Source organism: Liolophura sinensis, chromosome 7 (genome assembly GCF_032854445.1).
Source record: "Liolophura sinensis isolate JHLJ2023 chromosome 7, CUHK_Ljap_v2, whole genome shotgun sequence".
Lineage (NCBI taxonomy): Eukaryota > Metazoa > Mollusca > Polyplacophora > Chitonida > Chitonidae > Liolophura > Liolophura sinensis.
Genome location: NC_088301.1, coordinates 32,660,472 through 32,948,829, shown reverse-complemented (window position 1 = coordinate 32,948,829; position 288,358 = coordinate 32,660,472). Strand labels below are relative to the sequence as shown.

General features: G+C 38.8%; 12 protein-coding genes across 20 annotated transcripts in view; 9 read left to right on the top strand and 3 right to left on the bottom strand.

The window, feature by feature from the left end:
• Positions 1 to 27,322, top strand: part of LOC135470855 (slit homolog 1 protein-like) — a 51,092-nt gene extending 23,770 nt beyond the window's left edge. The window contains exon 5 of the mRNA XM_064749902.1: positions 25,998 to 27,322. Within this exon, the coding sequence (XP_064605972.1) occupies positions 25,998 to 27,322 (1,325 nt within the window). The remainder of the gene's footprint in view (positions 1 to 25,997) is intronic.
• A 7,527-nt stretch (positions 27,323 to 34,849) lies between these two features.
• LOC135470854 (protein slit-like) lies at positions 34,850 to 36,202 on the top strand. The gene has a single exon (XM_064749901.1). It carries the CDS (start codon positions 34,850 to 34,852, stop codon positions 36,200 to 36,202), a length of 1,353 nt encoding a protein of 450 aa, XP_064605971.1.
• Positions 36,203 to 37,009: 807 nt separating this feature from the next.
• LOC135470588 (solute carrier family 2, facilitated glucose transporter member 12-like) lies at positions 37,010 to 70,701 on the top strand. 4 transcript variants are annotated; one of them, XM_064749616.1, is made up of 15 exons: positions 37,010 to 37,028; positions 38,945 to 39,099; positions 53,397 to 53,657; positions 55,653 to 55,775; positions 56,578 to 56,684; positions 57,123 to 57,206; positions 58,388 to 58,491; positions 59,368 to 59,476; positions 60,303 to 60,389; positions 61,134 to 61,220; positions 61,450 to 61,560; positions 62,490 to 62,961; positions 65,027 to 65,149; positions 67,180 to 67,312; positions 70,220 to 70,701. In XM_064749616.1, the coding sequence occupies exons 2-15, from the start codon at positions 39,063 to 39,065 to the stop codon at positions 70,350 to 70,352; spliced, it is 1,971 nt and encodes a 656-aa protein (XP_064605686.1). In that variant the 5' UTR covers positions 37,010 to 37,028; positions 38,945 to 39,062; the 3' UTR covers positions 70,353 to 70,701. The 4 variants fall into 4 exon arrangements, with proteins under 4 accessions (XP_064605686.1, XP_064605688.1, XP_064605684.1 ...); XM_064749618.1 differs by lacking the exons at positions 37,010 to 37,028; positions 38,945 to 39,099 and adding exons at positions 40,737 to 40,877; positions 68,869 to 68,954 and having other exon boundaries at positions 70,220 to 70,356; XM_064749614.1 differs by lacking the exons at positions 37,010 to 37,028; positions 38,945 to 39,099 and adding an exon at positions 40,737 to 40,877.
• A 37,335-nt stretch (positions 70,702 to 108,036) lies between these two features.
• Positions 108,037 to 123,676, top strand: LOC135470853 (amiloride-sensitive sodium channel subunit beta-like). Its single transcript, XM_064749900.1, has 11 exons — positions 108,037 to 108,115; positions 108,878 to 109,061; positions 111,496 to 111,576; positions 112,275 to 112,387; positions 113,183 to 113,346; positions 114,584 to 114,679; positions 115,234 to 115,354; positions 117,966 to 117,998; positions 119,201 to 119,204; positions 121,119 to 121,194; positions 123,422 to 123,676. The coding sequence occupies exons 1-11, from the start codon at positions 108,037 to 108,039 to the stop codon at positions 123,674 to 123,676; spliced, it is 1,206 nt and encodes a 401-aa protein (XP_064605970.1).
• A 10,197-nt stretch (positions 123,677 to 133,873) lies between these two features.
• Positions 133,874 to 147,096, bottom strand: LOC135469952 (lipoamide acyltransferase component of branched-chain alpha-keto acid dehydrogenase complex, mitochondrial-like). The gene is made up of 11 exons (XM_064748613.1): positions 147,031 to 147,096; positions 146,374 to 146,494; positions 144,827 to 144,902; positions 143,191 to 143,378; positions 142,087 to 142,220; positions 141,309 to 141,396; positions 140,132 to 140,433; positions 138,354 to 138,431; positions 136,313 to 136,504; positions 135,094 to 135,165; positions 133,874 to 134,231 (listed from the first exon to the last, which is right to left on the bottom strand). Exons 1-11 carry the CDS (start codon positions 147,094 to 147,096, stop codon positions 134,064 to 134,066), a joined length of 1,485 nt encoding a protein of 494 aa, XP_064604683.1. The 3' UTR covers positions 133,874 to 134,063.
• Positions 147,097 to 147,154: 58 nt separating this feature from the next.
• Positions 147,155 to 158,275, top strand: LOC135470562 (RNA 3'-terminal phosphate cyclase-like). The gene is made up of 11 exons (XM_064749581.1): positions 147,155 to 147,280; positions 148,063 to 148,163; positions 150,140 to 150,283; positions 151,104 to 151,227; positions 151,997 to 152,055; positions 153,198 to 153,339; positions 154,618 to 154,742; positions 155,017 to 155,075; positions 155,767 to 155,861; positions 156,215 to 156,319; positions 156,482 to 158,275. Exons 1-11 carry the CDS (start codon positions 147,233 to 147,235, stop codon positions 156,566 to 156,568), a joined length of 1,089 nt encoding a protein of 362 aa, XP_064605651.1. The 5' UTR covers positions 147,155 to 147,232; the 3' UTR covers positions 156,569 to 158,275.
• A 7,744-nt stretch (positions 158,276 to 166,019) lies between these two features.
• LOC135471779 (cell surface glycoprotein 1-like) lies at positions 166,020 to 169,275 on the top strand. The gene is made up of 5 exons (XM_064751115.1): positions 166,020 to 166,181; positions 166,300 to 166,380; positions 166,494 to 167,369; positions 167,467 to 168,240; positions 168,332 to 169,275. The coding sequence occupies exons 1-5, from the start codon at positions 166,109 to 166,111 to the stop codon at positions 169,036 to 169,038; spliced, it is 2,511 nt and encodes an 836-aa protein (XP_064607185.1). The 5' UTR covers positions 166,020 to 166,108; the 3' UTR covers positions 169,039 to 169,275.
• Positions 168,254 to 232,496, top strand: LOC135471778 (ciliogenesis and planar polarity effector 1-like). Of its 4 annotated transcripts, none has more exons than XM_064751112.1 (40): positions 168,254 to 168,427; positions 172,802 to 172,911; positions 173,364 to 173,499; positions 174,731 to 174,850; positions 175,157 to 175,380; positions 175,742 to 175,845; positions 177,564 to 177,818; positions 178,597 to 178,779; positions 178,962 to 180,020; positions 180,937 to 181,115; positions 182,310 to 182,384; positions 182,931 to 183,142; positions 184,234 to 184,405; positions 184,639 to 184,864; positions 185,046 to 185,170; positions 185,758 to 185,984; positions 186,985 to 187,155; positions 188,035 to 188,265; positions 188,758 to 190,133; positions 190,634 to 190,723; positions 191,192 to 191,720; positions 192,591 to 193,516; positions 195,112 to 195,184; positions 196,431 to 196,599; positions 196,874 to 196,998; positions 199,778 to 199,889; positions 200,152 to 200,276; positions 201,900 to 202,065; positions 203,645 to 203,756; positions 204,288 to 204,435; positions 214,832 to 214,942; positions 218,760 to 218,884; positions 219,173 to 219,319; positions 220,061 to 220,295; positions 220,861 to 221,632; positions 223,415 to 223,561; positions 224,427 to 224,540; positions 225,287 to 225,421; positions 230,376 to 230,569; positions 231,160 to 232,496. In XM_064751112.1, exons 2-40 carry the CDS (start codon positions 172,831 to 172,833, stop codon positions 231,358 to 231,360), a joined length of 9,912 nt encoding a protein of 3,303 aa, XP_064607182.1. In that variant the 5' UTR covers positions 168,254 to 168,427; positions 172,802 to 172,830; the 3' UTR covers positions 231,361 to 232,496. The 4 variants fall into 4 exon arrangements, with proteins under 4 accessions (XP_064607182.1, XP_064607183.1, XP_064607180.1 ...); XM_064751113.1 differs by having other exon boundaries at positions 219,170 to 219,319; positions 224,427 to 224,522; XM_064751110.1 differs by having other exon boundaries at positions 219,170 to 219,319.
• An 87-nt stretch (positions 232,497 to 232,583) lies between these two features.
• On the bottom strand, positions 232,584 to 255,868 carry LOC135471780 (WD repeat-containing protein 36-like). Its single transcript, XM_064751116.1, has 20 exons — positions 255,593 to 255,868; positions 253,085 to 253,112; positions 250,482 to 250,582; positions 249,388 to 249,505; positions 248,579 to 248,766; positions 247,442 to 247,574; positions 246,215 to 246,390; positions 245,383 to 245,503; positions 243,981 to 244,130; positions 243,235 to 243,392; positions 242,610 to 242,724; positions 241,289 to 241,454; positions 240,200 to 240,308; positions 238,826 to 238,905; positions 237,852 to 238,060; positions 237,191 to 237,342; positions 236,008 to 236,127; positions 235,222 to 235,306; positions 233,932 to 234,119; positions 232,584 to 233,337 (listed from the first exon to the last, which is right to left on the bottom strand). The coding sequence occupies exons 1-20, from the start codon at positions 255,734 to 255,736 to the stop codon at positions 233,188 to 233,190; spliced, it is 2,691 nt and encodes an 896-aa protein (XP_064607186.1). The 5' UTR covers positions 255,737 to 255,868; the 3' UTR covers positions 232,584 to 233,187.
• Positions 255,869 to 257,607: 1,739 nt separating this feature from the next.
• On the top strand, positions 257,608 to 264,046 carry LOC135470852 (NAD-dependent protein deacylase sirtuin-6-like). Its single transcript, XM_064749899.1, has 5 exons — positions 257,608 to 258,063; positions 259,304 to 259,504; positions 260,378 to 260,733; positions 261,312 to 261,505; positions 262,999 to 264,046. Exons 1-5 carry the CDS (start codon positions 257,664 to 257,666, stop codon positions 263,207 to 263,209), a joined length of 1,362 nt encoding a protein of 453 aa, XP_064605969.1. The 5' UTR covers positions 257,608 to 257,663; the 3' UTR covers positions 263,210 to 264,046.
• Positions 264,047 to 266,615: 2,569 nt separating this feature from the next.
• On the bottom strand, positions 266,616 to 276,138 carry LOC135470305 (uncharacterized oxidoreductase YjmC-like). Of its 3 annotated transcripts, XM_064749164.1 has the most exons (11): positions 275,864 to 276,138; positions 273,428 to 273,616; positions 272,187 to 272,248; positions 271,758 to 271,811; positions 270,886 to 270,984; positions 270,248 to 270,313; positions 269,858 to 269,927; positions 269,185 to 269,303; positions 268,334 to 268,429; positions 267,516 to 267,626; positions 266,616 to 267,186 (listed from the first exon to the last, which is right to left on the bottom strand). In XM_064749164.1, the coding sequence occupies exons 1-11, from the start codon at positions 276,105 to 276,107 to the stop codon at positions 267,136 to 267,138; spliced, it is 1,161 nt and encodes a 386-aa protein (XP_064605234.1). In that variant the 5' UTR covers positions 276,108 to 276,138; the 3' UTR covers positions 266,616 to 267,135. The 3 variants fall into 3 exon arrangements, 1 of the variants encoding a protein (XP_064605234.1); XR_010444382.1 differs by lacking the exon at positions 266,616 to 267,186 and having other exon boundaries at positions 269,181 to 269,303; XR_010444381.1 differs by lacking the exon at positions 266,616 to 267,186 and having other exon boundaries at positions 268,334 to 268,445.
• Positions 276,139 to 276,324: 186 nt separating this feature from the next.
• On the top strand, positions 276,325 to 285,957 carry LOC135470275 (actin-binding protein IPP-like). The gene is made up of 7 exons (XM_064749115.1): positions 276,325 to 276,447; positions 276,904 to 276,983; positions 277,497 to 277,893; positions 279,206 to 279,334; positions 281,951 to 282,835; positions 284,024 to 284,244; positions 285,073 to 285,957. The coding sequence occupies exons 3-7, from the start codon at positions 277,620 to 277,622 to the stop codon at positions 285,295 to 285,297; spliced, it is 1,734 nt and encodes a 577-aa protein (XP_064605185.1). The 5' UTR covers positions 276,325 to 276,447; positions 276,904 to 276,983; positions 277,497 to 277,619; the 3' UTR covers positions 285,298 to 285,957.
• The last annotated feature ends 2,401 nt before the right edge of the window (positions 285,958 to 288,358 follow it).

Here is a 288,358-nt window from a genome sequence, read left to right as displayed (position 1 = left end):
TGTACTGTGTGGCTTTATTTTTGTAAGTGGCAAATTCATATTTCTCCCCTCTACTTATCTCTTGTAGATGCCAGTGTCACACTTTGGTGTTTGTTATGTGGAAAGTACTAATTTAGTCTGAGGCAAACAACACAGGTGGTGGGATTCTTTTGCACTGTGAGTTGAGGTAAGCCAGCCAACCAATGGCAGGCCATGGGGGAGATGGGAAAGCGAGGTAGTGTGTGTGTGTGTGGGGGGGGGGGGGGGGGAGTGGGTGATCTTTTAAAGGGTTTTATCATGTGAATCACTATGTAAAAGGGATACTAGTCTTTTCTTTAGCCCTATCCATGGAAACTGTGCCTATGAGCATTTCTATATCAATTTGGATGCATATGTTTACTTTGATGGTGTTCAAATGTACTTTTCTGGAATTTTGAAACTCCGCTTTGCTACCCACCTGTATCACTTTAAGTCAAATTTTGCACAAAGTTGCTAAAAGGTATGTCCTATATTTGCTAAGTGAATTGTCAGATAAATTACCTGTCTTTTGATATATATTTTGACACTTTTGGCTTTTAAGTATTTTCTTAACACTGCTGTAAACAAGAAAATCTACTTGAAAATCCATAATTTTCTAAATGTTGTCAATGGAAAATGTAAAATACTTTGTCATTGGAATTTTTTCATTTTTCTTGCAGATATACATACCAGCTTTCCAAACATTTGACCTGGTTAAGATATTTTGAAGGGTATGTGCACTACAGAGCTTTGAACTTGGTGCTTGAGGACGGACAAACAGACACATTTCCAAGATAGGGGTACCCCAAGTTAAATTCCTCCTACTGAAAAGTTTTTGCATGTATCAAGCTGTAACTTTATGTGTGAGGTTTAGAGGTAGTAAGCATTATGTGGTGCAAAAATGATTGATTTTAAAAAAAGTTGGCTGGTGTGATAGGACACAGACCCCATTACAACTTGCGTTTTTCAGTAGGGACGATTGTAGTTCTGTGTATTTTAGGTGTAAAGTCTTTTTTGCTGCCAGCCTGCCGTTTTTAGTGTACAAGTGCATGCTTGGTATGAAAATGATGGAAATTGTCTAAGCTTTGCGCAGGTATGAGTTTAATGGTGAAAGTTTGAAATTCTGGGCGAGAGGACACAAGGGAGACAGGTGGTGACCAGGCTGCGAGTGACGTCCCCCTTGGCGTTGCTAGGCACCCCTCCCAGCTGCCGGCATGTAAAGGTCCAGATTTTTCCAGTCAACCTATGTCAAGATTTTTACAGCTTCTTTCTCTCAGGCTGGGCCAGGTATGCACCAAAGCTTATTGGCCTCGGAATGTTTGGGACTGAGCTACAGCGCTAAACGTTAACATTGTCGCTTATGGAAAACTAATGGGGGTCCTGTGGCCTGATCTGTCCACTTGTGCCAAAACATGTAATATGTCACTGTGTGCTCAGATTTGGCAACAGCCTGATAATATTTGGTGGGTACATCTGCGATGTGGTTTGCATTGACATGGAACTTGATTGAGCAGTTTTAAAGCTTTTTAATTCTATATTTTCCCCACATATCCATTTTGTCTAAAAATCGGCTAAAACGCTCTGTGGTCAAGGGTAGTACAGGAGTAAATAAACAGACTGGAACAAACACAGACAATGTTTCATTGTTCCTGGTTTTTAAATGTCTCTTTTGGGGCTGACATTTGATAAATATGCAAAATTTGAGTGCTGCGAGTGAAATTGGAGTATGTGGCTGATAGATAGGGTGGTGTGATTAAGGATGGTCAATAAGGCCTTGCATCACATATAAGGGCCCAGCCTCACACAGCTGGATAAAAACCACATCAGCAGATTAATTTACTTGGCTAGAGTAGTAGAGAGGGCCAGTGTGCATTTAATTTACAAACCAAGTCAGGTTCCTCCCATGTGTGCCACCACACACTAGGTAAATGTTGCTTCAAATCATCCTGCAGGTCACAAAACATGAAAAACAGGCATCTCTGCTGAAACACTGTCTGCTGTTTTTGGCATAGACTTGAAGTGGACAAGGTAAATTTTCCTCTTTAAACTTAAAAATAAACCACTGTAGGCATGTAGTTTTCATTGCATGTGTATATTCATTCCTCTGACAAGTTACATGTGCACTCACACAGTATGTGTGGCGTTGGAACAAAAATGATCAATTTCAAGTTTCTAGCATACATGTGAGTGTGATCTGTTGGAATATTGCCCTTGTGAAAATGAGTCTCTGCCCCACCAGGTGTCTGTTTTTTCCACCAGAACATAGTACGCTGTTCTGCGACATCTCAAAGGAGTTTTTGTTTTAGTATCTGCCCAGTGTGGCATCCACCTCCCTGGCAGCTGGGATTTTTTTTATGTTCCAATGTCCTCACACACAAGTTAGAAATTAGACAGCTACATATGTCTTTCACATCCTAGTTTAATACCTATTGAGCTTTTGTCTTGGTTTCCCTCTTTAGATCTTGTCTCCCAAACATGGCGTCAGTGAACTTTGCCTTGTTTATGCATATATTGAACTGGGATCTACCTAGGTGAGTGGGGTCTGCTAGCCGTTCAGCTTCCTCAAAGGCCTGACCATTCGGATGCAGTCTTCCACTCCCTTGGCCGACCTAGAATCCCCGTCATTGGTCCGGTACTACACCATGACACATACCCCTCCGGCCCCCCCACCCCCCCAACGGGGAAAACGTCACAGGTTTCTCATATATGTACGGACAGTTTGAATGTCCATTCCTCATGCCCACCCAGCAACACCCAGTGTGGAACCTGATTACGGATGTAATTTCTCACTGATTATTTGAGGATTTCTGTGTTGTTACAGGTTAAAAAGTATAGCTTTTCCCCTCTTCTTGGGTCCCTTCAACATGTCTTGGGAGGGTTGCCTTGCTGACTGTCTGAATGACCAATGTGCATGTACTGTGTGGCTTTATTTTTGTAAGTGGCAAATTCATATTCTCCCCTCTACTTATCTCTTGTAGATGCCAGTGTCACACTTGGTGTTTGTTATGTGGAAAGTACTAAATTAGTCTGAGGCAACAACACAGGTGGTGGGATTCTTTTGCACTGTGAGTTGAGGTAAGCCAGCCAACCAATGGCAGCCATGGGGGAGACGGGAAAGGGGGGTAGTGTGTGTGTGGGGGGGATAGTGGGTGATCTTTTAAAGGGTTTTATCATGTTGAATCACTATGTAAAAGGGATACTAGTCTTTTCTTTAGCCCTATCCATGGAAACTCTGCCTATGAGCATTTCTATATCAATTTGGATGCATATGTTTACTTTGATGGTGATCAAAATGTACTTTCTGGAATTTTGAAACTCCGCTTTGCTACCCACCTGTATCACTTTAAGTCAAATTTTGCACAAAGTTGCTAAAAGGTATGTCCTATATTTTGTAAGTGAATTGTCAGATAATATACATGTCTTTTGATATATATTTTGACACTTTTGGCCTTTTTAAGTATTTTCTTAACACTGCTGTAAACAAGAAAATCTACTTGAAAAATCCATAATTTTCTAAATGTTTGTCAATGGAAAATGTAAATATACTTTGTCATTGAATTTTTTCATTTTTCTTGCAGATATACATACCAGCTTTCCAAAACATTTGACCTGGTTAAGATATTTTCAATGGTATGTGCACTACAGAGCTTTGAACTTGGTGCTTGAGGACGGACAAACAGACACATTTCCAAGATAGGGGTACCCCAAGTTAAATTCCTCCTACTGAAAAGTTTTTGCATGTATCAAGCTGTAACTTTATGTGTGAGGTTTAGAGGTAGTAAGCATTATGTGGTGCAAAAATGATTGATTTTAAAAAAAGTTGGCTGGTGTGATAGGACACAGACCCCATTACAACTTGCGTTTTTTCAGTAGGGACGATTGTAGTTCTGTGTATTTTAGGGTGTAAAGTCTTTTTTTGCTGCCAGCCTGCCGTTTTTGGTGTACAAGTGCATGCTTGGTATGAAAATGATGGAAATTGTCTAAGCTTTGGGCAGGTATGAGTTTTAATGGTGAAAGTTTGAAATTCTGGCGAGAGGACACAAGGAGACAGGTGGTGACAAGGCTGCGAGTGACGTCCCCTTGGCGTTGCTAGGCACCCCTCCCAGCTGCCGGCATGTAAGGTCCAGATTTTTCCAGTCACCTATGTCAAGATTTTTTACAGCTTCTTTCTCTCAGGCTGGGCCAGGTATGCACCAAAGCTTATTGGCCCTCGGAATGTTTGGGACTGAGCTACAGCGCTAAACGTTAACATTGTCGCTTATGGAAAACTAATGGGGGTCTGTGGCCTGATCTGTCCACTTGTGCCAAAACATGTAATATGTCACTGTGTGCTCAGATTTGGCAACAGCCTGATAATATTTGGTGGGTACATCTGCGATGTGGTTTGCATTGACATGGAACTTGATTGAGCAGCTTTAAAGCTTTTTAATTCTATAATTTTCCCCACATATCCATTTTGTCTAAAAATCGGCTAAAACGCTCTGTGGTCAAGGGTAGTACAGGAGTATAAACAGACTGGAACAAACACAGACAATGTTTCATTGTTCCTGGTTTTTAAAATGTCTCTTTTGGGCTGACATTTGATAAATAATGCAAAATTTGAGTGCTGCGAGTGAAATTGGAGTATGTGGCTGATAGATAGGGTGGTGTGATTAAGGATGGTCAATAAGGCCTTGCATCACATATAAGGGCCCAGCCTCACACAGGTGGATAAAAACACATCAGCAGATTAATTTACTTGGCTAGAGTAGTAGAGAGGGCCAGTGTGCATTTAATTTACAAACCAAGTCAGGTTCCTCCCATGTGTGCCACCACACACTAGGTAAATGTGCTTCAAATCATCTGCAGGTCACAAAACATTAAAAACAGGCATCTCTGCTGAAACACTGTCTGCTGTTTTGGGCATAGACTTGAAGTGGACAAGGTAAATTTTCCTCTTTAAACTTAAAAATAAACCACTGTAGGCATGTAGTTTTCATTGTATGTGTATATTCATTCCTCTGACAAGTTACATGTGCACTCACACAGTATGTGTGGCGTTGGAACAAAAATGATCAATTTCAAGTTTCTAGCATACATGTGAGTGTGATCTGTTGGAATATTGCCCTTGTGAAAATGAGTCTCTGCCCCACCAGGTGTCTGTTTTTCCACCAGAACCATAGTACGCTGTTCCTGCGACATCTCAAGGAGTTTTTTGTTTTTAGTATCTGGCCCAGTGTGGCAATCCACCTCCCTGGGCAGCTGGGATTTTTTTTATGTTTCCAATGTCCCTCACACACAAGTTTAGAAATTAGACAGCTACATATGTCTTTCACATCCTAGTTTAATACCTATTGAGCTTTTGTCTTGGTTTCCCTCTTTAGATCTTGTCTCCCAAACATGGCGTCAGTGAACTTTGCCTGGTTTATGCATATATTGAACTGGGATCTACCTAGGTGAGTGGGGTCTGCTAGCCGTTCAGCTTCCTCAAAGGCCTGACCATTCGGATGCAGTCTTTCCACTCCCTTGGGCCGACCTACGTCATTGGTCCGGTACTACACCATGACACATACCCCTCCGGCCCCCCCACCCCCCCAACCGGGGAAACGTCACAGGTTTCTCATATATGTACGGACAGTTTGAATGTCCATTCCTCATGCCCACCCAGCAACACCCAGTGTGGAACCTGATTACGGATGTAATTTCTCACTGATTATTTGAGGATTTCTGTGTTGTTACAGGTTAAAAAGTATAGCTTTTCCCCTCTTCTTGGGTCCCTTCAACATGTCTTGGGAGGGTTGCCTTGCTGACTGTCTGAATGACCAATGTGCATGTACTGTGTGGCTTTATTTTTGTAAGTGGCAAATTCATATTTCTCCCCTCTACTTATCTCTTGTAGATGCCAGTGTCACACTTTGGTGTTTGTTATGTGGAAAGTACTAATTTAGTCTGAGGCAACAACACAGGTGGTGGGATTCTTTTGCACTGTGAGTTGAGGTAAGCCAGCCAACCAATGGCAGCCATGGGGGAGATGGGAAAGGGGGGTAGTGTGTGTGTGTGGGGGGGGGGGAGTGGGTGATCTTTTAAAGGGTTTTATCATGTGAATCACTATGTAAAAGGGATACTAGTCTTTTCTTTAGCCCTATCCATGGAAACTCTGCCTATGAGCATTTCTATATCAATTTGGATGCATAAGTTTACTTTGATGGTGATCAAAATGTACTTTTCTGGAATTTTGAAACTCCGCTTTGCTACCCACCTGTATTACTTTAAGTCAAATTTTGCACAAAGTTGCTAAAAGGTATGTCCTATATTTGCTAAGTGAATTGTCAGATAAATTACCTGTCTTTTGATATATATTTTGACACTTTTGGCTTTTAAGTATTTTCTTAACACTGCTGTAAACAAGAAAATCTACTTGAAAATCCATAATTTTCTAAATGTTTGTCAATGGAAAATGTAAAATACTTTGTCATTGGAATTTTTTCATTTTTCTTGCAGATATACATACCAGCTTTCCAAAACATTTGACCTGGTTAAGATATTTTCAACGGTATGTGCACTACAGAGCTTTGAACTTGGTGCTTGAGGACGGACAAACAGACACATTTCCAAGATAGGGGTACCCCAAGTTAAATTCCTCCTACTGAAAAGTTTTTGCATGTATCAAGCTGTAACTTTATGTGTGAGGTTTAGAGGTAGTAAGCATTATGTGGTGCAAAAATGATTGATTTTAAAAAAAGTTGGCTGGTGTGATAGGACACAGACCCCCATTACAACTTGCGTTTTTCAGTAGGGACGATTGTAGTTCTGTGTATTTTAGGGTGTAAAGTCTTTTTTTGCTGCCAGCCTGCCGTTTTTGGTGTACAAGTGCATGCTTGGTATGAAAATGATGGAAATTGTCTAAGCTTTGCGCAGGTATGAGTTTTAATGGTGAAAGTTTGAAATTCTGGGCGAGAGGACACAAGGAGACAGGTGGTGACGAGGCTGCGAGTGACGTCCCCTTGGCGTTGCTAGGCACCCCTCCCAGCTGCCGGCATGTAAAGGTCCAGATTTTTCCAGTCAACCTATGTCAAGATTTTTACAGCTTCTTTCTCTCAGGCTGGGCCAGGTATGCACCAAAGCTTATTGGCCTCGGAATGTTTGGGACTGAGCTACAGCGCTAAACGTTAACATTGTCGCTTATGGAAAACTAATGGGGGTCTGTGGCCTGATCTGTCCACTTGTGCCAAAACATGTAATATGTCACTGTGTGCTCAGATTTGGCAACAGCCTGATAATATTTGGTGGGTACATCTGCGATGTGGTTTGCATTGACATGGAACTTGATTGAGCAGTTTTAAAGCTTTTTAATTCTATATTTTCCCCACATATCCATTTTGTCTAAAAATCGGCTAAAACGCTCTGTGGTCAAGGGTAGTACAGGAGTATAAACAGACTGGAACAAACACAGACAATGTTTCATTGTTCCTGGTTTTTAAAATGTCTCTTTTGGGGCTGACATTTGATAAATAATGCAAAATTTGAGTGCTGCGAGTGAAATTGGAGTATGTGGCTGATAGATAGGGTGGTGTGATTAAGGATGGTCAATAAGGCCTTGCATCACATATAAGGGCCCAGCCTCACACAGCTGGATAAAAACACATCAGCAGATTAATTTACTTGGCTAGAGTAGTAGAGAGGGCCAATGTGCATTTAATTTACAAACCAAGCCAGGTTCCTCCCATGTGTGCCACCACACACTAGGTAAATGTGCTTCAAATCATCCTGCAGGTCACAAAACATGAAAAACAGGCATCTCTGCTGAAACACTGTCTGCTGTTTTGGGCATAGACTTGAAGTGGACAAGGTAAATTTTCCTCTTTAAACTTAAAAATAAACCACTGTAGGCATGTAGTTTTCATTGCATGTGTATATTCATTCCTCTGACAAGTTACATGTGCACTCACACAGTATGTGTGGCGTTGGAACAAAAATGATCAATTTCAAGTTTCTAGCATACATGTGAGTGTGATCTGTTGGAATATTGCCCTTGTGAAAATGAGTCTGTGCCCCACCAGGTGTCTGTTTTTCCACCAGAACATAGTACGCTGTTCCTGCGACATCTCAAAGGAGTTTTTGTTTTAGTATGTGGCCCAGTGTGGCATCCACCTCCCTGGGCAACTGGGATTTTTTTTATGTTTCCAATGTCCTCACACACAAGTTAGAAATTAGACAGCTACATATGTCTTTCACATCCTAGTTTAATACCTATTGAGCTTTTGTCTTGGTTTCCCTCTTTAGATCTTGTCTCCCAAACATGGCGTCAGTGAACTTTGCCTGGTTTATGCATATATTGAACTGGGATCTACCTAGGTGAGTGGGGTCTGCTAGCCGTTCAGCTTCCTCAAAGGCCTGACCATTCGGATGCAGTCTTCCACTCCCTTGGCCGACCTAGAATCCCCGTCATTGGTCCGGTACTACACCATGACACATACCCCTCCGGCCCCCCCACCCCCCCAACCGGGGAAACGTCACAGGTTTCTCATATATGTACGGACAGTTTGAATGTCCATTCCTCATGCCCACCCAGCAACACCCAGTGTGGAACCTGATTACGGATGTAATTTCTCACTGATTATTTGAGGATTTCTGTGTTGTTACAGGTTAAAAAGTATAGCTTTTCCCCTCTTCTTGGGTCCCTTCAACATGTCTTGGGAGGGTTGCCTTGCTGACTGTCTGAATGACCAATGTGCATGTACTGTGTGGCTTTATTTTTGTAAGTGGCAAATTCATATTTCTCCCCTCTACTTATCTCTTGTAGATGCCAGTGTCACACTTTGGTGTTTGTTATGTGGAAAGTACTAATTTAGTCTGAGGCAACAACACAGGTGGTGGGATTCTTTTGCACTGTGAGTTGAGGTAAGCCAGCCAACCAATGGCAGCCATGGGGGAGACGGGAAAGGGGGGTAGTGTGTGTGTGGGGGGGAGTGGGTGATCTTTTAAAGGGTTTTATCATGTGAATCACTATGTAAAAGGGATACTAGTCTTTTCTTTAGCCCTATCCATGGAAACTCTGCCTATGAGCATTTCTATATCAATTTGGATGCATATGTTTACTTTGATGGTGATCAAAATGTACTTTTCTGGAATTTTGAAACTCCGCTTTGCTACCCACCTGTATTACTTTAAGTCAAATTTTGCACAAAGTTGCTAAAAGGTATGTCCTATATTTGCTAAGTGAATTGTCAGATAAATTACCTGTCTTTTGATATATATTTTGACACTTTTGGCTTTTAAGTATTTTCTTAACACTGCTGTAAACAAGAAAATCTACTTGAAAATCCATAATTTTCTAAATGTTTGTCAATGGAAAATGTAAAATACTTTGTCATTGGAATTTTTTCATTTTTCTTGCAGATATACATACCAGCTTTCCAAAACATTTGACCTGGTTAAGATATTTTCAACGGTATGTGCACTACAGAGCTTTGAACTTGGTGCTTGAGGACGGACAAACAGACACATTTCCAAGATAGGGGTACCCCAAGTTAAATTCCTCCTACTGAAAAGTTTTTGCATGTATCAAGCTGTAACTTTATGTGTGAGGTTTAGAGGTAGTAAGCATTATGTGGTGCAAAAATGATTGATTTTAAAAAAAGTTGGCTGGTGTGATAGGACACAGACCCCCATTACAACTTGCGTTTTTCAGTAGGGACGATTGTAGTTCTGTGTATTTTAGGGTGTAAAGTCTTTTTTTGCTGCCAGCCTGCCGTTTTTGGTGTACAAGTGCATGCTTGGTATGAAAATGATGGAAATTGTCTAAGCTTTGCGCAGGTATGAGTTTTAATGGTGAAAGTTTGAAATTCTGGGCGAGAGGACACAAGGAGACAGGTGGTGACGAGGCTGCGAGTGACGTCCCCTTGGCGTTGCTAGGCACCCCTCCCAGCTGCCGGCATGTAAAGGTCCAGATTTTTCCAGTCAACCTATGTCAAGATTTTTACAGCTTCTTTCTCTCAGGCTGGGCCAGGTATGCACCAAGGCTTATTGGCCTCGGAATGTTTGGGACTGAGCTACAGCGCTAAACGTTAACATTGTCGCTTATGGAAAACTAATGGGGGTCTGTGGCCTGATCTGTCCACTTGTGCCAAAACATGTAATATGTCACTGTGTGCTCAGATTTGGCAACAGCCTGATAATATTTGGTGGGTACATCTGCGATGTGGTTTGCATTGACATGGAACTTGATTGAGCAGTTTTAAAGCTTTTTAATTCTATATTTTCCCCACATATCCATTTTGTCTAAAAATCGGCTAAAACGCTCTGTGGTCAAGGGTAGTACAGGAGTATAAACAGACTGGAACAAACACAGACAATGTTTCATTGTTCCTGGTTTTTAAAATGTCTCTTTTGGGGCTGACATTTGATAAATAATGCAAAATTTGAGTGCTGCGAGTGAAATTGGAGTATGTGGCTGATAGATAGGGTGGTGTGATTAAGGATGGTCAATAAGGCCTTGCATCACATATAAGGGCCCAGCCTCACACAGCTGGATAAAAACACATCAGCAGATTAATTTACTTGGCTAGAGTAGTAGAGAGGGCCAGTGTGCATTTAATTTACAAACCAAGTCAGGTTCCTCCCATGTGTGCCACCACACACTAGGTAAATGTGCTTCAAATCATCCTGCAGGTCACAAAACATGAAAAACAGGCATCTCTGCTGAAACACTGTCTGCTGTTTTGGGCATAGACTTGAAGTGGACAAGGTAAATTTTCCTCTTTAAACTTAAAAATAAACCACTGTAGGCATGTAGTTTTCATTGCATGTGTATATTCATTCCTCTGACAAGTTACATGTGCACTCACACAGTATGTGTGGCGTTGGAACAAAAATGATCAATTTCAAGTTTCTAGCATACATGTGAGTGTGATCTGTTGGAATATTGCCCTTGTGAAAATGAGTCTCTGCCCCACCAGGTGTCTGTTTTTCCACCAGAACATAGTACGCTGTTCCTGCGACATCTCAAAGGAGTTTTTGTTTTAGTATGTGGCCCAGTGTGGCATCCACCTCCCTGGGCAACTGGGATTTTTTTTATGTTTCCAATGTCCTCACACACAAGTTAGAAATTAGACAGCTACATATGTCTTTCACATCCTAGTTTAATACCTATTGAGCTTTTGTCTTGGTTTCCCTCTTTAGATCTTGTCTCCCAAACATGGCGTCAGTGAACTTTGCCTGGTTTATGCATATATTGAACTGGGATCTACCTAGGTGAGTGGGGTCTGCTAGCCGTTCAGCTTCCTCAAAGGCCTGACCATTCGGATGCAGTCTTCCACTCCCTTGGCCGACCTAGAATCCCCGTCATTGGTCCGGTACTACACCATGACACATACCCCTCCGGCCCCCCCACCCCCCCAACCGGGGAAACGTCACAGGTTTCTCATATATATACGGACAGTTTGAATGTCCATTCCTCATGCCCACCCAGCAACACCCAGTGTGGAACCTGATTACGGATGTAATTTCTCACTGATTATTTGAGGATTTCTGTGTTGTTACAGGTTAAAAAGTATAGCTTTTCCCCTCTTCTTGGGTCCCTTCAACATGTCTTGGGAGGGTTGCCTTGCTGACTGTCTGAATGACCAATGTGCATGTACTGTGTGGCTTTATTTTTGTAAGTGGCAAATTCATATTTCTCCCCTCTACTTATCTCTTGTAGATGCCAGTGTCACACTTTGGTGTTTGTTATGTGGAAAGTACTAAATTAGTCTGAGGCAACAACACAGGTGGTGGGATTCTTTTGCACTGTGAGTTGAGGTAAGCCAGCCAACCAATGGCAGCCATGGGGGGAGACGGGAAAGTGGGGTAGTGTGTGTGTGGGGGGGAGTGGGTGATCTTTTAAAGGGTTTTATCATGTGAATCACTATGTAAAAGGGATACTAGTCTTTTCTTTAGCCCTATCCATGGAAACTGTGCCTATGAGCATTTCTATATCAATTTGGATGCATATGTTTACTTTGATGGTGATCAAAATGTACTTTTCTGGAATTTTGAAACTCCGCTTTGCTACCCACCTGTATCACTTTAAGTCAAATTTTGCACAAAGTTGCTAAAAGGTATGTCCTATATTTTGTAAGTGAATTGTCAGATAAATTACATGTCTTTTGATATATATTTTGACACTTTTGGCTTTTAAGTATTTTCTTAACACTGCTGTAAACAAGAAAATCTACTTGAAAATCCATAATTTTCTAAATGTTTGTCAATGGAAAATGTAAAATACTTTGTCATTGGAATTTTTTCATTTTTCTTGCAGATATACATACCAGCTTTCCAAAACATTTGACCTGGTTAAGATATTTTCAACGGTATGTGCACTACAGAGCTTTGAACTTGGTGCTTGAGGACGGACAAACAGACACATTTCCAAGATAGGGGTACCCCAAGTTAAATTCCTCCTACTGAAAAGTTTTTGCATGTATCAAGCTGTAACTTTATGTGTGAGGTTTAGAGGTAGTAAGCATTATGTGGTGCAAAAATGATTGATTTTAAAAAAAGTTGGCTGGTGTGATAGGACACAGACCCCCATTACAACTTGCGTTTTTCAGTAGGGACGATTGTAGTTCTGTGTATTTTAGGGTGTAAAGTCTTTTTTTGCTGCCAGCCTGCCGTTTTTGGTGTACAAGTGCATGCTTGGTATGAAAATGATGGAAATTGTCTAAGCTTTGGGCAGGTATGAGTTTTAATGGTGAAAGTTTGAAATTCTGGGCGAGAGGACACAAGGAGACAGGTGGTGATGAGGCAGCGAGTGACGTCCCCTTGACGTTGCTAAGCACCCCTCCCAGCTGCCGGCATGTAAAGGTCCAGATTTTGACGGTCAACCTATGTCAAGATTTTTACAGCTTCTTTCTCTCAGGCTGGGCCAGGTATGCACCAAAGCTTATTGGCCTCGGAATGTTTGGGACTGAGCTACAGCGCTAAACGTTAACATTGTCGCTTATGGAAAACTAATGGGGGTCTGTGGCCTGATCTGTCCACTTGTGCCAAAACATGTAATATGTCACTGTGTGCTCAGATTTGGCAACAGTCTGATAATATTTGGTGGGTACATCTGCGATGTGGTTTGCATTGACATGGAACTTGATTGAGCAGTTTTAAAGCTTTTTAATTCTATATTTTCCCCACATATCCATTTTGTCTAAAAATCGGCTAAAGCGCTCTGTGGTCAAGGGAAGTACAGGAGTATAAACAGACTGGAACAAACACAGACAATGTTTCATTGTTCCTGGTTTTTAAAATGTCTCTTTTGGGGCTGACATTTGATAAATAATGCAAAATTTGAGTGCTGCGAGTGAAATTGGAGTATGTGGCTGATAGATAGGGTGGTGTGATTAAGGATGGTCAATAAGGCCTTGCATCACATATAAGGGCCCAGCCTCACACAGCTGGATAAAAACACATCAGCAGATTAATTTACTTGGCTAGAGTAGTAGAGAGGGCCAGTGTGCATTTAATTTACAAACCAAGCCAGGTTCCTCCCATGTGTGCCACCACACACTAGGTAAATGTGCTTCAAATCATCCTGCAGGTCACAAAACATGAAAAACAGGCATCTCTGCTGAAACACTGTCTGCTGTTTTGGGCATAGACTTGAAGTGGACAAGGTAAATTTTCCTCTTTAAACTTAAAAATAAACCACTGTAGGCATGTAGTTTTCATTGCATGTGTATATTCATTCCTCTGACAAGTTACATGTGCACTCACACAGTATGTGTGGCGTTGGAACAAAAATGATCAATTTCAAGTTTCTAGCATACATGTGAGTGTGATCTGTTGGAATATTGCCCTTGTGAAAATGAGTCTCTGCCCCACCAGGTGTCTGTTTTTCCACCAGAACATAGTACGCTGTTCCTGCGACATCTCAAAGGAGTTTTTGTTTTAGTATGTGGCCCAGTGTGGCATCCACCTCCCTGGGCAACTGGGATTTTTTTTATGTTTCCAATGTCCTCACACACAAGTTAGAAATTAGACAGCTACATATGTCTTTCACATCCTAGTTTAATACCTATTGAGCTTTTGTCTTGGTTTCCCTCTTTAGATCTTGTCTCCCAAACATGGCGTCAGTGAACTTTGCCTGGTTTATGCATATATTGAACTGGGATCTACCTAGGTGAGTGGGGTCTGCTAGCCGTTCAGCTTCCTCAAAGGCCTGACCATTCGGATGCAGTCTTCCACTCCCTTGGCCGACCTAGAATCCCCGTCATTGGTCCGGTACTACACCATGACACATACCCCTCCGGCCCCCCCCCCCCCCAATCGGGGAAACGTCACAGGTTTCTCATATATGTACGGACAGTTTAAATGTCCATTCCTCATGCCCACCCAGCAACACCCAGTGTGGAACCTGATTACGGATGTAATTTCTCACTGATTATTTGAGGATTTCTGTGTTGTTACAGGTTAAAAAGTATAGCTTTTCCCCTCTTCTTGGGTCCCTTCAACATGTCTTGGGAGGGTTGCCTTGCTGACTGTCTGAATGACCAATGTGCATGTACTGTGTGGCTTTATTTTTGTAAGTGGCAAATTCATATTTCTCCCCTCTACTTATCTCTTGTAGATGCCAGTGTCACACTTTGGTGTTTGTTATGTGGAAAGTACTAATTTAGTCTGAGGCAACAACACAGGTGGTGGGATTCTTTTGCACTGTGAGTTGAGGTAAGCCAGCCAACCAATGGCAGCCATGGGGGAGACGGGAAAGGGGGGTAGTGTGTGTGTGGGGGGGAGTGGGTGATCTTTTAAAGGGTTTTTATCATGTGAATCACTATGTAAAAGGGATACTAGTCTTTTCTTTAGCCCTATCCATGGAAACTCTGCCTATGAGCATTTCTATATCAATTTGGATGCATATGTTTACTTTGATGGTGATCAAAATGTACTTTTCTGGAATTTTGAAACTCCGCTTTGCTACCCACCTGTATCACTTTAAGTCAAATTTTGCACAAAGTTGCTAAAAGGTATGTCCTATATTTTGTAAGTGAATTGTCAGATAAATTACCTGTCTTTTGATGTATATTTTGACACTTTTGGCTTTTAAGTATTTTCTTAACACTGCTGTAAACAAGAAAATCTACTTGAAAATCCATAATTTTCTAAATGTTTGTCAATGGAAAATGTAAAATACTTTGTCATTGGAATTTTTTCATTTTTCTTGCAGATATACATACCAGCTTTCCAAAACATTTGACCTGGTTAAGATATTTTCAACGGTATGTGCACTACAGAGCTTTGAACTTGGTGCTTGAGGACGGACAAACAGACACATTTCCAAGATAGGGGTACCCCAAGTTAAATTCCTCCTACTGAAAAGTTTTTGCATGTATCAAGCTGTAACTTTATGTGTGAGGTTTAGAGGTAGTAAGCATTATGTGGTGCAAAAATGATTGATTTTAAAAAAAGTTGGCTGGTGTGATAGGACACAGACCCCCCATTACAACTTGCGTTTTTCAGTAGGGACGATTGTAGTTCTGTGTATTTTAGGGTGTAAAGTCTTTTTTTGCTGCCAGCCTGCCGTTTTTAGTGTACAAGTGCATGCTTGGTATGAAAATGATGGAAATTGTCTAAGCTTTGCGCAGGTATGAGTTTTAATGGTGAAAGTTTGAAATTCTGGGCGAGAGGACACAAGGAGACAGGTGGTGACGAGGCTGCGAGTGACGTCCCCTTGGCGTTGCTAGGCACCCCTCCCAGCTGCCGGCATGTAAAGGTCCAGATTTTTCCAGTCAACCTATGTCAAGATTTTTACAGCTTCTTTCTCTCAGGCTGGGCCAGGTATGCACCAAAGCTTATTGGCCTCGGAATGTTTGGGACTGAGCTACAGCGCTAAACGTTAACATTGTCGCTTATGGAAAACTAATGGGGGTCTGTGGCCTGATCTGATCTGTCCACTTGTGCCAAAACATGTAATATGTCACTGTGTGCTCAGATTTGGCAACAGCCTGATAATATTTGGTGGGTACATCTGCGATGTGGTTTGCATTGACATGGAACTTGATTGAGCAGTTTTAAAGCTTTTTAATTCTATATTTTCCCCACATATCCATTTTGTCTAAAAATCGGCTAAAGCGCTCTGTGGTCAAGGGTAGTACAGGAGTATAAACAGACTGGAACAAACACAGACAATGTTTCATTGTTCCTGGTTTTTAAAATGTCTCTTTTGGGGCTGACATTTGATAAATAATGCAAAATTTGAGTGCTGCGAGTGAAATTGGAGTATGTGGCTGATAGATAGGGTGGTGTGATTAAGGATGATCAATAAGGCCTTGCATCACATATAAGGGCCCAGCCTCACACAGGTGGATAAAAACACATCAGCAGATTAATTTACTTGGCTAGAGTAGTAGAGAGGGCCAGTGTGCATTTAATTTACAAACCAAGTCAGGTTCCTCCCATGTGTGCCACCACACACTAGGTAAATGTGCTTCAAATCATCCTGCAGGTCACAAAACATGAAAAACAGGCATCTCTGCTGGAACACTGTCTGCTGTTTTGGGCATAGACTTGAAGTGGACAAGGTAAATTTTCCTCTTTAAACTTAAAAATAAACCACTGTAGGCATGTAGTTTTCATTGCATGTGTATATTCATTCCTCTGACAAGTTACATGTGCACTCACACAGTATGTGTGGCGTTGGAACAAAAATGATCAATTTCAAGTTTCTAGCATACATGTGAGTGTGATCTGTTGGAATATTGCCCTTGTGAAAATGAGTCTCTGCCCCACCAGGTGTCTGTTTTTCCACCGGAACATAGTACGCTGTTCCTGCGACATCTCAAGGAGTTTTTGTTTTAGTATCTGGCCCAGTGTGGCATCCACCTCCCTGGGCAACTGGGATTTTTTTTATGTTTCCAATGTCCTCACACACAAGTTAGAAATTAGACAGCTACATATGTCTTTCACATCCTAGTTTAATACCTATTGAGCTTTTGTCTTGGTTTCCCTCTTTAGATCTTGTCTCCCAAACATGGCGTCAGTGAACTTTGCCTGGTTTATGCATATATTGAACTGGGATCTACCTAGGTGAGTGGGGTCTGCTAGCCGTTCAGCTTCCTCAAAGGCCTGACCATTCGGATGCAGTCTTCCACTCCCTTGGCTGACCTAGAATCCCCGTCATTGGTCCGGTACTACACCATGACACATACCCCTCCGGCCCCCCCCCCCAATCGGGGAAACGTCACAGGTTTCTCATATATGTACGAACAGTTTAAATGTCCATTCCTCATGCCCACCCAGGAACACCCAGTGTGGAACCTGATTACGGATGTAATTTCTCACTGATTATTTGAGGATTTCTGTGTTGTTACAGGTTAAAAAGTATAGCTTTTCCCCTCTTCTTGGGTCCCTTCAACATGTCTTGGGAGGGTTGCCTTGCTGACTGTCTGAATGACCAATGTGCATGTACTGTGTGGCTTTATTTTTGTAAGTGGCAAATTCATATTTCTCCCCTCTACTTATCTCTTGTAGATGCCAGTGTCACACTTTGGTGTTTGTTATGTGGAAAGTACTAATTTAGTCTGAGGCAACAACACAGGTGGTGGGATTCTTTTGCACTGTGAGTTGAGGTAAGCCAGCCAACCAATGGCAGCCATGGGGGAGACGGGAAAGGGGGGTAGTGTTGGGGGGGAGGGGGAGTGGGTGATCTTTTAAAGGGTTTTATCATGTGAATCACTATGTAAAAGGGATACTAGTCTTTTCTTTAGCCCTATCCATGGAAACTCTGCCTATGAGCATTTCTATATCAATTTGGATGCATATGTTTACTTTGATGGTGATCAAAATGTACTTTTCTGGAATTTTGAAACTCCGCTTTGCTACCCACCTGTATCACTTTAAGTCAAATTTTGCACAAAGTTGCTAAAAGGTATGTCCTATATTTTGTAAGTGAATTGTCAGATAAATTACCTGTCTTTTGATATATATTTTGACACTTTTGGCTTTTAAGTATTTTCTTAACACTGCTGTAAACAAGAAAATCTACTTGAAAATCCATAATTTTCTAAATGTTTGTCAATGGAAAATGTAAAATACTTTGTCATTGGAATTTTTTCATTTTTCTTGCAGATATACATACCAGCTTTCCAAAACATTTGACCTGGTTAAGATATTTTCAACGGTATGTGCACTACAGAGCTTTGAACTTGGTGCTTGAGGACGGACAAACAGACACATTTCCAAGATAGGGGTACCCCAAGTTAAATTCCTCCTACTGAAAAGTTTTTGCATGTATCAAGCTGTAACTTTATGTGTGAGGTTTAGAGGTAGTAAGCATTATGTGGTGCAAAAATGATTGATTTTAAAAAAAGTTGGCTGGTGTGATAGGACACAGACCCCCATTACAACTTGCGTTTTTCAGTAGGGACGATTGTAGTTCTGTGTATTTTAGGGTGTAAAGTCTTTTTTTGCTGCCAGCCTGCCGTTTTTAGTGTACAAGTGCATGCTTGGTATGAAAATGATGGAAATTGTCTAAGCTTTGCGCAGGTATGAGTTTTAATGGTGAAAGTTTGAAATTCTGGGCGAGAGGACACAAGGAGACAGGTGGTGACGAGGCTGCGAGTGACGTCCCCTTGGCGTTGCTAGGCACCCCTCCCAGCTGCCGGCATGTAAAGGTCCAGATTTTGACGGTCAACCTATGTCAAGATTTTTACAGCTTCTTTCTCTAACTTCTATATCCGGCATTACCATCTAGCTCAAATGCAATTTGGATGCTCTCAGTTGCGCTTGAATTGCAATTGTTTTCATACCTTGTCAGTGTAGCTACTTTATGTGTTCCCAGCGCCTGGTTACGCAAAATAAGACAACATGTAAACAAGGACAGGCTCAGATGCCCTACCTCTCCCCCTTTCTCTTTATACGCTCCACTCTATCCACACCATTCATCATTACACATACATGAATAAGTTACTGGTTATGATACTTAAGGAATAATCTCCTCATGCAGGGGGTCTGTAACCTGCCGTAGGCAAGTAGTGATTTAATATAGATAATTTTCAGAAACACAACCGTCTTACATGGCCCAGTGTAAACGTTCAGCTCTTTGGGTGGAGAGTGGAAACGTAAAAGACTGTTACTAAAAAATAGTTCATCCTATAAATATGAAATGTTTACTGTAAAATGTAAACATGTACAAATTATGTGTAAAAATATACAGTAATCGCTGAACGTTTACTAGGAATTGTTACAGTGTAACGCAATCCAGAATGACTCATGGAAACAAGCCTGACATCGCAATCCGTAACATGTTGTTATCAAGTCATACTGTGGTGGAACCAAGCAGCTAGATGAATACGGCCCAAAAGGACCCCTTTACGGAGCCGTAAAAGTGACATGCTGAAAATAACATTTTTCGAAGAGAAACAAGTTTTTCTGGAAGATAAAAAAAAAGACACTGTAGATGTCGAGGCCCCGACTTAATTGGCCAATCACAGGTCGTTTGCTATCAAACAGCCAATATGGCAGCCACAGGCGAGCATCTCTCACTGATAACTACATATTTTGACTAGGGTCTAACCATGGGATAAATAACTTGTACTTTAAATCAAGAACAAAGATTAAAATGAGCACGACCGCTTACACAGGTCAATTTCAATCTGTTTAAAAACACATATTCTCAGCTGTCACTCTGCAGTGCTTGTGAACTTCATGTACATGTACGACTTTGCTTGACGGGCACGACCAGGTCTACGCAGAAACAATGACGTACTTTTTAGGCTGGCAGTGCATTTCCGTACATCAACGAGGCAGCTTATCAATAAACATATTTCAAAGAGACATATATGGACTAAATAAAAATAAAATACAAAATACAGAGTGCAGGCCCGCCCTTATACAGCCTACTTGAGTTCTTTCAATCTCAACGGCAACAGCTATAGCGGAAACACTATTGGAACACATGAACTTGATCCAGCCAGGCTGGAACTAAGGCAAGCTGTATATACGTTAGGGCCGAAGGCCTAAACCTTATGTCACATACATGTCTGAGGTCGGCTGTGATAAGTTCTAATCTTATCGTATTACGTGTTTGAATATTTAATTTATTAATAATAATGTCAGATTGTTGGAGCTTATACTATAAATCGTGTTGGCGTTACCCCTCGTCGAAAAGAACATTTTGGGACTGAGAAAGTATAATATACGAGCGACAAAAGTTAATTTGCAAAAGCAAAATGGCACTGACGATCAGGTAGTAGCCTCCTATAAATAGATAAGATTATAGCGCAACCTTTAGGATTGGTCAATTATGTAGGGTCCGGACTTTTAAACTCCGGGCCCCGACTTCAAAAGTCGGGGCACGGAATTTAAAAGTCGGGTGGTAAAATTTTTCTTCATCATATATTATATTTTCTCTTCCAATTTTTTTTCCACTAAGTCACTTTTACGGCTCCATATCCCTTTCAGGTAGATGGGAAATCGTGTCGCTAAAGTCGATTACCAACCTGCTCACAGTGACATATGTGAAAAAAAAATGCCATAATAGGAATCGAACTTTTTACACCATTTGACACAATGGTTTCAAGGAACGCATGTTACCACTGGACCAATGCGGACACCGTGATAAATATCATGAAATATGGTGAATATGAAGTTCCTCTGAACGTCCAATTTTTGCTTTTTCTTTCTTCGATTTGCAAAAATATGACTCCTTGAACCAACACGATACTTCGTTATAGTTTACTACTCCCTAACTAGACACTAAATATGTTGAAATGATTTGCTTCACGTAATCATACTTTTAGTATAAAGGAAATTCCCTCAGGAAAACGTCTTAAAACAGCAAAATATGCTTTTTACTCTACTTTTGCCTTTTTGATAGAACAAAAGTATAAATCGTATCACTCTAATTTTTCACACACATTTTCTTCAGTAATTGTACTTCATATTCCAGTAAGCTTTACTTGTTTTTCTGTATGAAAAAATGACACACCACTGCTGCTCCGAAGTTGGAGGATATCCCATCTAGTTGCAACTGTTCCAAGTTTCGAAAGCAACGTCCATAACAGATCTGATGGTTAAAAAAGATAACTTGTATCATTAAGTCAATTGCCAGAAGTGGACTAGTGCTACTATTCTAATTACAACAGCTAAATTACGCTGAACTTCGAAACTTAAGTTCGAAACGATCTGCTTGAATGTATTCAGTTTTCCAAACGACAACCTGTCTTTTTAAGTCTTACAATTGACAACTTGTTTTTGAAGTTCACAAAAAGCTCTTCCGGTGTATTTTGAAGAATTCTCTAACGGTCAGAGATACTACATACTGTATCTCGATGGGTAGTAGTATAGATCCCTATACTACTTGGGTATTTGAAGAACTGGACTATTTCCTGGTCATGTTTAGGTATTAGGTACGATACATCAGTCTCATTAACCTTTAAATGCCGATTGGTATCCCACAGATAAGAAATAGATTTTTCGTGACCAAAATGTACCACGTGACATTGCTGAAGAAGCATTGTACAAATAAGTAATTCTTTCTATAAAACCCTTTTCTTGGTATTAATTAAGAGGTATTTTGACAATAACTAAGAGATATAACACTTACAGGAAAACAAATGAGTACTACCAGTTTCCTGGGAAATGAAACTGAAAACTTTTTTATGGCAAAGGTATGCTACCATTTAATATTTTAAACAAATACCTAATAACTGAAACATGGAAAGAATTATTTTTTTTATTTCTTTCTTTATTTCATTGTTGCTTAACGTCATACTCATGAAAGTTTCAGTTATACACGATTTCAGTTAGTTTTATCAGTGGATGCAAACGGAGTGCGCGGGGAAACCCATACAGCGATCTTTGACAGATAATTAATAACCTTATTTTCCCACATTTGACGTATATACTGAATTTGACATCACAATTTGCTCACGTTATTGTCACCATTGAATCACGTTCCACTGTCTGTTAGAAATTACACATGCTACCATGATTGAATTAAAGGCGTTATTTGAGAATTCAAACATAAAACAATTTTGAAAACCTACAGTATATTACTGTACAAAATGTACTAGTGGTGGCAGAAAGCTGAAGCCAACGTAGAGAGAGGCACGTCCACTGTAAACAGTATTAAGGAGTGTTAAAAAAAAAAATAAAATTAGCCCCACTCGACATAACAGCCTGTTGAGAAAAATGACATCTGTCTCTGGATATAGCGTCACGCTTTAATCTCTACTCATTGTGCTAAATCCTTAATAATCCTCAATGCTAGTATTTAAGGATTATCACGAACAAAGAATAAAGAAGCCACTGAAATATAATAATAATTGCCAATTACCGGCCCTTTCCTGGCCCACTGTTGACTGGACTCCCTCCCCCCCCCCCCCCCCCACACACACACCAACACGTGTACAGAGAACAAACCACGTGAGTTGGAGATGCGTGGCTGTTTTTTACCTTGCACTAGAGAACAGATGTCAAATCTCACACTGCCTTCCCTGATTTGGTTTGAGAGAGTGTAAAGAGATCTGTGAAGAGTATAACGAGAGCTACGGTGGATAGAATATTTGTGTGCACGAACATGAATAAAGTGGAAAAATAAAAATAAAAAACACCCCCACTGCGGCTCTTCATATCTGCGTACATAAGGATTTTCTGTCTCCATCTACCCCCACTTTATTCTTCTGCTTTCTAACATGAAACTCAGATAACCCACGGCTAAAGGAATGTTTGTTTGCTTGGGATAGAACGTTGCAGTTCAGAGATTATCTGGGAAATGTCATGACGGTACCTTCTTGTAGCACGCCCTTCCAGCGTGGGCGTATTAATAGCGTCACTACAGCAAACCACTATGTAAGATCCAGTCCCTGTAAGATCCAGTCCCTGGTCCTGAGTGTTCTTGATCGATCGTCTGGGCAGGATCCGCACCTTCTACAAATTTCACAAAGCACCCAACAGCATAATTCCTCTTCAATCTCCATTGCGTTTCCTATTCGCTTGAATCTCCACCATGTATGCTAAAAGAAGATATCACCAAACCTGTATTTGTACTTATATTTCACGCGATAGAAGTTAGGTTCACGTCGTGGCCACATAGTTTAGCAGTTTCCTAGTGTATCGCAGACACATCGTCCTCCATCTTGCTACATTGTGGTAATTCTTGATCAAGCGTAGTACGTATACATAGTACTGGTATATTGACGCCTTGAATTGGTGTCTGGTCACTTTGTAGAACATCACATCAGCATCTTGCTTGTTTTTGTTGTAATTCTCCCTTGATCATGGCTGATTCTTCCTGACATCGTACCAATCTGTAGTTCAGGTGAAGCATGTAGTACTATTGTCACATCGTTAGTATTGCCATCTTCTGGTCCACGACGGCCTATATCCACTAGGGCACCATGTTCCACGATCTTTATGTCTGGACACTTAGTTCCGCGCATTTTGGTGGATATCTTGAAGGTAAGAAAGAAGCTTGAAACAACATCGTAAAAAACGGCTTGTGATTTCTTTTTGTTTGCAATTGGAAACATCATTCTTGCTGATTTTCACAGATACTCTCAATTCAGGAATGATTGTTTTCTTTGAACATGATCACGTCACCTTATAATAACAATAGAATCAATGTACACGATAAAAATATTGCCATAATGTAATTTCCAGGAGAATCATTCTGTGAGCATCTGGCCTCGGGATTGCGAAGCTGTCTCACACTTAAGCCAGATTTAGTCTTAACTTGAGATACTTAAATACAAAGCGACTGTTAGTTTTAAACTCAAATTTCATGTCACAATTTAGCGCATTAAACTGTTTTGAAGTTAAGGCTGATCTTTTTAAGTTTAAAGCAGAATGGTGATTCTGGAAGCCAGGGCGAACAACAGCTGGTTAAAACGGTTTCAGACATGGTTCAGAAGGTTTCTCACACTAATACATTCAGACAGATAACGATATACTGCCAGGTAATTCTGTGAGCGTCTGGGAGATAAGCAGCCGGGCAGTTGGTTGAAAGAAGGTCGCCATGAAATGGCAGTGAAGGTTCAAAAGGTCCATACTTATTGCACTGACACAGATAAGGTAATGCATAACTGGTGTAAGAACTCGTCCACACCAAACTATTCTACGAGAGAGACTTTGGGAAACAGGTGCACTGTTCGTCACAAAATTTCTCACTGGAAAGGCGACAGAGGTCCAAGGTATGTTACTGTTGATATACGCTTTAAAATAAATAATAAAATTCAGACATCACAAATTGAGCGTCATGAGAAACGTCACCATAGACTTGAACTGGAAGCTTTTTCAGTCGGAAAGTTTGCTACTTTATGCAGCTGTTTATATGGACTATGCAAGCTTTTGAGGCAGTGGTCACCTGCAGCCGAAAATTTATATTTAGAGCTGCTGGCGTCGTGTTCAAGCAACCTGCCAGTTAGGTGTCGGTATGTTTGGTCGATATAGCTTTTAGAACATTCCCCACAGTTGTAAACAGCTTTATTTCTGAATCCAGGATCCTCTCTGTCTTTAAAAGGAAACAAAGAACTAATGTCACATTAATTTCTGAAATTAACACAATTTTGGTACAAGGAATGAGCTTGTTAAGAGTTTTCAGGTCACTACGAAGCTGGTTTGTGATTGGTCTGAGATATGGTAATATAGGATTGATAAGTTTCTTAAGTTTTTTAATTTTTCTACCGTAGGTTTGGATTTGTTCTCTGGAAAATGTTTAGTGGTTTGGCCAATTATATGCTTTGGAAATTCATGTTCTTGTAAGGTTTTCTTAAGATGTTAGAATTGTGAGAGAAAAATTTTATAAATTCTTTGATGGTGGTAAAATGATAGCTAGTTTCTTTCAGGAGATCAGCTGAATATTTGGCCAATTTGTAATTGTAGCTATCAAATAATGATAGAACAGGACAAAATAATGATAGAATCCTTAGCGAACTAAAGTACGAGAATCTACTGGTCTTAGTTCTTCACAGAGTTTATTAGAGATGACATCTTGGCGCTTTAAATTGTAGAGGAAGTTCTGTACACTTTCCTCTTTGGCGACAGTGGTATTGATGGGAATCTTTTTGAATTTGGATTGATCGTTCATCATTTTTTCCATTTTGTTAAGATAATCCTTTCTGTCCATGACAATGACAACGCCGTGACATTTGTCAGGCTTTATCACAACAATAGATTTATCTCTCCTGAGGTTTCTGAGTCTTGATTTCGTCGTGTTTGTAGATCGAAGTTGCTTTTCATCCAGAAGAAGCCGTTTACAAACTTTTCGTACATTGATATTAGTTTAAATTTTATCCTCAACTTGGTTCACATTGTGTTTTTACATGTGTTTTATCAGGTTTTAAAACAGAGCTTCAGATTCAGTTTGAGTGTCAATACTCCATAAGCAGTTAGAAAGAAAGTAAAGTCCATTGTAGGTAATCGATAAAACTCACAATGAAAAACTCCGCAACCTGGAAATCGACAGAACAACACAGGACTTACCCAACACTATTTTCAACCTCTCCTCTCGGAAAAGGACTTAAATTCAGTTTTTTGTTCTATGCAATTTACATCAGGCTGATAAACGTGAATTTTTTTCTGTACATACCCTTGTTTTTCTTTTGTACCCTGAATTGTAACTGTTTCACCCAGGTGGCTATAGCTCAGTTGGATGCTTTTATTTGTATACAGACCATGTCACATTGTTGCCACTTTGCAGTTTGCCACTTCGCCTGAATGATGGGAGAAGTCCCTTCCGAAAGCCTGTGAATAAGTCATTGTGTACAAAGTATTTTTTGTCGCTTTGTTCATCACTAGCATTGTGAAACCTATTCATACTCGTGTCTTTTCGAGCCTGTTCTAGTTCCATATTTGTGTTAAACCTTACCTTAAGATCTTCACAAGCTCAGTACACAGAAAAGTTTCGAAGGTTTGTTCACTTCTCTATCACGTTTCCATCTCCCTAACCAGTGTCGTGAACGAATAAACAATGAACAAAAGTGATTTTTGACAAACAAACACGTTTGATTTGGACTAATTTCAGATGTTACTGGTGATGTTGTTTGTGCTAGTGATGTACAGTGAGGGATTTGTTTCCAACCAAGAAGGATGTGCGACATCGACAAGCGTTTGTGCGTGTAAGGGTGCGGACATCATCTGTTCCAATGCCAGATTATCTACGGTGCCGACATTCAGATCCACCGTCAGGGAATACAACAGGCTCTTCCTCGACGGCAACCGAATTAGTTCCATCAAGAAAGGGGACTTCGCCAACCTGGTGACAGGTAGGGAACTTTTCATCGCCTTGAACGGAAGCAGCACCACCATCACATTTGAGCCTGGTGGCTTTTCTGCACTCGCCAATGTCAATGTGAACTTATACCTCGGAGATAATCCGACAGATGTAAATTTTGGACAAGCTTTGCAAGGTGTGAACATCACGGAATTGACCGTTAATGACGCGAAAGTCTTGGATAGTGGTACAATGTTTACATTAGGAGACACCCTGGAAAAGTTCTCCGTGGGAATTGGGAGATTGTCTGAATGGCCAGAGCAGCTTCGCTTTTTACGCCGTCTTAAATACCTCATGGTGTCCAATGAAAAACTAAAAACCATTCCTGATACGGCCTTCCATGGATTTGAGCACAGTTTGCGCAACCTAACGTTCTCAGACACTAGTTTGTTGCGCTTTCCCGATGCTGTTTGTCACCTGACAAGACTACAAGCCTTGGAGATGTCTCATCATCGTGGTTCCGTTCATTACTCTCCCGTTCCATACTGCCAGCAGCCAATGTCGGGTGTGAAGAACTTGACGCTGCACGACGTTGGGCTCTCCCGCTTTCCCGAGATTTTTCATACATTTCCTGGTCTACTGTATGTTCAGGTTTCAGGCAATTCAGATCTGAAGTTCATAGCCGATGAATCGCTTCCGCAAAACACGGCGGTGAAAACGCTGAACTTGGCCGGCAACGGGTTCAAACAGGTTCCATCATCACTAAGATCCCTGCTTACACTGCTGCACTTGGACCTGTCTAATAACGAAATTTCTACACTAGAGAGGGGCGACCTGGACAGTCTGCCACACATTCTGAGTCTCCGACTTGCCGGCAACCCCATTGTTTACGTCTACGATCTTGTTTTCGCGTCCGCGAGTTACTTGAATCGGTTAGACCTGAGCAACACAAGTTTGACAAACATCCCTAAAGCTGTCACCCACCTGTCCTCGGCAACTGAAATTCTTGACCTTAGCAACAACAACATCGAGTGCTCCTGCGACTTACAATGGATCCTGCAGTGGTCTGGATCAGTCTCTATCTTCGGCAATTGTCGGTTTTCAACGGAAAGCTTCAAACAGTTCATCAGCAATAAACTCACGGAATGTCAGAATGAAATTTAAACAAACAAAATTAAGAATCATTCTCATTTTAAACTGACCATGTACGAAAGATATGTGAAATAAAACAGTAACAATGAAAGTTGCCAGGATGATCAGATATAACATTCAATAAAGAGACGAAGTACACAAAATAGTGTTTATCTTCGAATAACGCTATTCCTCATAGAGTGAGCACGAGCATTACACTGTATTTTATTCATGTTAGCGCGAGAACCTAGTGATATTTCACTTATTTGACAGAGGCCGTGGCTGAAGCAAATGGCTGAACCCGGGTGAAACCCCCCCACTCAGCCAGGTGTCTGACAAACCTCATGGCGTAAAGTCAAATGGCGGAAACTCAATTCAAACATGTTCCATCATTGGTAAAGGACCTACAGCTTCTTATTCAGTTGATCCAGACATACTATTCCAATTAATACCAGCATTAATACTAGCCCAAAGGTAAGCTGGATATTCCTACCGTAACGCTCAGCTTTAGTCATACAGACTTCAATGCGAACAATTTCACTTAAGAAATCGGCTCGAATCTCAACCCATTGTATAACTTGTATCATTGCCAGAAGTGGACTAGTGCTACTATTCTAATTACGACAGCTAAACACTGAACTTAGTAAAGTTCGAAAAGATGTGCTCGAATGTATTCAGTTTTCCAAACGACAACCCTCTTTAAGTCTTTTGGATTGCCAAAAAAGTTGATCAACAGCTCTTCTGGTGTATTGTGAAGAATTCTCTAACGGTCAGAGATACTACATACTGTATCTCGATGGGTATGTGAAGAATTAGACCACACTTTATGTTTGATATTAGGCCTAAGTGCGATACATAAGTCTCATTAGCCTTTTATCTACACCTATATTTAGGTCAGTAGCGCTGACCTTTAAAGGCCGATTGGTATCCCACAGATAAGAAATAGGTTTTTTTGTGATTAAAATGTACCACGTGACATTGCTGATGAAGCATTGTGAAAATAAGTATATCTTTCGATAAAACATGTGCCTGTATTTCCTTTTTCTTGGTATCATTTAATAGCCATTTTGACAATAACTAAGAGATATAACACTTACAGGAAAACAAATGAGTACTACCAGTACCCTGGAAAATGAAACTGAAAACTTTTTTATGGCAAAGGTATGCTAACATTTACTATTTTAAACAAAAACCTAATCATTGAAACATGGAAAGAATTTTTTTTTATTTCTTTCTTTCTTTATTTCATTGTTGCTTAACGTCATACTCATGAAAGTTTCAGTTATACACGATTTCAGTTAGTTTTATCAGTGGATGCAAACGGAGTGCGCGGGTAATTGACAGGTAACAGTGACAGGTCATTGATAACCTTATTTTCCCACATTTGACGTATATACTGAATTTGACATCACGATTTGCTCACGTTATTGTCACCACTGAATCACGTTCCACTGTCTGTTAGAAATTACACATGTTACCATGATTGAATTAAAGGCGTTATTTGAGAATTCAAACATAAAACAATTTTGAAAAAATACAGCATATTACTGTACAAAATGTACTAGTGGTGGCAGAAAGCTGAAGCCAACGTAGAGAGAGGCACGTCCACTGTAAACAGTATTAAGGAGTGTTAAAAAATAAAATAAATTAGCCCCACTCGACATAACAGCCTGTTGAGAAAAATGACATCTGTCTCTGGGTATAGCGTCACGCTTTAATCTCTATTCTTTGTGCTCAATCCTTAATAACGCTCAATGCTAGTATTTAAGGATTATCACGAACAAAGAATAAAGAAGTCACTGAAATATAATAATAATTGCCCATTACCGGCCCTTTCCTGGGCCCCTGCTGACTGGAACCCCCCTACACACATGTACAAAGAACAAACCAAGTGAGTCGGAGATGCGTGGTTGTTCTTCACCTTGCATTAGTGAACAGATGTCAAATCTCACACTGCCTTCCCTGATTTGGTTTGAGAAAGTGTATAGAAAGCTATGAAGAGTATAACCAGAGCAGCGGCCACTGTGTGTAGTTAGATTAAATCATCACACGTAACCGGTGAACTTTAACAGGACCATATCTGTTTGAAATGCGTTCTACGGTGGATAGAATATTTGTGTGCACGAACAGGAATTAAGTGGAAAAATAAATAAAAACACACCCCCACTGCGGCTCTTCATATCTGCGTACATAGGGATTTTCTGTCTCCATCTACCCTACCTTATTCTTCTGCTTTCTAACATGAAACTCAGATAACCCACGGCTAAAGGAATGTTTGTTTGCTTGGGATAGAACGTTGCAGTTCAGAGATTATCTGGGAAATGTCATGACGGTGCCTTATTGTAGCACGCCCTTCCAGCCTGGGCGTATTGATAGCGTCGCTACAGCAAACCACTATGTAAGATTCAGTCCCTGGTCCTGAGTGTTCTTGATCGATCATCTTGGGAGGATCCGCACCTCCTACAAATTTCACAGAAGCACCCAACAGCATAATTCAACATAAAGAAGATGTCACCAAACCTGTGTTTGTACTCACATTTCACGCGATAGAAGTTAGGTTCACGTCGTGGCCGTCGTGGTCGCAGACACATCGTCATCCATCTTGCTACATTGTGGTAATTTTTGATTAAGCGTAGTACGTATACATCGTATTGGTGTATTGACGCTTTAAATCGATCTCAGGTCACTTTATAGAACATCACATCAGCATCTTGCTTATTTTTGGTGTGATCTCCGTTCATCATGGCTGATTCTTCTTGACATCGTACCAATCTGTAGTTCAGGTGAAGCATGTAGTGCTATTGTCACATCGTTAGTATTGCCATCTTCTGGTCCACGACGGCCTGTATCCACTAGGGCACATGTTCCACGATCTTTATGTCTGGACACTTAGTTCCTCGCATTTTGGTGGATATCTTGAAGGTGAGAAAGAGGCTTGAAACAACATTGTAAAAACGGCTTGATATATATATATATATATATATATATATATATATATATATATATATATATATATATATATATATATATATATATATATATCGGTTAAATACCAGCGCACCTTAATTCACTAACACAATGCTTGCAAAAGTTGAGCGCGTGTGGTTCGAATGTGATTTCTTTTTGTTTGCAATTGGAAACATCATTCTTGCTGATTTTCACAGATACTCTCAATTCAGGAATGATTGTTCCCTTCAACATGATCACGTCACCTTATAATAACAATAGAATCAATAAAATATTGCCATAATGTAATTTCCAAGAGGATCATTCTGTGAGCATCTGGCCTCAGGATTACGAAGCTGCCTCATACTTAAGCCAGACTTAGTCTTAACTTGAGATACTTAAATACAAAGCGACTGTTAGTTTTAAAATAAAAGTTTATGTCACAATTTAGCGCATTAAACTGTTTTGAAGTTAAGGCTGATCTTTTTAAAAAGTTTGAGGCAGAGTGGTGATTCTGGAAGCCAGGGCGAACAACAGCTGGTTAAAACGGTTTCAGACATGGTTCAGAAGATTTCTCACACTAATACATTCAGACAGATAACGATATACTGCCAGGTAATCCTGTGAGCGTCTGGGAGATAAGCAGCCGGGCAGCTGGTTGAGAGATTTCTGGCTGGAAGGACATACTAGGTGGCGGTGAAGGTTCAAAAGGTCTTCCACACTTAATGCACTGGCACAGATAAGGTCATGTATAATTGGTGTAAGAATACGTCCACACCAAACCATTCTACGAGAGAGACTTTGGGAAACAGGTGCACTGCTCGTCACAATATTTCTCACTGGAAAGAGGACAGAGGTCCAAGGTATGTTACTGTTGATAAACACATTAAAATGAATATATAATCCAGACATCACCAATCGTTCTTCATTACAAACGTCACCATAAACTTCAACTGGAAGCTTTTGCAGTCGGAAAGTTTGCTACCTTATGCAGCTGTTGGCATAGATTAAAGCAGCTTAGCTGCTTTTGGCCTAGTGGTTAAAGTGTTCATAGTATGATGTTGTGTCTGTGTCACTTGTAAAAGAAAAAAAAAACGCGACGTTGAGATTTAAATGGATTTGCAAAAAACCTCCAAAACCTCCAAAAACTCGATGCTCAACGTAGAAGTCTTCTTTTCAAATGCGACGTCGACTTTTAATTCCCTTGAGCATTGCTTTTTAATGGCACAAAGAGAACACCCTACCACATTGTATCGGAAAACGCGGGAAAAATTCTGGTTGGGTGAGTTGTATAAAGTATATACACTTTACGATGATCAGTCCGATTGTGTTAAGACTTTCCGTCTTCTCAAGCATAAAATAATCTCAAGAAAGTCATAAAACATCAGTCAAATAGGTATTTCTTTCACCTAAATTTCACATCCCATGTTAAGTCTTCGTCTTTACGGCAGTGATCAGACTTAGCAGTGGATGAAAACCGGACCCAGAGCTTGTTCTACAATGCTAGTGATGAACAAAACGACAAAAAACAGTTTGTACATAATGACTCATTCATACGCGTTAGGGAGAGACCTCTCCCATCATCAGGTGTAGTGGCAAACTGTAAAGTGATAATAATGTGACATGGTATATATACAGCGTGGAAATGACAAAAACACATAAAAGCATGCAACTGAGCTGTGGTCGCGTGTAGTGACAGATCAGAACCCGGAGGCCACAATCATTTCTAAGCATTGAATAAAAATAATGGTGCTGAGAAGATCAAGTTGTTCAGGGAAGGCTTGTGTTTGGCTATATACATTGACTGTTTTACTCTCTGTATGAAATCGGTTGAACTGTTAACAAGGGTTTTGTGTGTGAGTTTATATGGACTATACACGCTTTTGAGGTAGTGGTCACCTACGGCCGAAAATTTATATTTAGAATTGCTGACGCCGTGTTCAAGTAACCTTTCTTTTAAGTGTCTATATTTTGCCGATATAGCTTTCGGAATATTCCCCACAGTTGATTTTGTAATCAACTTTACTTCTGAGTCCACGATCCTTTCTGTCTTTAAAAGGAAAGAAAGAGCCAATGTCACATTTATTTTCGGAAATTAAAACAATTTTGGTACAGTGAATGAGCTTGTTAAGAGTTTTCAGGTCAATACGAAGCTGGTTTGTGATTGGTCCGAGATATGGTAATTTAGGATAGATAAGTTCTTATCAGGGCCAAATTGTTTTCTTTATCTCTCTACCGTAGGTTTGAATTTATTGTCTAGAAAATGTTTGATGGTTTGGTCAATTGTATGCTGTGAGAATTCATGCTGTTGTAATTGTGAGTGAAGAGTTTTATACGAGCTGCATATCTGCCAAGATGTGCGAAGTAATGTCCGGATGAGTTGATTTTGTGGATTTTGGGTGTGAAACTACTCTCCCTGGTATAAAGTCCAGTGTTAGTGGGTTTCTTCTGGATAATAGTGTCAATTGTGGAGTTGGCCTTTGAGATGAGAATGTCTAGGAAAGGAAGAGTCTGGTTAGATTCAGATTCTGATGTTAATTTGATGCTAGGGTGACATGAGTTAAGGTGTGCGAGAAATTTGTTGGCATCATCTTCTCTGAAAGCCAAGAAAGTGTCGTCAACATATCGTTTGTATTCAGTAGGTGCGAAAGTAAGGCCTACAAATTGATGGTAGAAAAAGTTCATGAAGAAATTAGCCATAACAGGGGCAAGAGGTGACCCTTTTGCGACCCCATCAATTTGCTCATAGTAACAATCAATGAATTTAAAAGTCACATTACTGGTACATAATTGTGGGGCTCTTTTAACCTGTCTTCTGTTGAATGAATGAAAAACTGAGCCTGACTTGGGAGTGACACAGTCCAATACTGTGTTGATAGTTTGATTCACAGGAATGTTGGTAAACAGATTTGAAACATGAAAGCTGCATAGGAATTTTGCATGAAGTTCATTGTTCATCGCGTGCAGCCATTTACAGAATGAGAAACTGTCTTTGATGGTGGTGAAATGATAGCTAGTTTCTTTCAGGAGATCAGCTGAATATTTGGCCAATTTGTAATTGTAGCTATCAAATAATGATAGAACAGGACAAAATAATGATAGAATCCTTAGCGAACTAAAATACGAGAACCTACTGGTCTTAGTTGTTCACAGAGTTTATTAGAGATGACATCTTGGCGCTTTAAATTGTAGAGGAAGTTCTGTACACTTTCCTCTTTGGCGACAGTGGTATTGATGGGAATCTTTTTGAATTTGGATTGATCGTTCATCATTTTTTCCATTTTGTTAAGATAATCCTTTCTGTCCATGACAATGACAACGCCGTTACCTGCTTTGACGTGCTTTATCACAACAATAGATTTATCTCTCCTAAGGTTTCTCAGGGTCTTGATTTCGTCGTTTTTGTAGATCGAAGTTGCTTTTCGCCCAGAAGAAGCCGATACAAACATTTCGTACATATTGATATTAGTTTCAATTTTATTCTCAACTTGGTGGAGTGAGTTCACATGTGTTTTATCAGGTTTTAAAACAGAGCTTCAAATTCAGTTTGAGTGTCAATACTCCTTAAGCAGTTAGAAAGAAAGTAAAGTCCATTGTAGGTAATCGATAAAACTCACAATGAAAAACTCCGCAACTTGGGATTCGACAGAACAACGCAGAACTTACCCAACACTATTTTCAACCTCTCCTCTCGGAAAAGGACTTACAGTCATTTTTTTTTCAAGACAATATACATAAAGATGACAAACGTGAATTTGTTTTCTCTGTACATACCCTTGTTTTTCTTTTGTATCCTGAATTGTAAACCCTGTGTTATTGTTTCACTCAGGTGACTATAGCTCAGCTGTATGCTTTGATGTGTTTTTTTATCATTTCCAAGCTGTATATCGGGAGAGCATAAAAAGTGGGCCGTACTTTGATGCTGCATTGTTCCATTGTCCTGTCTTCAAACCCTTTCAAACTTTAGGCATTCAAATGGCAAGATTTTGTTACTATACTGACCAGTTTTCAAGGTCATAGCTTGAGTAGTCTGTACACAGGGTTAAAATGAAAACATCCTCAAAAACGCACCTTCCGGTGACCCACATTGCACCATCTGTCAGGAGACTCTATTTTGATCCCATGGACAGAAATCTTACAGGGTGAAATTGAAATTTGGTTTGTATATTCAGGATATAATGGCTTTTGAGTGTGTAAATTTTTAGAAGCTGACTTGAGATACTGAAGTACGGCCCATTTTTTTATGGTCACCCGACATATAATGTCACATTATTGCCACTTTTTTGCATTTGCCACTACACCTGATGATGGGAGAAGTCTCTTCCGAAAGCCTGTGAATAAGTCATTGTGTACAAAGTATTTTTGTCGCTTTGTTCATCACTAGCAATGTGAAACCTATTCATACTCGTGTCTTTTCGAGCCTGTTCTAGTTCCATATATTTGTTGTTAAACCTTAGCTTAACATCCTCACAAGCTCAGTACACAGAAAAGTTTCGAAGGTTTGTTCACTTCTCTATCACGTTTCCATCTCCCTGACCAGTGTTGTGAATGAGTAAACAATCCAAAAAATGTGATTTTTGACAAACAAACACGTTTGATTTGGACTAATTTCAGATGTTACTGGTGCTGTTGTTTGTGCTAGTGATGTACAGTGAGGGATTTGTTTCCAACCAAGACGAATGTGCGACATCGACAAGCGTTTGTGCGTGTAAGGGTGCGGACATCATCTGTTCCAATGCCAGATTATCTACGGTGCCGACATTCAGATCCACCTTCAGGGAATACAACAGGCTCTTCCTCGACGGCAACCGAATTAGTTCCATCAAGAAAGGGGACTTCGCCAACCTGGTGACAGGTAGGGAACTTTTCATCGCCTTGAACGGAAGCAGCACCACCATCACATTTGAGCCTGGTGGCTTTTCTGCACTCGCCAATGTCAATGTGAACTTATACCTCGGAGATAATCCGACAGATGTAAATTTTGGACAAGCTTTGCAAGGTGTGAACATCACGGAATTGACCGTTAATGACGCGAAAGCCTTGGATGGTGGTACAATGTTTACATTAGGAGACACCCTGGAAAAGTTCTCCGTGGGAATTGGGAGATTGTCTGAATGGCCAGAGCAGCTTCGCTTTTTACGCCGTCTTAAATACCTCATGGTGTCCAATGAAAAACTAATAACCATTCCTGATACGGCCTTCCATGGATTTGAGCACAGTTTGCTCAACCTAACGTTCTCAGACACTGGTTTGTTGCGCTTTCCCGATGCTGTTTGTCACCTGACAAGACTACAAGCCTTGGAGATGTCTCATCATCGTGGTTCCGCTCATTACTCTCCCGTTCCATACTGCCAGCAGCCAATGTCGGGTGTGAAGAACTTGACGCTGCACGACGTTGGGCTCTCCCGCTTTCCCGAGATTTTTCATACATTTTCTGGTCTACTGTATGTTCAGGTTTCAGGCAATCCAGATCTGAAGTTCATAGCCGATGATTCACTTCCGCGAAACACAACGGTGAAAACGCTGAACTTGGCCGGCAACGGGTTCAAACAGGTTCCATCATCACTAAGATCCCTGCTTAAACTGCTGCACTTGGACCTGTCTAATAACGAAATTTCTACACTAGAGAGGGGCGACTTGGACAGTCTGCCACACATTCTGAGTCTCCGACTTGCCGGCAACCCCATTGTTTACGTCTACGACTTTGTTTTTGCTTCCGCGAGTTACTTGAATCAGTTAGACCTGAGCAACACAAGTTTGACAAACATCCCTAAAGCTGTCACCCACCTGTCCTCGGCAACTCAAATTCTTGACCTTAGCAACAACAACATCGAATGCACTTGCGACTTACAATGGATCCTGAAGTGGTCTGGATCAGCCTTTATCTTCGGCAATTGTCGGTTTTCGACGGAAAGCTTCAAACAGTTCATCAGCAATCAACTAACGGAATGTGAGATCGGAATTTAAACATTTTTTACTCACCATGTACCGGTACCAAAGATGTGTCAGATATAACATTCAATAAAGAGATGTAGTACATAAAAAGTGTTTATCTTCGAATAATGCTATTCCTCATAGAGTGAGCACGAGCATTACACTGTATTTTATTCATGTTAGCGCGAGAACCTAGTGATATTTCACTTATTTGACAGAGGTCATGGCTGAAGCAAATAGCTCAATCATTTCTTTTTTCTTAGTGAAATTGTCCGCGTGGAAATCTTCACGACCGAAGCTGGGCGTTACTGTAGGGACGTCCAGCTTAGCTTGGGTTACAATAGCACCAGCTTTGAAAGGAGGCTTCTCAGGTGCGGTATACCTGGCGAACGGGACCGTTATTTGTCACTAGCCCTGGATGCTTATTCTTGCTGGTGGTCGCATAATCATGGATAGCCCTCATTGACCCCTTAAGGAACCATTGTAAAATTTCGGAAAACAGTCGATCACTAACCTCCCCAGGCCGTCTAGTTATTCCTTTACAATGCATAGCGTTTCAGAGCAGAGCTGACGTTTAAAATCCCAAAGGTAAACATCCATATCCATCCATAGTTCAGCAAGAGCAGTGTTTCCTGAGTTTCTTTTATTATAGGTGAGTTTTTACAGAAATAATAAAGCTCACCTTTATTTTCACATGTTTCCTTGCGTGAAAGAAGGGTAGCAATGAATTACAAGAACCAATACTGTAATTTTGTCTTTGGAAGGGATTTTCTTGAACAAGGGGAGGCTACTCTGTTTAATTCAGATGATGAAGCGGAGTTACATTCTCGTTGCACACAACACCACAGGTGAGAATGATGTAAGTTGCTGATGCTTGTATTGATGGTAAAGTTGGACAAAAGTGAAACCATCACTGTGATTGGTGTGTTACAATAGCATAATACAGATGTCGTTATGCTCATGATACTCGGGTATCATTGAACAATACTTACGGAACAGGTTGACGGTATTCATCACGACTGTAGTCAGACTATATGTAGTTGTTGTTGTTTTGGTAGCCGCGAAGTCTTGTTAAGAAAAGGGAGTTGTTGCCTGAAACAAATTTTATTAGGAATGCGCCAGTACCTCTAAGCCTTATGGACTTTTTACCGTAATGCGTCTGTAAGCATGGCTGTAGATTCCGTTCTTCATGTTCTACCTCCATGGTCTAAGTTTAGTTAGATGACTGACGGTAGGTATGTCGGTAGCCTGTCTGAAATTGTGACCCCTGAGATAAGAGATAGCCCGTGCTGAAGTTCTCATCTGGATCATCATATTTACTTAATTTATTCATGACATTATTTTGCAAATCTATACATTATGGCGAGCACTTCATATAATTCTACTAGCTAAGTGATCTCCCTACTTCTTCAACATCTGTCAGTGTCATAGTCTATTGGGCCTACCTGGTCTGTTGAATGGCCGATGAATACCGGTAGGCCCCATGTCAGAATATCAAATAAGCCAAGGTGGTATACTTTATTTGATGAAATAGGGAAATCAGTGATCCTTTTGCCCATTAAAAAGTTGTTCATTTAGTTTTTTTTTTAAATAAAATTAAGAAAGAAAACAAAAAAACAGATATAGTCTATTAAATAATTATTTAAAAATTATTAATGAAATAAAATATGCATTTGTAATTGACACCTTTAACCAATTTCAAAGAGCCTGATCAGCCAGCCTATACAGTATGAATGTTTTATAATTGCTTAAGTTTAATGTCAAAAGTAGGATCCTGCATAAGAAGCTTAGAGCAACATTTGAAGAGGGTAGGCTATGGTCTTCGCAAGAGTATTGAATCTCTAGTACTGACATGAAATCGTGACAGTAAACAGCTATTAAGTAGGCTCAATACTGCCTGTTTCTTGGACTTTCCGCAAGAATATCATGAAATTTTTAAAAACTACTCAAGCATGACAACCAACAACCACAATATCATAGAATTTTCTTGAATACACATGAATAATTGCTTGAATTATTAAAACTAACATTTCATGTAAACTGGTCATTTAGTTAAAATACATGTAAAATAGTGTGTATTAAATGTGTATATTTTATTTCTGGAAATTCAGCCATACTTGTAACGAGAAAATACACATGTGATAGATCATAGTATACGTCATTAAATATACTATTATTTTACCTTTATGTAATTTACAAAGCCACAAACTTGAACACATGGATATAATTGCCATCTTTCCAGTGTCTCGGACATAAGAGCTCAACATAAGGCAAGTGTCACTTGATTTCTTGTTCCCTATCAGAATATCATCATCAATATTTTGGCTGTGATTACTATTTTATCATAATCTCACCTGTTGAAATGTGGGAAACAATGAAATAATGAATTCCAGTATGGTGGCCCAGATAAAATGGTGGTGATAAAATGGTGGGTGATGAGAGGAAACCAGGAATCTAGTGTGATTGGCCTAATCCTCACCAAGTGTTTTTTTTTTTTTTTTGCTAACTTTCAATCAAAACCATTGCACATGTAAGGAATTTTAGTCAGATAGGAACACATTCAATTAATATTCGAGGATGAATGACAATGAGTAGAGCAGAAACCACTTTGTCCTGAAGAAGGTGTTTTTTTTTTTGGTTTTTTTTTTTTGAAGGCTTTGCCTGTGAGTTATATTTCAATATAAAATCACTAAAATGCTGCCTTTGTACAGGTATAACGTATGGCCTATTGTACCTATAAGGAAGCATTAATTCTTTTACTTATGTTCACTGCAGGCCAGCCAGGTCAGGAGTTTTCTGTTTAGCTGTGAGAGATGTGGAAACCAAGAGAGATGTTGAAGCTAGATCCTGACAGAGATGGCTTAGTTTGTGAGTGGAAGACACAGGTCAAGAGATGATAACTTCAGAGGGAGTTGAAGACACAGCCTTAGGTAATTACCAGTACTGTATTTCACCTTAAGTTTAACATTTTTCCATTGAAAAATTTTGCTTGATTTTGACAGTCATCCACCTCATGGGAGGACTTTGTGAAATTTGATTAATTTATTATCAGAAATAGTTATATGGCAATGGAAAATATCAAAGTTTGATTAATTTCCTATCAGAAAAGTTTTTAAGTGTTGACATTAAATTATCATTTTTAGACATTTATGTGCTTCTGAAAGGTGAAATACAGTGGAGATGGTGTTTGAGGCTTAAACTAGTGTAAGCCAGCTAATCATTGTGTAATGTCTGATTTTGATAAAAGGTATGCAGCTTCACATTGTGAACCATGTTCAAAAAACCAGCCTAGTGCATGTACAGAAGTTTTGGATATTTCGGGTAACTGAATTCAATAGATTCTCTGTGGGCGGTGGTTTTCATGCAGTGCATGTGACTGCTCCAAATATTGGTTTGATTTTGATTTAGAATTTTGTGCAGGTTCATTTTATGTAACCTCAAATCAAGATTGAAAACCAGCCAGATCTGTGCATGTTTTGCGTATTTATCGGTTTCATGAATTCTGATATCTGCTTCAAATATCTGTCTGATGTGGATAAAAGTTCGAGTTTGAAAACCAGCTTGATCCAGGCATAACTTTTGCATATTTAGTCCGACAAAACAAGATTTTGTCAAAGTTTTAGAGTTAGTATTTCCCCAAGGTAAAGAAATATGCACCTGATCTCTTCATTATGGTATTACACAGAAATATTTCAAAAACCTGATAGTTTCTGGCACATGATAAATTCTTGTTCAAAATTATTCAATCAATAATAAATAATGATTTTACTCAGCTGTTATCAGATCAAGCAATGTGACAGGATCTTGACGTTGAAACATCTGTTACACATTTTGAGTCAGAAGAGGGTCTAAAGGGATTGGACACAACTTAGCTTTCAGTAGGAAGGTTACATTTGTTTTACCTTATAACATACACTGAATGAATGGATCACTACATGCTTATCTCCTCAGTTTGAAGTTGTTGCCCCTGTAAAAAAAAAAAAAAATTCTGAACAAAGACGTACGTTTGATTGAGGAAAATTTAATCCATTAAAAGCAGGACAAGACTTAATCCTAGGTTGTACAAAGATTTAAGGCTTGTAACCTACATGGCTTTAGACATTACCTGTATGATTATAACTACAAGTAGCAGATTAGAGCACAGTTTCAGCCATCCAATAAGATTACTTGGTGAGATCAAAGGATAGGTGTTTTGGATTACATGGACATGTGTTGTCACTGTTTGTTGCGTTATTGCTGACGCCACTTTACCTCTACAACAACATTGAGATGTGCACCCCCCACTACGGAGCCGTGACAACAGGATGGGCTTAAGCCACAGTTTCATAGGCAAACAGAGCATAGTGGCACCAATTTAGGCTTTACAGAACGTTTGAAGGACAGATTACCTGGACGCCATGTCAATACGTGTTAAAACTACAAACTGCTCATGTAAACTCTTTTTTTAAGTGCCTGCGTAGGCTATCCTAATTTGCTTAAGCTGTTTTTCGTTTGACTGATCCAACATGAGGGCTTATTTCTTGAGAAGCTTCATGTCATACTCCTCACTTGTTCACAAATGTTTTGTAACTATACATTTGGTGTCAAGATGAGAATGGTAACATAGTGCAAGTTACTGGCAGGAAAATGGCAGGTTACGGCAGTCTCAAGGGATCCTATGATGATGAATACAAACAATACTCTTCAAAGCCCATCTCGGAAGAAACAGGTACTTTTTGGGAATGTTTAATGGTATTCCTTTAGTTTCTTTAATTTTTTTTCTTAACATTTTGTTTTCTGATTGTTGCTTTGATTTTAAGTAATAGTATGTAAGTTTATTCTTGTGATTAAAAACTAATTTTTATTTTGGAACTACATTGATGATAGCCTCTGCTTGATGAAACTGATGTAGGCAATTTGATCATGCTTTTGGTTGAATTATGGTAGAATGGTGATACACTAATGTTCTGTTTTTGGTAAATTTATAGCTTATTACGGTACATTTATCTTGTGCAAATTTAAGGCTTAATTTTGTACAGGTTTGATTTTGGAAGAATTACATGTCTTTTTCAATTTGTGATGCAAAGAAACAGATATATCACAAACTTGTTGTAACATTAGTGACCAAAAGAATAAATGATTAGGGTTTTATGCCACATTTTAGTTACTGAATAAAGCATATTTATAATGATAAAGAAGTAGCTAGAAACAGTATAAAGACACTTGGCCTCGGATCACTCAGCGATCTTAGACTTTAGTAAAAAGTTCCAATTACTTTAAAATTGCTATTTCTAATTTCTAACAAGGTTAAAATATTGTGTGACAACATGAATTCTGGCTTAGTTATTGTACAACAAATTTCTGCTAAAATAAAATGAACATGGAAAATTTAATGGTTAAAATTTTGATTTTGTGTCTAACACCACCTCATGATCCAGGAATTACAGCCATATCAAACATAAATGTAAATCCATCTGTAGAGATGCTAGTTTCACACAGCAAATTTTAACTTGAGTCATAATTTCAAATTTTTCAACCCAAGGAGATCTGTCATGGTTACTTTGAGATAAATCTATCACACTTCAAACATCCTAGGCTGTTAGCTACGCAGTTAGCTATGTACTATGTTTTAACTTTCACCGGAGTTAAAAAAAAAAACACTTTGTGGACTTGGTCCAACTACTGCCATGACTGCCTGCCAATGACATACATATGAATCAGAAACTTACGCATTAGTGAATCCGTAAAGAAAAAATATCTTTCTGTTTCTGATTAAGTACATTTGCATGGTATCTATGTGCACAAGTTGTGTCCTACTTTGGTTTACCTGTCAGTATGGAGTATGGAATTGCAAGTACGCGAGGCTTACCTTTGTCAAGGTACACTATAAATTTTCAACCTTTTCAACCTCTCAAGTGCTTTTTTCAGTCAAATTTTATATGTATACAGTTGCTTTGAAAATGACACCAAATATGAATGTTTGTGTTATTAGAGATGCAAGCTTCATAAAACTGTACATATTATTTTTCTATATCTCACAGTTCTCTCAGAATGTTTCAAAATATTGGTTGCAGAAGCAGTTGAAAAGGGTGAAGAATTAGGGTACTTGTAATTTGTGGACAAATATAGATTCGATTTGATATAGATTATTTGATTGATTCAGTTTGGACCTACTGTTTAATATAATTGTAATATCAGACATAAAAGCAGCTCATATCCCCTGCAGATGTTGTCAGATCACTATCATCCTTTGCCTGTTGTTTGATTGGTTTGAAAATAGCCGTTCAGTTTCTAAATTCACCTGCACTTAATCGGCCTGTTTAGCTGTTGTTTCCTGTCCAGTGTTCTGTACACGTGGATAAGTCCAAGGCTGTGTACATAAGTATATAGATGTATATATACAAGACAGTATACTTTTGAAATGTGGCAAATTCCATGCACGTACACTCTGTCCTAACATGATAAGGTTGGAGAGTTACAGTCTCGTTTTACATGTATTTAAGATTTAATTTAGGTATGGTCTACCTTGGCCAGGTTATATTGATTGTGTGCACTATTGATCTGTCTGGTTCAAAGCAGTAATGGCAGCTTGGGATAAACTGGGAGTGTGAGTTGGAGAATTGCCAGCCTGTCTTAACCACATGTGCTTATCTGATGTATAGTGGTACTGGGAACTTGGGACAGGCTGAAAGTTTGAAATGCGGATTATTGGCATTGCCTGGTGAAGCAGTGCTAAACACTGTGTTAGGACAAGATCATTAGTTTTTATGAATCCTATATAAAGCATCACATGCATGATGCAAAGCTTATTTATTTATTTCATGTATGTTTTTTGATGGGTATTTGAAGCGGTACTCAAGAATATTTCACTTATATGATAGTGGCCAGCATCATGGTGAGAGGAAAGCGGGCAGAGCAAGTCTAGTTCATGCTGGCTTCCACTCAGGTCGTACCTGGGAAGGTCTTCCAGCAACCTACGGATGGTTGTGGGTTTCCCCCGGGCTTTACCAGGGTTTCCTCTCACCACAATACTGACAGCCGTCATATGTCCAATTGAGTACACCTTAAAACACCAATCAAATATATAAATAAATAAATAGATTTGTGCATCATCGGATTTATAGTTATGAGCAGGTTTACATCAGAAGCCACTGGTTTAAATCTGGCCTTCATTGCATGTAAATAGAAAAATCATTTCAGTATGTTACTAAGAGCACTGCCCAGGGCCACATGTATGTGATTTTTTGAAGTTAATTTCCTACTCTGGCTCAATTTCTTTGCAACTGTAAATGTGTGTGGACATTGGATATCATTCATGCCTTCGTTCAACATTTATGTATTGTTAGGAAGATGGAATTAATAAAACTGAACTGGTCTTGGAATGAACAGGAGCACAAATAAACTGAAATGTGGAAGACAACAAAGGAAGTTGAAGTTAACGGACGAAGCATAGAATGCATCAATTGTGACAGTCGTTTATAAGACATCATGATAAATAGTGGTGATAATCATGAACAGAATTATTTTTAAAATTTATCCTAATAAGTGTCAGGCGCGCTAGCGCAGCGTAATGACCCAGGAGTCTCTCACCAATGCGGTCGCTGTGAGTTCAAGTCCAGCTCATGCTGGCTTCCTCTCCGGCCGTACGTGGGAAGGTCTGCCAGCAACCTGCGGATGGTCATGGGTTCCCCCCCCTGGGCTCTGCCCAGTTTAGTCTCACCATAATGCTGGCCGTTGTCATATAAGTGAAATATTCTTGAGTACGGCATAAAACACCAATCAAATAAATAAATAAATAAATAAGTGTCAGACTTTTGTTATTTATATATATATGGATTGAGACCTAAAAAAAGAGGGAGACACGCACACTGCTGTTGTACAGATCTCTATAATCTTTGTAAAAGCATATTGTCTCAGTTATTTTGTTTTTAATACCTTTTGGGGGGGTCAGGCTTCTTTCACATTATTAAATCAGTGTTGTATTTGCATAATTTGATCATCTAAATCTTACACAATTTGAGGATGTGACCAACGTTAAAAGCATGCCTGTTTTTTGAAAAGAATACCCTTAAAAACAGAAGAAATACTGTTGTTTTTTTTTGCATTTGGGCTGATCGAACTAGCTAAGATAAACCATGTAAATATAAATAAATCACATACATATAAGCGTTCATGACTGAAGATTTAGCTAGCTCAGTGACATATTTACAGGTGACCTAGGGGAGAGGCGTGGGAGTAAATAATCCCACCTGCAGGCTGTTGTAATGCTAGTATTAACCCTCGAACAGGGGTGCAGTTTTTGTGTCACCAGGTTTTATTGTTTATGGAGTTAACCCTATCTCTTATTAACTGTGTTTCTTATTTTAACTAAGACACCTTTACGCAATGTCCAGGTGAAATCTGTATTTAAACAAAAAGTAACTGGGAAGCTGACTGATATGGAAAAATCCACAGGGAAAAATGTTTGTAACCATCTTTCCATATGTCCAGATCCCGGTTGAAATTCACAACTTGCAGTTGTTGCACTTAAGCCTACCGGCCCTGATAGTACAGTTGGTAAAGCATCTGCTTCGTGAGCGGTAGATCCAGGGTCAATCCTGGAGCGAGTCACACCTAGGACCTTAAAAGAGGAAGTTATAACTTCCTCGCTTGGTGTTTAGCATGAAGGGGATAGTGCAACGACTGGTTGACCCAGTATAATGGTATCAGTATAATGGCTCGGGCGGGGTGGCTTACTTGCCTTTGGCAAGGCTTCTCAGTGAAGCAGCACTAGATAAAAGAGCGGTGGAAATCTGTCCTGCATAAGGAGGCACATTACAAGCACTGAGGATTCCTTTGACGTCATATGACTGAAAAATTGTTAAGAACGACGTTAAACCCCGAGCACTTACTCATTCACTCACTCACTTACTCACTTAAGCCTAGAATTATCAGGGCCAGTATTCCAAGTTAAGAGATATTTGTTAAACATGTATGCGACTCTACACAGAATGTTTTAAAAACCAAGCAATGTGTCTGTCCCCGTCTTGCCAAACTGGTGAGGCTCTCGGAGTTGTGACGGAAGCGTGGACTACTGTCACTGATCGACTACCGTCACTGATTGACTACCGGTAATCCCCTATTCCCCACAGAGAGTTTACTGCTTAAGACAACAGCCTTCACAAGGCATCATTGTATACAGTTTATGAAAATGCGTCTGTAATTATTGAGAAGGTACATTACATGTATGTAGATCTTATGGATCCTGATTTGAAATCAGTGCGAAAATGCTGTAATTTTAAACCTTTCTTCGAAGTTATGCAGAACTGTAGTACAATCATAAGGGAAAATATGTATGTACATGTAAAGTTCTTATACAATAATAGGAGAGGACTGTTGACAACATTTTTTGTTTTGCAGTCCACCTTTCAGTTGACACTATACAAAAAGTTGCTATTTTATTTCTTTATTTATTTCATTGTTGTTCCATACCTGATACATCAAAATTTTATTAGTGGAGGAAACTGAAGTGCCCTGGGTAAACCACCAACATTTGGCAAGTTACTGATGAACTTTCCTCTGATGAATTTTCTCAACATATTGGTGGAAGACTAGTGATGTTCAATTCATGGTAGTCTGTGCAAACTGCCCAGTGAATGCTGTCACTCATTCATTGTCACCAAGAACACTGGGAATCTGCTAATCTCCTTCTCCAAAGTTTGAACATGCTCCTGCTGTGGCAGAGAATTTCCTTTATGAATGAGGTCATCCCTTTATGAAGGCAAAATGCAACTTTAGTATAAAATTCTTCTTGTTTTGTTTAGTTTATTGTGCCAATATGTAAATGTATGTGGTGCTGTCATTGTCATTATCATGCTTGTATTGCCATGCCTATCATGTTTTCCCATAATCATATAGCAATTAGGCCACAAAGCCAAGATCTTCAGGATTATTCCCAGTCTGCGTTAAATAGCCGTAAGCTATGCAGACCTTGTTAATTAACATGGTGGGATTCTTTCTGTAACTCACATGTTGTAAAGCACATTCTTCTACAGCTTCAGTTCTTGTAGAGTTATGCTAAACGTCAATCTGTGAAATAATCCTCTTTAAATAAAGGTTTCATTCATACAGTGGATTGATTTTCTAATTATCTGAACATTGATATGATGTGTGCAAGGATATACAGTTATGTCTTATAATTTTACACGCATGTACATCTGTTACAAGCCTTTCATTTTAACTATTAACAGGTTCATGTGGGAGAAGATTTGTGTTCTTTTTTCTTTTATTTCCTGGATAATAGATAAAATTGTAATTCTTGTGAGAATGTATCAAATTGAGTATAAGTATAATGAGGTTTGAAAACTGTTCAGTTTTAGCACAAAATGTAGTTGGAAGGTTTACATTAATGCCTGTTATTAAACACAAACGTCTAAATGTACATTAGAGGGCTGATTTTGATTGTACGTGGTCGGACAATACATGCACAGATGTATGTTGTAACAGCAGCACTTGCACAATGTCGCAGCTGGCCTAGAAAGTTTCATTAGAAAGGTTTTCTAAGGCCTTGTATTGTGATGTTCTTGTCCTGTATTTCCGGCTGTGATTGTGTTGTCCAGGCTTCCTCCTGCTGAGATGAGTAGGTCTGTCTTGCTTTACATGTTGAACAGCTTATTGTAGACATGTATCTTCTTATAGCTCTCAATGAATCTGCATGAACACACTTAGTTTGAATGTTGTTGATGTCTTTTAGGAATTGTTTCTTTGTTGCATTTATTAATTTATTTTATTATGCTGGATTCCTCTCCAGCCGTGGGAAGGTCTGCTGGCAACCTGCGGATGGTGTTGACTTTTCTCAGGGCCTTGCCTGGTTTCCTCCCACCATAATGCTGGCCTTTGTTGTAGAAATGAAATATTCTGGAGTACGGCGTAAAACACCAATCAAATAAATAAAGTTATTTCAACAGCTGTTGTCTTCTAAATTAAATGACCGAATTAGGTGCATGAATCAGGTGGAGATTGACTGCTCTAAGACATTCACTACAGAGACATAACATATGGCCTTTGCACATGTAAACTGTTCAGGTGATAGGCAGTGCCACTATGTCATGTGTGTATGTTATATTGATAAGACTGAGTAATGTATTACCTTCTATTTAGAAAGTCTTTATTTGTAATATTCTTAACTTCTCTTCACATATCAGTAGCGAATTTCAAATTATATCAAAAATAAAGAATAATTTGTAGCTAAATTTAAACTATATGCAGCAAAAAGTGTAAAATCATTTCCTGAATCTAACAAATTGACTTATTTACTATATGCATGTCTATTTTGAAAGACGTGTTGTATGTTTAAAAGCTGGGGTAGCCCTGCCAGCACAATATATTATAGTTTAAAATATTGTTTTGTTTTTTTGTTATGTTAAAGTGTGATGTACAGTTTAAATCATAAAGAATGATTTATGCACAGTTTGTGTTCATCTTTCTTCCAAATAAAGTGGTAAACTAGTAGACAAAAAAGAGAATCCAAATCATTGATCTAACGACATACACATTCAAGCTATTTATAGTACCACACATGACTTTATTATAATTATTTTACCAGATGGCGCAGAACAAGGTGAAGTCTTCATAAGTACGGTACTTGATCAAATAGATATGAACGTTTTTTTTTTTTTGTGCAGATGTTTGATAATTTTCATACTCTGTGAGGATATCGATTACCAGGTAGTAGATGAAACAGAGGTGGGCTGTGAAGGGATGGGCTGTGGGGCACAGATATTAAGCGTATGCATGCATATATACTCTCACAATTGAACCATATAACCATGGACAAAGCTCACCATGAAAAATCTCACTGAAAAGGGCTGGATATGATATTAGACAGGGAATGACATTAAATTAAGACCGAAATGTATCCTAACCATAGTTTTCACAGCAATTATTTATTGACATTTTCTTATTACACTTTTTTTTGTTCAAATTATGGCCTTATGTTTATGATCATTATACGTGTAAATATATTGTGAGATTAATAAAAAATAAACTTCATTCAAGTGCAGAAGTGGAAAAGATAAGCTTGATAAACATAATCAGCAGATTGGGAAATTGAAGACAGACCCTTACTGGGACTTGTCAGCTGGAGTTTTCCCTTGAGGTTATTTATAGTAAAATACTTGAGAGCATTTGACACCACTGTGAGTGGATGGAGCTGAGGATGTGTGCACTAGGTGGCTGCTCTAACTTTCTGTTCAATGTAACCTCCCGACACAGTTGCTACCTGTAAGGACAGGGATGGAGACAAAAATTGATGGTAACTCTCTGTGATATGGTAGGAGTTTAATATGTATTTAATCACAGGTAAATCTCCCTTGTCTGATTTTCTCTTCACATATCACACAGGGTCTCTGGGTGAGGTATGAAAGCTTCATAGAAGAAGGTTTGTTAGCACATCAAGGGAGAAACCAGGAAACAATTTTCAAGTAAGAGGTGGGAATGATAACCCACGAGAAAACTACTTATGGTATTCAGTTTTCAATGTGAAATATTCTGTTTGTTTTTTATATTTTGACAGTATCATGATTTTGCAAACTTGATTACGCTGAAGCAATGTTTATAGTTGTAGGGCTTCACAGTCTTAGCGTACATAGCGTGACATACATGACGTCATATCTTGTTGAGTTGCATTGAAATGTTAAAACTGACGAAGTAAAAATTGCAGCCCCATCCATGATCAGTAGAATGCAGCTATAAAGAAAATGTTCACACTTTTTTGTGGCCATTTCATTGGTCAACATACCTCAGTGGTTTGACAACCTAGTACTATGACGTTATCCTGCTGACTGTAGTTTAGAATGTCATGAAACAAAATGTTTCTTTTTGGACGTCATAGTGTCTGGGTGTGATATATCAAAAGGTAATAATAATAGTGATTTCTAACTAATTAAAATATCACTTACTTGTCCGTGAAGAAAATGATGATATTTCACTTTTATATAAATAATATATTTATTTTAGTCACTGGTGTTAACCCCATACCCAGTGATTTGATGGTGGTCAGGTTGAGGAGTTTTGGAAATAAGAGGGCCCTGAGTAAACCTGTCACTGGCCTTCACTGGCTACCTCAGACAAATCTCCATTAATGGAGTCATTCAGTGAAAAGCTGTTTTATATTCTTGTGCCTTAATTTTCACCAGTCCTATGAATTGAAATGTGTATTACTTATAAAATGTCGTAGTGTAAATGTATGTGTCAGGTTTAAATTTGACTATCAGTTGTGGTGCTCTTGCTGAATATATAGTGTAAAGTACTAAAAGCTCAATTGACATGCGCTTTTAAGTAGTTATCATTAAACAGTCTATGAAGTGCATAAAGAAGTATGACTTTTTAATGGGCTAACCCGTTTGACCCCATTAGTGAGTACCATCAGGAGAATAAAATACAGTCTTTAATCTAAAGTGATTTAATTTCTGTCGGCACCCTGGTTTCATCCACCCACACTAGTGACAGCTATTGTACAACTGAAAAATTCTGTAGGCTGGGATTGAAAATAAGTCTGATGTGCGTAAAACCATTAAATTTATCAATATATATTTTTGTGTACACGATAGCTTTCACCTGCTGGCCATTAACAGTCTAATGACCACTAGATGTGACAAGTATATACCCCATAAGAGAAGTGGATTTCGTACAGTTTAAAGCATATTATGATCTGTTAACCAAGCTTGTAGAAGTGTAAAATGTTGCCTTGTAGACAGGATAGTGATTTGCACGATGAAGCAAATGGAGAAAGTGTGAGTTTGTTAGGTTGGATTTTATGCCTTCGGGATAAAGAGGTATTGAATGTTGGCTGTCTGCATTTTCTGTAATCATTACTTTGTAAGTACATCCCCTACAGTTTTGATTGGATTTTCATGAAACTTTGAAGACATGATATAGGCCATGTGCTATTTGTGTTGCACTGCATCAATTTTCCCATTCTCCTCCAGTTATTGCCCTTTGAACATAGACTGAGGACTTGTAGATAGTGAATGCTTGTTAGAATTGTGTACTGGTGTCACTGCTGATATGTGCAGTCCCTGTTTTCCACTCCTTGGTCATCGTTATATATGCATGCATTTAAACCATGTACACTGGACTTTCTTTGATTTTGTTGACATAACAATGGCTCATAATTTTTTCAGATATAGCATCTGTAAGTTGAGTAGGTTGGCGGTACAATACCACATCATGGAAACAAATCTCACCCTATTTTAAGCCTAGTGCATAGTGTTTGCTGGTGATGACGTCTTTATGCTAGTGGCCTGTTTAGTATAGCCTTTCAGCTTCAGGATAGTTGTTAATTACCACTGGCCTTAAAACAAGTGCAACCACTGTGACAATACTTTTTCACAGCCAGTGTGAATATCTTCATGCTCTGTAGCTTTCTGTTGTCCTGTACCCTATTCAGCTATGTTAGACCTACATGTATGCTATGTTTTCAGAGTTGAATACTGTATACTAGAGAGTTAACGTTTCTTTGAAACCTTAACATAACCCTTAACTTACTTTACCAGTGTAGAAATAAAGTAAATAAGAATAATAGAATTTGAGGGCATATGAGGTGCTGAATTTTTGTGTAAATTGCATTGGATGGTCTTCATTAAAATCATACTCTGTATGAAATATGAAATTAATCTGGCAGACTGGATTCAGGATTCTATAAAAAGTGCAATTTCTGTGTTTGTCATGAAGTTTAAACGCAGTTGTAAAACTTGCTAATCCTTTCCTTATAATGTCTTTCTGAACAGCCATGCTCAGTGTTGTACATGCACACATATGTGAAAGTGAACATTCAAAGAACCAGTATCTGATATATGCATTATATATATAGATATTAAAAACATATCATATGATTTTTCCTGAAGTATGTTGACACATAAAATCAGAGAATTTAAGACTTGTTATAGAGTTTGATAAGATGTGAAGGATGCATTTGTCAGGAGAGGTTAATACACGATGGCATGCCCGGGGGTGGAGGGGGGGGGGGAGGGGGCGGATTGTGTCAGTGGGGGCATGTTCGGGTGGCTCATGTCAGTCGAGGCTGGGTCTTTACCCTGGTATCTTGAATGTTTGACACTAAAATAACCCTCAGGTTTGAGTAAGACTCGAACTCACGACTTTGGGTGTCCATCCCTGTTCAATCAACTGAGCTACCAAGCCAGAAATGAACAACTCGTTCATTAGAGTCCACATGCAGGCAGTGAATAGCCACACACATAAGACCTTACTGCTGCAAAGGGGAGGCGGGTCCTTGGCCTGAGGGTGATGCGGATGGTCATAGGTTTCTCCTGGGCTCTGTTCAGTTTCCTCCCACCATAATGCTGGCCGCCATCATATAAGTCAAATATTCTTCAGTACGGTGTAAAACACCAATCAAATAAATAAATACTACTACAAGGAGGTACATTTTGTTTATTTTAGCTTTATGTCGTACCTTGAGCATGAGCGTTGGCATCAGTGTCCAATAACAGGAAAAGTTATTTTAAACAATCCATGTTAGGGGTGGTATCTTAAAAAGTACTGCAGGTGAGAGCACAGTAACACGAAGGGCATATTTCATCATTAACTTGGTGTGTACACATTTAATATACTGACTAAATAATTCCCTGACTCAGTGTATTGTGTATTAGAATCAGTGTTAAACAAACTGTCAGGGGGATCCACAAGGAGGATATTCTGTTGTTGATTCGGTGTGTACGTATTAACATACTGTAAATTACCTAAGTTCCTGATTTAGTGTATTGTGTATTAGAATCAGTGTTAAACAAACTGTCAGGGGGATCCACAAGGAGGATATTCTGTTGTTGATTCGGTGTGTACGTATTAACATACTGTAAATTACCTAAGTTCCTGATTTAGTGTATTGTGTATTAGAATCAGTGTTAAACAAACTGTCAGGGGGATCCACAAGGAGGATATTCTGTTGTTGATTCGGTGTGTACGTATTAACATACTGTAAATTACCTAAGTTCCTGATTTAGTGTATTGTGTATTAGAATCAGTGTTAAACAAACTGTCAGGGGGATCCACAAGGAGGATATTCTGTTGTTGATTCGGTGTGTGCGTATTAATATGCTGTAAATTACCTAAGTTCCTGATTTAGTGTATTGTGTATTAGAATCAATGTTAAACAAACTGTTAGGGATGGTATCTCAAAAAGTACTGCATGTATTGAGCTCAGGGTTTGCACATACATGTATGTAGAGCAGAATAGCACAAGGAGGATATTCTGTTGTTGATTCGGTGTGTGCATATTAATATACTGTAAATTACCTAGGGAGGAATGACACAAGGAGGATATTCCATTACTGATGATCTGTGAGCATATTTACTTATTGTCATCGTCATAAGTATGACGTTAAAACCCCAAGCAGAAGTATTAATTACCATAAATTACCAAATTCACGATTTCAGTACATAATGTATTGAGCTAAAGTTTTGCATCCACGTGCCTCTTACAGGTGAGCTGTTTGGTAGCCTTGCTACCATTTCTGTGTTTAGTCCAGTTAGTGTTTCAAGAGCAGTGGTCAGTTTGATTTCTTTATGTCATACCTTTCATTGGAAAATCAGAAATTGAGATTGCGTGATTTCTTTGTTGAATTTTTGTTTTGTAACATTTGTTCATACGTTTGTAGCCTGGTTTGAAGAATTCTGGCTCTAAATGGACATGTTGCAATGGTCACATAAGAGACATGTTAATTCTTGTATCCCGGTTGAAACAAAATACTCCGCTTTTCGTTGGACAACAACGGTCATGTGGGTTACAGATATATTCTCGAATCCTGCAAATGACGTAAAATCTGCTGAGTAGGTTATCTCCCTTTGTTAGGTTGTGAATGCAATGGTCACATCGCTGAAGTGTTCACTTTCTACACTGAATTGATGGGTCTATGCAGGATAAATTTGTAACATGGTTGAAGTGATAGGATACACAAATATATGGTGTCAATAATCCTGCATCTGTTAACTAGCTTATCTCCATTTGTTCAACTGTGAAGAAATTGTTGATGCTGACCTGACTGGCCAATACCTTGACCTTCTGTGCTGAATTGATGATAAATTTGTTGTGTGCTTACTCAGAGAATACTGAAGAGGATACGGAAATATATGGGGTCAGAAACCTTCATGTTGGTCTGTGCATACAAGATCGTGGCTGTATTCTCTCATAGGAGGCTAAACCTCATAGAGAACATGCCCTGTATTTAGTGTTATGTGCTTTGTGTTACAGAGAAGCTCCTGAAAGCTGACAAGTCACCTGTGGATGAGGATGTGCCAAAGCCCAAGGCGGTCAGAGATCTGAGGTCTGGGTATGCCCGATTTGACTTCCACCCACGGCTCCTGGAGACACGGTCACGCTCTGCCTCAGCCCCACCACAGAGAAAGCCGGAACCTGAAGCAAATGCTGAGGACATATGGGGTGCCACAGGCTATGTCGTCCTTTCCTCTGTCGCTGCTGCCATAGGAGGACTCTTGTTTGGGTATGATGTTGGTAAGTTGATAATAAAGACTATTTAAGGACAAGACAGTGCCTGGATGATCAAATCTTTGAGTCGAAAGCAGGATTCTCAAGCTTTGTAAGGATTTATTTATTTATTTGATTGGTGTTTTACGCCGTATTCAAGAATATTTCACTTATACGACGGCGGCCAGCATTATGGTGGGACTAAACTGGGCAGAGCCCAGGCGAAACCCACGACCATCTGCAGGTTGCTGACAAACCTTCCCACGTACGGCCGGAGAGGAAGCCAGCATGAGCTGAACTTGAACTCACAGAGACCGCATTGGTGAGACTCCTGGGTCATTTCACTGCACTAGCGCGCTAACCAACTGAGCCACGGAGGCCCCAAGCTTTGTAAAGAGCATCATACTTTATTATTTTAATGAGATACCGAATAACATGTAGAACAAAATGTCATTACTGCAAAAATGGCTGGTGTGAATGTAGGTAGACATCTTGGGAATTTTATCCAATTAAATACATTGCTACCACATTGCGCGGCGTAAGCTGTGACATAGCCTTTACCCATTCACTCCATGAAGTGACATATGATCACACAGAAATACTGCATAAGACATAATTTTGTGATAGTTTATAATGATTTATTTACGTGTAGCCGAGGGGCCATTTCAAGCAGTGTTGTGGGGCAGATCTGTATCATTTACGGATCACCACAGACATACAATCAGTTGATTTATAAGCCGTGTAATATTCACCGATGGTATCACAAATTATTTCAGACAGTAGCATACCATCTCAGCCAAAACTGCCTTCATCTCCGTAGTAGACCCTAGGCCTACTTAAACATGCTGTTCAAATTATACAAATACTTTTTTTTTTCGCCCATTGTATGGTTTAGACAGCAGTTTCTAAATAACAGATATCAGTGAGTCAGTGAGTGAAAAATTCATTCAGGATGCTGAGGGTTGATGAGAATGAGGAGACGGCATCTCACGGGACAATGCTTAAAATTAATTAAAACTTATGGTATAATTTTTTTTCTCGAAGTTTATGAAAATTGAAGAATTCAGAGTTTGCTCCTTTGTCGTTCTGTTTCTGTTTTCTTTTATAAAATACAGCAAAATTATGAAAACACTGTGTTCATGCTGAGGTGCTTTCCCTGACGTCCACAGTAGCTAGGTCAGCACTGCTCTTGTCTTAAAAACCACCACCGCAAAACTGAAGTATAAAATTCAGCAACAGTTCAGTGCCAAAATCGGCCTCAGTGGTGCTTAGATTTATTTCCAGTTGTTTCAGAATTGAACATGAATCTAGTTGTACAACAATCCTGTTGTAACTTTGTAATATTTAAATGTAATAGGTGTCAAAATCACCAGCACAACCCCGCCGGAGACAACGACCTGAACCAGTAAACCCTATCTTTGCATGTGGAGGCTACTTAAACTGTAACTAATATAGCAGGCTTACTTATTTACAGTTCAAGCAGTGGAAGAAATATCCTTTCAGTATGTCCAATTTCGAGAAAGCTATTTATCACTTGGACCTTCATCATGTTCATCGCTGAAGTCCACAACTTTTATCTGCTATAGGCTACTGCTTTAACTATAAGGCGGAAAATAATGGTGACGCAATGAAGCTGTGCCAAGACACTGTGTCAAGACACTGTGTCAAGTGTCACTAAACGTTTAGTGGATTGAAAAAAATGTAAAAAAATATTTAATGTCAGTTTAAGGTACTTTGAATGGTAGCCTTTCAGCGGACATAAACATTAGTCAGGTACTGTCTTTCACTTTAAGCCTATCATGCCTTGAAATAATTCAACTTTTCATAACTTTTGTAAATCATGTAGTCTGAGGTAGAAGTGAATTGATTTATGAATAAGTTTTGTTTAGAAAATTACATCCAATATCCCTGATGATCACATATTTGATTTTTTCACTATACTGAACTCTGAGTCGTGGGTTTTACCAGCATTTTCTTATTATTTTTTATTCTGTAATTATCTTACATGTTGATGTTTGCCAGGGATTGTATCGGGCGCCATTTTGCAGCTGCGTCGCCCAGATGTATTTAACTTGTCCTGTCTGCTCCAAGAACTGGTGGTCAGTTCCATGTTGCTGGGTGCTGTCCTTGGATCACTCTGTGGAGGTATGTCATGACAACTTTTCGTATTGCAGTGTACATGTATAAGAAATATTCTGTAACACTCAAACGTTTTGATATTACATAAATAGAAGGTAGTCAAAGAATACATATGTCATGTTAGACTCCATTTTCTTGAGCAAACACTCGTCCGATGACGGAAATGAAATGAATGAATCTGGATGTTGTATTTGTTGACAAAATTCAGTGGAGTAAGGGTTTATCACCTTCTTCTTGGTGTTAGTTGTGTAACCGATGCTGCTGAACCTAGTATTGTTCCGAGTCACAGATAAATCCCGAGAATTTGAAGCATTCGAGAGATTTGATTAGGTAAAATATAAGGTTCAGTGGTATCAGATTACTCAGTAAGCAAGTCTGTTCTACCCTCTTAAAATTGGGAAAAAACGGCTGTATCCTTTCTCTTTCACCCTCTCTGCAGAGATCATGTTGCATTCACGTAGATATTTCAAAACTGCTTTTGAATAAAGTTGTGTCTTATTGTTGCATGTCATAGGAATGTAAAAATTTTGTAATATTAAAAGATGTGTGTAAACACCTTTCTCACGGAAGGAAATCCCAATATTTTACCTATGCATATGTACAAATCTAACTTGTAAACAAGTTCAAAGCCTTTTGTTTGCATACATAAACGTCAAGACGATATATTATTCAGGAGATAAACAGTTTGTATTTTGCGTAACACATTTGATGTTATTTGAAAGTTCATCTATTTTTAATATGTATATTTGCACACAGCCCACAACTGACAGCAGGTAAGATTGATAAATTTCTCTCACTGAATTTGCAGGATTCATGGTAGATCGGTTTGGGCGGAAAGTGACGATCATATTCAATGCTGTTGTGTTCATCTTAGGGGCCATAACTCTGGCAGCTGCCCCCAATTACTCATTACTGGTAAATACTGCAACTTGATAAGCACTGCGTCTTGACAAGTACTGCGTCTTGATAAGTACTACGTCTTGATAAATACTGCATCTTGATAGGATCAGGATATAATAAATAAGTTATCTCCCTTTGCTCTTTTGTTAAGTATACAATTTCATGACAGTAAATCTTCCTAAAGCTTGTTACATACGGCCTGTTGACTCGTGGTATAGAGAAACAGGAATATGATTGCTTTAGTTCCAGGTTGAAGACTTCACTTTCTTTTTTCTTATATGGTACATGTGATCAAATTGGTAAACAGGCTGACAAATTAGCTTTGTCTGTAGTAACTACGTGAGCAGTAAACTTATATTACAAGTTACCTTAACTGCATGTTAAATTTTGTTCTTTACTAAATATACATAATGACATAAAAGAATAATTTTCTGTTGAAATGCGTGCTTTCAGATCGTGGGTCGTGTTATTGTTGGCTTTGGTGTGTCTGTGTCAGCAATAGGAGAGTGTATATACATCTCAGAGATAGCTCCTCCTGTGAGTACAGTCAGATTGATTTTTTTTTTTTTTTTTTGATTGGTGTTTTACGCCGTACTCAAGAATATTTCACTTACACGACGGCAGCCAGCATTATGGTGGGTGGAAACCGGGCAGAGCCTGGGGGACCATCCGCAGGTTGCTGGCAGACCTTCCCACTTACGGCCGGAGCGGAAGCCAGCATGAGCTGGTCTTGAACTCACAGCGACCGCATTGGTGAGAGGCTTCTGGGTCACTACACTGCGCTAGTGCGCTAACTGACTGAGCCACAGAGGCCCACAGTCGGATTGAATGTCTAACCATCCTTGCTTTGTAGGGAAACCTTAGACGAAGATACACCAGTGTATTGTGATAAAGACAGCATACATGGAAGACAAAATTTATCATTTCTTCGTTTTCTTTTCTTCAAAATAGAGATGAATCCCTTATGCAAAATTCCCAGTTATTTAACTATTCATGTAATTTAGAAAAAAAAGACTTTGTTTCCGATTTTGGTTTAAAAATTTGTGATTTTGCTTTAATCACAGAGAACAGATAAACCACCTAATCCACCTTTAATAATAACATACTCTGAGACAAAATAAAACTTCATGAAACCATGTGTTTGTTCAGAGGGTCGAGAGGAAGTAATTCTCAGCAGTAATGTATTGAGCACAAAGTAATACCCCTTTACACTGCATAAGCCTGAAATTATCAGCAAAATAGACAGATGCACAGAAAGTGTCAACATCATATCGACAGCAGGGAAGATGCAGTTCAGCAAACACACTGAAATGATGTTTTCACAGCAAAAGTACATGAAATTTTGAAGATTATATTAGAAATATTAGACTTGCCGAAGAAAGAACTCCATAAATTAAGTCATTGCAACCTACTTAAATTACTTATCATTTATAAGTAAAATGTTAGTTACAATGTCCATCTATTGCACATCTATTTGTAACAAAATTTACATCCCATCATTTCAGAAATGAGAATAGACAACATACAATGTGCTGTCCGAACGAGATTACAATGATGATGTGGTTAGAATCGTAAATGATCTTTAGTTTGAACATTGTCCGATTAAATGCTTACGGTTCTTAAGATAATGAATAGCGCAGTATACATGAAGAAATGATGTACATGTACTTGTACTGATAACCCTGTATAATATGCCTACATTGTTTTATATTGAACAGACAAAACGAGGTCTCCTGGTGTCCCTAAATGAGCTTGGGATCACACTTGGTGTCCTTTTGGCTTACCTGGTGAACTATATCTTTATCGACCGGAATGATGGCTGGTAAGGGAGATAACTGTAATGTGTCAGTTATCATAAATAGAAAATGAGAAAAGTTGATTTGCAGATTTTGTTCAAACCTTTCTATCTTTTGGTTAAGCATGTATTGTTTTTTTCTTTTTCTTATGTATTATGTTGTACCTGGGATTGAAGTAGTCTATCTTAGTCCCGGATTGCGCCGGACTCTCATCAATGTGGCTGATGTCAGTTCAAGTCCAACTCATGAAGGCTTCGTCTCCAGCCGTACATGGGAAGGCCTGTGAGCAACCTGCAGATTGTCGTTCCCAGGGCTCTAACCGATTTCCTCCCTCCTTAGTGCTGGCCACCATCATATAAGTGAAATATTCTTGAGTTCAACTTATAACACCATTCAAATCAATAAATGTATAAAGGGGGTTAAAGTATTGATTCAGAATATTTCAAATAGTCCAAAGTGTATTTTAAAAAAAGGTCATTGTTAGTTGTTTTTTTGTAAATTATAATGGCTAAGATGCTATGATGGTTTAAGCATTTACTGCACACATATAATTGTTACTGTTCAAAGCTACCAGTACTTGACCAAACAGAGATTTTACTGAGGGTGTGATCCCCATATCAGCCCAACATTCACACCATGGAGGCAGCTTTGAGAAAAGTGATTGAACATTGATTTAGGAAATTAATCAGTAATAATAATGATTATTGTTTTCTAAGAATGCTACCAAATGCTACTAAATTTGTACCTTCCACAGGACAGTGGTTTTCTGCAACTGCTCTGCTTTCTTCCACTCATAAAGCTGAATGCCATTGTATAAGTTAAAAATTCTTAAGTAGTAAGGTAAGCAATTTCTGAATGTGGTATTTTCATTCATAAGAATGCTATCTGTTGTTGTGTTTGAGGCGGTACATGTTTGGCCTGTCCATCATACCAGCAGCTGTACAGGGGGTGGCTATGCTGTGTCTGCCCAAGAGCCCTAGATACCTTATGTTGGCTCAGAAAGAAGCAGAGGTATGTTTTCTTTGACTTGAAATGCAGTTTGGTGAATAGTGTAAACAAAATTTTTTTTTCATTATTAGCATTGATTTCTCTAGCATATTATATACTTCTCAGTACATTTGTCAAATGAGTATATGTAGCTTGTTTGGATTCAACCATGAAAACCTGTTCTTGATTCTGTACCGTATACCAGTAAGCAGTTGGGTGTACATGTAATTAGCTATTGAGGCCTTGCCCGTTTAGCCCTAAATACATGTTATTACCCTGTAGTCACTTGTTTCATTCATGCCACATGCATGACCATGTGCTTATCTTGTGTTATTTATACCTCCTGTTTTCCATATCTTTGTGCACTATGCAGAGCCGTGTTCCTCATAGCCCATCAAGTCTGGCTATATGATGTAGTATGTACAAACTCATATGTCGTCCAGCAGGAAACATATGAAGAAGAAATTTTCAGCCAGTATGTACATGTATAGAGTTTCAAGTAGGAAACATGGCAGATTTTAATTTGAATTCTTCATTCAAACTCTCAACAGCTGGATTATTGTTAGCAAAATGTAAGAAAGCCTAAGTCACTTCTTGTCTTGAAAAGTGACTGTTACCCCTTAAAAATTACATTCAAGGGAAATCACTTTTGAGAAAAGTCTGGGTCCCATATTAGAAAAAGTTTCTACAACTTTGATCTTCTGGTCATAAAGTTGTGAAGTGTCTGTTTTGAAATCCTGCCACCCATCAGTGTTAAACAGTGGGCTGCATCACAACCACAGGTCATTTCCAAGGAAATACACAAATTTTATCTGCAAGTTAAAATCATGCCTTTATGATCATATCTCAGGCAGAAAAAATTCTCCAGAAGATCAGAAGAAAGCAGGACGTGTCCATTGAGCTTACCACCATAAGACTGTCCATTTTGTCTGAAAAGGTAGGACTATCAGGTTTACTAAATTAATTACTTTTTTCTTTGTGTCAGATTCATGAGCTGCATTTGCCACATGTGCATGTAATTGTGACTCAGTGTGAAAAGAAGTACTTTACCAGGAAGGGCACTGATAGGGTCATTTGTGTAAAGCATTCTTCTAGTTATAGTCAAAAAGTTCTTGACCAGTTTCAAGGTGAGAGGCATCAGATTCAACTATCAGGCAATGTTAAGTCATGATGTTTGTCAGGTACCTGGCTAAAGGAACTTGTGGTTTACTTGCCCCACTCATGACCCAGGAGCCTCTCACCAATGTGGTCACTATGAGTTGAAGTTCAGCTCATACTGGCTTCCTCTCTGGCTGTACATGGGAAGGTCTGCCAGCAGCCTGCGTATGGTCCTGGGTTTCCCACGGGCGGAAAGCCCGGTTTCCTTCCACCATAATGCTAGCTGCCATTGAATAACTGAAATATTCCACCATAATGCTAGCTGCCATTGAATAACTGAAATATTCTTGAGTGCAGTGTAAAACACCAATCAAATAAATAAATACCTCTGCCACCCCAGTTTCCTCCACCCTTAACGTGCATAAACTTGATCACCACTGTGTAATTAAAAAAATTCAGGAGTATACACAAACACCAATCAAAGGAATAAGCAATTTTCCAAGAACTGATACTTCTAATATATCACTTGTCACATTATACAGGAATATGAGTCTTGACTACAGGCATACTGTTAACTTTCCAGAACCGCACACTTTGCGAGCTGTTTGGAAAGAAGTTTAATATGAGAGGTAGAATGTTGATAGGCGCTGGACTTGTATTCTTCCAACAGGTATGTTTTAACCATTTTATATTTTTATAACATTTTTATGGATCTGTCTTATGTAAAACACACTACTTTATTTCAGTTTAACATTTTTCAGATGACATTTTCATTAAACATTTTGGAAGTGACATTGGATGTTTTACTTTAATCTTACAAGAACACTCAGACAGACTTCGTTACAAATTTAATAATGTTGTTTAAAATGCCCTTCCGGTATCTTTTTGGATATTTTCAGGCAACTGGTCAGCCAAATGTTCTGTATTATGCACCAACCATTTTCAAGGCAGTTGGTTTCCATAGTGATACAGCAGCTACTTTAGCAACAGTTGGTGTGGGAGCAGTAAAGGTATGTGTTAATGAATCTGTGAGAAGGAAACTCTCTATTCCTGCCTACAGAAATCATTGTACAGCATCCAGCTATTCAAGAGGGCCTCCATGGCCAAATGTTTGCAAAGTACAAGGACCCAGGAGCCTCTCATCAGTGCAGTTGCTGTGAGGTTATGTTCAGCTAATGCTGGCCTCATCTTGGTTGGATGTTGGAAGATCTGCCAGCAACCTGCAGATGGTAGTGGGTGTCTCCTGGGATGGGCTTGTTTTTCTCCCTCTGTAATGCTGGCTTTTGTCGTATTAGTGAAATAGCCTTGAGTATGTATAGCAGAAGAAATTAAATGAAATAAAATAAATAAATGATAAACAGAAAAGACCAACCAATTAAACAACAGATAAATGAAATTATGTAAGGTCCGTCACAGGCTTAATCATCTATAGCATTGTTCTGTGACTGCTGAGCAGTGAGGTCACAGACTCTTGCTGGTTTGTTGATTTAGCCTCTTAATGTGCTATAGAATAGGCAGAGTCGGCACATCGGGAGTCCCGCGCGCTCACGCAGATATGGACGAGACAGGGTCAGGACTCTCGCCAACTCACACAGCTATAAGGCGACATGTTATGGTACTTGATAGATTGAATATACATCTCGCATAGCCAAGTCTGTCGGCTCAACGTCACTGTTTGCAGCGGCCATAAAATCACACCAAAAGTCAGTTCGCGATAGCCCCCACCTTGCCCTGTCATGACCTGCATGAACTTGGGAGTTTCCTGAAATGCCTACTCAGCTTATTATGGACTGTCTGTGTCTTGGACTGATACCAGCTGATATGTTTTACTTTGTATACACTGATCTAAACTTGCATAAGTATAGCTTCCCTGGAATGTTTTTAGATTAACATGAATATTAGCTGTACAAATAAAAATTCAGTTTCTGATCACTTTCAGGTTATTGCCACGGTGATCTCTTTGATGTTAGTGGATAAAGTGGGTCGTCGGAAGTTGCTAGTCACTGGTGCATCTGTAATGGCATTAGCCACTCTGACCCTGGGAGTATTAACAGACATAGACCCAGACACAGCCATGTTGAACCCCTGTAGGGATCTCAACACCAGCGCCTCGGATAATACCACAAGTCTCCATCTCACCCAGCCCTATAACCTCACCCATCCCCTGACTGGGGGCTCCTGGCCCTCACCCCACTCATCCTATCTGGACCTGAGCACCACAGGCCTAACTCCCCACTCATCCTCAGACTTGTCCCTGTGGAGTGAGGTTATAAATAGTAGCTTTGCTAACTCCACCTCACCAAACCTCCATCCTAACCCTACCCCCAGCGAGATGCCTATGGCTGCCAGGTATGCCTCACTGGCTGCCCTCATGCTCTTCTGTGGAGCCTATGGACTAAGCTTTGGCCCAGGTAAGTTTACACCGCTCACTTTGTATTATTAACCCAGGTGTCGTCTATATAGTACCTGTATCTCATGTAACATATCATGGATTATGCCTGTGTCTATTTATTTTCTCGGTGGTGAACGTTGTATCAAGAATTTTTCACTAACATGAAGGCGTAGTCAGATTTTACGGGTGGATGGATCTAGAGCACGTGACGGCTAACTAACAAACTTCTATCCTGACTAGGAAACCCTTTGCTAGACCTGGATTTGATTCTGGGTGTTTAGGTTGATTTGACTATGTAGCGACAGAGAAAACCGCCAAACCAAATCTGCTGAAACTTCACACGGTGCTTGCACATGATCTGAAGTAGTGCATATTAAGGATGTGTAGCAGCCATATTGGATATATATGAAACCCATTAAGAATCTTCTTTATAACCACGGAACCGATTTTCTTCAAATTTGGTACAGGTGACTATATAGTTGGGTGGAATTTAAAACTTCCTAATATGAATTCCTTCCATTTGTAAATTTAACTTACCAATGAGAATAGTGCTAAAGTAGCTCAACTATAAAAAATGCACAACTCGATCAAAGAAAAACATACCTGAGACCTCCTTGACCTCAGGATTGTGAATTTGAAAGAATTATTCCCTTTCAAGTTGTGGTTTTCACATAATCCCAAAAAAGACTTTACAGTCTATTGGCTTTGTGTAATCTGCATGAAACTTTTCACTACCTTTTACTGTGAGAAGGGACATCCAGCTTGCAATAGTGTATTCTTCCTATCTTTTGTTCTTGTCCATGAACTGAAGATCGAAGCCACATTATCTGGATGCTGGCTCACAGTACTGGTCCCATTGTGTGTGGTACCTGTCATTCTTGGGTTCAAATCCAGAGCAATCCGTTCCATTATTTTCTCACTTTTTTCCTCCTACTTAGCTCACCTCACAAAGTAAGGAGAGGTATTGTGATAGGCTGGAGGATCAGATGTCGTCGGTGGAAGTGGCAGTATGGTTCAAGTTTTGGACCAGTCGTTTTGCTCAGCTATTCATAGAATTGCAATTGCCTCCCATTGTACATGGATTGCCAAGTGGAGTTTGCAACTTGCATATTAAAGACCTTTGGGGTAAATTTGTGCACCAATTCCCCACAGTGTCTTTTACCACCACAGTGATTTACAACTCCATACATATGAAGTCTCTGCTCCGCAATCCTTATGCATACATTAAACAGTCCTAGTTGTGACAGTATAATAATTTTGATCTTTCTTGTTGATAATGGCAAGATTTTAGCACTGTCGAATTAGAACATGATATCTGTGTATGACAGGGTCAACCATTCTACTTTTTTTATTCATTTATTTGATTGGTGTTTTATGCCGTACTCAAGATTATTTCACTTATACGACGGCGACCAGAATTATGGTGGGACGAAACCGGGCAGAGTCCAGGGGAAACCCACAACCATCCGCAGGTTGCTGACAGACCTTCCCACATACGGCCGGAGTCTACTTTTTTTGGGTTTAGAGGTCAATACTTTATCACCTGATTTGAGCATTATCCAGTTTTAAAAACTGCTCAGTTAGGCAAGCTACATATATTGGTGTTCTCTGAATGCCTTGTTTCCGTAGTTATTATTACTCTTAACTATATAATTTGTGCACAGCTAACTCAACAGGTTTTTTTTTTTTTTCTGTTTTTCCGTAAAAATATTTACTTCTATCAATATGTAGTAGTGTTATAGCTCTCCAGCTGAACTGATATAACATAATATTGCCATTTATTCTTGAATGTATTTAATTTGCATGTAACCAGGAGGTTATTCCTGTCAAGGTATTGATGTGTCCCCTGTGCTCTTGTCATTCAGAAATTTATTGATTTATTTGATCGGTGTTTTACACCGCACTCAAGAATATTTTACTTATATCATGGCATGATAAATAGATTACAGCCTGGTAAATGTTGATATTGGAGTGGACATCAACCCTTGACCTGCATCAGCCTTGGTCCTTAGTACTGGAACTGATAAGGACAACTCAGGCTGTCAACTGGTAACAATTTATGTATACCGGGTATTTACTTACAGTGACATGGCTGGTTTTGAGCGAGATTTACCCAGCTGCTGTGAAGGGACGGGCAATTGCCTTAGCTACAGTTCTTAACTGGGGCACAAACCTGGTGGTATCCCTTACCTTCCTGAATCTCATGGGTAAGTCGTATCGAGTGTGTTGTATTGTTTTTTGGACCATTGCCTTACTTTAATACACTTCTAACATTATTTAGTTATTTATTTGATTTGTGTTTTTCGCCGTGCACAGCATTATGGTGGGACGAAATCAAGCCGAGCCTGGGGTAATCCCACGACCTTCTGCAGGTTGCTGGAAGCCCTTTGCTGTCTTTCAACATTTCCGTTGAGTTTTCCTTGGGTTTGTAATACATAATTTGGTAAAGCTAGAACTGTGGTCACTTTTTAGATGTACTGTATTTCACCTAAACTTAAGCATTTTTCAAATGACACATTTTGCTTGATTTTTATTGATTTATCCAAGAGTTTAGTTTAGTAAACTTTAGTTAGTTTCTAATCAGAAAACTTACATGATACATAAAGCACTTTTGTTTATTTTTCTTAATTTGCAGATTATCTTGTGTGATAACATATAACGGTACACACAAATTTTTTAACTTTCACCTTAGGTCTTAAAAAGGGCTTCAAAGTACAGTTTTCTTAAGGCCCCAGCGATCAGTCGGAAAATTAAGTACTTACAGCGGTCACATCAAAGATTATCCTTGTTTAAGAAGAACTCTGTGGGGGACAGACCGAATGGGTCTGTCCCTTTGGGGGCAGGGGTGTGGGAACAGACCAAATGGGGATGCAGAGGGGGCGCTAAGCTGGCCCCAAGAAGCCATGCAGTATCTGTGCTCATGTCACCTTGCCCACACCGTAGTGACATGGTTCACCGGGCTCGAGGATGTTTACTGAGCTTTGACTAAGATCATTGATGACGTAATTTGTGAAAAAACCTGACCGTTGAATATACATGTATGCATAATATAGAGGGGGTAATTAACAGGTGTAAAAAAATGAAAAAAAAAAACCCAAATGAAAATTTTTTACCAAAAATTCTGGGACATAATTTTTTCTTCATTTGGCCTGGAAACATAATCTTTGTTTTATAGTTCCTTTTCATGTATCGTTTAAATGTTGGCATCATAGGTATCATTTTAAGGCCTTTATGTGATTCTGAAAGAGCATTTTTACGTACCAGACTTAAGGTAAACTGCAGTACATTATCTCATTGGTTGTATGGTCTCTGGCAGTTTAAGCTTAGATTATCTTTGATCACAGCACTAACCCTTGGCTATCAAGGTTATGCACTGTGCCAGGTACCAGGAACGGCGTAGTCGTTCCAACTCTGCTCACTTCTCTTAACCCATAATCCAATTCAATCCTGGGACTCACCAGTGATTTCATACATGAACTTTCATATTAAGTTTGCATTTGGTGTTATTAAAGCAAGTACTTATAATTTATTATTTATTTATTTGGTTGGTGTTTTACACCGTACTCAAGAATATTTCACTTATATGACGGCGGCTGGCATTATGGTGGGAGGAACTGGGCAAAGCCCGGGGGGAAACCCACGACCATCCGCAGGTTGCTGACTGACCTTCCCACGTACAGCCGGAGAGGAAGCCAGCATGAACATAAGCTATCCAAATATTAAGTCTGTCCTTAACATAGAATTTTGGGATAGAGTATTGAGTGACAAAAAACAAAAACTGTTACATTTTTTAGAATGAATGAATGATGGGGACCATTATATCGCCACAACATTCTGATAATAAAAGCAGATATTCGATGGACATTTTCCCTTCAACGTTACATTTAAATATTAGCACTGACTAAGGAGCATCCTGCTGGCCGAAATCTAGTTTGTCTCCCTGTCAGATCTTTTTTTCCATTCCTGGCCTGCGTTCTTTTCTGAACTTCATCTACACAAAGGCTTTATGCATTATCTTTTTTTTTAAAGATAGCGTACACATTGTTACAGCGAACATGTAGATTGTCGTGGGTTTCCTCCCACCATAATTCTGTCCGCTGTCATATAAGTGAAATATCCTACAGTGCACTATAATGTTACCCTGGAATCGGGTATCATATAGTCCTTGCTTGCTTATGTTATTTCATTTTTTTTTTTTTTTGTGATGTGCTTTTAAGAATCCTGGATTATGTTGCAGATTTACTCAGTGTGGGAGGAACATTTCTGATGTACAGTGGAATCTGCTGTGCATCTGTGTTATTTATTCTCATCTTTCTTCTGGAGACGAAGGGACGTAGTTTAGAGCAGATCTCAGAGGATATGAAAAACAGGTAAAATTATATACCTGTAAAAACTTTCATCCATACACTGACATAACATTTGGTTTCTTTAGCAAGAAACAAACTATTTGAGTGATTAGAAAGGAGAAAACGGTTCGATGAATAAATTTGAATATCAGGTCTGCTACTGATTGCATGTGTTATGTGCTATGCCAGTTTATTTTATACACTATATGCAGGCTGTGCACATGACAGTATGGTTATGTATACACTTATGTTCAAAGATATGGGATGATTTCTGGCAGTGGTGTCTGATAGATTCTCCAGGAGGATTACTATCGTATTCGTATGTCTGTAACGTTCTGGCACATATTTTCTCAACTTTAGCTAGAACTGACATGCCTGTTTAGCAGTACACAAGTATGTGAAGTTTTAACAGTGACATAAATGATCATTAGACTTCTGAGAGGTCAGTCAATCATCTCCACTTTCCTTTAAACCAGATGGAAAACCCTTTATATATTTATTATAATCACAAATACATAAATGTACATTTACACCATTTATGTGAACCACATATGATGGTTGTTGGCCAGTAGGAGCCTGTGACAGCCTGTAGAAACTGTCAGTGATCAAAGTGGATGTTGATTGTAAGACAAATCAGCATAATACCCTCAATTTTAGCAAATGAAATTACATCTGAGGGTATTAAAACGGGATTCAAAATCTGATTGCACTGCTATAGGCTGTTGGCAAGAGATACTCCTTCCACACAAATATTATAAATTATGTCACTGTGAAGCATTATGTGAAAATATACTACAAATATTAAGCATTTGCTTAATTATTTTGAGACTGATCACTAAAATGTAGAGATTTAACATACGAAAAGGTACTTATGTACTGTTCTGTAAAGTGATCCCTGGTGAATAACATTTCCTCCCTTAATCACTAACCTTGATGCTGGTGAATACTGTTGATGTATATATGTAGTGCTGTGTAGCTGTATACCATTGTGTGAATGAATACTGGCCTACTGAACAGAAGGCTTGTTGTCCTGGGCACCTTCCAACATGGAGTGCTTTCCAGCACTGAATGCTTTCCGTCAACATTCGTGTCAAATATATCGCTGGTCAAAATCCAGCTAAACTGGCATGATTCCTCTTGGAGTTCGAAAGCAGAAAATTCATGGCTTTCCAGCACTGAATGCTTTCCGTCAACATTCACGTAAAATATATCGCTGGTCAAAATCCAGCTAAACTGGCATGATTCCTCTTGGAGTTTGAAAGCAGGAAATTCATGGCTTTCCAGCACTGAATGCTTTCCGTCAACATTCATGTAAAATATATCGCTGGTCAAAATCCAGCTAAACTGGCATGATTCCTCTTGGAGTTTGAAAGCAGAAAATTCATGGCTTTCCAGCACTGAATGCTTTCCGTCAACATTCATGTAAAATATATCGCTGGTCAAAATCCAGCTAAACTGGCATGATTCCTCTTGGAGTTTGAAAGCAGAAAATTCATGGTTTAGCGTTATTCAACGATCAGCAGTAAAATAATATGGTAGTATAAGGTGTATTCATGTCCGTCACATTATGTTGTCTACAGTACATATTGCCCAGCAAGTTGCTGTCACAGGTCGCATTCTGATCACACTCGACTTCCATAATCAGATTTGCCTCAGATCTGATCAGGTATTTGTGTCATTTTATTAACCTTGGTTATTGGGAACCTGGTAAAGCGAGGATTTTTAGCCCAGGTTAAGGGGAACTCTAAAGCAAGAATTTTCAGCTCTGGTTTATTGGGAACATGGTAAAGTGAGAATGGTCATCTGGATATTGGGAACATGGTAAAGAGAGTATTTACCTGTACAACTTAAAGTATTCTGGAAGACAGATCGGAAACTAGAGACCATGTGATCTCCTTAGTAACAAACGACGTGGGTGAAAAAAACGATCCTCCCAACGTTATTGCACGAATCAACATTACTGGTTTTAGACACGAAAGGGTGATCACGTGACCTCCAATTTCCGACCTGTCTTACAGAATTGAGGATATTGTCAGCATGGTCTACCCATGTTTATTTTTCAGTGCTGGTTTCGGGAAATTTGTAAACCTGGTTTTTCCTGTGGTTAATGGAAAAAGATATGTTGGGTGTTTCATTTCACCCACTGGTTGTTGGGAACAATGTAAACGGTTTTTCTCTCTCACCCTTTGGTTATTGGAAAGGTGGAAAAAAGCGTATTCCTATCCATATATGTTGAGCATGTTAAACATAGCCTTTTCTTAAATCCAGTACCCAGAACAAGGTAAATTCAGCATGAATTGAAAACATTTAAATGCTGATTGAAAACAGACTGTTACTGTTATAGGTGATTCTGTTTGAAGTACAAGTATTAACACCGATGGTTGTTAAAACTACCTCCAGCATGTTATGAGTGAAAATGTTTGTCACCAAATTATTGTATATAGTATGTGTAATGGAAATATTTACAAGTTTATAGAGAACAGATTCATCTTCAAATACACAAAATCAGTCATAAACTAGGTTGCCTGGGCAAAATATAGAAGATTAAAACTTGTACCCCCTAAAAAATCTTCTACATGTAAAGAGGAATAACTTGATTTATGTTGTAGAAATTAAACAGTAATAATTATTGGGGTTTCTCACACTATATTCATCTAATATAAGGAGGAATATGGGGTGACATTTAACATCAGTATAGCACATGTGTTTTAGACAATAATACTTTTAAATATTGTAATGTTATATGAAAGTATTACTTGGTATTTTTTTTTATTCTTAAATAAACATTTCTCAGTGGCTAACTTGTTCTGCTTTCTTGTCAGCAAACAAAGTAAATACGTGTAATGTTATTTGAAATTATTACTGTGTGATGTTTTTTTAATTATTAAATAAACATCTGTCAAACACAAGCTTGCTCTGTTCTCTTGTCAGTTCTCCAGGAAACAAAGTCCGTCTTGCTTGGCAGAAGATTCAGTGCTGTGGAGGTCACAAAAGCAACTTAGAGGTTCCCGCCGGTGAATATATACAGGTGCCTCTGACGGATATGGACACAGGCATAACATGATGATGTCGGACTTTCCCAACCTGCCTGTGATACTACATCACTCTACGTTTTTATTCACACAGGAGATACATTGGAACAGTGATCAACCCTCATACTTAAGCATGGAGATGTGAAGCAACTGGTTTTTATACACACAGGAGATACATTGGAACAGTGATCAACCCTCATACTTAAGCATGGAGATGTGAAGCAACTGGTTTTTATACACACAGGAGATACATTGGAACAGTGATCAACCCTCATACTTAAGCATGGAGATGTGAAGCAACTGGTTTTTATACACACAGGAGATACATTGGAACAGTGATCAACCCTCATACTTAAGCATGGAGATGTGAAGCAACTGGTTTTTATACACACAGGAGATACATTGGAACAGTGATCAACCCTCATACATAAGCATGGAGATGTGAAGCAACTGGTTTTTATACACACAGGAGATACATTGGAACAGTGATCAACCCTCATACTTAAGCATGGAGATGTGAAGCAGCTGGTTTTTATACACACAGGAGATACATTGGAACAGTGATCAACCCTCATACTTAAGCATGGAGATGTGAAGCAACTGGTTTTTATACACACAGGAGATACATTGGAACAGTGATCAACCCTCATACTTAAGCATGGAGATGTGAAGCAGCTGGTTTGCTACAGGAGAACGCGTGTTTCAGCCTCTGTCGATGTGCTAATGAGATGTAAACACCACCCTAGACAAGCCTGCACCAATAATAATGTGGGGAGATTAATGATACTTTGAATTATTGTTCAAATATGTATATGTAGTGTCAGGAATGTTGGTGCAGTGTAGAGCAAAGCTGGGGTTATATGCTGATGTGACATGGAGATCATTAAGTATTTTATGCAGCCATGTGGTGCTGTTGTTGTACTGATTCATGTCTTTTATGATATACTGATACACTGTACTATGGTAATACAAGGTTAGCTTTTAATTCAGTTTTTAAATGTTATTATATTGGCTAACAGCAAATATATGCATCGCAGCTTCTGTTTATTTAGTTGGCAATGTTTCGGTATAGGTAGCATTACCATTATCAAGCATATCATTTTATCATCATATCATATACCCGTATCATTATGCTTGACAGCCATATTGGTAACTATACCGCAATGTTGCTGACTGAATAAATAGAACAGAACTGGAACAGACTGTTGAACTTGGAATCACCAATAATTAATTACAGTGTACACTGTGGAGCTGATGGAAATGTGTTGCTCTATACATGTATGAAGGACCAAATGAACATTTAATCGAGAATTGTTGACATCAATAAATCATTCATCAAAATCGATAAATAGTGGTATTTAAAATAGTGGTATTTATCAATAAATGAAATAGCAATATCAATAAATGAATTAGCGATAGATATCAATAAATGAATTTGTGGTAACGATAACAACCACTGTTTATCAGTATCAATAAATCCACCTTCTTAGACCTCTGATGATTACTGCTCCTGGACTAATGTCGTAAGCAGTGCAGTGTCTGCTTCTTAAATTCTCTAGAGACAGCTCTAGTCCTGCTGCCTTACTTCCTTACTTCCTCGATGGTTGACCCTGCTACGTCAGTCCTTGTAAAACACAGACATTTTCTCTCAGCCTTTTTTTTGTAGCAACATAGAGGGAGCTTTCATTTCCATTGAAACCAACAAGAAACAATATTTATTCATATCTCTAATTCATTTATCAATATTGATAAATGATTTATTGATATCAGTAAATGATTCATTGATATTGATAAATTTCAGTTCTCATTTAAATGTAGATGTGGTTCCTCATACTATATGTTTACCAGTCTAAAAGAAGGCCATCAGCTAATCATGTGTGCTGTCTATATTTATGCCTGGGAAAGCTCGTTCAGATGGTACAGTTTGTAGTAGTGACTGGTCAAGTTTGATAGGTTGAAGTGAAAGCAAGATAAATGCTATGATATACAATTTGCACAATTTCACTCTTCACAATGTGTGAACATGACCAGTAATAGCTTTTGTCCTAGTTTTGTTCAGGGCCAGTTGAATTCGAGCCAAGGATCAAGGAGTCTGCCTAACAAAAAAAAAAGAAAAAAGGTAAGTGTGTTGCTGGTGGGAGGCATTGGGGTGGAGGTTAGGTGGGGTCTTTGGGGGCTACGCACCACCAGACTTCTTTTCTGTGGCACAGATGTGACATTCAAAATTACATTATGACTCTCCCACCAGAATACCCTGGGTATGTTCGACTCTCACATTTGGACTAATATCAACATTTTTACAAATACAATTTGATATGTCTTTCTTTACATGTTTTATCACTTAATCATGATAAATTTCTTTTTTTTTTAAATTGCCAGCACAGGTTGTTGCTGTGAATAGTATTTTCTTGCCTACCTCATCTTGCCTTTTTGAACTTGTGATATTAGAGAGCGTGTACTGTAAACACTATGCAGGTGCATGTAGATATTAGTAAATCCTCCCTTGATAGAATCTTTATCTCATTTTGAAAACAGCTTACTCTAATTTCATTGTATCCACATTGAGTAATATTATGTATAGAATACTCTTATGTAGGGTAACTGTCCATTAAGAGCTGTTATGTTTTGGAGCATGATATATACACAGTACATGTTCTATGAATTATTCATGACCATGCAGGTTAAACTGCCTGTTATGATGTTAGGCTTTTCAGCACTGTAGTGTTGTGACTTGCCCATTTTGTTTTCTCATCAGCATTGATTTTATATGATCATGAATTGTAGTTCATTACTTCACATTGTACATAGTTTCATTCTTACATCATCATTGGAGTTTTACTAATCCAGGTTTTACCTTCTTTCATTTGACAGAAGTATTCTTAGAAGGTCCCAATTAGAGGATTAATATCAATTTTTCCACAGTTTCATTTTGTGGAGATAGAAATATTCAGCATATGTACATGTACATGTAGTTTTCATTGGCTTATTATTGGTGGACGTGGCAGACATTTATGCCAACTTCTGTTTTGTTGTATCCAACTTACATGACATTATCTATACTGGTAGTAAAACATAGCATCACTCTGCCAAGGTAGGTATCTTTATACACTGTAGGTTGGTGGGAACATTGCTAATTCATCATTTCATGCGAAACAAAATAAATCTCACCAGATTTTTTGTATCAGTACAATGACATTATCCTCTGTGAAATTTGCTTAGTTGTTTGTTCTTCTTAAAAAAAAAAAGAAACATAATTTTTTCATTTATTGTCGTTTGTTGCCATAAAAATAGGCAAATCAAAGTTTTAACATGAATGATAGAACAGTTTTGTAAATTGACAAAAATAAAGTATAATTTGATGTAACAGAAAATACTATTGCTCCCTCAGTTCAAATAATTAATATTTTCAAAATTTTTTTTAGTATATGGTGTATATATGTACATATCTGTCTGACTGTAAATGATATTGATTTGCTGACAAAATTTTTCTCACTGAGTAAGCCTAGCATGCAGAATGTTTATCATTATTTATGCTCCTACTCTTGAGTGGTACCAGTAATTATTCCATGCAGAATGGCAAAAGAGTATATTGTACAATATACATAGATAGTACAAAGATAATTCCTTCATTCTGCACTTTGGTTCTTCTTCACACGGTCATATATCATATCATCTAAACCGTCCCTTACTTTTGTAATATTTCTATCTATCAAAGTGGCATATTCAAATGTGGATTAGGGAATAAAAAGCAATAACCCCATGGGGAGATTTTTTAATACTCTTTAATAATTCTAATGGCTGTGTAAATGACCTTTATTTTCTCTAGTGCTTTAGTGCTATGAGATATCATTTTGATGTTAAGATCAATGTTATTGAATTTTATCTTGCATCTGTTTTGATGAAAGGAAAACAGCTTATAGATGGAACTCATTAATAAAGTTTTTTAAAGGAGATGGTGTCAGTTTCAGCTTTGTGATTCTTTTGGAAGATCTCAGAAGTTTCCTGAATCCCAGAACGCTTTGTTGTGGACAGTATCAAAGGGCTACTATATTTTTTCATTTGTTTGGGTCTGCATAGACAATCCCAGATTTCATTGGCTTCTAACCTTACCACACAGACTGTTCACAAGAAAGCTAAAGCAAGCCAGTTTGTTGGCTCTACAACAGTTTGGATCGCCCTGGAGAAATGCCAACGATTAATTAAATACAAAGAGCTGGTCTTCAATGTCCAAGGTGTCTGGACCACTTTTGATTTTTCATTATTCTGCACTGACCCACTAACGACATGGATGTGAGCAACCTAATTTGTCAAACTGTCTGTGGGTAAATGCTGAGATGTATTTCTATTTGTGTAGCACAGGGATCTTTCCATGTATGGTGAATTAAGTGTTGTTCTACACAATTTCAACAAGCATGCTGTGGCATATCATTCCCTTTTCATCTTGAAATGGAGGATTACACGAGAAAAATATATAAAATGGATGCAAATTTCACATGAAAAGTTGTGAAAAGCTATTCGTATATATTGTCTTAAATACTTTTTCGATTTTTTTTCAGAGAAAAGGAAATTTAAATATAATTTTTGTAAGGTTGGTATTTTGAACCACCTTTTGATATAATATTTTTTTTTTGCATAATAATGTTCCATATTATGATGCTTGTCTATAAATTTATTTCAATGAGATTTGTTGTTTATAACGTGTTAAATCTGAATTATGATAATATTTAGAAATATATCATAAATATGATCAAAATACTGGTTTAAAACATTTGTCAGAAAGTCCAAATCCAAGCCCAAAGATATTTATAGGACAGGAGTTAGATCGTTATTTAGGACCTAATTACGCAAAGACGATATATAGCAAGAGGTGGTTCCAAATACCCGCCGTACAAAAACTATTTCCAAATGTCCTTTATTCCAAATATTCGGAAAAAATATTGATCATATTTACAAATAACCTGTCACAACCTTTCTTCTGAAGTTTACTTTATTTTCGCGTTTTCCCCACCTTTATGGCAACGACAATACACATATATATAGATGGCCTAGACGTCTTGGTTTATCGCCAAATATTGCAGAGCAAGTGAAATGACTTGCTTGATGCGGTGTCGGTGCCACAAAATAGACTTCTGTCTCTGTGCATATGGATACCGGCGCGAGGTGACCAGATGGTGGTATATTCCTGACAAAGAAAGAAAACTGAATTTGAGAAAAGGAAAAACGGTCTTGACTCCGATTATTCAAGATGAATTAGAGAGCATATGTTTGAAGTCCTGTATATATAACGTATTTGCATCCAGAACTCGGATAATTACGATTTCAGAACACTACACTATACCAGACTGTCACAACAAAGACATTAGTATATACAAGAATTCATTTATTTGATTGGCGCTTGTTACGACCCAAACTGTCTGTATTATAAAGAGATGGCTTGTTCGAAATACACGACAGTTTAGCCGCTCAAAAAAGAAACCAAAACCAGCAGATTTTATTTTACAACAATTTATTAGCTTAACAAGAACAGATAATAAGACTTATACAAATACTAAAGTACTTAAGTTTAACAAGAAAGGATAGCAGTATCTATACAAATACTAAAGTACTTACGGTGTCAAGTCCAAACAGATGCATATATTCCACAATATATATACCACATAGGCATAAATGCTCAGAGGCAAAATTCACAAGAGGGAAAATCCACAGTATAACTGAGTGTATGACGAAATATACACAAAATTCCACAGACAGGGTCCGTGTACTAATAAGCACTGTGTATACAAGAGCACAAATTAAACATACAAGTTCAGACTGAACAAGTGCTCGGTGGAGATAGGATATAACAAAGCCAGAGGCTATAGAGACACCAAAATTCAGCACAAAAGGCCTACTAAAGTAATACACAGCGAAAGCATCCAAACTCAATAATTCTCCTTTCTCTCCGTTCTCTGTTCTCTCTTCTCTGTTCTCTCCCGTCTTATATAGCCTGGTGGAATTGTCCAGAATAAGAAAATTCCTGAACACTTGATGTAAACAAACAGGAACCGAACTGGGCGCATTCTGGAATATTCTAAGGTAGAGGCAGACGGCAGTCGTGCATATAACACGTTTTACACCGCACTCAAGAATATTTTATTTATGCCAGGGCGACCAACGTTATGGTGTGAGGAATCCGGGCAGAGCAAGGGGGAAACGCACGACCATCCGCTGACAAGACTTTCCCAGCTTAGGAATTGTCGACAAACCTTTCCACTTCACACGACCAAAGAGGAGGCCAGCATGAACTACACGTACAAGAGGCAAAACGTCTCACGCAAAAAATTGACACTCACATATGTCGCAACCACTTTTGAAATAAATTACCCCTACTGAAACAATTACTTCAATAGGGGTTGCAGTCGTCACCCCTAATGAAATATTATTTCATTAGGGGTTGCACTTGCAACCTATATTTAAATATTTTTTCAATAGGGGTTGCGCCGGAAATTGAAATAAAGACGATTTATTTCAATAATTCACTTTTGCGCATATTCTTCTCACCATTTGAAATATTTCACACCTTTGTAATACTAGTAGTATAGTTTCAAAGGCATTATCTCTGTAACTGATAGAATAAAACGTGCTGAAAATATCAGAAAGTGTTTTATTTTCTACATATATTTTGAGCTGTTGACGATTTTTCCACGACGCGTTAGTGGCATTGGGGAGGGGGGGAGCTTAAATATTACTGAAAATCCTGTTTTATGGTAGTTCTGCTCTGTCATGTTCACAAAACTTGCTGAATTCAGTGTAACATGAAGGGACCTCATAATTCTGATTCAAGAGGCTTCTGACCAGTGCGATCGTAGGTTCAAGCCCAGCTCACGGTGGCTTTCTTTTTGGTTGAACGCCATCAGATTGCGGATTGTCGAGCGTTTCTCCCAGACTTGGTCCGGTTTCCTCCCCCAATAGTCATGGCGCCGTTGTTTAAGTGAAATAATAATATATATAAGTGCGTACAGCGTAAACACCAATCAAATAATTAAATAAATAAATAAATAGGATTAAAGAACATTTTATGTTAAGCAGCAACATTTGTAGCCTTAACTGTACTAAACCCCTATGAACCAATCGATCAATCAACCGACTAAACCAACTTTAGTCAAGTGAATACAGCTGACAGTAAGTTTCATATTAAACGGCATACTTTATTTAGACAACAAATAAAAGGAATTACAGAAAATGAATTTCTCAGCGCTCTTGACGCCTTTTCCAACTCATGGTCATTTATACTTAAACAATGAAGTACAAAGGATTTGCACCGTTTGTACAGTCTTTCTCAAGAATAGTTATTTAAACACAGAATGCTGTAGATAAGACATAATCGAAAATAAAGAGGGCCAAAGCAATTTTTCCTTGCTTATTTATTTGTAATGGGAGTCTCTGGAAAGCATAAGATCTACCGCAAGTCATTCAATGGGTATTAGAACCCATATCATATTAAAATGGAAATGACTCTATGCTATGGAGCAGACGATGGAAGGGCGAATATTGAATCTGTTCACTGATCACATGCACCTAAGTTGTTTACTCTGTAAAAAGACAGAAACTAATGAGACCCAAGAGACAAAAATACCACTTCTAAAAGTATTAATAATCTGTTACACAGCACAACTTTGTAAGAATTTTCTGTTTCAAAAGAATACGTATAAAAATACTTATCACCCTGGACCTGTGTACAAACTCCAATTAACTAGCATAGGTTGTAATAGGAAATAGCTATCTTTCCCGTAAATTTGGGCACAGAGCTGTGTATTTCAAGTAGGACAAGAATATTTGACAGTATTACATATACTCTAACCCTTGCCCATTCCCTGTTCCCCAAAAAGTATATTTATATCAAACCTAGCAATATTACAATTTTACATAGTACTAACAAATAGAAGATTCAACGAACATAACTTGGTGTCGAGTCGTCTTATTTTAATAAGGGTCATAAATGTAATTGTGCTTACTGAAACAGCATTGTTTCAATAGGGGTTGCAGCAGCAAATAGTAGCCAATGTTAATGAAATAATATTTCATTAATATCGCGACTGCAACCCCTATTGAAGAAATCATTATTTCATCATGCGACTGCAACCCCTATTGAATAATTGTTTCAACAAGGGTAATTTATTTCAGTAGGGTTTGCGACACACATAAAAACCGTATTATCACAACGTCACTTGGAATTCCTCTACTTTCTAAAGCACTATGCCGCAGAGAGATTTAATTGAAAGGATTTCATCATTTATAGTGTCAATATTTACTGAACCAGGTCAACGCTACATTAAGTGAAATATTCTTGAGTAGGGCGTAAGACATCAAGGAAATAAATAAATAAGGTTAGGACAGTATCATGAAATTTTCTTCATGAGTTAGATACTCGGCTAACCACTGCTAATGTCGGCTGTAATATTGCAGTTCGTGAACAACTTAATATACGCTGATGATATCTGTCTAGTTTGTTCTTCCTCCAGAGCTCTACAACTGTTTTTAAATGTATGTGACTCTTACTCCGCTTCGCATGATACTCTGTACAATACGAGTGAAGTAGTACGCATGCTGTTCAAAAATTGTAATTATATCGTACACAAAATACCTAATTTACTACTTACTTGACGATTCAAATCTTTCCTTTGTAGAGTTGTACTCTTGTCTTTGGTATCTTTACCTCTGATCGATGTGGGTTGGTCGCTGTTGTGTATGAGGAAAATATACCATAGTACGGCGTGTGATATATCTGGCTGACATGACGACTTTGTACAGTAGGGAGGAAGTATCGTCAGCGTCGGCCAGCAATGTCACGACGTCTTGTATTTGGCTGACATGTCGGTCGTATGTTGTGGGGAGAAATTATCGACAGTGTCTGTTATATCTATCTGACATGGCGGCTGTAAGTGGTGGGGAAAAATTATCGACAGTGTCGACCAGAAATGTCACGGCGTGTTATACCAGGTTGACATGACGGCCTGGTACTGTAGGGAGAAATTATCGACAGTGTCGGCCAGCAATGTCACGACGTGTTATATCTGGCCGACATGGCGGCGGTACTGCAGGGAGAAATTTTCGACAGTGTCAGCCAGCGATGTCACGACGTGTTACATCTGGCCGAAATGGTGGCGGTACTGCAGGGAGAAATTTTCGACAGTGTCGGCCAGTAATGTCACGGCGTGTTATATCTAGCTGACATGTTGGCCGTATGTTCTCGGGATAAATTATCGACAGTATCGACCAGAAATGTCACGACGTGTTATATCTGTTTGCCGGCCGGGTACTGTGGGGAAAAATTATTGACGGTGTCGGCCAGCATTGTCACGACGTGTTTTATCTGGCTGACATGTCGGCCGTATGTTGTGGTGAGAAATTATCGACTGTGTCGGCCAGAAATGTCATAGCCTGTTATACCTGTCTGGCATGACGGCCGTGTACTGTAGAGAGAAATTATCGACAAGGTCGGTCAAAAATGTCACAATGTGTTATATCTGGCATGTCGGCCGTATGTTGTAGGAAGGAATTGTCGACCAGAACTGTTACAACGTGTTATATCTGGCTGATATGACGGCCGTGTACTGTAGACAGTGTCGGGCAGAAATGTCACAAAACATAAAAAGAATTTAATTAATCTACTGGGTTTACATGAGGCGCATTCAGAGGTCGCTTTGCCAGATTTTCTCCATCTAAAACCACCTCCAATCGTCCGCCCTTCCGTCCCTCTGTCCAACCGACCTACCGATCGACTGACTGACCGACATACTAACGGACCGGCTACCAATCCAAGCACGGGAAATAATTTAATGCGATCACGTAAGCCAGAAATGAGACATATATGACATTTGCTTCTACAAACCACTGCATGAAGTAGGGCAAATGACAAACTGAGTCCTTAAATTTCTGGTACATGCAGTACATATCTTCAAACAAATAACCCGCCCCAGATATCATACATTAGGTGACTTTGAGTTAGCGGTTGTAGAATAGATCCTCTCCTCACACACAAAAGGAGCAGTTCTAGTGTATTCGGAGACCGCACATATGTGTATCATCTCTGTACATACATAGAATATCTGTAGTCAGCCATAGTGCTGTAAACACTTTACGAAGTTACAAAACTGCTCTATACAAATATCTGCTGTAGATTCACAGCACTAACTTAATTACCATCGAATTTCGTATACTCATTTTGCCTGCAACTTTACACAATGATGGTGTATATTCGATTGGCTTTGGCATCATAAGAACTTTTACAGCACCTTGGTTCTGTTCATGGCCTAAAGTAGAATCCAGTGTTGTTCGTCGTCCTCCCATGTATACAGACAAATGGTTTGATGATCTGGTGTGAGACAGTCACTGATGTAAGTTGCATTTACTTGTTTACTTATATTCGTAAAACCGAGCAGGTTGACTCCCTAGACTCAACTAAGGTTTGCCTTCTCTCTTTCTCTCTTGCGCTGAGGATTTCCGCAGGCTATCACATTTACCACTCCAGTTTACAAAATGGCAATTACGTATGAATCTCACATTTATTGCCATCATTTATGAACTTTATAAATTCATTGCAAGTTTTCTGTAAATATTCTCAAGGGGTTGAGGGGGAGAAAAGAAATGGAGAAAGAGTAAACTTTTATCTATTTAGTTTTTTCCACTTACCTTCTGTTCGAACAATGAATGTTATGTATCCTATAAAAATACTCATATTTTTATACTCAGTGTTTATACATGTATTTTTATCAACTCAGTGCTTGTACATGTATTTTTATCAACTCAGTGTTTGTACATGTATTTTTGTCTTCTCAGTGTTTGAACATGTATTTTTGTCTACTCAGTGTTTGTTCATCTATTTTGTCTACTCTGTGTTTGTACATGTATTATCCTGTTGTAAAATTATGTTTGTATTTGCATTTATGGGATACACGAAAACAAGTCGGTGAATTGTGAATTCGTCTTATAGTTATTGTTAACACTGTTGCATTATGGGAACTTTAAATGTGTATTGCCAATGAGATCCCAGTGTTTGATAAATTTATAGCTCGTTACTGTACACAGAAAAACTGTATATCTACAGTAAGACTTGTGTGAAGTGTGCTATAACTGCCGCTCTTTCGGTTACGTATGACAAGAGGCTTTTCAAGCGTTATATTAGGTGTATAGTTTCAACACATTAACACGACCACTGTTATCTGAGTGAAATATTATTTTTTCTGCAAATACACCATTTCCGGCATAACAGGTACGCGAGATTGTGTGCCCATACGCTCTGATAAAAGTGCCGTTGTTGTTTATAACATGGGGAAGCATGGTTAATTGATAGGTTCATTGTAAGGATCCTTTGGAGCATGAATGTATCATGAACAAAGGAAATACGCATACGGCACATCTGTTAAGACTTTATAAGTATATTTATCTATTTACTAAATCGAGTTGTGTTTAACGTCATATAAAAAAATTTCGCTTACGGAGAAGAATGAAATTCAGCTAAAAGTAGCGACGCCGGAGTTCCAGCGACAATTGCCTTGCATACTTATAAACTTTGTGAGCCATTCATAGTTTCATTATGGAGCTACAATCGATGATGTGTGTGGGACATGTAGTCCGTTGTGTATGCTGTATAAACTAAAAGGTCGAGTTGAAATTCCTGTCTGCTTCATGTCTGCTCACATAGTTCATGATTGTTAGCGCTTAAACATCAGACATACGGGTTTATCATTTCACTGTTTTTTCCATTTTAGAGCAGATATGCTTCCTGTCACTTGTAAATAATGGGGAAAATGCAAGTGCTCACTGCTTTCATCTCTGTTTTTGCTACATAAACCAAAGTGCGAAGTTTCAAACCCTGCATCTGTCATGTTTGCTTACATACACTTGAATGACTTTTATGAATTTAGACTCATACATCATTTATGCTGTCCAGAAGGTGCATCATTTAACGATTACAAAGATCTGGTTCGGTGTGCCCTGTATTAACGATGCGGTCAATTTAATTCAGTAGATGTGTATTTAGCCAAGACAAATATGAAATCAAGTTTCTTCCGGTGTACCAGAAGGACTTTGACCGTTTGAGGTTTAAATTTCGAGGCTGTCATCCTGTCGATTCTACCAATGGGCTGTTACCAGATCTAGTACCACATCTAATACTTTTAGTACGTTTGTAGAATACGGCGGCTGTTGGTAGTATCTAGATGGAGAATCAAAGAAGAATTGAAGAATCAAAGAGTTCCAAAGAGTTAGCACATTGTAGATAGTTTTTAAATACCGGTGTCTGAGGAAAAGACCAAAGGATCGACAAAGAGTTTGACACAGAAACACTAACGCCAACTAAATACGATTGTCATGTGAAAAGGTGCAACAGCTGAGTTTGGACTTACATCATGTCTTGTAGGAGAAAATCTGCGACTGAGGGAGCTACAGTCTTTCATTTGGTTTAGGGACTCTAAACTTTATCTGTAGACCTGTTAAACCGAGGAGAGCATTTTTTAGAAGATTACCTGTCACGCTCAGAAGCCGCACCATTTCACACGAGTTACCGCTGGAATGAATGCTGATCTCCGTATCTGGCAAATTTTGGGGGAAAATTTTAATCGTATTTTTAAACAGATTTTGGCCATCCAGCGATATAATACGGATATGTACTGGCGTATCTGGATCGTATGGCGGTTGGCAGGTGAAATGGGTAAAGCAAGGCTTTGACATAACCTTTCTCGATTTTTTACGATAGATCTAGCTGTTATGGTTTAGGGAAATCTCCTTTTCAACAAAGGAGTTGTCTTTTGGTGTGATAATAGGGCTGTGGCCATTATACTGTGCAAATGAAGGCATCTTCCAATTCAACGCCAATGATGAAATTCGCTTTATTCTGACTTTGTAGTGTATGTCTCATAATGCAATCTTGAAGGCCGTTCATGCCCCTGGAGTAGAGGACAACATTACTGATTCTCTTTCTCACTTACAATTAGCTAAGTTCCGAACACTAGCACATATGGCAGACAACCCATGTCCCAGTAACAATATGGCACATTTGTGGGTAGAGGTCGAGTAATTGTTAAAATGTGCAATTGCTGCACGAACTCGGAAAGTCTATACTACTGGTATTCAGTCATTTATATCTTCCAGAAGGCGCCCATAACAATATCCCTTAACAATGACCAACTCCTGTGGTCATATCATTGGGTTTATTGCTGATCTGTTAGCAAATAAATTTTCGCCCTTGTCTGCAGCTATACTTAACTACCCAAACCAGCATTTCATTGTGAGAAAGTGACTAGGTTTCAGGCGTAGGTAAGGCCACTGTGATTCCATTTATCATATTACTTTTGATGTTTTAATAGACTTAATTGGAGCAGCGTTCATGTTTTTTCTGTTTTATGAGGTCAGTAAAACAGTCCCCAATGGCGCTAAAGATGACAGCCTTCTAGCATTGATGTTCACTGCAGTAAATGTACATGTAAGACACACAACTTCTGTCTGTCTGTCATTCCGTCGGCGTTTAGCATGTTCCAACTTGAGGCTGATTAAGATATTTGTTTAAACATTAAGTTTTCTTTATCTTTGTGAGGAGTCGATATCTCAAATAACAGCTGTTGGTTATTATCAACAGGCCGCGAAGATCAACAAACCGTGTATTACATGAAAAAATATATATGCACTAATAGGTATGGATAATATTTACATAATAGACGTTTGATTTGTTATGCATATAAACCATTGAATAAAACATAGAGTAAAGCTGGAGTTTGTCTTTGTGCAACGGCCGTTTACTGCTGTACAAACAAGTTTTTCTTTTCACCACTCACACCATAGTGACTACCATGAAAAGAAAAAGAAAGTAAAAAGTCGTAAATAGCCGGCGAAAGTGCCGTGTTGTTTTTTTTAATAGGTTACTTGTTTGACCACGTGGACGTCATTAGCCGTTAGCGTGATCCTTCTTAATAAATAAATACATAAAGAACTATTCTCTAAAAAAGCTGACATTAAAGAACTGTTCTCTATAAAAGCCGGCAATAAAGAACTGGTTTCAAGTAAAAGCTGATAACCACGGCCAAGACTGAGTCGTAAGAAGGAATGCCACAAACAAACAAATCTCTTACCTAAATCCCCGTCTTCGAAAGAGTCGCCTGCAAGGATGCCGCTCCAGCATGCAATATGGCTTCTGTTACTTACAGCATATCTAACGTGTTCGCCAGCAGATTCATCCTTGTACAGTATGCCAATTAGCTCTTCTCCAAAGACATCAGTAAATATCACGGATTATGGTAAGGATTATCTGTTATTTATTATATCTCTCACAAGGTGCAAATCAGGTGACTCTTTCACTAAGGTTCGTAAATGCATGTTTCGTAACTTTTCTGGAGAACCATGTTAACAATAACCTGGTGACAGCATTCAAAAACAATAGGACAAAACGGATTAATGAAGTTTTGAGATTGCGACCCTTGTTTTTTTAGGGAATTTTTCTTGGAAGTAACCACACCTCTTGTTTCGCTTAAAATAGTTCAGACCCTTGTTAACCTTGTTAGACGTTGAAACGTTGTGAGGTGAAGTTTGAAGAACGCGCGTCAAAAAACTCCATGAAATAAAAAATAATATTCAAAACCGTTTACACAGGAAAAATTCAATTCTATTAATTAATCAGTACATTTACAAATTTCAGACGCTGTGCTTCTTAGCACAACCACGCAGCCGGCGACACAGGATCCATTCCAGCCCACATGCAGAGCGATGTCGTGTGAGGGGAAATGTGGCAGGAAGATAGACTTTGCGGAACTCTACTGTTCTTGTCATCCTGATTGTGTGAGTCTTAACTGGTGTTGTCCTGACTATCACAGAACATGTGGGGACCAGCCTTCACTCAGCGACCTAATGCCAATAGAGTTATGTGGAGGAAAGGGTTGTTACTCTTGTACCCATCATCCGAATTTTAATAACTTAAAGCCATTTTATGCTGTTGCTAAATGTCCGGCAAGTTACCCAGAAGGGCCCGTGAAGAATTCCTGCGATAATCGCGACCCTGACAGCCTGGCTGAGAGTCTACCGTTCGTAAATGATGTAGGTGTTGCCTATGTGAACATTTATTGTGCGGTGTGTCACGGCGTTCCAGCCTCCTCCCTCACCCCACTCAGCCATATCATTGGCTGCTTCCAGTCCGATCAGTATGTTGATTACTTTCGACAAAAAGCATTTGAGAACATAACTTTCTCCGAGGTGGAGAGTAAGATCTGCGAGGTTAAGATACAGCTTCCCTCCAATCTGACAATGGACCATTCTTTCTGTGTGAAGATGGATGTTGACACATGCCCCGAGAACCACCCTCTGTCCGAATTGTGTGAAGCCATCTACGAACCCCAAGTAATTCGCCAAATGTTCGGTAGCATCTTCGGGAGGAACAAATACTGCATGGCATGTAGTTCTCTGAGAGACAGGTTTTACACATGCTGGACGCCCTTCAGTCAAGTTCCTACCACCGTGGTGGACATCGGACAATTTGCTTTTTCTGTTTTGTTTGATTTTTCGTCTCTCTACTTGAAAAAAGATTCGGACACCAGTGATGTAACCAATATGGCCGAAACTTCAGTAAGCAATTCTAGTTATAAATTCAGTTTCTTAAGTAATTCACAGGAAACTTTTCTCCTCAACATCAGTGGAAACATCATGCCGAAACAAGAGGGCTGCGTCATCGATGACATCAGTGATATTTTACAACAGTCCAGTTTGGATTTCTGCAACACAACAGTAGTTCTTGATATCAAGCAAAGTGGCTCACAATGGCAAGCACGTGAAGTTCGTGTGACAGCGTTTCTCAACAGCAGGGGAATGCATTTTCTTGAACTTTCTAACGCCTCACTGACCTCAGTCAGTCCATTCCTTTCCTATAACATTTGGAGATTGGACACAATTCAGTTCAGCAATATTGAGTGGCCATTGGAACATGTGTGCACTACAAGGCTGAAGAAGTATTCCTTCGACAAATTCTATCACCACCTACAAGTACGGATGGATGGAAATGCAGACTCTACAAGAATCGGAGACGTCTTGCGATTTCCCCTTGCGATACAATGGAGGCTAGTGGACAAGATAATCAGCTCTCAATCCGTCACTTATCCTTCTCAATATCGTCAACATAAATATGAAAACAGCAGTCTTCGTCGAATTCCAAGTTCCGACATTGGTCTTGAAGACGCCGAATACGCCGTTTGTGGGGACTTCTTGGAGACAAACTGTAGCCTGGACATTTACTCAGTCCAGGCTCTAGATAATTTATTGGGGAGAGATGGTATACCAATACGGAAAGAAAAACTGAAAACATTGCTTGAAATCAACGGCATAAGTCTGGTGTGTTCTGAGGAGATAGATCAACTCAGGGGCTCAAGACAATCGTCACAAGAGACTGATGATCCAGTGCAGTTCGCCCTTACGGCAGTCGGCTGCTCTCTGTCTCTCCTGGGGCTTTTGGCCACATTCCTAATATACACGTTCTTTCCGGACATGAGGAATTTGCCTGGTAAATGCGTCATGAGTTTAACGGCCGCCATGTTTGTCGCCCAACTATGCTTTGTCTTGGGTGGACTACTGGCCTGGCGCCTAAATCAGTCCTGCGTGGCTGTAGCAATCATTCAGCATTTCTTCTGGCTGGCGTCTTTCGCCTGGACCAATGTAATGGCGTTCGACTTGGCGAAGACCTTTGGCGGCAAAACCCAAGTAAAGCTTTCTCCTCACGAGCTGTCCGTCAGGTTTAAGATTTACTCCGCTGTAGGCTGGTCAGTTCCTCTTGCTGTTGTGTCTGCGTGTGCTGCTGTACATTTCACAACCGCTGCAGGAGTGGGGTACGGTCGCGACGGCGTTTGCTGGATCAGAGACCCCAATGCACTCTTAATTGCATTCATAGCCCCAGTAACTGCGCATATTCTCGTCAACATTACATTCTTCGCCTATGTAGTCTACAGCATTCATAATATCAACAAGCTTTCCCAGTCTATCCAGACGGACAAGAAGACCAAACGTAACACTCTCGTGATTTATGCTCGTATATCCACGGTGATGTGCTTTACATGGCTTGTGGGATATCTGAGTAATGCTTTCCCGGCTCCTGGTCTCTGGTACACCTTCACTGTTCTCAACTCCTGCCAAGGAATCTATGTCTTTATCGCCTTTGTTCTTAACTCACAGGTTCTCTCGCGCTTGGCTAAAAAGTGCGGATGTAGATCAGATGAGAAAAGCCGGTCCAGCTCTGCCACATCCAAACAAACCAGGTCATCCAGGCTGTGATAACATCCTGAAAGTACCTTTGAACCGTTTTAGTTACACTTAAACTACAAGTGATTATCGAGCTTGACAGCTGTGTCTCTTAGACACAGATACTGGCATTGTTTGCAAATAACCCACATTTAATATTGTCCATAGACAACACACTCTATATGTATATAGGTATAAATGCTAGATGTTAAGAGAACAGTGATATTAAGATGTCATATGTTGCAGATCTCTTCTATGACTGTGTGGCTTGACATTCAGTTGTTAAATTTTAATTCTTTGATGGTCTTTGCTTGTATCTCTATCAAAAACGACGATCTGACTGCATCAAAAATGTAGAACAGTGAATCACTGCATTTGTATTTTATCTTTTATCCCCTTGATTGATACTTAAAGCCGTATCGGTGATATTCAAAAATTTTTATCTATACCAGGGTTTGTAGGTAAAGAACCCGGAATGACAAGGGTAAATTAACCACTGCACATCGGTATGTATTCGATATTTCATGAGCTTACAATAAATAAATATATAATACACAAATATTTTAAATGTATTTGAAGGTTCAAGATTGAATACCGAATTTCACACAAAAGAAACCGATACATATCATTATTTCCTGACAAGCTCGTCCAATCGGTAGACAGGCTTTATTATGGGTGAAGAGAACATATATGTTCAAAACTGTAGCACCTATACTTGCCTGTTCGCCATAACGTTCATGACGCAGTTATTACATCTCAGTGCTGCTACCAGGAGAATTTAACATCGACAATCTATTTATTTCTCTGGCTTAATGCTCAGCATTAGGTGATAAACCAAGAAACAGTATATGCAGTGACAGAGAGGTGCGATGTGGCGTTTTAGTCAGGCCTCACAATACATATATCAGCATTGCCGGGGGTCTGTTATACCTTCGAAATACCATCGTGATTTAAACGAAATAATGTAGAATCACCATTCATTTAATCAATCAATACATCCATTTATGCACGAGTGGGCTTTATAGAGTGGGCTCTAATATAAAGTTTAATATTTTTTCTAGGACATCAAAACTACGTGTAATTGACGTAAATATTATTCTTGCTACCACTGTCGAGGACGTTTTGTTTCAGTATTTATTTAGTCTGACTATCTAACTTTACGGTAAATATTATAGACTTATTAGAATGCAGTTTTGTGCACAGCATGTCGTTGAAGCAATCACCAATCCATTACATTTTTGATCTTAATCTGGACCTCGATCCCGGGCATTTTTAATCGATTCTTCAAAATTGCAGATACGGCACAACTCTAGTGTCCCTTAGCTAGAGGGGGATTTGTGTTTTTACTGTGACGTAGATTTGCCCTTTCCCCCTGCTGCCTTCCAGATTTTATCATTGTAGTTAAGCAGTTAAACAGATGAATCTAGCAGTCGGGCTCTAATCCCTTAACTTCTTCTATCGTATAGACTGTATGCCTCTTTAACTACATTGCACCTCCGGATTCAGATATTCTTTTGCTTAGCCAAAACCTTGAACAAGTCCAAACGCGAATAGTGTTTGTCCTGATGCAGCTTTCCCCGAGGCCCAGTACTGCCTGCGACACAAGGAAATTAACGGATGTCAGTAGAAAATGCCAAGGTGCCATTAAACTCCTAATAGAAAACAAATTAGACTTTCGTCTGGATTATTTTAAAGTTAATACCGGGCCTAAATTCCTAATACACTTCTCAACAACTTCTGAACAACATGCAATGTAGTTCACCGACTCATCTGCGACTGTAATTTATTGGGTACCACATCACCGTGACGTCCTTTCAACTGATATTGGTTGGTTCCCCTTATACCACAGGCAGTATCGCGCAACCTTAAAAAGCTGCAACAGAAGTAACGTAGAATGTCCGAATCTGAGCGTGATCTTTGCAATGAAGGTAGGGAGTCAGTATCAGACGATGGCAGAGGTTTAAGAGGATGCAGCATTTTTTCTCATCAACGTATAATAATATGTTTATTGCGCACGACGGTTTCGGTGTAGATCCGAACAGCGTTATCAAATTAATGATTGCCCTTTTCTCACCCAGGAGCAAACGATATTCTTAGGTCAGGTGTATTAAAGTTAAGCCAGACTTAAATCGTAATACCATTCTTATCCTAATACAAAATAAATGCCGCTTTAATCTGGGCTAAAGTTAATATCGGACTATAACACATTTTTAAAACATGTAGTTATTTAAGAGAATTCAGAGGTAAGACAACACAAAGCATACGTGGCTGATGGACTGACAGGGGCTGCTGGTGACTTCTTACTCACATGCTTATGATTTTCATAACAGTTAACTTTCTTACTATCAACTAAATATGCAGATACAATCTGTGTGAACAATGTCGATTTAACCGAAGCGTTGCGAGTCATTTGGCAAGAGATATAAACCTAATTGGATTTTCACATCTGAACGATGCGATGGTATTTTAAATCAGATTTGTCTACAAGTCAATTACATGGTAAATTGCCCTATTACTGCTTAGCCTGAAACATGTATGCATTCATGTCATAAAAATTCATCTTTCAAAACATCTTCTTTCAGAATATACCATGTGTATCTGTCCTGAAACACGATTAGCAAATGACTTCTAGCTGAGTGCCTCAGTGTGTGTCAAAGATACAGCAATATAAAAAAAAATTAAAAATTATATATTAACATCGGCAAACTGGTTATCTATGTAGAGAGAGACTGTTGTTGAATTTAATTGAGCCTGTTTATAGGTACAATCACAGAAACAAATAAGTGGTACATAAGACTACACGGGAGAACATCGTCGGATATCCATTTGCTTACTATCACCAACGCCCAAAAACTTGAAAAATCACTGTTCTACAATGATATAATGAACCTATGTCTCGTGTGACCTCTATCGACGAAAAGGTCGAACAAATTGAATATTTAACCACACACCACTCCCTAAATGCCAGAGCACGCCTACATTTTCTTTACGCTACACCATGGCATTATCAACATACCCATCTTTGAATATCAACACATATCCGTTTCCCGTATTATTATTTTCTTACCCCTGAATTACCGAAAAAGCATGCATCATCAAATCTTGTTGATATAATCTTCTTTAACAGACGTGTATCTGTGAATCTTTGAGAGTTTTTATTAAGTAAATTGTTTTAAAAAAATTAAGTATAAACGCTCACGTATATGGTGGATAATGACAGTACCCATTAACTTTCCGGACTCTTGATGTATTTCTTCAACCATAGGCCACATTTTGGTACTTTAATGTCACTTTACCAACCATAATCAATCTGCCAAGCGGTGTGTGTTTTCAACAATCCATAATTATTATGTTAATGGAACGATTGATAAAACTGTATATTTACGGCAATATATACAGGCAGATATGTGACCAGCATATTTTCACTGTATAATTACAGCAGCGGGGAATATGTTCATTGACTTATGTTGTCAATTTACAGAATAGTGCCCTTTAGCTGTATGAAACAAATATTTGTAACTAAATGTAACAAAATTACTTTTTTTAGATGTGTAACCATGTGAATGAGCTCTAAAACAAACACTGTTATATTCTCGAGTGAAAAAACACTGTCTTTTTCTGTTGATAGTATTGCGTGTACAAGCATAATGGCTGTATTTATTTATTTATTTATTTATTTATTTGATTGGCGTTTTACGCCGTACTCTATAATGGGTGTACGGCATGTCACAAAGAACTGTAACTCTACATAAATGTTACATTCATTTAGAATTATTTGTTACATGCAAAGGTCATAATGCTGTACATATATAATACAGATCAATGGATTTATTCCCCACTACTGTAATTATACCGCGAAATTTGCTGGTCAGCCATTTGCCAGCATTTTATACTGTAAAATTTACAATTTTATTAATACTTTTGAAACGTGTTCATACTCAAATAGAATCAAATACTACAAGTCAGTTTGAAAATGCTCATTTATTCAGTATAATAAAATGGAGAGGAAACGACTTTCCTCTTTTTTATTTGAGAAACTTCAGTATATAAGTCCGCAATGTACATCTCACAGAATAAATGCTTTCGTGGACATTCGCAATCTCGGTTTCTTCTCATACAATGTCATACTTGTAACTGTGGCCCGTTTTATACGGTGACATATCTACAATGCTGCCCGTATGTCGAAGGACCTATAGTTGGGTTATAATACTCTCTGCATTTAATAGCCTCCGTGTGGATCTGCTTGTTGATGGTATGAACCATAGTGCCCACCAGGCGGTGATGCTGGCACGCCGTAGGAACTATAGTCTGGCTGTGAGCCTGCTTGGTAGGAACCTCCATGCGACCCCCCACCGTACGATGGCGGGGAACAAGGAATATCCTCAAAGTAGTAGTCCTTGAAACAATACGGGATAGACGAGTGGCATTGTTTACAGCACGAAGAAGTGGTTTTTGAGGAGCATTTCTTCCTTGATTTGAGTTCACGACCGCAGTCGGAAGGCGGGAGTAACCCGATTTTAGCTGTTCTCTTCAGCCTAAGAGGCTGACCTAGAAATTGAAGGTTTTAAGTTCAATGGACAAGATCAACTGATTTAAACATGAGCAGATTTGAAGTTTTGCTTCGACACATTTAAAGGAAAAGGTGGTAACAACTATGCCTGAATCCAAAATATATACATGTAGCCTACATTATACAGACGATTTTTACAGTCCCAAAATAACCATTATCGAAAAGCGAGATCAAATCATATGCCTCGGAAAGTTATCAGAACAGTCTTTGTGTAAGTACGTTCTCTCCGGCCGTAGGTGGGAAAGTCTTATAACAACCTGCGGAGTTGTTTCCCCATGGCTCAGCCCGGTTTCCACCCACCATAATGCTGGCTGCCAACGTATGAGTGAAATATTCTTGAGTGCGACGTAAAACACCAACCAATTAAATAAACAGATGTAAGCGGGAAATCAACTGAGACATGGCCGTGTTCACACGGCTCTTATGTATCTGAGAAGAACATGCTCTTTCCAGCTTAAATATATAAACTATTTTAAATACTAACTTTGGCTTTGTTACTTGATGTCACATGAAGACCTCGTCTTCAGCCAACTGTAAACAATATTATTTGTTTTTTTTTTTAAATAATATAGAAATCCTTTAGTTTTATTTGCTTTTAAGACTTAAAACGACAGGCATGACCAACCCAGTCACAATGTGCAGAGTAAGCAGACCAACATACCTTCTTTGAGACCACCCCTTGGCAGCATTTGTATGCGGCGATCACCACAAGCTTCCTGCACATCGACCGGAAGATCTGACAAAGCGCCATCTACTGCTTGTGCATGTCCTGTGCTTTCCTTTATAACCGTGCCTTCCGTAGCCTGATAAAAACGCAAGAATAGACTTGGATTAAATGGTTGTGTGAAACAGTCTAATTATAGATGTCGATAAAGGGTGAGACATTCAGATTTTATTCACGTCATTCGGAAGTTTTATCGGTGCTTCCGTTTGACTATTCGATAAAGCTTCCATTACACATATAAAGCGATAAGATGTGGTCAAGAGGTACGCTGTAGTATCAGATTTTGCCGAAAATTTTAAAAATATTTAGAAAAAAAGGTGTATTCGTTAAACTGTCAATGGACTGTATAATTTGGACACCCTACAGCTATGTAATCTCATTTTTAACTTTATTCTGGCTATCGGGACTGAGGTATTGACATATTCGTTTTTATTATTTAAAAATTTATTTATTTTATTGGTGTTTTACGCTGTAGCCTACTTGCCGTACAAAGGCGGTCAGCATTACGGTGGGCTAAAACAGGGCCGTATTTTTATATGAACAGTATCGTAATCTGATGCTGCGAAAAATGTCAGAGCACTCTTCATATATGACCGTTTCTTCACTTACAGTAACTTGTCCAGTTACAGTCACATCGTCAAATACTTCTTCCGGTACTGGCATGTCGTCCTTGTCCAGTGCTCCAACAAAGCAGATCTTTTCATTGCTGCTGTATGATACTACCAAACCCTGTGAATAGAAGAAACACACAGTACAAAGCACTCTTCTTCTTTAAGCTTCCGTGGGCAAGGAAATATCCCTTATAACAAAAATACTATGGATTGAAACGGTTTCCATAGATTTAAGTGCGGTAAGCCAACGGTAAAGTATGGTAATTTGAGGTAATGTGAAGCAAACAATGGTGTTCCAAGGCTAACCATTGTTAAGTAAGGTAAATAAAAGTGAACTAATGCCGACCAAAGTCATGAAAGGTAAACTGGGGTTAAGTAAGGTAAATGAAAAGTGATTTTTTGAAATTGCTTTATTCCAACCTCCACAACCACGATACAGTAAACCGGTAAACGCAGTTCATGTGTCATATACGCCATGGTGTCAGAAGATTTTTGCTGAAGCCTCCAAATGTACAGGCTTTTATGGTGTTACAGTCAGTGCACAGTTTAAAGTTTGCGAAATCTGCTTTTGAGACAAAGTTGTCTGAAAAAAACGGAGCTGCGAGGAAAGATAACCGCGAAACACAATGAAGCCACAACGCATGGCAAGTTTTATACAAATGCGGGCATGTCAGATTAGGAATTTTCTGATTTTGGTCATGTCGGTAGAAGAAATAATAATTTTGCTAAAAAAATTATAGATTTATCTCGAATGTAAAAATGGAGCAGAGAAATTTTTTGTCATTTATAATCAGTTAAATATCCGCCTATCACCAGAAGAAAATGATGAATTCATTATATTCATATCTGCCTATGTTGATGTTTATGTGATACAGGTGATCAAAATTTTGCGTTTACTCAAACTTAGAGATATAGGGAATAATGTAAGCAATTTACCAATATTCATGCTTCATTATTTGTAAGATTTATGTAAGAATCGAAGCTGTGCTATCCCATCGATCTGGACACTTCAAAGGGGTTACTCACCATTGAGACACTCGAGCGGGAAAGACGGAAACGGAAGATGGGATGTGAAGACGATAGTTAACAAAAAAAAAACACCCACGAAGATGTGACAAACGAATTAGAAAGTGATGGCACACGCTTGAGACAGAAACAAGAATTTGTCCAGTGAGGAATTTTAGATGTTAAATCACACAACCTACCAAAGTGTCATGTATATCTTCAACATTTAACCAGAGCTTGTGTCATGTAGTTTATTGGTATGAAAGCTGATCACTGCGGACTATTTTAACTTTATGTTTTGTTATTACCACATTATTTCACTACGATGTAAAGTAGTGATGAACATATTTCGGCCATATCGTGGCGAGACGAGGTGAAGAAGTTTGAGTTAGATATCAGCTGCCGTTAAGAATTGTGACGGGGCAACCCAACATGGATGTTTTTGATGTTATATTTGTGTTATAAGCCAACCTAAATTATGTAATGTCCATAAAGAAGCTTATCAATCCAATACCATTTAATAACATTTTTAACCGGACACAATTCATGATCGTAATGTTCCATGCATAATGACGGCTTTGGTGCTAGATTTGAACTCGAAATATCATTGACCACGTTATAATAGTTTAGACATCTCGGCCATCATTATATCTAAATCAAACTGTCGAACTCAAATGCTAGACTGACAAAATCCGGATTACCTTTGAGAAGAGTTTCACGACGACGTGCTGAGTAACGACGCCTTGAGCGTCAGTGACGTTATTCCTGTGTTCCTCCCGTTGACGGCTACTGTCGGTGATGATCATCTCCTCCACCAGATAACTCCCTGTTCTCGTCACAACTTCTGTTTGCTATTTCCAAAGAGCGAAGGTCACAAAGGATTAAAAACGTGGCATGAAACTGACCCTTCAACACATCAAAGAGAATATTATTTGTTAAAAAAAAAGAATAATACGTAATAAAAGTTTGGTAAATGTATCTTTCAGACGGCAAAGTTACAAGAAGTTATCGCAAATTTTAGCTTGTAACCTGAGATGTGTTGATTTCTGGATTAAGCTATAAAATATACAGGGAGAAGCCGAGGTAACCAAGGAGGTGAGTGTGTCAGCGAGGCGCAATGACCTAGGCGCCTCACACCAATGGGGTCGCTGTTCATGCTGGCTCCCTCTCCGGCCGTACGTGGGAAGGTCTGCAGCAACCTGCAGATAGTCGAGGGCCTGGGCTCTGCCCGGTTTTCTTCCACTATACTGTTGGCCGCCGTCGTAAAAGTGAAATATTCTTGAGTGCGGCGTAAAATACCGATTAAATAAAGCAATGAAATATACAAGGCGTAATCAGCCATGAAGACTTGTAAGTTCGTCCAAATTTTATTATGCTTATTAACATTGGCCTCGGCAGACAATTACCATGATCAAGTAACATATCATTGCTTCTAGTCACTGATTTCCCATTAATTAGCTTATTTACCTCTTCATCAACAAACCTTGAGGTAAAATGAAGAAACTTAATGCATACACTAGTTTGTTAAAGTTTATAATACCTAAGCGTCACAAAAGTTACAAACCTTCTGAGCAAACGAGACTGCGGCACAGACAGCAAGGCAGATCACCCCAAGTTTCATCTGAAATCAAAGCGGAATGTCTTGTTTACATTACCGAATTTGACGGTTGGAGTGGTCACAAAGGAACGATGGTGTTTTTCCAGTGGCATTTCGGTTATCCGTGACGAAGGTTGGTGGGACTAGAGCAGTTATGAACTCTGATCTGATGATTCGACATCCAAAACTCTACTAATTTACTGAGCCAAAAAGGAAATTCTAACCAGTTACTACAAGTTTGCCTATATATTCTAAGCACCGAAAACCTATTCCCGTTGTTACACGTAGGCACATGACATATACTCTCACATGGAAATGGTGGAGGGAAAATCGCCTGTGTGATATTAAAAGCATGCTTTGTCTCTAGATCTGCGAGTAAATAACAATCAGGTGGCAGCTAATTTAGCCTACAAGCAACAGCTGATGCTTATGGGAGCTTATTACGTATATGGTTCAGATGTTCATCTTTATTTGTGAAATTTGTGAAAGGTAATTAGTCTTCACCGGTCAGATGGCTCAGCGAAACTTGTATCTCATGCGCATGCCAGATGCTGATCTCAGTCCTGGCAAAGAACAACGGTTTAGTTCGATTAAGACAGCCCCCTCGGTGAGAAAAAAACAGTGTGATCGAAGATACACTGGAGCACACATAACTTTAGTGCAGAAGTGTCCACATGGCATTTTAATGTCAACAGAGGTATAAAACTCATTATACGCCAATAACCTAATATTATACAACAAAGAGTATGTACGTGCATGGTAGTACTACAAACTCCACTCTTTTGGAAAGAACTTGACAAGCCGGGATGACAAATTCAGCAGACTCAACATGTCAAAGGTAAAATCACGAAAACTCTAATCAAGAACGAATTCACGCGACATGCCTTGATCGCGTCAAAAAGAAGTTTACAACCAACAGCTTTATAAGACCAACAGTGTCAAGTTGCGAACCAGCCTTGAAGCCTCTGTGAAAGATATTGTTTTCTAGAGAAAATTGAATGTATTTGAGTCAGGCAGAAGTACACTCTTCCAAACTCTCAACTATTGTATTACAAACACAGTAGATTCTTAATCATGAAAAATGCCGATGCATTACCACGTAAATAAAGTCACCGGCTGACTTGACAAAAATCCCGACGAAAGAAGGTCGAATGCTTGTGAAACCTTTTACATTCATGTGGTTAGTAGTATATCATTATTAACCACGTACGACTATACGAGTCTAAAGCAATATATATCAATAGACTCTTATTTTCCCTAAGAGGAAAATGGTATATATAAAGAAATTATCAGATACTTTCCTCGAGAAAAATCCATGCTGACCCTCCACAAGTATAGAGATTTTGCATGAATGCTAACCGAATAATCATTTTCAGACCTAATCAACAACGTTTTATAACTTCACCTCTCAGATTATTCTATCTGACTGGCACTGAAAGCCCAAATAATAAGACAGCCAAGTAATACACGTTTCCAAAAACTGGACCAATGTCATTTTAGCTTACCTTTTCTTTAAGCTGTTGTCTCCACCAAAGCCTGTCAGGTAAGTCTGAATGTAAAACACCAGCATGCGCGTATTTATTGACAAAGCGTTCTTTTGCTTAGATTAGCTGTGATTAGATTGTCGTCTTAAAATACTTCAATGGCATACAACAGTTTTATATCGAATCTTTTGAGATCACTCCGTAACAGCTTCTCAACCGTACAGATCCAATTAAGATGCCTATGGGGTGGTATGTAGTGAATAGAGATATGCGGGCTTCGATCAAGACATGATAACCCTGCCTGACATCACTCTGTGAAAATGTTTAGCGTTTAATTTTGCGAAAACAAAAGGAAGATATTTACTTTGATTTCAAGAAACTTCGCCCACATACCAGTAAGCGTTCATGAATTTCATGGGAAGTTCCTGTTATTTTACTGCGCTCAACTTCCTCCAGTCGTATTGTCATGCACAAAATGTTCAAATGATTTTAACAAGCTATTCACAATGTAAAGTTTTAATTTGATTAAACTTTTTTTCGTCTCCTAAAACTGTTAAATTTGAATTCTGTTATGGTCCTGCATTTCTGTGAAGTGTCCCTGCCAGATAGCGAGATTTATTGTGTCAAAAAATAGGTGACAAAGTATATACTAGTCTTCCATTTTTGTTTATCTACTTTTTAGAGAGCACCGTACGTGGGAATGTCTTCCACCAACCTGCGGAGAGTCATGGGTTTCCCCTGGCTCTGCCCGGTTTCCTCCCACCATAATACTGGCTGCCAGTCTTGTATATACATTCTTTAGTACGGCGTAAAACACCAATCAAATAAATAAATAAATTTTAGAGAGCATACTTTTAGAACATATCATCAGAAAAAAAGGTCTATAATGTTTTAGGTCTATTTTTATTTGTAGAGCACCTGAAATAGTATAGACATTAAAGACATCGTTTGGAATAAATTCAGAAAAGGATGTATGAATTTAATTCACGCAGATATTATATTATCTCTACGATTTTATTTTATTGATATAGGAAGATTATATCACTGATATAAAAAGCGATCATCGAAAGCTTTTTTGCCTGTAAGATTTTTCTCGTCACAGCCTGTCGGCGCCTTGTCAGTGAGGTCGTAGGCTCGACACCGCCTGTGCTTGGTTCGCGTACAGCTTGAAGTCAGGGGGTTTGTCAGGTACCCGGCACAGGGTGAAGGTTGACTCCAGGATTTCCAGTTTCCGCCTCCCATAACCCAGAACTGCCATGTAAGTAAACAATTCTTCATTACGATATTACATATAATTTAAATAAATAGATACTTAACATCAGCAAAAGCAATGTCTCTGTATTCATTGTCCAACTTTCCGTGTTAATGGTCGACTTTTTTAAGCAAAGGTTTATTGACTGCAATACAGATTAGTTAATGTCGCCTCCAAGAACCACAGTTCCAGAAAGAGTTATACCACCAGAACATGATTTTTTAGGAACGTAACAAAGAAAATATGAAGTCACAAACTTCTAATGTATGACAGCCTCGTTGTCTCGGCTGATACTTCGCGTCAGTAGGTGTGATAGGCATCTGGTGAAGGTGCAATATTGTGTTATAATAACAGAATATTTTTTTGAGTGTTAGTCCCCATAGCTTTAATAGCTTTCTTACAGATCCAAATGAACTATGTAATTTTTTTCTAGTTTATGTATTTATGCATACTCAAGAATATGGAACTTCTGTATTTTCTGTATTTTCACGGAGTTGAACTAGGTTCCTTTATTCAACTTGGGCCTTTTTTGGATCGAATTTCTGATTTCCATTACAAATATTAATGACGCCATTGCAACAGAATTCATATTCCTTCAGATAACGATTTCACATTTGTTATATGTAGTTCATAGTGAGGTGAACCCTATTAACACGGGGCTGTTTCGAATAAATTTCTGGTTTCCATGGTAACCGGCTGGAATTTGCAAGCTTCAACTACCTGATCACATATCGTTTAGCTCATGGTTTCATAATTTGTATGCATGCTGGTATTTAGAGCAACTATAGTCTCCTATTTAAACTGGAAATGTTGTAAATAATTTCTGGCCTACATATCAAATGATAATGAATTTTATTATTTATGAGGTGAACTTAAAACTAGGGATGTTTCTGTCAAAATGCTGGTTTCCATGGAAATTGTTTAGTAATGGAAAATTTGAATGATAGGCATATTCACACAATCGTAGTCACCTTTTCACACAGCATCCGACTGACAATATAGCACGTTACAATTTGGGTGTTTCTCACATACAAAACTGTTAAAAACCCCGATGAAATTGTGCCACTCTGAGTTCGGTTTTTCACTGCTACTGTCTTGCAGTTAAAAGTCCAGTATTTGAACTGACATGCCGTTATCCCACCCCTGGAGTAGAAGTGAGTTATAAAAGACAGGTTACGTGCCCCATGGCAATACGGTCGGTTTAACAGAAACGCTAAGCTAAAAGGGAAGTAGTTTTGTTCCCATGCATGGTGTAACAGCGATAATTTGTCGTTGTGACACAGCCTGGAGAGAGATAGCAGTTTTCATGTAAGCCCAATGACACATTATTTACAGAATGTATAGATCTATTATAGATATCCATGGTTGTGGATAATAACTTCCACAGTTTTATCAGTAAATTTTGATGTAATTAATGTCATTATCAGTTAAAACAATCTTTTAGTTGAAAATTGTTATATGTTATATGCAGGCCTGTCGACTACTCATTTAAAACTGAAATTTCACTTGTAGCTGGATAGGCCGGGCTTTGCTTTTATAGTTTTGCAGCAATTCATGTTCTGATACCGGAAGTGACATAAGCTATGGTGCTAGGGGGCGTGTATTTTGCTACTTTCTAAGCATTTACATGAATGGTTAGAATAGAACCCTAACCCACATAAACTAACAAGAGGCCGTATTTCACCCGTTACGTGAGACATTTGCCAGTTATCACACTATCATCCCTGCCCTGGGTTTACTCCCTATACGCTGTATATTGTTAGCAAATCAGATTATTAAACTTTTTTAAATTAGCAATAAATGTATAAATCAAAAAGTACAGAGCGACTGTAAGAGTCTATATTTCTTTCTAGTGAAGCGGCACAGTAGAAAATGTGCAATCTCTTCTTCTGAAAAATATTTGCAATTTATAATTATAGGTTCGGGATGGTAGTAGACGGCAAATGGCTAAAAGACCTCTGCATTTCGAAACGGGAATGGCGCTAACCCATTTTCCTGTAATGTGCCAACAACATAAACCTAATATTCTAATTATAATCCATTTATAATTCTGTGCATAATGATATTCTGGCAGCAGTTTCCACTGTTTAATTTTTGATTATCTGATTTAGATTTATAACGCCGTAGGCCTACCCCATGTATTTATCACTTATACTTCGGCGGACAGGTTTGTGCATGGTTGGCAAAAACCTTTGTGCCAGGAGTGAACCGAACCATTCATAAGCTACCAAACAAACCTGCTGACTTAAAAGAGTATTGGAACAACCGCAAACACGATGTTGCGTCACTCGTACCCAACGAACATGTGGTAAAAGGGCGAAAAAGAGTTTCGGGGACGTAAGCGGAAACAGGCGTGTTCCCGGGGGTATAGAAATAACTCGTGTTTGATTGGATAAAACTAATAACATGGTGGCGCTTTCGATGGTCTCAGTGTGCGTGGGTTTGCTTACTTTGAATTGTGATATCTCGTTTTCGCAACATCACAGAAATAACTTCCTGGGGAATACAGGACTAGACACATTTGGTTTAGTGCACTTTTTTCTTTATTTATTTATCTGATTGGTGTTTTACGCCGTACTCAAGATTATTTCACTTATACGACGGCAGCCAGCATTATGGTAAAAGGAAACTCTTACCTTTTCTTTTGAAGACACGCCATAAGAGCGAGAGCTGGAATATAATCTGTTACCCCACTGATCAAAGACCAATCGGCATTAGTGGGAACAGCGTATGACATGTGAATAAGCCACATACATTTTACATGCTCACGCTCATTACTTAATTAGTTTGTGCCGTGTACATTTAAATTGATTATATATCGACATGGATCAGTAAACAGGAGATAATCCATAATCCTGCCTTTAAAAGGCCGTCGGTTAGTCAGGCAATGCTGCATGTCATATGTGGAAAAGGTCGCCAGTTTGATTCGGCCAGAGTGACCTTTTGATCAAATTTAACACATGCAGGTCAGCTCTTATATGGAAGCCTGAACTCATATACTTTATTACCAGCAAGTCTGTCATTGAAATGTTTGCAGCGATATTACATTGTTGCCATTGATTATAATTAAACCTGACAAACACTTCGATTCTGTGTATTTTCCACTTTTTTATTTTTATTTTATTTTTCAGTAAACAGTCTATGGTATATATGGTATGTGTGTATGCTAGTGGTTTAACGTCGCAATTTTTAGTCATATGCCGACAAGGGGTCATTTGGTGTGTGTAAATATCAGTCTATGGTATACTTTCCCCAATGCGGTCGATGTGAGTTCAAGTCCAGTTCATGCTGGCTTCCTCTATGGCCGTATATGGGAAGATCTCTCAGTAACCTGCGGATTGTCGTAGGTTTGCTCCTGTCCTATGCCCGGTTTCCTCCCACCGTAATGCTGGCCGCCGTGGTATAAGTGAAATATTCTTCAGTACGGCGTAAAACATCAGTCAAATAAATAAATTATTTATTTATTTATTTTATTTTATTTGACTGGTGTTTTACGCCGTGTTCAAGAATGTTTCACTGATACGACGGTGGCCAGCATTATGGTGGGAGAAACTCACAACCATCCGCAGGTTGCTGTCAGATCTTCCCACGTACGGCCGGAGAAGAAGTCAGCGTGTCACAGCGACCGCATTAGTGAGAGGCTCCTGGGTCATTAAACTGCCCTAGCGCGCAAACCCACTCAGCCACGGAGTCCCTAAATAAATATTGAATATATACTTCATGCCTGATTAACCCTTTTACAAGCCCTTGTTGTCCTCATCATTTCCTTTGAGGAACTTATGCCGAAATGTATATCTCATAGACGATATATAGAGAAAACGGTTTTATCAAATGAACCTGACATAATATAACATTGTTGTTATAAAGGCCTATACATATGTTACTACTTACACCCCAAGCATACATGTTACCACTATCATCGAAAAAAAACCTCTGGGCAAGGGCCGTAACTGTGATTGTTATCTACCTTCCGTATGACTGGAGATAGGCTTGTGAAAACACGTATTCCCGGAGGGTGGAGAACACTCACTGAGGCACCTGAGATTATTTATCTGATCGAATGTTAAATTGCGATGTCTGATTACTAACAGTGCTCATTCAGGTCTTTTCCTACTAGTAATTTGCTTGTGTATTTGTTTGCCTACTTTGCCTACTTGGAATCTACATTTTACCGCTCACTTATCATTTACTCCTGGCTTCTCAAACGGTAGGCCTATAGGCTTATCAGAGACTTCATGCGCCGTTCTATCTACTTCATCAATTTGAAAATCTGGTCAAAAACCCAAAGACTGTGAATGAAACATCATTAGTTCAAAACAATACATTTACTGTTGCTCTAAATCAGCTTCATGAAAGGCTTCTACTATTTAAATTCTTGATAAAATAAAAAGCTTCAAATGGTGTTTTGTCACAGTACATAGGCCAAGACGCCACCTCTCCGCCGCTTTAGACTTGAAATTTATTATATTCAGTAAACGGACATACTTGTATTTACATATTGTTATGTAAATACAGAGAGGAACTGTTCACCTTCATAAAGATATTCTGAAGTGTGAAGTGTGCAAACTAGTATCACAAAAAATATTCAGAAAGAGGGGGATACAGAAGAAAATGAAATCACTCTATTTCGAAACGCAAAGAAAAAGTTAGACACTGTTTCATACATGTAGATGTTACGAATTGGTTTCATGATTGATTGCTTGATTGATTGATTTTAGCACTGACCTGTTAGACACCAAAATCCAACATAAAATTTTCATCACCTGAAAAGTTTATGGTTGGTTACTTTCGATATGACTATTAGCTAAAAACGATTGCCCGAGTTTGTGATTACCGGGATGACCGCACTGACCTGTTCGAGATCTAAGGCTGCATATGGCTAAGCCACCAATGCGACTGGAGCATTGACTTCAGCTTCAGCTTCTTCTATAACATTCCACACATGTTTAAGATTGTAGGAATTCCAGGTATTCCACAGTATTTGGTGATACCAAGCAGGTATAAATCTATTTTTACGTTGCCTAATGATTAGCATGCCAGTGCGCCACAATAGCTTAGGAGTCTCTCACCAATCCTACACCGCTTCGGTGGCCTAATGGTTAGAACGTCCGCCTCAAAGTCGGCAGACCCGGGATCAAATTTGGGTTGATTTAAAAAACAAAACTACAGCATGCAGAGTAAAGCTAGAGCAATGAAGACAGTGTCATGTGAACAAAATGTAATACGCATCTAGTGAAATTGGCTTCTCGTCCCTTTATCTCAGCTACTGTTTTATTCTATCTGTTCATTTCAATGCATAAAAAGTAGGAACATACATTACCAAGGCAGGGCTATCCACATGGAATTCCTTCTTGAATTATTGCATTATATTGGGAAGTGGTTCGTATACACATGTAGCTTTGAGGATAAAGAACCAAACCATTTCTGTACGAAGTAAGAAACAAATGTTATCCTTCAGAAGTATATATATATATATATGAAAAAAAATGGAAATTTAGAAGTTTTTCAAGAAAACTGGCTCTACTATGTCCGGTGTTTTTCAATCTCTATCGAGAACCAACGGCTTTTGCAAACGTTGATATTTCCCTTTGAATTTCATGGCTGTCTGATATTTATTTATTTATTTATTTATTTGATTGGTGTTTTACGCCGCACTCAAGACTATTTCACTTATACGACGGCGGCCAGCATTATGGTGGGTGAAAACCGGGCGGAGTCCTGGAGAAACCCACCACCAGCCGCAGGTTGCTGGAAGACCTTCCCACGTACGTCTGTGTTATAAACATGTCGAAGTCATGTACATGTACATGTATGTCCTGTAATTGGTTACCTGTAAAATGTAAAGGTCAAGGTTTAATTAGGTTTAAAATTGCAGTGCTCTCAACTGCAATGTATTAGACGCCATTGAAGGATTTTTGGTACGTGCAATACATCGGTATTATTACAGATATGTGTCGTGAAGAATTTTTTTCTGCATTTTCTTTTATCTTGCCGTAATCTTGTTTGCATCTACCAAATGCCATACGTGAGGAATTGTTTGTCATGGTACGACTTCCAGTCAATACTTTTCTCCTTGATCATATATTTCAAAATATCGAGTCTTGCACTTGATATGTGACACGTAGGCAATGACGTTCCATCAGCATTTGAAGAGTAATAGACACCTTATCACTGCCGTACCACCGACAGTATTGCCGTCTTAAAAATTATTAATTTTGTAAGATCGAATCCTGAGTAATAAACTAACTTCCTGCAACAACAAAACCTGAAAGGACTTGTTGCCATGGAACGAACCAGATCCTTACCTTGTTCCACAGTGCTACTGCAGACGAAGTTGACTGTAATTATACAGTGGATGTTAACATGATATATTGAGATGGTAGTTACAACCGACTTAGCCTACAATAACTATTAAGAACTTAGTTAGCTGTTATGAGCTGGGGATTGTAATACATGAAAGACATCAGAAAGTTATACTGAATTGTCGCTCCTTTTCCTTACACTGATTATTCGCGTAATCTAATCGGTCTATATAGCGTTAAATTTTCGAGTTTTGAAAACCGAACCCTGAGATGCTTATAAATGTCGCGATAGATAAATATTACCTATTAAATATTAATTACTATATTTATCTATATCGCTAATTCGTTTATCAGTGTCAATATATGATCTTTTGTTAGTTTCTTAATTTGATGTTTAACCAGTGTTTAGTCGGTTGTATCAATAGTGGAAAAATGTTAGTAACTGAGAGATTTCTTGAAGTGAAGAGTTAGTACTGGTTGCCAGTGGTAGATGAAACCGAAATTGTTTTACCTCATTGGTCATTGAAACCCATAACAGTGACTATAAGAAATTTTAATGATATATTTAAGTAGTGTTTAACGTTGTACTCAAGACTTTTACACTTATATGACGTCAGTATAAGGTGTATGGGTGGGGGTAAACCACCCCTCTTTGGCAGGTACCCGGTAAACGTCTTGTTAAAGCTGAAGCCGAACCACGTGGTTTTGTCAGGTGCCTGGCCAAGATTAGTCTTTAGTCTGCAGACATAATATCTATGTTCATTTCATTTATAACGCTCTAAGCTGTCCTGAGATCAATGTCGACCAGTTATTGTCACCAACATCCCAAAAATAGCGGAGGCGGGAAAGTTTTGCGGATTGTGAGCTCGAGGCTTGACTGCATCTCTATACATGAATCCCTCTCATACTATATTTAATTTCTTAGTTCTTTGGTAGTTTGTGTTGAACGTTGTTTTGGGAATTGGTCTTGTGATTTATTGACCTGGAACGTCCTTATAGCTTATAGCATAGAGAGTAAAACAAGAGTATGGGTGACAGTTGACAAATGGTCACATGTAACCGGAGAAACACGGTCTCTTGTTAGTTTACCTCAGTTGTTCAGCTCTTCATATAAATGCTGAAATAGTAGCTAATTACTCGCCCCTAGGACCAGAACTGGGTTTCAAAAAAAAAAACTTCACTGATGTTAGTTTATTAGATTGGAATTAATTAGTCCAGAATTAATCAAAACGCTGTGTCATCACATTTAATCTATAATCGTATTAAAACACCACCAGCAGAATCCTGTTAAAGCAGGAATATAGTATAAAAGACTTACAGCAGAGAGAGCAAAACCAGAGCTTCGGCGACAATGTAATAGTTGTCAAATGGTCACGACATCTGGACTATTTGGCCACCACCCATACTCATACGCCAGTTGTAAACCCTTAAACCACGACAAGTCGATCATATGGTGATAATTTTTGCCTGTTGAAAGACTGCTGACCTACGTGTATAATACATACATAGATATAACAAATTCGACAAAAATACGTTTATATACTTCTTGCATAAATTAGAAAAAAAATAGGAATGTAGAAAATATGACATCACCAATTTGTTCAGCAAGGATTTTATTTGTTTAATTGATTGGTGTTTTACTTCGAACTCAAGAATTTTCACTTATATTACGACGGCCAGCACAATGGCTGACGGAGGAAACCAGGCAGAGCTCGGGGAAAACAGGTATGACCAGGTAGGGGGGCCTACAGGTTGCCGCATGCAGACAGACCTTCTCGCGTACATGTACGAAACGTGTAAACGTGAAACATGTACAAATGAGGAAACGTGATAATTAATAATGTTCACCTGAAAAACAAAAATTAATGATGTTCGATGAATCTTTGTATGCAAACGTGTAAACTGTTTACATAACTGGCAAAACTCAGTAAGTGCATGTATTTCACTTCCCAGGGATAACTGGTTAAACACTGGAAAGAAATCCGCAGGTTAGTCACCTGCAGGTAATTCCGGAAGAGTATTTACCTGTAACACCCTGTGCCTCTGTGAGTTTAGCCCTGATAATTTAATTGATGTCGCTAATGCACGCTCTGGTGTGTCTGTGAGCAAACTGTAGCGATGGGAATTGGTGAGAATTAATGGCTCTGTCCACAGTTAACCACCGATTCAAAAGCTTTCAATCAGCAGTTAATGACATCCGAGACCATTAAATACATAATCAACTAAAGGTGCATGGACCGTGAAATAAGGCAGGTACTGAAATGATTCGCTGATGAAGGTCTGTCCCATAGGAGTGATGGTTATCATGCACTTACCAAGTATTTGTCCTGTCTATTCAGATTTTCCGTGCGCCTCCCACTCATTAGACATTGGGAATTGACTTCAAGCTCTCCGAAACCTCAAAGTTAGGCACAAAGGTCTCCATTTCAATATCCGTCATACCGGTGGAGCTCCCTGGCATATGATCCTGAAATCCCTGGGAACATACGAATACCAACTGCGTTCAAATTCCGAATCTACAGGTAAAAAAAACGTCTGCCTGTGTTAGTTATTCTTGTGAAAATTGCTGACCACTAAGTCTTTATCTGTGTTACTTGTGTGGGAGCACTACACAATCTCTGCAATGTCGAAAACAAAACCAGTGAAGGAGCTTCGAACTCTGAGTGACATAACCAGGCGGTTTGCCGAGCGCACATCTGTAACGGGCCCTTCTTATATCGCCACCTCTAGACATCTAATGTCCAAATCTATCTGGTTTGTTTTCTTCTCGGGGCAATCGGAATGACGGTGTACATGTAACCAATAACTTCAAGCGGTATTTTTCCTGGCCAATACAAACTGGGATATCTCTGGTTATGCTCAACTGCCGTTTTCCCATGGTCACAATCTGCAACACCAATCCTTTCCGTCAGTCTGTAATGAATATGGCGGGAGACAAACTGACAGAGTTCGTGTCAAATTTGAACCCTGAATTCTTCGCCAGATCCTTGGAGGCTACCGTGAGTATTTGTACATATACGCCATGAAGCTATGAAAGAATGTTTTCTTCTCTAACGTGCTTGTTAATGAGTATACGGCAACAAAAATAGTAAATCACTCAAAAATCAAATCACTAAAAATATAACTTCCTACATTGTTTGTGTTCATTTTTTAACGGAATTTAATATTACGAGTAAATATTTGGAAACAAACGAGAGGTGTATGGACCATATTTAAAAATATAGTTCACACTGATGACGTCATGGAAATTTTTTCTATCTTCACTCCTGGTGAAAGTTATGGAACTATTTCATGTAATGTGCGTAAATGCGCACACAAAGACTTCTAATATTACATTTCGGGTTTCTGTGAATCGCCTCATATGGTATATAGGAAGCGTATCTCAATATTGAAATGGTTAAATGCCTCAGTATTGGATATTTAAAGTATTCATGACAACCTTAAAAGGATAAGTATTTAAAGATTTTTATAGATACAGTTCAAAATAATCTGTCTAATGATGTAGTATCAGAAATCTGTTGCATACGACGAAGTTTATAAACAACAAATCTAGATTTAAATAAATATTTTATTTTTAATGGTCAAGTTAGATTTGTTGTTGGCCTGAAGATTTGTAAACTATAGTCCGTTTATTTCAACCAGTCGCCGTATTTGAATACCTTATTTACAGGCTACAGAATATAGGCGACTGGTTAAAAGAGAAATACAAACGTATAATACAAAGCCGCTCGTCATACTCAGTAACCGATTAAATATCTTTCCCAGACTACCCCGGTACACACATCAACATCGAACACGACTGGCCGAGTCAGGAACAAGCGGTTCATAAAAGACTCCAAAAGGAGAGAATTGCGAACTTGAGCCATGTGCCGACAAACTATTTTGATTATTATGACGAGGACACTTCCGAAGAAAGAGCGCCCTTGGTGGAATTGGAGCAAGACGTCAAGTATCTGTTCAGCCAGTTACCAGGTATGTAAAGCACTTTATAAACGAATATCAACAAAATGAGGGGCTAGGGACATTTTAGGTAACATCAAATCACTGATTTATGCTGAAATACGATTACATATGTGCCTTTGTGAAGGGCACTCGTTATGCAATGGTATGCTCAAAGAAGCAAACTTTTCCGTTTGGCTTTGCTAATACGTTAGCGAATTGGCAGGCCGAGACATATTAATAGTCATGATTTCTGCCATTCATGACCCTTTCTTTTTTTGTTATATAATCTGTTTGTTTTACTTTTAAAAAGGAAATGTATACCGTTTCATACACACGTTGTTTGTGTAGCTCTCTGTGTTAGTAAGATGTGTATCACAGGTACACGATTTGGTGTAGGTACATAACTATGGTGCATGTAAGGTACAAATGTTCCTGTGAAAAATTTGTTATAATTAATGTGTGCCTGCATATTGTACAAATCCTGTGTATTGTTGTACTCAGTTGATTTTAAAGAGTAAAGTTATAATTCACGTATAATACCATGCATTGTCAAATTGTCAAAAGAGTGCTTCATTTATATAGCAGGAGTTATATCGTTGTGTTGTGGTAATGGTGAACAGTGTCGTGAATGTTCAAATGTTTGGTGAGGTATGGAGTTTGTAATGGAGACCGTCGCTATGGTACAAGCGGGACGGAAATTCCTTCAGCGACAGCTGGATTCGAAACCTTAGACCGCTTTGTATGCAAACACTTCACCTTTCATGAAATGATCCGTAGATCGAGTAATCAGTAGCGTGTGCCCTAGTAATGGATATCTATTGAGGCAGACCATCCTAGGAACAGCTGGAGAAGAGGCGTGAACATATCATAACATAACATACTGGTAACATATCACGAAGCCCATTGATATGTGAAACTTGTATCAGATGCATCAAGTATTCACTCTGGGCTGCTATTTTATTCAAGCCCCATTAGGCCCATGGTTAATGTTTATATGCAAACCTATTTCTTTTCTGCATCATATTGTTAATGTCTCGACGTCCAATAGTTTGCACAGGAGTTTAGCTTCATTCATATTTGGTTTAATAGTTTACCTTACATTTCCACTCATTTATCTTCCATTAGATCTGAATCAGGTGAGTTGTATAGGTCTACGCTGAATTTACAGCAAATAATCTAACAACAAATACAATCACGAAAGTGTTTCAATCAGGCATCAGATATTAATTTCCGTGTCAACAACATTATCCGAAAGTTATTTACCACTGTTCGGCACCGCGTTTCTCTTGTAAATAAGAAATGTAAGGAAAACACATTAATTGTGTGTAACCTTTGGGCGAATAACGCAGGGTAAATAATCATCTGGTACTAACTGATGTCAGTCACGGGCTTAGCTAAGGCTTCATTTTAGTACGGTCGACCTCTTGACAAGACAGTATAATCTGGTATCATAACAATTTACTCGCAACTGTGAGAGGAAATTAACGTTATGCTTTTAAATAACAAGCAATTACCTCATGATCTATGGTAATACTAAAATTGTCCGCGAACAAGCGAGAGCTGGATTCGAGCACGCGGCCTCATTAGTCAATGGCATTTGGCCCTCGGGTATTTTATTGTCTTAAACCGTGGTTTCTCTAACATTAAATAAGCTCGTGGCTCTCACTACAAAACTTGGCACATTTTCATGTTTAATTAATTCAAAGATTTATAGCAAAGAACGTTCCAGATTTACAATTCAGCAACTTACTGCTCAGATATCCGATATATTGCTGCCGATAGAATTCATGACACAAGCCGAATTTTACAAGATAATTGTAGTTTACGGCATTTTAAAAGAAGTGAATGGTGTTAAACCGAAGCTCTCGATGTTTGATTACAGTGGGGGTGTATAAACTGGATACAAAAATTGCACTCCAAATCAAAATATAACATCATATTCGCCAGAATGCATGTGGTGCACGTTGACTGTTATGTCGGAACATTGTGAAGGCTTTTGCCCAGTGGAAGACATGGACTGTTGTGCCAACTAACCCGGTGATAAGATAGTAGTTTTCCTCAACTCTGCTTTTCCTTGATGATGATATGGTGGCTTTGTCAATTCTGTTTTGCCCTTGCCTGGTTGTTTTTGACAACTCTGTTTTCCCCTGGTAATAAAATGGGTTCTTTTGTCGACTTCAGTTTGTTTTTTCCCTGTTGATAAGATGGTAGCTTTGTCAACTTTCTTTTCCTCTGGTGATAAGATGGTGGTTTTCGTCAACTCTGTTTTCCCCTGGTGATAAGATGGTGGTTTTTGTCAACTCTGTTTTCCCCTGGTGATAAGATAGTGATTTTTGTCAGTTCCGTTTTGCCCTGTGGAAAATAAGATGTTATGTCAAATTCACCAAGTTGTGCATGGGTGCCGATATTTTGTGGTCATATTATTATATGTTTTTCTACAGGGCGACCAGGGTAGAGATGGGTCACCAGCTAGATGACATGTTACTGTACTGCTCGTTTGAAGGTCGGAAGTGCACACAAAAGTAAGTAAATCATATGCTAAACTTCATATTGGGTTGAACTATCAGGCGTACGGAGACCAACAAAGGCAAGAGATTTAAATGCTTGTTTTTTGGAACCGATCAGTTAAAATTGAGAATACCTGTTTAAAAAAGAACATATGCGTGACGCTTTAGTAATTCTAGGCCATTGTATCAATAAATTACTGCTAACATCCTTGAATGCATATTTTACCTAATTCTACAGATCTGTCAAATTCTATTAGGCAATACTTGAAACCAAACCGTTTGAAAGCGGTATAGAGATTTCCACTCACGGTAGTGCAAATGCTTTTCTCACGTGACCGAAACAAAATTGACTTTTTAAAAATACTGTCAAGCTGAGGTCTTTTAAAGCACTTCTTGTTATTGCCATGCAATAGCCCGACGAAGGAAAGTCAGGTTATCACTTGCTTACGCCATGTATATCGATATAATGTATGAAATTTTATATGCGTCCTATTGAGAATATTTATTTATTTTATTTATATGTATGATTGAATTTAACGCCGTACTCTAGAATGTACTCTACTGAGAAAATAATTACACAATATTCGGTTAGGCCTATTCTGTAAATACCGGTTAGGCCTATTCTGTAGATACCGGTTAGGCCTATTCTGTAGATATCGGTTAGGCCCAGTGTGTAAATACGGCCCAGAACACCCTTTATTTTGTTTGCAGAGATTTCAAGATTTCACATTGTTCCAGACATCAGATTATGGGAACTGTTACAAGTTTAATGATGCTTCTAACGGTTCAAACGTAAGGATAGCCAAAAGGACCGGCCAGACGTACGGTAGGATTCTATCATAAGTCCAGCCTCAGCCGTGTAGTTGTAATAGCTGTAGACATATTTATTTCATATGACACATATAAGATTAGAAACGGTTAAATAATTATGCAATAATTTAGAATACTCTAGACAACAAAACACATTCAGTCACTTATAGTAACACTTTGGTTCAGTTTTTCTCAGATTTCGACTCCTGTAGAGGAAATGCTCCTTGCATCAAGTGAAGCTACATGTTTTCTGTAAACTAGGTAATCCCAATTGCCCATATAAAAAAGGTAACAATAGTTATGTCCTAAGTTTATAATATACTGTATGCCATGTACATGCATATTTTGTTGAGAAAATTGTCGCCCTTGTATTATATACACTTATATAATAGATGCTGCACAGCATAGGACTTGAACTCTTTTAGCTCCTGCTGAAATTCCACTGAAATCAATTATACCCCACTTAATTACCCCCACTTAACCAGACACCTTCTGGTTAGCAAGTATGGCAAGAAAGCCCTGTTTGTTCTCATTTAATAACAGAACTTGACGCATTTGCACATTCATATATGTACTCAGATAAACTAAAAAAAGGATCGCTAAAACATATCGACGTTTTAAAACCGATGGAAATATTAATTTGCCATATTAAGCTTCAAAAGCTTTATACGCAAACAATCAATGTTTTATTGATGGTATATACACTCAAACTGCGAACCACTTATAGAGATTAAAACCTAATTCTTATTTGCGGAAATGAGATTTTGAAATGTGTTGTAATCGTATATAACTTTCATTTATTGATTTCCAGGACTACAGCTAATTCTGTACACCGAGGTAGATGAATACATCCCAGGCTTGGCCCTTGGTTACGGAATGAGACTGGCTCTGTCCATGCACAACACTCTGCCACCAATCACCTCAGAGGGAATGTTTATATCAGCGGGAGCAGAAACCAGTATTGGTATACAACTGGTAGCTATAATTTCTCAATATCTCGTAGCATTTAACAGTCAATTGGCCCCAGTTAGTTATGTCAACTCCTTTCGTTATACTGGATTGGCGGAGTATTATAGCTCCAGGGTGAACCTATATGGTAACATCCAGCTTGTCTGCACACGCAACACCCCGCGTATATTGATCTCGGTAAGGACATATACGGGGGTAACAGCTAAATGATATCTGCGAAAGTGGCCTTTCTACCTTTATCAGCCAAAATCTCCGCCCCCACCCCCCAATAGTGCTTGCGTTTGTCATCAATTTTGATTTTAAAATACTATGGCAAACATTAGAGGCTCGTTTATATCTTCACCCATTTGCAATTGTCCTGTAGGCAACTTTAAAACTGCGGTATGTTATAACTCCTAATAGTAAGAATGAGATTAACGAAGTATTTACTATCCTCACAAAAGAACACGGTACGACAATAATGATTGAATAATATTAAGGTTTAATTCTTGTGAGGGTGCCCGATGTGTTCGTGTACTGCAAGCTACTAAAACAATATTTTACGAATGAAATACTATGGAATGTGTTTTATAATACCGACAAATGAGATCATACCCTAAATAAAAACTTATATCAATACCAGACACAATGCAAAGGAGTACACCACCCTCGCCAAGTAGCTTAGCTGCCAAAACACCTGACCCAGAACTTGCTGCGCAATATTTAGACTTAAATGTGCAATATCCCTACTGACAGCTAATGTTCGGATGGAAAATGACTAAACAACTGTAGTGTCTCTTGTTCTAAACAAACAGCTAATGTTCGGGTGGGACATGGGTGCAGTGTCTCTTGTTTTATTCATTTATTTATTCATTTATTCATTTATTTATTTATTTATTTATTTATTTATTTATTTATTTATTTATTTATTTGATTGGTGTTTTACGCCGTACTTAAGAATATTTCACTTATACGACGGCGGGCAGCATCATGGTGGGAGAAAACCGGGCAGAGCCAGGGGGAAACCCACGCAGGTTGCAGGCAAACCTTCCCACTTACGGCCGGAGAGGAGGCCAGCATGAACTGGACTTAAACTTACAGCGACCGCATTGATGAGAGGCGCCACGGAGGCCCCTGTCTTGTTTTAAACTATCAGCTAATCTTCCGGTGGAACATGACTAGACAAACGTAGCGTCTTTTATTTTCCACTCTCAGCTAATGATCGGGTGGAACACAACAATACAATTGTATTGTCTTATTTCAGACCAACATATCGCGCCTTGGTTCTCCTTATGGAAACTGTTCGAGTGATGGCGGTGACTCCCTGCTGGCCGATATGAATCTGTCATACACAAGAACTGTAAGTATTCATCTGAAATCTTTAACAACGCCGTCACGATGAGGAGGTCAAACAGAAAACAGGAAAACTGTGCCTCATTCGCTGGTTGTAATAATAGTTTATACACATGCATTCTCCTTAACTAAGTGTATGCACAACACGATTCTAACCTGAACACCTCAAATAGTTTTATTGCTGAATTCTGATTAAGTAGTTCCGCGCGAGGACACCAGTGGTGAGGCTAAGCCAGGTTTTAAAACAGGATTAACGCCCAAGACTAACGCCGACCAGTGCTAGCTCAGAGAACTAAACCGTTGGCAACGATAAGTAAGTGCTGACGATTTGTATTTAAAGTGAAAGAAAACAAAAACAGAAGAGAGTGATTTTTTTCATTGAATTAAATGCATACAAGTGCTTGAATTCTAAAGTAGGCATTATGAATCATATATGCGCCATATCTCATGAATGTAATTATAATTTTCACCTAAACAATCATAATAGTGCCGACAGCTGGTAAAAATTGAACGCCGGCCGGTTGACCCCTCATGAGCAACTTTTTATGTTACCTCACGTAGGCTTGCCAGGAGATATGTGAACCGCATCAGGTGTATAATAAATGTGGCTGTTACCAGCGCGGCAGTGAAGAGATGTACCCTAACGCTGTCCTCTCCAACACCCGGCCCTGCAACAACTCAGGTAAGTCTAATGTATCCACTCACAAATTGGACGACCATCATAAATATATAAAAAAAATTCTTGATTATACATCGTTAAACACATACTAAATATAAATAAGTAAATTGGTCTAGTGATATAAAAATAAACGCTTAAAACATTCTCTTAACTAACTAGGATTTTGTATTCGAATCCAGCTCCCGATTAAGAGTTGCTTGCTCAGTGTAGAATTCTATGAGGGCCTCTGTGGCCAAGGCTATTAGCGTTCACCAGCACGGGGCAATGACCCAAGAGCCTCTCGCCAATGCGGTCGCTGCGAGTTCAAGTTCAGCTCCTGCTGGTTATTTTCCCCTCTCCTCCCCCTGCCGCTGGTGGGAAGGTCTCCTAGCAAGCGACGAATGGTTTCTAATGGGTTCTGCTTAGTTTCGTCCCACCATAATGTTGGTCGTCGGCATATAAGTGAAATATTCCTAAGTACGACGTAAAGCTCCAATCAAATAAATAAATCAATCAATCAAAAATATTTGCTTATGACCATCCCCAGCGTTGTCCGTCATCGTGTGAGTGAAATTGTCTCAGAGCGTACATTTAGTGAAGCATCGCTTAAATAAATGAAAAAGGAAATAAAGAAAGAAATAAATCAATTATCCAGACAAGTTGGTCTGTAGTATGGTGGCTGATAGCGTCCATTTTATCCCGGGGGCGCGGAAGGCGTGGTTTTAAGAAAACCGCACCCTCCACAGGAAGGTGGGGAAGAAGGGCGGGGGGCGAACTGGCGTCGCGGAAGGCGCCGAACTGGGGTCGGGGAGGGCGGTTTTAATAACACGCGGAAGGCGCAGAGGGCGTGGATCCGCGATCTCCGCGAACTCGGCAAGTTCCGGTTTAATTTTGTGTGATGATATGTATGAGCTGTCAGTAAGATGGCAGTAATATCAGAAAGGATAAAACGGGCACTTGCTAATGTACTTCGTTCAACACTGCCTGGAGTTTTATGTTGACTAAAATAAACTAAATCATTTGCGACAGAGAACTACATAAAGAAATTAATCCTGATTTCGTTTTTAGAGGCAAATAAATTCAACCCAACAAAAGTTGACCAAAGCGCCTGAAATGCTCCCTTCAGTGTTCATGTCTGATGTGTGAAAGGAATTAGCAATACTAGTTGTGAAAGGCTGATTGGACTGTCTGTTTGTTTCAATAAGTACTTAATCCAGATATATCCGAAACAATCTGACGAGTCTCGCTGATATACAGACCTGTCACATGTTTGGCTTGTAGCCTACTCTTGTGGAAACAGGTAGTATTTCTTTGGAACTAATATGTCTGAACAGCCGCAGATGATACATGCAAACGTAAACATGGTTGAGCATACATTACCTTACCTATAGTCTATTTCTTTTAGTGAGTTTCATATATTCAGCTATCTGTAAAATCAGTTATACTCGCTACTAAAATTGCTTTTAGTCAGTGACACGTAACAACACAAGCTCTACACGTGAGTATGCTGGAAGTTCATATTCTTGTAAGGAAAATGAAGTTAGCACACTTTTTCTAATTCATAATGTTGAAGTCCATAAGCTCGGTTTCGACGGCAACTACCCATTGACTCGGGTGACGTCATAATTATTCAAAAACATGCTGCATGCTGGACAGTGGGAATGGAGAGTTGTTCTACAATGGCTGCACCAAGGAGCGGTTAGAACAAACTTCACACAGTAGCATAACCTACACTACAATCTCTGCGAATAGACTACACTGCTTTAATTTCCTAACATTCATCTCTAGTTCTATACTGGCGTATGATCATATACTACAAGACATAAAATAAGATTCATTTACTAAGGTTATATTATATAAAAACGTGTAAACAACTTCAAATATAGCAGTGTCCATAAGAGGGTTTACAGTTAAGTTGATAGCAGTTTAGCTAAATGGCGTCGCCAAACATGTTTAACTCAGCCCAATATGACCTGCAATGAGTTCTTGCTGTTGAAATTAAGCTTATGGAGTTTAACATCATGAAATAGAAAAAGTATTTTAACTGCATTTTCTTTAACTTATCAATGTGTAGAGCTTGTGTTGTTACGTACCACTGACTAAATTTTACAGATTTTACAGACAGCTAAATATAGGGAACTCGCTAAAAGAAATAGACTATAACAAATAACCATCTATGTCGTTTACTCGGCAGCGTTGAAAGCTGTCAGATGTGTCAAAGCACATGTGCAGAAATTAACAGAAAGGCGTGGAGGACGCGGAAGGCGCAGATCCGCGCTGTCCGCGGTGTCACGGAACACGCCGATCTCCGATGGTGCCGTGAAAATGGCCGCTATTTGCCTCCATACTAAAGTTCCTTTTGATTGGAGTTAAATTAATGTTTCACTTATACAAAAAACTCAACCAATTTGATATAGTTGATATTTTCTATAATGCTGTAGAGAGGGGGACTTTCGTGCTTTTATTACATGCTTCCTTCCAGCTATCGAATTAAACACGTTAGCTTTGTCCAAATTATTTTTCACACAAGATAACAACAATAACAACAAAACAGCCAGTATTTCTTCTTTTTAGTCGTGTTTTGGTTCCCTGTGTGGCCGTTCCCTTGTGTGACGGGCGCTCGTTATATTTACAGATATCACCTGTATCAACGACATGAACGAAACCAGCTGACGGATATAGATAACTGTCGTTGCCCACAGCCTGTCGGTTAGTCGAGTACTCTAAATCTTTAAATCAGAGATTTCCGCAAGTAAACAACCGTCTTGAACTGTCACTGAGTATGATGAACAACACTAACCAGATGAATACATAAATGTAAATACTTGTGAAACTATTAGTGGAATGAATACTTGAGGAGTAACTCTAGGCTTTCAAGGCGTTACGTTTACAGTTATGGCATCATTCTACGTACTCGACATCTACAAAGTATGTTCAGTTCTCTGCGCCCTTTGGGCATTGTGTGCAAATTTAGAAAGGCATTCGCTCTTGCAACACTTGTTTCCTATTGCAACACTTATCTCCTATATTTTGTCTCCTATTGGTTTGGTTTCAATGCCCAAAGAAACTGAACCCATTTCTGTAGTGTTTTAAATCAATCGAACTTTGGTTTATGTGGTTTACAGGGGAAATATAATTACAAACCAACCCTGAGCAGCGAGAGTGGCCAGAGGCTAAATACATGGTGATGTATTAAATTACATACTATTCATTCAAATTCATGTAGAGAGTCAAATTCATTAAATAATGAATAATAAACTGGTTACCTAACAACGACTGGCTGGAATTGTACTACATATGTGTCTTAATCATGCAAAGATATAGCAAGTTAAGACTTGAATTGATTTGATTCGATGGTTGTTTTACGCCGTACTCAAGAATATTTCACTTATACGGCCGGCATTATGATGGGAGGAAGACGGATATAGCTTGGGGAAACCGACGACCATCCGCAGTTGCTGGAAGAGAGCTGGAGAGGAAGCCAGCATGAACTGGACTTGAACTCACAGCAAACCACATTTTTTGAGACGATACTAAAACATTGCGCTACATTTTGCACGTTAACCTCTGTAATATACCACTGAGGCCCCCACCCAAGTTAAGCATTGAAAATAGCAACAATGAGGGAGACTAACTTAGCAGTTTAATGGAGAACTGTTAATTATATTTTAAGAGAGACTACAGCCTTGTTGCTGGAATCTTGGTCAAAATATATCACTGTAAAGGCTTAGAAAGCATCTCTCATTTGTTTTTGAGTAAAGCAAATTGCGAAATCATTATATACCATCACACTGTCGGCCGGAATTCTCTTGTACCTATATCGTGTAAAAATAAAAATACATGGATATGCTTATTTGTTTTCTATTTTAGAACAGTCTGGTTGATGGTTATTGCACAGATAGACCTAAAAATGTGATCGGCTGTTAGAGAAATCGGGACGCGGAAATGAGGTAAGTGTATAGCCAAAGACTTAACATGGATCATGCTGAATAGTAAAATTTAACTGATGGGCTCAACCATATAATAAATCGATTGGACAGCTACGTTTGAATATATATTGCCACCCACGGAATCTGTAGATTTCAAAAGCTAACCAGTAAACGTTTATTTAAAAAGTCACATCTGTGTTTTTATGGGAAAGAAACGTGTAATGTACTAACACATATGGCTTTAGATTTGACAAAAATGTGATACCATAAATTTATTCTTTCCTCCTTATGAAATTAAGTTGAACACTTCTTTCAAACAATGTATTCCATAATTTATATGTTGAAAATAGTGAAGATATTAATTCTTTTAAAATTCTGTGACGGCTAATATTCAAACCAGCGTGACGATGAAAAAAAGAGGAAAAATAAAAGTTATAATACCAGAAATCAAGAACGGCGAAATCAAATCTTGAAGTGCATTGTGTAAAATAAATCAAATCTGAAACTGGACTGAATGTGACAAATCAGCTGTGAAAGTGTGCTGCGTATTTCAAACCAAAGATTTAAGTGAAAGGTGAACCAAATAACCAAGGATAAATCAAGCCTTATGTGAACTGAAAATCCATAACTGAGCCGCGAAGTGAACGTTATCTGACAAATCTAACCTTGTAGTGAAGTATGTCTGACAACTCTAACCTCGAAGTTAAGTGTGTCTTGACAAGTCGGACCTTGAAGTTAAGCGTGTCTTGACAAGTCGGACCTTGAAGTTAAGTGTGTCTTGACAAGTCGGACCTTGAAGTTAAGTGTGTCTTGACTAGTCGGACCTTGAAGTTAAGTGTGTCTTGACAAATCGGACCTTGAAGTTAAGTGTGTCTTGACAAGTCGGACCTTGAAGGTAAGCGTGTCTTGACAAGTCGGACCTTGAAGTTAAGTGTGTCGTGACAAGTCGGACCTTGAAGTTAAGCGTGTCTTGACAAGTCGGACCTTGAAGTTAAGTGTGTCTTGACAAGTCGGACTTTGAAGTTAAGTGTGTCGTGACAAGTCGGACATTGAAGTTAAGTGTGTCTTGACAAGACGGACCTTGAAGTTAAGTGTGTCTTGACAAGTCGGACCTTGAAGTTAAGTGTGTCTTGACAAGTCGGTCCTTGAAGTTAAGCATGTCTTGACAAGACGGACCTTGAAGTTAAGTGTGTCTTGACAAGACGGACCTTGAAGTTAAGAGTGTCTTACAAATCTAACGTTGAAGTGAGTCTGACAAATCTAACCTTGAATTGAAGTATGTCTGACAACTCTAATTTCGAAGTGAAGCATGTTCTCGCTGCTTTTGATTAAAGGGTTTGTATGAACACATAACAGTATTAGAGGTCCGGATTTGGGTCTTCCCAGAATTCCTATCCCGGAACCTGAAGGCTATCTCACAAGATATATATTGTTTAAAACTGCGGAGCTATAACCGCAATGAAATGACATGAATAAATAAACTTATGATCGATGATCAACGCGAATAGTCAGTTCTCTTTGTTCAGAACATATATGCAAGTTTCAAATCTTCAAACGGTGTTACATTTAAGGATGAGAGCAAAACCATATATTGACAAATGACATGCCCAGTAGGCATGTTCCTTAACAGTTCCTCATTTTCACATAAGTTTCTATTTTCAGTTAGCTTATTTGCACAGTTGTAAAGTTGTTTACATGCTGTTGAGTATATTAGCAGAAAGAAAAACAAACATTACAGATAATTAAATCTGTAATTTACTTCTGCACTTAAGGATTAGGTACATACTGCTGAGTATATAAGTTGAAAAAATAACTTGCAGATAATTAAATGTGTAACTTACGATCTATTTTTGTCACAGGAGAAATTTTGTGAAAGTGAACGTGTTTTATCGTGACCTGAATTACGAGACAATACAAGAGGGTTCCGACTATCCGGTAGGTATGACTTACACACCAGAGGTCGATTCCACAAAAACATTTCTGACTTAAGTCATAATTTGAAATAATATTTTGGAGCGTAGAAATTAAATTTGGACCCCTCATCAGTGCTACCTTAAAACAAATGTGTGAAAATGTTAGTTCCAGTGTTGGGATTTTAAATTTTGACTTAAATCAGAAGTAGCTTTGTGGAATGGGCCCACAGACAAAAAGTCACAGCTGCACTTAAAATGTTTCACTCTAGAATGTTTAAAATTTGTAAACTGATTCGTGACTGGAGAACAATGTGTTACTCACAAGTTGAGTTCTTTCCTATTCCGAGCTTGGCTTTTTAAGGACTTGCAATGTATGACGAGTCTTAAGTTGCTAGATGAATATTTGGACTCAGGGGTCGATTCGACAAAGCCATTTCTGACTTAAGTCAAAACCTCTTCCGAATGCTTAGTTTTTGGTACTGTAAGTTGTAAGCAAGACACATTTACGATAACATTGAGTGGACAAAATTTTAATTTCTATAATCGAACAACAAGCTTTAAGATCGTATTTCAAATTCTGACGTAAGTCAAAAATCGCTTTGTGGATTTGAACCTGGGGCCCGTATTTATCAAACGTCATAACATTTAAGTCAAAAATTCAAACACATTTGCAATTAAAATGCTTCGCTCTTTGAAAATTTGCACCATGATTTTTTTTTTACTACAGAATTATGTACTATCTACAATTTGAGTTATTTCTTGTTCTGCTTTGGCTTTTTAAGCACTTGTAATTTATGATTTAAATCTTAAGTTGCTTAATAATTACGAGCCCGGGAGCCGATTACACAAAGCCATTCCTGACTTCAATCAACATTTGAAGTACAATCCTAAAGCTTATTTTTGGGCTTCAGAAATTTAAATTTTGTCCACCTCATCAATGTTGTCTCAAATTTCAACTTTAACTACCAAAAAGTAAGCATTGTGAAGATAATTTAAATTTTTAGTGAGAAACGGCTTTGTTTAATCGGCCCCAGGTTCTTTCATATAAGGTAACTTCGATGAGCTGCCCGTTTTACAAAACAGTCCCATCTTATCCCTGGCCTAACTTCCATGACAAGATGTAGTGAAGACAAATTTTACCATGGAAAACGTGCCAATGGCATAAAACGGCGGTTAACCCGGGTAAACTGAGCAGCCTAAAACACTATCAACCATATATTGAATAAATTCTTAATTTTGATAAAACCTTTATAGATCTAAGAGAGGGAAAAGTCTAAGTTTCTTTGATCACTTCAATCCAGAAACATATAGATATTACGGCATTCAATTTTCATCTGGATTTACCACGTTAAAAGGTTTTGTAAATCTGCGGTATATATATCAAAAAGATGAATACACAAGTTAAGTTGCGGAAAGTTGCCCCATTTTGCCTCAAACATTCTAAGTTTTAACAAAAAGTGTGAAGAATCTGGGTATGATGGCCACCAAAAACGGCAAAGCTTAGTGATGTCGCTGTAAGGAAAAGCTCAAATTCGTCGGAAGTCAAGGACATGACAGAAACGCCACAGTCTTCAAGGTCATGATTGCTCATGCGAACATTTTACATGTACATGTAATCAGATATATCCTAAACCCGCTTACAGTCGTTGCGTATCGTTGAATAGACAGACAGCTTTCTTCATATTGAGATATCGGATTCATGCGAATGAGATAACATTACGACATCCATTGTTGTTCTCAAAACTGACTAATAATTAAGCCACAGCGTTTATCGAAACGAGTAGCCTGTTAATTAAATCAGTAAGGTTTCGACTTCTGGGTTCAAAGAACCATCACGCATCCTAATTTTCTGAAAGCGACGTAATGACCCTCGAGCTTCCCACCAATGTGGTCGCTGTGAGTTTAAGTCCAGCTCATGCTGGCTTCCTCTCTGGCCGTTCGTGGAAAAGTCTGCCAGCAACCTGCAGATCATCGTGGGTTTTCGACGTATATGTGAAATATTCGAGTACGGCGGAAAACAGCAATCAATCAAATAAACCACTCGACTGCAACCGACCAAAGAGATCACAGACTCGAATTCATCTCTCTTTGGCATAGATGCAAGGTCGATGGTTTACTCCGGATATTTCTCCACTTACACAACTGACCACCGTCTAATGAATAAACACAGTTGTACATCCTGATTACGTAAGGAAGTTTGTCTATGCGAAACGATATTTTACCTTTTATTTGGATTCGTTTACTATCAGGATTCCAGCTTTTTCTCGGACCTTGGAGGCGCCATTGGTCTGTGGGTGGGCTTCTCTGTGCTGGGTCTTCTCGAGGTTTTACAGTTTCTCCTCGAGATCTGCTACGGATGTCTCAAGCGAATCAAGAGAAGCGACATATCGGCGTCACGTGATGAAGAAAACTCGACAGACGAGACACCGGAAGTAAAATACTTCATGTCTTCGACGAAAACTCTGAGCAAAACTTTCGGTGAAAAGGACGAAGGCAAATATTAATCAGAAACCACCATTTTAAATGGTTAAATATATTTCAAGACAACAGATATTTGGACAATAAAAGGTTCATGATCTATTGATTTATTCAAATTAAAGCTCCTACATAATTATATGTAGACGATGTTTTAATATTTATTTTTAAGTTTTTAACAGCCTTAACTTTAAACTCAGAATGTTCAACCAAAAGCATGTTAATTGATGTTGCCAAAAATAAAACAAAACAATGCAAACTTGGTACAGTTAAATACAAGTTAACAGTACTTAAGTGACATGGAGGCATACAAGACTTTTACAAATAATAAACTAACTTAGACTATACTTTGTTTCCTGCAAGAGAAAGTAATTGGAGTATGAATGTACTGTGGCTTTGAATTGAAGATGTACATTTAATGATTAAATTTCTGCTCTGTTTTATTTGAATACAAACTTGTGTAGTCTGTTACAATACAACCACGCATGCATGTGGTTGAAATGCAAGTTGAAATATAAGTAGGACATCATGTTAAGTAAGCTTAGACACAGTAAAGCATTGTTTGAACAGTTGCTAAGCTAACATTCAAAGTGAATGATTCATGGAATGGTTTGTACATTGAATTTTTAACGACATACTCAACAATTTGTCACTTATACGATGGCAGTCAGATTTATGCGTGGAGGAAATCGGAGTAAAGGGTCTTCGGTATAAATCACCGAGTTTTGACAACTCACTGACAGACTTACACACTTAAAAACCACATTGAAATCAAGTGGTTTTCATCGAATGTAATAGTACACATACGGCCCCAAATCAGCACTATTCACTACTTATATTCAGCAAGGTCCCTAAGAAAAGTGGGGGCCAGGGGATCCATGCACATGCAGATTACCCGTCAAACGGTTGGTATAGAACCAGGTACACATGCGCTGGTGGATAAGAGTCGTCAACCATGTATTTTGTGTGAAGAACATTCTAAATGGTCTAAAGAGGTACGCTCGGTAGGATGATGGTAAGTTGATGCGTGGGTGAGTTGTAGCAGATACTGAACAATATGCTGTAAAAAATATCTCAAAGAGATTTGAAGCTTTTGTTTTGGCCAACACATAAAACACAAACAAATCTTCTAATAGCCTAAACACATTACTGTATTTTATGTGTTTGTAATACCGCCACTGCAGTGTGAACTCGATGATGGCACATCTGTGATTAAATAATTCGTTTTTAAAGGATACATGAAACGCTTGTTTTTTTTATTTCTTTACGCGCTCCCGGTAAGATCATTGATGATATTTCCGAATATTTCCGGCCATTGACGAAAAATAATCATAAAACGTACTACAGTTTTTTTTATGTTTCTTCGTGTTCTTAAAACCTTGCTTTATAGTACCTATTCGTGTATCCTTTGTCGTATTCCCTGCAAGGTGTGGAAGACTGTGAAGCACAGTTTATTTGTAACGCTCACAATGAGGACGGATAAGGATCTGTTTTATATAGAAAAGAACCACAGTACACAGCACGAGGTTTATTGTCCAGACGCAGTGGTTTTATTGTCATCTGTGTGCTTTAACAAGATTGCTCGTGCTACTTCAACAGTGCGACAAGATCCGTTTTATAGCACAGGCAATCGGAACGGTCTCAGCATTAAGGCCAGGAAAATTGTAACATCAACACGTAGTTCCGAGCAGAATTCGATGGTTTTGTCGCTGATTCCGTATTGATTTTGTTTTATGGATCAATCGTGCGGGGGCCACTGTGGCCGAGTTGATAGAGTGCTAGCGCGGCAGAAAGATCCAGGATCCTCTCACCAATGCGGTCACTGAGAGCTCTCGCCCAGCTCATACTGGCTTCTTCTCACGTCGCACGAAGGAAAGCCTCCTAGCAACCTGCGGATGGTCGTGGGTTTAATATTTCCGGGCCCTGCCTGGTTTCATGCCACCATAATCTTTGCTGTTGTCTGGCTGTGGTGTAAGTGGAATACACTTGAGTACAATAATACCAATGGAATTAATAAATAAACCATTCGTGCTCTCTAATCTTTGTGAACACCATTGTTATCCGTATCCAAACGCTGTGGGATAGTAAGTATTTTCAGTCCAATCCAACCCCAACCCCCACCCTCCACCTATATGGTTATTTTCCACTTTTTTTCTGTCAGCTTTTACAACGTTTCAAGCAGAACATAGAGATGAGTACTATAGTACCGATACTCTATGAAAAATACACGTCATATGTTTTTTTCTTTGCTTTTTTTCTTTTCCCTTTCATGTAACATGGAAAGACTCATTGACCATCTGGAGATGAAAAAATAGACGATAAACAGCGTTGTCTTTAATATTTAATTAGCAAACAGTCTTTTATATTGTTCCGCATTTAACGATTAAGCGATTAAGTAATAGCGAGCGGGTCTGGTTCAGCACTTGTAAGTCACATCATGCATCCAGGTTTGGGGTTGATTGAACAGTTCAGGTGAGTATTGACATCAGCCAATATTGGAACATCATTATAATGCATACTTTATACAACCCAAGATTAAGACTCTTTTACTCATACGTTACACTGTAGGCAAATAAATTGTCAAAGCTCACATTGACTAGGCCCGTTCCAGAGAGCCACCGTCTGTTATATGATATAATTGGACTATTGTAATCCGTGTATTTAGTTATTTATGTTTTTGATTGGTGTTTTCTGTCGTACTTAATGATATTTCAAATGTACGACAACAGGCAGCATTATGTTGGGAGGAAACCGGGGGAACCCACATCTCCACTGAATTTTCCGCAATTTTGTGTTGTATTAAGAAAACTAAACAAAATGTGACTTACAATTCTATTCTCTCAACAGGCGTATAGAGGCTTTCACATACAGACAATCAATCTATTTTTAACCACAAAGAGCTGCGATACCCCGATTAGGCCTATATCTCTGTAGGCCTATACGCTCTAATCTGAATAGATTGCATAGACCAAAAGGACTGGATCTGGATGCCGAACGAATACTTTGTTATGTGCATTCACAATTCTTATCTTTTAAAACAGCAGTTGTCAGCGACGAGATAAAAGTTTAATCAGGTGCTGCATGTGTGAAGCATGTTATGTGTAGCGCCAAAATGGGTGAGTGGCTGGGTGGCACTCATGGACATCACATGTCATGGCTTAGCTATACCGTGTATTATCTCGTGAACATTTATCTGTTTGATGGTTGTGCCGTTCACCCTGCAATCCCTGTAAGGGCCTACAATGTGAGATAGTTATAGACATTAACATTTGTATATATGGCGCAGCTGTATATATGACATATTATCAATGCTGTTAAAAGTGCTCACAATTTCCACAATCTAAAGTGCTTGGAACAAATGATCCATGTAAATTCCATAAGAAGTCTGTGGTAGTGCCAATTATCCAACAATTCGCCTAGCCAATCACATAATATATATAAATACACATATATAAATGATAAACTCAACGACTTCTTTGGAATAAACCTTGACCATCGTTTTATTCTCAGCGAGAATGGTGTATAATACTGGTATGGATCTCCGTGAGTAAATTACACAAGCCAAAATCAGGATCCCCGTGGCAAATCCGGCAGATTGGGCTTAACCTGGTCCCCAGTGGTATCCTTCAAAGGCAGACCCAACTAGAAAGATCGGCAATCCTGATCCTATAAATATTATTTGGTCTCCCCTGTAATACACAAGGAGATGACTTGAACTCCCTGTGGTATAAGTGAGTGAGTGAGTGCTTGGGCTTTAACGTCGTACTCAACAATTTTTCAGTCATAGGACGACGAAGGAATCCTTATGGTGTATGTAATGTGCCTCCTTGTCGCAGGACGGATTTCCACCGCTCTTTTATCTAGTGCTGCTTCACTGAGACGACTTACCGAGCCATTATACTGATACCGGTCAACCAGTCCTTGCACTATCCCCTTCATGCAGAACGCCAAGGGAGGAAGTTACAATTGATCAGGATTGATCCTGGATATACCTCTCCCGAAACCGACGCTCTACCAATGTGCAATCCGGGCCGGTCCCTGTGGTATAACACAGACAAGCTATGACGTATAAATTATGATTGTTGATAAGGGCCATAGTATGCCTCCAGTAAAGTCAAGGGTAATGAAGCGAAGAGACGGAGTTGCGATGCGAAGAGGCGAAGTTTTGATGCATATTACTGCCATAGGCAGTACAGGGGAGATAGCTCTTAACTGTCTTACGGCATATGTATATAAACTGCCCCATCAGAGAGTTAAGTCTCAGACTTTGGTCCCAATTTGCATGCGTCATCGCTCAACAGGACATCCCTCCATCATCGCATAAGCCTATACAATGTATATTGTCGCAAATCACGTGTTCTTTTCTCTCGTAGGATTTATTTACTTGGCTGGTGTTCAAAACTGCGCTCAACATTTCACTTTTATAATAAATCTCGTACCGGTGAATGGACGAAGGAAACCGGACAAGGAAAATCATACCTCGTCACATATAAGTGAAGAAGTAAATAGATATATAAAGCATCATAAAACGTGCCGTCTTTCTAGAGCAGTGAGTGGATGTCTCCGCTTGCATATCACGACTCTGTCGGTTCCTTCGCTGTTTGTATAGAATAGGACGGCTTTCTCACTAATTTACAATCTATATTTACAAATCAATCAAGCGGTAAAACGAACACTGTTTGCCATAAACTCTGTATAGTCCAGTTTTGCGCATTGATTTTACATCTTCACTGGCATATGATGAGTTGAATATAGTGAAAGCTGCGTCAAGCGAAAGTTGCGTCTGCTTCGTGGAGCGTGCAAGGCAGACATACAGTATTGTGTCTCAATAGTTACACCTAATCGCTGACAAGAATTACCTACGTTTAACTGCGACAGAAACGTTCTGTTTTCAACATCTGTATGTGCTGTTAACAGTGTGATGTCAGTGGTACTGTGACCATCCTCGTCTACTGTACAACATCTTCGTAAATATTACTGTCAACATCGTCGTCTATACTGCTGTCAACATCGTCGTCTATACTACTGTCAACATCGTCGTCTATACTACTGTCAACATCTTCGTCTGCAGTCAACATCTTCGTCTGTTGTCATCATCTTCGTCTGTTATCATCCTCGTCTGTTGTCATCATCCTCATCTGCTGTTAACATCCTCGTCTGCTGTTAACATAATCCTCGTCTGCAGTTAACATCCTCGACTGCTGTTAACATCCTCGTCTGCTGTTAACATCCTCATCTGCTTTCATTGTCTTCTTCGTCAAGCCGAATTAATGGTTCAAGACGACTAGGCTTCCAGATGCTACCACAAAACCTCATTATTTGACTAGTCTTCATCCAGCTGAAAGGATCTAGTGTGATTTGCTACTTATGATCTGTATATCTGTCGTCTGACAAATATGACAACTTGTTCACTTCTAAAATCTAGGAATAAAGTAGGAAATGTGACCTTGGGATTTTACAGACACAGCTGCTCTGTATCTGTTCCACATAGGATCTTCATCAGGGTCTCTCTGTAAAACCTGAACAAACCCCAAAGTCAGCAGCGGGAGACTGCATAATACTTCATCCTTCACACTTCAGTTCTGTTTTCCACCTTAAACGAGGAAATAAAACCGTGCAGAACTACTGTGCCTCACAGGACAACCGGACACATCTTACAAGCAACAGAGATACTAAGTCAAACAGTTCACTATGAATCACTGCTCTTCGGGAAACGACACACTATTTGATTCGAGGGGAGAAAGATATATTTTGCTCACAGTCACATATATATCCTGTGTCGCTGTAGGGGACATCTTAAACATTGTCTTAATCATCAGTGTGCTAAGAGACAAGATGATGAGGACGTCTCCTACCTATGTCGTCCTCGTCAATTTAGCTATTTCAGATGTAATGTTTTTAACATTTGCCCCTTCGATCCACTTCTACGCACATTACGTAGGACTGATGACAGATTCAATTTGTTCTGTTTCTACATTTGTTCATCACTTAACAATGGATATGAGCGCGTATAGTTTGGTGACTTTTTCCGTGTTGAGATATTTGCTCGTGGGTCATCCATTGTTCGCCAGACGCCATGTCACAGCAAAGCGCTTGGTGTACGTCTGCCTTGCCATGTGGATGTTCTTCTTCGCCACCAACACATATATATTTCCAACCGTGGTTTACGGTCAAGCAAACACGTTCAACTGTTCTGTCCAAATGTGTATTTTCAAAACGGATTTCAGCGTTGTCATTGGAAGTCGGACTCTTTTCAGTTTCATTCTTTCTTTATTGCTAATCACGGGATTTCACGTTGCCAAGATAATGAGATTTCAGAACAACGCGATACAAAGTGAGATACACGGGACACAGAAGAAAGTGTCGACGTGGGCTGTCCTGGCAATCATTGTGGGGTTCATAACATGTTACATGCCTTACATTTTCATCATATTTACCACCTACATAATACCCATTAAGTTTTCAACTGATACTCTCAGAACATTAATTCTATTGTCAAACTTGGCTTTAGTGAACAGCATATTCAACCCTGTTTTGTACTTCTTCGTGTCCCGGCAAAGGCGGCCGGGATGTTGTTGATCCCGATTGGTGGATTACCGAAAACACAGACATGATGGATTGGTTGATACCCGAATGAATAAAGGTATAGAATGCATTGACAAGTGTGTGTGTGTCACACACAAACCAAACCAATACCTGACAGACCATGTCTGTGGAACAGCTCTATCTGTTGATCTAAACACAGCCCGCCCTTCTACAGGAGATGAAAGCCATAAATAAATATCTCTCGATGTGATCATTTGAGGTGTCACAACAAACACCACAAACTGCATGTGTAAATTGTATATCAGTGATAAAAGAGATCATGTATTGTATATTGGTGTTACTACTATATGACCAATATATACTGTATAATAGGTCTTTTATTATATTGTATTCCTACATAAACCAGGATCCTGCTGATGAACTAAGCATCTCGCAAGACCTGGGTCCTTTACACCGTTTTAATATTATTGTCTATTAAATATGATGACAACACAGCATTTTGGGTAGCTCTAGACGGGTGACGTCTATTAAATTGCAATTAACATGCATAACTGCATTTTTTTACCTAATTCTGCTTAAGCCATGAAGCTAGAGAGCGTGTAATTTGCTATTATTTAAGCGTTTACTTGAACAGTTAGAATAAAACCTTAACTGAGGTAAATTGACAACAGGCCGTATTTCACCGGTTACCTGTGACCAATTATCACAATGTCGTCGCTGCCATGGTCGGTGTTAATCTTTCATAATATACGTGGCTCTAACTTCAAGGCTTGAAACAAAAGCAACTGCCGCCTTAAATTGTTGTGTTGTCTGAAAAACACAACGTCTTTCAAGACGTTTTATCTATAGAGTATTTCCTATTTTAAGTTGATTGCTATCACAGTTCAAACATTTGGTTTGGTGCATTTTAAATTGCCTAATAATGAAAGGTAGGGACCATTAGTTATATACTCATGCACGGTGGAACTTGTTTCTGAATCCCTTTTTATTGGAAGCACGCCGTAATGGTAACAGACGCAAGTGTGCTCCATCTACAGGCATAGCCCTTTGTTCGGATTTTCACAAATTCGTTTTGTTTCTGCCATGTTTCATAAGAATTAAACTTTATGTGCAGCAATTTTATTGCTGTATTTGTAAATTCCCGTGGTTATAAAACACGTGTCATTTGTTGTAATACTTTTATGTTACCGTCTTTTGACGTAAGAAAATATAAATAAATAAAGGACTCGAAACAGCGTCTCCATTCAGACAGTCACTCTATTCCACTCACTTCATCACCTTGAGCAGTCCCGCAGTATGTTACTTACGCATTATTAGCCAATCGCTATGCGGCAATGTCATGAATATTAAAATAGGGGAGCTGATCATGTGATGTGTGCTGTGATGTAAACAAATGCACGTGGCAAACTATGACAATATCACATTTGTCATGAGGAATAAGTCTTCATTTTTATGTCCTCAAAACATGATATACAATACAAATGTATGTATATATAAAAAAATTACCGTAATCAACCCGGTGCGGATAATACTTTAATGTTCAAATTCAGCTCAAAATGCATTTCCACGAGTTCATAGCTCTAAGGACTCCAGCCACACACTGTAAAACGAACACTTTGTTTATTTCTATACATGAAATGTTCATGTCACAAGGTATTTCTCGTAACATATGGATGTTGAAATGTAATGGCAACGGTGTGACTTGGAAAAACGAAATTTCACTCAATATTTCAGCACTTTATTTTACCCGCATCATTATCAGTTCTGATCATGTCAGTGGTACCTTCACTTATAACTGTTTAATCAGCATTCACAATAAAACTGTTCCACGCGTTGGTTGTAGAACCATGTTGTGCATACAGTCAGATGAAAAGAATGCAGGTGTGTAAAGTATTTTTAGAAACAAAAGCTGAGAAATGCCCAAATTCAGTGTCCAAGGTATATATATATATATATATATATAGGCCTATATATATATATATATATATATATATATATATATATATATATATATATATATTTATATATATATGCGTATGAGGTGTCAGTTTGGCTCATTTCAATGTATAATTTGAAGAGAGAGATATATTGAGGTTTGGTTCATACGTTTTGTTCATCACCTTGTAAACTGGCTGATGAAAATATTTTGGTGATATACGACGCGTTTCTCATAACCCTTGTGCATGTACCAAGGGTCAAAATTTCAAACCTTGTCCCATATTAATACCCACAAAAGCACACCAAAACCACATCATCACAGAACAACTTTCTTAATTTTAAGCTAAAAAAAACGCAGCAACACTTAAATCTAGAAGAATTTCTTGATATGTCCATTTTCTTTATTGACAGTCACATTGTAACAAAAACGTATCGATTAAAAATGCCATCATCCCAGACATCCATGCCTGCAAATCGTATTCAGAAAGGTCTATCGAAAACTAAGAATACAGCACAAGAATTCCCATGCATATAAGTCATCTTCTAGGTTCGTCAAACACACTGTCCTTCCTCAATAACACACCAGTTAGAATCAATGTTACCATTTACAAAAAACCATCCCGCCATCTAGCCCTAACGCAAGAACACAAAATGAAATTTATCACTTTCAATGAATTTAGACAACTTGTTATATACTTGCACAAGAATTAGACACTAAGATTTTCAAATTCAAACACTTTTCAAAGAGTAGAAGAAAACCATAGGGTTTGCACCTGAGAAAGTCAGTGGAAAAAAACTAATGCGTACGCATATTAATTTCACCAAAAAAACAAAAAACAAAAAAAAAAACAGATCAGGCAAATGCTCAAAGCTTGGTCCTGAATATACGCGTTTCATTTTGCAATAACAATTTATTTTGTTTCATTCAATTTCAATCTGCGATTGTTCTCCAGAATATTCCACTCCAAGCATGATGGTCTGTGGATCTTAGACAAAATGTCACACAAACGGCAAAGATGCTATTCCTTGTATTATGATAAAAATATTTCGAAAATAAATGAAAGCAATTCCATATACCAACATGCAATATGAAATATGCAATCTTGACATTTGGCCTGCCACTATCCTCCTAGCACACCATAACCACAATATCAATCTTCTGCCACTATCCTCCAAGCACACCATAACCACAATATCAATCTTCTGCCACTATCCTCCTAGCACACCATATCAGCCTCCTACCACTATCCTCCTAGCACACCATAACCACAATATCAATCTTCTGCCACCTAGTACAGCATTAGCACTATCGTTCACCCAGTATGTTATAATACAACATGGGTGTTTAAATCAGTTTTAAATAGCTAAAATATTTTGATTCCAAAGTATATTTTGTCCATTTATTTCACTGGTCAGACTGAAAAACTAGAACCACACATCAATAATTTTGTATTTATTCACAAATTTTTATTTTATTTCTCGTCTTTTATAATTTAATAGACCATGTGTGTGGCGTTGAAGTAGCAGCTACATGTACATGTATTTCAGCTTGACAATCTCACCTGGTTTGTCAAATCACAACAAATGATCATTACTGTAATGTGTAACAAAGGCCAGAGATAATGAGATTTCTTTTCCAGATAGCATGCAACCAATGACAAAAATCTATTATATACAAGTACTGTACAAGACTCAATTCACCAGAATACATGTGTATATATAGAGAGAGAGAGAGAAAAAGACAGAGAGAAAGAGAGAGAGAGAATGAGGGGAATATTCACACAACCTAATGTATTCACAGTGTTCCTGAAATCTCATGCTGGACTGACTATCAGTGACTATCAGTCTGCATGTGACAAACGCACCGTCTTCCCAGCAATTTGTCTTGTCACAGTTTATATCAGCAATAAATGTCTTTGCACTCAATAAGACTCATTTCAGATCCAAAATCATTGAGGAAGGATTTTCCAGGTATTTTTTCCACATATTGGAAAATCTCGCCATGGTAGCCCCGTCGATAATTCGGTGGTCAGCTGACCAGCTAATTTGCATAATGTGGGCTTTGTAGATGTTTCCCTCAGCATTAAACCTGGGTAATTCCTGGGGAGAAAAAAAGTTTTATCTTGTTAAATAAAGCATATTTTTACTCATCCATAAGTTATATTAAAAACACATGGGTCATTGAAATATAAGCCCCCCCCCTCCACCAACCAAAAAAAAAAACAAGGCCACTCCTGGTTTTGAACCAATGATCTAGGCAACAGTGGACCTCTAAAAAAAAATGTCATAGCTGAATTGTGAGCTTTCCTGCGAAGATGCAATACTCATCGGTGGTTCAGAAACAATACAAATCCAACAGTACACGACGCCGGCAAGCATTATGTTGGGAGTAAACCAGACAGACCCCAGAGGAAGGCCACAGTAGAATCTGACGTTTTAGGAGCCTTGTACTGAGATGGAAACATTCTAATATTAACAGACAAACTGATCTGATGCGCTGTATAGGGTTTAATGGACTTTCGTCTAATACATACTTCATTTTAGTCTTTTCCTTGAAACAATGATTCTGAATGGTACTTTATGAAGACTTAATTAGGATCAAATCACACAAATGTCAGGAGAGGGGCTTGATCTTTTCAGCCACAAGTCAATATAGAGTGTGGCTACCAGATACGACTTCCTCCAGCATATTTGTTACAAGCCTGTCAGTTCTATGGTCTAAGTGCTTAACATGTATTTCAGGCAATTAGATACCTCACATTGCAGTTTAAAGCTGATTGGTTTTCGTCTGTACAACACCTAGACAATGTCTGACAGTTTGTATTTTGATTTAACAGTTTCTGTTTAAATAAAATTAAGTACAGTATGACCACAAAAAGAACCAACAAACACTTCAAGTTAGTGTTTATCGTTTAAATTATTTTAATTGTTTTCAGGAATATGTAAATATCTAGCTACCTACCTGTATTTTTCCCACAGCTCCAATAGCCACAGCTGGTGGCAAAATCACCGGTTTGGTATATGTTCCACCAATCTGGAAGAAGATTTATTTCTCTGTATATTTATTCATTTTTGATGTATTTATGTCTTAAACGCCATACTCTAAGAACTTTTCAATAAAAATGAGCACTTAGTAACTCACGCCCTTCGCCAGGTACTTGACAAACCTTCTGACTTTAAGCTGTGGACGAATCAATTAAGAGTTGGCTTAACCTGTGGTGAGACCAGCACTTCAGGGCAATGATCCAGAACAGGGGAATCAGATACATCCAATGTATTCAACAGATATTCTTTATGCCATTCGTACATGTAGGTATGTTTTATTTATACAATTTGAGGTCAGTCAGGTTTACTGACACAGAAAAGCCAGGAGCTACAGAGAAGACTTCCTCTTGCAAATAACAGATGAAGTCAAATGTACAGCCTGGACTGTGCCTTACACAGCTTGATATTAACAATCCTCTCTACACAGAGTCATTATTGCCATATATTATGTAAAGCTGTTCAATGGAGCTGAAGTCAAATGAATCAAATGTGATGTATTCATATTCATTTATTCATTTCATTGGTGTTTTTCGCCGTAATCAAGAATATTTCACTTATACACTGGCGGCATGCATTATGGTGGGAGAAACCTGGGCAGAGCCCAGGGGAAACCCACGACCACCCGAACATCACTGGAAGACCTTCCCACTTACGGCCGGAGAGAACGCCTGATATATTTATAAGAATGGTGTTCAACACAATAAGAAATTAATTCACTGAATGTGTATGACAAAACTCCTGACAATACTCCTGCCAAACCACTGAGAGCTGGTTTCACAACGAATGTTCAACAGTGAATGTTCAATGATTGGAAAAATATTCTCAAATGTGAATAAAAATTTGAGTGAGGCAGACTATGGTTATCATGAAAAACGTGACTGACATAGTGGTGAACAATTTGATATTTTAGTCTTCTCCAGGCACTTCTATAAAAGCATAGCAATAATGGGTATCAGTTCACAAATAACATCCGAATCATGCAAAAAATGATTACCATGCTCATCACACAGACAACAGTAAACAATTTTTTGATAAAAAACTATTATTTATTATTATCACTGTTCAAGAACGTAAAAATCCACATGTAATCTAATAAACTGCTTTTGTAGCTGGAAACAAACTGCTCTGAGACTTACTGTGCCAATGTTAGATAATGTGAAGGTGACACCTGTCAGGTCCTCAGGTCCCAGCTCCCCTCCTGACCCCCGTTCCTGGAGGCGGTTCAGTTCTGCAGCTATTTCAAACACACTCAATGATTGGACATTTTTCACACAAGGGACTAAAAGCCCCTGTGGTGTGTCCATGGCAATACCTATATTATGTGATGCCTGACAGAGGAAAAGAAAAAAAAAAGAAAGTTAACCCAACATAAGTCCAAACAAATATATAGCTATCTGTTCAGTAAATACAGGGCAATCTTGTTAACTTGCAACCACGGAAAGGCTGACACATCACCTCTGTATCTACGTATCCACCAAAATCTAAAACAACATACACATGTAGAAGACCTGGAGAAACTGGCAACCTGGTTAACATGAAAACTGTGAAAAGGGACAAATATGAGTGTGCACAGTGAGAACAAACAGAGACGAGGCTCTAGATGAATGTGAGTGTGCACAGTGAGAACAAATAGAGGCGAGGCTCTATATGAATGTGAGTGTGTGCAGAGAGAACAAATAGAGGTGAGGCCCTATATGAATGTGAGTGTGCACAGTGAGAACAAATAGAGGCGAGGCCCTATATGAATGTGAGTGTGCACAGTGAGAACAAATAGAGGCGAGGCTCTATATAAATGTGAGTGTGCACAGTGAGAACAAATAGAGATGAGGCCCTATATAAAGGTGAGTGTGCACAGTGAGAACAAATAGAGGCGAAGCCCTATATAAATCTGAGTGCGCACAGTGAGAACAAATAGAGGTTAAGCTCTATATAAATGTGAGTGTGCACAGTGAGAAAAAATAGAGATGAGGCCCTATATAAAGGTGAGTGTGCACAGTGAGAACAAAGAGAGGCGAAGCCCTATATACATATGAGTGTGCACAGTGAGAACAAATAGAGGTGAGGCTCTATATAAATGTGAGTGTGCACAGTGAGAACAAATAGAGGCGAGGCTCTATATAAATGTGAGTGTGCACAGTGAGAACAAACAGAGGTGAGGCCCTATATATATGTGAGTGTGCACAGTGAGAACAAATAGAGGCGAGGCTCTATATGAATGTGAGTGTGCGCAGAGAGAACAAATAGAGGTAAGGCTCTATATAAATGTGGGTGTGTACAGTGAGAACAAATAGCAACAAGGCTCTATATAAAGGTGAGTGTGTACAGTGAAAACAAATAGATGCAAGGCTCTAAATAAATGAGTTCCAGATGCACAATGAGAACTAATAGATGCAAGGCTCTATGTAAATGAGTTCCATGTGCACAGTGAGAACAAATAGATGCAAGGCTCTATATAAATGAGTTCCATGTGCACAGTGAGAACAAATAGAGGCGATGATGAATAGTGCTGTGATGACATCACTGAGAGATCGAACATAAAGATCTATTAGCAAACCTATATATGATTCCATGTTGGACAGCTGCCATTTACTACATAATATCACTGAAGCTGGGAAGTGTGTATAATACATAGAGTTAGAAGTGTGTACCATACACAGAGATTTAATTTAATTTAATTTGATTGGTGTTTTATGCCATACTCAAGAATATTTCACTTATACGACGCCAGCCAGCATTATAGTGGGAGGAAACCGGGCAGAGCCTAGGGGAAACCCATAACCATCCACAGGTTGCTGCAGACCTTCCCACTTAGGTCTGGAAAGTATATAGAGATACAAGTGTGTATAATAAATAGAGATATATTTGTAACCCTAACGCAAATAATGACAAACACATGTACTGACAGACGAAATTTCTTCGCCATATAAATATGCTTTGTCTAATGGCAGTAGTAATATGAAAATCAGGATGTCTTCAATTCTGCAGCCCTCTTGGACAGGGAAGCAACTCTTGCACCAAAAAACACTGAGGACTACCTTCCTTTAAAACAACAGCTTCTCCTTCTGACCCTCAAAAATCCACAAATTAATCTCTGCGTCTCTTTTGAATCAACAACAACCCATGTGATATCACAGGACAAATATATGACAGACATATCTCTAGACAGTAAAGATTTACCTTGTACGTGATGTTTTGACAATTTTCATCCAACGAGGAATTCAAAATAGGGAACTCTTGTAATGCTAAGGATGCAGCCTGTTAAAAATATCACAAATCATAACAAGCAAAATCATATGATAAGAATTGATATACTAGTAATCTAAATTGCTTTTGAAAATTATAACCAACTTGTATAGTATCAATGCCTAATTCACATGTCACACGGACACACCTTTCCTTTATTTATATTTTTTGTCCATGTTACAGCAAGTGTAAGCAATCAATAGCCACAAATCCAGCCATTTATTCTTTTTAACTGGTGTTTAATGCTGTACTCAACAATTTGCATGAAGGACATATGTGACAGCAGTCACATCAATCATTCATTGGAGAGCCCTTTAAAATAAACCAAAGCACTTTACCAGATAATACTACAGATAAATAACAAAGTTGGTCAACGTTGCAGTGACCTGTTGCTTTAACTACTGAAGTCAGCAATGGTGCTGTAACCACAAGTGATGCTGTACTAGTGCTTTTGAAACCATTCCAGCCAAAATTGCCTCACCTGACCTCATGTCTGCCTTATCTATTATGACATTTTTTAAGACACATCCTTCATACCATCATAAAATGATGATATGCTTGTAAATCACTTCTGTTCAGCATTAAAAGCATAGTTCAAATAATATTAAAACATCATCATTTTTAATCTTTGATATTAAAGTATTCTGTAACTTGCTTTGTCTTCAGTTCAGTCTATCAGTCAAATATAAATATACTATGCCATAAATCCAGAAATATTTCTTCTTTTTTTATATCTGTGGTATTACCTACATGGCTTAGGAATGAATTTGCATCTCTCACGTACAATAATTTCAATTCATATAAGTCAGATCTAGCTGCTGTTATCAACACTGATTTTCACTAACATGTCTGAAACAACTGCTCTGAGCTGTCTGTTGGTGGACCAATGGAATTCTTGCATCAATACTTTGAAAAGTCAGCTTGTTCATTCATCTGTGTATTGAAACAAGGATTATGGTCGGTACTAAAGTTTGAACTCTCCAACTAGCAGCATCTTTGGAGGTGTTACTTCTAACTGGCAAAAGGTCGGCAACAGAGATCTGACATTAGTAACATAGCAATATTTGCAACAGTGACATACCCTATTGCCTAAACCTTTTTGCTTACAATAAAGTAACTTACAGTGCCTTTTATGCATCTTTTTAATTTGATTTTGGAGACAAAACTACATTGGTTGAATTGGCCAATTTCAGGGCTTCACAATTAGTATAATTTTATCAGTCTACACGGAATAATGCTCTCAGAACATTCTTGAATAAACGTCTTGTAAACATGCAAAAAGGTTGAAGACTTACATCAACAATATATGCAGCTGTAACATAGTAATATGTGCAATTGTAACAGCAATATATGCCACGGTAACATAACAATATACTATAAGTTTTCCATCTTTTTGTATCCTTACAAAATGTTTATTCAAGCATATTCTGAAGGCATTATTCTGTGTAGACTGATAAAATTGTACTTGAAATTGGGCTGAAATTGGCCAGCCCAACCAATATAGTTTTGCATCCAAGATCATCCTAAAAATGTGCATAGATTGCACTGTAAGTTGCTCTCTGAAATGAGAAAAGGTTGAGAAATTAGGGTACACAACTGTAACATAGCAATATATGCAACTGTAACACAGCTATATACATAACTGTTTGAAGTCTAAGACTCAATATGTTCTCATTAATTCTTGATATGTTTGAGGCTTTAATGCAACATACCTTTAGAAAAATTGGCATAAATGAAAACTTGACTCCTCGTTGATCAGCCATGGCTCTTAGGGCAGCTCTGAGAGCGACCAGCGAGGTCATATTAATCTCGTCACAGTAACCAAAGTGCGGTATGGACAGCGCAGCTGTCATTGTCTTCACCATTGTCTTCTTCATTCCTCTGATAGGCTGCGTCACATCTTTACCAGGGGAGATAACTGGCTGTGTGGGTGCAGGTCCAGGAGGCTTAGATTTAGCTTTAACAGGTGATGTAGGGGGTACATGTGGCTCCTTTGCTATTTTGATCACAGGTACTAAAAAAAAAATTAAATAATAAATAACAGTAGTCCTTATTGACTTATATCCAAATTATTTCAACTGGACATTATCGCTGTTAGAGACAGTATGGCAGATATTACTAATCTCCCCAAATTCTAAATTCTAAAGAAACTACTCTCTTCTCTTATAAAATGCTACATAGATCTAAAAAGTGATAAAACAAACCTTTGGGAATGTCCCTTTTATAGCGTTAAATTAAAACAGAAAACACAGTAACAGATATTTTGATATTGGAGTCAGATACTAATCCTAAATAGTTTTTTTCTGTTGTACTTGAAATTATTTCACTTAAGCCACTTACAGTCACATTTTATATTAGTGCACCATCCAGAGTCAGAGGCAAACAACCATGACACCATGAATTTTATGTTATTACATGAGGGCATCATGGGCAAAACACCATTTTTGAATCCAAGTCTATGACTTCTGGATTTCTGGTCAGCTAGCCAAAACTGGATTCACACATGTAGCTTTTTGACAGTGGCTAGTGGATTTGAGGTTATCTTGGGTAGTGGTGATTTTGAGGACAGCTAACAGAAGTAGGATTTAAATGTGTCTTTTTGTCAAGGCTTACATGTAGTTGTTTTTGACAATGACCTTATAACTGTTTGGCCAGCAATGTGACACAAAGACTTTATAACTACATGCACTTAGCCAGCAATGTGACACAGTGACTTTATAACTACATGTACTTGGCCAGCAATGTGACACAGTGACTTTATAACTACTACATGTACTTGGCTAGCAACGTGACACAGTAACTTTATAACTACATGTACTTGGCTAGCAATGTGACACAAAGACTTTATAACTACATGCAATTGGCCAGCAATGTGACACAGTGACTTACTTGCTTTCCCCGACTCCAAATAACGCAGTAAATCTTCTTTCAGTATTCTGCCATCTTTCCCTGTTCCTAGGATGTCACTCAAGTTGATCTTAAAAAAGAGGGTTATATGTACATGTATATAAAATCATGTCACATCACAATTATAGAGGATTCCAAAGTTATAGGATGAAGGCTTGGAAAGAAAAACTTATAATAAAGTGAGGTGAAAAGATGATGAATTCAAAGTTTTATATCCACCACTAATTACTTTTCTTTTACAAAAGCCATTTAGCGTTGCTCCTTGTGAAGTTTGCTGACCGCCATGCCAAGCTGCACTGTGGAAATGAAATATTTATTTTCCACACTCTGCAGCAAAGCGTGTACAGCATAGTGTGTTCTGTATTCTTGTCATCCCTGTTGCACTGTAATCCTACAATGAATTTCTGCATTTCCTGGCCAGAGACTTTCCTTTGGCAAATTTTATGAACTCTACAAACCCTAAAGTTCACGAACGTGTTATAGTGTAGTTGTCAGTTCTGTTAAACAAGACAACACCCATGACTCTGTGCATACTATGTGGCCTTAAGGCCAGTTCAAGTCAACATCTGGAGTAAACTACAAACCACACAAAAAACACTGAATAATAACTGAACAAAACCACCTGTTCAGTTGTATGGTCAAAATACAGGTTCCAACCCACCTACCTCTACCACCTTGACTCCCAAACTGCCAATGTTGCATTAAGCCACAGTCATTCATTTATCCTAAACATCATTCAACTGATGTTATATTAACTCACGTTATTTTCTGCAGCCAACCTCCTAACAGCTGGAGTCGTCAACACTTTGGAGCCACTGAATCCTATGGCTTCTTCCAAAACTCCAATGTTTGAAGTCACCTGGACATCCTGTTCATCCTCTACAGGAGCAAATACTGCAATACAAGCAAATACTGCAATACAAGCAAATACTGAAACAAGGGACAAATGTAACATGGCCAATGGCAAATGCATCTTCTGGGGGGCCTCCGTGGTCGAGAGGTTTAACACGCCTCTCACCAATGCGGATGCTGTGAGTTCAGCTCGTGCTGGCTTCCTCTCCGGCTGTACGTGGGAAGGTCTGCCAGCAGCCTGCGGATGGTCATGGGTTCTGGTTTCCTCCCACTTGTTGGAATAGCCATTGTTGCCTACATGTGTATCAGTCTCTGCAGGAGGAAACAGGTGTGCTGTGCGTCAATGCGCAGCTATAATTTTTTGTCTGGCTCTTTGATTGAACAGTGTACTTCAAACCAGCCAATCCAAACTACCGTTTCTACTGATTTTCATTCCATATCAATTCTCGTACCAAAATTGAAGTGGAATACTGACTCAAAAGTCACCTTTTGTCGACAATAGAAACAGTTCTTGGAAGAATGTCTGGAATATTTTACTGAACATTTCTGATAGCGTTGTCGACCTATCACACTCCGCCTCTGCCCAGAAAGTGACTGCAAAACTTTGAAGGCATGAAAAGAAAAACAGATTTAATACATAAAAATTTTACTCATACAGGTTATCCTTTTGCGCAACACTGTCTTAAAGGCATGAGTGAAAACCCATGCCGTGAGAAACGGCTGAAAAATTAACTGGAGCCCTTCACAGGGATATGCATTGGACATGTTTGATAACAGTGACCACTTGCATTCACTAATAAAGAAATCATAAAATTGACGGCAAACATGTAGTGGTTTCCATTTTTCCTTTTTAGTCAAATAATGACAGCTGTTGCTTCCTTTTATACTTGTGTGGAAGCTTCAGCTTTCATTATTGCAGTGATGATTCAACTTTTCAATATCTTCATCTTTACAACAGATACTAGGTTTAACATTTATTTCTTCATAAGTTTATCTTGAGAATCCAACCAACCTGACACGCCTTCATCGAGCTCTATATCCACCAGGGGTTTGCCAACTTTAGCTGTGTCATCCTCTTCATAGTACAGCTTACAAACAACTCCATCAAATGGACTTGTGATTTTCACAGCGGCTTTGTCACTGGCAACTTCACAGATTGTGCTGTCAAACTGGGTCACCCTGTCACCAACCTGTACAAACCTCTCAAAAACAAACAGGCAAGATATCAGATATTAAAGCCTTCTGCACAGGGACAACATTTGTTGAGAAAACGAGATTTCTTGATCCTCGAAATTTACTTGAGTGTAAGTACCAGGAGAAGAATTCCTGAGTCTAGAACACTTAATCCAAAGATTCAGATTGTTTAATTCTGGGCAACAAAAAAGCCAGAAACAAATGAGCCTAGCCCAAGATTTCGCTCATCTGTGGGACGAGATACATCAATTAATCAGCATCTAAGGAATTAAGTGTCACATGAGTACATACAAAATGGACGCCGTGACACCTTTTTGGGGTCACATGCTTTTGCTGCTGGAATCTTCAAAAATGGACAACAAATGTTGCCTGTGTGCAGGTAACCATTACTCCGTATCATCTCTCACCTGGATCTGAAAATTTGACTTTCTACAACGCTAGACATAAGTAAAAACTTAAATAAAACCTTATGTGACTGGTCTTTACTGATAGCAAGAATTTTATCTTCATACAGTACAACTCTGGTACGGTTTATGGATGAAGAGAAGGGGTGCCCACAGTCAAGCACTGCCCTTCCATGTGTACCCTGCCAACATTCTGACTTGGAGCAACAGCCTATTAAACCTACCAGAACTGGATTCAAACCTGCATTAATAAGTAGTTGATCAAATGTAACTGTAAAGTCTCAATGGATACATGAAAGGTAACTCTCAAAACGAAGATTACAATTCTATGGAAAATAAATAAAATTACATGTATGCCCCAAAAGATGAAAAAAAAAAAAAGTTCGTTTTTCAGGCATATTTTATCTCCCATAATTACCTGTGCCCCTATGTTTTACGCATATCTTCAGTGAATGGTAATAAACTTTAGGAAATGACATCACTGATGAACCTATTGGACCACAGAGCCAGCCAAGTGCCCGCAATCAGAGTTTTGCCCCATACAGTTATGAGAAGTACAGTATCACTGTTGACATTATTTAAGCAATAACTATATGTACTTAATTTCAAATTAACTAAAGGGGTCTTACAAAAACTGTAGTTTAAAGCCATTTCACACCACAAAAAAGGAGGCTGAGAAGATATTTAATACTTTTACATGTTAAGAGACATACTTAACTCAACACTAAAGTATACATGAAATGCTTGGTTTGTATTTATGAATATGGAGTATATGTGGTGGCCCAAAATATAAAATTTGAAACAGGTTTCTCTGCTTCTTTATAGGACAGAAATGGCTTTAAAGTATGGTTTTCCTAACGCCTCAGTGGTTGGTGAGTAGTCCACTCTGGTGAAGCCAGTAGGCCTACACTGAAACCAGGCTAGCCAGTAGTTGACCTATCCTGTTAAACTGAGGCCTACCCAGAAAGTATCAAGACTAACAGCCATCAGTATGAGCAGGATTATGTGGTGTGGGTCTAGTGGCAGTGTTTTGTTTAGCTCTACACATACCACTCCTTAATGACAACCTCCTGAATACCCTCTCCAATATCAGATAAATTGAATGGCACAACCTCTCCACTGCAGACTGAAAAAGAAAACATTCATATTATTATTTTCTAATCTTTCATGCTATGTATCAGAAAGTATAAAATAAAAACCTGACCTGCAATAGCTATAAAAATGACCCTTGTTTAAAAAAAGGTGGGCATACTGTAACAGGCCGATATCAGATTTTTTAAATCCGATGTTAAATATATAAAACTTATCAAGGTATCAAAGTGTTTTTTAACTTTAACTGAGGGTATACAAAAAAAATCTGTACATAAAACTTCACTGAAATCGGACAATGTTGTTAATAAGTTATTGCCCATGAAACCAACAACCAATCAGAACAAACAAAATCATGAAGTGTGCATGCATCTGCTGGTGTTCATATTTGATTTGATGCTATTAGAGATAATCTTGTGAACAAAATTTTATTACAATCAGACAATATTTGCAGCTGTTAAAAGCACCCATCAATCACAATCAAGGATTTGTTAAATAATATGTAAACCTTATGCACGGATCTATCTGGTTTTCAAATTTTCAACATAAACAATATTGGACAATATCTGAAAAAATTATGGAACATTAAGCAACAAAAAGGATGCATGGATAAGGCTAGTTGTCAAATGTACTCTGGGGTCACTGAAAATGAACACGCACAGAAAATTTGATAAAACCAGACAATATTTACAGCAGCTACAAGTCCATGTATTGCACAGAAGTCACCAACCAATGAGTATCACAGAATTCATTTAATGTGCAAAATTTATACACTGATTTGGCTGGTTTTGGACTACGATCTGATGTCTGAGGTAGACAGTTAAGATAACCTGCATTATATCATATTCAAGGAAATCATTAAATATGGAAATCTCATGTATGGATCTGCCTGGTTTTCAATTTTATTCTGAGATTACACTAAAAGGGCCAAAACACAAAATTTTACAAACATTGGACAGTACTTATTGAACAGAGAAAATGATGGAATTCATTAAATATGCAAAACTTAAATTAACACAAATGAAGCTAGTCTTCAACCATGCAACCTGTGAGTTTCATGATTCCGCTCTTGTTAGTTTTCAAGATATGAGCAAACCAGGCCCATGAAGAAACATATAAAGCAATGGCCACAGCACAAATAAAACCTATCAGGGTCAGGGCAACAGTTTTGGAAAATCAAGCACAATGAGTCCACAAGTAACACATACAGGCAGACATGTGCAAATCAATATGCCCCTTTTTTTTAACATTTATGGAAATCTTTACTTGTACAATGAGTACAGTAAGACATCTCTGTAAATCTGCTCATCCTTTTCAATTTATATCAACTGACATAAATAGTTTTGAAGGAACACAATGAAAAGTTTTTACTGGAATTAAAAAATGTTATCTTCCCATATATCTATTGGTGAGATTTACTGCTCTGTTTCTTGCCAATGAATGGTTAAACAGTAATCAGCAGTGATTAACCTCTAATAAAATGAAGTGGCCCAGTATAAAAAGCATACCTGATGTGGAATGAATTAGTCTATGGCAAGGCCTTTTTTCATGGCTACATTGTAAAACACCAGCTGCTTTTGGTCCCAGACGTTTATGTTGACACAAAGTAATGTTGCCTTGGGCAAATGTCTGAAAGAAATATTACTGATTATTGAACATTAATTGAGAGGCTGCAATTTATTCATTTGATTGGGGTTTAACACCATACTCAATATTTCTCCCATTTGATGACAGTCTATTTAAGGGACTTAGGAAACTGAAGTTCTCAGAGTGACTACCAGCCTTCAGCAAAGTAAATGACCAACCACCTCCCCACGTTTCACATAACCTACAGAATAAAGATTTCAACTGTAGATTGAGCCCAATTTGCATGTAACATCCGCAAGTGATATCCAAACACCTGATGCAAGAAAATCTGAACAGCCCTGATACTGTTACATCTAACATAAATTAAGTTAGTGTTACAATTTCAAATGACACTAAGAGCCAAAGTTGACAGCAATGTTCTTGCATCTGTCAGGATTGTGTCCTTGGTGTTGTTGTTGCAGCAGTGCTCGGCCGACCTTCATGTTTCATATTTCATCGTGTTTCAACGCTTTATCAGAATAAACAGTTGATATACAAATCCTAATTCGTGTTTCTGTTACACTTTAGTTTGTTCTTACTGTGGCAAGAAGTCGCGATATTCCCACTCGAAGTCGGAAAACGCGTCTTGCCATGTGAGCTGCCATTTTCATAACAACACCACTTTCTCGCGTGGGTCGGCGAGATGTAAATTAGCAGACCACGGAAACCACGTTTTCAAAGTGTGGTGAAATATTTAAAGAAATTGTTTTCTCGACACTGTCAAGTGCTGCTTAACGGAAAATGGCAACCAAAGATATTGTTGAAATAGACGGTAGTGTCCTTGAAGGGGTAAATTAGTTTATGTTTACATTCGCTGTCATTTCGTATGTAACTTTGGATGCAGGTTCTTGTGTCCGTAGCCTAGCGGTACCCGTAAGTGACATTTGTCAGGGTACGTGCAGTACGTGCATGACTACCAGTGTCCCTATTTTGCACAGCAAAATAACCCTCAGAATTTATATGAAATAGATCTACCGCACAGAACATGTATCAAGACCATGAATCCTTTTAGCTTTACGGGGTAATACATGTATCTTGTAAGACAATGTCTTGGACCAGAACAGGCAGTAATCTTTGTGCTCAACTCAGGCGAAATAGACCAAGTAGTGTAGCTCGGCATGGTGTGAATATTTATAATGGCACTGGCACAGAACTTTTAACATTTTCCATTTAACCAACCAAACTAAGACACTAAACATGCCTTTTGTATTCATTTTGTAGGGTACCCTACCCAGATTTACTAGAAATTTCTGACGATATAGCGGTTTCAAATCAGTCTATCAGATTTTATTGTCTGTGTTAGTTATATGTTAAATGTACTACCTCCTTATTCTATGTTTCTGACATTCATTAGGTTGGTAGACAGACAAGGTAAATGTTGAATGTTAAATAAGGAGCGAGATCATTGAGTTTGAGATCACTGAATTACATATTTTATACTTTAATTACTGTATTTGCAAATGATTCTGTTCTGCTTATTATGTGAGGTAGTTTTGTGATGAAATATGATTTATTGATGAATGATTTCATATTTAAGAAATAGACTGATAAATCGTTTGTATTTTTGTCAGGGTGGTCAAATTTTAAGGAATGCTGTTGCCTTCAGCTGCCTTTTGGGAAAGCCAATCAGAGTGAAGAATATCAGAGCCTCAAGAAGTAATCCAGGTCTAAGGTAATATGTAATTCTGACGACACAGTGTCATACCCCAGGAGGTCATATTCGTGGCTGCCAAAAGTTACACATCTGTCAAGCAAAACAGAGTATCACTTTGAGCTGTCTGATAATTTGGTGGAGAGATAACATTAGTAAAGCCAAATGTACGTGGTACTGATCCATATTAGCCTGCTCTGCCAAGGACAACCAGTGCTGTTCCGAATACACAATCACAGTCATAGTATAGCACTACCGGTACTTAGAACAGGACTGGTACTTAGAACAGGACTGGAACAGTTAATAGTACAGAGCAACACCGGGTTTATATTCATATCTTATAAAACTGTTTATGTCATCTTACATTGTTAGGTTTTATTTGTACACAGCATAACATATAACCCCAAATAAACAAGGCAGCTACTCAGTTGTGACGATGTTTTACGCCATTCTCAAGAATATTTCACTTATATGGTGGGAGGAAACTCGGCAGCACCCGGGGGAAACACAGGACCATCCACAGGTTGACGGCAGACCTTCACATGTACGGTTGGAGATGAAGCCAGGCAGCATGTGCTGGGCTTGAACTCACAGTGTTAGCTGGTGTGCTAACCCCCACAGCCACAGAGGTCCCCGTTGTGCTGTATGAGTGTTCATGTCAATACGGCTAACTCTAGGATACCCAATATGTGCAGCTGTATGGTTAGGTTGGTTTGACGGGAGAGTTTTATTTTAATTTTATCAACAATTACTTTTGATTCAGCAACTTTATGGGATTTTTTTAAAAGATTTTTATTATATTTTTATGTTTGGTGGCCCTGACTGGAGATGCCCTAATCATGTAATTAATTGTATTCAAAATCAAATCGTCAGGTTGACATGCTCTTTAAATGCAGTACTTCCTTTAAGTGAACATAAACTCACCCACTAAATCTGAATTAATAAAGTAGTATTCCAGAAATAGTCTAAAATATTTTAAAATTTGTACACCACTTATCAACAAAATAAATAGCAAACAATTGTCAGTAGCTTGCCACTCATTTTGTGACGCGATTTTGCCATGTTATAGCTATCTAGAGTTACACCACAAAACCTAGGAGCTCTCCTGTACCATTGGTATTAAACAGTGTGACAATGAAAAAACACAAATACAGACAAAAACGCCTGATACCCAATCAGAGAGTTCTGTTCCGTGTTCAAAGGGCCGATGTTTATTTTAGTTTGGAGCTTGGTCAGGAAGATGTTCGTGGAAATAAGCGTCATGTTGTAGCAGTCTTGCTTGTATTCGTCCTGCATGGGTGTAAGCATTAGGCCTAGAAGGCTGTACTGACATAAGGGAATTTACCAACCAAAGGAGGACCACCTCATTTATAACAGACTCTTTCATTCAGATTTTTGGGGCCTCTGTGGCTCAGTTGGTTAGCGCGATAGCGCAGGGTAATGACCCAGGAATCTCTCACCAGTGCAGTCGCTGTTAGTTCAAGTCCAGCTCATGCTGGCTTCCTCTCCGGCCGTACGTGGGAAGGTCCTCCGGCAACCTGCGGATGGTCGTGGGTTTCCCCTGGGTTCTGCCCGGTTTCCACCCACCATAATGTTGTCATATAAATGAAATATTCTTGAGTACGGTGTAAAACACCAATCAAATAAGTAAATAAATAAATAAATAAAATCATTCAGATTTTGGGAAGATATTTTCGTAATAAATCTGACTTTGTTAAGGAAAAGTAATGCTAAGTCACAATATTTTTCTCCAAGCAATGACTTTCCTGAGGCAGTTTTTTTATTAGTTCACCCTGACAAGTTACTACAGTATCCTGCCCAAGAAGGAGGCATTGTGACATTGACAGCCGTTCTCAGTTTCCTGCTCAGGAGGAATGCAGCATCAAAGTACAGCCCATTTTTTTATGCCCGCTGGATATATAGTGGCAGACTTTATGTTTACTTTTAAAAGAAGACCTTCCCCTTGATAAAAGTATTGGTTTTGTTTTCTGTTTTAGACCCCAGCATCTGTCTGGTATAAAGCTAGTCGTTGAGCTGTGTAAAGGAAAGGTGGAAGGAGGAAATGTGGGTTCATCAGAGATCACTTTTTACCCGTCCAAACTTAGCGGAGGATCCTACGTAGCTGACACAAAAACTGCTGGGTGATTATCTTGAGACCCAACACCTACACACTTTTTTTTTACTCGACTTGCTTAGATAGAGGATATTGCATTGTGAGGGTCGAATACCATCAATATTTTTTGAGAAAAACGTTTATTCAACCAGTGTTCAACCTTCACATCAATATTCTATTTATTGTTTATATATGGACACTATTATGATTTTGTATATTTGAATAAGTTTAAGCTATCTTTTTCAAAGTAGGCCTTCACAAACTGACGTTTTGTATAACATTGTGTCTTGATGCATGATGTAGGAATGTTAAAGTTGACTATACTTGTATTATCATTCATCTCATTGAGCTCTGTTTGGAATGTCATAAAAGAAATGACGTCCTGGCATCTGACTGTGAATTATCAAAAGTGTGGTAACAAAAGTGATATCTAACTGGGTGAAATTTCACTTTTATCAGTGCAGGAAATCCTGATCATACATAAATAATAAAATTATTTATTTGATTGGGTGTTTACAGAATATTCCTGTATAACAGAAAACTGAATAGAGCCTGGAGAAAACCTCTGCCCTTAGCCAGGTAGTTGACAAAGGTGCAGCCAAATCAGCAGGGGCATAAATCTAACATGTAACCTCATTGATGAAGGCCCTAGCTGTTGTCTCTTTCGAGAGTGACACTTTAGAAACTGACAACCATTGACAACTGACAACTTGGTAAACTAAAAGTGTTCACGTTGTTACATTTATAAATCAGTAGTAGCATGTAATTTTGTTTTTGGGTGGGAGCGCAATTTTTGAATGCCTACTAATATATTTTGTGCTTTAAATTAAACATGTTTTCTCTTGCAGGAGTATATGTTTGTTAATACAAGTGGCACTTCCTTGTTTATTGTTTGCTGATTGTGCATCACAGCTATTATTGAAGGGAGGAACCAATGCAGACATGGCACCACAAGTGGATTACACGTTAATGGTGAGTTATCTCCCCTGATTAAGAGAGAGAGAGGCGCACTTCATAATAAGCGACATTCAATATTCAAATGACTGCCATTTTTTTTCTGTTGAAATATAGCAAGATTTTGCAGTACATGGGTGCTAATTTTCACCTGATTGCCTCTGACACAATGAGGACATGCTTACTGCATTAAATATCCATTTGACACAAACTCTGATTAATACCACAACCAAAACTGTTCTCTTATATAACAGCAATCAGGTGTATTGGCCCTGGAAATCAGAGTAATCCACTAAGCTTTACCAGGTACCCTAAGACGGCGAGAGCTGGATTCAAACATACAAGCCATTGAAGTTGAAAGACAAAGTGAGCAACAAGAACCATTGCTAAAGTCTTTTGTATGATCCAACCTGGGTCTGATCCTGGATCAGGTCATACCAAAAAAATGATGCTTGTTGCAGCCTGGCTTGATGGTCAGCACTGAAAGGTTAGAGCAAGGAAACAGGACTGGTTGGCGCGGTGTCAGTATAATGTGACTGGTTGGGGTGTCATCATATGACTAAAAAGTTGTTAAGTATGACTTTAAACCCCAAGCATTCATTCATTCAGTCATTCTTGATGGCCACAGAAAGCCCATAGTTTAATCAAATTATCCATTGAGGACCCAGTACTCTTGTCATATTCCCTCTCTCATAATGATTATTATTCTCAAGGTGAAGCGCAAACTGAGTTTTGCTGTGTCTTGTAAGACACAAAACTGATAACATTTTTTCTGTTTATTCTGAAGGTTCTGAAGCCTATTGCTGAAAAATTTGGTGTGAAATTTGATTGTGATATTAAAAGAAGGTAAGTACCGAAAAGAGATTCTCAAATTTGCATTTTTTTTGTGGATATCGTGTGTGTTGTTTATTGATTGTTATCTCTCACGCAACCATAAATGTTTTGCATCAAGTTTTAACAGTTCATAATAATGAATTTCCTGGAGAGTTTTGTTCATTTTCAGTTTCTTTATAAATAAAATCTCAGTTACATTATTCTTTCTTGTTTTCTTGTTACTTAAAAGACAAATGTTAAGCTGACTAGACTGAGACTCAAACTAACAACAGGGTGTCTAATCCCATTGCCAGTTCATTTGAGCAAGTATTTTCACTGGTCTGAACATAGTTTCAGTGACAGAAATCCTATTTATCTTCAAGCGTTCCCTGATGATGTCTTAAAAGTTTTTCAAAGATTTGCTCCAGGGCCAAGACCTGTATGTCTTAAAAGCAGGGTTAAATGATAAGGAAAGAGGTACTCTGAATTACTTTGCTAAAAATTACTTTGTAAACTGCGGTTGTTAGTTTCAGGGTTTGTGTTTGTTTCTAAGTTTGCCTTGTGTGACAGGTTTTGTTTTTGTGGACTCTTCACTTATAGGGGGTCAAATAATGTTATTCATCGTAAATATTTTTGAACATGTGTTAGCTCTGTTGCATAGGGCATCCTTCATGTCATTTTAATATTTTCACCTGGTTTCTCTTTGGACTGAGGTTGCACTTTAAGTATCGAGACCTTATGCTGTACACTTGCTGGTTAAAGTGGATTTTCAGTGGTTGAAACAAATGAGGATCAGATGTTGGTTCACCGTGAATGAATAAAAGTTTTAAAGTGGCATAAATACAGGTTGATTAAATTTTAGGATAGACTTTTCAAAATATGATTTTGAAACATCAGCAACTAGGCTAGAGAAATTGCATTGCATTTAATCGCATAGTAGTCTCTAAAAACCAAATGGTGAAAAACAATTTTTGGAAGAGAAATAAAGCATCAAAGAAAAAATCTATATATTTGCTCACCCCTCCATTTAAGATGGGACAGAAACATGGACTTTCTGTTTAATTTTTCTCCTCCAAAATTTTTTTTCACCATGTAATTTTTTTTCTTACAAACGTATTTCTTTGCAATGGCATTTTACAGCTCTGTGAATCGGAGATGTCCTCATTTGTTTTCAGAGGGTATTACCCTAAAGGTGGGGGAGAAGTGTTACTTACAGCTCAGCCAGTTAAAGAGTTATCTCCCATTAACCTCACAGTGTCAGGAGATGTTGTGCGAATTTTCGGCCGATCATTTGTGGCAGGACATCTGCCAAAAAAGGTAAATAACTGTACATCATTAGGTACTGTTTAGGGTTGTATACATTCAAAATGTGACATTCTTCTGTTTTAGATTTTAGCTGGAATAACAGTATTTTTTTTTTTTTTTTTGTTCTAAGCATTTCAACCAACAAAAGTGTAATGACCACAATCCATAAATAATAAATTAAAGAGAAGACTTCAGATCTGCTGGAAAGAAACTAGAATACAGCCTAATACTTCACCATGCTTCATTGCAATTGCCATTGGTATCAGAATCCTTCATTTTGGATGCTTATTATTTCTTCAGAAATACAAACCATGAAAGCACCCTGATAATTATGGAGCTTCAGCTTGAAGATACAATAGGGGAGTTTCGAGCTCGAAATCTTTCATCACCAAAAGTAAAACCAGTCTTACTGTACCATGTGATCTGTCAAAAATGTTAGGCAACTTATTTAGATTACACTTATTATTACATGGGCATTGAAAATAGTTTTGCCAGAAGTCATTTAGAATAGAAGAAAGATAGAGAAAGTGAGGAGTTGGTTTTTCCAGAACTTCTAAGGCTCCAAAAGGAAAGAGACGTAATTTGCGTTTCACAATGGGACTGGTGATTGGTAAATTAATATCAGCAAAAGTTGCCTGATATTTATAGCAACTTACTGATTCAGTTACATGTACATTTTTAACTTTTAGCAACCAAAGAGTTCGAACCTAAAATTCTCCTGTGGTATTTATTCATTTATTTGATTGGTGTTTTTGCCGCACTGAAGAATAATTCACTTATACAACGGCGGCCAGCATTATAGTGGGAGGAAACCGGGCAGGGAGCAGGATAAACCTACGACCATCAGCAGGTTTCTGACAGACCCACCAGTTCTAATCAAGCCACGATCATGAGCCTTAACCCTTACAAGAAGCCGGCCTCATATGCATGTGAACACATTTCACATCCATATGTATGTAAAGTAAATGAAATAGTCTTCAGTAGGCATTAAGCATCAATCAACCAAATAATTAAATTTATAAATATACCATGGGCCATCTCTGATAATTTTTGCCTGATATTCAAGTTAAAGAAGTACTAGTAGTCATAGAAGTACTATGAATATGTCATCATTGGGGCTAGTTAGCAACATGGAGACAATGCTGTGAAAAGACTAAAGTAAATAATGTTAAAAAGCAGCATTCATAGCTATAGCACTTCTTACCATAAAGACATTTTAAGCCAGATAGCAAAGAAAAAAAATAATAACTCAGAGAGAAAAAACTGACAGATCTGTACTTTGTCTTTCAGATTGCTCATATCATGGCTGCTGAAGCTCAGACTGTGATACAAGATCAGTGTGGAGATGTTCCTTATGATGTGGAGATTGTTAAGGAGCCAGAGCATGCAGCAGTGGGGATCGGAACTGGCATTATGTGTGTACTGTAGTATTTATTTTTTCACTTATTTGATTAGTCTTAATATTTTATTTTCTTTTTTTTAAAGAAAGGGACATTTGAATATAATATTTGTATGGTGAGTAATTTAGGACTAACTGGTGCTAGGCTCCTGAGTCACGCTAATTACCTTGGCCATGGAGGCCCTGAAGTATTAAAGTATGTATAGATTTACATATTGATTTCAATGGTCTTTGCACTGAAGTTTATTTCAAGATAACTTCAATGGATTGTCTTAACTTGATTCTTTCAGAATTGTTGCACAGACATCCACAGGATGTCTTCTGGCTGGCTCTGGATTGGGAAAAAAGGGTATGAGTTTAACATTTTAAAGAAATTCTATAGAGATAACTTTGATAAGAAATAAAGTACAGATTGCCAGTTATGTTCAAATAAAACACCTAAAGCATCACTGATGTCATTTACTATAAGATGCAACTACCACACCTTCTCGTCCAGCTCATGCTGGTTTCCTCTCCGGTCGTAAGTGGGAAGGCCTTCCAGCAACCTGCGGATGGTCGTGGGATTCCCCCAGGCACTGCCCGGTTTCCTCCCACCATAATGCTGGCTGCCATTGTAAAAGTGAAATATTCTTGACTGTGATCTTAAGTACGGCGTAAAACACCAATCAAATAAATAAATAAATATCACACCTTGTCAATAATTACAGACAAACTGAAGGTAAGACGGTAGATCACAGAAGTCTCCTGCAAACCGCTCACAGCGAGAGCTATCAGCATGCTAGCTGGAGTATAGTACCTACTCTCACCTATAAAGCTAGCCTTTCCTCACAGCTTATACACAGTGTCATTTTTCAGTATTCTCGCTTGTTTATAATAAGACGAAAATATTGATACCAGTACATCAGCCTTGTGAAGATATCTCTTTGCGATTTCCTGGCCAAAACATTCACCATGCTGTTAAAGGTGTGCTCAAAAGACACGAATGATGCGCAGTATGATGTATTTTGTCAGAATTTAGGTACTGGTTTGTTTTTGTTCAGGCATCAGAGCAGAAAAAGTGGGTCAAGATGCAGGCAAGATGTTACTGAATAACCTTGAACTTTCACCTTGTGCTGATGAGTATCTCCAAGATCAAGTAAGCAGTGTGAAATGTTTTGTCATGAAATGCTAAGAGGAAAAAGATAGAAACATCTTTGACATTGCGCTGATAACCTATCACTTTCAACATTGAGAAGAAAACTGAAAAACCATATTAACTGACAAAATCAGAACTTTTATGTTTACAATATTTGTGTTTTGTGAACAATTAACAGTTCACTCTACACAGCATAATTTGAATATTGTTTTGTAAAAGAGATTTTCTAAATTTGACCTCATTTATTGATCATTAAGTATTCATCTTTTCTTATTAAAGAAGAAACAAGAGCTTAAGTAATCTCATGTATAGGAGACAACAGAAATGATTTCACATTCTGTGTTTAATTCCAGTTGATTATCTTGATGGCCTTGGCAGCAGGAAGATCAAAGGTGAAGACAGGGCCTCTTACTCTCCACACAAAAACAGCCATACACATCGCGGAACTCCTCACAGACGTAAGCCATGGAGAACGTGAAGAAGCATTACAATCTATTGTCTCAAATTTTGTAGTATAATTTTTTTTTGTTGACACAGCAGTCAGTTCAGATCTGATGATGCATTTCTTACTGGCAGACCCTTTGGAGATATGCGTAACATGTGTTTTTGTTCGTTTACAGGCCAAGTTTACAGTGACATCAGACGAAAATGGTTGTAACGTCATTGAGTGTGAAGGAATAGGATTGCAAAATGATCTGTTAAAGTGAAATTGCTTATCGCTGAAAGATGGGACACCTCACAGTAGGACTGTGCAAAACAACAGAATTGGAAATCAGAGGCAAGCTTGAGGGACTGAGCAGTGCAGAGGGGAACTCATAACACTCCTTTTTGCCTGCAAAAAAAAAACTGTCCAAAGCTATGAACTTTTTTATTACGTCACAATTATCTGTGTATGTGGGCTCTTAAAACACGTGTGTGGAACACCAGCAGTGCAAGAACACAGAAAAAGATGATGTGTTGTACTGCGATTTAAACCTATTGTGTACCTTGTCTTTGAGTCTCCCATTGTAACCCTCTAAAGATGTTCAGAGAGGCATTTTAGTGCTGATCAAGCCTTAATCAGTATTGGTTTCTACTGTATTCTCCTGTGAAGGGCATTCGTTAACACAACACAACACAACACAAGCATTCACCAATACGTCCGTTACTCTTAGTTTAGATAAGCTTAATATTAGTCCCTTTGTGGTGTAAAAGGGAAACTTTGGTTATATCATTTTCTGTGAAGGTTTTATTTTTTCATTTCGGAACTTCCTAGCTTGATGTTCAGAGATTGAGCATAAAACAGTTGCTGGTAGGCCTGGTGATGAGGATGATGGTGTTTAGAAGCATGGTGTTTGCCACTTATTAAATGGAGTGAATGATTTACACTGGACTGTATGAAGCGGTAGACCTGGTGTCTCAGTATGGTAGGTTATTGGTTGTGGAGGGTAGGTATATGGAAGGGTAGAAAAGAGTGGAGTCAGGTTCTGGGATATCCTAAGGAAGGTCTCTCGGTTAAACATTACCATAACAATTTCTGCATGGAGATTAGTCTGCTGCTACAAGGAGACACTGTCATGAATTGAGTGGAGTAATGTTTAAAGTATTCATGAAATCAACAGTTTTAGTTGTTTAAGATGTAGTTTAGGTGTGACATAACATGTATAAGAATGAAAAAATTCTCAGCCTTGTGTCTGTGGGATACAAATGGCTTAAAACTACTTCCCAGCATCCCAGCATAAAAACAGATATCTGAGAGGTTTTTGACAAGATATGCAAAATTGACCTTTGATGTTTTTGCTATACTTCTTTGTTTCATGTCATGTTTTATGAACAAAACTGTATTTATTATACATGTATTTTATGTAGCATTTTGCTTAACTGATCATAATGAAACTGCAAAATATTACTGTTAATGTATTTTTCAAACTACCTAAAGTTTAAGTATATTTTATTTGACTCTCAGGCTAAATACACTTGGAAGATAATGGGCTTGTTTAGGAATAAGCAACAAGAAAGATTGCATGGGAAAACTATAATGCATGAGGACAAACTTTCTGTGTTTTAGCTTTTTCATTTGCTGAAGGTAAAAATAGTCCCACTTTACAATGTGACCCGGCAAAATGTTGCTGGCAGACCTTCCCATCTACTGCAGGAGAGAAAGCCAGCAGGAGCTGGACTTGAGCTCACAGCAACCGCACTAGTCAGGTGCAATCAGAATAAAACCCTGACTGAGGTAAATTGAAAAGGGGCTGTATTTCTCCAGTTAACACAATGTTGTTGCTGCTCTGGTTTTATTCTCTATGCTGTATGTCTTCAGTTATATCCTAAATCATTGTGCTGCGCTGGCACACTAACCACAATAGGCCACGGAGGCCCACGGACATCTGCAGGATGTTGGCAGGCCTTCTCACTTGTGGTTGGTCATTCCTGAGGGCCATTGTCGTCCTATTACCTGGCTTTCAATATCACCACAAGGTTCATACTGAGGCCATGAAAACATTGAAAACCTGGGAAATTATAGATAACTTTTTCCAGTCCCTCAAGTTCATCTCTGAAATTGCAAGATGCACTTTTGTGCATGTGTGAAATTTTAACTAATAGGTAATTTTGCATTGATTTAAACTGTATTTAGACATTTATTAAAAGTAGACTTGAAAATGTGAATTTTAAACCTATGGAAGTCTTTAATGTGAATGAACCCTGAACTTAATTTCTGATTGACTGACTTGATACTCGATACACAGCTCTGTCCTTCAGTCATAAGTAGGAGTCCGGTCATCCTGATATGGAATAAAGCCATAAGCATTCAGTCACAAGCAGGAGTCCGGTCATCCTGATATGGAGTAAAGCCATAAGCATTCAGTCACAAGCAGGAGTCCCGTCATACGAATATGGAATAAAGCCATAAGCATTCAGTCACAAGCAGGAGTCCGGTCATCCTGATATGGAATAAAGCCATAAGCATTCAGTCACAAGCAGGAGTCCCGTCATCCTGATATGGAGTAAAGCCATAAGCATTCAGTCACAAGCAGGAGTCCGGTCATCCTGATATGGAATAAAGTCATAAGTAGGAGTCCGGTCATCCTGATATGGAATAAAGCCATAAGCATTCAGTCACAAGCAGGAGTCTGGTCATCCTGATATGGAATAAAGCTATAAGCATTCAGTCACATGCAGGAGTCTGGTCATCCTGATATGGAATAAAGCCATAAGCATTCAGTGACATGTAGGAGTCCCGTCATCCTGATATGGAAAAAAGCCATAAGCATTCAGTCACAAGCAGGAGTCACCTCATCCTGATATGGAATAAAGCCATAAACATTCAGTCACAAACAGGAGTCCCCTCATCCTGATATGGAGTCAAGCCATAAGCATTCAGTCACAAGCAGGAGTCGCCTCATCCTGTTATGGAATAAAGCCATAAGCATTTAGTCACAAGCAGGAGTCCCATCATCCTGATATGGAGTAAAGCCATAAGCATTCAGTCACAAACAGGAGTCCCATCATCCTGATATGTAATAAAGCCATAAGCATTCAGTCACATGCAGGAGTCCGGTCATCCTGATATGGAATAAAGCCATAAGCATTCAGTCACAAACAGGAGTCCGGTCATCCTGATATGGAATAAAGCCATAAGCATTCAGTCACAAACAGGAGTCCGGTCATCCTGATATAGAGTCAAGCCATAAGCATTCAGTCACAAACAGGAGTCGTCTCACCCTGATATGGAATAAAGCCATAAGCATTCAGTCACAAGTAGGAGTCTGGTCATCCTGATATGGAATAAAGTCATAAGCAGGAGTCACCTCATCCTGATATGGAGTAAAGACAATAAGCATTCAGTAACAAGCAGGAGTCTAGTCATCCTGATATGGAATAAAGCCATAAGCATTCAGTCACAAGCAGGAGTCCGGTCATCCTAATATGGAATAAAGCCATAAGCATTCAGTCACAAGCAGGAGTCCCGTCATCCTGATATGGAGTAAAGCCATAAGCATTCAGTCACAAGCAGGAGTCCGGTCATCCTGATATGGAATAAAGCCATAAGCATTCAGTCACAAGCAGGAGTCTGGTCATCCTGATATGGAATAAAGCCATAAGCATTCAGTCACAAGTAGGAGTCCGGTCATCCTGATATGGAGTAAAGCCATAAGCATTCAGTCACAAGCAGGAGTCTCGTCATCCTGATATGGAATAAAGCCATAAGCATTCAGTCATAAGTAGGAGTCCGGTCATCCTGATATGGAATAAAGCCATAAGCATTCTGTCACAAGCAGGAGTCTGGTCATCCTGATATGGAATAAAGCTATAAGCATTCAGTCACATGCAGGAGTCTGGTCATCCTGATATGGAATAAAGCCATAAGCATTCAGTGACATATAGGAGTCTGGTCATCCTGATATGGAATAAAGCCATAAGCATTCAGTCACAAGCAGGAGTCACCTCATCCTGATATGGAATAAAGCCATAAACATTCAGTCACAAACAGGAGTCTGGTCATCCTGATATGGAGTCAAGCCATAAGCATTCAGTCACAAGCAGGAGTCCCATCATCCTGATATGGAATAAAGCCATAAGCATATAGTCACAAGCAGAAGTCCCATCATCCTGATATGGAGTAAAGCCATAAGCATTCAGTCACAAGCAGGAGTCTGGTCATCTTGATATGGAATAAAGCCATAAGCATTCAGTCACAAGCAGGAGTCCCGTCATCCTGATATAGAGTCAAGCCATAAGCATTCAGTCACAAACAGGAGTCGCCTCACCCTGATATGGAATAAAGCCATAAGCATTCAGTCACAAGTAGGAGTCCCGTCATCCTGATATGGAATAAAGCCAAAAGCAGTCAGTCACAAGCAGGAGTCCGGTCATCCTGATATGGAGTAAAGACAATAAGCATTCAGTAACAAGCAGGAGTCCCGTCATCCTGATATGGAGTAAAGCCATAAGCATTCAGTCACAAGCAGGAGTCCGGTCATCCTGATATGGAATAAAGCCATAAGCATTCAGTCACAAGCAGGAGTCTGGTCATCCTGATATGGAATAAAGCCATAAGCATTCAGTCACAAGTAGGAGTCCGGTCATCCTGATATGGAGTAAAGCCATAAGCATTCAGTCACAAGCAGGAGTCTCGTCATCCTGATATGGAATAAAGCCATAAGCATTCAGTCATAAGTAGGAGTCCCATCATCCTGATATGTAATAAAGCCATAAGCATTCAGTCACATGCAGGAGTCCCATCATCCTGATATGGAATAAAGCCATAAGCATTCAGTCACATGCAGGAGTCCCATCATCCTGATATGGAATAAAGCCATAAGCATTCAGTCACAAACAGGAGTCGCCTCACCCTGATATGGAATAAAGCCATAAGCATTCAGTCACAAGTAGGAGTCCCGTCATCCTGATATGGAATAAAGCCAAAAGCAGTCAGTCACAAGCAGGAGTCCGGTCATCCTGATATGGAGTAAAGACAATAAGCATTCAGTAACAAGCAGGAGTCTAGTCATCCTGATATGGAGTAAAGCCAAAAGCATTCAGTCACAAGCAGGAGTCCAGTCATCCAGTGTGGTGAGGTGTCATGTCTGGTGTATTCGGCATGATACTTCAGTGACGGCAGCCACAAGAAGACACAATTTTTGTAGACGCACCGAATGACTGCTAGTGAACCCCAAGCATATATACATACAAAAGCATTCAGTCACATGAAGTCAGATTATGCTGATATAAGCCTTCACTCACCACCAGGACCAGTGAGGTGGCATAGTGGTTAGAGTGTCAGCCTTATTAACAGCACATCCTGGCTTCAATCCCAAAATGAGTCATACCTAAGATTTTAACATCATTTAACATATGGGCATGAGTGAATAAACATGAGATCTTTATGTAACTTCAAACGGATACCTGTACACGTCTTTAAAATGCCTGCAAAAAGGAAAATGTTGCGGAATTTTAATGATCTGGTGATCAACTCATGAGCATACAAGATGACAAGGAATTTGTGCATTCCCTCGCTCTGACTTTATTGATTTATTTGATTGGTGTTTAAGCCCTGTACTCAAGAATATTTCACAAAATACGACAGTAGTCGGCATTATGGTGGGACGAAACCAGGCAAAGCCCAGAGGAAAACCACAATCATCTGCAGGCTGTTGATAGACCTTTTCATTTACGACCGGAGATAAAGACTTTAATTCACAGTGACTGACCACATTGGTGAGAGGCTTCTAAGGCCACACTGACACGCTAACCACGGAGTCAGTCTAATATTTTGCTGAAAACTATTTTTGTTCCATCATTATGGTATGAATATCTGTAAAAATCAATGGGAAACTGTATCAAATATAACAAACAGTTTGTCAGGCACTTGCCAAAGGTCAATGGTTTACTCCAGGCATTCTGCTTTCCTCCATCCATAAAGCTTACTGTCATTGTAAGTTAACAATTCATTTGATTAATTATGCAGCCTTTCTTACTACTCCTGCTTAAATACAATTTGTTCCACCCACCATAATGCTGGCCGCCGTCGTATAAATGAAATATTCTTGAGTACAGCATAAAACACCAATGAAATAAATAAATACAATTTGGTAACATAATCAAATGCAGTCAGTATTCAATACTGTGCAATTCAAATACCGTGCACTTCAAATTTCTCAGCTTTAATGACATATCAAAATACATCCAGACTCAGCCCGGGGGAAACCCACGACCATCCGCAGGTTGCTGAGAGATCTTCCCATGTATGGCCGTAGAGGAAGCCAACATGGATCCTGTTTTAATACAGGTATGTCTAGATCTTGTTTAATGGCATTTAGAAGTGGGGAAACATTAAACATTGTTTTATGTCATAGTTAAATTTATGTGTTGATCTTTACTTCGAGCAGTATGACAGGCATAGAAAGTGTATGTCCGATAAGTCAGGCCATTAAACACTGTCTACAAAAACAGCAAAAAAAAAAAAAAATGCATCCAAGTAAATGCATTTGAAATTTTGAATTCTAAGGTATTCTAAGGTTTGTTTTTTTTTTTTTTTGACTCTATTGGGACCAGTGACATCACATAAGGTTTTTGCCACAACACAAGAGACATTTCATCATCCTAAGTGCATATACATATAGATGTATGAATTCATTCACTGAATGGACCTTAAACCATTTTAAACAAAATATGTGGATGTGCCAGCTACAGAAACTGGGTCACTACAGAAAACAGTAGAATTTGATGTTTTAAAATCTTTTAATCAAACTGGTCAGTGTTTAATGGCCTTTAAGTATAATCAACTGTTTTAGTGTTTTTTTTGTTTTGGATGTATTTAAGGCCAAGGTTTGTCCCTTGACCAGTTGTAAGTTGGGTGAACTAAGGTAAATTTTTGTCAGAAATTTCAATTTTAGGTTCAGTAGTTCAAAATGTTTTTCAAGGAAATGACAGATGGACAGGGAAAAATAGGACAACGTTTATGAAAATCCAAAAGGTTATTCCTAATGACAAAGTGTAACGTAGGCTTAGTAGGGCACTTTTCAAGAGATCCAGTGCTCATAGAAATTTATCCATGGTTTCTGTGAGGGGCCCAAGTGGGCAGCCTTCATTGGCTCCAGGTGGGCTCAGCATGGGTTCTGCATGGCCTAAACATGGGATTAATATGGTACCTACACGGTACCTATCTGGATGTAAAGATCGATGTGTGTAGACTTCCTTTGAATCGGTTATTGCTGTCAGCTTGATGCTTAACCAGCACTTGTTTTGCTGTCCTGCATACAAGGAAACTTCCACAACTTCCACAAACTGAAACTTTCCAGTTTTCTGCCCTACATTATCAACACCAAAACAGAAGTGAAATAATCATGTTTTCATAAAACACAAAGTTTTGCTATCCACTGATTTTACGAACCCTCAGCACTATAAAGTAAACAAGTGTGAGAGCCCATCTCCAACCAAGAATAAGCCTGACTACTGGATGATCCTGAAAAATTACATTTATCATGAAACACCTACTTTACAGTATGTTCTAAACCACTTCAGTAGCTGAAGTTAGACTTTAAAAATGGGACTTCTTGTTGCATCACTTGATACTCAGCACTAAGAGATTAGATCAAGGAAATAGGACTTGTTTACCCAGTGTCAGTATAATTTGACAGGGTGAGGTGTGAGCATAATGTGCCTGGGTGGGGTGTTAGCTCACCTTGGTGCAGATACTACAGCTGTTCAGCTTTTTTCAGCCCTTAATTCTCTCCCACCAATTACTTGTTTCTTTTTTCTTTGTTTTGGAGTTTATTTATTTATTGTTTATTTTATTTTTGTATTTATTTATTTATTATTTCATACAAGTAAAATAGGAGCCCCAAAAGCAACTGACAGTCTAAACATTTGCTGATATTTTAATTACCGTACTACTCATGCTTATACATGCCCTGGGCTATGTTAGATGTGTAAAAAAGATGTACATGTCTTCAATATCGAGTTTAAATAATTTTGTGTTCGAGCTTGTACAGCTTGTAACATGTCCTAGCGGATGATTAGTGTTAAATGGAAATACAAAAAAAAAACCACCACAAGAGATTCAAAATTACCAACTAGACTGCTGTTTTAAATTTATTGAGACTGCCAGTAACCCGTCCAACATTCACATAAGGGCAGGATGCTTTTCGTTGTTCATGCTGTTGTTGTAAAGTGGATATCGTAATGTAACTTTCCTGAGATCATGCAGTTACCATACTTTTTTTTGCCATGAATACGTCTGATAAATTTATTACAAATCAAACTGATATAGGCGCTGAGTGAAAGATTAAAATGTTCTGAAACGTTTAAAACGCGCAAAATACCGGTACAAAAAAAATTGGGTCTTGGACCAATCGGACAGTGATACTCACTCAACCCGCGCTTCTCCATAATTTTCAGAAGTTATGTCCAATCAAAAGCTCCCATACAAAAGCTACCTGACTGTTAGCAAAATGTAAAAGAATGAACCAAACCGCAACATAAAAACATTCCAGGTATAGCAAATATACAACTTCGCAGCATGAACACATACATTTTCACGGCAGCAAAAACTGACCAAAAATGCAGAATTAACACATATTCAGCGTTATTTCTTCCACTCAAACCACCGGTACTGAAAATATTTAATGATTTAACAAAATTAATGCACCGGCAGATCTATGCAAAGCTATTCAATTAACCTCAAAGCGTTCATAACTACGTTTTCAAAATTTTAAAATCAAGTTACAATAAAATGCTGGTAAAATGCATAACGAAATACTCCAGATAAATACCCAGAATGAGTACTAAAGACGGATAAACGAAAAGTTATAGGATCTTTAAAGCTCGTGAAGGTCCTGTTTCCTTCAACAATTTTAACTTGAAACCAGTTTCGTTAAAATCTGCACGAAAGATGATCAATAAAATCATGTAAAGTACTCAAAGTCCGTCATACTACACTACATCATGATTTATGTATCAATTAATTAATTAGTATCCCATACAATTAAGTTTGACAGACGTCGGGGTAATAAATGAGAGTGTCAAAGTGAAACAAGAAATATCGTTTCTTTTAAGGCATACTCCAATATTGACACACGTTTGACCGGTTAATTCATGTTAAACGTTGGCCTTAAAGGATGGAAGTAATCGCGGCCATTTCACAATCTGATAACGTTCCATGCATGGAGTTGACAACGGGTTTGTTTACAAATGGCCGCCAACGTCGCTAGTTCTAGTAAATAGAATATTAATAATTATTGGTTGCTCGTTTTTAGTCCCATAATATAATTGGCTTAAACTGGCGCGTTCTGGAACAGAATTAACCCCCTCCCAGAGGTATATAAGGGCCCTCGGCCTGAAATCGGCGTCACTTCAGCCTTGACAAGCTAAGGACTCACGTCGCTGTTGACAGCAAATTGGAACAATTCTCCTGTCTCTTGAGCAATCAAACGCAACAAATTCTCCTCGTTACTCTTCGAATTTCAGTTTTTAATTCCTTTACCCAATCTCTCACCTTCCTTTATTTCTTTACAGCTTAATTCCCGCTTGTAGGCTCCTATTAAAATAGGTGAGAGTTTTGCCTGTATATTCTTTTCGCCATTGCAACAAAATTATGGTTTATAACTTTTATGACGTCACACCGTGACGTAGGTCAACAAAACGTAATCAAATTTTGTGCCCTTTTGAACACAACACGACCAACGTTTGCTTTCAAACATATAAGTAATTAACCGTACTGGTTTCTAAGTAATGGATTTTTTAATACTATATTTTTCACAGGACAAATGGCCCAGCAGTCCTCTGCAGGGATCTTGTCCTGCTTTGCTTTTATTTTCTTCATCTGTCGTCATTGGAAAGGTAACTTTAAATGTAGGCCTATCCTAAAATAACCCGTTTTTTTTTTCAAATATCATCGTCTTGTCCTTCAGTTCATTTTGTTTTGTGTGAAAACTTAAATCTTCCATTTTGTCGTCAGCCAAAAAGAAGTCCAAGAAAGACAAGAAGAAGAAAACAAGCAGACTATCCCGATGCTGTTGGTCATCAGGAGATGGAGCAGGTAAGTAAAACTTATTAGTTTATGAGGTTAATTACCATATATTATCAGTAATTTAAAATTGTGAAACTTAACAGTATCCACTAATTAAAACCTTATTTTTTTGTTTTAAACAGACATCCTCATCTTCACCACTATTTCCCTTCCCTCAACCCCACCTCACCCAAACCCTGTCCCTAACTCCTCTTCCCACCCCATCCCTTCTCCTGAACCTGCCCCCCTCCCTCCTTCCCCAACTCCCCCTTACCCCAACCCACTTAGCTCCTCTTCCCCACCAGCCTATTCTCCTGACCTCATTTGTTCCACGGTCCCTTCTCCTGACCTCACCCCTTCTCCTGACCAAACTCCTCCCATCCTCTCTGCTGACGTCACTATTTGCCCTGTCCCATCTCCTGATCTCACCTCTTCCCCAATCCCTTCTCCTGACCACATCCCTTGCCCTGTCCCTTCCCTTGACCTCACCCTTTTCCACTTCTCTTCTGAACTCACTCCTTCCCATGTCCTTATTCCTGACCTCACCCTTTGCCCTGTCCCTTCTCCTGATATCACACCTTCCCCTGTCCCTTCTCCTGAACTGACCCTTTCCCATGTCCCTATTCCTGACCTCACCATTTCCCCTGTCCCTTCTCCTGACCTAGCCCCTTCTCTCATTTCTATTCCTGACACCTCTTCTCCTGATCCCATCCCTTTTTCTGCCCCTTCTCCTCACCTCATCCCTTCCCCAATACCTATCCCTGACCTCACCCCTTCCCCTGTCCCTTCTCCTCACCTCGTCCCTTCCCCACTCCCTATGCCTGATATCACCTCTTCCCCCATCCCTTCTCCTGTCCTCACCCCTTCCCCTGTCCCTTCTGCTGACTTCACCCCTCCCTCCATCCCTTTTGTCTCTCCTGGGCCAATCCCTGACCTCTCCCACTCTGCTGAACCAGCTTCCTCTCCTCCTCACACCAGGAAGAAGACATCACAGAAGAAACACAAGAAGAAGAAAAAGAGTAAGTTAATTTAAGTCAAAATTTCTAATACTTTGACATGTGTTTGTAAAGCTCATGGATTGATTTCTTCACAGATACTTTTTTTCTTTCATTTCAGACAAACAGTCAGCTACCACCCCTTCTCCTGACTCCACCTTTACCTTTACCCCATTTCACAACCTTACCTCTTCCCATACCCCTTCACCTGACCCCAACCTTTCTCCCATCCCTTCTCCTGACCCCACTCCTTCTCCTGACCTTACCCCTTTCCATATCCCTTCTCCTGTCCCCACCCTTTCTCTTAAACCCACTTCTTCTCCTGACCTTACCCCTATCCATATCCCTTCTCCTGTCCCCATCCCTTCTCCTGTCTCCATCCCTTATCTTGAACCCACTCTTTCTCCTGACCTTACCCCTATCCATATCCCTTCTCCTGTTCCCATCCCTTCTCCCGTTTCCATCCCTTCTCTTGAACCCACTCTTTCTCCTGACCTTACCCCTATCCATATCCCTTCTCCTGTCCCCATCCCTTCTCCGGTCCCCATCCCTTCTCCTGGCCCCACTCCTTCTTTTGACCTCACCCCTTTCCAAATCCCTTCTCCTGACCCCACTACTTCGCCTGACCTCACCCCTTTCCAAATCCCTTCTCCTGACCCCACTACTTTGCCTGACCTCACCCCTTTCCATATCCCTTCTCCTGTCTCCATCTCTTCTCTTGTCCCCACCCCATTTCCTGACCTCACCCTATCTCCTCACTCCACCCCTTCTCCTCATTCCACCCCTCTTAGGCCCTCCACTTCCCCCACTACAACCCTTCCAGGAATTATAAGAACATCATCAGACACCACAACAAAGATGTCAAAGAAGAAGAAACGAAAAAGGAAAAAGCAAAGTAAGTTTATTTAAACCAACAAATTTAACTTGGTAATACTGGTACATCTGTTCACCTGTCTTTTCACTCATTTTTCCCCATTTCATTGCAGACACCACATTCCACCCACAGGACATTGATCCCAGGCCAGAAGGAAAACGACCACAACATTTTCCACTGAACTCTGTACAAGGAGATTTTTCTCAAGGTAAGATCCCGCAAACGCGCCAGTCCTCGTGTTTCCCAAATACGCAGTGCTGCAGTATCGCGTTTGTGGCAGCATTACGCGCACGTCTTTTCCCCCCTGCGTTCTGGGACCGAGAGGCGGTCAATCGTGCCGTTTTGATGGGAGATGAGATTCATACGCGACGCGTCATGGAGCTTGGCCGCCATCTCACAGGGGAGACGCGCCTCTGTTTCGAGGAAATGGACAATTTGCTTTGGATTGATAACACTTTCTTGAAGGTAAGCTTTAACAATACAGTCTTTTATGGCTCTTTTGGTATGTCTCCAACATTAGCACAAGAATTTGGTACAGTAACTTTTGCTCATGCCTTAAGTCTTTCTCTTTCAGATCCATTTCATGCTGCACTTTTAACTGCTGGAAACCTCACCACCTCCATTATTCGTGGGGAATCTGGTATTTACTTTTTTGACAGCCACAGCAGGGACAAAGATGGACAGGTTGCTGAATGCGGGACAGCCATTCTCGCACATTTTAAGGATATCGCGCATTTTTATGACTACATAACCCAAAAGGAAAGGGCTAGTACTATCTACAACATTGTTGGTTTTAAAGTAACAATTGATAATTACTAAGGTAATTTCTAGTATTACATTGATTAAATGCTTTAAAGCACTTGTAGAACAAAAACATTATTTTAATCACTATTTTCTTTGTAAATTTCAGATAAATATACGTTGATTGATGCCGAGAAGAGAGACTTTCTGCACAAACTTATTAATTTAATTAATGCTTATTGCACAAAATAAAATTATTTTTGACACAAGGTGTTTTGTTCTTTGTTTATATATATAATGAATTTAATTCACTGTTTTTTGTCCCTAAGGTTCTATTAATAAAAAGCAAATGAAAATACATGTATTTTCAGTGTCTTTCATTTTTTCCTATTAAACTTAAGTTAAAATGTTACAATAAAAAAATTTGAGAAATTTTGTGTTGGTTGTTTTTCAGTGCAGAGCTTCAAATCATGCTCTTAATATAAATACATGTAGCTGTTTTACATTTTAACTGTGGTTTGCTGGTATAATGTAAAAGACATTTTTAGTTTTCAACCTTAAATTTCTAGTTTCTTTCTTTCCAGGGGTTAACATGTACTCTCAGTTTTGATTTCTTACAGGTTTAAAAAATCATACTATTTTCACTTTTGGCCGTTCGACTTTTTGGCACATGAAATTTTACCTATCAATGTTTTCGGCACGCTTTTCTTAACAGTTTTACAAATAAACTAGGTGTGTATTCTATACCTACAGCCCTTTCTTTATGACTTTGTTCTGGTTGTTTTTTGTTTTGTTTTTCATGTCGATGTGATTAAACTTTGATTGTGGTTGATTAATGCAGTGACATTGTTTTTTGGGGTTTTTTTTGTTTTTTTTGGTATCATTGCAAATTGGTTGGTTTGAGAAATGACCGATTGATTGTTGTTTAACCAACTATTGCTTGTGTGAAATACAAATATGCAACTGTTCATCAACTATGTTCAATTTCACATCCAGCCACACAATCATAGTCAACTGCTTATTTTTATCAAGGGCCCACAAAAGGTTTAGAAAGCGGTCGCTCTTCTAGATTTGTCAGTAACCTCTGATTTATCAACCACATGATTACTTAATTTATGTACTCATTTGATTGGTGTTACCTAAGAATCACTCAATTCCACAATGGGCAAGTGTTATGAGCAGGGTATCCTGAGTATGCGAGGAAAAGCAATGAATAACTTTGCAAGTTATTGGCAAGTTCTCTCACATACTCAAAAATATTTATGGGTGAAGTAAATCAGAATGGCTGTGATAAATGTGCCAGTAACCCTCCATTGGTTCCTTATATTGGAGGGAGGCAAGTAGTCTCTAGCTCACTTTATGCAAGATCACACAAAGGACCATCGTCAGCTACTTGTTGCTATGATTTATTTATTTGATTGGTGTTTTACACTATACTCAAGAATATTTCACTTATATGACGGCGACCAGCATAATGGTGGGATGAAACCCACAACCGTCTGCTGGATACTGACAGACCTTACCACGTATGGCCGAGAGGAAGCTAGCATGATCTCTTGGGCCAATGCATGTTGGCATGCTAACCACCCCGGCAACAGAGGCCCCGCTTGTTGCTGTGAAGTCCTCAAGAAAAATAATGACTGGGAAATCTTGAAAATAACAGTGTTAAGTTCAGCAGTCTTGATTAATATGGTGTAGACCCAAATCTATTATAATGTTAACACACAAATATAAACATTTAAATAATGGGTCAGAGAAGGAACAAAATACATCAAATATATAAGAGGAATATGCCCTGTGTGAGTTGGGCATTGCGTCTGCAATGAGTTTGCGCTATAAATATGTCAGCATTAGACACTGTTGTGATATGACCAAAATAGTGTTGAAAACAATGTTAAACCCCAATCAAGCAAACATTCACTCTGCATGGGGCAGGCCATGCTGATATGGAGTAAAGCCAGAAACATTCAGGCAGGGGTAATGTCATTCTGACGTTCTAATATAGTGTAAAGCCATAAACAGTAAGGAGTAAGAGTAACAGTTTGCACCAAGGATAAGGGAATAGACCAACAGCTGGTCAACCGTATATATGTGACTGGGAGGAGTTTGGTGTCTGCCATCTTTGGTGTGGTGTTCGATTGAGGTAACACGACATTTTGTTTGCATGCAGAAGGTCTATTACTTCTATTAAGAAGATAACATTATGGTATGAGTGAAAGTGAGTGCTTGGGGTTTAGCGTCGTACCTAACGTTTTTTCAGTCGTATGACGACAGAGTCCTTAGAGTGCATGTAATGTTCCGCCTTGTTGCAACACGGATTTCCACTGCTCTTTTATATATTGCTGCTTCACAGACACAACTAATGGAAGACAAGTAAGCCATTATACTGATATGGGTCAACCCGTCATTGCACTATCCCCTTACTGTTGAGCCCCGAGTTCGGAAGTTACAACCTCTTTTTTAGGTGTCACCCAACACAGGATTGATCCTGGATCTACCCAGCCTGAAGCAGACCATTATGATATGACCAAAGCATCTTTACTGCTAAACCATATTCGCACAATCCTTTAATATCTGACAGAGTGCTTCTGGTATACTTGGATATTTCTAGTTTGTTATTCATGAAGTAATGCAAATTGGTATTTGACAGATGGAGATTAATCTGTATTGATTATTATGTGTGATTATTCAGTTATTCATACATTATCATGACATGATTGGCACTTTTGCTGCAAGAAGACACTGTATATGTACACACATCTAAAGACTCGTTATTGCCATATGTTTGAAAAATTGTTAATCCCCAAGCACATGATGGAGTGGTCACATGTTGCACTGGTAATGCGGCTTTCAGCTGACTTATTTTACAGGATTGAAAATACCATTAAGTAGCATCATGTGATGTAAGATTTGCATGAGTCTAAATCAGTGTCAGTTTTCTGGGTCTAGTTAATTGTTTTAATCTGAATGGATACAGTCTAAGTTCGCCTCAGTCGGACTAAAGGGGGGGATAACTATGAAACGAGAAGGGAGGCCACTCCCGTAACAACTGCACTGGCTAGGGAAATGGCGGCTGCTTGAAACATGTAAAGTCTTGTTCCCGTTCGGTGAAAGCGCTGAAAATGAAGTCTGTTTGCCTTGTAAAGTTGTCAATAGTTTGTAAGTATTTACAACTGACACTCATTTTTTTCGCTCATTCTAGTAAAATGCTTCACATATGTTGAAAAGAAAATGTGCAGCTCTTTGAGGTTCGTTAAGACACACACGGTGACAACTGTCATCTAAACAGCTAAAAGAACGTACGCTTAATAATTTGCGGATGACAAAGGTTTAGTTAACCCACTGAACTGACTTTCTTAGAACTTTGCCAAGACTGTATGGATGATTAGAAATATTCATGTTGACTACGATTTGACTATCCGTATTGAGAAACTTGTACAGCAACAACAACAACAACAACATTGCAGTCACCAGCCCGACTACTGTTGTAATGATGAGTTATATTTACTGATAGATGAGACTACTGGCCATCCGTTCGCAATATCAAAAGTTTACTGCTGATCTCTTGGCTAAAATACGAAAGTTAATGGATGTAATGAGGAACTGTCCTGCATTTTATTTTATCCAGTATCGTATGATACATTAATGCTTTGTGCAATTCCGGGTCACAGTAGTTCAGTAGAATGTTGCTATTTTCAATAATTTCTGATATTTGAGTTTAATCATTGAACTAATGATGGGGTGAAACTGAATTGAAACAGAATCCAAAACCGGGTGTTAAGACTACTTGAATGTTGTTGAACTACATGTAGCTCATGTTGATTTTATTGTTTGCTTTTAGGGTAGAGTGGAAACTGTAACAAAGCCAACATGAAGTTAAACCTTGAAGTCCTGGCTTCAACAAGTATCAAACGAAAGAAACCATGGCCAAAGTTTGCTTGGCTGGGAGAGGTAAGCTTGAAACATTTTATGGTAAATGTAAGGTTATGAAGTGATAAACACATTCTTATACAGTAGCCAGTACAAGTTGTATACAAATGAATGACAGTACTGTGTGTGGGCAGGTATGAATGCTATACAGATCCTCAGTTTTTGCCATCTAGAAAGCTTAGATTTAAATTATACCTGCATTTTGATATCAGGATGTTAATGGGAAACTCTCATGGTGCTATTAGTGTTAATAGAAGAAAATGCTTAGTTAAATGTCTGCATCTATGCCACGCTTTAGATTGTGATGGAAGTTGTAGTGTGCGCACAGGGAGGGCAGAGAAAACTTAGCTTTGACATTACTATAATTTGAAGTAGAAAATCCTATGGTTTTTGATCATGGAAGCTTATTAAATCAATCAGAAATTGTGTAACTGTGATATTTTTTTGACCAAAATGAAATATTTGACTTTTAGGAGAAAGAGAGTCTGTTTCTACTGGACAGAAATCGCCTCAGTGTGCTGTACCTGCCTTCTGGGAAGACAACTCGCAAAATACCAAAGTTATCTCCCCTTTTGCCACAGATTGTCTGTCTCTCCACTACATCCAATGGTAATGAGTGAATATCTTGTTCCTAACTAACCAATGTTGAATTGTGAAAGAAAGCTGAAGACACTATCCATTCTATAGTTATAATAGATCATTTGAATTGTGTGAAGAACTATGTTTGAGGACCTCTCTGTGTGTCTCTCCTTGAGTCAAGGAATGGCTATACATCAGGAAACACCAATCAAATAAACAGGATATTCCACTGTGAAGGTTGAATACTATACATATTGCTGAAGTTAGAGATGGAAATGATTACACACAAGATTTATGACTTATTATATTTTGATAATATTAATGTTTTTATGTTGAATACTTGAGCTGTACGACTTCAAAGACTTTAACATTTACAATATGATGCTTGACATCTTGTATGATTTCATGTACTTTTTTTAAAGCTGACTATACTTGTATTGTGACATCATTCGGTTGAGCTCAGACTGAAACACTATGAAAGAAAATGCTTCTTTCGGATATCATGGCATCGAGGTGTGAAATATCAAAAGTGACATCTAATCTTACATGGGAAATAACAATTTTTTCAGTGGAGGAAATCCTAACTTTTAATCTATATAGGAATAAAAAAATATACTTTTCCCAGCTTGTTTCTTAAGTTGTATGTAATGGTATGTATGATCAACCTGTGGATCCTACGATAGCTGTGTGAAACAGCACCAGGTTGCCCTTGGAGGATCACTTGTGCATGTAGTTGTGACTATGAAGGTTCATACAGGTACATGTACTTGGAGAAGTCACTTACTTTCTTCTGCTAACGAACGTGGTCATTATCCAGAAAAAATGCCAATACATTAACCAGTGATGTCATATGTTCTAAACTAGCTTCTACTGGTTTATCTACATCATCTAATGACAGGTTTGCCTGGTACCCGGTTAACGGCACTGTTTTTATCTGTGCTCTGCACAGATACAGCTATTAACCTTTGTAATAGTCACAAGCACAGCATTAATCACTAACCAAATAAATGAATAATGAAACAAGAAAATACAGTATTTAACCTAAAATTTTGTCCATGACTTAACATGTTATTCATTTCTTACTCTGTGTGCTGCACTAGCACGCTAACCAACTGGGCCACAGAGGCCCCAGGTTGGGTTTAAAGGTAGGGTCATATCCTACAGGGTAATCACATGTTTCAGCATCAAAAGTAATACCTTGTGACTTTTTAGGGGACAAAATTTTAGGTCAAACAAAGTGAGTATAATTTTGTGTGTGTAGGTCATTTCCTGGTTTGCTTGCTGGTGTCTGGAGATGTTGCTATCTGGCACAAAGACTTGGACATGCTGAAGATAATACCTGGCTTATTAGATCATATTCCTCTGGCAGATTTCAGAACAGGTGAGACAGATGTAGAATATGTGTTCTGGTGAAGACACGTAACAGAAATTCATACATGTACTGTAGACAACATGTCCAAAGTTATTAAAATTTGTTGGTAACATCAGTAACATTAAACCTTATAGCAGTCACATCAGTTCAAATAGTACGGAGTACTACACAATATGGCACCAAAAATAATTATGTTTAGCGGTGAAAGTATTCACAATGACAATGTCGTACGGATAATTTTGTTGTCTTACATTGAACTTAAACTCAATGCCTGTATATGGTTTGTAAACTAATGATCATACTTTCTTTTAACAGTGCATGCAGTGGTTAACCTCTCCTGTGACTGTAGTAAGCTAATTGTTGTCTTCAACCATCGGCTGTACTATGTTTGGGAGAAAGATCCTCGGCAGAATGTCTTGACAACTAGAGAGGAGGATCTCCAAGGTGTATGGTCAACAGTGGTTGCCCCTGACAACATTCCCCTCCCCTATCCAGGCCAAAGAGAGGCTAGCAGTCATCTTGTATTCTACAAAAATAAGGTGTGGAAAGGATAAGCTGGTTCAAATTGAAACCTGGGTCGATGTCAAATTTCAGAAAATTTAAACACAGAATATTACAATAAATACATCGAAGCTTGAGTGAAAATCTAAAACTATAGTAAGTAAAGTTTTGAAAGTTTGATAGCTTTTCCTAGATGCAACCTACTAGACAAAATGCTATATACACATGTATACCATTTAAGCATGATCATTTTGCAGATTTAAATATTCTGAAATGAAATTTTGTTTGACAGTCAATTTAAGCATTAACTTGTTCATGTGGTTAAATTCTTTAAATTTACGTGTCGGTTATTTAAAAGGTATCAAGACATTTATGTATGTATACTGTGCCATGTTTCAGGTATTGGGGAGCTGTTGTCAGAATTCAGTGGTATTCACAAGTGAAGACAAACTCTGTGTGTCCACTGTGCTTGTCAGATTCCCAGACAGCTCAGCATATAACAGGCAAGTTGGCAAATTAAATGTAATAGTTGAGGTGGTGTTAGAGAGTATAGTGTACAGGTTATGGGAATGATCTCTATCTAGACTCTCTGTATTAGAGACTTCTGGAATGGTTTAGAGCACACTAGGCTAAAACCTTCTCAGTGGTATGTCTGCTAGGGCTTTGCTTGGGGACTGAATGCGTAATGTTTGAGAACTTGTAAAAATATAAAGCCCTGCATAGAGCATAATTCCATGCTGGTGACTATATAGTCCAGCAGGAAAATTTCACTTACCCTTTCCTACTGAAGTTCATCATAGTGATTGATGTATGCTGAGTCTCCAAGTCATTTGGCTTGTAGAAGTGTCAAAACAAGTACCACTAAACCATCTTTTAACAGTAATCCAGCTGCTTTAGGCTCGTAGTTGTACGTGTGTTCAATAAAAATAGTGAAGTGGAGGCATCACCACATAGATGTAAATGTAAAACGTTTCACAAAGGAGTGAAATGGAAAACTTATGACGTGGTGATGATGCCACTTCATAATTAGTAATCCAACTGTTTGAACTTTTGATTTGAACAAGTCAAACCAATGTCTGCAATGTTTTGGACCGTTTCATCAAGGATAGCTGTTTTTTAAGATAAATTGTTGACAGTGAAAAATTTTATGGAAAGAGCTTCCTTATCTTTGAAAGCAAAAGAGAAAAAAACTTTTTAGAATACAAATTCTCACTGACTGGAGTCCTGTGGGGAAGAAATCTTGTGCCCCTGCATACATATCTGTCTTTCAGTTAGACAACAAGCCAGTACCTTGCTGGAATTTTGAATTGAAAACATGGCAGATAACATCTTTGGGAGGCATTTAGAAGTTAAGTTGGATAACATAACAAGATAAATGGATAACAACTTCTGTTTATTTGGAAGCCACGTTTCGGTATAGATACCAATACCATTATCAAGCAGAGTAGCATAATAGCTTATTAGCTGATGTTTTACAGATGTTTGTTTGACTTGTTTGACTCGAATCCAAAATTTTAATGGCTGGATAACAATTGGAAGATGGATTAACAATGCAGGTTTGACATTTCTACCCACTGGTTGACATGGAGAACCAGTGAATTGCAAATGTTAGGACTTGCTCAAATTATGTAAAATTTCCTTGCCGATACATTATTGAGAAAGCAGTATATGATACCATAATATCCTGCTGCTGTAAGCCAACAATAAAGTGGGTGAACGCTTAGTAAATGTAATAATGTAATAACATTGTGTAATACTTTGTAGGTTTTCAGTATTCTGCAGAATAAGTTACTTCTAATATTTAAAAAATGTGCAAGTAGGAACAGATTGAATGCCTAGTCATGATAGCTTGGCTTGTAAAGTGAAGCATTTGGCTGAATTACTATGCATTTTGGCAAATTAATATTATGTACATATAGTAAGGTGAACAAAACTGCTTTTTACAAGAATTCCTTATTAATTTTAGCAAAGACAAATTCTTTCCTTTGGGTTGGACGATAAGTGTCAGTTCAAGATGGTATAAGTTTCTTTGACATGTAGCTCGTGAGCCACATAAGGGCGTGGTCTTTCTTTGAAATATTTATCATCACTTTCCAGGTGTTGAAATGAACCTTTGTTAGTGCTTCTGAAAATGCCTTACCCTTTATAAAGCTTTATACTGATTATAGATTCTATATATAGTCAGTGAGTAGTAACCATGTAACTAAATTTGTGTTCACAGACACCCAAGTGTACAGGCTGAATGGAGCAATATCCAGTACCCACTGAGAAACATCAATGTATCTTGTGAGCCAATGGGATCCAAGGGCTCATATGTGGTACAGTATTCCCCTGATGGTCAAGTGCTGGCTGTAGGGGTCAACCAGAGGTCAGCCAGCCTCACTGCCTTGTTGTACATCTCTCCTCTGACTGAAACAGTCATCATTGCTGACCTGAGAAACTGTGGAACTAACCCAGCTGTTCACTGTGAAGGGAGGTAATAAGACCATAACAGATCTAGTGTTAGTGGCATGCACTATTGTTATGTGCAATCATGTGGGATTGTGGTGCATATGTGTACATTGTTGCTTCACAATGACAGCTTTACAGAAGTCTGACATATCCAATAAAGGGATGCACAGATTGGGACTACTTGTTAAAGGCAGATTTAATTCTGTAATGGAGGAGATATTGAACGTTTTCGATACTCTTATCAAGGTAAACATCCCTGTCTGGGATATCAGGTGTGTCATAGGTGTCTGTGCCACCAGTCGTGGAAGTTTTTAATGTTTAGGTAATAAAAGTTATTCTAAAATCTATAATTCACTAAATATTCACTACTGAAGTCAAATTTTCTGTATTTATCAAGAATAGCTGAAATGTTTCCTTTTAGTAAATATCACATATTATTTATAGATGTTAAAATGATTTGAAAATTTGAAAAAGTTATAATGCGATTTTAGGTGCTTTATTACCGATTTTGAATGGTGGATAGACAAGGCTGATATTTTGTGAAAGGCAAGTACTGGTGCTTTTTCTAAAATAATAAAAAAATTCTATTGGATTTGCACCGATTGATTTTTTTCCAAAATATCTGGTAAAGCCTATTGTATTTAACACATTAAAATATAAGCCTATGACATTGCATTTTATACTTGACCACCATTGTATGAGTGAAAATTTCTTGACATTAAACAACAACCAATGAAGTAAATATTTTTTTCTCTTATTTTTTTTGTCTTGCTATGGCATGCCATTTTGTGTTCTCTTATTAGGGACTATTGGATTGCTGATTTGGCCTGGACTGCGGACGGTCTTTTTCTGACCTTTATGACACGACATGGGTGTTTGGGAGTGGCCCCGCGCCTGGGAGAGCCCCTGCCCCTTCAGTCCTCTGGCTGCTCTCTGGATATGGGGCCGACATACTATCTTCCTTTGCACCCTCTTATAGCTGTAAGGTGTGTGGGTAACTTTATGTTGTAGCATTATTTGACCAACAAGCTGTATGATTCTTTGAGGTAGCATACATTTCAAATAATTAGCCAGTTGTAAATGCTACATTTAATTTACTTCAAAGCCTTTGAATTTTTTTTTTTTTAGACATAAAAGACCTGATTTTGCAAAATTCATCATTTGACAGGCATCATGATGGAAGAGAATCAGCGGGCTCAGAACATGACGTGATGAAACAGCACTTCTCTGTGGCGACTAACCCCCGACTTCCCATGATTCTCTGCTCCGATGGTTACCTGGTAACTGTGCTCCATTTTCCTCCGGAGCTGGGCAGTGTCACTTTGGTCAGAGATTTGGTTCTAGAGTCAAGTCAACACCTGTCATACTTACTGCAACAAGATAATCTGAACATGACAGTGGCTGATGCTTATAAACTGCCATCTGGGAAAAGAAAAGTGAAAGTGCCTGGAAAATACCAATTTGAAATGCCCCCTTCTAACGAGCTGATGTCATCAATTCTAAGTGAGGACAGCTTAGAAGGCTCCCAAAGTTTCTTTCCTTATCTGAATTCTGGCCAGGTTGAGTTTGGCCAAGCAGAAGCTTTGTTGGCAACCACTGATGCATCATTTTCTAACTTAGACATGTCAGTGGTTGTGTTAAAGCATTTTGAAATGGCTCAAAGAGCACTATTCACTGCCTGGGGTGTTGTGGTCTCTGGTAGTGAGGATATGTCCAGGAATATGGAGAATGTCACAAAATATGTACTGAAAAACATTGTCAAACTATTCTCCATACTTTTGGATAGTTCCTGCATCGAGGATATTATGGAAGATCTTATCCCTGTGTCCTCCACAGCTCCTGTGCAAAACCTACGCCTCTTCAAACTCCTCAGCCTGTACAAAGCTGTGTTCCATCTGTGTCATTTTGATGCAGTGAAGCATGACCTTATGGCAGCCATGTTGAAGTTCACTCATGGAACACTGGATCTGATTCTGAGTAGTAAACACCTACAAGAACATGACCCCAGGCTGAAGACCCTTTTAGGCTGCCTGGCCATCTTGAAGTTTACAGAGACCATACTAGACAAAGTGTATGTGTGGGTACCCTCTAGTGCTCAACAGGGGCAGAGGGCTAGCTATGAACATGCCTACCTTACTGAGGGGGCGTATGCAGGCTCACACAGTTCAAAGGTCAAGTCACAGCAGTCTGTCAATCTCAACCGTACCAAAAGTTTGCCATCCAAAAGGTTTGTTCAGTTTGTAATCCCCAGAACACATGTTCATCCCTTTTAAAAAGTACACCTTTGTTATCCAGCATTATTTGTGTATGTTTGATATTTTGATATCTTAACGGGATACAGAATATTGGCTAATTGGCTGAAAGTGGAGATAGGGTTTCCTGGGTTAAACATTGCAGCCTTCGTCACGCTTAAGTGAATGTACCGTACCTAAAATCAGCTAATTCAGGGCATAGCCCGGATTTGCCTACCCCTCACACTCGCCCGTAAGAATCAATTCTGTATCCCTTTAGTTATGTAAATGAAGGATTTGGACTGTTTATACTAGGCTTAAACTGAGAGACTCCACTGATATTTGACATATCACCCACATCAAATTCAATTACAATTATGAGCTTATGGCAAAAGCTGACCTGTTGTTTTTTTATTTTTTTTATTTTGTCCACATCAGTTGGTATGGTTTGTCCTGTTAAGGCAGACATACATACATGTAGAAGCATCATTGGGCTGGACTGAAAGCCACCTTGTCAGTTATTGCTGCATTTTGATGGATGTTTTCTGCTGTCATCTTCCTTCTTTCAAATACAACATGTACAAAAATATGAAAGGAACCTTTCTGCTGAAAAAAATGGTCTAATACTATTGATAAGAAGAGATAATGTCAGAATTTAGATGTTTCTTATTTATTCGTTAGATTATCACTATTAAAGATTGAACAACATCTTGTACTTCAAAATTTGAGGTATATAATATTATGCCTGTCTTGCATGTTTGTAAGTTTTAGATTTTTATCATGCACAAATAGTGTCCAAAGGTGCAGCTTATGTTGCAGTACTTCTGTCTTTGTACTTGCACTTAAATTTTAGAAACAAGAAGTGTAAAATATTTCTTCTGTAAATGTATCTTTTAATTACAACTTTACCAGGTTGTGTTTAAGCTGGAAGTTGCTGTATAAGCACTGTCTCCATTACCAAGAGAAGCTTAAAACACAACCAGCAGTATCAGAGCATTGGGCACAAGTAACAGACCTGACCAGCCGAATACAGCAGAAACTCCAGGATTTAGATGTTGACCTTTCACCTAGACACCAGCATATATCCACTGGTGAGATCTGCATCTGTCAATCAGTCTGTTATCACTTTCAGCCTGTGTATAATTCACAAATCTATAAAATTCCTCTGTTTATAAGTGCAAAAATGTGAAACTCTGAAGTTAGAAGAAAGACTAGAGGTTGTGAAGGCCTGGGGCCGATTCCACAGATCCATTTCAAAGCATATTTTTGGACCCTTGAAATTAAAATTTTGACCACATGAATTTGATATGAAGATAAATATATCCAAATTTCAAAGTTCTGCTCAAAACTATGCATTGTGACAAGGTTTTATTTCTTACTTAAATCAGAAGTGGCTTTTTAGAATCAGCCCAAGTGACCTATTGGACAATGTGATAGAGGACCTAAAACTGTAACCCAATCTAAGCTCTTAAATACATGGAGCAAACTGATAAAATTTGGACTACTGATTCTATGTTGTGTTCATGTAATTTCAGCCAAGTCTGAGCTTCCCAACTTGAAATATTTCGTTCTGTAAAAAATATTGAAGTTTTGGGCTTTTGCCTAAAAAGGCATGATAAAGCTGGCCCCTGGTCTGGTGCAACATTTCTGTTATTGTAACTACAGTACCCAAATGTTAATGACAATGCACAGTTTTGTTTTGCATCATTACCACAACAGACTGGTGTTACAGTGCAAAAAAAATGTAATTGATTGTATAGGGCTGCTTGCCCAAGATTTGACATGGCATTATTCTTATTGAGATAGAACTTCCAGCAAAATATTATTGTTTTTGTAATATTTGACACCCAAACATGCCAGGAACAGGTTTTCTACATTCCATACACCACTTGTGTTGAAATTGGCAAATCAACCCTACCCTGCTGTAAAAGTGATGACTTGACATCGTAACGGGACATCGCTCGGTTTTCGTATCTCAAAACCTTCGTAGTGTAGTGGTGTTTGGATATCTTGTGCCTGGAGAAGATTTATGCACCTTTTGAAATATGAAGAATTCATACTTGTGTATTTATTGTAGATGATTTCTCAAAGGGTTTGATCCAAGGTTTCTGTTTCAGCTATAACTCGAACCTGAATATACAGTATGTTTATGCAAATATGGTAATTGTAGTTCCAGCTTGTCTGTGTGAAGAATTGTTATAGTTGAAGATACATGTAGGTTGGTGTTAGCAGGAATGTTCCATTAATCTATTACAATGATTATTGTGTTATTATTATCAATCCAGGTGACAAGCTGAGTCTGAATGGTCTGTACACACAGGCCCTTGGCGTGTGGCAGAACCAGCTGAAGAATTTGGCTGGTAAGCTACAACCCTACAGCATTCTGTATATAAATGTGGCCCTGTTAACAAAAGCTTTGAGCGTTTTCTATTCTAGCTTTTAATTGGCAAGAAAGTGGCCTATGGACTATTGGTTAAAGTTTCTTACTTTTAAATTCCTGAGAAATCACAAGAAGCAGGTTCGAAACTGGTCTTGGGCTGGGAATTGGTAGTATCCTGCTCTCGCTGCTCGTGGAACTGTGGTGACAATAAGTGGTGGTTCATGTGGCCATTTGCATGATGTCTTATGTTTATTTAAGTCCACTTGTTTTCCACCAATATGCTGTGAATATATATACGTCACATATGGGAAAGATCAGCTTCAGCTTGCCAAGGATCAGTTGTTTTCTCTGCGCACTCCAGTTTATCCCACCCATATCACGCACCGAAATCCAAAAATTCTTGAGTATTGCATTAAATTATTATCAGAAAATAATTAAATTTATTTCATATATATCATAATAGTGTTGAATAGTGTCTGTGTTGATGTCTGATTCTTGAATGAAATGGAAACTGTCATTTTTCCAGCTGGTTCAGAAAGTAAGAGAGTATCCAAGTTGTGTCATGCCCAGCTCTACACATACCTCTTACGGGGGGACTTGAAACAGGCACTGGACCTTGTTGACAACCTTTTGCTGCAGTCAAACTTTACGAAAGAGAGAAGCCAAACTGCAATCGGTAACTTTCAAGGTCAGACGTCATCCTTGTTGACCCTGGTTACCTCTACTTTGAAGAATCAGGTGAGTCTTTAAATACCTGTCACAGATCATATTGTGGCATGCCGTCTGTCCAATCGTCCTTCGTCACTGTTAACACTATATCTTCTCTTGGAGCTGTTAAATGTAAGGTGCTTACGTACCTACCACTAGCCCAGAAGCCTATTGAAAATGGATCCTGACATCATAGACTGTAAAATTATGCCATTTTTGTAATTTTTTTTTTCATATTGTTAACACTAGGTCTACAGAACTGCTTTAATAGAGCTTTAAATCTTGAGGTACTTATGTACCTACTGTTGGTCCATTAATCTACTGAAAATGGATCCCACTGGCAAAGAGTTCTACTGCTTGTTTCATGTATTAGTCTTTCATGTCATAAACAATACATCTGCAGAACCAATTTACTTTTAGTTAGACCTTTTAAACTTGAGATGGTTGTGTACCTACCATTCGCCTAAAGCCTTAGAAATGAAAATGAATCATGACAGGCATAATTTGAGGTTTTGAATTCTTGTTTAGTCTGGATTTGTGAGTTATGATCCTCCTGTACATAGTTGTAGAGCACCAGTTCCACGAATATTGCTGTACCAGAGTAGTGTATCTCCCCAGGTGTCCAAAAGAGGCTAACATAGCATCTTCGTGAGAAGGTCTGCCAGCAATCTGCAGAGGGTTGTGAGTTTCCCCCGAGCAAGGAGTGAAATACCAATCACATAAATAAATAAATAAATAGACCTTGCTCGTGGGACATTTCTGTAATCATATTTATCATGAAAAGACATACCATGTCTGGAACCTTGGTGGTCATTTGCATAGCCTTAATGTTTGTTGACTACCACCAGTTGGTGTATTTCACCAGTGTGGTGTCCATATCTGTCAGCCACATGCAGGAAGGTTAGCCATAACTTGACAAAGGTTTATAGTTTACCTCAGGCAGTCCAATTTCCTCCGTGCACAAAAATAGCCACTATCATATAAGTGAAACATTGTTGAGTATGGTGGTAAAAAACAATAAAAAAATAAAATTAATTTGGTATTAGTATTGTGGGAATCAGATGATGGTAATGACTATACACATTGCAATACATTTAATGTATTTCTTTTTCATTTTACAGGACTCGGGGAACACTGAGAAAATTCCTTGCATTAGGAATAAGGCAATTCGTAAACTTGTGCAGTCCTTGGCTAGGTTTATGGCAGCATACTTCACTAATGAGACGCTGTATGTGTTTCCCTCTCACAGCCCTAAACCTCTACCCCCAGTACATGGAGGGAAGGCTGTAGCCAGTGAGTATCATTTACAGAACAGTTTTATACCTTATGACTTTGACACTTTTTGCAGGTAATGACTGAATCAAAAGTAAAAAATATTGATACTGTTTGGGTTATCTGGCATAATATTGATCTTAGGTGTTTTAGGGTTTTGTTTAATAGGCAGGGTGATGCCTTTAAAATGCACTTTTTAGAGCAAATAAAATTTGTGAAATTGGCTTTGGCACCAATACAATATACATTTTCAGACTCGCGTATCCTACCCGTGTACCACAGAGATGTGAGCAGTATGGTGAGTAAGTGTGGCCTGGACAAAGTGTGGACGACAGAGAGGACCCTGGAGTACCTGATGTTAGCTGGGCTGGTGTGGGAAGGGGTCTGCTTTGCTGACTCTATGGGAGACTGGAAATCAGCATTCCTCCTGTCTGTGGCCTGTAAGCAGCATCAGAAGATCGCCCCACATCTCTATCATAGGTATGTGTGTTCAAATGTGGAAGTAATTCCACATATCTATATTTATTACAGTGCTTCAACAAGAAGTTTCAAAATCATTCATGTCATTTGGTATGTATGTTTGTAAACAGTCAGGTTAAACTTTGAGATTAAGTTTTGTGAAGATATATTTCTCTGATTTTAACATAATCACATTTTGCAGCTGCAAGTTGTCTATGCAGTTACCAGAAAGGCTGTACCCTGGCTCTATACTGGAGAGAGCCTTAGGACATTTGGTGGGTCATCCATCAGCTCTGGACACCCCCAGGGGAAATAACCACCTTTTTGGTAAGTATTAATATTCATGTTTCCTTATAGTCAGGTTGGTGTCTTGAGAAACAGACATAAGGCTGCTCTCACCTGTTGACATGTTTTACCCATCAGTGAAAATTAGATCCCTTTCCTGAATCTATTTTCGTAATATGTATACGAATATCTAATGAATTTCATCATTGAACAGTGCAGAAATAACTTTCAAAAGGATTTTTTGTAATTTTCTGCCCTAAAGACCCATTCTGGTGCTAGTGGATCTGTTAATGGCTTTCTTTCAGTTTGTAGTTTCTCAGGCACTTGGAAATTCATGCAGGTTTCCTCAGTGCTTTACATAGCATTTACCAGAATTTTAGAACTGCAAAAATCTTACGGATAAAACAAATGTCCATTAAATGAATAAAAATAAACATTCTTTACTTAGGAGCAGATTTACTATAACATTTATGTAAATTTACTTTTTGTAATTTTATTTCAGATTATGTTTATTGTGAGAATGTATTTACAGTAGTACATGTGTACTTATTGTCAAAGATACTTTTTGTCCCATACTCAGTTAAGATGTTATCAACACTTGTACCTGTCATTTTGTCCCCTTCTTGCAGAGGCCATTGCCATTGACGAGGGGACAGACTTGAGTCAGTTAAGACAGACCCTAGAGGAGATTCTGAAGGCGGGGATCATGTCGATGGTAGATGTGGCCCCCTGGTTACTCAGTGGGTTGGTACAGAGGCTTAAGGCTGTCATCTCCCGTCTCCAACCACTGGTTCCCTCAGAGTTCTACCTGCCGTGTCCCCCTATCTATTGCCCACAGCCAACCCAAACTGCAGAGGTCAGAACAACATGTACATTCATGTATCATTTCAAAATCAAAACCACATTTTGATACTGTTGGCTTGCTTATTTGTTGTTAAACGCCATACCCAATAGTTTTTGACTTACTCAATGCCCAGGGTGCCACTAAATGGACATTAAGCCAAGGCAAACAAATCTGCAAATTCCTTGTCGTACACAGAGTTTGATCCTGCACTTGTGTGTCCTAGTAATTGAAATGCAAGCACTGTAACCAGTATTGAGCCAAGGTACACTCCCTACATCAGTAGTAATTTAGTTCATTACAATAAAGTAGCAAATGTACATGTGATATCACTAATAGTCTACATATGCTTGCTGTTGAAAAATTGAATTCCGAAGATTGTCAAATAAGGTGCACATTTGCTATGTTGGCTGTCTAAAAGAATTTGGTTTCGCTGTTGTATTGTCCCATTATTTGCTGTAGCTTCCCTGTTTTTATTGTGATAACCTTGAATTTGTCATGTCCATCATATCCCCTGCAAAGATAATGGGGGGGGGGGGCATAGTGGACTTGCTGTGACTGTCTTTCCATTTCTGTTCACAAGATTTTGAGCATCTCCTGAAGCACTACACCTATTTCCGAGAAAATTTTCATACACCTTCCCATGATGCAAATTATGTCATGTGCATCAATATTTACATAGTTACTTGCAATGAGTACTTTCAGGTTGTACAATGAGAGATGTGACTTTGTCCACACAACACCTCCAAACAAACTGTGAGATGCTTCTATTCTAAACCTACTGCACAGATTTACATTAGCTTTTTCACACATTTCTCCAATGGCCAAAACTTGACTTAGTTACAGAGTTACCCCTTAATAGGTACTTAGCGTAAGTAAGCTTTTTTCTTGTATGTACATGTATTTCAGATGACCACATTCAAGTTAACTCTGATTTATTGTAAAATCCCTGTGTTGGTTGACTTTCATTATCTTTGATTTGCTGTAATGTTCCTGGTTTTGCTGTATATGCCAGGATGCCCTTGGCTCCGTAGATGGGGAGGAAGAGAAGAGAGTGAGGTATGCTGCCTCTTCTGTCACCCAACTCATACTAGTCGTCCTTGATGCTTCTAACCTCTCCCTGCCACTTCTGAGATGGTACATTAAAGACCTCACCATTGCCCAGTCCAGGGCAGCACAATTCAAGGTAAAAGTCACTCTCATACTTACAATATTAATTTATTTATTTGATGTTTTACGACATACTCAAGAATATTTCACTTATACAACACCAGCCCTTCATTATTGTGGAAGGAAACGAGGGGGAGACAGGGGGAGAAACCCACAGCCACCCGTAGGTTGCTGACAGACCTTCCCAGGTACATGTATAACCTGAGAGGAAGGCAGCATGTGCTAGCTTGAACACAAATTGACTGCATTGGTGACAGGATACAGGGACATTGTGCTGCGCTAGCGTGCTAACCTCTAGGACACAGAGAAACCCTGGACGAGCTGTAGACATCTGTCAAATCAGGTGTGGTACATGCACAGGTAGGTTATGTAATGCAAACACTGTAGTGACTACTTCTTTTCCAAACTTTAGTCACAAATGTCAAGCCTTATAAATTAAATGTTAAAGATGGCACACTGGACTATGACAGTGGAGGGGTAGGAGTAGAGTGCCTCCACAGTTAACATTCCAGCGTGGCACAATAACCCAGGAGCCTCTCACCAATGCCGCTGTCGTGAGTTCAAGTTTAGCTCATGCTGGCTTCCTCTCTGGCCATACATGTAACATACATGTAAGGTCTGCAACAACCTGCGGATGGTTGTGGGTTTCCCTTGGTGCCCAGTTAATGCCAGCCGCTGTGGTATAAGTGAAATATTCTTGAGTAGAGTGTAAACACCAATCAAACAGATCAATAAATAAATCAAAGGCTTCTAGGCTTTAATCCAGTTTGGCTGATGCTTAAAATCAGGAGGTTTGTCAGTTTAATACTTGGCAAAGTCTGGTGCTTTACCCCGGGAACTCTGAACCTGTGCACCCATTTGGCATAACAGTCAAATAAATTATTGAATGCTTCAGGCTACTACAGAAGGTCCCCTAGATGAACTACCAGAGATTCTGAGCCAGCACTACAGCATGCCATCTATTGTCATGTCTAAGCTGGAGTACCCGGCTGTCCAGGCCTGCATGATGGCCTTCAGAGACTTTTGTGCACTACAGTGGCTCATTCACAGCCGAGATAAGCTTTCCATGTTGCTGCGAAAGAGAGAAAAGTACTTGGCCAACCTAAACTATGAGGATTACCTTAAGGTAGGCTCACTGGATGGCTGCAAATTTTCGTAATTTTTTTTCCACACTTTCTTGAAAGGTAAGGGATATTTATTTCGTCTGTCGCTCAGTCTGTTACACTTTGGCTTCCATGCAATAAACTCATTAAAATATTGTCTAAGTTTAATAAAATTTTATGTGCTGGCTTACATGTACTGTATTAAACATCAGGGCAACCCCATCTGTTCATATACTTTGTTTCCATATTTTCATTGGTTGTTGGTTTCCTTGCGATAACTGCTGTAAATGTTGTTTGATTTTGATCAAATGTTGAGCAAAAATTCATTTCTAGCCGCCTCAGATCAGGTTCAAAAACCATTTTGCTCCATCCAGGTTTTGTATATTTAGTGTGCGATATAAATTTGGTGAATTTGCTTGTGTTCGTGAAATTGCTGTTGAATTGTTGCTATGTATTACGTCACAAAACTTCACAGTGGTCATCCTGTTAATAACTCTGAGGGGGTTTTGTTTCAGTCTAACTGGAGTGGAGGCCAGGAAGAAGATTGGTTGAGGGAGTGTTTTAAAAGTCTCCAGTGGGCTGTTAACCTCCTGCCTTTCTCCCACTTTCTGCCAGACGAGGGCAGTTTGTATAAGGTGGTGCTGTCTCTGCTGATTGAGCTACCTCCTTGTGAAGACACGGCTGATATCCTGGCAGAGCACCTGCATGACAGTGAGAGCCTGGATGCTGATGTACAGGAGAAACTGACTGTGCTCCTCAAACAGTGGCAGTCAGTTATCATCCAGCCCGAGGATGATGGCCGCTCAGCCAGGGATGAGGAAGAGAGCCTTAATGAGTCAAGAGATGGCAAGAAATCAGTCACATTCCTTAAAGCTTCACCAAGAGGCAAAACCTTGTCTGTTTATTTTGAAAAGCAATGTCAGGTTGTGGCAAAGATGCTTAAGAAAAAAGCCAAGTGCTTTGGAAGGTATGACCAGTTTGTGTTCTCTGTAGACACTAGAAGGTCAACTGACAGGACCAAGAATGATGTTGATCTGTTTATTGGATGTCGACCATTTGAAACCAAGCAGTCTTTCATGGAATTTCTCGACACTTTCAGTGCGGTGTGTTTCTCTAAACAAGTGGATTCTGAGGCAGAGTCAACCAACAATTCACTCCCCTTGTTGGAACCTTTCGCAAGGGAGGTGAAAAAGAGAGAGCTGCAGTCATTGGCGTATAAAATTTTCAACAGTGTTCGTCAGCGACAAAGTTTATCTGTGTTTTCAACACCAAAACAGAATTTAGAAAACATTCAGCATGAAAATCCTGCTCCAGAGTCTGCAGCACAGCTCCAGGAGGATAAAGTTAGGTCTCCTGGTAAACCAAACATGACTAACCTTGCCTCCAAGTTCAGCCAGTCAGATGATACGGTATACAAAGATGTGGATGCAGAGGGGAATGTTGTGTCACTGGATATAGACTTTGGACCAAAATATGCAGGTTTACAGAGTCTGTTAGAGTGGCTGACACGTTGGGCTAATAAACATCATGTCTTGGAATTAGGTGGCCCTGATTCTCTTCAGCCTAAGGTTCGCATACACATTCCACCTCAGCTGGTTGTACTTGCTCTATGGCTTGTGGAGAACAAATACAGTTCACCTGTGGAAGATAATCACACCATTGCAGAAAACCATCAGGAATCAAGCCACGAGTTGCAGAGCACTCGATCCTCTCAGCATGAGCAGTCCACCAACATTTCCACACAGCAGCAGTCGTCTGTTTTAAAAGAAAGCATCAGGTCTCGAACCAGGAAACACATGAAAGCACAATTAGAAGTAAATACATCAGTTCTCAGTGAAAATGTGGACGATGAAACCTTGGTGCAAAATGCATATGCTGGAATATTAGAAAGGTAAGGATGACCAATGAGGCTGTAAGTTTTAAATACAGCCCCTTTTGGATAACTGTCAGGGGCCAGTTATCCAAAAGTGTATTGGAAGTTAGTTCAGGTTTTAACCTACACATAAGTACCAGTCTCATTCTAGTACAAAACCATTTGGTCCAGATTTAAATTTGTGGTACCAAACTCAAATCCTAATACATTTTTCAACAACTGACCTCAAAGAATAGTGATATACAGTACCTGTACTCTCCAATTTCTGTCATATAAACCTAACAGTCCTCATGTCCGTGAAATTCTTCAGTACAGGACTATTTACCAGTTCAGTGAACAGAATGATGAAGAGATTTATGTTACAGGAGGTTATTTAAATAGAAAAGCTATGCATTGACTAATAAAATGTGGGATTACTGCCTTTGGGAAAAAGACAGTTTTGTTTAAATAAAGCTAACCTCGCAGTTATATTAATTGCCATCTTTTATAGTTTTGTATTTTTGATTTTCATTTGACAGAAATGAAGAGAGTGAATCGGCTGAGATAAGCTCTGCTGGCAGTGATGATGCCAATCCACAGTTTCAAAACTCATTATCTATTGTGCGCAGGTACTTGTTTCTCTGATGTTTCAAATTTAAGATTTGAAATTGTTACTTTGAAAGAAACTTAAGAATCCTTAAAATCGGGCACTACAGTACTGTAATAAGACTTTATCGGTTCTCTGTCAGAAGTGGGATTTTCCCACGACTAGTATTACATAAGTACTACATGCAGACTTATCTGTTTGAAGCAACTACTCCATGTGTTTGCAATTGCCTTTTATTGACAACCATACCTCAGTCAATGTCTTATTTTAGGCCAATCATATTGTCCTAATTTCTAATCATTTGTACAAAAGCTCAAGCTAGTTGTTTTCCTGTTTTGATTTATATAAACCAATTTGCTGTTCGCATCTGTAGTTCTATTTTGGAATGTTAGTTCTTTAAGGAAGTTTCAAAGAAAATGTATATTATTGCTTGTGTAGATGAGACTTACGATCTAGCTCATTAAAATATGTGTGTTAAACAATGTTTCAGTGGTGGTAGCCCAATGCGCAGTATGGACCTGCTAACTGACAGTTTCACTTATGATGATGAAGTGGATGGACAGCTTAAGAAAACTCCAGACACAGTCATCCATAGACTTGGGCGTTCCATCCACAACAGGTATAGGCAGGAAAGTCACCATGACAGGAGTTTTGAGGGTCACAGAAGTTCGTCTGCAAAACATGACCAAATTCGATCGCATTCCCATAATATTCAGCACCCACATGAACCTGTGTCCCCAGGGCACGTGAAACACAGGTCAGAGGTGGGAAGTGAGGATAGAGGGAGGTATGATCAGTCAGAGAGGCAGCCCAGAGGTAGTAGGGAGACTAGCCCTCAACACAGCTATAGTAAGCACAGATCTGAGGCAGGGAGTCAGGGTAGAAGATGGAGGCATGGCCAGTCAGAGAGCCCATCCAGGGGTACCAGGAAGACTAGCCGAAGCCCTACACAAGGAGACTCGGACCTGGCCACACAGCTGCAAAGAGTTGTCCGTGGAGAGTTAAGAAGGATGATGGAGGTTTGTGGCACATTCTACATTCAGAATTTCTCCCATGATATCTAAGTGGTTAATACCAGTGGAGCAGAGAGAGAGAAAAAGCTCCCTTTAAATGGGTTGTAGACTTAAATCTGGCAGAAGTGTTGCAAAGAACTTAACATATGCTGGTTTATTTTTAACCCTCGTCTGATTTTTGTCTGAAGTAAACCTGACTACTGTCATATATTCTAGAGCATATCTATAAACCTGCTAAATCTAACACAAATCTACTAATTAAACATCACAACTGACACTTTTGTCTAATTAAAAGGCTAAAAGAAAAAATTATTAATAGCTTATAACTGTGATTTATGGTGATTGTTTACTTTCCATGTTACCCAGGCATCAGACACATCCACTAATTGCTTGATTGTCTATCCTGGCATTTGAAAATGAATTAGTAGATTCCCGTGTTTTAATTGGTGAGCTCAGTTGGTTAGCGCGCTAGCGCAGCGTAATGACCCAGGAGTCTCTCACCAGTGTGGTCGCTGTGAGTTCAAGTCCAGCTAATGCTGGCTTCCTCTCCGGCCGTAAGTGGGAAGGTCTTTCAGCAACCTGCGGATAGTCGTGGGTTTCCCCCAGGCTTTGCCCAGTTTCCACCCACCATAATGCTGGCCGCCGTCGTATAAGGGAAATATTCTTGAGTACAGCGTAAAACACCAATCAAATAAATAAATAAATATATCTAATTGGTGACAATGAGCTGCCATTGATGATCTTATGATCATTGGATTACATGTAGTCTGACATTCATTGAGAATGGGAAAGTTAGGAGTTCAGTGGTCATTTCTTATTTCCAGGTTTAATGAAAGAACTGTATTGATGTAGTTACAACATTTTCCTGTTTTTCAGGTACAACATCAAAGTATGATGGCTATGATGGGAGCTTTAGATGAGACTGTGCAACCGGTGTCGCCAAAACATGCACCATTGGGCAGCACCAACATGTCAAGAGGTCCAGTTAGCTCACAGCTTAGCCAAGGAACCATGGGAACCGAGGAACTGCGTTTTTCCAAAAAGAAGGGCAGAAGTCGTAAAAGCCAGGAATTACGAGAGGTTTTGTTTGAACTCAAAGACCTACAGAAGGAATCCTCGTACAGGAAAAGTGATAAAATTGTTTATGAGAGATCTGAAGCAGTGCAAAGGTATATCAGTGAGCAAGGCCATTCAGAAAACCCAAAAGCTGATGGGGCTGATCATGGTATACCAAAGTTTTTGAGGATTCCAGCAGAGAGGGATACCACTGGTTTTAAATTTCCCTCTATTTCCACATCACATCCAGAAGCACTGAGCCAAAGGATGCAGCAGTTGTCGGTCAGTCATGTTCAGATACCTTTGCTAAGACTTCCAGCACCAGACCCAGGGATGGACGTTCTCAGGAATTTCCCCAAAATGTCATCACAAACCCAGCTGCCTTCACCTGGTTACTTCCGTGGGCTTGTCCGATCTCACATCCCTGCTCCAAGCCCGACAGTGTTGCCCAGGCTGGAAGACCAAGGAGGCCCCCGAACACCAGGACCTATACCCCCAGCAATCCCTTTGTTAAGAATAGACTTCTCATCTCACTCACATCTGAACCAATTCAATTCCAATGCTGTAGGAGACCAGATTAACCCTAAAGAGGCTGTCAAACAGAAACTGGCTAGGGATTTCTACCAACAGCAGATGGATAACTGGCAACAGCATAACCAGGACAAGTTTGGCAAGCAGTTCCTGCGAGTGGACTTCCAAAGGCTGGATGCCCCTAAACCTATTCTTGACAGGGACAATGAAAAAAGGTGGGTGTTATGATTGAACGTAAGTTACTGGGTTAAACAGCACTGGACAAATCTGTCAATAGATCTCAGACCAGCCATTAAAAGAATACTAAATTGCTAAAATGAAGTTTACATCTATAAAAGAATGACCTGAGAAAATAGTTTGTTTTGTTTGTTTTATTTTTTTAAAGAATTTCTCACATTAAGTCACAAGAATTTAAATGTATTATGGATCGTACTGTAATGACTGTGGCAAGTTGCAAGAATTAAGTCCCTTTTGAGACCAGATGATGTCACACAAAATTTCTGATTAAGAAAAGCTTTCTGCACACTTAAAGTGTAGAATCTTAGCAATAGGAGAATGTACAGTTGCAAAAAACATGCCATATGACATCACAGGCTCACGCAGAAGTTTGTGGCCGCTATAAAAAGCCACCATAGAATCCAGTATTTTAAATGCTTGTAATTCACTTTAAGGGAACAAAGTATTTTCTTGGATAATTTTTGTTGGCCATTCTTTTGATTTAAGCTTCATTTTTATGTGCATGTATACTATTCTTTAGAAGTTGTGGGCACCTTGGCCCACTTAGTTCAAATGTTGTTTGTACCACAGCCAAATGTTGTTTGTACCTCAGCCAAATGGTTAGTTACAAATGACTTCTCAGATCTGAATCCACCTTGCACTGGTGGCTGCAGCTTTATCTATAGGTTTTTTTTTTGGTACGTGACAAGAGAGGAGGAAAATACTGTGGACAGTCCAGTTTCCTCTGCCAGCCCTTCACCTGCGAGTAGGCAGTAAAAAATTCTTAGGTGTGATGATGAATAATTTAGACCAGTGTAAGTGTGGAAACACACTGATGATTGATTTATAATCTCATAGCTTATTTTATACCCCAAGCTTGGAATTCTCAGAACTCTGCTCGGTTTCGTCCTACCGTGATGCTGGACGCCATCATATGAATGAAATATTGTAGAAAATAATAAAAACACCAAGTTAAAACACCAATCAAATAAATACATGTAACCCCAAGTATCTATGTCAGCATTCAGTCACAGTGAAAGAAATGTTTTTGGTAAATGTTAAGAGTGTTATCTTAAAAAGTATTGCATGCTTTCAGCTCAGGTTTTGCGTACATGTAAAGCACAATAAAATAGGCAGGATGGTCCACTGTTGATGCTGTGCATATGTGTTAATTACGATAAAGTACCAAACTCTTGATCTTCACATGTCTTATGTATTAGAATCCATGTGAAGATAAATGATTAAGCACTTTATGTATTGACCTGAAGTTTTGAAGACGAACCTTGCTACCAGTTCAAAGTTGATTGATGTGTTGCTTAACACCAGTTTATGTAACTTGATGATAACAGTCAGATATATGGTTGTAGGAAACTGGGGTCCTCTGGTCAGGGTAATATATGTAGAAAATCTTGTCTTAAAGATACTTGTTAGTTAAATTTGATACTGTGTAGTTAATACTTTGTAAGATTAAGAATAGTACTTGTGATCTTTATTCAGTCAGCATTAAAGATTATAAAATAAATGATTCAGAGCATCATTGTGAAAAGAAAGTCTTGCATATTGAATGTGGGTTTAATTGTGTTATAAATAATAGGATGCGCCGAAGGAAAGAGAAGGATGCTGAACAAGCAGCGCATACTGCCACAGAGTCGGAGGATATTGATCAGGTTCACATATTTTTCTTTATTTTTACAGAACTTACTTTCTGTCTATTTAGAATTACTTGCTGTATTTTACAACACTGACAGTGCTAATGACAATGCCTTAAAACTTATCTATCATTCAGATGCATTTGCTACGTTTCACTATAAATGTGAAGTATATGTCAGATAAAACACTGTCCATAAAATTAGGTTGATCTATGTATTCAGAATTTGTTCAACCTATGAAAATGCATTTCGATATTTTTTTTTTTTTTTTTTTTTTTTTTTTTTTGATTGGTATTTTATGCCGGACTCAAGAATATTTCACTTATACGACGGCGGCCAGCATTATGGTGGGTGGAAACCGGGCACAGCCTGGGGGAAACCCACGACCATCCGCAGGTTGCTGACAGACCTTCTCACGTATGGCCGGAGAGGAAGCCAGCATGAGCTGGACTTGAACTCACAGCGACCGCATTGGTGAGAGACTCCTGGGTCATTACGCAAAAAATGCATTTCGATCTTTGGATTCTAGATTCTTCAGTGGCCTTTTCTGTGGTGTGACATAACCTGCATATTTTTAAGTTTTTGCCACTTAACATGCATAGACTGCTAGATTTTATTATTAGTGCATACACATATACATGTATATCTGTAATTGCATTTGGCCTTGAAATGAATTAATTTAACTTAACTAAAAAATTGGATATGACATCACTGAAATCCTCTGGGTCACTACAGACCACCAAAGAATGTAATGTTTCAGGACCATTTTACTTAGTGGCCTTATGCTTAGTGTGTCCCCCTCAAAGTCAGGAGACCCAGGATCAAACCTGGGTCAGGTCATACCACTTTAAAAATGGCACTTGTTGCTGTCAGTATAATGTGACTGGGTAGGGTGTCATGTCTGGTGTCTTGATGCTTCATTGGTGGCAGCACTTTAACGGTAGGGGCTCGCCTTGCCGCAAGAAGACACGGTATATGTACACACATCTAATAACTGAAAAATTGTAAAATAAGATGTAAAACCCCAAGCATACACACATACATACATTCCTAATTTCCTAAGATAGTTTTTAATGGTCTTGGATCTGATATATACTTCATTTTGGTGTTTTCTTTGTCTGTAAATTCTAGCTCATGATCATTCACTAGTTATCATGGATTCATTATGGTTGAACATGGACATGATGTCAGCCTCAGAGCATCTTCTCTCACATGAAAATGAAGAGGTTCTTTCTTCTGATAAGCATGGCATTGAACATTTCAGGAGAATCTCAGCTCTGAGCCATTTACCTCCCCTGAGCACAGAAAATCACAGACCAAGAAGAAGGAAAGAGGAAAGTCGGTTGTGAAGAAAAAAGAAAATGACAGGGCTGTGAGAGGTGATGAAGAAGAGGAAGAAGAAGAGCTGCATGATGGATATGCTATCCCTCCTGGTATGAGTTTGCTCTTTCACACTTCCTCTGTTAGCCTTTTAAGTGGTTAATTGTGTCAGTTGAGAACAACAAAAATGAGCTGAATCATATAAGATACATATTTCAAGGAGGGAGTCTGTTCTAATTATATGTTATAATTATTTTTGTTTCAAAACATGCAACTAATATAAATATGAACTAGAATATTGAAGGAAAAACCTTCAATCATGAGCAGTGAAGCGCTAAAAGATTTGTTTAGTTTGAAGAAAAATGATTCGCCATTTCTGTTTGCAAGGTATATTTGAAAGCTACTTGAAGTATGAGAATGAGTTTGGAGATAGGCAACCCACTAATGCCAAATTTCAGCATGATGTTGCAAAGGCATTGGAGCAAGAATGGAAGAAAAGACAGAAGAAGAAGGTATTGAATATGTTTGATTGGACTTGAGGAAGCAGTGTTCATGTATGTTGTCAACTTTACTTCTGAAAGGTTAAGACTTTTCAGCTGGTAGCTAAAGTGAATCATTTGCAATGCATGTATGCAAAGATAAATCTCCTATGAAGTATTATGAAGAGAAAATTGTTTTTCACAATATCAGGCCAGTAAAATTGTGTTGTACATAGTATTTGTGATCAACCTAGTGGAGGGTGTTATATGGATGATTTTGGTATAGTGAAGACATAAAGACATGCTGATTGGTATTGGTTTAGGATACAAGCATATGCTTGGTATAGTGAGGACATAAAGACATACTGATTGACATTGGTTTAGGATACAAGCATATGCTTGTATAGTGAAGACATAAAGACATACTGATTGGTATTGGCTTAGGATACAAGCATATGCTTGTATAGTGAAGACATAAAGACATACTGATTGGTATTGGCTTAGGATACGAGCATTTGCTTGGTATAGTGAAGACATAGAGACATGCTGATTGGTATTGGTTTAGGAAACAATCTTAAGTTTGGTATAGTGAAAACATAGAGACATGCTGATTGGTATTGGTTTAGGATACAATCTTAAGTTTGGTATAGTGAAGACATAAAGACATGCTGATTGGTATTGGTTTAGGACATAAGCATAAGCTTGGTATAGTGAAGACATAGAGACATGCTGATTGGTATTGGTTTAGGATACAATCTTAAGTTTGGTATAGTGAAAACATAGAGACATGCTGATTGGTATTGGTTTAGGATACAATCTTAAGTTTGGTATAGTGAAGACATAAAGACATGCTGATTGGTATTGGTTTAGGATACAATCTTAAGTTTGGTATAGTGAAGACATAAAGACATGCTGATTGGTATTGGTTTAGGACATAAGCATAAGCTTGGTATAGTGAAAACATAGAGACATGCTGATTGGTATTGGTTTAGGATACAGTCTTAAGTTTGGTATAGTGAAAACATAGAGACATGCTGATTGGTATTGGTTTAGGATACAATCTTAAGTTTGGTATAGTGAAGACATAAAGACATGCTGATTGGTATTGGTTTAGGATACAATCTTAAGTTTGGTATAGTGAAGACATAAAGACATGCTGATTGGTATTGGTTTAGGATACGAGCATTTGCTTGGTATAGTGAAAACATAAAGACATGCTGATTTGTATTGGTGTAGGATACAAGCATTTGCTTGGCATAGTGAAGACATAAAGACATGCTGATTTGTATTGGTTTAGGATACAAGCATTTGCTAGGTATAGTGAAGACATAAAGACATGCTGATTGGAATTGGTTTAGGATACAATCTTAAGCTTGGTATAGTGAAGACATAAAGACATGCTGATTGGTATTGGTTTAGGATACAATCTTAAGCTTGGTATAGTGAAGACATAAAGACATGCTAATTTGTATTGGTTTAGGATACAAGCATTTGCTTGGTATAATGAAGACATGAAGACATGCTGATTTGTATTGGTTTAGGATACAATCATAAGCTTGGTATAGTGAAGACATAAAGACATGCTGATTTGTACTGGTTTAGGATACAAGCATTTGCTTGGTATAGTGAAGAAATAAAGACAAGCTGATTGGTATTGGTTTAGGATACAAGCATTTGCTTGTATAGTGAAGACATAAAGACATACTGATTGGTATTGGTTTAGGATACAAGCATTTGCTTGGTATAGTGAAGACATAAAGACATACTGATTGGTATTGGTTTAGGACATAAGCATAAGCTTGGTATAGTGAAGACATAAAGACAGGCTGATTGGTATTGGTTTAGGATACAAGCATTTGCTTGGTATAGTGAAGACATAAAGACATACTGATTGACATTGGCTTAGGATACAAGCATTTGCTTGGTATAGTGAAAACATAAAGACATGCTGATTTGTATTGGTGTAGGATACAAGCATTTGCTTGTATAGTGAAGACATAAAGACATACTGATTGGTATTGGTTTAGGATACAAGCATTTGCTTGGTATAGTGAAGACATAAAGACATACTGATTGGTATTGGTTTAGGACATAAGCATAAGCTTGGTATAGTGAAGACATAGAGACATGCTGATTGGTATTGGTTTAGGAAACAATCTTAAGTTTGGTATAGTGAAAACATAGAGACATGCTGATTGGTATTGGTTTAGGATACAAGCATTTGCTTGGTATAGTGAAGACATAAAGACATACTGATTGGTATTGGTTTAGGATACAAGCATTTGCTTGTATAGTGAAGACATAAAGACATACTGATTGGTATTGGTTTAGGACATAAGCATAAGCTTGGTATAGTGAAGACATGCTGATTGGTATTGGTTTAGGATACAAGCATTTGACTAAATTTCAAGCTCATATATTTAAATCAGTTTCAAATACATACTTATTCTGACACATCCATGTTAGTATCAAATACATTATTCAGTTTGTTCATTCACGTCTGTATCTGCTATTTATTTATATATTTGGCTTCTGTATAACATGATAATCAAAAACTTTTTTGTATCAAATACAGGGGATATTGCACAGTGAAGATTGAATACCATAAATATTTTTCTTTCTTGGAGAGGTGGAAATGCTAACTCATGAGACGCAAGGTCAGATGAGGTCTATCTGACCTCATAAAGGATGGAAATGTGTTGCTTCTATCATGTAGTATGTAACATTTCAGTTTCTGTGAGAGTTTTTGAAAACTCTTGATCTCCTCAAGGTCTACCAGCTGTAGTTTTCTGTCATTGTGATTTGTGTGCAGGTGGATTTTGCTACCATGACCAAAGAACAGGTGGATGTTGAGATAGAGACAGATCTTGCAGCGGAGGGGATCCGAACAGCTGAAGCCTCCACCTCTGTTACCAAGGACACAGGTTAGACACAGGATGAGTGGAGGCAATATTATTTTTCTAAGATAAAGCGGAGAACAAATTTTAACGGCTGTGGCCAAATATCCACCGCTGTATGAAGGCAGTTGTCTCCCTTGGTCCATTCTTACTGTATTGGTGAGGTCAGAACTTTCTTGTGATCTTGCTTCCAAATGCTGTTTTTTTTTCATGATGAAGAAAGTGTTAATGATCATGTTGATAAGTGAAGTCAAAAGTTAGGCCATTTTGTTATACGTTGGTTTGTCAGGGACAGACCCTATCCAGGAGGCCCTCATTGAGTACAACAGATGTATACAGGGGAACGTCCTTGCCCCGGACATCTACCTGGGGCTGAGGTTTGGTGATGAACGGGACCCTGGATCTGACAGCAAGGTTAGTAAATTAGCCATGGGAGAATTCTTTTCCTCTTAAAATCATTTGTTGCCTGTTGTTCATTGACCAAGGTGCAGTGGTCACTTTGCTTTGTGGTTCTGCTTGTTGATGATGTACATGCATTTATGTTTTACCTACAGCTGCATGTATACATGTATTTATGCTGCTGGTAATTTGTTATGTACAAAAGTACATGCAGTGAGCCAATCTTCATCATTTTTGTCTTAAAGCTTTCTTACACGCTCCTAACAAGTTGTGTCCAGATGGGGTTAGCACACCAGCATGGCGCAATGACCCAACCAATGCGGTCGCTGTGAGTTCAAGTACAGCTCATGCTGGCTTCATCTCTGGCCGTACATGGGAAGGTCTGCCAACAACCTGCAGATGATGGTGGGTTTCCTCTGATCTCTGCCCGGTTTACTCCCACCATAATGCTGGCCACCGTCACATAAGTGAAATATTCTTGAGTACGGTGTAAAACAATCAATTGAATAAAATAAATAAATAAATACAAATTGTGCCACCTGATCCCTTGTACATTTATCAGTATTTTGAAATTGTACCAGTCCATAACTCTGTCATGTCTGTGGGATTGTTCTAGAACTAAATTTAATCAAATTTGTATCTAAGCTACATGTCATGGCATGAGAATGGCGTAAAACACAAATCAGGTAAATAAAAAAATAAATAAATACTGCTTTGCTCTTCTGCTGAATCCTCTTTTGTTAGTATTTTAGCATTTTAGTAGCCATTAACGAGGTTGAACTTTGCAGATGGTCTTGGGTTTCCCCCAGGCCAAGCCCAGTTTTCACCCACCATAATGCTGACAGCTGTGGTATAAGTGAAATATTCTTGAGTACGGTGTAAAAGACCAATCAAATAAATAAATAAAAAAATATGTTTCTTGATATGCAGTACTATGCACCAGCATATGAACATAGAAAAAATAACCTCTCACAAACTTCTTCTTTGGGATATGAAAATGACATAAAACCACAGTTTTACCAAGGCTCCAGAAGTCAATTCAAAGTCCAGTTTTTCTTGGAATAATGTTTCATGTAGTCCATGTGAGCTGAGATAACTAAATTTTGTGAGAATTAAGGATACAGTGAGATGACCAGTGAACAAAATGTTGTGAGAATTAAAGATACGGTGAGATAACCTGAGACCAGTGAACTAAATGTTGTAAGAATTGAAGAAGAGTTGAATTTGCAAATGAAGTCAAATTTGAGTTTAAAAGCAGTTAAAGAGGTAAAATAAATGTCATGAAATATTACTTGTGGTGCTGAAACTTGCTTTTTTCTAGTTTTTATTTATTGATTGGTTTCATTCAGTTATTTGAATATTTCACGATGACGGCCAGCATTATGGTGGGAGAGAGGCAAAACCATCCACAGATTGCTGGCAGACATTCCCACGTAGGGTAGAGGAAGCCATCATGAGCTGGCCTTGGCCCGAATGTACCTTCAAAATTAACCTCAGAATACCTTTCTAAGATCAATAAAACCTATTCAAAAATGTGCAGATTTGTCATGGGCAAAGTTATAGGTCATTTGCCATACATCATTAAGTTTTCCTCAGATTGCTCCCCACAGTATGTACAGGTGTGTCTCTGCTAAACAGGTATCTGAACCAGCCCGTGGCTTCCTGAATGTGGTGGACATCCGGGCATCCTCTGTACTAAGAGATCTGGAGGGGAGAGGAGAGCAACTGAGGGTCCAACCTGACCTCACCCTCCACCCAACCTCTCTGAGGGCATCAGTAGAACTCCCTCCAACATCACATCAAGGTCAGTCACACATCATGATGCCTGTCTAAGTCATTTTAAGTAGAATCACATTTTATAGTTCAGTGAAAATTATCAATATTAAAGTGTTACTTAAATTAATGTTTCCTGTACTAAAATTGTGACTTGCTAAATCTGTAAGCTAAGTAGACATTTTGATGGTACTGAAATGTTTGACTTTGCTTACTAGATGTGAGATCTGTTCCATTCTTCCCCACTTAGTTTTCAGAAATAAGATCTGTACTCTTCCCTTTAGTAACCTGGAAATTGGTCGTCACAAGTCTGCTGTCCCCAACTTGTCAAAGCTGTGCACTACAGAAATTTCTTTATTTAAATCCTGAAATAAATCTGACTGTGTATGACATTATTGTTCATTATTTATAAAGACCATAACATCACAAGAAATGCAAAATGTACCCTGTGCATTGACAGGAAACCAATCTTCACTAATGGCCACTTTCAATTTGACTTGACTGCACTTGGCAATGTTCGAAGAAGATGATCTAGTGGATCAAAACCAAGAAGATGTTCACCATTGAATGATAGGGATAACTTATCAGCCTAATGTTAAGTTTTGTTATACTGATCAACAGAAGAGACTTTAAACAACTACTGTAAAAAAAAAAACCAAAAAAAAAAGGTGATATTTATTTTGTCACATTATTCAAAAATGTCTTCAAAAAAAGTTTGAATGCAGTCCAAGTAGGTGCTTGGGCTACATATGTGTTAATTGCGAACATCTGGTCTTTATTTCTTTATTATTCTGACATAGTGAGGTGATATCAATTCATACTTACTTCAGGATATCAGGGAACCTGTTTTCGAACCTACATGTAAGTTTGAAACATAGCCAACTGATCTCAAAGCTATTCAGTTACAGTTAGAAATGGAAAATTTTTCCAAATGTTCTTGAGGCTGATGGTGGTTCCCTTTATTTGGCTTACTAAAAGTTATAATTTGACTGTCAAAAACAGAACAGTTCTTTAAATAATAAAAAGATTGTAAATTGAAGTACACTTTTATCATCATGAAATTAATTTAATTATGCACTGGAGACTTACAATTATCTTTACTTGCTAATATTTGAATATTTCTTTTGTAAAAGACTGTCAGTCTCAAAGGGTAATATTTTTTCTGTTAACCTGACTATCCTGACATAAAACAAATCATCACATGGGCTAAGTTGCCTTGGACTAAGTGACAACATTGTGTTTAATATTTGATGTTTGTTTTAGCTAGTTCAAGTTCAGCTCATGCTGGCTTCTTCTCTGGTAATACATGGAAAGTCTGCCAGCTAACTGCAGATGGTTGTGGGTTTCCCCCAGGCTCTGCCCAGTTTTCTCCCACCAGATTGCTGGCTGCCGTTGTATAAATGAAATATTCTTGAGCACAGCTTAAAACACCAATCAAATACATAAATACATATATTTTAGCTGAAATAAGCCTTTGACTTATTTATGCACTTTACATTGCACACTGAAGTCAGTGGAGGTCATTTTTTTTAGATTAGAAATATGAAAATGAATTGCAAATTTCTCAGATTTAATAATATCTGCATTTGATGGAAATGTTGTTATTCCAGGCACTGATGTAAGGGAGGAGGAGTTGCGAGAGAGTCTGGTCTCCTGGAACAGAGTCAGAGGTGACTCACTTACAGTGGGACTATTCAACAGAACTCACATGCCAGATGATAGGTGAGTCAAATTGTCCATACTCTGACTGGCACTTATACCACACTCGCTGACCTACTGTAAATTTTTCAACCTCTAGAGCACATTTTTCAGTGGAATTTATGCATACAGGTATTATTAAAATGATGATTGTCTGTAGAGATGCAAGCTTCATGAAACTGTGCAAATAATTTCCTAACATCCCACAGTCTCTCTGTGGGGAATGTTTCAAAATATTGGTCTCCAAGGTGGTTAAATAGGTTGAAGAATTAGAGTGGCTGGACAAGCCTTCTCCAAGACCACTGACTGTACAAGTAGTTTTTGAGCATTAAATTTTTTGTTTTTTATTTTAAATAAAGCTGTTGTTCATAATAGTCTTGGTATATATTACGAGCAGTCTTCAGATGTGGAGTTTCTGTGGTATCTCCCTGAATAATTAAAACGGTATTAAAATTATGATCACAGTGTTGCAACTTGAAAATTTTTGTAGTAGTTAGTGGTAGATCTCTATCTGTACCACAATTTTACCAAATGAACCTTGTCTTCACTTCACAGTGTGACAGCAGCTGTGTTTTCTGGCGCCCAGTCAAGAGAGAGATCGCGAGAGTCAGTGATTCGTCAGCTAAGGAACATGGATCACCAGATAAAAGCCATTGACAACATGTCTGTCTCCATGCAGAAAGACTTGAACAGCACCAAACTGGTGAGAAAAATCAGCCTTCATTTAACTGTATCAAGTAGTGTTAATTTCTTTAGTGTTATTTCAGGTATATGTATCATGTAAGAGGTACATACTCGCCACAGTATGGCAGCAATATTACCAGTGTGGTGTTAAGCCATAATCAGCTGTTCACAAGTGCACAAATAGAGAGAGTATGCCACTGTGTAGTTCGCAGGAAGTGCTCGATCTAGTCTGACTGGCCACGGGAGTGATGTTATTAATATAGACATGATCTGCCCAGTTTCCTCCCACTGTAATGCTGGCCACCATCAATTAAGTGAAATATTATTGAGTACAGTGTGAAACGCAAATGAAATTAATAAATAAATCAATCAAATACACATGAAATATTATGGGAAATAAATTTTGATGCTCTTCATAAACCAAATACTTAAACTTCAGCTGACTGGTCTGCCATGAGCATTGGAGATGGATTGGCTGCTTTGTCAAACAAATTCCGGCAGCTGAGTACTTGCAGGTTACATTGAGTTTTATCGCAACATTTCAGCCAGCATTCAACCATTGTCTTATCAAATTTTCATACCAGAATGCATCTGCCTATACAGAGAGTGTAGCATACTTTACTGCCCCTTTGTGCTGCCAAAGGTATACATGTTTCTCATCTTTTCATTTCACTATTGTGCTAGTTATGTCCTTACCTTCTTTCTGTCTGTTACCGAAATATCTCGGAAAATGATGCAGAAATTTGGTGGTCCAGTATGAAGCCTATTGAATATGAACATTGTTGGACAATATTTTACAGAATTTTAGCCTACTTTCGTAACAAAGTACTGTGCAGCTAGCGATGCTGTGCAGAAACAAAAGGCTCAGGACTTCACTGTGCCATGTGCTCAGTAGTTGCATGAACAGTCAACTAGCCACACAGCACTGAGCAGCTGCCTCGTGATAATGCAGGTTCTTTGTTTTTACCTTTTGGATCATAACTGCATGGTCCAGAATGTTTCAGTACAGTGTAGTTAAGGCTTGGCTGTTTACATGATTTAAATGGTACATGTGAACCTTGAACTACTTTGTCTGGCTCAATTCCGGCAGGAAAATAGTGTCTCCAAATTTGTTTGCTGGGCAATGATGTACCTAAGTTGGGGGATGTATTGTGAAAGGCTGTAGAGCTGAGGGGTTTTGATTAACAAAACTTCATGCCTTTCTTTGATGTATTTTGACTATTTGGTTGTGATACCGTTTAAGAACCTCACTGAGCAAAATCCACTCCAATGCTCACCACGTGGTAACCTTAGTACACCTACCCTAAATGACCTGAAATTTTGTCCATGACTAACTTGCTCAATTTACCGTATTCTAAGAATTCTAATCATTCTAGAAAAGTGCTTTAAAGCTGGTTTGGAAGGTATTATGATATCCTGCTGGAAAAATATATGTTTCAGCACCACAAATGATATTGTATGGCATTTATTTGCCTTCAAAAGTGCACTTTTGTGGGCGAAATTTAGGGTACATAAAAGTTGTACTTGATGAATGTCAGATGGGGTTAAGGGCCAAGTTTTCACTGCTCAGCTTAACTAAATGGCTGGGTTCTCTGTTCTTTGTACAGTCGTGCACCTCAGTGTATTATCTAGCTTTCACCTGAGGTAGCCAGTATACATCTAGTAAGATATATTTAGCAACCTTATCAATGTTTTGTATGTGTGTGCAAATTTTTATGTATACATGTAGAACTGACTACAGTTTCAACCAGTAGATCTGACAAAATAATGAACTAATGATTTTAGATTAAGGATATTGAACAGTGATGGTTGAGCACCAGAAATTGTGGTTGAATACCATCAATTTTGTTCAGGTGAAAGCAATATTTATGATATTCAGATTTTATGCTGTAGTATTCTATATATTATTTATATCAACCGTTTATCATAAGAATATAAAATAGACAGCCAGGGTGAAAGCTTTGTATGTTCAGCCATTTTATGACAATAGTTTAATAGCAAACATAAAATTGCTCTTTTTAATGCCTACAATAATATCTGATGCTGATAGCATAACTTAGATCGAAATGTTTTACATTTTTGATGTCAAATTTCCAGATAAAATAAGTCCTGACAGATATTTTGTCTTATGTAAATTTATTTTGAAGGGATTTTGAAGAGAGTGTGGGAATGGATTTATTACCTTAATAATGTTCATGTGTATGTTGTACTATGAATTGGCCAATCTGGACAGATATACAAATACACACTTCATAGCTATCTGTACTACAGAGATTTTTGTTTATCATTAACTGAACTGAACAAACCATGCATTGAAACATGTTTGTAATTTATTATTGTATTGCCGTTCTGGTTTTAACCCAAACACTCTGCCACCAACCCACCCCTCTCACTGCCTTCTTCCTATGGTTATACATGTACGGTTATTCCCCTGTAAAAAAGACATTTGTCTGATTGGAAGTGTCACATTTGTTTGTTACACCATTACCTAACATTTGCGTTGCCACTAGTAACTTGAATAACCAATTATCTGTCTTCCAATGAGATAATGTGAACTGAATAAACCCATGCATACTTAATGTGACCAATCATAAGGCAGATAACCTCTAATGCCCTCTGTAATTCAAAAGCTTGATTGATTTTGCTGGTTTCAGGGATTTGCCATGGTGACAAATAAGAACAAGCCATGCTGATGTTTTGACCTACATGTAGAGTATAAAGTCAGGATGCAGTTTGTCTTCTGTATATTCTTAGCCTGGAGATAATGCTGTCATTGTTTTCAGGTAGATGTACAGTGTAAATCAATACAAACTGAATTATTCACACCCTACCCCTTTGGGAATTACACTTAGAATTAAGAGATGTTGCAGAATGGAGAATGAACATTTTTGATGTTGTCATATTACAATTTACCGAGGAAATAATGCTTCAGCATGTTAAAATTATGCCTGTGATACGTCCCCCCTCACACACAGGAAGTACACACTGTTTCTGTAATGTTTCTGAAAGGGAATGAACATTCTCAGTGTTTTAGTGTATAATACTAAATTTGATATTTTGTTTTTGTTTTAATGACTAATAAGATTTATTGTCTGAGCAACAACTGACATTCAGTTCAATGATTGGTGGCCTCCATGGCCTAGGAGCACAGCACGTCAGCGCAGCGCAGTCACCCAAGAACCTCTCACCAATGCGATGGCTGTGAGTTCAAGTATAGCTCATGCTGGCTTTGTCTCCGGCCATACATGGGAAGGTCTGTCAGCAACCTGCGGATGGTCGTGGGTTTCTTCCAGGCTCTGCCCGGTTTCCTCCCACCATAATGCTGGCTGCCGTCATATCAGTGAAATATTCTTGAACACGGTGTACAACACCAATCAAATAAAAAAAATATATAAAGGTATTTTTCGCCTCAAGTTTTTAGTTGTTCATCTGGTATTATCTTTTTTCTTTTTTGTTTAATTTCCATTGATTTTTTTTTTTTTTGAAAAAGTATCAGTTTGCCAAAGATAAGGGGTTCAGCCAGACATTGTGCTTACTAGCCAGTCTATACAGACTAGTCATATAACTCATACTGAAATGTCATAGTATGAACAGCATGATAAACACAACATGCAGACACATACATGAAATGGTTAAAGATTGACCTCTATGTTACTATAAAAGATCCCACTGTCTGACTGTCCTGGAATTACTGTGGAAGTGAATGGTGTCATTTAGCTGCAGCAGATATATTGAAATAAATTCATACAAAAGGACCTCATTATGCTGAATGACCCTCATGGATCTGACCTGATTAATATAGACAGATTAAATTCTTTTTTCCCCCTCATATTGGACATTTATGCTTTATAAAAGATGAATGAGAACGTTTAACACAATTTAGTATTAAGTACTGAAAACACTTATCAATTTGCATGGCTTTCATGTTGATCAATTATCAGACCCTAAAGTAAATGCTATCAGCACATTTGTCACATCAAATGCTAACCAAAATGTGAATATTTATGTACAAGTTAGATTGATAAAGTAATGGGAACTACTGATGAAAATGACCTTATTCTCCTTGAAGTTTACTGTATTATTCCTTTTATAGTTTTATATCTATGGACTGAGCCAACCCAAAAGATATACTTTTCTTGTTCAATATTACATTTTCATGAAACCATGTGTTAAAATTATAACAAAAAGACTATTATTTACGTGTACATGCATGTATTTATTAGATGTATCAATTTAAATGTAATTATGAAAAGTATTTTTCCTAAGGATCATTAGTTAAATGACAGAGAAATGTTATGTATGCAGTGTTGAAATAATTGTGGAATACTATGATTCCTCTTCTTCCAGGACAAATATCCTTATAGGTGGATGGGATTCTGTTATGTAACCGATATAACCATGTCCAAAAATTTAAGTTTTCATGAACATGAAAGAAGGAAATAGGGGTAGAAATCCTCCCAAAACCCACTAAAATTTCCATAATGTTTCCCCATATATGTATGCCAGTGTATGATCAGGCTGGAAAACTAGCTTCTTGTCAACAAAGGGTTAAAATTATGGTAATGCTTGTAGATGTACTGTATGTACAGATAAGTGATCGAATTTCACCTTAAGTTAACCTCATTGTGGGCTTGTAGTTGATTGTGGCATTTCCTTTACCCTTTATCGAGGTGAGATAAAACCAGCCGAGTTCACCTGATCAGACTGCATTCATTCTGCCTTTTGGCCTGCATGATCTACCCTGTTTATCCTTATTCCTATTCATGACCCTATGAGCCTACCGCCGTTAAGTGATTATTGAGCCAGTGTCACCATATTCCACATTCAATCGGTGGTGACAGGAGGGCTGAAATAGACTATAGTCGGTATACCGGCGCTGTGGGTTATTACATTTTATTGTGGGTGTCGAGTATAGACGATTAATCAAGGACAGGAGGTTTTATGGCAGGGGGTATTGTGTGATAGGTGGAGGGGCTGGTGATCGCCTGGTTAGCCCTCGACTGCGGTGTACTCTGGTGGAGAGCAGTAGACTTCACTTCAGCCTACCATGGTTCACTCAAAACGAGAGCTACCGATTTTTCTAGTCGGCCGAACGTCTTACCCAAGATTTCGATATAACTCATGGGAGACATTCCATAAACAGGTACTGCCTATATTTTTTTTAGTATTTTGAATGTTGATACTTTTTGTCCACTGCTTAATTATTTATTAAATTCTGAACATACTGTCAAAGCTCCTTGTTTCAAACTCAAAGTAGGATTACCTATGTGTACGTCATGTACAATGATGTTTAGAAAGCAGAAATTGAAAAATAACAAAGGATGTGCCTTGTGAGGGACGTTTTATAGGCCACATTCTGCACCGTCATAAAATTTCAAATTCCAGTCAGTTAAATTGAAAATACAAAATTTAACTGCCAGCAGTTTAATACCTTGTGAAAACAACAAAAGAATGCATACAGATTGTTCAGTGTGTACTCATGTTTCAGAACTCTGTGTGTTAGTATGTGTATATGTAGCTTTTGCATGTATTGCATTTTTTGCTGTATTCTGATTATTATTCTGATTCTATTTTCATGGATTTAAATTGTGAGACGGAGGGAATCTACAAAAGTAAAAGGAACATTTTTTCCCAGTTTCGGAGAAGGGTATAAAATACAACTTAAAAATCATCAAATTTTTGGCAAATGTGGAGTGTCCCAGCAGTTTTTTTTCCTATCTTTATTTACTTGATCGGAAAGCTTTGAAAAGCTGTAAAGTCAAAAACATGTCAAGATTGGACAAAATAAAAAGGAATAAAATGTTTTTTGTTTTTTTTTCTTTTTGTTTTTCTTTCTTCCATTTTTGAATTTTTTAGTGCCGGCTTATTTGTAAAATAAAAAATAAAATTGTTGTTACACAAGGGAAAATGTAGAATAAGACCATCTGTAAAAATATGTAGCTTTACTCTTATCCTTAACGTATGTATCGCATAAGCCAACATCTTAATGATACCATATTCACGTGAAGTTATAGTAGAATGGAATTTAAGGACCGATGCTAGCTCATTTAGCTGAAGTGTTGGCATGGTTGGACTCTGACCGATTTGCCCTGACCAGTGAGGTTTGAATCCAGCTCTTACTAGTTCACAGATGGCTTAAGGGCAGGATTCGGAGGCGGTGCATGCATGTATTCACCCCTTCCCCCCTCTCCCCTTCATCTATGAGCTTGATTGCCGTTATCAGAATGTACAATTCTTGAGTGTGGTATAATTATAAATGCAGTTTCTTTCCAAGAAATAATAACAGTTGGTTCATTTTTCTTATATAACAACAGTGGTAGCTTATACAGAAGTTTAGCAGTCTAGTAGGACGAAAAGTTGTGCCTTAAACACTGTGCATCATCCCAGACTTTGATGGATTGAGTGATAGTTAAAATGAAGTGAATGTCGTGGACTTGATGTACCTAAGTATTGACATGACAGTGCTCCTGAGACAAGACCAATGCTGAGGTGTAGTATATGGCTGTCTTGTAACATATAGCTTTCTTGTAAAGCAGTGGAAAATGGTTATACTGTACAAACAAGCTGAAAGGAGGTGGCCACTGTATATAAACTACACTGAAAGAGTCATTAAACAGGCTGAAGTACATTGGTATCACAAATTCCTTTTAGTCTTTAAACACACTTTATACAGATATAGATGTAGTACTATGTACATATTTATGTTGAATATAGGAATGTAACAGTCAGAGCATGTATAGAGGCTAAGATGAATCTGTGATGTCTCTGTGTTTTAACCTTGATTAATATGGTCCAAACTGTCCACTGTAGAAATTTTTAGTATTGATTTGCATTTTTTTCTCAGTAAAACTTTTTTTTAAAAAATCATGGAAACCATATGTAGATTTAGCGAAAAAAAGCAAAAACGCTGCCAAGTCCAAAAGCAGACAGACAGAAAGAAAGAAAAAAGACCATGTAAAAAACACACAACTGAATGGCCATTTCTAGGCTGGAGCGGAATCGGGAGGGCATATAAATTGATGAGGGGTTCCATGTCCAATTTAAGTGCATACATGTAGGCTTGCATTTTGATTGCCTGGTACATCTGTCATGTTCTACCTGTGGAAATGAGCTTAAGTGTGTACAGGAGGCCTAAGAGGGCTTGGTGGATTGGTGTGGCAGTAAGATGTAATCAATCAGCCAAATGATCCAAGCAGAATCTGGTTAATCCTGTGGTGGTATTATGAGAAATCCCCTTGTGGGAATTGAGCACCTGCTGATACCTGTAATGAGCAGAGGAGACAACAGGCACTTGCTATTGATTTATTCCTCACCATTAAGCACGTAATTTCCTCATTAGGGAAGAAACTGCCCACAGAAAAATACCTCGTATAGTTTAGAATACATTTCATGTATTTGCAAAACTTTCTATAAGGTTCGATGTTTATTTTAATTTTCTAGATTTGGATCAGTTCACATGAAATATTGTTTTTAATTGTTCCCCCAGACCTGACCGTTTTATGGCATATAAAACACAACCTTTATGTGTGTAACAGTTAACTATGAGGGAAACATTGTGAAAACATCTGGAGCACTCAAAAACTCATAGATGTCCAAATGTTACCAACCAAATCTCAAAAATTGGGTTTTTTATTTTTTTTTTTTTTACCAAATTGAGCTGAAAAAATATTGTATTGTGCCATTATCTATGTGTTTCGGATAACATCGGTTTTACATCTTGAATATGTAGTACATGTAAATACAGTTAATAAAGCAATTTAACAAATTAACATGTTAAAATAACATGTCAAATAAAAACAATGACAAAAATGACATTTTTTTTGCCCAGCTTGAGAGTCAGTCACATGACATTAGGCTATAGGGTTCCTTCAAAGTGGTGATGTTTATTCGACAGACAAAATTACAAAATTGTAATAATCAGTAGATTGCTGGCCTTACTTTTTCTCCCAAACCTAATGAACTTCTAAATCTGATTTGAATAGAGTAGTCATCCCGGGGGGCTATCTGTAAGAAAGTTTATAGACCCTTATAATCAAACCCATGAATACCTCGGGTATTTTCTACAGCATGCACATGAAACATTTTCTTTATTTTTGAAGTTTAGTACTCTTATATTTGATTGGGTGTTTAATGCCATGCATTCTCAAGAATGGTTCACTTACACAATGGCAGTTCGTTTTATAGGTGAAGGAAACTGTAGTAATTGGGGTAAAGCACTAACATATGGCAAGCTACTGGTGAACTTGCACAGATCTCACATATATGTATGCGCACTACCTTGATGGAAGACAAGGGATCTTCATAAACAGCCACACAGGAGTGATCAGTGGCTATTTATTAAATTGTTACCTAGTCCTCAGAGACAATGAATGCTGTGCTTGTTTAGTATTCATCATGAAGTACTATAATTCTTCAACCTTTTCAACCGCCAGAGAAATAATCTGCACAGTTTTATGAAGCCTGTAGTAGTAATAGTAATGCAGACAAATTTTTGATGTTATTTTCATAATAATTATATGCATAAGTTCCACTGAAGAAAGTGTTTTAGAGGTCGAAAAGGTTGAAGAATTACAGTACACAAATTACATATGATGGCAAAATATAGCGCTAATGTATCAAGACCACATTAGTCTTGCATTCTTGGTGCTTGCACTTCTGGTGTATTAGGCCTGTGATAATTGTCCAAGTTCGTATACAGTATGACAATGTGCAACAAGAAAACTTGGCTAAGAGTCACTCCTAAACTCTGGAATCTCCGTGCTCTAGTAAACACGTTGGGATGATCTTATCTTGACTACAGCATATCCTTAACATTTGCCTTATTCACATGTTAAGCATAAAACCAAACATTGTTTGGATTTTGTTCAGAATTGGCATGATGCCAGACAAGTATAAAGGTGGACTGTATGTAGAACTGGCTTATTGGTATAGATATCAGGTGTCACTAGACTGCTGACTCATTTTACCATTATAGAATGGTTACACCTAGCTGACCTGGCTCATGCAAACATTACGACACTTGCAAATTGTGTGCCTAAAATCTAAGTTCTACAGCATGAAATGTTCCAGTAACCACTCACAAAAATGAAAAATGGCCATTACTCCCCTTTTGTAAATATAATGTTTATATCCACAAAACATAGGCAACTGACATTTGGTCATATCTACATCACATGGTGTTTTTCTTTACTTTGCCTACAACATAAACATGTATATCAGTTTCTGTTCAAAAGTCAAGTTCTTAAAGTGTCAGCTTCACTTTTTTGTTAATATTCTCAATGAAGCTGTTAGTAAGGACATACTAGCTTGTGGTATTTATTTATTTGATTGGTGTTTTACGCCGTACTCAAAAATATTTCACTTATACGCCAGCATTATGGTGGCAGGAAACCGGGCAGACCCCTATGGAAACCCACAACCATCAGCAGGTTGCTGAAGACCTTCCCATTTACAGCCGAAGAGGAAGCCAATATAAGCTGGACTTGAACTCACAGCATCTGCATTGGTGGGAGGTTCTAGGGCCATTGCACCATGCTGGTGTGCCAGCTCCCTTGGCCACAGAGACTCCCCCTGCCCCATCTTGTGGTATAAAATGCATGTAAAAGTGTGCCATTACATGTTGGTGTTTCTCTTAACCCTTGCTTAGTTTATTATTCTAATGTGAATCAAGACCTAGTACAGTGAGGACACAGTCATATATTTGTGGGAGGATCATATCTGGTGATGTGGCATAAAGCTTAAAAGCCCCACTGTGTATCTCCGTATTCTGGGGTGTATCATTCTCATACATGTGCATCGTGACCCATTATGTCAGGTCAGTGGACCTGCTTACTGTCCATTAGACCATGAAATATTTCATGGTAAATGTGTTACCAGCATTGGTGTACACTGTGTTCACCAGTTATGCCAAACTAGATAGAAAATCACATTCAGATTGCTCACCCATTTGGTTTAAGGGTTGTTCTGGCCAAAGATGATCAACAAAACCAAACTGATGCTTTTAAAAACTAGTCCATGTCCAAATCCTTTGTGTTTAAAACATATGGTGTCATGCTTGAGACATCAAGAAAATCTGCATTCTTTTCTTATATTCCTAAAATATAACTTTCTAGGAGGCATTCTGAGAACACATCATGGCTAAATCTACAAATGATCAGTGCGAATGGTGAAGAATCATTTGAAAATATTCGTAGATCCACATCCCAATTTTATGTTTTACTTCACCAAAGTTTATGGTGCCCATTGCCCAAGGCTAATCTGTGCCCAACATGTCAACAAAAACCATGCATAACTATCTGTAAAGTTGCTGACAGAGAAACAAATAAATGCTGGCAAAAACGTGACGTTCTTGGCCAGAGGTGATGAGTGACACAACATTCCATATGTACCATCCATGTGATTCTGCCTACTTTCAGTTGCTGAGTACAATAGAGAGTATAGGGGAGGCAGTACATCCAGGTGTCGGCCATGCCTCACCAAGATCATCGCAGAGATCTGCCTGGGGTGACAAACACTCGGTGCTTAAGGTAGGTGTTATTGAAATCTCGAAATATGTGGTTTATAACAACCTCTTTTCGCCTCGTGTGGTTTTTATCTGCTATCGTGTAGTAAACCTGAGAATGGTAATAATGTGGAAACAAACATTGCTGTACCATTTGTCAACAATAATGGACGTACTCGGCCAGCATGTTCTACAGGTTATCTGGCAGGCTCTCAGAGTGAACAGAAAGTTACCTCGTACCCGAGCAAGGTGACCTGTTTAGACCATATCAGATATTTAAAGGATACATGAAAAGGAACTGTAAAACAAAGATTATGTTTCTTTGCCAAATGAATATGGTGCCTCTGAATTATTGTTAACAAATTTTCATTTTGGGGGTATTTTTATACCTGTTATTTACCCCTCTATATATTATGCATCCGTCAGCTGTTGGACTTTTGAAATTATGTCATTATTGATCTTGAACTAGGTGAACACCACCAAAGTGCCCAGAGCCCGGTGAACCATGTCGCTACGGTGTGGGCAAGGTGACATTTACACAGATACTGCATGGATTCTTGGCGCCAGCTTAGCATTGTAACATTTTTTCTGTGAAGTGTAATTGATTTCTTATCAGAAAAACTTAGTGGAGGCATCAAAAGTATCATTTTAAGGATTTTATGTTTTTCTGAAGGTACATATTTTGCAGGCCAAATTTTAGGTGAAAACACAGTTCTTTATACATTGAGCTGAAATTTTAATTGTCTCCTTACATCTCTTACAAAGAATCTCTTTACATTTCCTTCACTTTTTGCACAACATATTTACAGAATTATCCTAAAAAAAAGTTTACCATCAGTGCTGTAATTTCGTCCAGTGAAATCAAGGGTTGTGATTTACACCACTGTATAAATGAAACTTGGCTATAAAATATGTAAACAGATCTTAATGTATAAGGAACGAAATTCGACAGTAATCAAGATAAGCGCAGTTTAGAATTTTTTAATGTAAATATATATATATGTACTGGAGAGGGTGATATTTACATATAGCTGTCAAACATGAATGATGAGCGTTAAACTTCTGATGTTGTTGTACAGAGGATATCTGACTGTTTACACTGGCACAGATGTTACACCTATTACAAAGCTTGCCTAGTCTTGCTTATGTATGGTAAATTATACCTAGATCGGTGTAACTAACCAACATGAATAAAATCATGTGGCTTAGTTGTGATTAAGAACTATACTGTGAATTCTGCAACAGTTTGTTTACATGTAACCATGGCAACCTGGTCTCCACATTGACTGTGGTGCTGTCTGCGGACGTATTAAATGCTGTCTACAGATGTAGGTGTTTGCATATTATTGACCCAGTGATACGTAGCAGTATTTGTTCTAAAAACTCATTTGAGGTCACACAGGTGACTGAAGTGCTAAAATCTTTGCGTTTCACATATCTAACTAGATTTTATGGTCAAAAGTGACAGTGTTGAATTTCCAGCGAATACCCTAATAGTAAAATATAACTGACTCAGGGACAGCTCAAATACATTACAAGATGATGTGTAATTTGTATTTTATAGCTTATCTAGAATTATGCTGATTCCCATTGCCAGACTGGTGTTGATTTGCAAGAGTTTGAATTTGACATTAGATGTGTCTTGTCAGTCCATGGAATTTTCAGCTTTTTCTGTTACTCTATAATAATGCATATTTTAAAAAATAGTAAGGAACTGATATGATACATCTCCTGAGATGTATTTAAGTTGGCATCAGTTGTATTTAATGAAAAGTGACTTTATCCAGTAAATGTTACCCTGAAGCATTGAAGAGGAAAAATCATCTTGTCCTCTTCTTATGTGGATTGTAATTTCAGTGTTTCAGGAAGTTCATTCATGAAAATTAACCAGTCACAAGGCATGCCCAACTTCTTTGTTTTACTATGTTATTTTTGTTTACTACGTTAAGGCAGAAATTTTGTACACAATCACCAAAGTTTTGTGGACTGTATTTAGCCTTTATTCTTTAGATTCCTAAATCTGTTTGATCTTATACTTGAAAACTTGATACGGTTTCCTTACACCATAATGCGGGCCGCCGTCGAATAAGTGAAAGATTCTTGACTACAGGGTAAAACACCAATCAAATAAATAAATAAATAACTCGGTTCTTCAACAACATGCACTTTCAGCACTGGTGGCTTAGTTTTCCTGTTACTCCTAGGAGGTTTCCTGTTACTCCTAGGAGGTTTCCTTTGAGTGACAAACATTTCCATAAACTGTTCAAAAACATTTAATTGCAGCTCCTTATATTTGGAAGAAAAGCTGAAAATTCAAATTTTTCTTTTGCCAGAGGCTGGAAATAAACAGAATTTATTTTCCTCATTAGCGATCCTCCATTCAGCAAAAAAAAAAAAAATTTCATGTTCAATGTTTCATGTTTCAAATTTCAAGAAAAATTAAGCTGCGCAAGTTCGTTCCATATGACATTTTGTTTGCAAAAAGTCTGAAGAGATAAAGTCAGAAGTATCATGCGTTTTGATATTAAACAACACGTCACATTTTCAAGACATTTTAAAGCGTCAAAGAGTAACATTTTTATTGTACCATATATTATTTACCATTTGTACTATAATGTGTGTGAACAGGAGACCTCTTCATCTTTCTAATAGAAGTTCTAAATGTTGTTTTTTTTTATATAATTTTGGGTAGTTTGGTTAGAACATAGGCTCATTCCCTACACTTACATATTGTTTTGTTGAAGTGGAGATAAACATATGCCATGAAAAACTATATCCAAACTTATTTCATACAGTTTCGGAATTTTTTGTTATGCCATAAAAAAACATTTAATTATCAAATATAGCGGGCTTTGTGCACCACATACAGTATAAGGCATGTGTAAAATCATTTCTGATGAACTAACTATGGATCAGTGTTATAAATTTTAATGGATTTTCAAACTCTCAAAATAACATGAAAATCCTAGAAATATATTGTCTCAAAAACCCGCCTTAGAAAATAACTGGTGCAATTTAGTGGTAAGAAAGAATAATTTGAAGTATTTCTTAACACAGGTTTCTTTTGGCTTTTGTTTGAGGCACATATTATTTTTGATTATGTACACATTTCAGATCTTACACCAGTTTATCTAACCATCGATGGATTTTCATGCAATAATTTTAGATATTAATAAATGCAAGGCTAATTTTTAAGAATAAACATTGTGGTGCACACAATAAACACTCTTTAAATGAATCCAGATTACTCTCTAACTGTATCCATTTTCATGCTGAAAAAAATCGAAGAATCTATTTATCATGACAATCTAAAGGCTTTAATAATGTCACATGAATAAATTTACATTAGTTTTGTATGATTTATGACAAAAGAAAAGACCCATCTGTCAAAGTCAGTCTTAATCATGGTGAGGGTTATGTAAGCATTTGCTTTGTGCTACATTCCCCAGTTGTGAGGCTGTGTTAACGTACATCTATGGTAAACACCTTGGTCTGTATTTCTCTTTGCGTAAGGATGTGTGGTGAGAAAGACAAGTGGCTCTTTCATTCCGTGAAGTAGGCACTGGCGGGTCACACTGTTGTAATGTCACATAACTCAAAAGCGATGTATTGGTCAGTGGCTGATAATCTGTGGAAAGACAGGGCTTTAGCAAAATAAGCTGTAGAGGGCTCACCTAGTTTAAAATATTTCAACAAAACATTACCAACATCCTTGCCATCAAATACTACAGATATACAGTATTTATCAGGTGCTGTCAAATACTCGTGGCTCTAACAAATCTCAGTCATTTGAACAAACTATCCCGTATCTCTGGGTAATTTGGGATATTTTTGTGTTGTAGGATGGGAGTCCTCATTCCACTCTCACGCCAGTGCAGTCTGAGAAGTCGCCTCAGAGGAGTGTGCGCTCACAGGGCGTGTCGCATTCCCAGTCCCCGGAGCCCTCAGCTGCTAAAACCAGAGACAGGTAAGATGTCTCATTTTGGTACGGATGAACAAGGATTCAAGCATTGGTCAGTGGAAGAAATTTGAAACTAATGTATACTAAAAAATTGTTGAGTATTTATTGAATGAAAGCTTCATTTGCAAAGTTGAATCCAGACTAATATGTTATGAAATACATGAAAATAATTATGTTACCGTCAGTAATACACTTTAATGGCGTTAATAAAAGTGAAATAATGTTGAGTGTATAGAGCATGATGTGTATAAAATACATGATTATAAACTGATATTGTTTGTTGTCTGTCAGCAGCGGTCCATCCATGGATGTGAAAGTGTCAGGTCTGAGTGGTATTAGTGACATCATTGGGGAGATGTTAGCAGAGGGAGGTATTGACCTGTCTGAGGCAGGCCTCTCCCCTGAGGAGGCTAAACAACTGACTAGGAGAGCCACCCAAAAGTAAGTTTGCTTCTGAAGCTGGCATTAGTGACACTCACAACTCCAACGCTACACATGATTTGTGCCACCCAAAAATAAACTTGCTTTGTATTTGTGTCACCTACAATTGGCTGTGCTACACATTTATGCCACCCAATAGTGAGTCTGCTCCATATATGCACCAGCCACAAATGACTGCTGCACATTTGTGCCACTCATAAGTAATTCTGTAGTTGTTAAATGTGCCACCCAAAAATAAGGCTGTATTTCTGTCGTCTTTATCTGACTATGCTACACATTTGTGCCACTCAAAAGTATGTCACTCCATATATGCGCCTCCCACAACTGACTGCGCTACATAATTGTGAAGCAGAAGGTGAATGATGTCACCACCTTCAATGACTAGAACATACAATGGTTCAAACCCCACTTTGGACAGGGCATGTGTAGATTTCCTTATGCTCACAGCTTTTAGGGCATTCTTGAAAATAAGCAGTCAGTTACACCTGTGGGTGTTTGCACAGTCTAACATTCCATGCAGACCACTTGTCTTCTAACAGTGAGGTTTGCATATATGTGCATCACATGTGGAAAAAAGTTTCTCAGTAACTTGCTTAAGTAAGGCATTCCATTTTTTTCCCCACTTATAAGACTAATTGCCATCGGATAAGTGAAAATTCTTGAATGCGGCGTTAAACAGCAATCAGATAAATAAATAAATTGATTGTGTTTGAAAATGTTCAGTCAGCCTCTGTGTTTTAGTCGGCAGTCTCAAGCCTCGGGTTTCGACAGTGTGAAGATGAGTGTGGATAAGTTACAACAGATTGCCAATGAGGCAGGACTGAATGCTAACAAACGTGACCCAGAGGAGCAGCATGCGCTCCAGGAGTGGATGGCAGAAAGAAGACGCAAAACACATGCCGAGTACAAGAAGCACAGACAGGAACTTCTGGATGAAGAGAGGCATCCGTTCGCATCCACCCAGAATACCAGCAGAGTAAGTGTGAGATTATGGGTGTAAAGCTGCCCTTTATTATACTAATCTTACAGTACAGTAACTGGTAGTTTTCTCTCCATCACAAGTTGACTGGACAGCGAAGGGTTAAATGTCTAGTCCACTGATACAACATTATTTACTTATGTACTTCATTGATGTTTGACGTCATACTCAAGAATATTCCACTTATATGACCGGCAGAGAGCATTATGATGGCAGGGGACTGGGCAGAACCGAGGGGGAAACCCATGACCATCTGCAGGTTGCTGACATATAGCCGGTAGAACATAGGAAAAATGAGGTTAAATTAAAAAGGGTATATTTTAGTCCATGATCTTCTGCATACAGGCAGTATGTGATGCTCAGATAGAGAGAAGATAAGGAATTCTGCTTGAGTAATAAAGCATTGTACATTTGTTGTAACTTCTAAAATACCATGTCTTAAAAGTAACAGCGAATTATTAAAATATGTATATAGCTGAATGTACCAGTAGTGCTTTTTAAAGTGATGGAAACTTCACACCAAATGACTTTTTTTTCTTTTTTTTATGTTTTTATTTTCCAGGATCCTGTTACAGACCATGATATTTTGGAGGCAGGGAGGCAACGTGAGGCTAACCGCAAGACACAGACAAAAGAAAATGTGGAAAAGCGATTCCTACAAGCAACGCAGCTCCTGGGTGACATCTTGACTGATGAGGTGGCTCTACCTAAAGAACCAGCTACTGGCTCCCCAAAGTCTGCTCGCTTTGCCCGCCGCATGCAGACAAGAGTTATCACCCCTAGGGGAGACAGGGGAGCTAGGCCCAAGACAGCTCCAACAGCCAGGGCTACAGATAGAACTGCATGGGAGCAGGCATCCCTTAATAACGGCAGAGTCATTGATAAAACCTTCCGTGTGTCAAAACAGCCTTCCATGAGTACTCACAATCAACCTTCCTCTTTATACTATGATGAACGTCCTATCAGACCAATGGTCAAACCCTTCCTAGCTGATCCTGAAGAGCTCCAACAGTCAGGGGAGACAACTGGGCAGCTAGCCAGGTACACAAAGATGGTGGAAAGCTTGGAGACAATTACAGAAAATACTCCACAACCTGTGAAAAGTGGGGAGGAGGACAACATCACAGAGCCGGACCCAGAGTCCACTGTAGAACCATACAAGCCCAAGCCCTTCCAAGAGTTGGTTCGCTTGCAGAGACCCGAGATAACACGCAAACAGGTACAGAGACGTCCCAGCTCTGCATCCAGCCAGAGGGAAAGTCCACGTACCTCCAGGCCTTATGCCTCCTCCTCCAAGGATGGATACAGTCAGAATGAGAAGGAAAAATTATATGGTAGGCATTTCTCTCAGAGGTCAGGATTCATATTAGTTTTTTCTTCTTTTAGTGAATATGACGTCTGCCAAAGTAGTGTACATATATTTTGTTGTAAAACTGTTCCTTACCCAGTAGCAAAACAAAATGTATCAAGACAATATTTTGTTAAATGCAGGCTGGAAAGAATCTGTCTATAACTCTTTAAACTCTTTGTGGTATCTGGGGCCAGGGCCCAGTTGTTTAAAAGTGTATTAGCATTTAAGCCTGGTATTAACTTTAGTCTGGACTAAAATACCATTAGTTTTGTATTATGTTGAGACTGGCTTCAAGATTTAAAGCTGGCTTCACTTGTAATACACTTTTTACCAACCAGCCTCAGATGTTTTGAACGTGAAGCCAGGCTTAAATCGTAATACCAGTCTTTGGACTTAAGTCCAAAATAAGTTTAATGCCAGGTTTTACTGCCTAATACACTTTTTGACAACTGGGCCATGGCAATTTTGTTTGTCCCTTTCTCTGTCATATTTTCATACTCAGTGACATATATTTAATCTTGGAACTGCATGACATTTCTTAGTACAAAGTTATGTAAAGTCACGGTAGATAGCTAGTTTGGCTAAATGGCTTGGAAACAAAAATGTATGGCTAGATCATGAGGCTAGGTCATGAGGATCATTTGCTGTTTATTCTGTTGATGATCATTGTAGAATTTTTAAAATATATATCAAACGCTTTGGAAAACTTTGGGACTTAATTCAAATTTGGTGGCTGACTTTATGTTTACTTTAACCATGAGTTCATATTTTGGATACATACAAAATATAGTCCATAAATCATAAAGAACACAAAGTCAAATGAGTATATGAGTATTGTACCATTGTAAGTGTGACTGCTGATGAGGATGTGAGCTTTGGTTGTAGATTTCATAAGCCCATGCTTTAGTGATGGAGAACGTCTTTTTGATAAACACATGGCTGGACTGTGTATGGTCATGTCACAAGATTTGTACTTATGATTAGTCAGTGGTCTGAGGCACTTAAAATTGAGGTTGCCCATCCAGACACACTACACAGTGAGTAAAGAATCAACAGCGATTTTGATTTTGAAAATCAAACACATTCTGATACCTGCAATCCGTGTGACAACAGTCAACAGTGCAGCTACAGGTTCCAGTGGTCCAAAATTCCCGTTGTAAAACCAGGCAGAACAGTCTGCATGACCATCAGCTGATTGTCGCAGTAGGCGTCCAAAATCACCTAGTGTGCCATGGGCTTAGATAGCCTGATATGTGTTTTTCTTTTTTAATTTTTTTTTATTGTATAAATATTTTTAGTAAACAAACGTCAGACAGATTTGCTTTATACAACCATAGCTTGTCTTGTTTATTGCTTCAGTGCACCAAACAGAAGGTTTTTTCTACATAATATTATAATATTAGCAAGGGATCATTCATCAGTTTTTAGCTCATGAGTCCTTCTGTTGTGCTAGTACACTACTTACGGAGGCCCCAGGCTGAAATTGAGAAAATCTGCTTGTCGTTTGTACACTATAAATGTCTGTGTAATAAAAAAACTTCTGAATGTAGACATCTTGGATCAGCGCCATGTGCATTATGAGACCTGGATGTTTGATTTTCAGTCATTTTTGGTTTCTGGAACATGGTGCTTTACAAAGACAACTGTATGATTATTAAAGAGAGCTTGTGACTTGTGCTACAAGCTTGAATCTTGTGATATGACTGGAATACACATGTACTGTAGTGAAGTTGTATGGTGCAAAGTAATACATTATTGTTGACAGGGTCTAAACACATTCCGGGAGCTTCCAGGAGAGCAAACACCTCACCGAGGAGGGTGAAGACCTACACAGAGCGGCTACAGGACATGAAGAAGTCCAAGAAGGTGTACAGTACACCTATTGTACCACAACAGACATTACCCAAACACGGTAAAGACAGTGGATGTGCAGAGACTGTTTATTAGTTATGTTAGTGCATGTGTATGTATTCTTACTCCCAGAAACCGCCATCATTGGCTTATGCAGCTAGAGCATTGTTTTGGCCGCAGTTGATCATCCTCAAGACATTCTTGAAGTCATAGATCCTGAGTTTTGGCTGCAACTTTAAATCTGAAGAGAAAGGCCCCGATAGCAGAGGTAGAGCGTCCGCTTCGGGACCGGTAGACCCAGGATCAATCCTTGATTGAGTCACACCTCAGACTTTAAAAGAGGAAGTTGTAACTTCCTCGCTTGGCGTTCAGCATGAAGGGGATAGTGCAACGACTGGTTGACCCATATCAGTATAATGGCTCGGGCAGGGTGGCTTACTTGCCTTCGGTAAGTCGTCTCAGTGAAGCAGCACTAAATAAAAGAGCGGTGGAAATCCGTCCTGCAACAAGGAGGCACATTACACGTACATGCACCCTAAAGATTCCTTCGTCGTCATATGACTGAAAAATTGTTGAGTACGACGTTAAACCCCAAGCACTCACTCACTCACTTAAATCTGAAAAATAATAAGAAACTTCTAGTATTCTCATACTTTGCACATGCTACCAACCCCACCACATCCCCAACACCACCACACCCCCACCACCCACCCTCACCACCCACCTTCACCCTCAGCTGAAACTATGGATATCATGTTATAACCATTAATTACGTGCTAGATGATATCTAGATCACAAGATGCCTGCATTGCATTTGCAAGTGGAGATAATTACCTATCAAATACATACATAAATCCCATTGATACATTGTAGCTTTATGCTCTTGTTGTGAAAAAAGAAATTGATGACATTATTTGTTTGGATAGGGACTTCGAACATTCCTCGGCCTGTGTCAAGGGGTAAGGGACCACTACACAAGCCCATGACTTACACCCAGCAGTTACAACAGCTTTCCAACAAGGGTGGATATTCCACAAGAGGTAGGTACACTGTGTCCACATTAGAATATGGCAATACAGGTTAACCCTAGTGTACCTGGGGAAAGGCTTAACCTTTTGATCATGAAATACCCGGCAGAATGGGAGTCAAACAATAAGGAGGCAGCATATTTTTGAATCCCTTGATTTTGTGCCAGTGTGAAGGAGGACCTCGAGCCATTGTGGGTCAAAAAATTATTGTAGCGTTACTTTTACAGTGTTACAATGTATTGGTTTGTAATGCAGCGTTGTTCTGTCATTTTTGTGACATGATAATGATGAGCTGGGACACAAACGTCAAGGTTCTACTGTCGGTCATTGGACGGATCCCCATTGTCTCCCTCTGCTCCGTGTACCCAAAAGATACAATTCCACGAGCCCTTTGAAGCCCCGAATACTAGTGCCAGAAACCTAATATGTAAGATCTGAAGATTAAGCTAATGGAATCCATAATTTTGTAAAATAATAAAAACTTTGCCAGCTGTGACACTTGGTAAGAAAAGCAAGAGAATGAGTTGATGGAATGATTCCATTTAATAATTTCTTTATGAAATTAAATCTGAAGTCTTTTTCTTTCTTTTTTTGCACGATCTGTAGAATGTCCTGAAACATGCAAGTGCATGTAATATATTGTGTATGTGTACATGTACCTGACCCAGGTATCAAGGGGCACAGTGACCAAAACACCAACATTTACATGTACCTTGTGGTTGCATGTGTATATCTGTATCTGTACATTTAATTGTCAGGTATGAAGCGTAGTGTGTATGTACGACCTCAGGTGGGAATACACTCCCGTGGACCTCGGCACAAGCCTCAGACCTACACACAGCAATTACAGAAACTCAACGAACAAGCCCCCAAAACAGCCAGGACTGCTAGAGGTGGGAACAGATATTATACATGGCCAGTACTTTAATCAAGTCACATTTGGTGCATATGAGAGAGGTCCTGCAACCTCTGCTTAAATAAGACATTAGGTCAGTCGTTGGATAACTATTTCACCTGGCTTTAATGCACACAATAGTCTAACAACAACAAAAAATTTAGGAACAAAATTTGGAACACCTAATAATTATTACATAAAACATTAGCAGGAAGTACTCTGACTTTAATTAGCCCTGGTTTACCTTGTATGCTAGCCTCTATGTTTATTCTGATCGCTTCAGCTAAGGCTGTAAGTCAACAGGTTTGTCAGGTACCTGGTGAAGGCACATAGTTTACTCCAAACATCTCCGGTTTCCTTCACCCATAAACCTGACTGCCATGATGTAAATTAAGGCCTGACGTAATTTTGGCAAGTTTGTCGGGTACCTGGTGAAGGCACATAGTTTACTCCAAACATCTCCGGTTTCCTTCACCCATAAACCTGACTGCCATGATGTAAATTAAGGCCTGAAGTCATTTTGGCTAGTTTGTCGGGTACCTGGTGAAGGCACATGGTTTAATCAGAGCATCTCCGGTTTTCTTCACTCATAAAGCTGACTGCCATTTTTGACGTATTTTTGGCAAGTTTGTCGGGTACCTGGTGAAAGCACATAGTTTACTCCAAACGTCTCTGGTTTCCTTCACCCATAAACCTGACTGCCATGATGTAAATTAAGGCCTGACGTAATTTTATTTCAAGTTTGTCGGGAACCTGGTGAAGGCACATAGTTTACTCCAAACATCTCCGGTTTCCTTCACCCATAAACCTGACTGCCATGATGTAAATTAAGGCCTGAAGTCATTTTGGCTAGTTTGTTGGGTACCTGGTGAAGGCATATGGTTTAATCAGAGCATCTCCGGTTTCCTTCACTCATAAACCTGACTGCCATGATGTAAATTAAGGCCTGTAGTAATTTTGGCAAGTTTGTCAGGTACCTGGTGAAGGCATATGGTTTACTGCGAGCATCTCCAGTTTCCTTCACTCATAAACCTGACTGCCATGATGTAAATTAAGGCCTGTAGTAATTTTGGCAATTTTGTCAGGTACATGGTGAAGGCATATGGTTTACTCTGAGCTCTATGGTTTCCTTCACTCATAAACCTGACTGCCATGATGTAAATTAAGGCCTGAAGTAATTTTGGCAAGTTTGTCAGGTACCTGGTGAAGGCATACAGTTTACTGCAAGCATCTCCGGTTTCCTTCACTCATAAACCTGACTGCCATGATGTAAATTAAGGCCTGACGTAATTTTGGCAAGTTTGTCAGGTACCTGGTGAAGGCATACAGCTTACTGTCAACATCTCCGGTTCCCTTCACTCATAAACCTGACTGCCATGATGTAAATTAAGGCATGACGTGATTCTGGCAAGTTTGTCGGGAACCTGGTGAAGTGAAATGATTTACTCTGAGCTCTATGGTTTCCTTCACTCATAAACCTGACTGCCATGATGTAAATTAAGGCATGACGTGATTCTGGCAAGTTTGTCGGGAACCTGGTGAAGGGAAATGATTTACTCTGAGCTCTATGGTTTCCTTCACTCATAAACCTGACTGCCATGATGTAAATTAAGGCATGACGTGATTCTGGCAAGTTTGTCGGGAACCTGGTGAAGTGAAATGATTTACTCTGAGCTCTATGGTTTCCTTCACTCATAAACCTGACTGCCATGATGTAAATTAAGGCATGACGTGATTCTGGCAAGTTTGTCGGGTACATGGTGACGGGAAATGATTTACTCTGAGCTCTATGGTTTCCTTCACTCATAAACCTGACAGCCATGATGTATATTAAGGCCTGAAAAGTAATTTTGGCAAGTTTGTCGGGAACCTGGTGAAGGGAAATGATTTACTCTGAGCTCTATGGTTTCCTTCACTCATAAACCTGACTGCCATGATGTAAATTAAGGCATGACGTGATTCTGGCAAGTTTGTCGGGAACCTGGTGAAGGGAAATGATTTACTCTGAGCTCTATGGTTTCCTTCACTCATAAACCTGACTGCCATGATGTAAATTAAGGCATGACGTGATTCTGGCAAGTTTGTCGGGAACCTGGTGAAGTGAAATGATTTACTCTGAGCTCTATGGTTTCCTTCACTCATAAACCTGACTGCCATGATGTAAATTAAGGCATGACGTGATTCTGGCAAGTTTGTCGGGTACATGGTGACGGGAAATGATTTACTCTGAGCTCTATGGTTTCCTTCACTCATAAACCTGACAGCCATGATGTATATTAAGGCCTGAAAAGTAATTTTGGCAAGTTTGTCGGGAACCTGGTGAATGGAAATGATTTACTCTGAGCTCTATGGTTTCCTTCACTCATAAACCTGACAGCCATGATGTATATTAAGGCCTGTAGTAATTTTGGCAATTTTGTCAGGTACATGGTGAAGGCATATGGTTTACTCTGAGCTCTATGGTTTCCTTCACTCATAAACCTGACTGCCATGATGTAAATTAAGGCCTGAAGTAATTTTGGCAAGTTTGTCAGGTACCTGGTGAAGGCATATGGTTTACTGCGAGCATCTCCAGTTTCCTTCACTCATAAACCTGACTGCCATGATGTAAATTAAGGCCTGTAGTAATTTTGGCAATTTTGTCAGGTACATGGTGAAGGCATATGGTTTACTCTGAGCTCTATGGTTTCCTTCACTCATAAACCTGACTGCCATGATGTAAATTAAGGCCTGAAGTAATTTTGGCAAGTTTGTCAGGTACCTGGTGAAGGCATACAGTTTACTGCAAGCATCTCCGGTTTCCTTCACTCATAAACCTGACTGCCATGATGTAAATTAAGGCCTGACGTAATTTTGGCAAGTTTGTCAGGTACCTGGTGAAGGCATACAGCTTACTGTCAACATCTCCGGTTCCCTTCACTCATAAACCTGACTGCCATGATGTAAATTAAGGCATGACGTGATTCTGGCAAGTTTGTCGGGAACCTGGTGAAGTGAAATGATTTACTCTGAGCTCTATGGTTTCCTTCACTCATAAACCTGACTGCCATGATGTAAATTAAGGCATGACGTGATTCTGGCAAGTTTGTCGGGAACCTGGTGAAGGGAAATGATTTACTCTGAGCTCTATGGTTTCCTTCACTCATAAACCTGACTGCCATGATGTAAATTAAGGCATGACGTGATTCTGGCAAGTTTGTCGGGAACCTGGTGAAGTGAAATGATTTACTCTGAGCTCTATGGTTTCCTTCACTCATAAACCTGACTGCCATGATGTAAATTAAGGCATGACGTGATTCTGGCAAGTTTGTCGGGTACATGGTGACGGGAAATGATTTACTCTGAGCTCTATGGTTTCCTTCACTCATAAACCTGACAGCCATGATGTATATTAAGGCCTGAAAAGTAATTTTGGCAAGTTTGTCGGGAACCTGGTGAAGGGAAATGATTTACTCTGAGCTCTATGGTTTCCTTCACTCATAAACCTGACTGCCATGATGTAAATTAAGGCATGACGTGATTCTGGCAAGTTTGTCGGGAACCTGGTGAAGGGAAATGATTTACTCTGAGCTCTATGGTTTCCTTCACTCATAAACCTGACTGCCATGATGTAAATTAAGGCATGACGTGATTCTGGCAAGTTTGTCGGGAACCTGGTGAAGTGAAATGATTTACTCTGAGCTCTATGGTTTCCTTCACTCATAAACCTGACTGCCATGATGTAAATTAAGGCATGACGTGATTCTGGCAAGTTTGTCGGGTACATGGTGACGGGAAATGATTTACTCTGAGCTCTATGGTTTCCTTCACTCATAAACCTGACAGCCATGATGTATATTAAGGCCTGAAAAGTAATTTTGGCAAGTTTGTCGGGAACCTGGTGAATGGAAATGATTTACTCTGAGCTCTATGGTTTCCTTCACTCATAAACCTGACAGCCATGATGTATATTAAGGCCTGTAGTAATTTTGGCAATTTTGTCAGGTACATGGTGAAGGCATATGGTTTACTCTGAGCTCTATGGTTTCCTTCACTCATAAACCTGACTGCCATGATGTAAATTAAGGCCTGAAGTAATTTTGGCAAGTTTGTCAGGTACCTGGTGAAGGCATACAGTTTACTGCAAGCATCTCCGGTTTCCTTCACTCATAAACCTGACTGCCATGATGTAAATTAAGGCCTGACGTAATTTTGGCAAGTTTGTCAGGTACCTGGTGAAGGCATACAGCTTACTGTCAACATCTCCGGTTCCCTTCACTCATAAACCTGACTGCCATGATGTAAATTAAGGCATGACGTGATTCTGGCAAGTTTGTCGGGAACCTGGTGAAGTGAAATGATTTACTCTGAGCTCTATGGTTTCCTTCACTCATAAACCTGACTGCCATGATGTAAATTAAGGCATGACGTGATTCTGGCAAGTTTGTCGGGAACCTGGTGAAGGGAAATGATTTACTCTGAGCTCTATGGTTTCCTTCACTCATAAACCTGACTGCCATGATGTAAATTAAGGCATGACGTGATTCTGGCAAGTTTGTCGGGAACCTGGTGAAGGGAAATGATTTACTCTGAGCTCTATGGTTTCCTTCACTCATAAACCTGACTGCCATGATGTAAATTAAGGCCTGACGTAATTCTGGCAAGTTTGTCGGGTACATGGTGAAGGCATATGGTTTACTCTGAGCTCCATGGCTTAACTGATAAAGCTGACAGCCATGATGATGGTTCTCTCCTTGCTCTCCGGTTTCCTTAACTCATAAACTGGGCTAGTATGATGTCAGGTTTATATGGTCATATATATGTAGTATTGTAGCTGGAAACAGATTAAGGAACAGAAGCCAGGGTTAATAATGTGCTCAAGGTTCTGAAGTGGAAATAAGCATTGCCATATGTGTAATTGATCTGTATAGCTGATAAAAAATAAAACACAATTAATTCTGTCTTTGTTTTAGCGTCTGACGCAGTGCTTGCAGCGCCAACCCACAGCACTTTGTCTCAGCGCCAAGATACGAGAGCCCGTCCCTACGCTGACCCGTACATCAGTGATTTGCTGGAGGAGGAGGAGATAGAGTCTGACATTTCTTCCTGGGAGGTGGATGAACGGGTCAAGCAAATCCTTTATGACGATGAAGACAGCTCATACGCGGTAAATGCATACATGAACTTCACAAGGCATAAATGTATGGTACACGTCAGTTTGTGTAGCAAATTCATCCAGATTCTCCCTATCAAACTTCAGCTCAAGTTTGAAAACTGGCCTCTTTCATGCACGTTTTGAATAATAATAATTCCATGGTTGTCATTACTTGTTGGTTTTAATGCAATGACGGCCAAAAATATTGCTGCCCAGGTTTGTTATGTGGAATCTCAGACTACATTTCATGTAATCTAAAACAAGCTTCTCAGTATGAATTTTGTTCAAAAGGATACATATGTAGGATTGACACATAGGTGAACTTGAATCTGTCTGGTAATCTGTGAATCTTGTTCTGAAGCCTGATTTTGCCGGACATGAATTTCACACCTAACCTTAGATCAAGTTGGATAAGCAGTTTAGCTGTGGCTAATTGCAGAGGTTTACTGCATGCACCACGATTTCCCATAAGCCTAGGTGCTGTCATGTGAGTGAAAAATTCTTTGACACGGCATTAAACCCCTTTAAAGTAAATTGAAGTAGTCAACCCTCAAGCTGTGTGGACCAATCTTAATCTGGACTTTTGTTTGTTTTCTTTGCAGGGGAGAGCTATTTCATCTCGGGAGTACCAGACATCAGAGGCTGTCTCGGATTATTATGATGTCATCATGTCAAATGAGTATGCAAATGAGGTAAATGTGGGAGAGATTCGAGACATAGCCGATGCGGTCTCTGTCAGCAGTGGTAGTATTATGAGCTATATTGACTGGGATGCTGTTGATCAGTTGATTGGGACCTCATGAGGCAGTCAGGAAACCCATCAGGCTTAGGAAAACCAGGAAGCTGCCAACCTGTGAAGCTGCTAGGAAACCATGTCCGAGTTAGTAATTCATAGAGCCCTCCAAGGTGTGTGGGAAAGTTTCAAGACCTGGGAGTTTATATTCTACTTTCATGATAGGCATGGTACATCAGGCAGTAATTAGAACTGGACATTAGCCGGGGTTCTTTACAAAGCTACCTGCAGCCTGCTACTTCGCTACAATGCACTTATGTTTTACTTCTTTTAATTTCCGTCAGTCACTGGCAACATTTCCTTGGTAGCCTTCTGCTAAAGATGATGATAAAAGCCCAGCATTAGTGTGATGCTAAAACTATCGTTTAATTATTACACAGTAGGGCATATCCGGGCAGTGTAGGTAATATTGCAAGTTTGTGTCAACATGGTATACGTCTTTGACCTAGTGCTACATCTGACTGAAAGGTTCCTACACTGTGATGTTTTATGACTGTGATAAAGAAGTTTCAAGCTACATTTAAGCTTATTGTACTGTTTGATCAAGTTGTATATACATGTACAAGCCGTGTGCATTTAGTTCTAAAAATTTTTAGCTGGTAGAAGCGGTTTACTTTCAATATTGTGCTTTGATTTTAGCAAGCATGTTAGTTGATGATAAATTATTTTACTGTTACATGTATATATATATATTTTTCTCTTTATCTCTTCACATAAAAGTTAGTCATTCCTGGATAATAGTAGATATTTTTGAGGAATTTCCTTAAGATGTCATTTATGTCATCACAATTCATTACCACAGTGTGTACAGAGGGGACCAAACCCACCAAAACTGTATCACACTGTATCACTCACAGTGTGATATAGTATCTACTGTATCTACTCCCATCATTTGCTCAACATTTCCCAGATCCTCCTCTCACAGGACGCCAGTCTTGCCACTGACAGATTGATGTACAACTTGTACATGCTTGTCTGCAAGATTAACACACTTATGATCTGATCAGGAAGTGAAATGATGTAAAATCAGATAAGTACACTGACAAGATCTGTGTTTGTACAGGTATGTACACACAGCTAGCACATCTCATCATCTGGAATGGCCTCCGGTATGCCCAGTCCCATCAGCAGCATGTTCTATATTCAAATATACATAACTATTTAATACTGAATGTAGAAGCTTTGATACAAGAATAAATTTTATTGCTATAATGTACTGTGTTACACACCATTATTTCTTTGTCGCACATCTCAAGGTATTAAGCCAGGCATAGGTTAACTTACAATGCATCTGTGTCCAACTCAATCATTCTGTGTCTGACCAGACTCCAGTGCGTATAGGACGACTACAACTGGCGGCAACGGTCAACATTGACATAGCAGTGTGACTGTCACAGGACCGATTGCACCACAATGACCAACCTTGGGCAAACTCTGCTCATCTGGGTGAAAGCGCTCACAGGCTGATACTATTGGACATAACTGGCTGCTTGAGGCTACGGAAAAGTAGAATGTGTTCAACTCCGAGCAACTGCTTAGTCAAGAGTTCTCGGTGACCACACAGATACACTAAAACTAGAATCTGATTAGATGATCTGATTTTTCTCAAGATGCTTCCAGTTGCCCCAAACCATGTTGCTCCAAGCTGTAAGGTCTATCTATGCTCAGCTATAAACACATGGCTCTCAGTGCATAGACAATTGTTTCAGTGAAGGTGGGAAACCTGTAACACCAATCTGGCGAATGGTTGGCTCCCACAGGGCAGCTAACACACTGGACTACTACACAGTATGTTTCTCTCTTCACACAGTTCACCAGGCAGCGTCCACAGTTAACATCACAATGTAGCACTCCTGAGATAGTTCACTAAACACAAAGTCTGGTTGAACGTTCTTTGAAGATGTTGCCAGGAAGCCTCTTGCTGATTGGCTAATTCTTTGGCAGCCATTATCAAGTGGGGCTCAGAGGTCATTTGCTCACCATGTAGCTGTAAGTAAACACAAACAACAAGTTACTAAATATATACATACTCTGTAATCCAGCTTTTCCTTTGTGGAAATGGATGAATGATAACATTATGACTAAATACCCATGAATTCACAGTTGGACAGCAATGTTATTAAATAGTATTTGTACATAAACTTCAGCGAAAAATACAAGTGCCTGAAAATAAGAAATGATAAAAGATTAGTTTTGCACCAGATGTACTGGAGGCCAACAAGTTTGTTTTTTTTTCAAGAAACACTCTGTTTACAAAATACTGCACAGACCCAAAAATCTTGAAACCAAGTCACATTAGGTTCTTCTACATGACTAGGTGCACATTTGATATAAATTTGATTTATTTATTTATTCAATTGGTGTTATATGTCACACTCAAGAATATTTCATGTATACGACGACAGAGCCTGGTGGAAACCCATGAACATGATTTATAGTGGTTTAACACCACAATAGCAACATTTCATCAATATCGAGCTCAGGTATAATTTTTGAACCAGGAAAATGTTCATCAGCACCAGTAATAACTGTTGGCGTGGGTGTGTTGTTACATACAATAACTAACTAACAATGCATGTACCTTAAGAAACAGCCCCAGATATGCATGGGCCAGTTCAAAGTCCTTCTTGGTGGCCAGGATATGTTGAATAAATCTCAAGAACTGACCCATCAATTCAGTAGAACCACCATTGTCTGAGGACAGGGATCTTATCTCCAGATCAATGGCTGATGGACCAAGCTCCTTAAACTTCTTCAATATGGAGCGAACTGAAAGATAAATCAAGGTTAAGCTGACACTTTACCTTAAATCAGCGTGCAGTAAGTCCAGGTTTACCTGAAGCTGACACTTTACTTTAAGTCAGAGTGCAGTAAGTCCAGGTTTAGCTGAAGCTGACACTTTACCTTAAATCAGCGTGCAGTAAGTCCAGGTTTAGCTGAAGCTGACACTTTACCTTAAATCAGCGTGCAGTAAGTCCAGGTTTAGCTGATTCTGACACTTTACCTTAAGTCAGTGTGCAGCAAGTCCAGGTTTACCTGAAGCTGACACTTTACCTTAAGTCAGAGTGCAGTAAGTCCAGGTTTACCTGAAGCTGACACTTTACTTTAAGTCAGAGTGCAGTAAGTCCAGGTTTAACTGAAGCTGACACTTTACCTTAAGTCAGAGTGCAGTAAGTCCAGGTTTAACTGAAGCTGACACTTTACCTTAAGTCAGAGTGCAGTAAGTCCAGGTTTAACTGAAGCTGACACTTTACCTGAAGTCAGTAAGTCAATTGGAAGTCATTCAAAGGCAACATAGCTGAACCAATGATACTGGGGGCACTTGCACAATGTGGTTGTAAGCTAAGTGCGTTGTAACTACCATGGCAACTCAAATTAAAACATGTTACCATGGTAGTTACAATCAACTTCACAGCCTACAATTGCTTTGTGCGAGTGGCCCCTGTTGAATAAATCAGTGTGCAGTCCTATACATAAGATAGGAACCTTTGTTCAGCATCTATTTTGTAAGCCATTCACTAGAAAATCTGTACCATTCACATACCCAGCACATAGGATCATCAGACATTTTGAGCATAATGATTTTGATCGGTACCTTGTCAAGACGAAGTTTTATCTCAGTACAGTAAGTCAGTTCCAAATAGTCATGGAATCTTTTGTGAAGGACTGACAAGATGACATTCAAAGCCTTGCCTCTGTTAGGTAGCTTTTTTACTTGTTCAATTGTTTCAGAAGTCAATGTCAAGATTTGAGTCGAATGAAACTACTGAAAAGTATTCTTAAAATGATAATATAACATGAGGGGACATGGCAAACAGTCAGGGTTTACAGATGACCTCATATCCCAGTGACAGACATACTAATAACTTACAATCTTCTGTAGATGAAGCCTGCAGTAACTCCTGACCAATAACGGTCAGTGGCTGGAGATGACCTGTTACCACACGAGATTTGCCCTGTTCAACAAAGCGTGATAATCATGTAAGATGTAAAACAAAGGGTGATATTTATTTATTTATTTATTTGATTGGTGTTTTACGCTGTACTCAAGTATGTTTCACTTATAAGATGGCCAGCATTATGGAGGGAGGAAACTGGGAGATACATACGACAACCCACAGATTGCCGCAGGCCACAAAAAGGGTGATAATCGTGTTAGATATAAACAAAGTGTCAATCACTTAAGACGTAAACAAAGTGATTATCATGTACGATGTAAACAAAGGGTGCAATCATGTAAGACATAAACAAAATGATAATCATGTAAGATGTAAACACAAGGTAAAATGGAAGTAAGATGTAATAAAGTGTGACAACCATGTAAGATGTAAACAAAGTGTGATAATCATTTAGGATGTAAACAAGGTGTGATAATCATGTAAGATGTAAACAAAGTGTGATAATCATGTAAGATGTAAACAAAATGATAATCATGTAAGATGTAAACAAAGGAAGAAACCAGGCAGAGGCTGGTAAACACCCACAACCATTCGCAGGTTGCTGGCCAACCTTCCCATGTATGTTCAGAGAGGAAGCTGGCATGAGCTAGACTTAAGATATCTTATTACTGTAAACAACCAAAAATTTCTCTGACCTGGCTTATAGAGAAGGATTTTCATTTACATCACTCTCCCATACAATTTTCCCTAGTACAAACCTTTTCACTTGTGTCCTCTGCTTCCATTGGAGCAAACTGTGGTTCAAGTCCAGGAATAGTAGGAAGAAAGAACGGAGCAGATTTGGGAACTCTGGGCGGCTCCTTAGGTTTGTTTCTCATCTGACAAAAGATGAAGTTTGTTATTTATGGCCATATCTCACTGACACAAAGAAAAAAAAGTTTAACAGAACAAGTTCACAAAATGCCCCGTAATAATACAATGGTATGTTCTGCCATAATCATAGTAAACTATAAATGTTCAATAATCTCCTGAGACTAACAGACCTGCAGACCTCCAGACTGCTATGAAAGATTGGCTAGCTGAGTCTATGCCTAGCAGATTTATTCAAGCATTACCACGGCTGCAGGGTTTTAACCCAGGACGTTCTAGCTCAACTGTCAATCAGAGTTGAACCTGTATCCCTTCAACATCTCAGTTTTATCCACTGTATGTGTTTATTTATCTATATGATCAGTGTTTAATGCCACACTCAAGAATAGCCTTCAGGTCTGCCACATTATAACCATAGCCATTTGCCAGGGACCTGACCAACATTCTGAGGGGTACAGCGTAAGGATCAAGAGATCGACTTGAGTCTGCGCCCCATGTATTAGAAAGTGAACCGGAATTCGCATCACAAGTCAATGATAGCATTTGCTATGAGCTGGATTTCTGCAAGATTTCACACAGGTTGTTTTCCTCTGCGGCAGCCAATTTGCAGACAATGGGGAAATATTTGATTCTTTATTTCCTTCGATCATAAGCAAGTACTTCTTACGGAGGTTTCTAATATTTTGCTGGCAACTGTGATCTGGCGTACGAACATATTAGTTTGTTGGGTGCAACTTTCACAGTCTGGTGTATGTATGTATGCTTGGGGTTTTATGTCGTAGTACTTTTTAGTACTAGCAATTTTCCAGTCATGTAATGACAAGAAGTCATCAGCTGTACTAACATATACTGTGTCTTCTTGTGGCAGCGCACCCAGTCACGTTATACTGACACAGGGCCAACCAGTCCTATTTCCTTGCCCTAACCTCTCAGTGCTGAGCATCAAGTGAAGCTGCTGCAAGTCCCATTTGTCTTTGGTTTGCCATACTGGGTTTGAGCTGGACACTCTAACTGTTAGGCCACTAAAGGCTGGTGAGTCTCAAAGAATCTTGGTGATTTCAAAGTTCTAACCTTGATTACATCCAAATGTAGCAAATTCTGCCACCTTGAGTTGGGTAAAAGTGATAATGTCACCAGCTCATCAGAGAGCTGTTCTGGAGATTTGAACCCTGATGTTAGGTACACTTCATCTTCATCAGGCGCACTGGACTCGTCTACTTCTCCTGTAATTGAGCAACATTTATTCTTTTATTAATACTATTATTATATAATAATTTGACAGGTATGTGATTCCATGTACTGACTAAAACGAGTAGTATTTAGGAGTATAGGAAAACGAGGGTTGAGAATGCATTATGTAACCAAACCACTCCACCTTCCTGGACACACAGCCCTTTTTTAAGTGAAAAGCAATTAATACAAGTATACTCTTCCTGAAGACTCTATTTATTTATTTATTTGGTGTTTTACGTCGCACTCAAGAATATTTCACTTACATGGCAATTGCCGGCATTATGGCGTGAGGAAACCGGACACAACCCAGGGGAAGTCGATGCCCATCCACAGGTTGCTGGCAGACCTTCCCACGTACAGCCAGAGATAAAGCCAGCATGAGCTGTACTTGAACTCACAGTGACCGTATTGGTGAGAGGCTCCTGGGTCATTATGCTGCGCTAGCGTGCTAAACATCTGAGCCACATGTTTAACCCCCTGGAGACTCTAAGATACACACCTGTTAACTGCCTGCTTGTTGATGGCATCTCTAATATGCTTGGTTCAAAGTCTGAGGGTAAAGGTTGTAGGGGAACATGTCTGAACAAGGTCATGTTTGCCCACAGATACACCCCAAGGTCATCCACATGAGACGTGACCAAGTAGTCGCCCGTGGGTGACATGCACAAACTGGAGACTGCTGAATCCAGGAGGAAGACATCTATCAACCTGAGAAATATATCACAGGCTATCAATATAGGCTATGGATAATTAATACATGCACTACAAATACTTCCAAATACATATTTTAATTCCATTACAGAACAGTCAAAAAAAACAGAAGCTTATTTAAGTCTGCAATATGACCTGTCTGAAGAATTAAGTACACCCTACATCTTATCTCTTATCTGTCTTCAGAAAAGGGATAAAAGCATGGTCTGAATATACACAAATCTAAACTTTGATTCAAATGGATTCCTGAGAGACAAAGTAATACAGGAATATGTTTGGATTCAACCAAAAATTAATCTATAAATCAAAGCTGTTAACATGGTAGCTACATAGGAGTAGTGACTAGAGCAGAGAAATGGAAGGGGGGCTCCATGGCTAAGGAGGCCAGCATGCCAGCATGGCACAATAACCAAGGAGCCTCCCACCAATTCAGTCGCTGAGAGTACAGCCCAGCTGGCTTCCTCTCCAGCCGTACTAGGAAGGGATGCCAGCAACCTGCGAATGGTCATGGGTTTTCCCCCGGCTCTGCCCAGTTTTCTCCCACCAAAATGCTGGCTGGTGTCATATAAGTGAAATATTCTTGAGTACTGCATAAAACACTTTTCAAATAAATAAATAATTAAAAGAGACATTGGAACAAAAACTTGCATTTTAGTGTTTTCGGGTAAACCTATATAATTTTCACTCACAACAGTAACTTTTATTAGAATAATTTTGGATTCTTCTTGGCCGAAACTGTTAAATACCCGACTGCATGATTACCTTCCTGTTGGGACATCCCACACCCGGATGGTTGAGTCCATAGACGAGGTGATGAGCCAGCGAGCATCGCTGCTGAACGTCTGTACAATGATAACCATGTAGACAACATGTAGACAAGAAGTGAACGCGACACATACAATCACATGTTAAACAGCTGTTCATGTCAGAACTCAGGAACTCATTGTAACACGCGTAAAATCAGGTTAGAGTAGTCACTTTAGTGAAACATTTTCAAACAGTCTGTTGCCACAGAAACAAGAAAACTGACAGAATTAGCCAAATTTTAAACCGAACAGGATCTCAGCCAATGTGAACCTATATACATATAGCAAATTCAGAACCCTGACACTTCAACTGCATCAATATCATCCTAACTTGTCATTTCTAGCCAGTTGTGATGGAACCAAGAATTTTGTCCCATAGAGCCTCAGTTTGACTACTGTAAATCTTTAACCTTTTCAACCACTAAAGCATTTTGTTCCTGTGAAATTTATGCATACATTTATTGTGAAAATGACACTAAAAATGGTTTATTGGTTTCACTGAAGACGCATGCTTTATAAAACTGCACAAACTGGTTCTCTACACCCCATAGTTCTGTCATAATGTTTTAAAATACTGGCTGCAGAGGCAGTTAAACAAGGCTGAACGATTAGTTCTGCAACTGAATAAGGCTTTTATATCTTTGTATCATGGAAACTGAAAATTTGATCAAAGCAGCACCCCTTGTGGGGTGTGCATTCTCAACTACATAGATGACAATCACACTTCATCGCGCACTAGACAAGCCAATGGAGTGAAGGATGAAAATGATCCAGCGCAAGCTGGACTAAGACGTCTCCATAGAGAGCCCACTTGTGAGTGATTTGGGGCAATTTGAATGAATGAATGTTTGGGGTTTAACTGTGTACTTAGCAATTTTTCAGCCATATGATGATGAGGAGTCATTAGGTGTGTGTACATATACTGTGTTATATATATCTTGAGGCAGAGCGAGCGCTGCCACCACTGAAGTATCATGTCGAAAACACCAGACATGACACCCCACCCAGTCACATTATACTGACACCAGGTCAACCAGTCCTGTTTCCTCGCTCTTAGTGCTGAGCGCCAAGCGAGGCACCAACAAGTACCATTTTTACAGTCATTGGTAGGACCCTACCCGGGTTTGATCCCGGGTTTCCAGACTTCGAAGCAGACGCCCCCACCATTAAGCCACTGAAGTAGTTGGGTCATTTTGAGAATTGACCTATGCATTCAACAGATCAAGTAGATCAACAAAAGTCTAACAACTGAACTAGAGCCAAAGGCTTTCCTGGAAAAAACCTAGTAAGAAATGCAAGCACTAGTTTCCTGAGTAAAATGAGTACATACCAAATCTGTAATCTTGTTTCGGTGTCCAGAGAAGACCCGGACAACTTGTCTTGTGTCAAGGTCAACCATATGAACCTCAAAATCATCCAAAGCTACCGCTAGCATAGAACTGAAAGAAAAAGATTTTTTTTCATTCACAAACAAAAGTCTTTATTTTCATAGCGGAAATAACTAAGCAACAATAATATGGGACATGCAGACATACATCAACGTGGTGAGCCTGTTTTATACATGCTAGAAACCAGAGTACACAGGGAAAACCACTGACCTTTAGCAATCTAATAAAAAACTTGTAAAACCTACATGTAACATACAGATATTGCCCATAATAGTGGTGAAACACTGTACAAATGACTACACAAGCATCATAACTGCTTACTGTCACCAAGGCCTCAAGGTAAGGGCAGGGAAATGTACAAATCACATGAGGGCCTATGTGGCCTAGTGGTTTGTGTGCTAGTGCAGCATAATAACCCAGAAGCCTCCCATCAATGCGGTCGCTGTGAGTTCAAGTCCAGCTCATGCTAGCTTCCTCTGGTCCTACACGGGAAGGTATATCAGCAACCTACGGATGGTTGTGGATTTCCACCTACTATAATGCTGACTGCCATTGTATAAGCAAAATATTCTTCCGTATGGCATAAAAATTGCATCAAATAAATAAATAAATACAAATTCCACCATATAAGTGAAAACTAATTTTTGAATAAGGCATTACACAACAATGTAATAAATGAACAAAGCTTGTCGAGGCCAATCAGACATCTTTCACCTTGAGTACAGGAGAGTTCCTGGTAAAAAGCAATAAAGGTGCGAGTCCATACTTGAATGACAATCAACTTCCTGTTATTGTTATCTGTGAGGTTTTAGGCAAACTGGCTTAGGTTCTGTAAAGACCATCCCTGATGCTCGGTAGGACGTAGCCAATATGCTCCGAGTCCATGCAAAGGCTGGAGGTCGAAATGCTTTACACTGGTGAGCTTGCCAAGAAATTCTTACAATAGGTTATTAATGGAATTGGTTTCTAAAGCTCACGTCAGATTTCCGCTTAGAAGTAATCATTTTGCTAAAATAGCTCTACACACATACCTTTCACGATGAAGATTGATTTTGGAAATTGGCGTGTTCAGTTTCAAAGTCCCCAGCAGATCCTTTCGTTTGAACTTCCAAAACTTGAGGTCCCCCTCAGCAGAGGCAGAGACAGTGACTTGGTTAAGGCCGTCAATTACAACACCTCTGACCGGTGTACTATGAGCTGGTCAAACACAGAGGGGAAAAAACACTTGATAAAACAGATTAGGTGGAACTGAACATGATATCAAAGTTGTTTTTGACGACTGTGTTAGAAAGTGTCTGAGACATATTCACGTGAAAAAAAAAAAAAAAAGACACCAAAAACACTAAATTAGCATGTGACATTAGACACACCAAACCTCTAAATTACCTCGACTTTCTTGTTAATAAATAAATAACAATGCATCTAAATAAATGAACTGAGTATCTGAATGGGCTTTAAGGATGTCTCATGGTGTTTTTCTACCTTTACATTTGACAAAATTCCATGAATGTGCATTATGTATTGTGCACTAAAACATGCATTTTTTCTGACATTTCTGATATTTTCTGACCATAAATGCATGGTAAAGAACAAAAAAATGAAAATGAAAGAATCAACATGGCCTGTAAAGCCCATCATCCAATTCAAACATTTGAATGCATTTAATACTGATATTTTAGATAAAATTTTCAGTATAGTGTCTGATCATGACGTCATCTGATGCTGTCTTCACCTCCGTACTGCATTTAATACTGAATGCATAGTTCTCCAGTATGATGCTATGATGTACACAGAAACAGGCTCAGATTTACAGTTTATTTCCACCCCTATGCAAAACAGAAAATACCTTGATCGTATTTCCAATTTTGTTTACAAAACCTAACATTGTGTAGAGTTGTGTTCAGGGTGCCACCATTCACATATTACGATGCTACACTCTTTGTGACAATCTCTTGCTCCGACATTTCAACTAAATGAGTTCAGGCAGAAGGTGTGCATATTACTTGCAGAGATTAAAAACATTGTACGTCGTATTTGTGCACAATGTTCGAGACAGTAAGCAGACCATGAGGTGGAAGATAACATGTGAACTTTGTATGATATTCTGAGAACTATGGCTGATAATAACCAGAAATTACAGTAAGTTAGAAACAATCTACACATGATATGTGAACTTTGAATGCTACGAAAAACTAGCTGTGCTGTGAAGCAGACTTCTGTATTTTGTATTTCGACAATGTTTTCACCACTGTGCCTGCACGAGTAAAGCATGTTGGTGTGGGTGAAACAGAATGTGCCAGGATGTCTACGATCTCGAATAGTGAAAGCCCAATGTACAGCATGCAGTTTTACCTGTTGGCTCACCGTATCCACCCCTATAGAGCCCCGACTGCAGATTCCACATATCCACATGACCAGAGCTGTAGCCAATCAGGGCAAAGTTCCCACAGGAGCTTATCGTCACACACTGCAAAACATTATAATGCAGATATCCATAGGCCTAAATATATGACTTTCTTCACACGATAAATATTTTTCTGATTAGTTTCATTCAATAAATTTGAACAAAATTCTACAAGAAACAATTCCCAAAGTTTATTTGAGATTCTTAAGAATCCTATCTTTGAGGTGATATATTTATGTCTATTTAACAAGCATTATTTTGTGGATGAGGGTAACTAGCTTGTGGGCATGTTTCACTCTCTGCTGTTGATCAGTCTTTTCCGTTTCACCCAGATTCCTAGATATAATCCTCAAAAAATCATGGTACACAGATTTTGGTCACCAAGTGCCTTTCATTTCATGTAATCATGTAACTACTGCAGACAGATACCAGGCTAGTAAGACTCGAAGAGTCACTTTAATCACTTTTAACAAATTAAGAGCAATTAAGCACTACCCAAAAATCATGGCGCTCCATTTGAAGGCAACTGAAGCTGCTCTTCAATATAACATCCAAAACTCTGATTTTACTCACGGTGGCAGAGGCCGTTCGCAGTTTGGGGTCTGTCTCAAAGCGTTCATGTCGAAGCTTGTACTTGCCCATTGTAGAGTGAATGTAACTCCATGTGGTTGCCATGGACAACCCACGATGTACACACACTATGTTGTCCCAATCACTTTCTCTACAAGGTTCTGAAAACATCAAGATCAGCCACTGGGTAACACATGTAACTCCAAGTCACTAAAGAATATATATATATATATTCATTATATATTCGATGAAGCCCACCTTGAATTGAAATATTTAAATGCATTTAATTCATGTGTAGATATATTATCATAATTCAGCTTAAATGCCTGTATTTGGATATAAACAATAAATATATATTCAAATAAATTTATTGGACATGCATCACATCCCTTATTAGAACATTACTATGCAAAGACAACATGTACCAAGAGGTGGCCACCATAAGAAAATAATTTCAAATTAGCCTGTTCTCCTGAATGGAAAAATCTTACTATTATGAAAGACTTTATATGCAAATAATTTTTCATGTTCTTTCATTTGATTAAGGCATCATTTTTCTGTTTTTTTCTCCTTTAAGCATGTAAATAGTCAGTAAAGTGCTATTTTCAACACAACACAACGCTTTATCACAAGGTGTTCTTGAAAGTTTGTCACTGGTACCACACTGTTAATACATAATTAGCAATAAGACCACTCTTAACCTCCACTGTTTTGAGAGTTACACTAGACTGACGCGTCCTTACTCTTACCTGCAGCTAATTCAACAACAGAAGGCATCCTGTGTCGATCATTCTTCAGTCCTGACTTCTTGCTGTTGGATTTATTATAGGACGCTCTTCCCAAGCTTTTACTGTGTTTTTCATGCACGGTGGAGAATGACCTCAAGGTACTGTCCTGTCCTGAAACCATACCGAATATCACATGCCAAAAATTCTTGTGTATGGCATTAGAACAATCAAATAAATAAATACATGATAAAAGTTAACACTACATGCTTTAGACTAGACTTCAGGCTTAGCATGCAAGTCTGATAAGAATATAATCTCAAATAATGTCTACTTAAATCACACAATCATAAAATGGGAGGGGTGGGGAGGAACCGTGGCCTAGTGGTTAGCGTGGTTGTGCAGCACAACCACCCAGAGGCCTCTCACCAATGTGCTCACTGTGAGTTCAAGTTCAGCTCATGGCTTTTCCCCAGGCTCTGCCCAGTTTCCTTCCATCATAATGCTGACCACCGTCATATAAGTGAAATATTCTTGAGTACTATGTAAAACTCCAATCAAATAAATCAGACGTAAAGAACATTCATATATAATTTTTATGGTTATTTTCACTGTGTTCAGATTTTGCCTACCCTTACATGTACTATCTGGTAACTGATCTCTATGAGCCCATAATACTGAAAATTGAACTGTTAAATGTAGACACATGTGCTCACTTCATTTGTGGAAACAAAGTATGATAAATTATCTAACAATCATACAAAGATCTTATTTTTGTAAGAAAAAACACTCTAACATGTTCCTCTAAAATGAAATATCATTTAAGAAACTCTTCAATAGACAACCTGGTTGTTGTTTTGTTTTTTTATTTTAAACCTGATAAGCCAAACAAAGGCTGGGCCTTCAAGTAGCCCTGAACTGTCCGAACAGTCAGTCAGGAACACACAACTGACCAATCATAAGTAGTACTGTTGCAAATAGGTCAACCGCCACCAAAATGCAGCTGCCACTGTAGTACCATGTTGAAGACACCAGACATGACACCTCACCCAGTCACACTATACTGACACCAGGCTAACCAGTCCTGTTTTAACCTTTTAACACTGATCACCAACGCCAGGCAGCAACAAGTACTATTCGTAAATTCTTTGGTGTGACCACACCCAGGTTTGACCCCACCCAGGTGTGACCCCACCCAGGTTTGACCCCACCCAGGTGTGACCCCACCCAGATCTAATCCGACCCAGGTTTGATCCAAGGCCTCCCAACTTTAAGGCGGATGTTCTTACCACTAGTCCACTGAAGTAGTCTTTTTACACTGACATGTCTTTCTACCTGCACTGAATGTAAGGGCTTTTCGTTTTACAGGAAACCGTCTTTGAATGGCATTAAGACAGAATTTTCAGTCAATTGACCTTTCGCTTACCTGCACTGAGAATGGTCTGACCCTTATCACCATAGTAACAGAGTTTGGACGGTGGGGCACTGTGACCTGCCCTCTGGCGCAAGAGTCGTCCCCCTTCATCCGGAAGATCAAATATCCACACCTGATATGGGGGTACACAAAGTAAATGTACACACCTTCAAAGACATGTCCACCCTAAATTCCATGACAAACTATTTATTTTACAATTAAAATTGGAGTTGCCTATAATAAAGCCAAAAAATCTCCTGTCTACTGCATTTCACCTGAAGTTTAGTAAAAATATGCTTTCGGAAGCACATAATGACCCTAAACTTATTCTTTTGATGTGCATCAAAGCAGATGATAATGGGTGACCGGCAGATGGTCGTGGGGTTTCCCCCGGGCTGTGCCCGGTTTCCACCCACCATAATGCTGGCCGCCATCGTATAAGTGAAATATTCTTGAGTACGGCATAAAACACCAATTAAATAAATAAATAAATAAAACAACTTTGGATATGGAGTAGGGAACACGAACTGGGGTTACAGTGGTCCCAGGTTCCCTGTATTATTGTTTATCAATGAAATGTCCAATAATTCCTGACAAATGATCAAAAATATGGATAAAATAGAGCAGTTATTAAGAGATTAAACATATGCCTCAAACTTACTTTTGTCTATCTTTTCTTTTTTGGCATAAGCATTTCCTTTAAAACAATAGTTTTTGATTTAGAGTTCATTTTCACACATCCTTTAATCTAATCCACCTGTATGGCTCAAAGTATTCATTGTTACCTGTTACTGGTGTTGTCAACAAACCTTTAGGTAAGCTGTTTGAGTGATTTATGAGTTACCTTTAACGAGTTGTCAGGTGAGGAAGTGACCATCAGAGGCTCACAGGGTAAGCACTTCATCCCAGACACAGCACTGTCGTGAGCTCGTCGTATCTGGCTCTTCAGCTTTCGCTCTTCTAAATCCCACAATGCAATATGCCCAACAGAACTTCCTGTAGTCATCACGGGGTGTCCATCTGTAGCAGCAACAACAACAACAAGATCACTTGTACAATGGCAGGCAGTTTCACGGGTGGAGGATGTTGATGTGGGTGTGGGTGAAAACCTCCAGCCTACGGCAAGTTAGTGGTGAATTTTCCCACGTTTGATACACAAATATCCCCGCTATGTCGTGGAAGACAAATTCAGAGAGGTCGACCTTAACTACTGTTAAATTCAAAATACTGAATACAGAGTTTAAAAAACTCAAAAGTATGCTGTAAGCTTGAGACAAACTGAATACATTTCACTAAAACTCAATTCTGACTTTTTGTGAAATATGTGGAGCGCAGGACTTAATTATCAGTCTGTTTGACAGTGTTGTTTTGACTACGGATTCCCACCACCCACTCCCACTAATGAAACAATTATCCCATTATCATCTCTGCTGCTGGACATACGTCAGCTACAGATTTCAACTTATTTCGGTGTAATCTGGGGCATGTTACCCTTTAGAAAGGTGTATGGAAACCCAAAACCCATACATTACCTTCACCATCTGATTACAAAGAAATATACCATCGAGTGCTTTACTCTCTGTTACACATGTCCACAATCTGTGTACAGATAGAGAGCTCTAACATTCAACAACCTACATGTTTTTTTTTTTGTTTTAAGAGCATCAGTTTCCTTTTTATCCCAAGGAAAATCTCAAGGAAATCTTGTAAACATCACAGCTGTGATGAAATTCTCCACAATCTAATTCTTTTTCGCCTCGCTATACCTATATAGCCCACTTACGTACATACTCTACTGGTAGTCTATTTTAAGTGAATTAAATTAATTCAGTCATGGACTTTTATATTTATTTATTTGATTGGTGTTATACGACGACGGCCAGCATCATGGTGGGGGGAAACCGGGCAGAGCCCAGGGGAAACCCACGACCATCCATAGGTGTCTCCCGTCTTCGAGGCAGACGCTCTCACCATCAGGCCACCCAAGCGGTCCAGAAAATAAAGAGTCTGGATGTATAGCAGTGCAAACCAAAACTGTATACTGAGAAGTTGATAAATGCTTCAGCCTCACCTGTTCGGAATGATATTGCTGTGACGGGTCCCCATTCCTGCCGGAAGCTCATGACAGTTTCATCAAACCTGAGGTTATGTAAGTAGATTTGTCCGTCTGCCATACCAATCCCTGCCACATCCACTGCTGGAGCCTGAAATATCAGACATCATTACACCAATCCCTGCCACATCCACTGCTGGAGCCTGAAATATCAGACATCATTACACCAATCCCTGCCACATCCACTGCTGGAGCCTGAAATATCAGACATCATTACACCAATCCCTGCCACATCCACTGCTGGAGCCTGAAATATCAGACATCATTACACTTATGTCTACCCCATCTACAGCTGGAGCCTGAAATATCAGACATCATAACACCAATGTCCACCACATCTACAGATGCAGCATGAAATTTCAGACATCATCATATCAATGCCTGACACATCTACAGCTGGAGCCTGAAATATCAGACATCATTACACTTATGTCTACCACATCTACAGCTGGAGCCTGAAATATCAGACATCATTACATTAATGCCCGATATATCTACAGCTGGAGCCTGAAATATCAGACATCATTGCATTAATGCCTGATATATCTACAGCTGGAGCCTGAAATATCAGACATCATTACATCAATGCCTGATATATCTACAGCTGGAGCCTGAAATATCAGACATCATTACACCAATGTCCACCACATCTACAACTGGAGCCTGAAATATCAGACATCATTACATCAATGCCTGATATATCTACAGCTGGAGCCTGAAATATCAGACATCATTACATCAATGCCTGAAATATCAGACACCATTACACCAATGTCTACCACATCTACAACTGGAGCCTGAAATATCAGACATCATTACATCAATGCCTGATATATCTACAGCTGGAGCCTGAAATATCAGACATCATTACAACAATGTCTACCACATCTACAGCTGGAGCCTGAAATATCAGACATCATTAAGCCAATGTCTACCCCGTCTACAGCTGGAGCCTGAAATATCAGACATCTGATTTATCAGTGATAAGTATTATCTATCAGTGATATAACTAAATAAAATCTTATTCTATCAAGTATGGTATTTGTCAACATGATCTACAAACACTACATCCATTAGATTCCACAAACAACCTACCTGCTCTAGGACAAGAATTGCTTCATTCCAGCCTTTGAAGGTGTAAACGAGTTTGTTTGTTTTGATATTCCACAACTGCATTGTTCCCTGTTTGCTGGCCAGCACAATCTTGTTCAGGTATGTGTTTGGGTGCATCAACGCAGTCACCTGGAAATTTCTGTTCTCAAACTGTATTTCCAGATACAGTTCTGAAAGATAAAGCTCAATGTCAAAATCCAGTTTTCATACAGGAATTTATAAGTTCATAGAGGGCTGAGTCAGCAATGTTTTATGAATTTTTAATGAAGGATTTATCAGATGGTATTTCTGCAGAACTTAAATGTGGGTAATGTCAAAAAAAAAAAAAAATGCTCAAATTTCACAATAACCTAAAGTCACACAAAGTTACTTCCCCTTTTGATAGCAGCAGCCTTTGTGTCCCAGCTGGTTTAGTTTACATATACAATGGATTTAATGAGGAGTCATTAGAAGTGTGCAAATATATTCTGTCTTCTTATGGCAGGTCAAGTCATGCCACCAAAGTGCTGCCGGCACTGAAGCATCATACCGAAGACACCAGACACAACACCCCACCCAGTCACATTATACTGACACCGAGCCAACCAGTCCTGTTTCCTTGCTCAAAATATTTGTGTATGGCATAAAACTCCCCAGAGAAGACAAGAACAGAACTATGCCATGCAGTCTCCCTCTGGATTCATACCATATTTTTATCATACACATTTCCTCCATCATAATCAAAACAGAGAGAGACAAAAACCTGAAGTGAAAGTAAAAACTAGTTGAACCTTTACATTTCATGCTTATACCTTCAGATCTGATATCCCAGATTTTCATACAACTGTTCTTGTCCACGGAAATAAGGTGATTCCCAAATGGCAGGAGGAGATGAACAGTTGCCTCATGACCTTCATATGTGTGGATAACCTGAAATAATAACACAACATTCCTTCGCTAAAAAGCCAATAACAACAGGGAAAAAAGTCAGTTACACTGCAGGGTTGGGAGAGTGGAACTCTCATCTCCTGTGTCTTACAAATGAAAGACAAGCCCCTTTAACCACTCTACCATGTCCTGCTCCCAGAGGCTATTTTATGCACACAGACAGGTAGACGAAAATCTCAAGGCTGCGTCAGGGATTAGGGAGCAAGTCAGAGTCAGACAGTATCCAGGAGAAGTGGACAGAACAGAGCCCTGTGAGGAAACCAGCCCAATTTGTTTATTCTCAAATACAAGCAAGAGCTTCTTTCAAAAATGCGACCAGTCAGCGAGGCTCCACCAGTAGAATTTTCAGCTTTCTGACAAGTATCCTGTACATGGTTACAGTAACAAGGCTATAGTTCAGCCCCAAATAGCTGAACTCATCACCTGTGTTATCTATCACACAGGAATCTACTGACATCTGACATATTTTCATGAATTTATTTTGTTTCTTTGCTTATTTGATTAGTGTTTTACGCCAACATTACGGTGGGAGGAAACGGGACAGAGCACCGGGGAAACCAAGGACCATCCGCATGTTGCTGACAAGCCAGCATAAGCCGGGCTTGAACTCGCAACAACTGCAGTGGTCACTGCACCATGCTAACCACCTCAGTTATGGAGGCCCACCCATACATGTATATGCCTTGGGCTGCCATGCAGTCATATCCATCAATTTGAAGTCTGCAAAGAGAGGTGATTATTTCCCAAACCATCCTTATGTTAGCCCTACTAAAATAAACCTCATTTTTTACTCTCTCCATGTTAATTTCATTAAAGTTCCTATCTTTTCCATTAACTAAAATTTTAAAAATTCCATACCAACCTGCATTATTTTTTGTTACAGCTAGCAAAGAATTATTTAAGGATGGCTTAATGTGAAAACTGCTATATGGTGGTCTAAGACGCAGTAAAATCTAACCTGCCTGCCTCGGTCAAAAGCCCGCACCACATTCTGACAACTTGTGAACACCAAAAAAGCATCCACAGCTAAGCAATCGATCTCCCCAGGGTGGTTGTTACCTGTAAATAGTTATTATAACTATTTAAAAAACACAGAATACTCAACAGAGCATTATGGAGGCTATGTCACATACAACAGGTTCACTGTTGGAAGTACATGATGAATGACAAATTTTTTTGACCTATTTTAATGTTTCAGAAGATTTTCCAATTCTTGAAAACTTTCCAAATTGCTTACATAGTCTCACAAATTAAATGATTTTTCAGTTTCATTTTTATACCCTCCTCTCATACTTAAAGAAGACTCATTTTGCTTTCAAAACAAAAATTTACAATAGTGTGACTACCACTTAAGCTACACGTAATCAGGTCAGTGTGAGTAATCACCCATAGGTCGTGTCCTGACTACCACTTAAGCTACACGTAATCAGGTCAGTGTGAGTAATCACCCATAGGTCGTGTCCTCACTACCACTTAAGCTACACGTAATCAGGTCAGTGTGAGTAATCACCCATAGGTCGTGTCCTCACTACCACTTAAGCTACACGTAATCAGGTCAGTGTGAGTAATCACCCATAGGTCGTGTCCTCACTACCACTTAAGCTACACGTAATCAGGTCAGTGTGAGTAATCACCCATAGGTCGTGTCCTCACTACCACTTAAGCTACACGTAATCAGGTCAGTGTGAGTAATCACCCATAGGGCGTGTCCTCACTACCACTTAAGCTACACGTAATCAGGTCAGTGTGAGTAATCACCCATAGGTCGTGTCCTGACTACCCCTTAAGCTACACGTAATCAGGTCAGTGTGAGTAATCACCCATAGGGCGTGTCCTCACTACCCCTTAAGCTACACGTAATCAGGTCAGTGTGAGTAATCACCCATAGGTCGTGTCCTCACTACCACTTAAGCTACACGTAATCAGGTCAGTGTGAGTAATCACCCATAGGTCGTGTCCTCACTACCACTTAAGCTACACGTAATCAGGTCAGTGTGAGTAATCACCCATAGGGCGTGTCCTCACTACCACTTAAGCTACACGTAATCAGGTCAGTGTGAGTAATCACCCATAGGGCGTGTCCTGACTACCCCTTAAGCTACACGTAATCAGGTCAGTGTGAGTAATCACCCATAGGGCGTGTCCTCACTACCACTTAAGCTACACGTAATCAGGTCAGTGTGAGTAATCACCCATAGGGCGTGTCCTGACTACCACTTAAGCTACACGTAATCAGGTCAGTGTGAGTAATCACCCATAGGTCGTGTCCTCACTACCACTTAAGCTACACGTAATCAGGTCAGTGTGAGTAATCACCCATAGGTCGTGTCCTCACTACCACTTAAGCTACACGTAATCAGGTCAGTGTGAGTAATCACCCATAGGGCGTCCTGACTACCCCTTAAGCTACACGTAATCAGGTCAGTGTGAGTAATCACCCATAGGGCGTGTCCTCACTACCACTTAAGCTACACGTAATCAGGTCAGTGTGAGTAATCACCCATAGGGCGTCCTGACTACCACTTAAGCTACACGTAATCAGGTCAGTGTGAGTAATCACCCATAGGGCGTGTCCTCACTACCACTTAAGCTACACGTAATCAGGTCAGTGTGAGTAATCACCCATAGGGCGTGTCCTGACTACCACTTAAGCTACACGTAATCAGGTCAGTGTGAGTAATCACCCATAGGGCGTGTCCTCACTACCACTTAAGCTACACGTAATCAGGTCAGTGTGAGTAATCACCCATAGGGCGTCCTGACTACCCCTTAAGCTACACGTAATCAGGTCAGTGTAAGTAATCACCCATAGGTCGTGTCCTCACTGCCACTTAAGCTACACGGAATCAGGTCAGTGTGAGTAATCACCCATAGGTCGTGTCCTCACTACCACTTAAGCTACACGGAATCAGGTCAGTGTGAGTAATCACCCATAGGTCGTGTCCTCACTACCACTTAAGCTACACGTAATCAGGTCAGTGTGAGTAATCACCCATAGGGCGTCCTGACTACCCCTTAAGCTACACGTAATCAGGTCAGTGTGAGTAATCACCCATAGGGCGTGTCCTCACTACCACTTAAGCTACACGTAATCAGGTCAGTGTGAGTAATCACCCATAGGGCGTCCTGACTACCCCTTAAGCTACACGTAATCAGGTCAGTGTGAGTAATCACCCATAGGTCGTGTCCTCACTACCACTTAAGCTACACATAATCAGGTCAGTGTGAGTAATCACCCATAGGTCGTGTCCTCACTACCACTTAAGCTACACGTAATCAGGTCAGTGTGAGTAATCACCCATAGGTCGTGTCCTCACTACCACTTAAGCTACACGTAATCAGGTCAGTGTGAGTAATCACCCATAGGGCGTGTCCTCACTACCACTTAAGCTACACGTAATCAGGTCAGTGTGAGTAATCACCCATAGGTCGTGTCCTGACTACCACTTAAGCTACACGTAATCAGGTCAGTGTGAGTAATCACCCATAGGGCGTGTCCTCACTACCACTTAAGCTATATGTAAATCATAAGTACAGAATGTGCTAATGATGTTTACTTACTGACGCTAACAATCCCAAGTCTTGAGCACTACAACATGAGAAAAAATGCAAACTGTATAAAATAAGATGACAACACACGATTTACAGGATACATGAAATTTACATTCTATTTCTTACTATGAAGTTCATGGTGTGGTCTATATAAACATATAAAAGTACAAAAAAGCTCCTCAGCCATCTTCCTGGGGTGTAATAGAATATGGCTTTAAAGTTTTTTCAGAGATTTCCTCAAGCCAGTCCGTATGGACAGTCTGGAAATCAAGTCGCCTGCTGTGGTGAAGTCAACTGTAATAGTAGTGATATTTCAGATCAAGTCGCCTGCTGTGGTGAAGTCAACTGTAATAGAAGTGATGTTTCAGATCAAGTCGCCTGCTGTGGTGAAGTCAACTGTAATAGTGGTGATATTTCAGATCAAGTTGCCTGCTGTGGTGAAGTCAACTGTAATAGTGGTGATATTTCAGATCGTCGCCTGCTGTGGTGAAGTCAACTGTAATAGTAGTGATATTTCAGATCAAGTCGCCTGCTGTGGTGAAGTCAACTGTAATAGTCGTGATATTTCAGATCAAGTCGCCTGCTGTGGTGAAATCAACTGTAACAGTAGTGATATTTCAGGGTACATGACTATTCTTTTTTATTTATTTATTTGACTGTTGTTAATGCCCTGCTCAAGAATTCTTCAATTATATGATAGCAGTCAGTTTTACAGGTGGAAGAAAGAGAAGTGCAAAGAGAAGTGCGAACAACCTTTGGGAAGTTACTGACCAGATGTGACCTACAAATATGTAAACACTATAATGGAGGTATAAAAGCAGTCTTGAAAAGTCATTAGACTGCAGAAATAGCCACACCATCACCACACACCATCACCACACCATCACCACACCGTCACCACACCATCACCATCACCACACACCATCACCACACACCATCACCACACCATCACCACACCATCATCATCAACCGCTTGCTGTCACCTAGACCCCATCGATGGTGAGAATGGGAAAATCTACAAATCACACCAGTGAACAGGCTAATGTTTGCCTTTTTTAACCACCTGATATAACACGGACTTCTTTTGTTGGCTTTATATTCAGCCATAATCATTCCTTCATTGCAATATTCATTTATTTTATTGGTGTTTTACGCCGTACTCAAGAATATTTCACTTATACGACGGTAGTCCCTGGGAAACCCACGACCATTCGTAGGTTGCTGCCATATCTTCCCATGTACAGCTTTCATTGCAATAGGACACTGACCCATATTTATTGAGTGGGGTTCAACTCCATATTACTCAACAATATTTCATTTCTACAACAATGGTAATTTCTTGTGAAGCCGAAAAACTGAAAGTCTATAGTAAACCACCCTCCTCTGACAAGTACCCGACAAGCTTTGTCACATATCTGAGAAAGACTTTGACCTTACCATGCAGAATTACATGCTTATCATTATATTGGTGGAAAACATTTATATAGTAACCAAAATATGATGACTTATCTTAGATCACCTAAATGGCCCTACAAGCCCTGTTGACCTCACTTGGCACTATGTTCCCCACGCCCTCAAGAAAAACTGACAACAAAGGTGCTACTAACTGCTGCCTGCATGGTGGTAAAACAGGCAAAATAAGCTGAATACTACTGACATTGCATTACGTCCTGCTAATAGCCAGGATGTGTTTGGTGTATGTAATATACATATATATGTAAAAACACAGATGATTAGCCGAGGTTCAGCCAGCCAAAATGTTATACATGCGCTGTCACCCTCGTTATTTGAAGATGCCACCTTGGAGGTTGAATTGTAGCCGCAAATATGTCATTCTCGTGGCTGCACCGCTCCAATCAGAGTTACATGTTACAGGTAACAAATATGATGGTTTCACTGAGAGAAACATGCAACGTGTGAGAGAGATACGAGTTGAAATCTGGAAGGCTAAAAGTCCTCGAAGACTAGGTATACTAATGAGTCCTACAGTAATTCTTCAACCTTTACGCATGTTTCCACAGTGTTTATTATTAAGGCATTATTCTGTGTAGTCTTGTTAAAATTACAATTTTTGTGAAGCCCTCAAACTGACCAATGCAACCAATGACGATAAAATGCACTGAAAGTTGCTGTTTCATATGAGAAAAAGTTGAGGAATTAGGGTATACAATATGACTGTGTTTTATGGTTCTGACTTGACCCAGAGTCATATAATCACCATGTTATATTATTTCTACTGGTGCAGACTGGCAGTGTGGTGGTTATGTACTGCAGGTCCCTTGTCATACTATAGGTGATAAACTGGAAATTGACCTGCATGCGGTATCTTGTATATCCAGAGTAGTGTGCGATAATGATCTGAATTGGGGTCTGGATTTCATCGGCTTCAAACAGCTGCGGTTCCTTGAACAATGTCCAGGGTGACATGACTCAGAGTCAAGTCGAAACATAGATATCATACAGTACTACTAACTCTACCAGAAGGTGAAGGCATAGCCTGAATGACAGCTCACTTACATTATAAGTGTGAAACGCCTTTCCTACTGACGTTACCACATAGTTTTCGCCTCGTTTGTTATGATGTCGAACAGCTAAAGGGATGTGATTGCTAACGTATCCCAGTGCTCTAAAGCCTGTAAATATTTTACTAGCAGACGCCATCTTAGAAATCTTCAATTATCTTTCAATAATTCATTGCTGAACCACTTTTTTCACACGGCTATCGATAACAAACTTCGAAATCTGCACAAAACCTCGATGTGATTCCTCAACATTTGTTTAGTTTTCTGTCTTTTCCACGTGTTTTGTCGAAAGTGGGTGAAATGTCGTTAAAAGCTTTGACTCGTACATTGCCGCTCTGACGAACGGAAGTTCGATTTCCGGCAGTGTGCGGTATGGTGCGTCAGGATATCACCATGACCGGCGTTATGGGACTGTTCCACTTTTGAACTGCCACCTCCCCCCCACCAACTCCAATAACAATTAAAACAACATTAAGTTGTGTATTACAGAGTTGTTGGCCCTGCTACGTACCAAGGCACCAAATACGCCTTGTATTTAATATACTAGTATACCATGTAGAACTTGTATGTTAATTGTTGTCTCTATAATTTCACGTTGGAACGGCACATTCCAGTTTGAACTATTAAAACTAGTCTGCTCAGATTTAAACCTAATGTTCTAACCGAACTGAGCAAGTCAGAGCTATTCATGGTGAACATATGATAAAAGCCAAAATTTTCGTCACAACCAAGCAATCGAGATTTTTGTAAACACGCCTGTATATTATGTGATATGAAAGACTGCAGCATAGAGAGATAACTAGAGCAATGATGACAGCGTGACAGTTCGCGAATGGTCACGCGTAACCAGTGAAATCCGGCCTGTTGAAGTTGTCAATTTACCTCAGTTAAGGTCTTATTCTAACTGTTCAATTATATCCTTAAAACTTAGCAACGCCAATGTTCACGCTCAGCTCCTTGCCTGAACTAGAATTAGGCTAAAAAAAATATTGCAACCTGTAAAAACTGTAAAACCTGGGACTAATGTAACACTAATTACATCAATATGGTTTTATGATCAATATGATTTAACAAGTTGCTTTACAGGTGGTGTAGTTATTACATACTTTAAAAACATAATCCATACGTCCAGTTATAGGCATTTTACTTGGCTTTATCCACTCTGAAAAGTGTGCCTTAAAAGTTAAGCCAGGCTTAAATCTTACCACTCTTGTTCTAATACCGATACACAACAAATTATAGATTGCTCATTCACCTTCAGCCGGTAGACAACACCAACAAACGTAAGCTATGGTATTAGCGGAATGCACGTCTGGGGATGGGTGCATTTGGGAGCCGTACGTATAGTAATTAAACTATAATACATACGCTCTAGGCCTACATCCCACATAGACATGTCAAATATTGCATCGGTGCCCTAGCTACCACGCAGGACTGAGAACCAAAAATGCTTTCAGAAATATCTAGTGCGACAGATCTTTGAGCCATACAGCGATCTCTGGGTTTCGAGTTAAGCTGGTCTCTCGTTCAAAGGCATTACCGGTACCGGTACATCATTTCCGAAAATTCCCCATCTTCTCAAGCCAAGGTGTGATACATCAATAATAGAGTATCGGATGTACATATAAATTGGTTGGCGAAAATGAAAACTCCCCATCACCAACGGAAAGTATGCATAAAATAGAAGGGTTGTTAAGAGATAAAACATGTTCCTAAATTTATGGCGTAAATTTGTTCATTTCACATAAAATTATAATCTTAGTTATATAACCATGTGTTACAGAAATTTGGTGTAGAACAAAGGTCGCAATGGTTTGGTGAATTTGGTTGATGTAAGCGATCTGCCGTCCCTGAGTGGATCTTTAGACCCATCATGCTGGTCCCAGTACCTAGCTCTGTTCCATATTGTCGTAAATGATTTGACTCGTACATTGCTTCCCCTGGAAGCGGAAGAGCAACTTGCGGTTGCACAACAACGTGTAAACAATATGGAGAAAGTGAAACTAAATCATGTTCTTGCAGTGACAGCGCAAACAGAACTCTAAATTTCTACATGAACCATCTGAATGGCTGTGACAAGCGAAACATCTGTCTGTTGTTCTTTGAAAAAGTGTGATTTCGACAAGAAAATAAGTTGTCAGGATGAACCACGCGTGGAAGTGAACACCTTCATTTCTGAGAAGTCTGCCCGTGAAAGTCTCCGAAAATATAACGAATTCCTTGTTGCATGGGGCACAAATGGAGATGCGACGTTTCACCAGTCGTGTTGGGAAAGTATCTTAAAGGCAGCTCGATGCCGAAATAGGAAACGATCTCCTTATCCCCAGATGAAAGATGTGGAAAAGACATGGGTGAAAGAGGCAGCCAAAACGGCGGAATTCTTTGATTCATTGAACAAGATCAGGATAGAAGCAACGCGCATTGTAAAGTTGATTAAGCAATGTAGTCACTGTGTTGTGTTTACAGGTATGGTATATAACAACGCTTGATCCTACCTACATAAATTACAGTGTGCATAAACACGGAATTGAGCATCCTTCACATTTCAGCTAACAGAATATTTCAACATATACTTCGATCCTGCTGTAAATTTTTCGTTTGAATTATTCAGTGCTGTACCCATTATTATGGATGATAAATGTTCTGCCTTGTTAGTGTTAAAACTGAGGTAGAAGGTCAACAGTTTTGTAAGCTTTTATGTACAAGTTAGCCTTTGGTGGCTTATTCCAGTAATTGAAGTGTTGAAGTGAAGTCCATATAGCTACTGTGATTCAACAACCTTTTCATATGTTTTCAGCATGTGTACCTATGTTCTAAGGTGATTATCCTGATAATGTAGAATGTTAAAATTATGCTTTTTCTGAAGACTCAATAATGGCCAACCCAAGAAATGTAATTGTCTTGGAAATCAAATTGAAAATGTGCATAAATCACACTGACAGTTGCTATTTACATGTATATGCAAAATGGTTGAGGAATTATGGTAATCTGCCCTTGACCAATGAGATGACAGGTTCCAATATGCCCTGCTCTCATTGGCTATTACGAAACTCTAGGTCAGATTTAGTGCTCTTGCACCCGTAAACCTGGAACCATATTTATCAAACATCTTAAGACTTAAGCCATAAATGGAAAGTCCTTCAAAAGCAAAATTCAGAACAGGAAAGAACTTAGATTGTGATTGGTACATTGTTCTGCACTAAAGTATCGTTCTACACATTTTAAACTTTCAAGAGTAAAACGTTTTATTTTATTTTTATTGAACTGTGTTTGAATATTAGGACGTTTCATTAACACAGCAGCTGAGCAGAATTGTGTAAATTTTAACAAACCCCATTAAAGAATACATAAGGGCACTATAAAACAAGTATGGTTTTAAGGAACACGAAGGAAGGCATGCCAAAAAAATAAAACAACAGTTTACAGGTTTTTTTTTTTTTTTGGTTTAATTTATAATTCTTAATAACCCCTCTATTTTATACATATCTTCTGTCAATCCCCGGAAACAGTGGCAAATGATATCATTGATGGACATATGGCTTACAAAAACTGTAGTTTAAAGCCAGTTGTACACCACAAGAAAAAAGCTGATTAACTTTTTTGTAGTTTAATTTGCTGTGCCACATCATATATTAAGAAATAATGACCAAGCGTTTCATATACCCTTTAAGTACCAATCAGATTATTAAATCATTACATGTTATAGGGGCTGGGATATCCACATCGGCGGGGATTGGTGATTATAGAGGAAAGAATGGCAAGTGGACAAAGGAGGATCAGAGAATGGAGAACGCGATGCAGGCGGAAATAGAATCTGAGGAAGACAGTTCACTGACAGAACCTCCAACTAAACGAGTGAAAAAACAGCTAATTAAGCCAGAAGAAACTGAAGCTTCCACTTCAGAAGGTAACTGTTTATGACCCTGGGTGATTTGAATACAGATACCCCAAGTTACTTCCCTTGTGGTGATTCTCCAAATTAAAGTGCACACTTTTATGAGTAAGCTATGGCTAGGAGGGATCTCAGGAAATAGCTGTAATAGTGAGTTCTGGAGTTAAAGTGGCATAAGACCTACCTTCAGACAGATTTTAGTTTTGTATTACTAATCTGGAAAGCCCACAGTAAATGACGTGATATTTTTTCAAGCCATTCAGAAGGAATTTAAGCATCTGGGAGTGAAATACTTTTAAACCTAGATGTACAACAGACAGCTTCGGCAAACTCCATTAAGCATGTATATTCTACCTTAGCTGAAAAACATCAACATATTTTAACATCTTGACATTTCTGAGACTCAGTGACTGATGTCATAGACCGTTTTGGTGGCTTCGAAGTCTGGAGACCTCGGGAACTAACCCGGGTAGGGTCATACCAAAAAGTTCAAAAATGGCTCTTGTTGCTGCCTTTCATCTGGTGTTCAGCACTGAGAGGTTAGTGCAAGGAAACATGACTGGTTGGCCAGGAGTGAGTATAATGAGACAGAGTGAGGGGTCATGTCTGGTGCCATCGGCATGATACTTCAATGTTGGCAGCACTTTGGCGCCATGGACTCGCGCTGCCACATGAAGACACATTATATGTACACGCACCTAATGATTTTTCATCATTCTTAAGTATGGCATTAAACCTCAAGCATACACATGTACATACATACTAATGTTATATGTGTTTTTTGCATTCTGTTGTTTGCAATCCTGTATGATTTTCAGTATCCAGCTTATCATATATGTTAGGCAAAGGTATTTTTATACCTTTGACTGTGTAATTCTGTCATTTTAGAAGATGAAGTATGCTATGAAGAGCTGAGGCCGACATACACACATGAAGCCATACAGAAGTTGATGGAACTGGGTTACATCAAACATGTCATCAGTCAGAACTGTGATGGACTTCACTGTTTGTCTGGAGTACCAGCCCAGGCTCTGTCCGAGCTCCATGGAAATGTCTTCACAGAAGTGTGTGAAAAGTGCCAGAAACGATACCACAGACCATTTTATGTCATGGATGACACAGCCAGTGCGTATTATGAGGAATTGGCAGATTTTGGGGAGACGGATGTTGTGAAGCCAGCACACGCTTCACAGTGTAAGCTTTGTGGTTTATCTCACAGAACAGGCAGACAATGCATGCAGAGGGTAAGAATTTCACATGTGGATTTGAACTCGCATCTTCTCAGCTGAAAGCCTGCACTCTACCATGAAGGCTGTTAATAACCTCTGATTGCTGATACAAGCAGTAGAAAGGTGTCTTGTTACACAAGTATTTATTTATTTAATTATATGGATGGCGTTTTATGCAATAATCAAGATTATTTCACTTATTCTTCTGGAGACCATTTCATAATAATGGTAAGACATTAATAAGATATTTTATTGGTAACAACTCCCACTTGTTTCAGCCAATTCTTGAAGTCAATGTATTTGTCAAATTTGCTGTGCGTGAATTCTTCTTGGGTGAGGCAAAAAACTCCTATCAAATAAATAAATCATGGGCACAGCTACCTTAAATGACCAGAGATTCTGTTGAGGATTAACATTGTCCACGTCTCCTGATTCTGAGAGCTCTATTGAGTTAAGAAAGGTGTTCTGAAGTTTGCTTCATCACCAAAAGCAGTATTTTGTGACAGTTATTTGCCTCTAAAAATGCACTTTTGGGGTCGAAATTTTCTGTCATTTAGGGTAATTCTCCTTGTTTTCGTATTTCTCCTCTCTAGGGCTGTAATGGCTATCTTCGTGACACAATCATAAACTTTCGTGACAATTTAGAGGAGGATATTCTGTCAAGAGCAACTGAGCAGTGTCAAAAGAGAGACTTAATGCTGTGCTTGGGCACTACCCTGACAGTCACACCGGCCAGCAACCTCGTGCAGATCACTGGACACCCTCACAGGATTGTCATCTGTAACAGGTTCAACAGCAACATTGGGGGCCTCCATGGCGGGGTGGTTAGCTAGCTAGCGCAGCACAATGACCGAGGAACCTCTCGCCAATACGGTCGGTGTGGGCTCATGGAGACTTCCTCTCTGGTCGTACATGGGAAGGTCTGCCAGCATCCTGTGGAGGTCATGGCTTTCCCTCAGGCTCTGCTCAAGTTTCCTCCCACTATAATGCAGGCTGCCATCATATAAGTGAATTATTCTTTAGTACAACATAAAGCACCAATCAAATCAAATCTATTCAACTGGAATCGTTAAAAATGTATTAGTTAGGAGCAACCACTGGTCAAAACGGTCACATGTATTTTGAAGTGAACCCTGAAGTGGTGAAGGGATGACTTCTGGTATAGCAAGAGTGCAAGTCTGAGTCAGTCAGGTAACAAACAAGCATCATCAAACTGAGCAATAAATGAAATATCATTGGATTAAACGGTATTGTTTTACACGAGTGGTGTAAATCTGAAAATTGAAAAACTCAGTTTAACATTTCAGCATTTACGTGTATTTTACCACCGTTTGGAGGACTAAATTTCCTGGTTAACATTGCCAGTATAGGTACAGGTATGGAGACAAATATAGATTTGGGAAAGTAAAAAGACAGCAAAATGATACAACAGCCAGACATTATCTTAATAATAATTCAATGAGGTAAATATTGAGTCGAGGAGTGTTTTCAAATTATATTTTCCGTGTACATGTATTCCTGTACACTGTACTCAATGGGATACAAGGTTTTTTGCAGCATTATTAGGTATTTGAGATTTATTACACTTTCAGGGTAATTAATCCACAGATTTTCCTGTTGAAATGTTGCAGAGACCACTGGGTTGGGTATTTTTAATTGCCAGTAATACCCATTAATTGTCCAGGCCATATCACCCACAGGTATCGGAGTGGTAAATTTCAACACTAGAAACTTGGTGCTATAATTGTACGCAACAGTCAAAGAGAGTAATCTGAAACAATGAAATCTTGTAAACTGAAACCATTTTCTAAATTACATTCATCAATCAAATGGTAGAGTGAACGCTGAAGAAGACTTCATTTGGTTGCACTGCCACATTGAGGCTAATGTAATAAACGGTGAGGAAATTGGTGCACTTCAGTCCTGTCATAGCTTTTACTGGTCTTTTCAAAAGATCAGCACCATGCAATAAAATGAAGAGCTCGTGATCTTTTCAAAAGATCAGCACCATGCAATAAAATGAAGAGCTCATGATCTTTCAAAAGATCAGCACCATGCAATAAAATGAAGAGCTCATGATCTTTTCAAGAGATCAGCACTATGCAATAAAATAAGAGTTCATGACCTTTATAAACTTATAAAAAGCCTTCAAAACTCCAGTTTTGAAAGCAAGTGTAATGAAGATGGCTAAACCATAGTACCACCTCAATCCAGCACCAGAAACAGGTTACATGTATAATGGTCACAAATGTGTCAATCAATGTCTTTGCCAATTTTCAGACAGAAGACTCACATGGACAAGGAGTGCCTGAAAACAGGGCCTGATGGGAAAGCCCTTGGGAGCAGGGTGTTTGGTGACTGTGATGTGCTGATGAGAATAGTTATGAAGGAGTTGATGTCAGTGGCTGAACTCAGCATGTGGGAACAGGGTAGAGACGACAGACTAGCAGAGTACGCTAAAAACAGAAGCTTAAAGGTGGAGAAAACATAAAAATTACAGACGGTTTTTCTTTGAATAGAAAAAAAAAAAAAGACACTTGAAAATAATTTTTGTATGGTGGGTATCTGGGACCACCTCTTGGCATATATTGTCTTTGCGCAACAAAAGAAACTGTGTATCTTGTTAGTAATGATGGAAAGTTGTAATTTTGTCCTGCAACCTGTGGATGGTCATGTGTTCCCCCTGTTTGGGCTTTGCCCAGTTTCCTCCCACCATAATGATGGCCGCTGTCGTGTAAGTGAAATATTATTGAGTACGCCATAAAAACACCAATCAAATAAATGAATAAATGTGGTCTTTTCCCAACATCACAGTCAGCATACAGGGAGTGGAAGTGCTGGTTAGTCTGGGGCCAGTATAATGCTGTTTTGTGCATGGTGTTAAAGTGCTGCGAGTACATGCATATCAGCATGCTCTGTCTTAAAAAAAAAAAAGACAGACGTTCACATTTTATAAACTGATCACAAAATACCCAATAACCCTTAAGCTTGTCTTTTAAAGTAAAAACTATTAAAAAGAATTATTTAAGGTGTTGAAAATTAGCAAGAAACTTGGTAAGTGATGGAGTTGTGAATTTAGCAAGTTCTGCTGTTTAGTATAGACTAGTTTGTTTTTTTATTCTGTTTTTACACGTACTTCATGGAGTAAGTTAGAGGATGTAATGTATTGCAGTCTTGAAATATAATATTTATCTGCTCTGTATTTTACCTGAAACACATGCTGGACAAAGATTTTTGTTTAAATGTATCCCTCCAGTGTGATATGTGATAGCCATTTGTGATGGAAATATGCCAAGTGAAACAATATAAGTACATATACTTGTATACATCCATACATTGAATTTTATTGATGCTGTAATAATAAATTCTGTAAATCCAGCTATTCTTCCACAGAGTTTGCATATTGCTGATTTCAACAATCCACCAGAGGTCGTTGGGGAGGTCGTGACTACCCTAATTCATCAACTTTTTCACATTTGAAAAAGCTATTTTCAGTGTAATTTATTCACCTTTTTGAAGTTGATCTTGGAGACAAAACTATCTTGCAAGCATGTGAAAAGGTTGAAGAATTACAGTAAGTAGTTAAGACATTTGTCTTTCATTTGCTAGCAGGACTAGGAGAGACCAGGCAAGTTCAATCCTGGCCGTGAACATGGAATTGTAGATTCCCCACTCTCATTGTCGTGTACATTGGTTTTGATGTCAAAAAGCTATTGGCAACACGGACTACTCGTCTTCCTCAAATATGTCAACACGGACTACTTGTCTTCCTCAAATATGTCAACACGGACTACTTGTCTTCCTCAAACGGACTACTTGTCTTCCTCAAATATGGTAACACAGACCACTTGTCTTCCTCAAATATGGCAACACAGACCACTTGTCTTCTTCAAATATGTCAACACAGACTACTTGTCTTCCTCAAATATGGCAACATGGACTACTTGTCTTCTTCAAATATGGCAACACGGACTACTTGTCTTCCTCAAATATGGCAATATTTGATTGGTGTTTTATGAATATTTGAGCTTACACTCTGTGGCAGCCAGCATTATGGTGGGAGGAAACCGGGCAGAACCCGGGGAAAACCTACAGCCATCTGCAGGTTGCTAACAGACCTTCCCATGTACGAAAGTTCAGGGTAGTAGACATTAAACTAGCCTGAAGAAAACCATCACACCTTGCCAGTCAGCTGACAAAGCTCTTGACGTAAAGGTGAACCTGCTGGGCATGGATGAAAAGTGACGATCCCAATAATAAAAGGGCATGTGACCTCCTTGCCTCAACATATTACACTACTGAAACAGTTAAACTCAATACACATGTAGTCTGCATTGAAGCAACATGATTATTTGCTGCCTTGAATTTTTATTGCATATTTCTTATTCACTGCCATTTATACCTATAAAGGTAAGAACAGTTTAAAACACATTAACAATATAAAAAATAATAACTGATCTATTAAACATATCAATAATGATACCTCATTATTAAACGACTTCTGGCATTCTGAATAGTAAAAATAATGTACAAGCTACTGCATGTACCTGGGTGCTTTAATGTAAATGTCTTGTTTATCAAGACACCTTCTCACTGGTTTTTCATTTACATTTTTATTTATTTCATTGGAGTTGATTGGACTCAAGTATATTTAACTTATAAGATGGCCAGCATTGTGGTAAGAGGAAACTCGCAACCATCCACAGGTTACAGAAAGATCTTCTCCCGTACAACTGGAGAGGAAGCTAGCAAAAGTTGGACTTGAACCCTGAAGTACTGCGGGATCTCTACAATATCAGTCAGTTTTTTTGTTTGTGCCGCGACACAGTAAAGCTGTATTTTATCTAAAGTCAACATTATTAATGTTCTGGGTTGCTGTCTTCATTAGATTTGGGTGACTAAAAATGCAAACAGCAAATCCAAACAGTTTTACTAATATAACATTCTAGCTTTATGGTTTTACTTCACTAACAATCTGTCATGTATGAAGACAGGCAATAGTGGTCTATTGCACTGTTAGACCGTAACATTACTAATATTTACCAGGGTTAACGACTTCTTGCTACATTATCATCTGCTAACGTCTCCGCTAAATGGACGATATCAAAATAACAAAACTACTGCCACTAAATGTGATATGGTAGCCATTTCTGATAATAGTACAGTACAGAGTCCATTCTTGAGGCAGACATGTTGATAGATTGGTTGGTGAATGGTTGATTTAGATGCAAGATTCTGGGTAGCCCAAGAGCTCTGCTTAGAACTGGCACAGTAATTAACTTCCAGTCTGGGGGCTGGGATTCTTCTAATCAGAGTCACTGCCATTTGAAAATGTATAAGAGGTTAAGTTGGTTATTACAACCAAACATATTTCTGCTCTCCGATGTAGACAAGCTCATGTACCAAACCCAACATGCCATTCACAATTCACTTTACAAGTCCACCATTGTTTCAGATCTCCAATTGTTCTTTCTGTATGAAAGTTTTTAACTGTTCCACGCAGACATCAAATGCTACCAGGTAATGCTAGATCTCCTACTTTACGCTGACAGACGGATGAATGGAGATCTGCGAAGTCCAAGTTGCAGACAGTGGGCTTTCCAGTCCAATAACAAATGAGGCAATACAGCAGGTTTCATTTGGAGAGTCGGTACCCCACGTGGAGCAGAAAGATTAGCAGTATATGGAAGCTGTGGTGAACAACTGTATCTCGAAATATTTTGCCAAGGACCCGTGGCAGAACAGCTATACTTATTGTTTCACTGTCTACAACCTTCACTCTGTAGCTCTCCATCCTTTGGTATAAAATACAATATATCTCTGGATAGCAGTAACTTTTATATAATTCCACCCCCCATCCATCCCCCAACCGCACCCACCTCTCACAACCACACACACACCTGCCCAATAACTCTTACACTGTAACAATCAGAAAATCACATTTTGGATTGATTGATAGTATTTTTAAGTTCACACTTTGAAGCATTTTGTTGAAAGGATAATGGCTGTTGAGACTGCAGGAGATACTGGTGTCACAAAAAACTGATTCCAAGAAACACAGTGTGTCTCTGTCATAAAAATCTATAGTTTTATGTTTTTATCCATGTACTTTGGCTATAGTTATTAAAATGTTTCACGATTTATGTCTGATTTGAGATATTACATGCACATGTTTACATAAAAATATAGCAGTCAAACCTGTACATGCTGGTAAAATCACATCTGGGTGTATGTTTCCAGAGCACTGTAGCAAACACAGACAGTAAATAGTAAAGTGTGTCCTGCATAGAAGAAGACATGAATTAACAAATCCAACATGAAGCCGATTCTGTTTTCTTGAATGTTCACAAATATCAGAGGCAGTCACTCAGAGTAAACATGCATGCTGGCTCATGTACAAACAACCCGACTTTGAAATCATGACTTCAACTTCATTGGTGCAATGCTCAGCTTCTCTGCAATATCATTCTGAAAAACACAATAAACAATATCGAAAATGTGTGTAGTTTGGGTCATTAACATATTAGCCAATTCCTGTTACTTTTTTCAGCAGAAAAAGTAAATATACACAGCTGTCATTTCTGGATTATATTAATACCAGTAAATTTTTTTGTTCCTATTAACTAAAGATTAACTAGGTCAGAATCTACCTAAATCTGGATTACGCAATCTGTTTCAAAATACCCATTATCTTAAAAAACACTAATAATCTATCCCCAGCAAATTTTAAGTACTCGTACTGTAAACATGATAGGTGATAACATTGTAAACATAGTGAAAAAAGATACATGGCTTACAGCAAACTTGATCTGGTTTGGATGGTAGGGGATTCCCCCAGCAGCATCACACTTAGCCATGTGTTGTCTTTCTGGGTCACCTGCTACCAAAACTTCTGTCTCTCCAGAAATCTGTAAAACCGTTCGGCTATATTTATCTACTGCTATCATTTTGATTTGTTTCTTATGTGAATTTGAGTATGTTGCTTAGAGCCATACCCAAGTATTTTTTGGTTATAAGATGGCAGTAAGTTTAATAGGGGAAGGAAAAACGAAGTGCTTGGTGAAAACCACTGACCTTTGGCAAGTTACTGACAAGCTTTCCCACATGTCACAGAATGATATGCACACAATACTGGTGAAAGACAACGCTAAGCTGACCAACTGCCCACAAGTAACGGTCAATATGTGCTCTGTCAACCGACTGTTGCTACCAAAGCACTGAGGTCAGTCATAACATTGGTAGAGGGGGATACCTTGTCTAGAATTGGTCTGAAGTGAGACTTCATGAATTCAAGGTTTTAAAACCATGCACCACCTGTTACACAATATACAGGAGTTGTGAGTGTTAACTGAACCATCATCTGGAATGTACCCATAAGCCATCTAAGTACTGGCAGCATATATATACATTGTAGTAGTCACATCAAACTGAGGAGAAAGATAGAAAAATTTTAAAGAGTACATTTTGTATTTTCTATAAAAATTTGCTTGCCCTAAAAGTAAATAATTATACTACTGCCTTGTTGTATTTCAGGAGTCATTAGAAGTGTCTTTCTGAAGAGTAGCATGTACAGTAGTCAGGCTGACTGAATTACTGCATGGTGATGTATACTCACTGGCTCCAGGCCTCGACATATGCTCATCAAGTCACTCATTCTGTCCCTAAACCCTGGTGCAAACGCTTCTGGGTCAATAGCAACAAAACAATGGCCCTACAATAGCAAACAACTGACAGAAAACTTCTCCAACAGTTCCAGATACATTTATTGTATTTCACCTAAGGTTTAGCATTTTTTAAGTGACACATTTTGCTTGATTCTGATTAATTCACCTTATAGGCTCCTCTAAAAACCTTTCATGAAGTTTGATTAATTTCATTCCTATAAGAAAAACTTAAGTCCTTGCATCAAAACTATGATTTTAAATCCTTTACATGTTTCAGAAAGTGTATTTTTACAATAAAGTACTTACATGATTGTCCTTAAACAGTGTTCTTCCATGCTAATAATTTTAAAAGGCTATTCCTTCAGCTGGGCTTCATCTAATCAGAGTTCCTTGAATTTGAAAATGTTCAGAGGGTAAGTCAGTTATGACAAAGCGATGTTTGACAGAAATATGGCTCTGAAGGAATTAACCAGGTGTAAGTAACAATTTAGACTGAAGAACTTATCTTGAATTAAGAGTTATAGGGTCTGCACACTGATTTCAAAGAGTTCTGAAAATGTGACCTACCTCCTAATGTTTTTAAATGCAAGGCACTCTGACCAGAACTATCCAAGTCATCAGGTGGTAATTAAGACAGTATGACAATTCTAGACACAGCCACTCAACATTCTGAGGTCACTAGTTTAAACCTGGAAGTCACCTCAGCCAATTTTTCAAACCTAAAATGTGTCACACTCAAAAAGTCTTCCTGACATCTTTTAAATGCAAATAGAGAATAGATTATACAATGGGACTGACCTACCAGATTAGCTATTTCATCAGATGTGCGCCATTTCCTCACATTTGGGCCGTAAGCAGCGCCCCCTAAGATGCCACAGAAGATTTCCACCATCATGGCCAGTCCATACCCTTTGTAGCCTCCTGTTCGATAGGGTTACATATCAGTGGGGATACACCAGTGATGTCAGCCTGGCCTGACCAATCAAGTGGAATTTTTCATCCATATATACTCTACATGTATCCTTGTGGCTGATAGGTCAAAGTTGACAACATCAGCAGTTCTGGACAATAGTCACCCTACATTTTTTATTATATTCAGCTGACAGAGATTCATATATTATTTTTGGTTTTGGTTTGGTGGTCACACGAACTGGCCGATATTGACAACCATCTGAACGGTCAATGGACAAAATCTGAAGGCTGTTTCACAAAGCACATCTCAGTTTTGTCTACAATATTGCTAAAAACGATATTAAATAACATGTCAATGATTTTTTGTAGGATTTTATTTGAATACAAATGATTTACAAATATTTCACATTTCTACAACTTGAAATGCATATCGTACTTACGGGGTCCTGTCCAGAACTGAAATAAGGGCTAAAGGCTCTACCTAAGGGTCCCTGTCCTTAAAGGCTGCTGTCTTACACACATACACCATACTGCACGTGATCACCTGTACAGAGGTCACCCACCTGTTAACTCCGAGCCTCCCAGCGGTAGCTGACCACCCCCATTCAGAACCTCGGCAGGCTCATTGGTTTCCTGAATTGAAATTAGCTTAATTATTCAAAAGGAAATGATCAATCAAATACAAAAGACCATGATAGCTTTCAGCAGCATTCTTAATCATATTTTGGAGATTTACACTGTAGGCCCTACTAAACATTTAGAAATTGAGAAACCTTTCAGCAATGCCATCCCTGTGAGTTCACGCTAGCCTCCTCTCTGGTCCTACATGGAAGGTCTGTCAGCAACCTGTGGGTAGTTGTAGGTTTCCCATGCATTAATGGGATAATATTCCAGAGTTAATTGTCGTCAAGAACAACAATCTCTTATTTTTGTAGACATTCATGATCACTAACCTTGCCTTCAGAATTTGCCCCCCAGCCATTTGGAATTGGAATATTCTTCCGGTCATGTAATTCAATCTGTTGATCAAAAAGCATGGGAAATAGTTGTTTCTTCTCTGCGGCTTATAAACACTTAAAAAGTATTTATAACAGAAAACAATAAAATATCTATAATTTAGCTCCTGTAGTAGGGTTTTTTTACGTAAACTAAATTCAAACCGAAGTTTTGTTCCAGAACAGTCCACAGTAAACACAGATGGAAACAAAATGACAAGGTATAAGCAATGGGAAAAAAATTTTGCAGTGGGGGCTCTACTTGTTTTAAATAATTCCTTAATTTGCTAGATAGTGGTGATGTTTTAGTGGTCTTTCTCAATCAATAAAGTTCTCAAATTCAATAAAGTTATTCTGAAGGTGTCAACTACCAGCTGAATGACCCAGGAGCACAGTAAAATTGTGTCATTCCCAAACAAATGATGACTTTTTCAGATTGGCAAGATTTAACACATTTAAAACTATATCATATATATCCTATCATATATCATATTTCTATTATATTAAATTAGAAAAAATGGAAAACTATAAAAGTGGATACAAGTTTTATCTTCCTGAGACGATGAGGCACTGGCTGCTACAAGCTAAACGTCTACCTTTCCCAAAGCTGCCGTGGATGTGGCCATATCCAAGACAAAGCTGTCCCCGTCATTGGCTGGTGCCGCCAAGGAAATCGGATTGGTACCAAGAATAGGCTGAAAATGACCAAGGAATCCAATTATCTACAGCAGGCTTGTTTGCTGGGTTAGATGGTGTTTAATGTTGCTTTCAACATTATTTTCATCTTTTTACAACAGTGTCTCTATGATAACACTAATAGTGTCACCTCACTGAAATGCCATGCCATGGACACCAGACAAAACCCAGGACACAATATCACCCAGGAAACAGCTTAAGAACTGAACAAGGATGTAAGCTATGGCTAATCACCATATGCAAAGACACACAGGCAAACCTATAAGAGCTCTCAACCACTTATTGTTCAGAAAGGAAGGCTTCATCCCAGTAATTATACCTTAATGAATGATGAATGGAATTCACTGGACCAGTAAAAATGTAACATCCATCAGACTGGCCACTATGGACCATTCATCTTTGGAAATCACAAACCACACATATGTTGAACAGTTAGATGCACTTTGTCTTTTTCAGGCCAATCATCGCATCTCAATTTCTAATCTTCACTACCACAGGTCCAGTCACCTATTTCCCATTTCCATGGACCCGTACAAACCCTGTGTTATAAGTACAGAAAGTTGGCTGAATCTGTTTTCTTTTCCCATGGCACGACCAGCAAAATGACAATTACACAATGACTGCTTCGTATAATTTTAAACCAACTGGAATTTCATGATGTTTGTTTCACTTATTTTTTATGTTTATGTATTAATTCAAAATTGTTGATAAAGAGTTGTACCATTGTCATTTCCTTCCAGCACATTCTGAAAGTACTTGAAAATGATCCTACCTGTTTAGCCCTTGTTGGAAAAACCAGCGGGGAAGTATTAGTGAAGGCCATGCCCTTAAAACAAAAGAACAAACTGACCTTCAGACAGAGATGTATCAGGGGCAGAATATGTTAATAGGAAACTTACACCAACTGAAAATGGGACACTGAATGCAAAATAGAACACTCATTCACCTTTCAGAATTTCTTTTCTATGGCTTTGCACTTGTGAGAAATTTATGAGAAATGTTACTAAAAAATTGAAAGACAAAGTACAGGTACCATAATTCTTCTAATTTACTGGACACTCTAATTATTTGCGCACTCTCAAAAATCCCCCACCTCCACAAACTTTAAAGACGGTGGCCTTTTGGTATTTACACAAACTAAGCTGATTAAGCAGTATTAATGTCAGGGGATAAAAAGTTGGAATGATGATAATGTGTATACCAGAAGTCCCTTTTCAGCGGCTCTCATGCTGTACCATCCTGCTATCCCAAAGTGGTTTGAGCCTGAAAAGCATCAATTTTAAGATAGTTCAATGTTCACCATCAAAAAGAACTTTAATTTCCTAAAATTTGATCCAACTACAAATTTCTGGCAACTGTAGACCTCTCTCCTATACCTATAATTCCACACAGTATGTAACACTTTGCCATTTTCATCAAAGAAAGACTGACATTTAGTGTGGATATAAGCCAATACTTAAAAAATCGACCAAAAAGGCCAGCAATATATCTTCAAGGTATTTAGTGCATGACTTAAGTAAATTAAATTTTGCCTAAATATTAACTTACATGGAGCAGTTCAATATCATCAGTTATTTTTTAAGCACATAAAACATGCATTGTTGAACCACTTCTGTGCTGAAGCACAAATTTCGTTTGATTGATTTTTTTTTTTTTTTTTTGATTGGTGTTGATTTCACTATGGTGGGTGGAAACCAGGCACAACCCGGAGGAAACCCACGACCATCCACTGGTTGCTGATAGACCTTCCCATGCAGGGCCGGAGAGGAAGCCAGCATGAGCTGGTCTTGAACTCACAGAGACCGCATTGGTGAGAGGCTTCTGGGTCACTACCGACTGAACCAAAAATCACAGCCAAAGACAAACATGGCAATTGAAGTATATACATGTGTGATACTAAGATGACTGAGAGACTGGCTTTAAAGACAACAGAAATATAACAAAAACTTAAATAATACACATTAACAACATGTATACTTTCAAAATTATTGCCATGATTGCAGACACACTTCTATTCCCACCACACCACCTAGCACATTCATTACACTGAGGGCATTTTGGCTGTCATTCGTTAGAGAGCAGAGTCAACAACCAAAAGGAATCTTGTTCCCATATATGTTCATTGGGTCATTGGGGTGTCCGTGGCCTAGAGGATAGCACGTTCAAAGTAGCACAATGACCCAGGTGACTCTGACCAAGGCAGTCGCAGTGAGTTCAAGTCCAGCTCATGCTGGCTTCCTCTCTGGTCATATGTGGGAAGGCCTGTCAGCAATATGCAGCTGGGCATGGATTCTCCCTGGATCTGCCTTTGTTTTCTCCCACAATAATGCTGGTCGTTGTCATATACTGGTACCCGAAATTTTCTTAAGCAAGGCATGAAACACCATATAAATAAAATAAATAAATAATATCTCATGATATCAGACATTGTGTGTGAGTTACCTTTACATGTGACCCAGCCCACCCCGGCAGTCTGGGCCTTGTGAATAGCTGTGTCCATGGCCAACTTCCCTACAACTGGCCCCAAAACATTGTTTCCGTCAATCAAAGCTGTGGCTGCTGTCTGCTTCTCCAGGCTTGGCTCCTTGTCACTCACTGTTATACCCGTCTTCACATCATTGATATACATGTCTGCAAACAGCCAATACTTGCAACAGTTCAACCATTATAATTCAAAACTGCTAACTAAACCAAAAGTACATTCCAATACAGGAAGAAACATATGCATCTCTACAACACAAAGATCTATGTTAGTCCTACACAATGCAACTGTGTATTTATAAGGCACCATGTTAGTCCTACACAATGCAACTGTGTATTTATACGGCACCATGTTAGTCCTACACAATGTAACTGTGTACTTCTAAGTCACCATGTTAGTCCTACACAATGCAACTGTGTATTTATAAGTCATTATGTTAGTCCTACACAATGTGACTATGTATTTATAAGTCACCTTGTTAGTCCTACACAATGCAACTGTGTATTTATAAGGCACCATGTTAGTCCTACACAATGCGACTGTGTATTTATAAGTCACCATGCTAGTCCTACACAATGCAACTGTGTTTTTATAAAGCACCATGTTAGTCTTACACAATGCAACTGTGTACTTCTAAGTCACCATGTTAGTCCTACACAATGCGACTGTGTATTTATAAGTCACCTTGTTAGTCCTACACAATGCGACTGTGTACCCATAAGTCTCCATGTAAGTCCTACACAATGCGACTGTGTACCCATAAGTCTCCATGTTAGTCCTACACAATGCGACTGTGTATTTATAAGCCACGATGTCAGTCCTACACAATGCGACTGTGTACTTTTAAGTGAAAATGTTAGTCCCTACACAACATGAATCAGTGTATTTGTAATTTACTATGTTAGTCCTACACAATGCGACTGTATATTTTTAAGTCACTATGTTAGTCCTACACAATGCGACTGTATATTTTTAAGTCACTATGTTAGTCCCACACAATGTGACTTTGTATTTATACATATAACAGCTTGTTTTTATAATTCACTATGTTAGTCCTTGACAAAGCGACTGTGTTTGTAATTCACTATTTTAGTCCTACACAATGTAAACTCTGTAAATTCATAATTCACTATGTTAGTCATGCACAATGCAATTGTGTATTTCCAAATTCACTATGTTAAATTCTACATTAAACAATTCTCTGCATTTACAATTTATTATGTCAGTCCTAACACAAAATATGACTGTATTTTTAATTCTGAATCTGAGGGCTGGAAAAGGACCTAGCCCTGTGTCACCACTATAATTGATGTTTCCTACTAGGAATTCACAGTCTGATGGTAATGGTAGTGTAGAATGGCAAAAAGACAGTGACATGGAACTGCAGTTGATTCATAGCCACAAGTGCTCCAACGGTTCCTAAACTAACATACATACCATCGCCGCAAATGCTACTTATTTAGGCTCAGCATCACTACAACCGCGCTGCGTGTGATGCAAAAACACTGGGGATGTTCGCTTCCTAATCATACTTTCAACTAGTTGCGGAATGTAACTCTCACTATCGACGAGCGCGAAGTATTAGGAGAGATATGGAGAATAACTCTTCTAATGTGTGGAATCGACAGTAAGCCACATTTACCGCATCTTCACACGCACATAAAATCTTCACTAGCGTTCAACTAAGTGTCAACGGAGTCATCATCATAATCAACTCACCTGTTTTGAGTCTCACCAAACCAAAAACAATCCATGACAACCGCACAAATTCACAAAATAGATACATTTTCAGACACTACACCCAGTGTGGCTGCCATCCCATTCTGATAGTTGTACATGCAAGTCACGTGATTGATGTGAGCACAGACAAAAATAGGGTCGTTATAGGGAGACAACACTAGCGAAGATTTAATGCCCAAGCAAAGATGTAGTAAATGTAGCTTACCGTCCATCTGATACATTAGAAGCAGTTATTCTCCATAACTCTCCAACCACTTCGTGCTGGTCGATTTCAGAGTAAAATTCCCCACAAAAATCCTTACCATCATTCCGACACCTTTGTGGCTGTATTCCACAGTAACTCTCGCTAAAAAATATTCTCATGAAAGGGTTATGTCACTCTGCAACTATTGTGTATTTGTGTTGGTAGTTAAATACAGAAACAATGTAATAACTGGGTGCACATCTCATCGGTGCTAAAGATGGCAGCGGTCTCCGTATATTAGTAATATATGCCACTCTGGGAACATGTACGTTAGTCCAGTAGCTGTCGGAGCAGTTGCGGCTTTAGCCTGCTTCATTGTGTAAGAAGTGCTCAGTTCCATGTCTGTCAATCCAGCAACGATCTTGCATCCCTTTAAAATCTTTAAAGTGTTATTACAATTCTCTTTTAGTACCTAGTCTATTTAGGCCATGGCTAAAATGACCCCTGTAATCTGCAGCCACCAGCAACTCGGCCAAACTTTCAGCGTGGTCCCTTTTACTACCAACCGTCATCATACACCTCTTGACAAACTCTCTCAACTCCTGCTTGGGAACAACGCCTCCGACTTCTGACGCCATGCTGCGTACATGTGCGGCCACTGTGTCTCCAAAGTTCAGGATTAAGCGCTGTGAACGGCGACAGATGACACTTGCCATATGACTGAACCGTCGACTTCTCGGCTTCTTATCTGTCACCACCGCCTTTCTGAATTTCGGGAAAAGTACGAGTCTTGCGAACTCGTTTGGAGTTTGACGATCTTCTGTGTGTCCAGAAATGTCAGTTTTCTGATGGTATGCTTCTTAAACACGTATAATATTCAATGTAATAGGCCTGAAAATATTAGAATTCAGCAAAAAACAAAAATAATTGGTATTGGAGACCCAGAATATGTTGACATTTAGGAGAAAGGCTTTAAGAATTAGCAACGAAAGTCCGAAGTCTTCTCCGTGGAGGTAAAAAAGTTCGTGTACAGTCCATTTGGCAAAAGAAGTGGTGGTAAGTGTCAGTTGCCCTGACGTAGATTTAAAAAACATATTTATGACAGCTGGGATAAAGGGCTGGTCACTGGTAGCTAGTGGCTATTTGATTATTGTAATGCCGGTATTGAGTCCGGTTTCGGACTCATTTGAACCTTTCAATAGACGTAGCTATCACATACCACTGATGATGGTTGCTGTAGGTAGTCCACGGCATGTGGATCGACTTAGTGCGCTGTTTCAGAATTCTCACACTCATCCTGACATTGAGTTATCATTATCCCTAGAAATATTTTTTTTAAAAAGGCTGAATTTCAAACCCCCCAATTCCTTTACACTCTTTACAATCAATGTCACTTGCTTAACTGATTTCCGTGTCATTTATCTCAGCTGAATCTTGAATATGAATACGGTTCTATCTTCATAATTTACCACCTGTGCAGACATCAGTATACTTATTAACTAACTGTTTCAGCGGCCTGATGACTAGGGCAGCTGCCTTGAAGTTGGGAGAGCTGGCTGCCTTCAAGTCAAGAGAGGCAGGATCAAACCTGGGTAAGGTCATACCATAGACTGTAAACATGGTAGGCCCCTACTTGTTACTGCCTCAATTGGCATTCAGTATTGAGAGGTTAGAGCAAGAAAACTGTTGACCTGGTGTCAGTTTAATGTGACTAGGTGGGGTGTCCTGTCTGGTGTCTTCAATATGATATTTCAGTGGCGGCCGCATTTTGGGAGCTTGGACTCGCCCTGCATCAATAAGACGCAGCACATGTACACACACTTAATGACTCATCGTCATATGTCTTGAATACCTTTGTAACTGTTAGAAAATAGTCAGACAATGACATTTATTTTAGATAATAGATTGAGGCCAAGGGTTTGCTAACTGACACAAATTTCACATATGGTAAAGAAATAATGCAGCAAGTAAATTGAATGGAAACTTGCATGAAGGGCCTTGAAATTTAGAAATGTAGTAGAAGAGTATATATATTTAGTCACATCTGGCGGTAAAATAGATAGTGTTAGATGTTATAAACAAACTTATCTTGATTCCTTTTTCAGACAATTGCTGATTCAGGTTATGTAAAAATGGAGACTCGATCTGAAAGTGTACCACTGCTGGAATTACGAGAAATGATCAACAGCTGGGAGTGAAAAGCAGTGGTCCTAGCTGAGGCAGAGGAAATGTCAGCAGACACTGTCACATTCAGTCCAGTGCATTATGGCAGCACATTGCTGGCTAGCTTGTCAGACCTTCTTACCGAAGGTGTCTTCACTGATGTTACACTGGTTGTTGAGTGCAGCGAGTTCAAGGCTCATCGCATCATCCTTTCTGCATGTAGTCGATATTTCAGGGCAATGTTTGTAGGGCAGCTCTCTGAAGTGTCAAAGGAAGAAGTAGGGATTCATGGTGTGCGCTCTGAAATCTTTAGAGAAATTCTCAGATTTATTTATACAGGTAAAAGTTGTTTGCAGTCAGTATACTTAGTTATGTTTTCTGGACATTCTTGCATTGTTCAACTGAACAAGGGAAAATTTATCTTTTTCAATCCATCCATACCTCCTGTAATCTTTGCATATTTAAATATAGTACCTTGATAACACAAATTGGGTATAGGTGTGAATATATCATGACTCCAGGGAAGACGAAAAAGCATTATCAATGCATTTGCAGTTGTGCCTCTTATGGGCATTAATGAGAGTACATGTAGGTAAGGGAAGAAGAGTATTTCAAAACTCATATGGTATTCTTTTACTTACCTTTTAACCTAACTAATTCAGTGGTACATTTATTATTAACTTAAGCTTAAACTTCACAAAAAAGATCTTCCCATTGCCTTTTTTGGTGGAGGTGGTGGGGGTTGGGGGATTTTATACATTTATTCATTAGTCCCCAATCATTACCAAAGAAGAACAGAGGCTCACACCATGTCTGTCAGCCAGTCAGTGTGTCGCGATACTTTTTTTTTGTGAACACATGATCATATTTAATCAAAACTTGGTATAACAAGACAAGTTACAGATCAATTTGAAGTTTCAGGTTGTTCTTTCCATTTCCTACAAAATTATGGCTGTTTTGTCCAGGTTTGGAAATCAATAGTTTTCTGGAATTATTTTTTTATACTGGAATTTTTATCTGAGTCTTGAAACTTCCTACTTTGTAGGGGTAGTTTGGGCCATTGAGATAGACATTGAGGGGTGGGATCAATCTTATTAGGACTGAACAAGGAATTTTTGGTCTTAGCTGAAATGTGTTGGAGATTGCTTATCTTTCAGCCATATAACCTACTCATTTAGCTTACTCTGCGGGTGAAAAACTGTTGGTCACATGTGAGAAAGTTGGTCAGTTACTGGCCATAGACCAGTTTCCAGCTGGCACACTGGTTTCCTCTAGTGACAACACATGCTGCTGTAATACGACTGAAATATTCTTGAGTAGAGTGTTAAACATAAATGACGTGGGGCCAAATCAACCTTGGCTAGGGAATTTCTATATTCCCTGCTTTGACCTGCTGTTATAAGAAGTGCTCAAAGAGCTTTGGAGACTTGCGTTGTTCGAAAACCACTTGTCTTCCACTCAAATGATGTGCAAGTCTGTGCAGTGTGAAAACATGTGGTAAAGTCTGTTAGTAACTACTCAAAGAATGGTAGCCTCCAGATTCCTCCGCTTTTAAGCTTTTAAGCCCTATCATATAAGTGAAAATACTTGAGAATTACATTTAACAGCAATCAAATAAACTTGAATCAAAGTAAATCCTTCTCTTTCCCAGGCACTGTTGATATAACAGCAGAGAACTGTGTAGACTTGTTGGAAGCAGCAGACATGTTGGAGGTATCTGATGTTGTAGAAGGCTGCAGCGATTTCCTGAAGCAAAACCTGACAGATGATAATTGTATAGGTCAGTATGACAGCGTACTTTCATACGGATTCATCAAAAAATGTTACAAAATGTTTTCAAAACGAAAGCATATATATGATTGAAAGAATTTTAGTATAGATTAGTTACTAATTCATTTGCATGAACAATTTATGGGGATATTTATAAACAAACCCATGGTATTGTATTCCTATGACTATTTAGGTGCAAATTTTATTACAAGGTCTAAAAGTTTTTAATTGTTGAAATAACCCTAATTAAAGTATTTCATGGGAATATGAATAATTCAATTTTAATGAAAACAGTTATACATTTTAAAATAATAGGGGAATTGTAACTAGACCTCTTTATCCCATTTTGGTGTTCAGCATGAAGGGGATAGTGCAACGACTGGTTGACCTATATTAGTATAATGGCTCCGTTGGGGCAGTTTACTTGTCTTCAGTTAGGCATCTCAGTGAAGCAGCACTAAATAAAAGAGCGATTGAAATCCACCCTGCAACAAGGAGGCACATTACATGCACTCTAAGGATTCCTTTGTTGTCATATGACTGAAAAATTGCTTTGTAAGACCTTAAACCCCAAGCACAAACTCACTTACTTTATCCCATTTACCTTTGATTTTACATTGTGCCAATCAACATTAAAACTGTATCTTGTATGTTATGTGATATATGTGAACAGTTACCTACAAAGTTTCCTGGATTTTAATTTCATTTGTTACTGATCCTCTGCTCGTGTTTCATTCAGAAAGCATGAAAAACAGTCGATAAAATTGCCTGATATGGAAGGACTCGACACTGATAAAATTGCCTGATATGGAAGGACTCAAGACACTCTGTGTACATTGCCATGTTGCTTGTGTACAACAATCAGATAATTTAATATTTCAGCCTATAACAAGTAAGGTATGCAAATCAAGATATGTGCAACCAGTTGTGAGTTAGCATACCTAATACTTAATAAAACGACTGCCTGCAATAAGGTATACTCAAGGTACAATGATAATCATACCTAAGACTTCACAACTGGTAACTATGGCACTATACCTTCAACATGAAACTGAAAGATAACGAAACGTTATCGCACTAATGAAGACCTCCTGGATGAGAGACATTCATTTGATGTTTTAAAATAAAATGAAATCAAAAACTGGCTGTGTTGGGCAGAATCAAGGGATATAACTCTTAGTGCCTATTTCTATAATGTGTAGCAAAATTTGCCTTTTCATCTGTGTTGCAAACATTGCTTTCAGGCTTCTGAAGATTGAATTCAGTGTTTTAAAATGATGATACATGGTTTCTAAATGCAATTATTGAATTTTTTGTCTACAGTTGTGTTTAATTTTTCACTGATAGTTATTAATCCCTGCATAAAAAATGAATACAAAACTACTTAAATAACATATTTTATATAGAATTTCATCAGGAATAGTCTTTAAACAGATTTTTAAAATGAAAAACTTGCTCCTAATGGACTTTAGAAACATTGAAGTTTTGAGGTGTGGAGTAAGGGCGTTAAGGAGTGTAGGACAAATATTAAATGATCCGCTTGTGACAGGGTAGGGCATTGCAGTTGTAACGGTTTGGCTACAACACGACATCGCCGAGCTGTCTTGCGAACGTGTCAGTGCCAATCAATCATGGTCATTCAATCATGTGGTGCTGGCCTTCCCGGTACAACCCGTCACCATGCAGGACCTAGGAGATGGAGAGAAGCAATAAAGAAGAAACAAATGAATCGGGTGCAATACATGTATTAATAGTGTACATGAAAAGTGAAATGAAATGATGAAATGGTAAAATGATGAAAATGCCCTCCGCGATCTGCGGTCATCTCAGCCGCCCTTGTGGCCCCGTGGCAGTCTCGTTGTGGTCTCCGGCCCTCTTGGCTGGTTCTGTCTTCGAGAGCAAAATGCTACCCCCAGCGCCACCGCTAACTTACGCAAGTTTGACAGGCCGCTGGCTCCAAGCCCTTCACTAGCCCTGACTTCCCTGACTTGCGGTTCATTCTGTGGCTGTTTGCGGCCTTCTCGTCAAGTTATATTGTGCGTGCGGCCCTGACCCCGGTCGGCCGCAACAGTTATCTGTACCTCAAGGAAACAGTCATAATAACAGCCACACCCCGCTACTATGTTCACGGCCCTCGACATGCTTCTCACACATACCCAGTGGTATGACGTAAATGTCCTACCAGCCCCAGGCGTGTGATGTCCGTTCAGATGATTGCTGTGCTGCTACCAGCCACCTGCGTCTTCTGTTCTTTGTCCTCGTGTCACTTTCTGCAATTTCCTCCCGACCACACTGCACCTATTTATATAGGCTGGCCCCGTTGGTTGGGCTCATCTGGCGCTCCACGGCAGCACAGTCTAGTGAGGCAAACTTACCTCATATAGTGGACTCGTCATGCTGGCAGCTTCGCTGACCAGCTGAAAATAGATACTCTGGCTCAGCCATTGTGAAGCGTATAGTAGATGCACAGCGATTTTGTAACAGCAGTTAAGGGCTCAAATAATCAGAAATATCTAGCATCCATGAAAAATACTAGGACTTTAAATCACCAGGCCCTATTTTAAATGATAGCTTCTAGACTTCTACTTATTGTTAGGCTTAACATATTACTCTTTCTTTTGTAAAGGTATATACCTACTGGCTGATGCCCATGGTTGCATTCCACTGAAAACTGCTGCAGAGACCTATATCCACAGCCACTTTGTAAAAGTCTGTCACTGTAAGGAGTTCAAGAGGTTACCCAAAGATGTGTTAATCCATCTACTGCACAGCGAACATCTCCACATAGATACAGAGTTCCAAGTATTTGCCTCTGCCATGGACTGGATTATGCATGACCTAGCAATGCGAAGAAAGTGTGTTTTTGAGGTGATGAGCCCCATACGATTTCCGTTGATCTCTCAGTCACAGATAGATAAACACATTGATGACTGTCAAGATCTCAGTTTAAAAATTGCTCTGAAAAAGTTGGTGCAAGACTTCCAGCTGAGTAGAAAACTTTGCCTTGAGCTGAAACTTAACAAGCTGAAGCCATATGTGATGCATCCAAGAAAAAGTGCCAGGAAAAGTTTGATTGTGATAGGCGGATACAGTCGACCCAAAGATGGCCGATGGTGCGACAGTAGAACGCTGAAAACCGTGGAAATGTTTGATCTGTTCTCTCAACAGTGGAAAAGCCTTCCCAGCATGCACTATGCGAGAAGTGGTCACGGGGTAGCTGAGTTGAATGGCCAGATTTATGTTATTGGTGGTGAAAATAATTCCTTGATATATGACAGCACAGACTGCTACGATCCAGTGACAAACGAGTGGTACGAGGGCCCTCCCATGATTTTGCCACGTACAGGCATGGGTGTGTGTAGCCTCAACGGCTGCATGTATGCTCTGGGTGGGTGGGTTGGTTCAGAGATAGGGGACACAGTGGAGAAGTTTGACCCCAGCATCAACCAGTGGCAGGGTGTGGGCAGGGTGATCACTCCCAGGTTCAGCATGACTGCTTTAGCATACGAAGGTAATATTCCTACACTTTATAATGCTGTTGTTGTTTTAAGTATTCAAGTGTGTAATTCAAATATGAAAAGCAAAGCCTTGAAATGTTATCTACAGACTTTGTATCATGACTTAACGCCATTGCAGCTTACATTGGGAAAATAATTTACCAGTGTAAATCCCTAATAATTGACCTTTATATAATTTTGGGCTCCTTTTCCAGCATTCACAATTTTTTTTATTAAAGTATATTCTGTGTTCATTATTCTGTGTAGACTTTCACAATTATACTTTTTGTGAAGCCCAGAAATTTGCCAACCCTACCAAAGTAAGATGAAGTTTCATAAATTGCAGTGAAAGTTGTTCTTTCATATGCTAAACGATTGAGGAACTATGGTATATAATGAAGTGTGTATATAGACTAAGTTAAAACACACATCACTTATCCCTCTTAATTCATATATCATAAAATGTATCAGTTTGAGCCAAGACCTTTATAAAATCATGAGCTGACATTCTAAAATCAAAAGGATATAAACCACATTGTTTATTTATTTATTTATTTGATTGGTGTTGTACGCCGTACTCAAGAATATTTCACTTATACGGCGGCAGCCAGCATTATGGTGGGTGGAAACCGGGCACAGCCCGGAGGAAACCCACGACCATCCGCAGGTTGCTGGCAGACCTTCCCACGTACATACACGACTAGGTTTTGAGCAATGATGATTGTGATCTAATCGAACTCTTGTAGGTTATATGCTACAGCTTTTTCAGTTTCAAAATGAAGGGTTCTGGTACTGGTTTCCATTATACACTGTATTTCACGTATAAAGGCTAATATGTAAAAATCCACTTTCAGAAACACACAAAGTACTTAAAGTGATACCTTTGAAGCCAACACTTAATTATTTCTGATAAAAAATGAAATAAACTTCACAAAAAACTCTTTAAGTTGCTCTTTAAGGAGGCTGAATCAGTCAGAATCAATCAAAATGTGTCACTTGAAAAATTCTAAAAATGCATTAAGTGAGATATTTTTAAGTATGATGTGAATGACCAAACAACAGAATTATCACTATTAAACTCTGCAGAGAGAAGAAAACAGTGCATCAGATTCTTGCATTAGTACCAAAAATCAGAATCAAAACCTTTGTGTTTTTCACCTTGATCATGTAAATTTATTTGTGTATTTTACATTCTTTGTCAGGCTTGATCTACACCCTGGGAGGCATGAATGATATGGGCATAGAGCTGAAAACAGTGGAGAGTTACAACCCTGTCACCCATGAGTGGTCCAAGCTGGCCAGTTTATCCAATTGCAGAGCGTATATTGGTGCGGCTGTGCTTGATGGCCACATCTATGCAGTGGGAGGGCGCAATGATCATGATGGAACTCTTGCAACTGTCGAAAAATACAGCATTGAACAGGTGCTTTCATTTTTTCATTATTTATTTAATAATTCATCAGTCTTTTTTTTTTTGGTTTCTTTGTTGGTTTATGTATTAAAATGATGATTTTTTGCACCATGATATGAAACCAATCTAGAGGGACTGTAAGATCTCTTTGGACAAGCACACATATATCGAGCGCTTGGAAACGATTTGTAGTTTTGTGAACACAAAGGTAAAATTGTACAGAAATGTATTTGATGCAAAGACAGTTGATTCGCTGAATGTAAAGTTAACATTGTAAATAATCTGAATATTTTCCCATAATTAAGTTGCACCATGTTCTGAGAAATCTGTTGATATTAGGAATGTGCTCTGAGATTAGTTTGAAAGGTAGGATGATACTAGAAAAACATGATTTTCAGCACCAAAAGTAACATTTTACAGCATTCAATTGCCTTTTCAGAAAGGAAACCTATTAGCATTATACTGAGAATTTTGAAAAATGTAACTCATTAATGTGGAAGAGTTTTCATTTCAGGTTGAAAAAAAAGTCTTGTGTAAGTTTAATGTAGTAGACGAATGTTTCTTGTTAAATTAATTACAGTTAAACATACCAGTCAACAAACCACAAACATTAAACTATTTTATACCTGGATAGGTCTGCCAATTTTCTCCCACCATAATGCTGGTCGTATAAGTGAAATGTTCCTGAGTATGGCGTAAAACACAATCAAATAAAGAATAAATTAAACCATTTTACTTGTCATTTACTTTGCATATAGAAATATTTCATGATATACACGATAACATTTCAAAAATAAAAACAAAAAAAAGCGAATAAATTATATTTAACTTCCTTTCCAGAACTGTTGGGAAGAGATCCAACCCATGTCAGTGCCCAGAGCTGGAGCTTCAGTGTGTGCTATCAATGGTATACTGTATGTGGTGGGTGGGCGAAGCTCAAGCTCAGAGTTCACTGCCCCTGCCACTCTGAGTTCTGTTGAGTGCTATGACCCACAGACTGGTACCTGGTTAGATATCTGTGATATGCCAACAAGCCGATGTGAAGGGGCGGTTGTCGTGGTGTAGCCTTGGATGTTTTGCCATCCATGTATTTCCTGCTTCTTGGAAAAGTCGCTCCGAATGTAATGCTCTGCCTTAGAATCCTGAAACAGACACAGGCTGTAAATTATCCCCATTTAATCTTTGTAATTTTTTATCATGAATGGTAACTTCATAAAGAAAGAGCTGCTCAACTTCCAATGCCTATGGCAGGATGGTAATGGTATCATTTTACTCCTAACTAATAATTGTATATTCTAGGAATTAAGTTTACTAAAAACTGAAACTTTGTGATGTGTGGGACTATGCAGCATCGTTCAAGCGTTTAATCGAGGAATCATATTTTGCAATATAAATGTTGTGATATTTTAACTTACTGTGTTTGACCTGAAATTTCACCATGATCATGTTATTACACATTTCTGCCTGATTTTGAGAGTTGTGGGCCCAGTTTCACGAAGCTCTTTTTAATGTTATGAGCTCACAACTACCATGATGATGTAAATACCTACAGTACTGGTTGTCGTGGTAGTTCAGTGAGCGTAACGTTAAGGATGTTTCGTGAAACCGGGTCCTGTTCTGTCGAAAGTTCTTTTTAAGTTTGTGTGGAATTCAAGGTGATATCCTTCTGGCAAATATATAATTTTACGTTCAAAAAGTAATATTTCATGAGATTTTCCTGTAAAAAGCACATTATGGCAAAACGGTAGGTCAAATACAACATTTCTTGAAAATTCTCTTCATAATACCTCATGTTAGGAATTTTTTTCCGGGCAATGTGCTGATATTAAAAGTGGTAATATTTTAGTTGTTATAGTCAAGTTAGGGTATATAAGACACACCACCATCATATGGTCTATTTTTACCCCTGACGGTGCTTTGTTTACGTATTTATTTGATGGGGACAGTATTCAAACAATATTCACATTCTTGAGGGACCTAGCAGAGCCTTGTTGAAACCACTTACCAGTTGCTAAGTTTGTTTTATAAAGCTACAGCCGATTCAACCAGAGTTACATTCTTAGTAGCACATGTAGTATTCTCATTAGTTAAGGGTCTGGCCATTAGAGTCATTGATTACCCTGATTCTTCTAATTTTTGGGACACCAGGTCTGCTCTTTTTAGCCAGTATACATGTAACAGAAGCAGGGATATTTGGTTGCTTTTTTTTCACAGGGTTAGTTCATCTAATGAACAACATATTCCTATCTTTACTTTTCAAAAAAAATTCGGAGAGAAATTGTAATTCTTTGCTTTCCGCACAACTAATATGAGTCCTAAGAATTAGAAGAATTAGGATATGTTCTCTGTGTTGTAATCCTCTGTTGATTAAGTATTTCCAGACATGTTAATTTTCTTTAAAGTAAAATCTTAATTTATTTATAGTCTATAGCACTGTTTTGTTGTTGTTTTTACATTTTATATTTTAAGTTATTTCGTTTCCCAAGTTTCAGTTAGATTTTAATGAACTGGTACGTTTATGGATAGAGGAAACATCAGGTATTTGACAAACTTCTTAACTTCATTGAGTTAAATTTGAGATTCTGGTATAGGGCTGAAGAACACTTTGTGTTGATTGAAGGCATTGCATCTTTTTCAAGGACCCACTTTGTATTACTTAAACGATCTAAATTTTCGCCCATAACCAAGTTCCACGTTTTACCTGATTAACATTTCCTGAGTTCCCTTGATCATAGGAAGCTATATTAAGAGTTAATTAATATCCCACTTTAAAATTGTAAGCTCAGTACCAAAAATAAATATTTTATCACATTTATTTGCATTTAAAAATCCAGTTTACCTTAGGGCTTGAATTATCAACATGATATATGAATGATCAAAATGATGTAAGCAATGTGTGTTCGTTAGGTATTTAAGAGTACCTTTATGTCTTTTTAAATATCTGTCACTTTTGCTGCTGCTAATTTTGCCATATTGCCTTTGCTGACATCGCTTGCAGTGGAAGGGAATTACATGTATGTTGTACCTAGTTGGTGAGGGTTTACATAGCAGTAAAGCTGGGTCAGATGTTGTTGTTATGCAAATTTTTCAATCAGCGCTCTGTCAAAACCATATGCTGGTGAAACAAATATCCCTGCTACAGAAAGTGTATGTGCCAGATTGTAATGATGTTATTGGGTCTCCCCCTCTTCCCTATCTTTATGGACGGTACATTAAGTTTATGGCACCTGGCACCTGTCTTCCCCGCTCCACGGTGAGATTCATTCTTTCATAACTATTTTCTGTAATCTTTTTGCATGTTATATCTCTAAAACTACATGTACTTGACTGCATTTTATCAAATTTAGTTTGAAACTTAATGACAAGGAGCGTGATAACTTAGCAACTTTTGTGAGTTGCCGATACATTTTTTTGACCTTTTATCAGTATTTTGACATGATAGCAGATAATGACCTTTTTCTTGCCATATCTCTGAACTGGTGGGCAGAATTTAAAAAATAATAATTCAGTTCATCTGAAGTTTAATAATAAAGACTTTTGAGGATTGTCTTTTTAATGGTCAGATCATTTTTTCGCAGACGAGACATATGGTTTGGTTAGGGAGTAATTATAACTCTTACATATTTAATGATTAAACTGTTAATATGAAAAAAATACCCATAAATGGATATTTAGCTGTCGTATGGATTGTCCTTACATGTATATGGCCATAAAGCATATCCTTAGAGCATTTTATCTGCTTTTACTGTTATGGAAGAAACAAATATATGCATGGTCTTAAAGACAAAAATTAATTCTAAAAAATTCTGTTTTTGTTTTTTTTTTTCGAAATGTATTCTTCATGTTTATTAAGACATGTTTAGAATTGTCAGCTACTGACGTCATTTGTTACTTAATCCTAAATCAGAGCCAGTCCTAAGTTAGATCCAGTTTAGCAGACAGCTATTCCTGTAGTCCTAGATCCAGTTTATCAGACAGCTATTCCTGTAGTCCTAGTTTAGATCCAGTTTATCAGACGGCTATTCCTGTAGTCCTAATTTAGAACCAGTTTATCAGACGGCTATTCCTGTAGTCCTAATTTAGATCCAGTTTATCAGACAGCTATTCCTGTAGTCCTAGTTTAGAT

Excerpts from the sequence above, each read along its gene's own strand:
- LOC135471779 (XM_064751115.1), top strand. The coding sequence starts at position 166,109 with ATGGCCCAGCAGTCCTCTGCAGGGATCTTGTCCTGCTTTGCTTTTATT. Across the intron at positions 166,182-166,299 it reads CATCTGTCGTCATTGGAAAG|CCAAAAAGAAGTCCAAGAAA; the intron begins GTAACTTTAAAT and ends TTTTGTCGTCAG. Across the intron at positions 167,370-167,466 it reads ACACAAGAAGAAGAAAAAGA|ACAAACAGTCAGCTACCACC; the intron begins GTAAGTTAATTT and ends CTTTCATTTCAG.
- LOC135470305 (XM_064749164.1), bottom strand. The coding sequence starts at position 276,107 with ATGGCAAGTGTCATCTGTCGCCGTTCACAGCGCTTAATCCTGAACTTT. Across the intron at positions 268,430-269,184 it reads CTGATGAAATAGCTAATCTG|GGCCATTGTTTTGTTGCTAT; the intron begins GTAGGTCAGTCC and ends TTGCTATTGTAG. Across the intron at positions 267,627-268,333 it reads TATGTCGAGGCCTGGAGCCA|ATTTCTGGAGAGACAGAAGT; the intron begins GTGAGTATACAT and ends ACGGTTTTACAG.
- LOC135470854 (XM_064749901.1), top strand. The coding sequence starts at position 34,850 with ATGTTACTGGTGCTGTTGTTTGTGCTAGTGATGTACAGTGAGGGATTT.
- LOC135470852 (XM_064749899.1), top strand. The coding sequence starts at position 257,664 with ATGGCTGTGACAAGCGAAACATCTGTCTGTTGTTCTTTGAAAAAGTGT. Across the intron at positions 259,505-260,377 it reads TGAAGCTTCCACTTCAGAAG|AAGATGAAGTATGCTATGAA; the intron begins GTAACTGTTTAT and ends CTGTCATTTTAG. Across the intron at positions 261,506-262,998 it reads AGGATTGTCATCTGTAACAG|ACAGAAGACTCACATGGACA; the intron begins GTTCAACAGCAA and ends GCCAATTTTCAG.
- LOC135470853 (XM_064749900.1), top strand. The coding sequence starts at position 108,037 with ATGGCGGGAGACAAACTGACAGAGTTCGTGTCAAATTTGAACCCTGAA. Across the intron at positions 108,116-108,877 it reads ATCCTTGGAGGCTACCGTGA|ACTACCCCGGTACACACATC; the intron begins GTATTTGTACAT and ends TATCTTTCCCAG. Across the intron at positions 114,680-115,233 it reads ATCTGTCATACACAAGAACT|GCTTGCCAGGAGATATGTGA; the intron begins GTAAGTATTCAT and ends TACCTCACGTAG.
- LOC135470275 (XM_064749115.1), top strand. The coding sequence starts at position 277,620 with ATGTCAGCAGACACTGTCACATTCAGTCCAGTGCATTATGGCAGCACA. Across the intron at positions 277,894-279,205 it reads TCTCAGATTTATTTATACAG|GCACTGTTGATATAACAGCA; the intron begins GTAAAAGTTGTT and ends TCTCTTTCCCAG. Across the intron at positions 284,245-285,072 it reads AAAAATACAGCATTGAACAG|AACTGTTGGGAAGAGATCCA; the intron begins GTGCTTTCATTT and ends CTTCCTTTCCAG.
- LOC135471780 (XM_064751116.1), bottom strand. The coding sequence starts at position 255,736 with ATGGCGTCTGCTAGTAAAATATTTACAGGCTTTAGAGCACTGGGATAC. Across the intron at positions 242,725-243,234 it reads TGCGAACGGCCTCTGCCACC|TGTGTGACGATAAGCTCCTG; the intron begins GTGAGTAAAATC and ends AATGTTTTGCAG. Across the intron at positions 236,128-237,190 it reads TACATTTGGATGTAATCAAG|ATGAGAAACAAACCTAAGGA; the intron begins GTTAGAACTTTG and ends ATCTTTTGTCAG.
- LOC135470588 (XM_064749614.1), top strand. The coding sequence starts at position 40,796 with ATGGCAGGTTACGGCAGTCTCAAGGGATCCTATGATGATGAATACAAA. Across the intron at positions 55,776-56,577 it reads CCTTGGATCACTCTGTGGAG|GATTCATGGTAGATCGGTTT; the intron begins GTATGTCATGAC and ends CTGAATTTGCAG. Across the intron at positions 59,477-60,302 it reads TGGCTCAGAAAGAAGCAGAG|GCAGAAAAAATTCTCCAGAA; the intron begins GTATGTTTTCTT and ends ATCATATCTCAG.
- LOC135470562 (XM_064749581.1), top strand. The coding sequence starts at position 147,233 with ATGGCAACCAAAGATATTGTTGAAATAGACGGTAGTGTCCTTGAAGGG. Across the intron at positions 152,056-153,197 it reads GATTGTGATATTAAAAGAAG|AGGGTATTACCCTAAAGGTG; the intron begins GTAAGTACCGAA and ends ATTTGTTTTCAG. Across the intron at positions 156,320-156,481 it reads TCGCGGAACTCCTCACAGAC|GCCAAGTTTACAGTGACATC; the intron begins GTAAGCCATGGA and ends GTTCGTTTACAG.
- LOC135471778 (XM_064751110.1), top strand. The coding sequence starts at position 172,831 with ATGAAGTTAAACCTTGAAGTCCTGGCTTCAACAAGTATCAAACGAAAG. Across the intron at positions 182,385-182,930 it reads CCAGCTGAAGAATTTGGCTG|CTGGTTCAGAAAGTAAGAGA; the intron begins GTAAGCTACAAC and ends TCATTTTTCCAG. Across the intron at positions 214,943-218,759 it reads ACAAACACTCGGTGCTTAAG|GATGGGAGTCCTCATTCCAC; the intron begins GTAGGTGTTATT and ends TTTGTGTTGTAG.
- LOC135469952 (XM_064748613.1), bottom strand. The coding sequence starts at position 147,096 with ATGGCAGCTCACATGGCAAGACGCGTTTTCCGACTTCGAGTGGGAATA. Across the intron at positions 143,379-144,826 it reads GAGGTTGTCATTAAGGAGTG|GTTTGTACAGGTTGGTGACA; the intron begins GTATGTGTAGAG and ends TGTTTTTGAGAG. Across the intron at positions 134,232-135,093 it reads GAGCTGTGGGAAAAATACAG|GAATTACCCAGGTTTAATGC; the intron begins GTAGGTAGCTAG and ends TTTTCTCCCCAG.